The sequence below is a fragment of the Pongo abelii genome, chromosome 4, assembly GCF_028885655.2.
Source record: "Pongo abelii isolate AG06213 chromosome 4, NHGRI_mPonAbe1-v2.0_pri, whole genome shotgun sequence".
Taxonomy (NCBI): domain Eukaryota; kingdom Metazoa; phylum Chordata; class Mammalia; order Primates; family Hominidae; genus Pongo; species Pongo abelii.
Genome location: NC_071989.2, coordinates 143191468 through 143479825, shown reverse-complemented (window position 1 = coordinate 143479825; position 288358 = coordinate 143191468). Strand labels below are relative to the sequence as shown.

At 46.5% G+C, this 288358-nt stretch overlaps 5 protein-coding genes and 1 long non-coding RNA gene across 11 annotated transcripts in view; 1 reads left to right on the top strand and 5 right to left on the bottom strand.

Annotated features, from left to right (window-relative positions):
- Window positions 1-3601, bottom strand: part of LOC129059710 (uncharacterized) — a 16613-nt gene extending 13012 nt beyond the window's left edge. The window contains exon 1 of the long non-coding RNA XR_008525745.2: window positions 3333-3601. This is a non-coding gene — a long non-coding RNA (uncharacterized LOC129059710). The remainder of the gene's footprint in view (window positions 1-3332) is intronic.
- Window positions 3602-89084: 85483 nt separating this feature from the next.
- Window positions 89085-95336, top strand: PITX1 (paired like homeodomain 1). Its single transcript, XM_002815900.5, has 3 exons — window positions 89085-89591; window positions 91815-92047; window positions 94006-95336. Exons 1-3 carry the CDS (start codon window positions 89426-89428, stop codon window positions 94546-94548), a joined length of 942 nt encoding a protein of 313 aa, XP_002815946.1. The 5' UTR covers window positions 89085-89425; the 3' UTR covers window positions 94549-95336.
- Window positions 95337-111718: 16382 nt separating this feature from the next.
- On the bottom strand, window positions 111719-158616 carry CATSPER3 (cation channel sperm associated 3). Its single transcript, XM_002815898.6, has 8 exons — window positions 155200-158616; window positions 153183-153336; window positions 126661-126900; window positions 115281-115463; window positions 114438-114578; window positions 113929-114048; window positions 112903-113060; window positions 111719-111895 (listed from the first exon to the last, which is right to left on the bottom strand). The coding sequence occupies exons 1-8, from the start codon at window positions 155295-155297 to the stop codon at window positions 111793-111795; spliced, it is 1197 nt and encodes a 398-aa protein (XP_002815944.1). The 5' UTR covers window positions 155298-158616; the 3' UTR covers window positions 111719-111792.
- On the bottom strand, window positions 153267-213700 carry PCBD2 (pterin-4 alpha-carbinolamine dehydratase 2). 2 transcript variants are annotated; one of them, XM_054556570.2, is made up of 5 exons: window positions 213457-213700; window positions 208218-208349; window positions 164317-164397; window positions 162718-162860; window positions 153267-153336 (listed from the first exon to the last, which is right to left on the bottom strand). In XM_054556570.2, the coding sequence occupies exons 1-4, from the start codon at window positions 213538-213540 to the stop codon at window positions 162765-162767; spliced, it is 393 nt and encodes a 130-aa protein (XP_054412545.1). In that variant the 5' UTR covers window positions 213541-213700; the 3' UTR covers window positions 153267-153336; window positions 162718-162764. The 2 variants fall into 2 exon arrangements, with proteins under 2 accessions (XP_054412545.1, XP_002815945.1); XM_002815899.5 differs by lacking the exon at window positions 153267-153336 and having other exon boundaries at window positions 160801-162860.
- A 4765-nt stretch (window positions 213701-218465) lies between these two features.
- On the bottom strand, window positions 218466-244159 carry TXNDC15 (thioredoxin domain containing 15). 2 transcript variants are annotated; one of them, XM_024247480.3, is made up of 5 exons: window positions 243911-244159; window positions 231940-232427; window positions 225018-225181; window positions 222225-222355; window positions 218466-219182 (listed from the first exon to the last, which is right to left on the bottom strand). In XM_024247480.3, the coding sequence occupies exons 1-5, from the start codon at window positions 243975-243977 to the stop codon at window positions 218986-218988; spliced, it is 1047 nt and encodes a 348-aa protein (XP_024103248.3). In that variant the 5' UTR covers window positions 243978-244159; the 3' UTR covers window positions 218466-218985. The 2 variants fall into 2 exon arrangements, with proteins under 2 accessions (XP_024103248.3, XP_002815950.4); XM_002815904.6 differs by having other exon boundaries at window positions 243958-244076.
- Window positions 244160-258111: 13952 nt separating this feature from the next.
- Window positions 258112-272097, bottom strand: C4H5orf24 (chromosome 4 C5orf24 homolog). 4 transcript variants are annotated; one of them, XM_063723945.1, is made up of 3 exons: window positions 271163-271820; window positions 262490-262919; window positions 258112-260480 (listed from the first exon to the last, which is right to left on the bottom strand). In XM_063723945.1, the coding sequence occupies exons 2-3, from the start codon at window positions 262914-262916 to the stop codon at window positions 260440-260442; spliced, it is 468 nt and encodes a 155-aa protein (XP_063580015.1). In that variant the 5' UTR covers window positions 262917-262919; window positions 271163-271820; the 3' UTR covers window positions 258112-260439.
- Window positions 272098-288358: the final 16261 nt, after the last annotated feature.

Sequence of the window (288358 nt, the reverse complement as noted above, 5' to 3'; positions counted from 1 at the left end):
AGAAATGGTATCAGGGAGTCGGGGAAGGTATAAGGAAGAGAGCTCAGGCAGTGGCCAGGACACCTGGTTCTGATCCTGGCTCTGACACCAACTGGCTGTGCCTTCACCTCTCTGGGCCTCGGTTTTCTCATCTGGACATCTGGAACAAATGACCCCGAAATTGACAACCCATGAACCACACATGCAGATTCAGAGCTGTTTAAGCCAGACAGCACTGTAGAGCCCAGTGCCAACAGCCAGTCCCAGTCAAGCCAGGAAGCTGGCATCTGTAGGGCAATATGGCTGCAGCTAGATACATACTGCGAGACTACACATATGGGTCCGTGGGAGCTCAGGTAGACAAGCAAAGAGGAAAACATCCTTTCAGCCTGAAGGAACCTAGAATTGATGCACTGATGCACAGATTTTCTAAAATATACATTGCTATCTATGATGAATATACTTATATTTCTCCCCATATCCATCTTCCCTTCTTCTAGCAAAAGCTCTAATTTTGTTGGAGAATCCATCTCTCCCACATCTCAATCCACTTGAAGCACAAGTCCCACATCTAGGCCAATCAGTACATGGCATTCCCCTGGCCAAGTAATTAGTTCAGAGGAGGGCACATGACCATGCCAATCCAATCAGAGTGAGCCACAGTCCTCTACTAGGAATGCTAGGATAGAGATTCTCAACCTATCCCACTGGATCGAGTAAGATAGGATGTAGGGATAGAGCTGCGGCAGCCATCTTTTAACCATATGGGGACTGAGAACAGAACTAACTCTACTTAAGGGAACCAAGGAATGGGGAGAATTAAACCCTGTCATGGAGAAAGTTTGGGTGCTGGCTCAAGCCACACCTGATCTATCTATGGACTATTCAGATAGAGCTACTAAGGAAACATCACATCCAATTCCTCAACATTCCCAATCCTCTATTTGAAAGAATCTTTTGCTGATTGAAAGATAGGATAAGACCTAACAAGCACATCCAGCAAATTCTCTGGGTTGGAAATGGAGTCATCCAATCATCTACTGATTTGACAAATATTTACTGAGTAATTATCAGCTTTATGCCATTAATGGTGATCAAGGCACAGACTCTGCCCCAAGAGCTCTCTGATTGTGGGGCCACAATCTCACATGTTGGTGGTTTTACTGCAGTGTGATGATGACTGTAATAGAGTAAGTATAAGTGAGCTGTGGATACACTGCCTCTAAGCCACGAGGAGGGGGATCAGGGAAGCCTTCTCAGGAGGTGTCTAAAGGCAACCACGATGCCCTTTTAGATTTAGCACTGACAAACCTCAGCAGTCCTCAAAGCAACACTGTGTCACAGACTTGGCAGGAATTTCCATCCCTATGCAATAGAGAAAGCAACAGAGACCTAAGGTTCAAGCTCGCACAGCAAAATGAGGCTAAGCAGAGAGGAAGGAGAACAAAAATCTCCTTGTCACCCTGTGACAGCACAACCCCCTTCTGACTTGATGGCTGCATGGGACCCCAAAGTTGGCATCAAAAGGACCGACACACAGGATGTCTGGGGTGCAGGGGAGGTGCTGCAGGGAGTCAGAGACAGGCCACACACCTGCTGGGCCAGGGACAGGGCTCTGTGTGCCCACGGCCACAGCAACAGCCCTTCTGGACAGACCCAAGCCAAGCTCCTGGGTAGAGCATCATCATCACTAGGGTTATCCTGGGAAAGGGAAAGTTTTCCAGAATCACAAATGCTTCTCACACAAACCTCAGCAGAGCCCCAAGCAGTTGGACACACTTCGCATTGTCTATAAGGACAGCAAAGGGCCCATGGCCGCTGACCAGGGTGGAGGAGTCAGTGCCCCATATCAACGCACCATCCTCACTCTACAGGCCATGAGGTCCAGGAGAGGCAGGCCATGAAATCCTCTCTTACCTTTTTGGACCACGGTATGATGAAAAACAAGAGAAGATAAAGGCTATTAGAAGAGATTAAGAGCATGGACTTCAGAGGCCGGAAGTCCTGAGTTTTAGTTCATTTACTAAGTTGTGTAACATTTTCCTTTGAATAATCACAACAAGTAGTAATAATAGCCACTGAAGATTTATGAAACTCAATGTCCTTATACGTAAAATGGAGATAACACCTACCTCCTGGGGCTTATAGGCAGTACATGCAAAGCACAGAGACATGCACAGTAAATGGCATGAATATATATATATATATATATGTGTGTGTGTGTGTGTGTGTGTATATATACATACTTTTTTTTTTTTTTTTTTTTTTGAGACAGAGCTTTGCTCTTGTTGCCCAGGCTGGAGTGCAATGGCTGACCTCGGCTCACTGCAATCTCCATCTCCCAAGTTCAAGCAATTCTTCTGCCTCAGCCTCCCAAGTAGCTGGGATTACAGGCATGTGCCACCATACCCGGCTAATTTTGTACTTTTAGTAGAGACAGGGTTTCACCATGTTGATCAGGCTGGTCTCGAACTCCTGACCTCAAGTGATCCGCCCACCTCGGCCTCCCAAAGTGTTGGGATTACAGGCATGAACCACTGTGCCCAGCCGCAAGAGTATCTTTTGATGACTATTATTCCCACGTAGAAATGGCCACTCTCTGCCTATCCCCATACATAGCTATAGAATAAAACTGAGGACACACCAAATGAAGACAACAGAGAAAGAGCCTGGGGTCTAAAATGAAGCTCTTCCACAAAAGCAAAATACAAGGGCAAAAAATATCAGAAAAGCAGCCATGGCCTCAACAGACCTCCAGAGCCCATGACTAGAAAACCATGGCCTCGCTCCCCATTCTAACCCTCTGCATGCCCCCAAATGAAGACCTCTTCTATCAAGAGACATGAGGCCAGAGCTCAGAATCCTCACTTTCTTCGCCTGTGAGGGGGCTCCAGGCCACTTGAAAGAGCCCTCCTAATCCTCTCAGGACATTAGAGCCCCATGCCCACCGGCCCTAGGACACAGTAGTGCTGCTGCCCCTGCAAGCATCCCCAACAACCCTGTGCCCCCACGCCCCCAACTCCATCAGGGTAGTGTAAGACCTGGTAGGTTTTCCCACATGAGGCTTCCAGAAGCCTCTCCTTTCTCCTTTCAGTTGTCTTCTCGAAAAGCAGGCCTGGCTAGCCATGCTGCCAGCCTCACAGAGGATTCTACCTGTGGGTGTCAGCCCAGTTCCCACTGGGAACAAAGAGCTCAGCTGTGGGGCCCAGGGCATGGTGGCAAGGGGGGCACCCTTCAGGCCCTGCAGACATTAACCTCAATTCACAAATCACATCCCTAGGTCCTGGGAGGGCAGGCTGGAGCCTTTGTGGCCCACTAGGGCTAAGCAGGGTAACTCAGACTCAAATACCCACCTTGCCCCTCTCTTCTCACACGTTCCTCAGAACAGGGGTTCCAGGCTCCAGGCAGCCTGAAGTCCCAACACCATCTTTCTCCTGGCCCCACCTCAGGTGTCTCTCCCTAAAGCAACCTGAGCTCCCTGGGCAGGATCCCCCATCTGCCTTGTACCTTCTTGGAAGGTACCAATTCCCTTGCAAAGGTGGGCCCCTCGGCTCCAAACAGATCCCTTCTAGGCCTGTTTAGCACCAAGGATGACTACACGTGGTCCTATCCCTCAGGAGCTCACAGGGTGGTTGTAGCAGTACCAACAATGCCAATAACATCACAATAGCTACCACTGAGTGCCTCCTATGTGCCAGTTAATAACCCAGCTGGGCCTCAGTTAACCTTGCAACTCTACAAGTTAAGCATTACATTCCCCATTATAGACAAAACTGAGGAGCCAGCTAAGATTATCTTCCCCAAGGATACATAGACGGCAAGTGGCAGGGGTCATACTGGGGTCATATGTGCACCCGGGATTGTCTACACAGAAAGAACATTGACTGTGGGCTTGGCCTACAGTCTTTTTGAGACAGAGTCTCACCCTGTCACTGAGGCTGGAGTGCAGTGGCACAATCTCAGCTTGCTGCAACCTCCGCCTTCTGGATTCACATGATTCTCTTGCCTCAGGCTCCCGAGTAGCTGGGATAACAGGTGTCCACCACCACACCTGACTAATTTTTGTATTTTTAGTAGAGACGGTTTTTCACCATGTTGGCCAGGCTGGTCTTGAACTCCTGGCCTCAAGTGATCTGGCTGCCTCACCCTCCCAAACTGTTGGGATTACAGGCATGAGCCACCACGCCCAGCCTGCACTATGATTTGTTCAATGTTTTTCTTTAAATACTTTTAATGACAGTAATAACAACAGCTAACACCAACTGAGTCCTGATTATATGCCAAGCACTTTGTAAATGCCTCACATGCATTAACTCAATTCTCACAAGAGCCCTAGGAGGTAGGAGCTATTATTATCCCCAAGTTAGACAAGAAGAGGAAGTAAGCCCAAGGCCTCACAATCCATAAGTGGCAGAGCCAGGATTTGAAGCAGGCAGTCTGGCCCTGGAGCCCTGCTCTTGCCAGCGTCCTCTGCTGCCTCTACAGACCTGGGGTCTCATCCTTGGTTCCAATACCTGAGAAAACACGGTCTCACGTGTTGGTTAACATTTTCTAATAGGCATCAAACACAACCATAACTATTAACTTCAAAAAAAGTTCCCCACAGGACCTCCCAGAGTCATTGGGGGTACTATTGGTAGTACACAAACCACACTCCAGAAAACCCTGCCTTGGTGAGGAGAAGGCCTTGGTGATAGAGGGTGGCCCTGAAAAGCCTGGAGCCATCACAGGTCCCACCATCACTCTGGCCCTGGGTGGACCAGTCCAGAAGGAGGAAAGAGCCAGGAGGCAGAGACAACGGGCGCTTGGCCCAGCAGCTCAGAGTCAAAGTGAGAAATCAAGGTGCTAATGCAACACAGCCCGGTATGCTCTGCCCTTTGCTGGGGACTTGAAGGGGACTGGCAGTACAGAGGCTGAGTACAGGACAGAGACAAAGGAGACAGACGAGACAGAGCGGATAGAGGGGACAGGGCTACCCCTCAGCCCTGCCCTAACACCTCCCCGAGAGGAGGTCTCGCCACCACATGCCCTGCCCTGTGGCTGTTTCCATGGCATCAGGAAATGATTCTATGGATAAGCCAAGCACTGTTTTTATTTCTCTTGAAGGACACCTAAAATGAGCTGCCTCTTCCTGTCCTCTGTCCGGGTGATTTTTCAAGCCTTGAAGGCCAGTCACCACATCACCCAAGCTGACCTTTCCATCTCCACAGCTGAGACACGGGTGTCACATCACACACAAGGGCACCCACTACATCCGTCATCAGCACCAACTGGCAACCGACGGAAACAAATAATGGGAGCTTTTGCCAGAGACTCCTTTTTCCTTCTCTTTTGCCTCCTGGCTCAGAAATCACACAGGGGTCCCCTCAAGTCATTCCCTGGGTACCAGATGGCTACCAGACATGTGACATGTCCCTGTGCTATTCCTAGAGAAGACCAAAACCCTGTTGAGAAGAGGAAGAATATAATCAAGTTGTAAGAAAAAAAGGCAAATGATGTTACATATACAGCTCTACATTTATCACGTTTCCAGACACACTGATGTCCCTGTGTGTTGCTTTATTCTTCAGATTCAACAACTGCCTTCTCCCAGCAAGCCTCGTTTCCCAAGCTCTCCAGGCGGCAGTTCTCACCAGGACTCCATCTCCCTGCCCCACTAGAACTCTCCCAACAGCCACACCCCAACCTGTACATTCCCCAACGAGGAGGAATCAATCTGCTTTAACCAAAAGTCCCCAAACCACACTTTTCCTATGATCTGGAGGTTTTCTGGGTGATGCCTCAAATTAGAAAATGCTCAAAACTGGTGTCTCATTCCATCACCACCACATCCTCCTCCATCATGCACCCCTGTAGCCTCTCTCCTCCTTCCTGTCCCAGGCCGGGTCCATCTACTCCTCACTGGGGTAATACACCACACACTGGGGTCACAATCCCAGCACGGCCAACTGCTTCTTAGACACAAGTCAGCCAGATTGTCTGCCAGCATTTAAGATAGGAATAAAAAATGGTCACAGCAGGGGTGCAAAATCAGAACCCGACTCTGAAAGCTTGCTGAAGGAGAGCAGAATTAGCTTGGGAGAAGGGTTCAATGGCACCTACTTCCTGGAGAGTGGCTCCTGCAAAAGACAGGAGGAGGGCACAGAGTGGCCTCAGTTTAGTCACTTAACTCTTGTCCCAGCTCTGCCTCCCACCTTAGGATGAGGCTTTTGGCCTTGGCTGAGAGGAGCAGGTGCCACACTTTCCTTAGACAGCAGGCAGCAGCTGTGTGGCCCACAGCTCTGTATCCCAGACTCTGCCTAAGATGAAAGCCTGCTCAGCCCCGGGTTTGGAGAGTGGCAGGTCACATCCCAACCTGCTCTCTTCTCTCAGCCCCAAACACTATCATGCTCATCCCTGGGCACAGAAGGAAAACGTCTAGTTCAGAGTCTTCAGCACAACACCAAGTTCCCAGGGAAAAGGCTGCAGAAGGAATAGGTTCAGTACTGGAGTCTTCTTTACGCTAATACAGTGGCTAAAGGCCCATAACCCTCGAGTCGGACTGCCTGGGGTCAGAACCCAGCTCCACTGGCCTAACTGTGTGACCCTGAACAAGAGGTTACCCCTGACATCAGTAAAATGTGTCTAATACTATTGACCTCAAGGTTTTTTTGTGACGGTTAAGTGAGTTAATACCACAAAGCACCTGGAACCCTTTCTGGCATGTTTCTAAGCACTGTGTTAGCTTTATATTTTTTTCATTTTTCAGCTTAATTATTATTACCACTAGCCCCCAGAGTAGAGCCCCTACAACAAATGGCCTCTGCATTTTCAAAGTAAGATCCTAACTTCTGTCCTCCTCATGTGACATCTTAGAAACCACAGCTGACCTAACTTCACCTCTTTCTATGCTGGGCCCACCACTGCCCCTGCCCCCACCCCAGCACGTCACACAGCTCTGGGCACACAGCTGGTGCCTGGTCAGTGTTTCCTGAATTGAACCAATGAGATTCCAGGCCCCTCCCACCCCATGAACTTCCTCTCAGTGAGTATTGCTTTATCTCTGTCCCCTGGAAAAGGAGACATCGAGGCTTATGTGATTCCTTTATCTCTGGAAGCCCTTAAAAATACTAAACAGAGCCGGCCAGGCGTGGTGGCTCACGCCTGTAATCCCAACACTTTGGGAGGCTGAGGTGGGCAGATCACGAGGTCAGCAGATCGAGACCATCCTGGCTAACACAGTGAAACCCCATCTCTACTAAAAAAAAAAAATACAAAAAATTAGCTGGGCGTGGTGGCGGGTGCCTGTAGTCCCAGCTACTCAGGAGGCTGAGGTAGGAGAATGGCGTGAACCCGGGAGGCGGAGCTTGCAGTGAGCTGAGATCACGCCACTGCACTCCAGCCTGGGTGAGAGAGCGAGACTCCGTCTCAAACAAAACAAAACAAAACAAAAAACTAAACAGAGCCAATGAGGAAATGAAAGTTTGGGAAACAAGATGGTGATCATGAACAGAGCCATGGAGACAAACCCCAAGTGTCCTTTTTCCACTTGGAGAAGTCACAAGGGCTATCTCCTTACAAGAAAGACACATTTAGGAACTGAAACTGAAGTCCCAGGAATCAGCCTGCAGCATCACAGAGACCCCATCTCCACCCACCATAGGCTCATCACCCAACAAATCATGCCAGGAGAATGGGGCTGTGGGCGGTACAAGTAACACTCCCAGAACCACTTCCCCAATGGGAGATACACAGGCTGGAGGATGCCAGAAAGAACTGCGAGTGCCCACATGTCCACACCCTGAAGTAGTAACAGAAACAGAGCCTGCTGGTGTCGAGGCCCCACATTTGTACAGACAGGCACCTGAGTGTTTACATAAGGCCTGCAGGCCCTCCTCGCATGAGGCAAGATGCCACCAGCAGTGGAGGTTTCCACTGCATAGGAATTCCTAGGGCTAGACCACGGGGGCCCACACCTCCCTTGTCCAAGGGGGGATCCCTCAGGGAGTCACATAGACTTTGGGTTGGGTGAGCCTCTTACAAAGCAGCTGGAAGGCAACTGCCCTTAACAAGGGGCCTCTTTTCCCTTCCCATGTGCCTTTATAGGGGCCCCTGCCACTAATGAGCATTTGAGTAGAAGAAAATATGAAAAAAGAGAGAGAGAGAGAGAAAGGAACCACACTGAATTTCCCAGAGCCACAGACTAGCTTCTAGACCAGCCAGTGCCCAGCATGTCAGGGACGTGAAATCAAGGACTTGGGCTCAGAAAGGCATCTTGATAATAAGAACTTAATCTTAACCCTTGCTGAACCCTCAGACCATGTGATAACTCCTAAGCAGTGCCAGTTAAATATGTTCAACTGAGAAATTGCAACTAGTAGAACCAAGTCTTTGCCATTTTATTCAAAAATGTTTACTTCATGTTTCCCTATTAAATATAAGCAATTTCCCCTTGTTTATATTTGCATCACATTCACACAATGTGTTCCCCATCAACATTTGAATTATGGGTATAGGCCCTGAAATGTTAGTTTTGTGCTAAGATAAATATTGGAATAATATTCCCTCTGCTTTTTTGAAGTAGTCAACATTACAGTTTGTGATTGAAGAGCCGAGGCCCCACTTGCTTTGTTAAATAACAAAAGGATAACCAAGCAATCCCCTTGGGGGAGACAGATCAAAATGACCCCCCAGAACACTTTCACTGCCTTTGTCATTGCTTTATCTGCTAACAATAGACTAGACCCAGCTTCTCTGATGGTGTTGGGCAAACATCCTGAGCTTCCAAGCCCAGCCCTGTGAGGATGATGGTGTCCACTGTGTGCCCAGCACCTGCCACCACAAGCCCTGACACTGTCACCAGCACCCCACATGGAAGCCCCAGCACCATCACCAAACCCAGCATGGATTTCCTGGCAATTTTGCTTGGAGCTCCAGAAAGAAAAAGGAAGAGAGAAAGAAAAAGGAAAAGAGAGAGAGGGTGAGCTTACATGAGGCCCCAGGAATGAATTCCTATTTGGGACACATTGGCAGGAAAAGTGCTTGTCCTCCCTTCACATAGCCCAATGCCTCTCACAGGTGACTCTCCTGAAGGTTTGCCTCCATGAGCTGAGGAGAACAAGAACCACTGGGGAACAGCTCAGAAACACAATATGCTCAGCTCTGCCACACAAGATCCACACAATGGCCATATCTGGGGAAAGCCCCAGAGCTCAAATCTAGGCCACCCCGAGTCAGAAGCCCCAGTTCTGGTGATCCTGATCATGCTGGCCATTTTGAGAAGCTCAAAATGATGCTGGGGTTGAGGCCAGCAGCTTCCCCTCACAGGTGAGTGTCCCCTGGGCTGATGATCCTGACACCCTGGCAGCAATCTGCGGGGGCCCTCTCCCCTGCATTAATTCTCTCTCTGGCGTCACAAACCAACTCTGCGGGGGGAAACAGGGGAGGTATCAGAAACCCAGTTTTACAGATGTGAAAACTGAGCCTCAGAGAAGCTTACCTAAGATCAGCTGGCTGATGGCAGAGGTCTCCCAGTCCCCTCCAGAGTCTGTCTATGAATGGCAGCCCTGGAGCCTTCCCTCTGTTGTCTGAGAAGGCTAAAAATCTGGATCCAGGGCCTGTCATAAGCCATCTTACAGCCTCTCAGAAGCTCAACTGTAAATTAAGGGGGCTGCCCTAATGATCATTATGACTGTTACTGCTATCAAAAGTATTAGCACTTGGTGGCCACTTCCAGCTCTAGCTTTCACTCTTGCCCTGAGTGTCCTTTTAAAATCCAGACAGCCATGCCCAGCTGAGAGCTATGGATCACAGCTAGGGAGCACCTGCTGTCTGGCCCCCTTCTTGCAGCCCCTCAAGGTCCCCAGCCTCGTGGCTGCACCCACTAAAACTCAATCAACAGGACATTGCAGTGCATGAGGCTGGCGGCTTCTCTCTGCCCTGCCAAATATACTCACTTCCCCATAGGAAAAATGTGACACAGTTGGATCTGACTTGGAGACCATTAGGTTATGATAATTTGAGCTCAGTTCAATTATTGCTATTAAATGCATGAACAGAATACTGTAGCTGGTGGGCTGGATTCTTAAGAAAAATAAGTGGGTTTATATTTCAAGCTGGAAGACATCTCTAACCAAAGGATCCAAATGAATGAAGTAACTTTAGACCTTTTCCTCTTCAGCCATGCTTTGCTCTGAAGAGAAATATGCCTTTCAAACCAGAATTCCAGGCCCATTCTGGTGATCTGCTCGGCTTCAATCCAGCTAATTAAATTAAGCCACAGCCACCTCACTCCTAGCCAGGCAAGAGGGGGCCCATAAATTACACTGCCCTGAGCTCCCCAACAAATTGCCTCTCCCCAAAGAGGGTTTCGCCATTTGAGAAAATGCATCCAAAGGCAGTGCATGGCGGTGAGGCCCTGATAATTGGTCTTCCCACTCCCCCGCCGGTGGAGAAATAATGAGCGGCCCAAGCTTGAGGGGTCCCAGCCAACAGGGCGAGCAAGGTCTTGGGCTCCAGAACTCAGGCCAGCTGGCTGGCCAGACTTATTCCAGCTAGCCCAAAGCACCACGGAGCAGGGGCAGAGGCAGGCGCGGGGCTGGACTGGGGTGGAGGGACAGGAACCTGCTCCTGGGTGTGGCCTCCCTGCTCTATCTTAGACATACTTCTTGTAGCCCATGAGCCATACCAGCAGGTGGTGACCTGGACAGTGGGCAGAGAGCAGATCCTATAGATGTCTCCTCCAACCCCAACCAGCTCCTCAGACTGCACACACCTAGGGGTGCCACATGCAAAGTGTCCCCAGAGTTATGCAATAGGAGGGCCCTGATACTCTGAGCCCCAGAGTGGCAGCTCCAACTCTGCCCATCAACTCTCACAAATTCCTACAGAGTTGGGAGGCCAAGGCAGGCAGATCACGAGGTCAGGAGATCGAGACCATCCTGGCTAGCATGGTGAAACCCCATCTCTACTAAAAATACAAAAAATTAGCCGGGCATGGTGGCAGGCACCTGTAGTCCCAGCTACTCAGGAGGCTGAGGCAGGAGAATGGCGTGAACCCAGGAGGCAGAGCTTGCAGTGAGTCAAGATCACGCCATTGCACTCCAGCCTAGGCGACAGAGCGAGACTCCATCTCAAAAAAAAAAAAAAAAAAAAATGCTACGGAGTAAGTAAAGCAGGTAGCACTTCCTGGAGGATGAGGAAGAACAAAAATGACCCTTGGGAGTCCTACACAGTTATCTAGAGGGACCTGACCCTCCCCACCAAGGCACCCTCACTCAGCTCTTTGCGGTCCTTCCCAAAACACCCAGGGAACAAAGCAGGGGAAGTTGTTGCAGCTAATGTCTCTGCCTCTCTGTATTTCCAGCAGAAGTTACTCTTTTCCTGCCAGAGCAAAGAAAAAACTCTCCATCATTTTAGCAATGGGAGTGGCCCCCATTATGTGTGGGGAAATCCCCTGGGTGTGTAGGGAAGAAGATCAGCAAGAACGTGCAGCAGGGAAAGTAAAAATGCAGGCAGGCCTGGGATGGGAAGTTTGCAGAGCGCTAATCCCCCCCGCACCAAGGGACTGATTTTAACAAGGCAGGCTGTTTGTGAGGGGATTCGGGCTGACTCACATGTGCTGTTGTGGCAGGCTCTTCTGCTTTGTTCTGCATTCAGAAATTTCTCATTTTAGGCTTTCTTATCCAAAAATGACTGTGCTGTGAAAACCAGCTCCGTTTTGGACAACTCCTCAATTTAAGGAACATTTTTTTAAACGTCACTTCTCTGTAGCACACCGCCACTCAAAAAGGCAGGGTGGAGAGGGTGATTTCAGTCTAACTCCCCAGCCACATCTGTCTCTGCTCCCTGATGAGCTGGGGCAAGGACCCTGGGGAGGAGGCTGAGCTCCTCAGCTGAGGAGCACACCAGGTAATTGGGCTCTGCAGTTACGAAACCCCGAAGGCCACAGGGGAGCTGGGTAGGTCCCTGCCCACACTGTTTCTCGGACTGCTCTTCCAGGATTTGGACGATAGCTATAATAGTGAACATTACTGAGCACCATGTGCCAGGCACTGTGCCAGGCCCTTTACATGCACCGTTTCATTTAATCCTCACAGCAACTCAGTGAGGTGGGCACCATTATCCCCTCTTACAGACAAAGAAACTGAGGCTTAGAGATGCAAAGGGAGTTGGCCAAGGGCCCAGAGCTGACTAGAGAGAAAACTGGGTTTCCAACACAGCGTGGGCTCCCAAGCTCATCCCCTTCTTGGGCCAAGCAGGCATCTGCTCTGCCCTGTGCTTAGGTTTTGGAAGGCAGAGAGTACAGGATGCTGGACTGGGAAGAACTGGTGAACACAGAGAAAGAAACCTAAGGCTGCTGGGTCTCCCTGCTTTCCTCGTAAGTCAATCCCAGCACATTGCCAGGAGGGTGGATTCCCACGTGTACCTTAGACAAAACTGCCACAGTGCGTCAGCAGAACCAAGACCCAAGTCAGGGGGCATTGTGAGACCTTGTACAAAGCCCAAGGGGAGGCATCTAATGAAGTGCCAGAAGAAACTGGGGCATCAGAAAGCTCTCCCCCTGCACCACCCAACAGGTCTACCAGAGTGCTGCAGGCAGCCGGCTGGGCCACTTTCTGAGTCACAGAGGGGTGTGGGTGATGCCAGGAAGCCGAGCTGAAAATTGACCTTCTCCCTCAGGTCACTGCCAACACAGCGCTCATCACATGGCAAGCATTCGCCAATGGCTTAACCCGCTGCAAAGGAGAAGAGGGCAACTCGATGGGCATGCGATATGAAACTAGCATTGGAAAATCCACCAGTCCCTCTCCCTAGCAAGAAGGACCAGCAGACAACATCCCCAGCAAAGCCAACACCACATGAGAGAGGCCAAACCCAAGTGCGGGCACCCAATCTCGACTGCTCTCAGTAGCTGGCACGCCAAGATGAGGCAGCCACACCTTCCCCAGCCAGCATCACTTCTCAACTCCCCTAGATAAACACATGCTGATTGGCACTTGCTTTGAAATCTGAATCTCCGAGATGGAAACCCAGGGTTGTAAGCGATCAGACTTTGTTAATTTTGCCAGGCATCACCCACAGCACTGAGCACAGTTCTCAGGGTGTGGCCACCATCCGCCAAACCAGCCACATCTGCTTGCATTTCATCACCAACATGGTAAAGCTTGACTTTCAGCTGACCTTGAAATTCACAAATTCCAGCAGGGGAGGGGGTGGAAATGGGGGGATAGGAGCCCAGTGAAAGCCGCTAAAAGGAAGCCGAAATAAAACAAGCTGGCGCTGCCCTGTGTCCCCCCAAATTAAAACCAAATGAACATATCAAAGGGCACTTTTCCCAGCTATTTCGGCTCTAACACTCCTCAGCTTTAATCAAGTCACTGGGAGAGAAAGCCTCAAGTGGCTGTAATTTCCTACCTGCCTTCACCTGCATAGCTCAGGACTGAATCTGGGAGTTATTTGGGGCTGGTTTTCCCTAAATGCACAAGCCCCTCCGAGATGCCGTCTGCCCAAGCCAAGCCTGGTTCCCTAGGCTCTGACAGGGCATCTGCTGGCCCAGGCTTTCTCAGCCTTAAGGAAAGCAGCAGGATGAGGGAGAGGTTTGCATTTGCCTCTAGGGTGTCTGGAAGGACCTCGATGTAGGCCCTGGCTCAAAGACTAGGTCGTTCAGACAAAGAGGACGCAGTCGCCACTGGCAAGGGCCGGACATCAGACCCCAGGGGTGCGAATAGCTGTGGATATACCTTTGTCTTCTACCTCCTGATGCTTGCAGAAAGTAGAGGCAGGGAGAGCACGTGGGAAGAAAAGGCTGCCTCACAATCCAAGCCCCACGTCTCTCTTGCTCCTTTCTTGTGGGACCACAGGCCAGCCCCATCCCTTTCAGGGTCCCAAATGTCCCCTCAGCAGAATAAGAAGACTGGAAAAGATCAGAAATGATGCAGCTTTTCCCAATACGGTTGCACATATGTTAACAAATATACTCACAGCTTTTCACTTGACAAAGACTCATTTCAACTTCACAAGAGCCCCAAGAGGCAGGAACTGTTGAGCCTACTCAGAGAGGGGAGGTGGGCACCCCAAAGCCACAAAGCTGGCAGCTGACAGAGCTGAGATGAGACTTGGGTCTGTCTGGCTCCTCAGTCTATGCCCGTTCCATGCTGCCTCTGCGGGCCTCTCCAGCACTGGCATTCTCACGTCTATTTAAAGACTTCCCTGAGGTTTGCTCCTAGGGAATCTCCTCCAGGGAAATTACAGTCTGTATTCTAGAGTGAGCTGCAGAGGCCCAGGTGATAGAGAGGAAGCTAGAACAAGCAAGATGCATTGTGAAAGGGGAAGGGGGACTACAGCCCCATCTACAGAAAGAAGGGCCACCTGCACTTACTGAGCACTTACTGCATACCAGGTGCTTTCCATCCTTCATCTCATTCAATTCCCCCCAAGCCTCTGACATAGGAACTGCAGTAACTCTCACTTTACAGATTTGTTCTTTACTCAATAAGCATTGGCAGTTGCTTACATGTCAGTCACCAGATGAGAAAACTGGGGCTCAGAGAGAAGCAGTGACCTACTTACCCCAGGCCCATTTCAAGTTGTGGTATAACCCCAAGCACACTGATGGCATCTGGGTGTGGGGCTCCACCAGTATTCCATCTTTCCTTCCTGGGCTGGTTTTCCCTCACCCTAGAAGCTGCCTTTCTGATGGTGCGTTCCAGGGAGTATGCACTGTCCATGGAAGGAACTCTGGGTAGATGCACGTGGCCTTGCGAGCCTCAGCTGGACTCCGAGGCCTCTGGCCTCCCCATCGACTGCCTCTGGGCTGGCGGTCGGACAGCTACCCTGCCATGGAGTGCAGATGGACCATGTCAGGTTGGCCTACTTATGGCTGGCCAGCCCCATGCAGAGCCCCTGCCTGGCCTCCCGCATTGGAGCACCATCAGTGAGCAGTCCCAGCACAGCAGCCCTATGGGGCCGGGCCAGAGCAGCAAAGCCAGCCCCAGAGAATGGGGGCCCCCTTACTCCTGCTCCGCAGGCCTTCCTTCTCCAGCCTATCCTCTCCCTGCCAGGCACCCTGAGCTGTGGGTTACATGGGAGCATCCTGGACCCTCTTCACAGAGGAGCTGACACCCAGAACAGCCAAATGATGAAGACTCTCAAGGTTGGCAGGACCTTCAGGCTGACAGAGTCTTCACCCCTAAGCCCAAACCTCTGTCACCCCCAACATGTAGCCCTGCCAGAAGGAGAAATACTCCTGTTTGAGGTCAGACTGCCTGAGCTTAAATCCTGCTCTGATCTTAACTTTTCTGAGGATTGGTTTTCTCATCTGTAAAATGGGGATGTTAACAGGGGAGGTGGGTTGGGCTGGCTAAGCCATCAGCCTTGGGGAGAGGAGCTGGGAGGGAAGAGGCTGCAACAGGTGAGCAAGAAAATTAGGACACCTGTGATGGAAATGGAGGCTAGGCATGTGCAGTGCTGGACCTGCCATCAGTGTTGGCAGGTGGCTAAAAGAGGCCCCAAGCGGGTGAGAACACCACCAGGGAAGAGGAATGAGTAAGGCAGTCTAGCAATAAGAATTCATTGAGCATCTGCCAAAAACAAGGTAAGAGGACTGGAGAGAAATCAAACCTTCAAAAGCAACAGCCAACCCTGTGGTGCTCCTGGCTCAGAGGGGCCTCCCTGACAAAGACAGATGCTCAGCCTGCCCCACAGGGCCTTGACCCCCACTCTGAGGCTCATTTTAAAGAGTCCAAAGCATTGTCTGGCTCCCAGATAAGGAAGACCCTGAGCTAAGCTAGTCTCCCACATGGCTCTGCCCTCCTTGGCCCAGCCCTGGCCCCCCAGCTGCAGCATGAGCCCCAGCAGGTGTCTCCAAGCTCTGAGGTCACCTCTGCCCAGCTCCAGGACAAACCCATGCCACACTCATGGAACACTTCTGGGCACTCGCTGCCCTGCCTGGGGACCTCAGTCTTGAGGCAGTATCAGGAGTGGAGTGGAGTGGAGGACATGGTGGGGAGCAGGGAACCTGTGGGTCATGAGAGCTCTTAGGGACCCAGAAGGTCCCACGTGCATACCCAACCAAGACCACCTTCCTACGGTCAGGAGACCCCGCAGGACCCTCAAGGGTGGCCAGAGAGGCCTTGATCTTCTGCAGGAAATGAAACAGTCCTGTCCTAGGTTCAAGTTCTGAGCCTGGCACTTAACCAGCTTCCAGTAGGCCCCTGGGTCACAACTTCCTTTTCTGAAATTAGTGGGGTCGGGCTACACAGGGTTTCTGTGAGGAGCAGAAGAGATAAAGCGATCGTCTGGTGGGTATGTCAGACCCTTCTCTCTGTGCCTGAGTCCTCTCGCTGCCCAGCCATCCTGGAGGCAGAAGGTCACCGGCCCCAGAGCCAGGGCAGTGCTCTTTTGTAAGGTGAACAAGAGTCAAACCAAAGTCTGTCGTGGGAAGATTCCTGGCAGGAAGGAGGCCCTCGCATCCCCCTATGATGAAGGCCAGGAGGAACATCTTTCCCAGCTGCCACCAGGACAGAATTCCCTCTCTGATTAAACTCTCTCTAGGGGAGGAGGAAACAACCCCTCTCCCCTCAGCCCCCAGCAAACAAGGTTGCGCCAGCCAGGACATACTTCCACAGACTGTAAACCAGGGCCCAACCCACTGCAGAGCAGGGCGCGCTGCGGTGCGGGCGAGGCGACCTCGGCAGCTGGACGGCTTCTTGACAGTTATTGGCAGGGCCTTGCTACTGAGGACGAGCGGGGGAAGGGGAAAAGGAAGAAAGCCAATTTTGTTTCGATTGCTGCTGACAGCTGTCCATAGGAAAGCGGAGGTGCGTGCCCACGTAATCTAAACTCGAGCAGCCCAGGTCTCCCCTCAACCCAGAAATGAGCTTGTTAGAAGAGCCTGGATCCCGGCCGTTTCCCTTGACAGCTTCCTTCCCCTAATACACGCAGCAAATTGGCAACCTGTCCTCGGGCATTTGCATCCCGCGTCCCTGGAGGGAGATATCTCTATTATTCTGTTTTGGATAAAGGAGGCTGTTTGAGATGACAGGTAGCAAAGGCCTGTTTAATAAACCACACAAGCAGCCAGAGAGAGCCAGGCTGTGGAGAGGGACTTGACAAATAGGTAAATTTGCAACCCGGGAGCATTAGCAGGGCCGGTCAGAGCCATGAGCAAGGGAATGTTGGGGCTGAGATAAATCACCCCCTTGTTATTCTGGTTTAACCCTCTCACTGCTGGAGCCTCTGTCCACTCCCACCTCCATGAGGCAGCCTCAGGAAATGGACTCACACATCGCTTTCTGGCCACAGACCTGCAAGCTGCAACTTGATTCTCTGAGCTCATCTCCTAGCCATGGTGTGGCAAAACTTCCATGGCAGTCTGCAGATCTTTAACAAATGGCCCCTGCCTTTTCCTCATCTCTGTCCCAGTCTCTACTGCTGCTAAATCTGCTGTTTTTTCAATAATCCCAATTTTAAGACAAATAAACATTTACTGAGCACTAATCATGCTCCTCTTGTCTTGCCCCAAGTCACAGAAGCTCATTCCCCGCTCTTGTTTCATTTCCCTTGATGCAACTATTTACTCCACTGTACAAACAGCTTCTTGTTCAATTTTCTCTTTCTGGGCCCAATCTTCTCCCCCTTTCCTTAATCCAAAGGAGCTGGGCCTAGGATTTGGGTTCCCTCCAGTGGCGTGCTGGTAAATGTTTAACAGCCAGCTTTCTGAGAAAATAAATAAACACCTGATTTGTAGTGTTTGCCAATTTCTGTGGTGTAAATACTCGCACTGTGGCTGGTTTCAAGCTTCCAACGAGATGTCACTGAACTCAGAGATGCGAAGAAATATGCATAATCTGCATGTGAGAGCTGGCTCCAATACCCGACTGATTCTGTTTCTCCTTAGTCCCATCTCCTTCCCCTTAGCCCACAGAAAAACACTTCCAACCCTGAAATTCAGTGAACACACACACACACACACACACACACACACACAGAGAAACCTCTTCTGCTGACCCCAGCCATATCCTCCCACAAATGACTCCACCCAAATGAACAACAAGCCCTTCACCAGTACCACATGGAGAGCTCTTCACCTCTGACATCCCGGATTCAATTCACTGCTCTATCACTTAAGAATATCGCTGTGACTCTGGGTACATTCCATAACCTCTCTGTGCCTTAGTTTCGACACCTCTAATGGAAATCTTAGCTCGTGAGGGAATGTGAGGGTTAAATGAGGCCACGTGCGGCACAGTGCCTAGCACACAGTAGGTGCTCAAGAATGTTGGCAATCCTCCTCACCTACCTGAAGGTGGTATCTCTGATCTGAACACAGCAGGATGTTCCCACTTCCTTACCCAAGGGGTTTGCCACAACTCTGCCAAGGGTTGCCCAAGCAGGACCATGGGTTTGTTTGCTTCTCAAGGGCAAATAGATGCAGTTGTGCTTGGGCCCAGGGTAGAGCCATGAATTCCTGCTCACCTCCACTTCCTACAACACCTGCTCTCCCAACGTGGCTCTGGTGCAACTGCTCACCATGGCTGTGCATTGCAATCACCTGGGAAGCTTGACAAACTACTCATGCCTGAGCTTCCCATCTCCACCCCATTCTGATTGAATATGTCTGGGGTGCTGTCTGAGCATCGGGATTTTTTTATCTCTCCAGCTGATTCTCATGTGCAGTCAGTCAATGTTGAGAACCTGGTGAAGACTGATGTGCAGGACTACTCAAAGTAGCAGCTCAACATGACTGGGAGAGCTCGGCTTTTGCTCCCAGCAGGCTCTGGCCTGAGGCCGCCTTTAGATGCCTTCTTCCTAGTGCCATAACCTCAGGCCAGTGGACCCCTGTGGCATGGACCCACAGATGCTATGTTGCCGAGGGGATTCCAACAACCAATGAAGCCCAGGACCGGGGTCTGTGAGAACTCCCTGACCAGGAATTCTGGGGCTTCATGCAACCATCCATGCATGTCTAGTTCAAATGCCTTGTCCCTTTTCCGCTCCAAGAACCAAGACTGGGCTGCAGTGGTGTGAAAAGCGCTGTGGGGAATTGTGCCTGCCCATCCTACCTGACTCTATGCTATGGCCTCACTTAAGGGCAGCAAACACAAATACAGGAGACTGGGGCTAATTTTCCAAACTCAACCAAGAACAAGTCTTCCAGAGTCCTCCCAGGCACTGTTTGGGCAGGGGGCCAAAACACAAAGTGTCCCCTGTGAAAAAGGAAGTGGCATTGTTGGTGTCCCAACATGTTTTCTACAGATTGCTATAGTTCTGTAGATGGTCATCAGGGATACAGGAGGGGCATGCTTAGATTCAAATATATTTGAAGGAAGCTAGATAAGAGAAAGTTAAATCAGTTTCTTTACTGAAGGACTTCTCACAGCCTTTGATATAATAATGTGCATGAGGATTCTCCAAGACAGTAGATAAGATACAGTATTTTCCAAACATATTAGACTATGGAACTCTTTTCCCACGTAGTATCTCCCACGACCAGCGAGCCACAAAACATATCTGTGAAAGGCTCAAGAATAGCTAAGGTGGGCCAGGCATGGTGGCTCATGCCTGTAATTCCAGCACTTTGGGAGTCCAAGGCAGGTGGATCATGAGGTCAGGAGATCGAGACCACCCTGGCTAACATGGTAAAACTTTGTCTCTACTAAAAATACAAAAAAATTAGCCAGGCATAGTGGCATATGCCTGTAGTCCCAGCTACTCAGGAAGTTGAGGCGGGAGAATCTCTTGAACCCGGAAAGTGGAGGTTGCAGTGAGCCGAGATTGTGCCACTGCACTCTAGCCTGGGTGACAGTGAGACTCTGTCTCCAAAAAAAAAAAAAAAAATAGCTAAGGTGGCTAAAACAGGCACTGCCATAGCATCAGGCAGAAGATGAGCCTGCCTGTCCTCCTCCCTACCAAAGAATAGTCACCAAGAGGAGAAGCTGCTCTGGAAGCACAAAGGGAAGACTCTAAGCCCAGGACCCACTCCAGATCCCACAAATAGGCTTTCACAGGCTTGGGCAAAGTGTGGATTATGCAAATATGTATTTAGGGACTTTTTAAACACAGATTATTCACCCAATTAACTCTAATGGCCCCTCGGAGCTGAGAGAGACTATTGTGTAAACATGTGGGGCTGAATGTGGCCTCAGCCCCAAGATTTCCTCAAAAGACGGGGTTTATGAGTCCCCCATAAGGGTTCCCTCTGGGCCCCAACTTGGCAGATAAGTTCATTGCCCGGAAGGGAATTCTTGCCTAAAATTTGAAGAGGGTAAGAATAAAAGAAGAATCCAGTCCCCTTTAAGTGAGCAGGGAGCTCTCTGGGTACAGATTTTATATATATTTTCATTTGCCATAAAACATACATTATAAGACACAGAACATCTGGTAGCCTCTGGTAGTCTAGCTCTTTCCCGATAATGGGAGAAATTGTAGATTTCTCTCCTGCGGCCACTTACACTCACATATTCCAAATGTTTCCTGCTGGATACAACACAGCCGGTAGGAAGGCCAACCCATGTCTGCCTCGGTGAGGTGGTGAGAGCCCCACACACAGGCGGCTCTGCCTGAGACCAAGGAGCCCAGCACACCAGCCCCCACATGGAGCCCTGGAGGGAAGCTGGGCCTCCTCCAGATGGGCCAGAGGCCAGCCCCCCAACACGACCCCGAGGTCAAGTCTGACCCACAGTCAAGTCTGCAGACCGACAGGGGACCCAGGGTTAGTCTCCCAAAATCAACCAGGAATACATCTTCCAGAATCCTCCAGGGGACTCAAGGGAAGGAAGAGAGTCTGAGGGCCCACCCCTCACAGATCTGCAGGGAGATGAGCTGAGGGCTGATCTTCCCGCAGCTCTCCACCCACCCATCCAGTCACATCAGCTGGAAACCTGGGAGTCATCGTTTTCCTCCCTCTCCCTGACTGCCACATCCCATCCATCACCACGCCTTGTCACCTTGGCCTCCTGAACCCCCAAAGTTCTCTCCACGGCCCCCATCCCAACCTGCCAAGTCCCTCCCTGGGACAAGCGCCCCTCCTTACTGGTCTTCCAGTTTCCTCTCTGGCCCTTGTCCATCCATTGTCCACTTTTTCAAATGCACATGTGATCTTGTCCTGCTTTGGCCCTGAATGCCTCCTGGCCCTCTCAGGTCGAGACTTTGCCATGGCTCATGCTGACTGGGTGCCACTCACCCTGCTGCTGCCTCTGTATGAAGTGCTCTTCCCTCCCACTTTCTCCAAATTACCTCCCACAGATCCTCCAGAGCTCAGCTCAAACGCCACTTCCTCCAGGGAGCCTTCCCTGATCCCTGACAAGCTGAGATCTCTCCACCCACTAGGGCTCTCACAGCACCGTGTTCCTCCACAACTCCTTGCTAGCAGACACCCAAACAAAAATTATTCCCAGTGTCCAGTACCTGGCACACTGTCGTTGTTTAATAAACATTTGTGGGGTGAAAGGGCTCCACTGAGAAAAATAAGCAGAGGAATAAGGTGTCTCTGGGCCTAGCACTGAGAATGGTGGTAGAAGCTAAGAAAGGAGAGAAGAAGCTGCAGGCACACCCTGGGCAGGCGACATCCACAGTCTCCCTTGGTTTAGCACTCCCAACAGCTCTGTAAGGCCAATGCTCTTAAGTGCATTGTAAACAAGTGGTCAAGTCAGGATTTGAACCCACATCTAGCTGACTCCAAAGCCCATGCTCTTTCTCCTACAGGAGTCTACTCAGGAGTCTAATAGGATAACTGGGGCATAGTCCCATGATGACAGGTGAAGAAGACAGGGTGGGTCCAATCAGAGGACTCAGCATGAGCAAAAGCATAGCAGTGTGAGACAGGCAGTGAGTTTGGAAAATGCAAGAGGTTCAGCAGGGCCAGAAGAAGTTCTACAGAACAGAGAACCCAGAGCAGCCTGGGGAGCCTGGGGAAGGAGGTCACGGCATGCTAGCCTTAGGATCCTGGGTGTTATACTGGATGGCAGAAACCACAACGTTAGACCTCTCCTCCATGCCAGAGACAGTCACCAACTGCTCCAGCCTTGTAAGAAGGTAAGCCCCATTAGAGCTTTTTAGCAGATCAGATCACATCACCAGCCTCAATACAGAGTGAACAAGCAAGAAATGAACAGCAGGCACAATATGGTTCTCTCTCAAAAACAGACCCTGGGTTAGCATTAGCAATTAGCGTCCCTCTAGGATCCAGGTTAAGTATCCCCTACACCTGGTACAATCTTCTGAGGGCTCACAGGACTGGAAAAGAGGAAGATTTGAACCCAAAGAGAGTCCTTGAGAATAAACTACCTGCCATTGCCTAGCTTGAAACCCTCACTGCTCCTTCTCCAGGAGGGCTTCCAGGTGAAGGGAGCAGCCATGTTATTCTAACCTTGCTCTGCCTGGGAGTGCCCTTCTCCCTCTTCAGTGCCTGTGCACCCTTTTCCCACTGCACGGGAGAACAAAAACCTGCACTGCCAGGTTTTTAACACCGGCTCCGTGTTACCCTGTTCATCCCTAGTCCTCAGTGATCCCCTCTCTCCCATCATCGCTGCAGCTCTCTCATCACCCCTTTGAAAGGGGGCCAGCATGTGCAGGCAGGAACCTAAAGCCCACTTGGACCTGAAAGCATTTCAGTTCATGTTTATGTGTTGGCTAACTCCAAATCCACCGGGCCACCAACATTTCCTGAGGGCCTACTATGTAACACACACTGCTGAGAACACATAAATATGGGCAATCTGAGTTCATTGCCTCATTGCATCAACAAATTCCATCTCATGGAACACTGTAACAATATAAGGTGTAAGAGAAGGGCGTTCAAAGGCATCCTGTGCTTAAGGACCATGTGAACGACACACAAGAAAGAGATCAGCATTCAGAAGAGGGAGGGCACCTGAGCTTTGGATGAGTCCAGGTAGAGAAGACTTCGAAAAAGAGCCAGAGGAAGATTTGAGCTGAGCCTTCAAGATCAGCCAGAATTTCCATGTGTGGAAAAAAGGGAGATGTCAGTGCCGCTGTGCAGAAGGACCGAGGCAAAAGCACCAAAGCGAGGCCTACAGGGAAGACAGGCTAATGATGGAAAGCTGCACCCACAGACCCGGCCAAGTGGTTCTACAATTTGGCCCAGAGAGTAGGCTGGGGTCCCAAAGACCAACAGCTCTACGCACATGTATATAGGTGTGCATGTACACGCGCGCGCACACACACACACACACACACACACAGCATCACTGGCCAAGGTGATTATGCAAATAATGGGACGCTGGGCTGCTTCTCTCATGGGAACCAGCCTGTGGGCAGTACTTGGGGCACTGAAAGTGCAGTCAGGAGGTGCCAATCTCGACAGTGATCCTTATCATGCTCTTGGAAAACACCCATGGTGTCAACTATGAAGACCATAGAACAGGAAAGGCCCAGAAAAGGAGCCAGAGTATACCACCCCCCCAACACCTTCCCACAGCAGTTTAGCAAGGCCTATCCTCAGGGCCACCCCAGAGTTCCAGGAGATTAGGCTTTGGCTTTACCTAACACCTCCGTACCACTGTCCCTGGCAGCCAAGAGCTGTCCCGGCTGCAGTGCTTACTCAACAGGCTTCATTCCAGGGTATGGATCTTACAGTGCGCCCAAGCTCATTACAGCATGTAGGAAAGTTGACATTGCTGTCCACGTGGCAGGGGACTTTGGGAAAGTTCTCTCCCATCTTGGAGCATCAGCTTCTTCAACTAAATGTGGCAGCATTGGACTTTGCGATCTTTAAGGACCAGTGTATTCTACAACTCTAAGACCCAAAGGAATCACATAATTCCCATCTGCTCAGCAGTGGGGCAAGAGCTCACCTGGGCACCTGCCCGACCTGCTTATTTCTACAAGGGAGACCGCCGGTCAGCCGTGTCTGCAGTGGAATCTTGTGTAACAGCTCTGAGACTGAGCACACATAATCCTATCACCATGCCAAGAGGTCAGCTCTGCGTTGACCCTGGTTTAGGGATGTGAGGTCAGTGGGCTAGAAGTCACAGACCTGGCTCTCCTCTAACCATACCTGTGGTTTGGGGCAAGCCTCTGCTCCTCCTGGGCTCAGAGTTCAGTGATCTGAAGTGAGGGCCAATTACCTTCCAGCTAGTATTCCTTTTTTTTCTTCGTTTTTTGTTTTTTTTTTTTTTTTTTTTTGGAGAGATGAAGTCTCACTATGTTGCCCAGGCTGGTCTTAAACTCCTGGCCTCAGTCTCCCAAAGTGCTGGGATTACAGGAGTGAGCTGCCATGCCTGGCCCCAACTGGTATTCTTTAAGCCTCCTCTCCCACATGCCCTGGAAGGTGGGGAGAGGGATCACTCAGGGGGAGTGGGAAGAGCCCGGCTCAGGGCCTGACAACAGACATGAACGAGTAATTCATAAAATAAGAAATACCAATGGTTACCAACCATCAAATAAACTGAAACAGACACAAGATATCATTTTCTACTACCATACTGGCAAAGAATAGAAAGACTAACAAAGCCCAGATTGGTCAGAAACAGGCATTCTTTGTAGTCGGTACCCTGTGTAGGAGCCAAGTTGGTACTATGTAGCAGAATGATAAACATGCAACCCTCTGCCCCTGCAAAGTGATATTGTGACAAAGATATTCACTGAAGTTTGTTTATAATAAAGAAAATTGGAAACAACAACCTAAACAGACATGAAGGGAAGGCTAGCCGAGTACATTATGATATTCATGGAACACTGTAACTCTGCAAACAAGCCATTCTACTTCTGAGGGTGAGATGATAGAGATGGTCACTGTTCCCATTCTACACATCTATGGTAGCCCCTCCTTATCAGCAGTTTTACTTTCTGCGGTTTCCATTATCCACAGTCAGCCATACTCCGGAAACATTAAATGGAAAATTCCAGAAATAAACAATTCGTGATTGTAACCCCAGCACTTTGGGAGTGTGAGGCAGGCAGATTACTTGAGGCCAGGTGTTTGAGACTAGCCTGGGAAACATGGCGAAACCCCATCTCTACTAAAAATACAAAAATTAGCCAGGCATGGTGGCGCACGTCTGTAATCCCAGCTACTCAGGAGGCTGAAGCACGAGAATCCCTTGAACCCAGGTAGTGGAGGGTTCTCGGCAGGGGCCGAGATCACAGTGCCACTGCGCTCCAGCCTGGGCAACAGCCTGCGCTCCAGCCTGTCTCAAAAAAAAGAAAACAACAATTCGTAAGTTTTAAATTGCACACTACTCTGAGTAGCATGATAAAACCTTGAGACATCCTGCTCCTTCCCACCCAGGAAGTGAACTGTTCCTTTGTCCTGCAAATCCACTCTGCAGATGCTACCTGCCGGCTAGTCACTTAGAAGCTAGTCACTTAGGAGTCACATAGATCAACTGCTGTGGTAGCACAGTGCTTGTGTTCAAGCAACCTCTGTTTTACTTCACAAGGTCTCCAATACACAAGAGTAGTGATGCTGGCACATTGTTATAATTGTTCTATTTTATTATAAGTTATTGGTGTTAATCTCTTACTGTGCCTCATTTATAAATTGAACTATCATAGGTATGTATATATAGGAAAAAACACAATGTATATAGGGTTTGGTACCATCCACAGTTTCAGGCATCCACTGGGGGTCTTGGAACGTGTTATCCTTGGAGAAGGGGAAAGACACTGTATATCTGAACATTTTACAATGGCTGTGCACTACCTTCCTAATCAGAAAAATATGTTCAAGGTATAAAATACCTATAAAAATATGATCTTAATGAATATGGACAATCTACCATATAGGTTGTGTAGGGAAAAAAATTGCAAACAGCATAACACACTATATACAGGTGCATGTTCATGGGATTTTCAGCAAAATGTCAACATTTCTGGTAGTGGAATTTCCATTTTGTTTAAATTCCTTATATTTTTTTCCTTCCTTTGTACTTTTATGTATAGTCTGAGAAATTTTAAGTGAGCAGATATCATTTTTTAAAAATAATATTAACTCTCACTTTACTTCCCTAACCCAGGAAAAATCTACAGCAAGGAATAGTTTCCCTTTGGTTGTGTCTTTTTAGTTTACCATTATAAATTCAGAGTTAGTAAGTGTCTGGTACACAGTAGGTCCAAAAAGCAGGGGAGTTTTTTTTTTTATTAGCAAGAACATGGAAAGTCATTTCATATTATTATTATCTTATTTCAACAGCTTTAGGAGTACACATGGTTTTTGGTTATATAGTGAATTATATAGTGGTGAAGTCTGAGATTTTAGTGCACTTGCCACCCAGGTAGTGTACGCTGTACCCAGCACGTAGTTTTTTATCCCTCAGTCCCCCAACTTTCCCCCCTTCTGAAGCTTCAGTGTCTATTATACCACTCTATATGCCTTTGTGTACCCACAGATTAGCTCCCAATTATAAGTAAGAATATATGGTATTTGATTTTTCATTCTGAGTTACTTCATTTACAATAGTGGCCTCCAGTTCCATCCAAGTTGCTGCAAAAGACATTATTTTGTTCTTTTTCATGACTGAGTAGTATTCCATGGTGTATATATATCGCATTTTCTTTATCCACTCATTGGTTGATAGGTACTTAGGTCAATTCCATATCTTTGCAATTGTGAATTGTGCTGCAATAAACATACATACACAGGTGTTTTTTCAATATAATGACTTATTTTCCTTTGGGTAGATACCTAGGAGTAGGATTGCTGGATTGAATGGTAGATCTACTTTTAGTTCTTTGAGAAATCTCCATACCGTTTTCCACAGAGGCTGTACTAATTTACATTCCCGCCGGCAGTGTGTAAGCATTCCCTTTTCACCACATCCACACTAGCATCTATTGCTTTTTGACTTTTTAATAATAGCCATTATGGCTGGGGTAAGGTGGTATCTCATTGTGGCTTTAATTTGCATTTCCCTGATGGTTAGTGATGTGGAGCATATTTTCATGTTTTTTGGCCATTTGTACATCTTCTTTTGAGAAATGTCCATTCATACCATTTGCCCACATTTTAATGGGATTATTTGTTTGTTCTTGCTGATTTGAAAAACAGTGGGTTTTGAATGGCTAAAAAATAAAAGTCAACTCTGGTTCTCACATATCTGGGGAGGTCCCCACCCACCTCAGTAGTTCTGCCCGCTGGTATGAGAAACACCTGAGCTGCCCATAGGTGCCTGGACACCTGACTCTATATCACCCCAGGCTCCTCCTAATAGATTCCTCTGATCCCTCCTGGACCCCATTACCACCTTACACTGATTTTACATTCTGAACTTGGCTCCCAAAAGCAGCTCCCTCTCACCAGATGTTCTGAACACATAAAAGGCAACCTGGGTGGCAGGCCCCAAAGAGGAGATGGGTGGGGCAAGGGAATCACCATCACCATCATTATCCCAGATGCCTGTTACTGAGCACCCGCTCTGTGTCAAGCACAGTACTCTTTATGCACTATTTATTAGTCGGTATCCCTACTTAACAGATCAGGAAACTTGGGCTTTAAGAAGTCACGTACCCAAGGTCACACAACTGGAAATTGGGATTCAAATCCAGACTCCATAACTCCAAACCCTGTGCTCTCAACCACTACTGTCTAAGGATGAGGCAGAGAGCTGGGAGGACCACAGCCCCATCAGCAAATGCCACGAGAGCAGCAGCAAGATGGAATCCTGAGTAGGAGGGGCCCAGGAGAGCAAGTCTGAGTACAATGCTTGGAAAACAATGGAAAGCCTCAACATTGCCCACACTGTGACAGGTGGGGGACACAGAGTGGCCTCCACTGAGCCCTGGGGACCCAATCCAGAAAAAAGGCTGCACACGCCACAGGGGATGACCTCCATGCTCTAGGATGGAGGGAGGGGGGCTTGGGAATCCTACCCGGGTTGCTTGTCCTCTCCAGAGTGAGGAAGCAAGGGTGGGTACTATGGCTGTGCCCCGGCATCTCAGGAAGACCCCCCTACCCTCAGGTGAACAGGTAAGCACTGAGGGCTCAGCAACTGGGTGAAGATGCAGTGACTTAGGAGCCAAGCCAATCCCCAGGCAGGCCCTCAGTCCACAATCCACACTCTGGCCAAGACACACACAGGACGCACCTGCTGCACTGGCCATGCCTGACATCTTCAGGTCAGCTGAATCCAGGCTTTGGCTTGGGATCCACCACTGACAAAAGACAGGGGTCACGTGGCCTGTGGCACTAAGGGACTACCGTGGAGGTCAGGGAGAAATCAAGAAGGAACCCAGGTCATAGAAGACTCTGGCAAGGGAGTTTAGGAGGTCAGATTCACTAGCCAGGGATTCTCAGGCCTTCTCTAATCAGGCCTAAGCAACAGAAATCTGTGTCCAAACAAAAGTTACAATGAAAGCCCAGGAGGCAGTCACACGGGGAAGAAGGCTCAGGGGCCAACAACCTGTTGTGTGCCAGCTCTGAGCTTGTTCATCCCTGAGAAGAGAAAGAAGGGAAGAGCCCTGCCCTCCAGAAGTAGTGTAAAGCAAGGACTCCCAAGGAGAGAGGGGAGGGGCCAGCGCTCACTTTGGCCTTCAGCTGGCTGGGGTCAGAGTGATTTCCTGGGCCAGGGAGATGGAGACAGTTTCAGGAAGTTCTGAAGGTCCAATCTGGGGAACAGGCACATTCCATTTAGGAATGCGGGGAAGAAACAACCATAGGACAAGTCCGAGAAGAGGTCCCTGCCAAGGAGCGGCTGAGCCTGTTCTGGCCAGAGCAGAGGCAGTGACAAGACAGAGCATGGGAGAGGTAGCAGACCTGGGGAACAGCCAGAAGCTTGAAGGGATCATTATTTACCAATTCTGCTTTAACTGAGGAATTCCAGGACTGGACCACAGTGTGTCACTCAGCCCCACATTCTTGTGGCAACCTGTGCACCTGCCAGGCCTGTCCCCAGCTAAGCAGCACACAGTTACCCCAGCACTCCACAGGGCTGGGCTCTCAGCAAACACGAGGGAGGGGATGTCAACAGTCACAGGTCTGGTGTTTAGGGCCATCCCCAGGCAGTGACATGGGGCAACCAGAGGATAACCACCCACAGCAGGTCTCAACACCTCATCTCCCAGGAGAGCAGGGCCCCTTCCAAACCTGCCAGGGATCCAGAGCACACACCAGCCCCAGGCAGAGGAGGGTAAGGCTACAGGGAAGACACTCACTTAACCCTGGAGGCAGGTGCTAGAAAGCTCCGAAGAGCTTTACAAAGGCTGGCCTGACTTTGGCCGGGTAAAGGCAGGGCATGAGTGAGAGGAAGAGAAGAGGCTTGGCAGGGAGACCACATGGGTGGGTGAGCAGCAGGAGGCCAGACCCAGGCAGGGGCCATGGACAAACAATCAAGAAATACTTCAGAAGCAGAAGGGGTGGCAGCATCCTCTGCCTGGGCTGGAAACCCAGGACTTTCTTTTTCTTCCCCATGCCCTTAGCCTAATTGGCCCCAAAAGGGAGCTTTCCATGGGAAGGGCAGCAGACCTGGGAAAAGGTGTGTGGACAAAGACTGCAGCAAGAGCATGGGCCTGGGGAGCATCCACTACTGAGCAGGACACACCCTGTCCTGCTTGGTCATGTGTCTTCAGACATCTTATCCCCTGGACTGTGTCTCCCTCAACGTCCTATCCCTGAGCTGAATGCCATGCCCATGAGAGTACACAGTAGGTACTCAGCCTGAACTGACTGAGTAAAGAAAGGATGCCCAGCAGGTAGCTGGCAGTCTGTCTCTGGAGCTCAGGAGAGAGCTCTTGTCTAGCAAGAGAACAGGGAATGATCAGCAAAGAGCAACAGTGGCCTGGGCTTTCTGAGTGCTGGCTGCCTATTGGGCACTGTTCTAGGAGCTTCGTGTAGATTAACTCAGTCAGTGCTCATAACCACCTTAAAGGCTTACAGGTGAGGAAACTGAGTCACAGAGAGGTTAAACAACTTGCTTAAGGTCACACAGCTAGGGCACGAGAGAGCCAGAAATAGACCCAGGCAGATAGGCCCTTATTAATTGCTATGCTAGAAGTTGCAGCCAACAACAAACATATGAAAAAATGCTCAACATCACTAATGATCAGGGAAATGCAAATCAAAACAGCAATGTGATACCGTCTGACTCCTGCAAGAATAGCCATAATCAAAAAAACAAAAAATAATAGATGTTGGTGGGGATGTGGGGAAAAGAAAACACTTTTACACTGTTGGTGGGAATGTAAACTAATACAACCATTATGGGAAACAGTGTGGAGACTCCTTAAAAAACTAAAAGTAGATCTATCATTTGATCCAGCAATACCACTCCTGGGTATCTACCCAGAGGGAAAGAAGTCATTATACAAAAAAGATACACGTTTATAGCAGCACAATTCACAATTGCAAAAACATGGAAGCAGCCCAAATGCCCATCAATCAACAAGTGGATAAAGAAAATGTGATACACACACACACACACACACACACACACACCATGGAATACTACTCAGCCTTAAAAAGGAACAAAATAATGGCATTTGCAGCAACCTGGATGGAATTGGAGACCATTATTCTAAGTGAAGTAACTGGGGAATGAGAAACCAAACATCATATGTTCTCATTCCTAAGTGGGAGCTAAGCTATGAGGATGTAAAGGCGTAAGAATGATACAATGGACTTTAGGGACTCGAGGGAAAGGGTGGGAGCAGGGTGAAGGATAAAATACTACACACTGGGGCCTTGGCACAGTGGTTCACACCTGTAATCCCAGCACTTTGGGAAGCCAAGGCAGGCAGATCACCAGAGGTCGGGAGTTAGAGACCAGCCTGACCAACGTGGAGAAACTCCGTCTCTACTGAAAATACAAAATCAGCCAGGCATGGTGGTGCATACCTGTAATCCCAGCTACTCAGGAGGCTGAGGCAGGAAAATCACTTGAACCCGGGAGGTGGACGTTGCAATGAGCCAAGATTGTGCCGTTGCACTCCGGTCTAGGCAACAAGAGTGAAACTGCATCTTAAAAAAAAAAAAAACCCTACACACTGGGTACAGTGTACACTGCTCGGGTGATGGGTGCACCAAAATCTCAGAAATAACCACTAAAGAACTTACTCATGTAACCAAACACCACCTGTTCCCCAAAAACCTATTGAAATAAAATAAATAAATAATAAATTAATAAATAAATAAATTTAAACTAATTAAAATTTTTTAAAAAAAGAAAAGAAACTGCAGCCAGGAGTAGATGGAAGCATGAGAAGAGGGAGAAAAGAAAAGGACCAAGGACAGAGCCCAGGGCAAGGAGCAGCCTGAGGCAGTGAGGCCCCCAGGGAGGAGGAGAGAGGAGAAGAAGGAACTCAGGGGTGTCCCTTTCACAGTAAGCGCTCAGTAGGTGCTTGAATTAATTAGTGGGCCAATGAGTACGTGACAGCTAGTGAACGGGAGTGATGCAGACACGACAAAGCAGACAGGGGTGAGGAAGGAGAGGGTGTATGGTCAGTTGCGCCCACTGCAGAGAGGCAGGAGGCCCCCCATTTGGAATTGATTAGCAGCTGCCAGCTCTGGCCTGTCCCAGCCCACAGGGCCTGGTGCTCAGCCTGGGGCCAGCCAGGTAAGAGAAGGACTCAATCCACTCAACACAGCTGCAAAACTGTCACTTTCTCTCCATCCACTGGGACCCTTCCTCTAGGCCACGTTCTTTCAAGTGGAGAAAGGATTTGCTACCCAAGTAGTTCACAGCTATTTCTAAAGCTCACACTGCTAGATGTTACCCATTTATAAACAGAAATTCCTCCATACTCAAACTGGACACGCAAACGTGGCAACTCCATATTGCCTTTGATTTTGTTTTAAATAAGAAGAGCTCAGAATTGCATCCCTGACTGTATCCAAGTTACTCCTTTTCCCCATATATGGCTGGATCCACTGTTTGCCAAGACAAGCCGTGTTTTCCTTATTAAGCAATATACAAAGCTAGCAAACAGAGACTGCTCACTGCCCCATATCCCAATCCCAGCCGTCACCACAGGAGCAAGGGCCTGACCAGGCTGCAGAGCATCAGAGGGCCCCCATGACAGTAGGCACAGACCAGAACTCTGGGCTGCAGGTCAGGCAGCCTGTCCCCGTCTGGCCACCACTGACCCAGGTGCAGCCTGGGCATCTACAACGGTAGCGCCTGCTGGGTACCAGGCTCCAAGAAAAGTCCTGTGAAATCCTCATAACAACCCTAAGGTGTGGGCAGTATTCTTCCCATCTTACCTATGAGCAGAATGAGGCACTGAGAGGCCACGTGGTCTGCTTACGGTCATCCAGCTGGGATGGCAGAGGTGGAGAGGGTCCCATTCTGTCTGATTGCACAGCCCATCTTCACGTCTCCATGGGCCATCTCCTGTCTGCACTCTGGTTTACCTGTTTGTTAAGGGAGATGGTTGGAAAAAATATTGCTCAAACCCCCTCCAACTCTCCTGTCAGCACTTATTCTGTTATGGGGTATCAGACCTTCCACTGGGCACTTTGGTCAAGGTCTAGAATGGGTAACACAGATCCTGAGCACCCCAAAGCAGATTCCAAAGGCAGCAGCATGGGGCCCATCTGGAACTCAGAATAGAGCCTTGCGCCTTCCTGCTCACAGGGTTTTCCCAACCCTTCAAGGCCTCCTCTTCCAGGGAGCCTGCACGGCTTCACCATGACCCTGCACAGCCTGCACCATGACCATGTCCATGGCTGCTGTCTGGGCCTCACAAGACTGTCTTTAATTCCCAGGCCTCTGGTATTTGGCAGTGGGGACATACAAAGCAGCAGGAAATCTCTATCCTCCCAAGGGCAAGGATCCACTGTGATTGAAACAGACAGGACCCATTCCCCACTTGGCATCTTCAGAAAATGCAAGACTGGGCTGACTTCTCCATGGATCCCACTACTCCTGAGAACCACCTGGGGTGGGTGGCTGGGTAAAACTGTGGGGCTCCAGTCCAGGCTTCTAGGTGTGAATCTTGGGGATGGACCCTGAGCCTGCAGGCTTAACCAGCACAGGATTTTACAGTGGCATCAATGAAACCCACTGCCCTAGGACAATACATGCTGGTCTCTTCCCCTGTCCCTCCCACCTCACATCTTTGTTCCCACCTCCTACCTCCTCCTCTATATACATGAATCCAAACATGTAGCCTGTGGGAGCCCCACAAAATGCCACATGCCTATGACTTTCCTTTATATTGCACTTTTTAGTGCTTTTCACATTAATCTGACAATAATAAACATAATAATAAACCAGCATTTCAAGCTGCTTTTTATACCCCCAGGAACTACAGGATCTTAAAACACATGGGGGTGAAAAGTGCACTGTTTCTGACTCACATCTTCTCGGGACCTGCCTTCTATCCATTGCCTTCTGATGTATGTTTTGCGGAGGTTAATATCAACAGATATTAGCTAAATGAATATATGAATGAATAAACAACCTTTAAGCAAGCCAGTCTCAAGCAGTTGATTTATTTCACATTGGTAGAATTTTAAAAGATTAGCAAATGTTCCAAGAAATGACTGTTACCGTTGGATGGCAGACGTGTTTTAATCTGTGATGACAGTTTGTCTTGTATTATAACCTGACATACCTTTTCCAGCCAGGCATTGACTGGGTGCTGCAGTTTTCTGAAGACACCTCATTGCCCACTGCAACCAGATACTCCTGACCCGCTACAATTCAGAGCTGTTTCTTGGAGCTCAGCCCCACACAGCCCATCACCACCCAGGTACTTCAGACACCCTGTCTTCTTTTCTGTTTTGAATTAGAGCAAAATGCTTATCATTTTAATTAGTAGTATGTATTTTTGTAAGAATGTCAAATGATACCAAAGTAAATGAAGTATACTGTGACAGCTCCAACCCCAGCCTGAGCACGGTGGGCAGACAGGGAGGCCTCCTCCTTTCTTCTCAGGAGACCCTATGGCCTTCAACACTCTGCTGGCTCATTTGAAGTCACTGAGTACCTAACAGCTAGCACAATTCAGTTCCACCTGCAACTACCGAGAACCCAGGGGTCACCAGGTGCTGGGTGGCCCTCCATACCACTGTCCTCAACACCAGGGGCCTGACTCCCCACAGCCACCTCTCCCCCATTCAAACCATCTCACTTATGGGACCTTATCATCTTTCTTCAACTTTTTTTTAACATTGACAGCAATTATAGCAACACACCTGTTGGCCATTTGTGTGTCCTCTTTTGAGAGATGTCTGTTCTGGCATTTTGCCAGTTTTTAATTGGATTAGTTGGTTCTTTGAGTTCCTTGTATATTCTGGATATTAATCCTTTGTCAGATGAATAGCATATTAGTCTCTTCTCATGCTGCTAATAGAGACATACCCAAGACTGGGTAATTTATAAAGGAAAGAAGTTTAATTGACTCACAGTTCAGCATGGCTGGGGAGGCCTCAGGAAACTCACAGTCATGGCAGAAGGGAAAGCAAACACATCCTTCTTCACATGGCAGCATCAAGGAGAAGTGCCGAGCAAAGCGGAAAAAGCGCCTTATAGAAACATCAGATCTTGTGAGAACTCACTATCAGGAGAACAGCATGAAGGTAACCACCCCCATGATTCAATTACCTCCCACCGGGTCCCTCCCACTACACGTGGGGATTATGGGAACTAAAATTCAAGGTGATATTTGGGTGGGGACACAGCCAAACCATATCAAATAGATTGCAAATATTTTCTCCCATTCTTCTGATTGTCCCTTTACTTTGTTGATTGCTTCCTTTGTGGTGCAGAAGCTTTTTAGTTTTATATAATCCTATTTGTGTATTTTTACTTTTATTGACTGTGCTTTTCAGGTCTTCTACATATGTCCAACAGGTATATGAAAAACTGCTTAACAACACTAGCCATCAGGGAAATGCAAATCGAAACCACAATGAGATATCAACTCACCCCAATTAGAATGGCTATTATCAAAAAGACAAAAGATAACAAGTGTTGGCAAGGATGTGGAGAAGGGGGAATTCTTATACATTGTTGGTGGGAATATAAATTAATACAGCCATTATGGATGACAGTACGGCAGTTCCTCAAAAAACTAAAAATAGAACTACCGTATGCTCCAACAATCCCTCTTCTGGGACTATATCCAAAGGGAGAAAGATCAGTGTATCAAAGACCTACTTGCATCTCCATGTTTATTGCAGCATTATTCACAATAACCAAGATATGGAATCAACCTAAGTGTCCATCAATGGACACAGGGAAAATGTGATATATATCCACAATGGAATACTTTCCAGTCATAAAAGAGAATGAAAAATCCTGTCATTCAAAGGGACATGGATAAGCTTGGAGGACATTATGTTAAGTGAAATAAGCCAGGCTAGGAAAGACAAATACCACATGTTCGCATTCATATGGAGAAGCTAAAAATGCTGATTTCCTAGAAGTGGAGAGTAGAATAGTGGTTATTAGAGGCTGGGAGGTGGGGGAGCAGGAGATAGACAGAGGTTGATTAATAGATACAAAATTACAGCTAGACAGGAGGAATAAGTTCCCATGTTCTAAGCACCATAAGGTGACTATAATTAATAACAATTTATTGCATATTTTCCAATAGCTAGAAGAGCAGACTTTGTTCCCAATGCAAAGAAATGATACATGTTTGAGGTGATGAATATGCTAATTTCCCTGATTTGTTACTTATTGTATGCATATATCAAAATATCATACTGTACCCCATAAATATGTATAATTATTATGTCAATTAAAAATAATAATAAAAGCAAAAAAAACTAGCAACACACCTCACTTCTCAATACTGATAAGAGTTCTCCATCCCCAGAAGGAGTTCTTCCATCCCTCCAACACCCAGCCCCTATCTGCTTTTTCAGACAGAGTCTCCTATTTCACTTCTGCACGTCATCTGAACATCCCCTGGTCCCTTCTACAAGTCCCCACTTTCCTGTCTTCTTAAAGTTGCTCAAGACTATCTCCCTGGAAGTCTTTTCCACCCCAGCTTTGCAGGACCAAATCACTTCCTCATATTCTAAGCCTTACCCCATAGGCCACCTCCCTCATGAAGCCTTGCCTGATGCTACCAGCTGGAAGCAATGATTGATTGCTAAGCAAACCTGACCCTGGAGCGAGGCTCCTGAGACAGCCATGCTCTCTCACCTGGCCTGCACCATGCTCCTGGCCAATTCAGGCGCTGTGGCTGGTGCCCCAGCATAAGGTTCTGGACCAAGATGACTGATCCCTCTACAACTCCCCTTGCAGGCTGGGTCCTCACTGTCAGAGTGGACTCTCCTAGCCAGGCACTGCTGGGGGTTAAAGGAAAAAGGCATCTAAAATCTTAGCCCAAAGCCCTATCCAAGGGACTCAACAGAATATGGCTTAACACGGCCAATTTTTGTTCCTCTAAACAGCAAATGGATGCATTGAGCCTCCCTCTCTGCCAAAAGCTAAAGCCAAGTCCACAAGTCCACATTGTCCACAGATTGGCAGGAGCAGGGGCCGAAAAGGGGGAGAGTTAATCTGCCTCATACCCTGTAAGGTCCTAGAACACCACCCACACCTAAATAGCTTAAATTGGGTTTGGCGTGCCTTGAATTTCAGCTTGTACTCCAAAGTTCTAGTCCCCCGGGGGATACTGGTCTAATGAGGCAGCCCTCAGGCTGATGGTCAGAACACCATCCCTGAGAGAAGTGAGTTTGTCAAAGAATCCAGTCATGGGGCAGAGCCTAGGGGCTGGGACAACCTTCCTCCCCTCAGCCAGTGCTCAGGATCTGCCAGCATCCATGAGGCAAGCCTAACCCCATGCAGCAAAATTCATCTTTCCGGGGCAAGCCCTCCTTGCTTCTGCTTGCTCTTGCCTACTCGACCTCCAGCCCCTTCAACCTAACTTCAGCTGGTGCTATGCAAGAGCATCCACTACACACATGTGCACATGCCCCACAGGTAGACACAGGGGAGCCGTGGCAGCCTCCTGGGCAGGACCACCCTTTGCCCAGGTGGGGCTGGTCCAGGTGACCCAAAAGCAACAGCTTAGGGGGAAGAGCCAGAGGTAGGCAAGCAGATAGGGGTGACTCTCATGCCGGTGACTCCCACTGCTCTGTCCAGACCTCTCTACTGAGCCCCACCCAAAGGCACACTCCTCACCTCCTACTGGATGAACCTCAGACATGGCTCATCCAAATGGAACTCACTTGTCTCCCTTCCAGACCAGCTCCTCCACCAGCACCTCCAACTCTGGAGTGGCTCTGCCCTCATGCAAGCCCCTCCTCCTCCCTCTCCTTTAGCATCCATCGCACTGGCAAGTCCTGCCCCTCCTACTCTGGTTCTCTTCACGCCCCTGCCACTGCTCCCACCAGGATCCCCGCAAGAGTGACTGAACCAGTTCCCGCTTCTAGACCCTTCTTCCACACAGTGGCCACGGTGATCTTCAAATGCAAATCTGACCCAATGTGCCTATAGCCAAAGCCCCCTCCAGGTACAATCCCCTGGGTAGCTCATGGGGGCTGCAGCTCCAGCCCCTCTCACCTGCCCCACCCAGCTCTCACTCCTCCTCCTTTCACTCTCTTCTCCAGCCATGCTGACCTTCCCTGCACTCCTCCATCATGAGGCCTCTGCACATGCTCTTCCCCTGCCACAGTCACTCTTCCCAGCCCCTTGGCCTAGCCAGCAGTCTCCGTGCTTCAGGTCTGCTTTCATGCAGGACGCCTCCCTGACCACACTACTCCATGCCCAGCCCTGCACGCCACCCTGCTCATTCCTCCATCCCCCTCACTGCACCACCCAGTACCAGAGAGCCCATCCCATCCTCAGAGAACTTTCTACTGGACTGTGAGCTCCCTGAGGGCAGGCATTGGACTCTGCCCTGCTCCTCACTGCTACCCCATGCCTGGTTGACAGCAGGAAGCTGTGTGGGGGCTGAACAAGTGAAGGAGCCACTGGGCGGGCAGGAAGTGGAGGTGGGTGAGCAGTGTGAGGGCTGAGGCCTGTCCACTGTGTGTAGGGGATGCCCCTCAATGCCCCGGGGCATTCCCTCCCCGGGGCTGGTCACTGGGGGAAGACATCCCCTCTGGGGATGCACCACGGGGCTGGTGCAGAAAAGGGAGGTGAACCATGTGACAGGAAGGTTCTCCAGCCGGGCCCCAGCCCACAGTCAGGAGCACACAGCGCAGGCAGGTCCAGTCTCCCCTCAGCTGCCCACAGCCCCGTCCAACCCACTAGGAAAATCTTCTGCACAGAGGACACCCCTAGGGGAGGAGGAGGCTGTGCTCACACAACATGGCCTTGCCTCTGGGGGTCAATGCCTTGTGTCTGACCCAAACCCAAACCAACCAACCTGGCCTGCCCCAGAGCTTTCTGCTCTGGATTTCTGGGCCTCTCCTGCTCCTTCAGGTTCCACCCAAATTCCTTAGGTCTGAATATTCCCTGAGTCTATCAGGGCACAAGTCAGGGAAGTAGGGCTGAGAGGTAAAGCACAAGTCACAGACTCAATGCCCCCTCCCCACGGACCAGACCCCAGCCCCCTACCTAAAGCCCCCACACCTGAGTGGTCCTCCCATGACTCAGGGATGCCCCTCCCCTGCCAGAGACCCTGAGGGGGGCTGGAGGGTAACATCAGCCCAACAGTCAAGGACAAAGTGCCAGCTCCACTTGCCACGGTATTATTAAAAGTCAACTGTCTCCCAGGGTGGTGGTTACATGGTGTTTACTTTATAATAATTTGTTAAACTGAACATTTTCTGTATGTGTTATATTTCACAATTTTGCAAAGTTTTTTTTTTTTTCTTTTAAGGCAACTGTCTTCATGGAATGCAAACCCTTGTGAATGCCAAATTCAGGCCAATGCCAGAACTACCAACCAGGCTTCAGGCACTGATGGAGCCATGTGTGGAGCCACCTAAGAGGGCCACACTGCCCTTGGAGCCTGTCACTGCAGGCCAGTGCTAATGGGGGAGAAGGCTGTGCTGACTCCCAATTAAGCGACTTTGCTCCAGGAAATCAGAGAAATCTGGAAGGGTGGCACACACTGCTCTCTGGACTACCCCACCCTCACCCCATGCCTCTCCCCACTATCCACATAGCCTCTGGACTCCAGAGGCCCATGACACCCAGGCAGCAAAGCCAGGGATGAAGTGGGGTCTGAGGCCTCCCTTCTGAAAGAGAAAATGCTGCACAGAAAGCCAGCAGTTCATAGGGGTGTCACACTGGCCACGAACACACAGAAAAAGGCTCAGCCCTGCTATTCAAAGAAAGGCAAGTCAAAGCACCATCAGATACCATTTCACCCAACTAACTGGCAACAACTAAAAAGAGCGGCAAAGGCAGGAGCAGGAAAGGAGAAACGCCTTCTCACTTGCCGAGGAGTGGAGTACACGATGGCCCGCCTCTCTCGAGAGCAATCTGACACTATCCTAGCCATGCATGCCCATCCAGCAATCCCACTTCAAGAAAATGCCTAAGGAGACAAAAGGACAGGTTTGCAAAGATGTGGGTACACTCACATTCACAGTAGCAAAAAGTTGAAAGTATCCTAAATGTTCATGAATAAGAGACTAGGCATGTAAGTTATGGTATGATAGAACATTCTGCTCCTTATTCAAAAGAATGTAGTAGCTCCTTAAATACGATTGAAAGACGTCCAAGACTTGGTGTTGGGGGAAAAGACTGGTTACAGAACAGTGTAGTATAATGTGATCTCATGTATATTTGCAAAATGTGTGTGTTTATATATGTGAGTATTTATTTCAGCATACACATGTATATAATTCACAAAGGCAAAACTATCTGGAAGGATAAATACTTAAGAGTAGCTATGGAGAGGGCATATGATGAGGGAAGTTCACTTGCTCTGGATGGTTTTGATTTTCATAATGACCATGTACTATCAAAGAAGTGATAAAGACATCCCATTAAAGTAAAGCACTATGTACCCCTAAAAGGCCTAAATCCACAAGGATAGGAAGAACATAAGAGAAAACCATAGCAACAAAATGTTGGAAACTGGAAAGCAGATGGATGAGGGGAACTGACTTAACAGACCTAAGTAAACTAAATCCTAAGTCAGCAGTGAAGAAAGCCAAAAAGCCACCTGACATTTGCCATAGAATTATACAAAGCCTTAGGAATTAGAGGCACCAGAGACCTGTGGGAGGAGGGGTTGAGAGCAGGAGGGCCGGCTGAAAGCCCTTATCATCAGCCTTTAGAGGTACAGGTACCCTCTTCAACTCCCTGCAGCCAAGTGACTGCCCCCCTCCCTGCTGATAGAAGACTGGAGGATTTTCTGGGAAGAGTTAAACAGAAGGACTCTGGTTTGGGAGACACCAAGGACAGATGAGAGGTAAAGTACCATACTGAAAACAGAGGAATTGAGTGAAAGTTTACATTCTGAATGTCAAGGCCCCCTTGACTTTTTCCCCCATCAGATTCCCATAAGGCTGGCAGTCAGGTCAATGTCCTTAAATCTGCAGAATGGGAGGGGGCTTCTCTTGAGTCCTCCAGCCAGTCCTAGAAAAAAAGAGTCAGAAGTTCCCGCAAAAAGATTGCTGTTCTGTGAACAACACAAACACAGTGTTCCAACCAATTTGTTAGTGAATATGAATGGACAGGCAAGAAATACGAGACGTTAGAAGAAATTACCTAATATGAAAGACAGAGAACAAAGAAAACAGAATAACAAAGCTATTTGGAGGAAAGATTCAATGCAAGAAGAGAAAATTTAAAGAATAATAGTGAATGCAATGAGAAATGATCTTGCTTCCATGAAACAAGATAGGATGCTACAAGGCAACAACATCATTCAGAGAACCAAAAAGAGTTCTTGGAAATTAAAAATATGATAGCAGAAATGAAAAACTCAGTAAGAGGGATAAAAGATAGTGTTGAAAGACTGTCCCAGAAAGAACAGTAAAAAGAAAATTAGAGGACTATGCTAAGAAGTCCAATATCCAAACAATCAGATATATCAATTATTGCCACAAAAATTCTTAATAACAACAATATCACAGTGGCTTACAACAACAAGCATTTATTGCTCATGTATCCAGATGTCTGCTTATGTTGGCTGCTCCACCTGTCTCTCATACCTTCCTGGAACCGGTGGACTAACCTGGGCATGTTCTTCTCATGGCAATGGGGGCAGGCAAGAGCAAGCAAGCTCAGTCACTTTCAGTGGCTTTCAGTCCTCTACTTGTATTGATTACCAACATCCCCTTGGCCCAAAGCAAGACATATGGCTGAGCCCAGAGTCAGAGTAGGAGAGGCCACAAAGTTACATGGCAATGGGCATGGAGACAAGGAACAGGTTGTTTTTAGAATCTGCCACACAAGAGTTCAAAAAGGGAGGCAGAAAATAGAAAGGATAGGAAGATAGATAGATATATAATTCTAGTAGATTTCCTAAAACTAAAAGACATGAGTTTCCCAACTGAATAGCCCATTGAGTGCCTAGCAATGAAACAAAATAGAATTATACCAAAATCATACCAAATGTCAGTTTCAGAACATTGGGAACTGATATGATTTGGCTCTGTATCCTCACCCAAATCTCATCTCGAATTGTAGTCCCCACACGTCAAGGGAGGGACCTGATGGGAGGTGACTGGATCATGGGGGTGGTTTCCCCCATGCTGTTCTTGTAATAGTGAGTTCTGATGGTTTTATAAGTGTTTGGCAGATCCTCCATCACAAGCTCTCCTCTCTTCTACCACCTAGTGAAGAAGGTACTTGCTTCTCCTTCGCCTTCTGCCATGATTGTAAGTTTCCTGAGGCCTCCCCAGCCATGTGGAACTGTGAGTCAATTAAACCTTCTTTATTTATAAATTACTCAGTCTCTGGCAGTTCCTTACAGCAGGGTGAAAACGGACTAATATGGGTCCAAAAAAAAAAGGTCCTAAAAGCCTCTAGAGAGAAAATAATGACAGGTTTCACACAAAAGATCAGGGATCAAAATGGCATGAGAATTTTCAACACCCACATCAAAAGCTAGTAGGTAATGGAGAAAACCTTCAAAATTCTTAAGGAAAATTACTTCCAAATTGGAATTCTATACCCAGCCAAACTATCGAATTAAGTGTGATAGGAAAGTAAAGAGTTTGTAACATGTAAGTGCCTTTAAAAACATTATCCGCAACACACTCTTTCTTGGGAATCCACAGGGAGTATGCTCTGACAAATGAGGGACTAAACCAAGCAGGAAGGCATGGGATTCAAGAGACAAGAAATCCTACTTGGAAGATAAGTAAAACTAATTCCCAGGATAATGGTGAAGGAACATCTCAGGAATACATATGTACACCCGGCATGGAGGGCAACCAGCCCAGACCAGAGCAAGTCTGAATGTTCCAGGAGAGATTTTTCTCAGAAACATTAACCTAGCAAATACCTAATGCATCTAAATACATTGAGAGGAGATTTATACAACCAGAGAACAGTGTGCAAACAAAATAATGACAAATACACAGAAAACTAAGCACATAACAATAACTATTAACTGTGGGGGAACAAAACATTGCGTAGCCAAAAGAAAATGCTCATAGTCTAATATGACATAGCCCAAATAACTGATTTATCAAAACACAGAACTCTTTGGGGAGCACAGAGGAGTATCATGAGGGCGTGGGATGGAGCATGTGGGTGAGAAATATAAAAGAATGCCGGAGGCTAATCTCCCACAGTGAGAAGTCAATAGATAATGCTCAAAACTGAACAGTTTGTTTTTTTTTTTTTTTGGTATTTTTAGTAGAGACGGGGTTTCACCATGTTGGTCAGGCTGGTCTTGAACTCCTGACCTTGGGTGATCCGCCCACCTCAGCCTCCCAAAGTGCTGGGATTACAGGCATGAGCCACCGTGCCCAGCCTCAAAACTGAACAATTTAAAAGAAACAATACAAACATGTTTTATAGAGTTACAAAAGTAAATACTCTTAAAAATCAGCTAGAAGGATTGAAATTGCTTTTCTCTGGGAAGTAGAAAATAGAGGTAGACGAGTTGTGTAAAAATGTATGGCACCTCCTCCATCTCTCTCTTCCTCCTGCTCTGACCATGGAAGATGAGCCTGCTTCCCTTTCCCCTTCCGCCATGATTGTAAGTTTCCTGAGCCCTCCTCAGAAGCCGAGCAAATGGCCAGCATCATGCTTCCTGTCAGCCTGCATAACCATGAGCCAATGTAGCCTCTTTTCTTTATAACTTACCCAGTCTCAGGTATTTCTTTATAGCAGTGTGAAAACAGACTAATACATTGTTCTCCAAATATTTATTGAGCACTTAACTATATTAGGCACTATATTATTTGGACTTTTTACAGTGAGTATCAGCAGAAAAAAAGTTTTAGAAATTTAAGAAAAGAAATACTAAAATAACTAATTCCAACATGTTTTCATTTTAAAAAATAAAATGTCACCCAGAGGACATGAGGAGGTGTGGCCCCATCAACCCCAGGCTAGGAAGGGACCACTCCAGAAAGCTGAAACCCTGTGAGTAGGTCCTCTGCCTGCTTCCTGAGCTAGAAGCCTTGGCCACGCTTGCTGGTGGGCACGTCTGACCCTACAGGATCTGCCCCATGGGAAATAGGACTCTCCCTGGTATGATGTGATTGCGCCCCAGAGGCTCATTTTGGGATCCTTGGCTGGGAACTGCAGAGGGACCTAGCTAGCCTGGACCTAGTGAGGCTGGGATGATAGTCACCATTGCTGTTAAGTGGGGATGTTCTCTGGTGCCCTGAAGGTGTCCCTGCAGCCTACACCAGGTGTGAAGCACCCTTTCAATCTTGATTAACAGATCTTCTCTGGTGGTGGGTTTCCAGACTCCTAACAGGTGTGAGCTGAGGGTCTGCCTGTCTTCAGCAGCATAAAACGGTAGAAGGAGAACAGGCCTTGAAATCAACTAGCTCTGAGCTCTGCCACCAGCTGGCTCTGTGACTCTGGAAAAGTTCCTCAACCACTCTGAACCTGTGCAAGCTGGGGTAATGTGGCACTCATTCCAGGCCTGCTGGGAGGATTCCTGGAGAGATATATGTGAAGTAGCTAGCAAAGTGCCTGGTGCATGGTAAGGACTCAACAAGTCCTCATCTACTTTTCAGAAAGAGGTCGAAGGCTTGCCTTCTGGCAGGGCAGCTCCATCTCCACCCCCCTTCAAACACAGCTAGAGCTAACTACATCTTATGGCCTCGGGCACCAGAGGACTGAGAAGTCAGGAGGGTGTGGGGGTGAGTGGAGCAGCCACCAAGTTGAAAGGATGATAACACTGAATAAAAAGACAACGCCAGGAGGTCCCTTACCAGAAAGTCAGCAGGCTCTTACCAGAATCATGTTCCAGAAGCAAAGGCAAACCACAGGCACGTATCAGAAGTGGGGACACTTCCTTGGGTTACACAAGGCAATATCCCAGGGGAGACGAGGCTGGTCAGAAGGCTTGAGACCAAGCTCACTGCAAGGTGTTTGCTAGGAAGCACTATCTCAGCTGCCGGGAGGACCTCATGCTAATAACAGAAGAAATGCAAATTAATACCCAAAAACCAAATTCCTTCTTTTTTACCTAATAAATAGACATTTCAAAATTTATAATCCATGGTGGTAGTGAAAGATGTGGGGAAAGAGACATTCTTAGACTCTGCTGGTAAGGGGGGTAGATATAACCTTCCTGTAAAATAATTTGCTGACACATATGAGAGTATAAAACATGCACACTGATTTAGCAATGGCTATAAAAACTGTAAATGGACATAACTCTCCAACTCAACAATTCTGCTCCTAGCATTTCTCCAGTTCTGCTGTGCAACTACACCAAGACATAAGGACGTTCACTGAAGCATTTAAAAAAAATGCTCTGTGGCCGGGCACGGTGGCTCACGCCTGTAATCCCGGCACTCTGGGAGGCCGAGGTGAGCAGATCACCTGAGGTCAGGAGTTCGAGACCAGCCTGACCAACACGGCGAAACCCCATCTCTACTAAAAATACACAAATTAGCCAGGCATGGTGGCGTGCACCTGTAGTCCCAGCTACTCGGGAGGCTGAGGCAAGAGAATCCTTTAAACCCAGGAGGCGAAGGTTGCCGTGAGCCAAGATCGTACCGCTACACCGAGTGAGATTCCATCTCAAAAAAAAAAAAATGCTTTGTAATTTTTTTTAAAAGAGTCCATTGATAAGAGGCTGGTACAGCTATGTCATGAAGCTGCCATGCTAACGTGGGAAGTTGCCCAGGATACCTTATTAAATAGAAAAATCATTGTTCATACTGTTATGAAAGTTATGAATCAATTTGTCCTTAAAAGGTACACACATACACGCATGCATGCACACACGCACAACTTCTGGAAGGATACCTAAGAAATTAGCAGTGGTTATTTTAGAGAGTAGAGGATGGAGAAGTCTTCAAGTTCTCACTATATTCCCTTCTGTACTGTTGAAACTTTTTACCATGAATTTAGTAACTTTAAAAACACATGATTTAGCCCACCAAATCCGCCCGCAGGAATTTACCCCATGGAAAACACGCCTCACACCCAACAAATATTTGTTAAAGAATAAATGTGAGCAGATTTGGCCATGAGGTTGTTCACTGCCAGTGTTGAGGAAAACAGAAGTTACAAGCAGTCTAGGTTCCAACCAATGAGAAGATGGTCTGCAGCCCTAGAGATGATGTTGTTTAGGACTATTCAGTGACAGTCACAGGCATTCACAATAAAATAAGAGGAAAAATTGGAGTTATAAAAATGTTACATAATTTGCTGGGCACGGTGCCTCACGCCTGTAATCCCAGTACTTTGGGAGGCTGAGGCTGGCGAAATCATCTGAGGTCAGGAGTTCAAAGGCAGATCACCTGAGGTCAGGAGTTCAAGAGCAGCCTGGCCAACATGGTGAAACCCCGTCTCTACTAAAAACACAAAAATTAGCTGGGAATGATGGCATGTGCCTGCAATCCCAGCTACTCGGGAAGCTGAGGCAGAAGAATTGCTTGAACCTGGGAGGCAGAGGCTGCAGTGAGCCAAGATCGCACCACTGCCTGGGTGATACAACGAGACTCCATCTAAAAAAAAATAATAATAATTAGCATGATCCCACTTTGTTTTACATACAAAGGTGGTGAGATCATTAGAATATTTTTTCTTCATATTTTATGCCTTTCCACAATAACCATGTACTACTTTATAATAAGTAAAAACTTTTTTCTTATAAATAAATGATAAATCTAGAACAAAATCTTGGACAAGAGGCTGCCTCTGTAGCTAATGGTTTTCTTAATCTCAATAGTGATCGAAAGAATCAATGGTGCAATGCGAGCAGGTTTGGATCAGTACCAGCTTGTCCCACAGCACCAGGGGAGTAAGGGACTGGTGCCCTAGCTTCAACAATGGGGTGTGGTCCACACTTCGATGTGGTCTCAAACTACAGGCTCCACATTTCAGAAGGCCCTACATACCAGCCCCTTGCACCTCCAGGAAGCCAGTAGGACAGAGGGCTAGAGCAGGCTGGGACCGTGGCAGCAAAGAATGGGACTGAAATGCATTGTATCAGTGTTCCAGGTCTGCCCCACTCTGGCCTGCTGGGGGACCTTGCAAGGGCCAACCCCTGTCTGACTCTGTTATCTTTATAAATGACAACAACCCCTGCCCTGCCTACCTTGCAGCAGGGCTGATGGAAGGAGCAAATGAGATGCCTACTACGTGCCAGGGACTGGCAAAGTGCTATGTGGATGTGAGGTTATTCTGCGTCCACTCGACACCCCAGAGCCAGGATAGACACCGGAGATGACCCCAGGAATGCGGTAAAGTTCATTTCCAGCAATGCCTCCCAACTCCTGCCCCTTCCCCCCACCACCTCTCAGAGCGCCCAGCCACACACACCTGCCACTCCCTCCCTGATGCATCTTTCAAGGAAGTCAGAGTCCCGAAGAAAAGCAAACCCCTTGGGCAGCTGCTGGAAGCAACAGTAGCCCTACTGTCCCAGTTATGAGAATCCTTTTGCAAAGAAAGTTTTCATAAAGAGAAAGGCAAAGAGAAAAGGGGGGTTATGACAACAGAAGCGCAGAGCAAACCATTTCAAGTCCTGACACAGGCAAACTGGTTCTGAAAGTCACCTGTTTCTGAACAGGAACGCAAAGCCCTGTCCTGTCATGCCACACAGCTGGGTATCTGTGCATTGCCAACTGACTTATATAAGCTCTTCAAAAAACCCATTCGTTTGAGTTCCCTGTTTGTGCAAATACTGTCAGGGGCGCATCCGAGCACCCCGGCCATCCATCATCACCAGTGCATTTCCCAGGCTGGCGGTGACTCACCCCAGTCCGAACCCACAGTGCATTCTGCAGGCAGCTTCTGTCACCGTGAGGCCTTGCAGCCTGTTAATGCCTCTTTCCCATGTATCGGGCCCACAATAGGCATATTAGTGATGCTGAAACCCTGAGCACTCCCATGGAGAAGAAAAGAGCCGGGTGACTGAGAGGATGTGTGTGTGTTTATTTTCACCATTCAGCCCAGCCACAGCTTGGGTGTTCAGAAACAACTCCTCTGCTCTGGCAGCACATCTGCCCTGGAGAGGAGAAAGCCGTGGGTCTATAGGCCCCTCACTGGGAGCACTCACGCCAGCCCAGGGTGAGAATTGCAAAGAAGGAAAAAGCTTGGGGACCTTGATCTCTGCTACCAGAACTCATGGGGCAGTGAGACCCTAAGAACCCAGGGTCAGCAGCTGGTCAGTGTGAGGGTGGAGGAGGCTCATCCAAAGCCTCTCAGAGACTCCCATGTCCACACATAGGGTCAGCCACACCCACAGAAGACCAGGCCTGTCCCAATCAATGCCAAGTCAGTTATTTAACCCCCAGATAGGAATTCTTCTCTAGAAGTCCAATTTAAAGAGGAAATACAGACGTACTGATTTGCAGCCTCAGAGCACAAGTTCCATGGACCAAAGAAGGGTTCAAATGCACACACACACAGTCCTATTCTGTATTCAAGAGACCCGGCTGCCTTGCATCCAGTGCTCTGGCTTAACACATCAGTGGAAAACACACAAACCCCATTTGCATCCCTGAAAATGACCGACATGCACTTAGTTGCATATTTGACATGATCTCAGATGAGCAAACAGTACAACATACCCTGTTATGGTACTCTTAAAATGTATGCTTCAGTGAGCTGACATCACATCATTGCACTCCAGCCTGGGCAACAGAGCAAGACTCCGTCTCTCAAAAAAAAAAAAAAAAGTATGCTTTAAATTATCAGAATATATTGATCTTTGCTATTTGTGTACTTAAACAAATACAGACACATTTAGACATACATGACTAAGGCAGAAACCCCAGCTAATGTTCACATTACTGTATTGATGCCAATACTACTCAAAGAGACTGGAAAGTATGGAAGAACAACCCACAACATGATCCTCACTAAATCAGCACCCTGAAAAATCAGCAGGATTGCTTCTGCAACCTCCCAGGCAACAGAACTGGGAGGTCTACCTGGGGAGCACAGGTCCTTTTGCTTTCTCCAAAGAAGAAGGGTTTTCCAGGAGAGCTTGGGCCCTAAACACAAATCCAGGATGCGTTTATCATTCCAACAGGAAAGATTTCAAGCAAACCCAGTTATTGTTGAGGTTTCTTCCTATTTATCCACCGACTCTCTGAGCCAGATACTGTTCCAGGAGCTGGGGAAGCAGCAATGAACAGAGCAGACGCATCCTCACCTCAAGGAGCTGACTGTCTACTAAGGAATTTTACTTTTGCTGATTTGTTTCGTAATCAAGATAGCAATGTCCTTTTCACTTCACACTTGTATTGAGTCTCATTTTTCTCAAATATTTAAACCTTGGCTCCAATTGAGATATCTATTAAAAGAGCCACAGGGTCCTGAGGTTGGGTCCACACTGAGTAAAGAGACCTGTGAATTGTAACACTAGGTCCTATTTTCTGTCTCTGAGTTCCTCCAGACAAGTCAGATGTCAATGTTCAGCATACCTGAATTCCCTCCCATCCAGCTGTGGGAAACCTTCGAGCATCAGACCACCTGCCAGGAATCCAGAGAGACCTTCAAACATCCAGCAAGTCTTGAGATGTTTCTAAGGATGCCCTGCAGAAAGTCAAACATTAGAAGTGTTTCTTGGAAAAACACATCACCACATAAAGATAATTGATTTTGAGGGATCTAATCGTGGGTTCCAGATTATTCCCCAAAAGGGAAATAAGGAGGAAGGGTCATGCTTTCCAGGGCATGAATCTCCAGCAAGGGGTCTGATCTGGCAGAGCCCAGGGGAGACACCAAGTGAGGGGAAGCTCTGCACAGCTCAAGGACACAGCTCAGCCAGCTCGACACGGCCGGGGACAGGCCACACAGCCCTGTCACCAGTGACAAAAGAAGAGAGCAGAATGGACAACTTCCCGTCTCTGGCTTTGGCTGTAAGTCTTCCTTCTGAGCCCCTCACCCGGCTTGACTTCTGAGGGAACACCCCGCTCATCTGAGAAAGGCCAGCATTGCTCCCTCAGCAAATCAGGGGGAGAAGGAGCTTTCCCAGGCTTTTAATCACTCTCTGATTCAGCGCCCAAAAACCCAGGGACAGGAAGCCCAGCAGAGTTTGCTCAGAACTGAGATAATATATTTTCTAACCAGAAAACACATCTCAGCTAGTTACCACCTCATTCATCTTTCCAGAGTGGTTATAATTACAGTATTCATTTCATAATTGCTGCCTATTTGCAAATACAAAATCCCTGAATCTTAAAATAAATTACAGTTCTCTTTTCTATTTAACAGCCATTGTGCTGCTAGTTTACAAAGAGGAGACGACACCTCCAATTATTATTTTAATAACAAGCCTAAGGTGAATAAGGCTTGAGTTTTCAGAAGACGACGTGAATTATTAGCACAAAAGAGAATTATTGCAAATAATTTCATTGAACAGCTCAGTTATGGATTTCTCAATTCTAGGCTCAAGGGCCAATGACAGCAACCTTTGATCTGCCCTTTTTCTGGCTTGCTGCTGACCTTGGCACAAATGATGAGGCAGTCCAAGCTCGCTGTGGTCAGTGTGCCTCTCCCTGCCACCCGGGGCATCTGGTATTACTGACTTAACCCGGTGATTCTAATTCTTTAACGACTATTTATAAAGGGTTCTGGAGGAAAGTGCATGTAGTACGGGGTGTTATTTTGTGTCTAGGGGCTATGGGGAAACACATGGTGAGCTGGGCCTTGGATGTTGGCACTAAGGCAGGCAGAGGACAGACGTGCAGCTGGGGCCAGGGCAGCAGGACCCAGCAAGGCAGGAAGGCGGCAGCAAGTAACAGGTTTAAACCTTACTTTCGACGTGCCTTTTGCCTGTGAGTGAGGCCAGCAGCTGACACAGCTGTCAGAGCCCAAACGAGAATGTTCAGAAGGACTCCGTGCTGCTATGCAGAGAGGAGGGACTGACAGAGTCACTCCCAGCCCGCAAGATGTTTGAGCCAGGTGTGTCCAACAAAAGGCCATACCACCGTGCTACCTCCTACAGAGCCCATGTTTGCTCACAATGGGAGGGGCCTCCCAGACGAAGAGGAGCTCACTCCAGGCTGCAGGGAAAACAAAGCCTCACCTTCTGAGACAGGCACCTCCTTTCCTGTAGGGGGCTGCATGGAAGTCTCCAGCCCCAGATCCCTGCAGGTGTTCCCAGACGGGACTGCTCTCAGACCAAGGTGAACTCAGGGCCCCATCTGAGGGGCAGAGTCACCTCCAGGAGGCCAGAGACAGGATCATGGGTGTATCCCATGGTGGTCCTCCCTCTGCCTCACACCCCCAGACTGCTGTCCCTGCCTGCCAAGGCCACCTCTGACAGCCATCAACCCAAACACCTCTTTGCAGGGGTTCCTGGTGTGAGATTTAGGGATGTCACTGCCAGGAAATCAAAAACTCCTGGATGTCATTCACGGGGAATGAGCACCTTCTATCCCCCGGGCTCCAAGCCAAAAGCCAGTGACACACAGAAGGACAAACTGGTCCAAGTCCCTGCCTTCAAAGAGCTTGTGGTCCAATGTGGTCTGGAGACCCCTGCTGTTCCTACCAGTCACATGCCCTTAGCCAAGCCCCTTACCCTTTACCCTTGGCCCTCATGTGAAGAGGGAGACAAAAATACAAAATGACTAAATACAGATCACATACTCCGGAGCACCCTGGAGATGCGGTCTGGCCTAGCGTTAAGAGCAGCCCCGACAGACTGCCCGAGCTAGACACTTATGCCTGTGTCCTACATGCCAGATGGCAATAAGAAGAGTAGCTGCCTCGCAGGGCTGATATGAGAAGTAAATAAGTAAACATCGGAAAAATGCTGTGCACAGTGCCTGGCACAGGCTGAGTGCTTATCGTCGTCATTATCGTTGTTGTCACTCATTATTATCATATGACATGCTAGGGACATGACAGTAAGGACAAGACAGTCCTCGTCTCTGAGGGAGGTGGAACTGCCTGTTTGCCTATTTTGCAGTGTGATCATTGCTTCCTTGAGACCACCCCACCAACCCCAGGCTTGTGGGGATCAGAGAAAGCCCCTCGAGGAGAGACATCCGTTGCAAGCAGCTGAAGGCCAAGTAGGTATTAGGCAGGCCAGGCAGAAGGAACCACATGTGCAAAGGTACAGAGGCCAGAAGGACAGGATAGGCTGGCAAGAACATGTGAGGTGGGGTGCTCTTGCTGGGCCACTGTGAGGATGAAGAGGGTCTGCCCATCAAAGTCCACTGAGAACTTAGCCACTGTGCAAGAGCAGGGATTGTCCACTATTTGTTTTTCATTGAACTCCAAAATAAGTATGTGGAATAAGCATTTACTGAGGCCCCACAGCAGCCCTGGGCTGGGTCCTGTGGGGCAGATGGCCGGAAAAAGACCTTGTGCCTGGCTCAGTGAGGCCAGGGTTCCCACGCAGACCACAGATCCCAGACAGAGCCTGCCTGCTTCAGCAGAGGTGCTCACCCATGCAGGACCCAGAACTCACATGGCTCTCTGGTGGGGCCTGCCCTGTGTCTGTGGCAGCTCTTCTCTGAGACACACACAGCAGCCCACTGTGTGACTGACAGGTCATAGGGCCTCCCCACAACACTGCCAGTGCCTGTCATCTGGCATGGGGACAGCTCACCGGCCATTTCACAGGCAGGAATACCTTCTGCACATTGTAGGGTCCAACTGCTCCTTGTTGGATTGAGGCTGGGGGCTCATGGTTTTAAAACAAAGTCAGTCTCCCCTCTCACGGCTTTCACGGAGTCCTGCTGCACCTGATATTGCTGGAGGCAGGCAGCCAGGGGACGGGGAAGGAAAGCTGGGCCTGGTGGTCAGGTGGATTCAGAGTAGAGAGGACTCTGCTTGGGCTTCCCTCTCTGGAGCCACAACACCTATCCTGGCCAACTTGGCCAGAGTCTGCCCCTGCACACTCCCTCTGTGGCTCTGGGGAACCAGGGTCCGCAAGTGAGGATGCTGGTCAGCCCTTCCTGGTGGAGACAGGAGAGGGTCTGGCAGCTGACAGCCCCCTTCCCAATCCAGGACCATCACCTCCTCACTGTGTGATATGGAACACGTCACCCTCTCCCTGCCTCAGTTTCCTCACCTATACATAGGTTTCCAAATAGTCCCTACCTCAAGACGTTGACCGATGATTAAAATAACACACATCAAGGGCCCAGGAGAGCCTGGCACAGTCTGGCTCTCAGTAATGTTAGCTATTATTTACCCCACCACTTTTCTGGAGAGGAAACGCTGATGGCAAAGCTGTTATTGGCACTTCCACGCAGCATTTCCTAGCTTCCTCCACTCCAGGCACACTCGGGAGCCAAATAACCCTGAATACCTCTTGTTTCCTGGGGACAACTCTGAGAAAAATTTAAAAAAAAAAAAATATTCAAAATGTGGTGGATACTGTTTCTGAAGAAATGAGTCAAGGAAACCATCCCCTCAAATCTATTCTAAATCTAAGGCAAGTAAAACGGCAGGCGACGTGTAGTGCAATGCATGTGGTGACAAACATACTCACTGGGAACCAAAGTCAGCCCCCCCCAAAGCTGCTCTTGTTGTACGGTATGCTCACAGCACTGGGGCTCCCTGCATGTGACGAATGTGGGTGGCACACCCACGCCCCTCTGTAGAGCTGGGGATCCACACTTCATTACTGTAATGCACCACAACCGGGGATTGGACATAGTGAGCTCTTCGTCCGTGACATGCTGCTGATGGCAAGTCCCACGTGCAACATCTGTATCTGCCTCTGGGGAACAACAGAGTCCCCTCCACAGTCCAAAGACCAGGAGCAGCGGCAGGACCACAAAGCCCCAAACAGAGAGGCTCGGCAGGTGTGTTTGACAGCAACAGCTCCACAGAAGTGCTCTTGCACCACGACCAACGGAGACAGTCCACCTCCTGGAATGCACTTCCTCACGCCTACCGCAGAGCCCTGGTGGGAGCTCTGTTCCCCATTCTGCCTTTTTCTTCTCCACGGGTTGCTGCAGCCCATCTCAGAAGCCAGCCCAACTTGACAGTGCTTGGGAGGATTCAGACATCTCCCCCAGTGATGACCCGGTCACAGCAGAGCTATCATTGAGGCCACCTCCAGCAGGTGGGCAATGTCCCCTTGCGGCACAGCCAGCACAGAGCCTGAGAGCAGGCACAACTCAGCACCACCAGCCAGGGCCCACAGAACCACCGTAGAGCCTCACACCTTGTAATTAGTCCATGGGCCCGGGCTAGGGACAATGGCCTGGAAAAGCCAGCAAATGAGATACGTGCATTAAAACCAGGTCTCTGTGCCAAGCATGCGACTTAATTACATAGCCCGCGTACTCTCTCCCTTCATGAACTCTCACCCCAACCAGTGACGACACAAAGGAGGGATTAAAGACTGCCTGCCGGGGCCAGGGAGGCTAAGTCCGCATCTTCAAAGCAGAGAGTCTCTGCAAGCAACACGCAGAGCGGAGAGCCCCTATGCAGCCCCCACAAGAGACAAAGAAGGTGGGCAGGTATTCAGCGGCCATGACCTGTGTGAAATTCTGATTCTCCGTCCGTAACACCTTGCAACAATGGTGGCCTTCCAGCAAAGTGAAGAAGCCCGGCCAGCTCCTGTGATGCTCTTGCCCCACGCAGGCCTTCTCTGCATGGCGGGCATGGCCCCAGAAGGTGGCTACCACAGCTCACACTGCCATTCTCTCCACAGCCAGGGCCAGATCATCTGGGCAGAGTAAGCCACTGGCTTTGGCCTGGAAATCTCCACCTGCAGGCCCACAGCCTCACTCCAGCATCCTCTAGGATGAGGGTGCAAAACCTTGTCCTAGGAACAGCAATGGGGAACTGGACTGTTGGGGAAGAAAATGTGGCCACTGTCTCCACTGGACAGGGGGCTGAGCCACAGGAAGCCCCCTCTAAAAAGCTGAGGTCCCAATGCCCAGCATGGCCATTTCCCCTGACAGCCTGAGCAGGGTGAGGCAGAGCACACAACTCAATGAGGCTGGCTCTCACCCTAAGCTGATCCCCTAGACCCCCAGCCCCCTCCAGAAGACCATGACCCTCCTAAACCACAACTGGAAAAACCTGTGGTCAGCTCCTAAAGAGGTTAAGCAGCAAGCCTCAGAGAGACCCGGCTACCTCTCCTAGGGCTCTCTGCCAAGGTGTGCTGGCTCTAGGCAGAGGAGTTGGGCAAAGGCTGTTGTTACTACGGACTGGGTGTTCCATTTGGACAATTTCATCCCAATACTCTATAATGCCCCCTAATCCCAGCCCGCATGTCTAGAGGGAAAGACAGAGATCCCAGCCTTCAAGGATCTGCCCTGGTTTGCTCACAGCAATATAAACAGTTTTTTTGTTGTTGGTGGTTTTTTTTTGTTTTGGGTTTTTTGTTGTTGTTGTTGTTGTTTTGTTTTGTTTTCTTTTTTTGAGATGAAGTCTCGCGCTTGTGCCCCAGGCTGGAGTGCAATGGCACAATCTCAGCTAATTGCAACCTCCACCTCCCGGGTTCAAGCCATTCTCCTGCCTCAACCTCCCGAGTAGCTGGGATTACAGGCGCCTGCCACCACGCCTGGCTCATTTTTGTATTTTTAGTAGAGACGGGGTTTCACCATGTTGGCCAGGCTAGTCTCGAACTCCTGACCTCAGGTGATTCGCCCGCCTCAGCCTCCCAAAGTGCTGGGATTACAGGTGTGAGCCACTGTGCCTGGCCAGAAGCACAGTTTTTTATACCAAGGTCGATGGCTCCAGAGGCATGTGCTGGCAGAAGAGAAAGAGCTGAGAGAGCCAGAAGAGCCAAAGAAGGGCCTGCCAAGGGGGAGGCTCTTCCAGCCTGGCCCCTGCCCTGCCATGAAGAAGCAGATCAGGCCAGGAGGACAGGAAAACACAGAGTCAGTCATATGCCCTGCCCTTCCCTGCCCTGCAGCCCCTAAAACACACTGGGCCTGCACACCCGCCAGCCTCAAGGATGGACAGCAGCAGGCCTAGACTGCAAATCTGAGCAAGAGGCTTCTGGACTAATGGCAGAGCCCCTGGAGAAAGAAGGGAGAACCCCCACGTTTAGGGGGCTTAGACCCCTCAGCCCCTAAGCCCTACTGGAGGCCCTCGCCCATGCCGCCTTTGATGTGCCCGCCAAACCCGGCAGCCTTGAGGCCCTCTCTACATTCCCGGGCCTGCTGAGGTCCCAGAACTGCACCTGTGCTGTCTGTCACAGTGGTCGGGGCCTGGTGGGCACCCACATCAGATCCTCCAGGCTGTGGTGGGCACACCAAGCCCAAGAGGCAGAGACTTATCAGGGCCACACAGCTAGTACTTCTCACCGCCCCAGACGTCAGCATCCACGCTGCTGGCCATGCTGGCAGGGAGGGGAACTCTTTGGGCTGGCAACCTGTTGCCTGTGGTCCAGGCCACTCAGAGAGCCAAGGCAGCCCCAGAACCAAAACGAAGGCACTCCATCCACTGGAGACTGTGGCAAACCATTCTTCCTGCCACTGCGATGTTAGTGATTAAATAACCTCCTCGGCATCTCTGTTTCCTCATCTGTGACATGGTCCCTCTGTCACCCCCACCTCTAAGGGAGGAAAAGGCAATGCAGTAGGGCACCCTGATCAAAACACACATTTTGACTTTCACTCTGGGGTTCCTTTTTATTAACAGGAGGCTAAATCTGTGACTAAAATTAAGTACTAACATTTAGGAATGATTTACCGTCTCTATAGATTCACAGCAGATTTAAGGAAATTTCTGTAACAACATTCCTTTCACGGCTAGCTTTCCAAGACACTTTCTTCAGGAAAGCAAAGCAAAGGAGAGACTGAGCACTCAGAGAGGAGGGGTCTGGGAGGCCTGGCCATGCCGGCAAGGAGGGGTCAGGGAGGTCTGGCCACACCGGGGAGGAGGGGTCAGGGAGGCCTGGCCATGCCTGGGAGGAGGGGTCGGGGAGGCCTGGCCACATTGGGGAGGACAGAGCACTGGGAGCAGCCCTGACGCTGCACTGCCAGCACACAGCAGCCTCCACCCCACCTGGAGGTGGGCAGGGTGGCCCAGTGGTGAGACCGCCCTAGCTTCCTCCATTCCCACCACTTCCCTGCTAGGCCTCCCTGGCAGCAGCAGGCCCATCTCTAAGATGGGAGTCACACCAGCACCCCTCCTGGGGTTGGTGTATGGAAAGCACAGAGCCTGGCACATGCCAAGGCCAGTGGATGCTGGCTTTCACATCAGCCTCCCTGCACCAGCACCCCCATTCCTCCACTGAAGGGCTTGTGCTGAAGCTGCCAGTCTGCATGGGGTGGCCATACGCAGGATGGCACTCTGCAGCCCTCCCCCACCTTGCCCACGAGGGATGAAGATGGTGCCTCCACACTTTGCCACTCCATTCCCAGTCCTCCCCAGTCCCGACTTGGCTTCCCTGGAGAGTTAGGATGAGCAGAAGCAGGAAAGGCACAGAAAGCAGGGGTGAGACCAGTTATGTATGAGAGTCTCTTAGAATCATCCAGCTCCAAATGGTAGTAGTTTAAGGGTCTGGGGGATGCCAACAGGATGGGCCAAAGCCTATGGGAGAAGGACCCAGAATCCAAAGGCAGGGGGATCACCCTAGGTTGGAGCAGCTTCATAACAATCAAGTGATATGGGATTTCACAAAGGAGGAATCAGGCACAGAAAGAGCAAGGCATCTTCCCAAGGTTACACAGCTAAGTGGTAGAGGGGGGACTAGAACCCGGGCAGTCTGACCCTGGAGCCCTTGCTCCAAATCACTACTCTGCAATGTCTTTCAACACCACCCTTCCTTCCCGCCTCCTTGGCCACACCTCAGGCTGCCCAGCAAGGGCCAGGAGGTGCCAGGAGAGCAGCTCCAGCCTCTGCCCTTCCTCCGTGCTACTGGTTCGCAGACCTCCACAGCCCAACCTGAGACCCAGGCCCAACGGCAGCCCACTCCCACACACTGCCACCTGGGAGAGCTGGCAGGCTCAGCCTACGAGGAGCGGCTCATTCACAGGCTGGTAAAGGGGCTAATTAAACACCCAGCCCATGCCCCCCGCCATGATGAGGGAACCCTGCCACCTCATTGCCCTGCTGCCAGCCAACAGGCTCAGAGGAATGCCACACAGAATTCGGCAGCGGGCAGAGCAGGGCGAAATCCCTCTTTATAGAGTTATTTTTGCTGTGGAATTTTCACTGGCCTGTAAAATATTTTTATATTTATTACACATTTAACAGGAGCTCCTAGAACCAACAGGGTGTAAATAATGAAAACTAGGGCAGTAAAGGCCCCAATAAACCTTGCACCAGCCCTTTGATGCTCCCTGTGAGCTCCAATTTCTCCTTCCTCCCCAGACCCCAACCCTTTGCCCCAGAGCAAGCCCAGAAGGCCAGCGGACCTTCGGGAAGCCCATCTTTGGCTCACAGAAAATAGACTCACTCCATTGGCAGCTGGAGCTGTGCTTCTGGCAGACCCCACTAAATGTGCTGACCGAGGAAAGGCCTACTGTGTGCTCAGCCAATGCCAGTGCTCAGGGGAGTTGAGCCAGGAGACTCCAGTGAGGGCCTCACCTCCCCCAGCCCTGCAACCTCAGATGGCTCCCATATTCCTCGGTCCCAACACCAGCCCCAAGAGCACAGACATGCTTGGGATGGTCACATCCCTATGCCCTCAGGGCCTCACTGGAGAACCAGAAGTCCTAGGAGAAAGTGCTCCATCCATAAATACCGACCTCCACACCTCTGCAGCACCCTGGTTCGGTGTGCCTGCATCCTATGGCTGCATCCTATAGGCACAGAAGGCTCCCAGAGCCCCCATCTGCACCCCGCTCCCCATGTCCCCTCAAACGATCCACAAGAAAAATCCAGGAGGAATCAGGCCCTTAGATCCTGCCCCAGGCAGGAACACAGAGACACAGAGAGGGGAGAGACCTACGCAGACGGCAGCTGCCAGTCAGTGGCAGAGCCAGGGCTAGCCTCAGAGCTAGAGACTCTTCATTCAGGGTAAGAGATCTTGCCCGAGCCCCTCCTCAGGTAGGAGTCATCTCTCCACATGTCAACAGCAGCTACCCTACCTCTGCCTGCCAAAATCCCCAGTGACCAGGGGTCAGTCCCCAACAACCCAACCCTCTCCATTCTGGGTCATCCAACAGTCAGCAGCTGAGCCCAAACCTTCCTCCCCAAAGCTGAGCCCAGCTGCTCCCACCTCTTCACACATGTCCTTCCCATACCTGAACCCAGGTAAGCAACCCCTCCCAGACCATCCCCAGCTCCGAGAGCACACCCGCCCCGCCCCCTGCCCCAAAATGACGAGGTGCCCAATCCTCACAGCACCAGGCTGCCTGTGCCTCTTATAATGGGGACCCAGCCCCAGGAGAGCACCCAGTCCCCTAAACCAGCCAAGACACTGAATGTCTGTTCGTACATCTGGAGGTGGCCTTCACTGGTGTTTTTTAAGCACTCACAGCATGTGACCAGTTGACCCCAACTTCATAGCCAAAATCCTGGCTGTTGAGTCTGGTCTGTCCTACTAGACTCCAGGGAAATGATTCCTGACTCAATGCAAGAGTCTGCACCTGTGCTGAGCAAAGCGCCCTCACGGGCTGTGGGCACCCTGCAACCCCTCTCCTGGGCACCCATGCAGTCAGGGCTGCCCTTCCCTTCACAGCGGAAGCCTCTGCACATCTGCAAAACTACAAGAGGGGCCCGTCCTTCCCAGATGCTCAGGAACAATGCCAGCCACACTCTATATGAATCACATCCCATGTCTGCCCCACCGACAGAGGTTGAACACTGCCCTAGGAGCGCACAATCCCTGTGGAGCTGCAGACAAATGTGGGGGCGAAGGGTGTGAACCCCGGCGGCTCCTCAGACACGAGTCAGGCTGGAGCAGCTCCTCTCCGGGAGCAGATCAAGCTGCAGCTCCTGCCTGCAGCTGCTGCACCACCAGGAGATTCTTGTCTCTCAACCCCTGATAATTATAGTCCCTGGTGCTCGGTTAACACCCGAGTCATTGCAGGGTGTTGGAACAAGCAGAGTCTGAGTGAAGAAAATTAAACACCAGCATTTGACAAGTGGCCCATCCTCTGTGGCACCTCCCTGAGCCAGGCAAAGGGGACCGTCTAGGCCTCGCTGGCCCACCCGTGAGGAGCTGGTCCCTCAGGGCAGGAGGCAGGAGGCTCTTGGTAAGTAGGGGCAACGCCCACTTGGAGACCCAGGAGTGGAGAGAAGGGGAGCTACAGGGCCCTGGAAAGGGGGCTGTGGGAGACAGTCCTCTCACAGGGAGGCTGCACGGGCCCCACGGCCTCTGCACTCAAGAGGGGCCACCCCTCAAGGACCTCTGCACATCTGCTCCCCGGGTCTCGCTCACCCAGAGAGCAGCCACAGAGTCAGATTCAGGGGCACGGTAAGGTGCCCTCTAGGAGCTGCCTGGGACTCTTCATGGCTGAGCAGGTGGGGAAAACTCAGCCTCACTGGATAGAAAGCGGCACCCGTGCTACTACTACTCCAGTCCCTCCCTGACATCTTGAGGAAGCAAGCTAGGGAGAGATGGGGTCATGAGGGCTGTGCTGGGGCACTTCCCAAGCCTTTGCTGTGTCAGCCCAACAGCATTGCCATCTGGTCCCCAGTCTGGGAGCTGCAGCCCAAGATGTGGTGCTGAGCCCCCAGGTGCAGGGGTCACCCAGGAGACTCCCCCTGAGCCATCAAGTCCCCAGAGGGCTTTGACATTAAGTACTCAACCTCCATCCCCTGCGCCCTGAAAGCTCCTGGGTCCCGCAGTCAATCAACAAACAGTAATGGGTGTCAGCTGCATTGGAGCAACTTGTAGCAGACCAAGGATGTGCAGAACCACACACCTGCTGCCCTTGACCCCGCCTACCAGACGTGGTGCTAGTGTCAGCCACCTACACAGTCCTGCTCCTCATGGTCTTTTTCCACGGGATCAAGCTCAGGCCTTACACGAAGGACCAGCGACACTGATGCCCAAGCGACGCCGCCAGCAGCGCCAACCATTTGCACCCACTCTAACAGTTGCTGTAACCTCCCATTTTCGTAAGTGAGAAAACTGAGGGGCTCAGAGAGGCGAAGTGACTTGTCTAAAGGAGCAGAGCCAGGATCTCAGTCCAAGTCCAACTATCCAAATCCCAGAGGACATCTGAGGACAGTCCAGGCTCTTTCTAAAGGACAGCTCAAGGGCACCTCCCCAGGAAACCCTCTCCAAGCCCTGCGTTCTCAGCACAAGCGCTGGCTCCTGGCTTGCCCTCCCTGTGTCCCAAGCTGCAGCTAGGAGGAGGGGGTGTGCCTCCCCCCAAATTCCAGCCAAAGAGAGGCGCAGAGCAGACTTCAGCTTCCCGGCACCCGCCATGAGACAGAACACATGTTTTCTGTGTTCCCTCCCTCCTCGAGCTCCCAAACATGCTGGAGATATTATTATTATTTATTATTTGCTGAGTGCTGACAGCGTGCTGAGCATCAGGCCCAGGAGCCCAGGCCCTGCCAACAGGGCTTGCAGTCAGACACCCAGCACGACACGGCCCCCGGCCACCTGGATACACACACAGCTGCCGGGACTGGCTGCCGGGGTCCCCAGCTCAGAGAGCCTCCTCTCCTATTCTCAGACTCCACAGCCATGCCCCTTGGCCTCTCCCCACCCCAGCAGGGAGGTGTCTTTAGTCCCAGGCAGCCAGATGCTCCAAGGCAGGGCCTCCGACCCCACAAAGGGTGAGAGGATTCACCTGGAGCTGGGCTGGAAGACGCAGGAAAAGCCCCTGCCCCCAGGGCCTACTCAGCCCAGCCCATGCTCATGCCTGCCAGGTCACTGCAGCAGATCCCATGAAAAACCAAGACGGCCATGTCACCAGCCCGTCCTCTCCTGAACACCCAGCTCACTCTCGCCTTCCTCCTCTGGAGAGAGGACCAGAGGCCAGAGTCAGCTCTGCGGTATAGAGATTCCCTGCTCTGTCCTGGGAGGCAGGGCCAGGACTAGGGTGAGCAAGTGAAACACAAAAGCTAAGGGAGCCAAAAAACTCAGGAATCAAGATAAACAATATTTCCACACAGTATTTCTAAAAATCAAAATTAATGCAAAAATGTATGATGAATAAAATACCAAAATGTTAAATAAAGACGGGATCGGTAGTACTGGTGTTTCCTTCACCTCAGGCTCCAGTGCGGCTTCCATGGCACTGCGGGGAAGGCCACTCAATCCAGGGCGCTCCCCGAGCCTGTCCTCTGCATTGGAGGAGTCTCTGCAACCCCATAGCCATGTCAGGGGTCAACATCCCAGACCCCCTGAGTGAGGGCTCCTAGAGAAGGTCAGCACTCACCCTGAGGGGCCTTCCTGGAGAAGAAGGTACACAGTGGGTCAGAGGGAGCCTGCCAGCATCTGGGGGTGGCACAGGGAGGAAATGCACCCTGGGGTACCTGTGCTTCCCATTTTCTCAGCCCCAGCTCCTCACTCAGAAATGGGTCCTGGCCAGTCGTGGTGGCTCACGCCTATAATCCCAACACTTTGGGAGGCTGAGGTGGGTGGATCACTTGAGGTCAGGAGTTCGAGACCAGCCTGGCCAACATGGTGAAACTCCATCTCTACCAAAAATACAAAAAGTTAGCCAGGTGTGGTAGCAGGTGCCTATAATCCCAGCTACTCAGGAGGCTGAGGTAGGAGAATCACTTGAACCCCAGAGGCAGTGGTTGCAGTGAGTTGAGATCATGCCACTGCACTCCAACCTGGGTGACAGAGCAAGACTCTGTAGAAAGAGAAGAGAAGAGGAAAAGAAAAGGAAAAAGAAAAGAAAGAAGGGGTCCCCTGTCTGGATCCCCAGAAGCCACGGTCTCCCATGGGGATACTCAGTGTGCCCCACATCATCGCATCTCCCTCCCCCACCAGGAGTGCAGTCCCAAGCTGAGGCGTGCTGCTGAGAAAGCCTGAAAAGGAGCCCCACCCCGGGGCTGGGGCAGGTCGAGGAGGGGTAGGCCTCACAGTCAAGGTGTCCCCGCCAGAAATGACCCATGGAGAAGGGTTCTCCACACCCAGTTCTAGCTAGGGGGCGTGGTTTCTGTAGGTTTGAGTCTTGGAGGACTGCCTACCTTCAAAGTCAAATAAGAGTCATAAGCTTCTTTGTCCCTGGCTGCCAAGATTCTAGGGCAGAAGGCTTCCCACCCACCCCAAGCAAAGATGCCCACGACCCAATCCCCAGAACCTGCAATGATGTACCTTACATGGCAGAAGGGGGTCTTTGCAGATGTGATTGAGTTTGGGGGTCTTGAGATGGGGAAATTATCATGCATTACCTGAGAGGGCCCAGTGTAATCACGCGGGTCCCTAAAAGTGGAGAGTATTCCCCAGCTCTGGTCAGAGGGAGAGGCAACGATGGAAGGGGGTGTCCAAGAAATGCAGTGCGGCTGGCTTTGAAGATGGAGGAGGAGGTCACGAGCCAGGGAATGCAAGCAGCCTCTAGAAGCTAGAAAGGCCAAGAAAACATTCTTCCCTAGAGCCTCCAGATGGAACACAGCCTGACTGAGGCCTTGATCTTAACCCAGGGAGACCATGTCCATCTTTTGACTTACAGAATTGTAAGATAATAAATGCATGTTGATTTAAAGTCCCTTAGTGTGTGGTAATGTGCTTCAGCGGTAATAGAAAACTAACACTGCCCCAGAGACCTCAGCCACCCTGCCCTCCCCTTTCCCAGGCTTCTTCATGGAAGGGCCTGCCCTTGGACGTTGCTTAAGGAGCTCAGCTCTGTGACTGACACAGCCTGCTTTCTAAGTATGGGCCAAGAGCCCATGCTGGGACCGGCACAAGCCCACAGGTAGCCCTGGCCCCCACCTCTTCCACAGGGGCCCCCGGGCAGGCCCGCTCTCCACAGCACAGCCTGCTCCCATTAGCCGCTCAGTCTCCCACTCTGGCCCCAGGCTGGTCCCAGACCCACTCATCCCTCTGTTTGGATGACACAGCCTTCCTTTACTGCCACAGCCCCTCTCAGAGCACTCTGCTGGGCACATCATCCTGCAACAGCAATGTCAACTTCTCACTGCCCTGCTGCTGCTGTTCTGAAAGCTGCAAGACTTTTTTGCTATCCCCCCAAAGCCATGATGTCCAAACTGTACTCCCAGAACCTTGGGGCCACTGGGGACTTTGGGAAGTAGTTTAAAGGGCAAGTGAATGGGGGTCAGAAACACCCAGCTAGCTGTTCTGCTGTGTACAGACAAGCGTTCACTTCAGCAAAGGGGTCTCCAGATAAGTGAAACGTGTGAATACCCTGGCATGAAGGGGGAAGTCACAAACCTGTGGCAAAACTCAGCAGAGAGTGCTATCCCCATGCAGTATCAGTACTTTTGTGTCTATTGGTGCGATTGCTGGATTGATGTCTGTCTCCCTCTATAGGCTGTGAGCTCCCACAGGGTGGGACCATGTCAGTTTTGTCCCCACCTTGAAATCCCAGAATTAAACATGGTGACTGGCACCTTAGAATGAATACATGAATGAATGAATGAGTAAATGAATTAGTGAATACCCCTTACACACACACACATACACACACACACACGCAGAGTATAGCCCCAAATCACTTCCCCAGCCTCCTAGCACACTGTCTCTAGGACACAGACCATCTGAGAGCTGCACTTTCTGGGACCCCCTCAACATGCTCTATCGGAAGTGCTGTGGGAAAACGTGGAGTAGAAAGGCTTCTCACTCATCTCCACTCTGCTCAGACCCAGCCCAGCTTAGGGCTGGACCTATCCGAGGTGCTAGCAACACCAACCCGACTTCAGTCATCAGGGCCAATGATGGGCCCATCAGGGGCTCCCTGGGGTCCATAAGTCCCTCCTTGGCTTCCTCTGCACTCACTGCTGCCTGCATCCTCACACAACCCCCAGGTTTAGCCGAGAGTAGGGGATCTGAGTGTACTTGCACACGCGTGGGCGTAAGCGTTTGCAACAGAAAGGTCAAGTATCCCCCAGGAACCAACACTCACCAGCAGCATCCTGGGCAGTGGGTCTCCATGAGCTGGGAGAGGCTGGTCCTTCTGAGAGTGCTAGGAAGGCTGCTGTGAGGGAGGATGAGAAGAGCCCTGGGGTGTCAGGGATGCCACATGTAGTTTACCTAAGCATCTGAGGCCCTACCCTGAGCCTCACATGCTCCCATTCAACAGACATCAAACACCTACTATGCACACACACTCACCCCCGCACCTAGCAGGTGCCCGTGCACAAAGGTGCCTGCTCACTGCAGCAACTGCTTCCCAAAAAAATTCCCTGGGCCAGGAAGCTGCATCCTGCACCCTAACAACCAGGCAACTCAAGCCTTCACATGTGTGTGCATCTTCGTACGCCAGCAAGAGGCTGTGAGGGCCTGGGAGGTACCATTAGGGAGACAATCAGGTCTGTGTAGCGCAGTGATTCACAGCCCAAGACATCCCTCCCGAGGCTACTGTCGAATTATCAGCCCCACCATCTTCAATTACGAGGCTTGTCACTCATCTCCAACCATCAGAAGGAAGTGAGTGAGGAGATTAATGTCTTTTTAAAAACTGCTTTCATCCCTTAAAAGGATTCCTGCACAGATGCCATTTGCATTTCTAACAGGAGAGGCAGAAGAGGCACTCAGAGACTCAGCTGCTCCCCGGCCCCCTCAGCCATCTTTGATCATCTGTGTCTCTCCCAAGGCCCTCCCAGAGCTGTGAGGCTAGGCCGGGAAACCCTTCCGCTGAAGCCTGGGTGGGCCAGACATCCACACTTGCTTTCCCGGGCTCCCCTCAAGAGTAAGAGGACAACTGAGCCACAAGTCCAGCAATCCCACAAAGCAGCGCCCAGGCATTTCTCTCAGGGAGTCTGTCACGGGTTGAACTGTGTCCCCAAAAAGACATGTTGAAGTCTGAACCTCAGAATGTGAACTTATTTGAAAATAGGGTCATTCCAGATATAATTTGTTAAGATGAAGTCATCCTGGGGTAAAGTGAGCCCTTAATCCAATATGACTGGTGTCCTTATGAGAAAAAGGAAATTTGGACAAAGACACAAGGAGGATGCCACATGATGGAGGCACGAACTGGCGTGATGCATCCACAAGCCAAGGAAGGCCAAGGGTTGCCGGCCATCACCAAAAGCCAGGAGAGGGGGATGGAACAATGCCCCCGCAGAGCCCCCAGAAAAAAGCCAGCCCTGATTTTGGACTTTTAGCCTCCAGGAAGTGAGAGAATACATTTCTGTTGTTTTAAGCACCCAGTTTTTAGTACTTTGTTATGGCAGCCCCAGCAAACAAATACTGAGCTCATGGTCATCCTCATCTCCTTCATCTTAAGGCATCTCCACTCTGGCCCCAGTAGGGAAGCAGACACTGAAAACTAAGCACAGATATGGTCCATGATGGGTCTCAGAAACAGACAGGCCCCTCTCCTCCTGAAGTGCTCTCAACTACTCAGTCAGCTCATTAAAGAATCACTGCCCCAAGCTTTGACCTCCTCCATAGCATTAAAGATGTTCTCCAGACACTGCACAACAGAGCCCTGGACAGATAGAAGGTGGGGGAAGGCATGGGGTCCTCAGAAATGCCCCAGGCCTCCCCAGAGCTTGAGATAAATGCAAGCGGAGGGGGCACCACCTGGGATCTGTGCCAGACCTGCAATGTAGGATTAAAATAATGTGAAAGCCATGCCAGCTGAAGAGACTATGCTCCACTGAGGCAGGGACCACTACATCCCCAGTGCCTGGGCAGTAAGTGCATCATAACCGCAAGTAAAATAAATGCAGAGGCAAATGGAGAGGCAAAGGAGAGGGGACTGCCATCCCCTGCATGGCAGGCAGTGGGGGTAAGGGAAGGAGATGTAAAAATATGCCTGAGTACATCACTAGGATAGATCCAGGAAAGCCCTGACCCCCTGAGGGCATCCCTGACCACCCCTACACCATGCACTTGTGCAAGGTTGCCAACAACCACCAGCACCAGGACCCACCAGGTACGGGGGTGCCCTTCACTTCCCAGGGGCCAAATATCACTGCTGTGCCTGGTAGGAAAGAAGAAATATTGTGCAAGTTTGAGAGCCTGGCTGCATAGGTTCAAATCCCAGCTCATCTGCTTACTGGCTTCAAGAGCCTGAACAAGTGACTTAACTTGCCTGTGCCTCAGTTTCCTCATCTGTAACATGAGGGGGTAACCACACAGATCTCTTGGGTCGAGGAGGACTAGATGCGTTAATGCATGGAAAGCACTTGGTACAGTGCCTGGCACATGGTACGTGCTTGATAAGTGTAAACTGACGCTATTTGCTATCATTATCCCATGTCCTTACAACTCCAGGGAATAGATCCTTTCACTTGCTTTGTCAGCATTCACTAATGACTCTTCTCCGTATGACACCCAACGGCTATTTAGAGAAAATTATGCCTTGCACCAGGAGCACACAGGAAAGTTACCAAGGGCCAGTGGGAAAAGCAGACAAACACTCCAAGAATATGAGATATAAAACATCATCGTCAGTAGAGATGTGATGACCTAGGAGGTCATGCTGATGAGGGCATGTCAGACCAAAAGACATTTGGGTCTTGAGGGTTGAATAGGAGTTTGTCTGGTGAGTCTTGCCCAGTCCCATAGTAGGTGTTCCATAAATAAACAGTGACTAAACTGAGGTAGAGTCACAGAAGAAAATTTTAGCCTAAGGGAAATGAGAATGTATGATGTGTTCAAGAATAGAGAAGGGACAGGCTATGGTTTAGCTAAGGGAGGGAGTACGTGAGCAAAAAAGCAGGAAAATAGGTTGAGGTCAAGTTAGGCAAAGATCTTGAACACCACACTCAGGGGTCTTGGCTTTATTCATGGCCTCTGCAGAGCCAAGACAGGGGTGAGGGTGAGGGTGACAAATAAGAGCTGAGTTTAGAAAGGTGGCTTGACTTGCAAAGCAAGTGACACAAAGCTGAAGGCAGGAGACCAGGGAGGAGGCCAGAGCATCCCCGTCTTCCCTCACCAACCGAGCCCTGCTCTCCATTTGCCCTTGAACCAACTTCCTGGTAGAGATGTTGTCAAGCTCACACCCCTGAAGACCTCACACTCCAGCTATTCTGACCAAGGACACAGTGCCCACAGCTGCCCACTATCAGAAGATGCCCTCAGCCAAGACCTTTCAGGGAAACGTTCATGTCTCCATGCAAGTCCCCAGTTGACAAATGGAATTGGGCTCAGAGACAAGTTCAAGCCATAAATTGGGAACCCTGATAGCAGAGTGACTTCTGGAATTCCAGCAAAATGACACTGAGCACTTAAAGCATGCAGACCTTTCCTCTCCCTCACTCCCCAAAGGCACCCCCTTCCTGTCTGCTCAATCCAAGGATCCCGGCTAGTGGATTTCTCTCCAAATGCAGGCTGTGATGTTCTGCGTCATGGACACTGAAGAATTCCCCCACAGCTCTGTGACTTATCCAGCTGGGTCCCAAGCTGTGCTCTCACCTCACCAGCCTGGCAGAGAGGTTGCCAATGCTGCCAACACTGCCCTGACCGTCTGCCTGGCAGCTGGGGCCACACTTAGGCAGCTGCCCCAGCATGCACTAAAATGAGGTGGCCCATTAGACCCAGGACATGGTGATCACAGGCACATTGCCAGCACTGGCTCAGAGGATCATTCCTCCTAGCCCAGGACTCAAGCCAGGGCAGAACAAGAGTGGCCCAGCATCTCCTCTTAGGCCCAGGGAAACTGAGGTCTGGAGAAGGGTAGGGACCACCAAAGAAGTGTAAACTTTGATTCTTGTTTATTTATTCAATAATATTTCCTGAGGCTGAAAAGTAATATATACCTCTGGTAGAAACTGAAAATATATTCCATGAAGAGGTCAGGGAATTAAACGATCAGAATCCCACCATCTGAGCTAACTCACTTACATTCTGCTGTGTTTTATACAACAGAAAACATACTTTACAGACAATTTATAAAATATTTCTTTCTCCTACTTAGCATCATTTTTGCAAATCATAAAACATTCTTTATATACATTAATTGAGTCAATTTAGAGTATTGCATTTTATTGAGATGCCATAATTAATGTAATAAAAATTTCCTACTGTTGAACATTTAACTTGTTCCCTTTTTTGCTATTATAAATAACACTGCAGTGAACATCCAGGTGCGTCAATCTTTGTCCCCATCTATGATGATTTCCTCAGGATAGATTCTAGCCAGTGGAATAAACGGGTCACCAAGAGAAGCATATTGTAAGGCCCTGATACAGATTGCCTGCTGCTCCCCAAAAAGCCAAACCACAGGCTAGCTTTTGACAGCAACCTCACACACCTCTGCCTGCACTGGCCGTGGCTCCTTACAGCCACAGTTTGCTCGTTCCTGGGATAATTTCTCTCCCAAGGAATCCAGTGTCTATAAAGCCTGCCTGTCTAGCACTGCAACCACATGAATCTCTTCAGTGCAAGTCTGCCCCACGGTTCCTTTCCCCTAAACTAGCCACAGCATCCAAGAGATACAGGCAGGAATCAAGTCGCAGGCCCAGGGACTCAGACGTGCTGCTACTCCAGTGTATGTGAGGCTTAAATTAGGGGTCAATGTGAAACCCATTGATCACATCCTTTGAATAGCCCCAAGGACCTCTCCTACATCTCCACCTTTTCCCCGGTTCACCCTGCTGTACGCACACCCAGGAAATGATCCCCTTGAGGGGTGCTATCCCTCCCCAGCAAGGCTAACTGATGACCCAAATTATGACAACAGACCTAAGCCAGCAACCCATAAAGCAACTTGGCCAAGAATCGAATTGCCTTTGCATGTCCCAGCAGAGAAACTAAACTCCAGGCTCAGTGTAAATAAGCTGTCTCTGGTCCGACGTCAGCCCCTCTTGCCGGCAAGTTATGGATGGCACTGCGTATCACCCATCATAAATACAGCCCCTTGGCTAAACAAAGCCGACAGCTTTGTGCCAATAACCTTTGAACCACTCAAGCCCAGTGTCAATTGTATTTGTCTTCAAGCTAGGTTTACTCTAGACTGTTTGCTAAATCAGGGCTCATCTGCGGAGATAATTCAAATATATTACAGGCACCAGGCAGACACAAGGGCCTCCCCCACCTGGCCTCACAGGGGTCGCCACCACAGCAGCCTGCACATCCCCTAACCACTCAGCAAGTTATTCTGGGAAAGAACAAGAAACAAGGGGCAAAAAGAGACACTGAGGCCAGGATCATAACCTTGGATCCGCCGCCAGCTCTCTGTGCAACCCCAGTGAAGTCACCAGACCACGTGAAGCCTCTGTTTGCTCCTGAATGAAGGGAGAACCTATTCTCCTAAATCACAGAGAACTTATTTTTGGAGGCCTATTCACAAGCAAAATCGGCCTGCGTGAAGGAATCAGCTCTGGAAGTGCAGAAATGCAGAATGAGTTCCCACCTTGTGCAAGAGATGGATGTGCCCAGAGCAAAACCAAGTCCTGCTGGGTTGAAGAGCAGCCAATGTGAAAACAATCTTACCTGACTCTGGTGGGGCACGGGGGGAGGTTCTAAATAGACATGGTGTAATGCATAGATACCTTTTAACAAAAAGCGCTATTAAAAAAAAAGGGGAAGCCACTCTGTGGTCAAGGCAGGTGCAGTTACCATGGCCACAGAGGCTGAGCTAATTTGTACAATTTGCATTTCCTGAGTGCCTGCTGCATGCCAAGCACCGGGCGCTGCCAGAGAGACAGGGACTCAGGCAAGGCTCATGCTCCCACAGCCAGGGACCCCCACCCCACACCCTTTCTGACCACCCCACCCACCCATCTTCAAAATCTGGGGCCCTCTCGCCCAGGACTCTGAGTCCCCAGTGCTTCTCACCATTTGGGGAGGTTTGCCAAACCCAGTCACGAGCTTCTCACCTGCTAGGATCCCAAACGACCCCCAGGAAGTGGGACCAAGACCCAGGAAAGTACCCCACTCTGCTTCGTCTCATGACTATGAAGCTGTGGGCTTGACAGTTCAGGAGGTTAGGGTAGGAGGACTAGGGAGTCGAAAGCTGTGTTTAGATTACGTCCCATGAGCTGCTCTTGAAAATGAATGAGAAGAAACTCCACAAGAAAAACTCTGTCAAGAATGGAAAGGCCAAAGAGTGAACACAACTGTCAAGAGTGGCTCCAGGCAAGCTGGCCCCAGGCACCCAGCACCTATGAGCATCAGTTCCTCTTATCTGTAAAATGGGAATCACATGTTTTGCCCAAGGAGTCACTGCAAAGATCAGACAAAATGGAAACCATCAAAGCCTTCCACATCCTGAAACACGCAGGAGGGATTATTGCTGTTATGGTTATAAGGCTGTGCTTCTTGCACCCAGTCAGGAGGCAAGAGATTCGAGTTCTGCCTCTGGTTCCACTTCAGGAAAGTGTCCCCCACCACCCCTGGGCATCACTAGAATAATGAGAGATTTGCACAAGGCAATCTCTAAAGTCTGTTCAGCTCTGATGCCATAGGATTGATTCTGTGATGTGGGTTAACTACAGAGGCCAGCCCATGCCAAGGTGCCCCCTCAGAGGTCAGCCCACCCCCCGCTCCCCACCAATATGATGGGATGATGCTGGCAAGACCAGGGTGGCTGTCACTCACGTTTGGGAGCCTCACGCCTCTCTGGGATGCCGGACCCCTCCAGCTTCCACGTCTCATCTCAGCTGGCATCTGGAAGACGGGAGAAAAAGGTCACCATGCTCCATGCCTGGACCATCTCTTTACATCCATGTACCTGGAAGCAGGAAGACAGCAAGGCAGCAGTGCCTGTGCTGAGAAGGAAGGCAGAAGACATTTATAAATGACCCTCTTAGCTGTTTACGAGACACCTTCTGAGAGAAAGCAGAGGAGGAGAAATAAACTTGAAGTAGGGAGACCTGGCGGGCGTCGTGATACGCTTTGATAAGCCAGCTGCGCCAGCATTTCTTCTCCATTTTTATGACCACCTTTACGGCCCTGTGTTTGGGACTCTTTATCAGGGGCCGGAAGGAGAGCGTGAGCAAGATCGAAGGCAAAGAGCCTTCCCCAGCAACTCCACAAGCAGATACAACCTCATCTGGAGATCAAGATAACCCCAGTTTTACTCCCAGTCCAGGCGGCCATCCCCCAGACACCCATATCTGAAGTGGACAAGAAATTCCTGAGCACGGCAATAAATCTGCAGATCCAAGCCCTCCTGGAAGCCCTGACTGAGCCAAAGCCACATGGAAACAAAACCAGGGCTGGGGCTGGGACTGAGGCTCTCCTGAGACCACTTAGCAGCCCTCATCGGGACACTCTGGAGCCCTTGTCCCAAAGCCCACTGAAGTTGGGAAGAGCGTTTCAGGGCTCCCTCCCCAAGCAGGGTTTGGGGTCACACCCAGGTTGGAGCTAGGACTCTGCCATCCCCACTCCCCTGAACTTGCCAGGATTGTGAAAAGGCTGAAAGCACCAGAGCAGGAAGCTCTTGCATCAGCCAACCTAGGTCTGAATCCCAATTCCTCCCCTTGCTGCCTGAGGCAGTAACTCCCTCTGGGCCTTAGGTTTTCTCATCTGTAAAATGGCCCATGCAACAGGACCTAACCTTGCATGATGGGACACACAGAAGGAACTCAGCCAGTAGGAGCATTACATTGGACGACTCGACAAAGTAGCCAAGAGGCCAGAACTCATCACTTGTTTTCACAAACTGGCTGGGCCCTGGAAGCCTGAAACCTTCATACCAGCCTCATCTGAATGATGGTGGCCCTAACCCCTGCCCTACATATGTGACAAACCATACTGGGCTCCTAACATGTCATTGTGCTTGGGGGAAAGGAGAGTGCTTCAGAGATGGAGAAAGGCATAGTCCTGACTCCCAAAAAGCCTGTGACGAAAAATAAGCCTACAAAGACAGGACACGCTAAATACAAAACTCCAGGATCACGGCAAGAGAACAGGAGAGTAGATATAATCATGGTCAGGGAGGGAGGCTGGAGAAGGCTTCTCAGAAGAGAGGTATCTGCGCAGGGCCTGAACGGGTGAATAGGAGTTTGCCAAAAGGAAGAGAAGGAAGAGGAGGAGAAAGCCATTCCCTGCAGTCAGTTAGGCTGGTACTGCGTCCTTGGTGAGTCCCATGGAGAGGAGGCAGAGATGTCTGGGAAAGGGCAGCAGAGGGTGCACAGAAATGGTGGACCGGCATCCAATTACCAAGAACCTTGAATGTAGGCTGGGCAAGCTCAGTCTCGTGTTGAAGGTGTTGATCTGGAGTCTGGGATTGGTAAAGTTGTGGGACAAGGCAGCCACATCAATGTTGATCGCTTTGGGGAAACTCCGTTTGGATCACAGCAGAGGGGAGCGTTCCGGGGTGGCTGGCGAGGAGGCCAGAGAGCGGGCGGGAATGTTTCGCCTGAGGTATCAGCCGTGTGGACTCCAAGGTTGGGGTAAATCACAGCTGCCCCAGGTGGCTGGATCATTGCTCTCACCGCCTGCGCGCCCCTGCGCCGGCGCTGCTGGCAACCATGAGGCTGGGGACAGACGCCCGAGTGCGGCCCTGGCGGCTCCACGGGTCTCCGGTGGCACAGCGGGCTCTGCAACGCGCCGCTCTGGACCTGCGCGCCAGCACCTGCTGCTGGGCCACCCGGTACCTCGAGCGGAAGAGTGAGGCGGCGCGGAGACCCCAAGTGTACCTCTGAGCTCCGCGCCTCTACGCGCCCTCGCTGTCCCCAAGTGGTCAGAACCCTTGCAGGCAAAACCCACACGCGTCCTCCTCGCTGGGCACAGTTCGGGCCCTCTGTGCCCAGGCTCTGTGAGATGTGCTCGCGGCCCGCGATTGGCCTGTCGGTCCCAGCAGCCATGCCGGGATGGGCTCCAGCGAGGCTCAGGGCGCTCTCCCCCTGCCGCGCCACTCTTGATCTCCCCCTTCCATCGCCCTAGCCCCTCGCCCTCCTGCCCTTCCCAGGTCCCGAGACAGCTCCTGGTGTGCCATGAGGGCATGCCCGCCGCCCCACAAGCAGAACCTCAAACTGCCTAATTATTTACATTTTTAAACGTTTTATTTTGAAATAATATAAATTCACGGGAGTTGCCCCATATTTCCTTATCTGAAATAATATAGATTCACCCAGTTTTTCCTAGTGGCTACATCTTATTAGCACAATAGCCAAACCAGGAAATTGATTGGTATAAAGTGTGCATATAGTTCCATGTCATTTTATCACATATGTAAACTCATGAGATCACCACCGAAATCCAGACACTGAATCACTCCATCAACACCAAGATCTCCCCACTGCTCTCCTGACAGACACACTCACCCCCTCTCTTCCCACCAGTCCCAGCTCCTGGCCCAATCTGTTTTCCACATTGAAATGTCCGTCATTTTGAGGGTGTTACATAAATGAAGTCAGACAGTATGTGCCCTTTTGAGATTGGCTTTTTTTCACTCAACACAATGCCCTTGAGACCTGGCCAAAAGGAATCAACTGTTCGTTCCATTTTATTTCTGGGTAGTGTTCCATAGTATGGATGTACCAGTTTGTTTAACCATTCATCTATTGTAGGACATTTTAGTTGTTTCCAGCTTCGGGCCATCACAAATAAAACTGCTATAAAAACTCAGGTACCTGTCAGGAAGCCGAGCATCTGCCCCATTTTTAAACTACTCACATTTCTCCAAAATGTCTTTTTTTAAGTGGTTTGTGTTTATGATTTAATTATGTTTACATATTTAGACCCACTTCCTCCTAAAAGGCTTTGAGATGGCCTTTTCTTAAGTACATACAATAAAACAAAAAAAATCAAATCAAAATGCAGAACAGAGAATGAACTCAAGAGATCTAGCCTCAGACACACGCTGGTGAAAAGGTCCACAACTAAACGAAGGTGGCTGGGGAAGTGGGGACCTTTGCTTCTCTCTTTCCACTCTCCACCCATCCCAGGCCCACCAGAGAGTGGAAGGCAAAACAGAAGTGTGAGCAAGAAGCAGGGAACTCAAACGTATGGACCCAGAACCCAGCAACAAGCTCCACAAAGGCCCCAGCCTGCGTTCCTCTGTCCTCCAGGAGGGAGGGCCAGTCACCAGCCTTCCCATAAAGCAGTTCCCACACACACTGGCAGCCCCTCTTCCCCCGCTTGTAGGCTAGGGTGTGGGTGGCTAAAGAGGGTTTCTCCATTGCCATGCTAGAGGCCCAGATGGACCCTTGGCCAGGTGGGAACCCCACAAGGCTGCTGGAATGAAAGAAAGTACCTGACCTGGGGATGAGTCCTTTCTGTCTTAGGCATTGAGGCCCCAAGCTCACCTCTAAAGCAAGGTACACAGCCGGGGAAGCCTGGACATCTGGTGATAGTTCCACAGTAATTCTGGGTGGGCCTGTGACAGAGCCCAGGATGCGGAAAGCACTCGGACTTTCTCTACCAAGTCTCCTGTCCAGCCCTCCTCTTCCTGAGGGCCCATGGAGTGGGCGCCTTGAAGAATACTGGACACAGGGCATGGAGAGCCAGTGGGAAGCATGGAGACACAGACTGAGGCATGGAGAGCTCAGGCCACTTCCCTGGTTGGGGGTGCAGGGGCCAGAGCCTGGGGGTCTGGGCCGCCTCCACTCAGAAAAAAAGGAGGCCCAGCCTTGCTCAGTAGGCCAGATCATCAGAGTGAACTCAGGAATTTGGCCTTCCCATCCCCTGCCAGGAGACCTCCTTCCCAGCTCAAAGAAAAAAGGCAGCGGCCCTTTGTAGTCCTCCACTGGCCTCTCATCCAGACCAGCTCAGCCACCTCTTGCAGCCCTGCTCAGGCCATTTCCCAGCTTAGACATCCTTGCCTGAGATGGTCCCCAGGGGGTGGGAAAGGCACCTCATCACACCCCCATGAGCACTCTGGGCTCTGCCACCCTGAACTCAACTGAACTTGCAGGTCCCCAAACACTGCCCACCTTCCCCAGCTCCACGTGCTTGCCTATCTGTGCATTCTCCTAAACACCCTCTCACCCGCTCTGAAGGAAGTCTTGCCAGGGTCTCGAGCCCCAGTGCAAATGTACCTCCTCTAGGAAGCCTTCTCTGATGCGGTACCTCACCTGATGTCCACAGTTACAGGGGGTGAGAAGGTGGGGGATCAGAGCTGGCTGGCCAAGGGTGAGGATCCCATATTACAGTGAAGAAACTGAGGCCCAAATAGGCAAAGTGTCTGGTCTTGCCACCCTCTGCCTCCTGTCCTGCCCTCTTCCTTTGAAACAGTAGGTGGCCATATTTGTCTGGAATATGCGCAGAAAAAACAAGGTTCCTTTTAGACCCCCAGTTCTGGGGACGGGAGTATTGGACCCCTCCCAGCCTGAGTATATCCAGGTGTCACAAGCTCCCAGGTCCCAGGGCTAGACCAGCTCTGCCTCTTAGGAAACTTTAGCACTGTTGACTTTAGCCAAACTTCCTGGTTCCTACAGGAAGAGAGACCTTGGGATGTACAGGTCACACCGACCTCCCCGCCTGCCAGGCACCTCAGGTGACCCAGCACCCAGGGACTCCCAGGGAGATGGAGCTCGTGGGGCAAGAAGGTTGCCACCAACATGGTCCAAGCTCTGGCCAGCTGTGGCCCAAAGCACGTGGGAAAGGATGATGGCAGCTTTGGCAGAGGACACAAGCCTGGAGACAAGGTCTCGTGGAGCCTTCATGCCCAGGCCACTCCCTTTTCCTTGCTATTTATGGCCCCTTGGAGGCTGCTTTCCCCTTTGTTCTGCCAAACAAGCTCACTCCTGACTCCCAAGCCAGCCGGGGACTTGGCAAACATTTGTCAAGACTCGTCCCCTCACTTTGTGTTTGTCTATGCGGCAAAGATCTGGGCTCTGTGCACAGACAAGTTTCCCCTCCAAGGCTCAGGGGGAGCCCCCATCCTCCGTGGCCCCAAGGCCCCACTGCAGGTATACCAAGGTAGGAGTCTCTCTATCCACCAAATGTTCAGCGTCCCTTCACCCTGCCTGAAATGCCACCATTGTTCCTCAGTACCATGCATTCCCCCTGGGGCAAGAATAGCATCCAGACCGTGTCACTCAGACAGTCACACCTAAGTGCAGGCATTTGAGGAGTTTTGGAGGGGGGGTGGGGGGGCCTTTGAAGACTCAAAGCTTGAGATGGAGGGCTGAGGGTGAGCTAGAATCCAACAGGAGGCAAGGGAAGGGGAGACAGGTACACCCTCAGCTCCAGCCTCCATGGGAGGGGTTGACCCCACCCTGTGTCCTGGACTCACCAGGATGGTTCTGCCCAGCCAGTTGAGGTCAATGTGCTCTGATTAATGCTGCTAGACAGACAGATAGTACCCAGTAAGGCAAGGTCTCTGGGGAGATGCCAGGTTCTCATTTCATAGTCAGTGCCAGGATGAAGAAAGATGGAGGTCGGTGCCAGATGGAGCCCCAGAGAGCAGACACATTCTAGGGAGAGTAAGACTCTGGGCCTCAGTTTCCCTGCATACACAGTAGGAACACAGAGGGGAGCCCATTATCCTGGAGGCCATGGCTGCAGCCGCCTCAGACTCCCCGGCAACGGGCAGGAGAGAGGGAGCAGCCCCAGACACAACCCAGACACCAGGCAGCGCTTTCACCTCCCTGCAACTTGACTTGTTTGATCCTTGAAGATGGAAACAGTCCCTGCTCCACAGATTCGCTTTGGGAACTAAAGGAGCTAATGTACAGGAAGATGTTTGCGAAGGCCTGACACACACCTGGGGGCCTAATCCATGCAAGCTGGTGTTATTATTACTATTATTTGGGGCTTTAGTCATGTCACTGAACCTCAACCAATTTGAGTTCCTCATGTGTAAAATGAGCTGACAGCCAGTTGTGATGGGGAAATAGCCTGATAAAATGAGCCCACTTCAGACCTAGCACACAGCTGGTGCTCAGAAAGTGTTAGCCCCTCTGCATGCATCCAGTAGGTATTCAATAGATGCTTGCTGACTTCAATCACAAATGGCTAACAGGATATTTAAAAGGAACAAGAAACAGGTCCCTGAGGGATAAAGAGGGAGGCTGCCTTGGCTATCCCCAGGGTCCAGGACCCTTGGAGGCTGGGCTGGAAAGCCTCTAAAGGGGCTCCTACAGTTTGCAAACTGTGGCCCAGGGAGCTCTGGAGCTCCTCCGGGGTGTCTGTTGCATCAGAAGGGGGCTACAGGAGACAGCAGACAGCAACCAGGGCATCACTTCATTCCTCTATTTAGGAGTCTTAGTAAAGTTTCATCTGAAAAATGTGCCCTGTTGCCTTAACTAACCTCACTTCTTGTTTTTTAGGTGAGAAAATAAAGCCCAGAAAGGACAATCAGCAAGGAATCCAGCACCTCGGAGCCATGGAAACCCTTCTTGGTGCCTCTTTGGCTCCTCATGGCAGCAGGGGCAGGAGGGCACACAGGGTGTTGTGCACCTAGCCCCAGGTGGATAAGAACATCCGGATGTACCTGCCCTTCACTAGCTTTGTCATGGCCCTGCCCCCATCCCAGCTTCAGGGTAAACCCCTGCTACCCTCAGTGCTCAGCCAGTAGGTCACTTCCTCCAGGAAGTCTGCCCTGACCACCAGGTTAATTTTGCTCTCCTTGTTCTGTGCTCCCATGGCTGCAAACCCGCACCACTTTTAAAGATGCATTCATCTTTGGATCTGATCCCCTGTGAGGGATTGCACCAGCATTGTCCATCACCCCTGAGTCCCCAGCACCCCACCCAATGCCAGCACATAGAGTGGGTACTTAATAATTGCCTGTTGAATGAATGACCGAAGTATGGCCTCCATTTTCTCATCTGCAAGATGAATAAATACCACCTTCCAGGGTAAGAAAAGTGGGCCCCTCACGGGGCTGGCTGGTAGACTGGCAAGCCAAGGGCTCAGACAGCAGGGGTCCTTCTCCTGCTGCCCCCGAGCAGCTTCCAAGTTCAGGCAGCCAGGCAGGAACCACCCACCAGTTTCCTCTGCCATGGCAGAGCCTCAATCTAATGAGCAGAGGCCTGGGCTGGGTATATGGGGTCCCTTACCAAGGCTCCAGTGCACCTCACCCACCAGAAATGCCTGCCAGGATGGCACACACCCTCCTAGCATGAATATTTATTTAGGATTTGCAGAGAAGGGAAAACTACAGAGTACTTCAAAGCATCTGCAGAGGAAAAGAGACCACAAAGCCCTAGGGATCCAGTAGGGGCTCCCATAGCCAGCCCTGGCCTGACCCTAGGATCTACCAAGGGCTGCTCGGGATGGTCTCATGAGCTGTGGCTGAGGGTCAGGCCCCCCATATATGGGCATCTCTGTCCCTCACAACCCTGCAAGGCGAGAACTCTGCATCCCTCATTGAACGGCTAAGAAAACAAGGCTCACAATACTAAGGGGGCAGAACTGACACTTGCACGCAGGCTGACTCCCAGGAGCCTTGAGGCCTTGAGTACAGGGAGAATTGGGGCCAGGCATAAACATAGAGCATCTCAAGTCCCCAGGTTCTGTTCCCCCTCTGGTACTGGAGTGAGACTAGAGTGCCAGGGTGCACAGCATGGAGTGAGGCTATAGCAGCGCTGGCCCCCAACCACCCTTACAACTGCACAAAATGCACTCCCATCTCCCCACATGGAGGTGGCCCAAGGACTCCGAGGAACAATGGCAGTCACTTTGAAGCCACTGGCCCCATACATCCAGGGTTCCCAGGCTAAAGGGTAGCAGCCCACAACACTGAGAAAACATAAATATTTCATGGGCAACTCCCTCCCAGCCTCCAATCACGTGTTCAATTGTCATGAAACAATTCAGAATTTCCAACTCAGGGCTAATAGGCTGCCGTCAGCCAGTCAGCCAGCACGGGCAGGGGCAATTACTTTAAAAGCTTCCAACAGGGTTGTTCACTGTACTGGCTCCCCAAATTGTCTATCTGTGATAGTGGCTGTGCCCCTTCAGGCCCTGAACACCCTGTGTCCTGTGCAGCAGGCAGACATCTGGAGGGAGGCCGAGGCACTGGCTGCAGAGCTTGAGGCCGAGGCACTGGCTGCAGAGCTTGTGATCATGAGAGAGACTCACTAGGCCTACAGATGGGTAAACTGAGGCCTTCGAGGGGGCAGCTCCAGAAAGGCACGGGCCATAATGTCTCACCTTCATATTTCCCGTGCCAAGCTGTGGCCTCCTGCATTCATGGCAGATGAGTGGACTAAGGCTGATGGACTGATGGAGAAACAAAGGGATAGATGGAGCAGCTGGGCAGCTCAGCAAATGATGCTGCAATAATCTGCTTCCAACTCACCTCAAATCCATCCTCCTCTCTCCAGGCAGAGTGGGCTTTTAAGATACACATCTGGCCAGGTCTCTCACTGTTCAAACCCTTCATCTGCTCCTTTTTGCCTTCAGGATAACATCCCCCCCTCCTATCAAGGACTATGGAGCCCTGTGGGATCTGGTTCCCACTTGATTCTCCAACTTCCTCTTCCCCTATGCCCTGCCTTCTCATCTGTTCCAGTGCTATTATGAAGCTACAAGGTCTTCCTTTATTATCAAGCATACCACAGTTTATCTCACCTCAGAGCCTTTGCACATTATATTTTCCTGGGGAGGGGTCCCCAGGTGGTAGAAAAACTATTACAGCCAACTCCTCCATGTGTCACTCAAGACCCTTCAACAGCAGGCTGCAGATTTCCTCTCCAGCACTGTGCTCCAACTATGTAATGGATTTCTGTGTCTGCTTCCTTGACTCAACCCAAATGAACAAGAGCCATCTATCTCTGTATCTCTGCAATCACAGGCACAAAATAGGTGCTCTCTACATTTTTTCTGACCTGAGAGGCCATTCTAGGAGGGTCTCAGGCCATGGTTCTGTCCAGTATTCCATGCAGATGCTGACAGGACTGCAATTAAAAAAATACTTGAGACGCCCAAATGCCCAAATAGCTTCTCATTTTGCTTTGACTACCAATACTTACACAGTGCAATAGAATAATGCTCAAATACATTAATATCTTACCTGATCCTAGGGGGTCCTCTCTACTTTTAAAGCCTCAAACTTCCTCCCTCTCACAGATGAAAATGGGAGTACAAACACATTCCCTCCCTTGCTCTGCGGATCCATTCCTACAAGTAGTCAAGACTCCGAGCTTCCCCTCTGACTTTCTGGCAGTGCTTCACCTCTCCCGACAGATGAGTGCAGGAACAATTCTGATGGACTTCAGACTCTTCCAACAGAGCCAATCCCTCCCTATCATGTTGGAGTGGACTTGCTACCCATACCATCAACAGGCCCCTGAGAAACTTCACAGGGCAGGGGCTTCTTTGGAAACCAACCCTTTCCCTCCACCAGCTCAGAGAACTTGTTCCAGATAGATGCCAGGATTCTTGGAGGAGCATGGTGATTCTGGGGTGGAGCCTCTGACCCTGGCCAACCAAAGGCCTGAGCCACTCTTCCCCCACAAAGTGATTGATGCAGGAGTGGGCATGTAAGCTGGACCCAGCCAATCAGCAAAACCAAATCCCTTGCCCACCCTGGGGAAGGTCCTATAGTTGTTGCCAAGAGAGGCTCACCCCTGTTCTCAAGAAGCTCACAACTGGTAGGGGCAACAGGTTGTAATCTATCATTACACAAACATTTAATTTCAATACTGTTGCAATAAGAGCTATGAAGGAAAAGAATACTCCCCCTACTTTTACTTGGTGTTAAGATTTGAAGAAAAAAAAAAAAAACACTGCCTGAAGGATTGTTATGGCCTTCTATATAATAGTGGCTGCAGATATTTGCCCATTATGTTCAGCGTGAACCCATGTGACAAATTCATCAAAGCGTTTTGCACTAGGGAGAAAAATTTATATTAGAGGAAGCACAGCAGTTTGGACTGAAAGACAAAGAAAATTCAGCCAATTCTGCTGATCTTTTTTGACAGGGCACCTGGAAGCTGAAAGCTAAAGTGATATTCAGGAAGAGGGACTGCTACTTCCGTTCCTGGTGAATCCTGCCCCAAACCTCCTCTCTCTCTGATTCCTGATCCCACTGTGCCAGTGGGAATATATGCTCCCCAAGATGTCAAAACTAAAAGGAAATTGCAAAAAATATATACATATATTTTTAGAGGAGGGAAAATAAGATTATAAAAAGTGTGTTTTGTACCCCCCAAGTTTCACTAAGAACTTCTGACTTCCAGGCCCTGGTTGTGCCCCACCCACCAGCCTGCCCAGCTTTCCTGGACCAAACTTCCTAGCACCTAAGCAGGGGATGAGGGCAGATAAACTAAATCAGAAAAGGGATCTGTTCCTCCTAGACTCAACCAACATGACCACCGTGGGGAAAGAAGAAACAAAAACAAGAGCAAACTCTCTTAAAGAGCAGCCTGGCAGCTATCACCATTAGCATTCAGCCCTTCTGTCCACAGGACTCAGGACCAAGCCCCTCACCTTCATTATCCCATCCATTTCCCAAGAAGCAGGAATTCTTATTCTCACATTTCACAGATGGGGAAGCTGAGGCTAGGAGAGGTTATGTTATTTGCCAAAGCCACACAACTAGTAAAAGCCACTGACAAGATTCTGGCTCAGGCCATCAGGTGCCAGAGGCAGCATTTTTTGGCACCACAGGCCCTGCCTGGGAACAAGAGCACGCAGAAAATCTCACAAGAGATGGGAACAAAATTTGGAAAATTGCTAGCGTGCAGGGAGCGGGGAAGGTGTGATTTCCTGCTACAGACGCCAGAGTAAAAGCCACCCCAGGAGTGCCTGTGCAGCCCTCCATAGTAAGGTCCAGCGGTTGCATTTATGCCCAAAGATGTCCCTGGTGCTTGGAGTGGAAGGAAGATTCCAGAGACAAGATTAGAAGCTTCTCAGCTTAGCAGCTCTAGGGCTGGACCCGCCAACAAGCCATTCTACATATAAAGCAGTCAATGGGAGGGGGTAGACGTAGGGGGCTAAATTCCCCACAGCACAGGGTCCAAGTCGGTAGACTGCACTTTCTCCAGGCGCAGGTCCGCTAGTGCCGGCATCGGGGACTCGTTATCTTAACTTGCGACCCTGGGTGCACAGAGCCCGGCACACACCACTGGAGAGGGGTTCCTGCTGTCGAGGGTTGAGAGGAGGGTATGGAGTCCCTGGAACAGCACGACAAGGTGCAGGGGCCACCTGGCAGGGCCTGAACACCGAGGCCTCTGTGAGCTTGGGTCGGGCCGGCTTCCCGCTTTGGAGGTTGGGGAGGGGGTCGTGGGTCTCTGCATTCCCAGGCCAAGCGGCCCTGGAGGCACGGACTAGCAGGACGCCGAGGTGGCGCGGGTCGCGGCCTCTCCCGCAGCAGCTGTCGGCGAGAACCAGGCAGGGAGGCGCCGCTACTGACTGCAACTCATGAAACATTCAGGCCCGGCTGCCGCGCTGCCATCTCCCGGCACCTTGCGCCCGAAACCGTCGCTCTGGAGCCCGTGGCCGTCGGCGGGCAGGCTTAGCCGCTCCAGTCCCTGAGAATGGCAGGCCACAGCCCGACCTGCCCTGTGGTCCCATCCCATAATCCCAACAGCAAGCAGGCTCAGGCTGGGCACTTCGGGGTACCACGAGTAGGTTCGGCCAACGGTTTCCACCATAAGGCTTCGCGCACAGGGTTATCTGGCCACGGGGCAACGCTGGGGAGCCCTGTGGCCTGAGGGTGGGCAAAGGGCAGGCTCCCAGTTCCCTTGCGTCCAGCCTGTCTCCCGGTGGCAGCCAGCCAGGAATGGCCTGCGGGGCCACAGGGGTGGAGGCGTCACCGTTCGCAGGCCCGCAGCAGGATGGCCGCTGGGGGATGTGCAGGCACAGGGGTTGGACAAGGGGCCCCAGAAGTGTCTGTCCTGAGGGGTTGGTGTGCCCTTTCCTCACCAGCCCAGCCCCTGAGGAGAGGGAAGGAGGTAATTCCCCCAAGCAGGGCAGGTCGGGCGGTTGCCCCTCCCTAGCACCCCCTACCCCCAAACACAGAAATCCTGGGGTCTGTCCTCAAACCTCCCTGGCTGCCACGCTCTGGGCAGCGGACTCTCCCTGCCAACACTCAAGACCAGCTCCCTTCCGCAGGCTGAGCAGAAAGAAGAAAGGTCCAATCTCAAAACCCCAAACTCGACCACCAGCCCCCGTCTAAACGGAAGTAGGGCCAGCCCCTCACGAGTCAGGTGGGAAACTGGGCCCAGGGAGAGAAAGTGCGCCAGGGCCAGGCTGGGACCCGCTGCGGCTTCGTCCGCATGCGGCAGGGCCCCTCCACGGAGGTCCCAGGGCGCGCTCCCCGGCCTCGAGGCCCAGCCGCCAGCCGCGCGGACCCCAGCCTGCGCCCCGAGGGAGGCCGGGACCCCTAGCCGGCGGGACTGCGCGCCGCCCCTCTCCCCGCAGGTCCCGGCGAGCGCCTAGCTTCCCCTCCCCCCACCCTTCCCGCCTCCCGGCCGGTGTCCCCGCCTTCCCCGCGGGCGACGGGCGGCGGCGGCGGGAGGAGCGGGCCGAGCCGAGGCAGCCCTGGCCTCGCGCGCTGCGATGTAGCGAACCAGCAGGGGCCGAAGAACCGTGCAGTGCCAGGGCCAGAGCTGGATCCGGGGCCCCAGCCGGAGCCGAAACCTGAGCCAGAGTCCGCGGCGTGCGAGCCCGGAGCCGACGAGCCGCAGACGCGGCGCTGCCCAGGTGGGGTAAGAGACGCTGGGCTAGGGGCGCAGGGTCTCCGCGGTGGAGGGGCGCAGGGAGGTGGCGGCCGAGTCCTGCGCAGTTTGCTCCTGGAGTGTGTGGGTCCACCCGGCGGCGCGCGACAGCGCAAGGCGCGGAAGGTCAGGAGCCTTCGAGGCAGCGCTAGGAGCTCGTTCCTGCGCCCAGGGTACAGTCATAGCCGCCGTCACCGGGTGCTACCTCACTTAACCGGCGGGATCAACCCTCTGCTTTGGCTCCGGGCACCTCAAGAGGGTAGCAGCCTCGGGGGCACGGGCCACGGCCCCGCGAAGGGCACAACCTGAGAAGCCCGTGGCAGCCCCTCGCGGCGGCGGGGGACGCAGGGCCCCCTCACCCCCAGGAGAAGTGGGCAGGAGAGAGGGCCGCCCGCTGCTCCCCGCTGCGTCCAGGGATGGAGGGCCCCACCATCCATGGAATTGCTGGCCCCTCTGCGTGGCCCGGGACTTCAGCCGTGGCTTCGCGTCAAGAGGGTATTTTTCCTAAACGAAACCGCTTCATTCGTTCGTTCGTTCGTTCGTTCGGGCAGCAATGCCGCAGAAAAGCAGCAGACGTCGGTCCGCGCCCTGGCTCTCTTCGCCCCGGACCCCGACGTACCGCCGCAGCGCTCGGAGGTGCCCCCAGCCCAAGGCAGCCTGCTCTCGCCGGCACAGGTCGGGCTTTTTCTTCCCAGGAGAGAAACCCCAATTCCCTTCGTAACGTCCAATAAAGACATTCCCGCGGCTTCTCCCGGGTTTGGTTGACGCAGGGTCCCGGAGCACGCAGCCGCTTCTCAAGAACCGGGTCTCGGATTTCTGAAATTGACCAGCTTCGTAAATTGGAGCCTATTCTCCCGCGGCAAAGGCAGGGCCCCAAAGCCGGGATCGCAGTAATGGGAACCCCAGGCTGGAATCCGGGTCCCAAGCTTTTCCGATTTAGGAATTCCCTGAAACTACAAATACTTAGTCCACTTTTCTGAAAAACTAAGGCTTATGTATTCTCTTGACATCCCTGTGACCTCTGAAAGCCACCAGGGCCAGAGGGAGGAAATCCCAGGTTGCTGTCCACTGGGGGAGGATTCAGGTCTAGGGTTCAGGTCTACGGTAGTCAGGGCAAAAGCTACAGGCAGCAGGGGCAGCACAGGAGACTTGCTGTCCCCGTGCCCTTTCCTGGGGCTGCTTTCGGCCTCCCGCATCTCTTCCAGGGAAAGGAAAAGAAGTGGGCTGGGGCATGGAGACTAGGCTGTCTGGACTCTAGGATGCAGAGGCCTCCAGACAGGCTCAGGGTGTTCTTCCCCATGAAAGCAGCCGCTGGGAGGAGGAGGCTATGGTGCATCCATAAGTTGCCCCTCTGCTCCCCAGTTGTGCGACCAGCTGCTACCTCCTTCCTAGTCTTCTTCCCCACAGCTCAGCCATTCTCAGGAACCAGACAGCGTCCATGGACTTAGGTGAGTGATGGGCCGGGTAGAGCCATGGGTCCTACCAGCCGCTGACTGAGCGGCCCACGGCACAGAGTCCTGAGTTCCATACTCCCATCTGTGCCTCACTGGCGGCAGTCCTGCTCAAATACATCCTGGCTCTCCCCGGGACAGGCTGGGGATCCCCATTTGGCAGGAAGCCTCAGACTGGGGTCCCAGGAAGCCTAAAGGAGCCAGTGAGGTCTTTCCAGCCCCTACCTGAGCACCCTCCTCCCCACTTACCCAGTAATTGCTGTATTCAAAGAAACAGGAGGTTTTATTGGGGAGGGGGTGTTAGATCAGGCAGAAAGAGGTAGGTGGTCCAAACCTGCACTCCCAAAACTGGGTTTTCAAGTTTGAACTTCTCCACGGACTAAGAGGCTTAGGGCTGGAATGTCCCAGAGAGTCATGGATAGCCCTGGTGGCAGGCCATGGCACATTCCTTCCTTTTTCCTAAAATACCTTGATTCTGGGAGCAAGGATAAGGGCAGGGTGCCCCCGTGGGTGGGTAGAAGGATGCCCCCCCCATGAGAGTTTTCCAACCACCCTTCCCAAATTACATTACTAAACCATTCTTGGGCACAGGGTGTTTTTAGTGAGCCAGGCTTCAGGAAGGGTCCTCATGGTGACTACTTCAACCCCACAACAGCCCAAGCTCTTCTGCTCAGCCCAGCCAGGACCCTAAACTCCAAAATTCTTGAAAATCAGAGAATCATTGCTGGCTTTGTGTGGTCAGGGAGGGGTGGGGAACAGGGCACATGGTTCCAACTCCACTAAGCCCCCTTCCCTCCTCTCTTCGTGTCCCATCAGCAAGTGAGCTGGATGCTGAAGCAGCAGGCAGAGTCCGGTGTTGGACATGGGAACTGACGCACAGGGCAGATCAAGCCTTAACCTTGAGGGAAACACAGGTCACACAGCACAGCTGGGGGAACACAAAGCCTCTGCTTACTCCTGAAAGAGTGCTGTTTTCTGTCCTGTGTGTGTGACGTGTCCGTGAGTGTGCAAGAAGCCCCTATCTTGACTGGGACAATGGCCAGTGAGTGTAGCTGGGGAAAAACTGAGAGCATGTCCAGGTCCCTTCCCCAGCCAACGCCCAAGATCAGGCCACAGCCTCCTCACAATCAATTGCCTCCTCACTCCTTGATCACTCAGTGCTGCCCAGGCCCAGCAGAACAGACTCTGCCAGCAGGCCCCACTAGCCCCAGCCCCTCTTTGGGTCTCAGGTCCCCTGAGGATACGGGGCTTCACCTGAAATGGTCTGAGGGCTTTTCCTTCTACACAGCAGGCATCAAGATCACCAAATAAAGGGACTATTGTGCCGGCCTGGAGCCCTGCCAGAGGTTTGGGCCCAGAGGGGCACACAGCAGGTGCTCAATAACTGCATTAAATGTACTAACAGTGAGGATACGGGCCCCTCAGACTAAGCAGTGAGTGCTGCTCACAGAATAGTCCCCATCGGAGGATGGCCCAAAGAGTCACTTTGGTCCCTCTGGGAAGTGAGAGGGCTGTGAGTCCTAACCTCCTCTAGAGGCCCACAGACAGACCATTCATTTCTAAGTCTCTACCCAGAGACGCACTGTGCTTCCCACCTTGGCCTGACATGTGGCAGGGTTAGAACACACCTCCTATCCCCTGCCAGCCCGCGTTCATGCCAAGTAGCACATATATGCCTAAACTCAGCACTTCCATAGTGCAGTGAATACGTGTGTGTACAGCATCTCCACATGGATGTACAGGATGTGTGTGTGTGTGCATGCCCCCACGCTGTCTGCATTCAGGCTGTTCTATGGGGTAAGACAGCTAAAAAGAGAATGGTGTGTGAAGGGACACTCCCTCGCACGCTGCAGCACCTGCATATCTCCTTGAAAGGCGGGATCTTCTACTGCAGGAGACTTGTGGTGAAGGTGGCCAACAAACATGGCAAAGGTGGGGCTGAGGGAAAATGCTGGGCAACTGTGCTTCCCCATGTTCCCCTCCCCGTGGCCAAGACTCATTTCATGGAGGGAGATCTCAGCTTGGAAGAAGGCAGGAGTCACTGAGCTTTCCCAACCCAACTCCTGAGAAGTGTCCTCCCTCCGGCCTCAGACCCTGCATCCTATGGTCACAGACCCACAGTGAGAAAGGACCAGGCCCTAAGGAGCTGTGCTGTCTCTCCTGGCCCAGAGCAGGGGATGGGGGCGGGGGTGCTTTGGACTAACGTGGAGGGAATGGAAGGCAGGCCTGGTTCCACCCTGCATGCCTGACCCTGGCCCCAGCAGCCCCCACAAGGAGCTCAGCTGACCCTGGGTGTCTCCCTGTGATGGGAAGGAGTAAGGCGAGGACCCAAAGGCAGAACCTGCAGAGTGCCCCAGATGCCAATACCTGTGCAGTCAGTGCCACCCACCCAGGAGTTGAGGAGGCACTGAGTTTTGGGGTGAGGATACTGGACACCTCCCTGCTTCTTTCCCAGGCAGACAATCTCCCTGGCGCAGCTCCCTTGGGTTGCTGTGTCTGGTGGAGCTGGTCACAGGTGAGGGGCAGAGGGCAGTCTGGGGTCTGCCTATGGCCAGAAGAGCAGGTCAGGGTGGCGCCTTGCTGCCCCAGCTGTGGCCTGTTTGCTCAAGACGCTGAGGTCTCGGGGCCAGCTAACAATTGTTGAGCAAAATCCTTCGACAAACTTCACCTATATGCAAGGACTCGAGGAGGGAATCACTCTTGGGAGTGGGAGAGTAATGTCTTTGCCTGTGCCCAGTGAAGGCCCATTGGAGCTGCAGCTCAGCTACCACTGTGTGGGAGAGAAGCTGGAAGACTGAGGGCTTCCTGGGCTGCTGGCCCAGGGTTGGGAGACAGCAGTCACCTGGCTTACCAGGCCTGTGCCTGAAGCCCTGGGAAGCCAGGACGCAGGCCCCAGGCTGGGACAAAGCTACCCTGAAGGAGGGCAAAGGCTGCCAAGGCTAACCCCATGCCTGCCAAGGCCAGGCCTGGCCCGTTTGGCCAAGGCGTAAGGTGTAAAACAAGGGGAGAGGTACAAGAGGCTGTGGGGTCTGGCTGGGATCCTTGGGGTCTTCCTTCTGCATTCTCCAAACGCCTAGAGCCAGCAGAAACGTTTCGTCTGATTAGAAGCCATCATTTCTATCCCAATCCCGGAAAATTGACTGCGGTGCAGAGAGGGAGGCCTGAGAAGCAGCCTTAGGGGAGAAGGTCCAAGCTAATTAGGAGGCAGCATCCGGGGGCCCATTAGAGCGCAGGCTGCTGTCACTCAGCCGGGCTGAGTTCCCGGGAGAAGAGGCTGGAGAAGGAGGGGCAGGCGGCCCCTCGACGAGGACACCGCTGGGAGCTGCCGGAACGGGCCCCGGGCTCTGCCCCCGCCCCGGCGCTGGCTCGAAGGCGCCCGCTCGGTGTGATCCTGTTCGGCAAACGTTCACTCATCCTGGGCTGTTCTCGCCAGGGCTGGGGACTTCGAGGCGGCCGAGACGGGAGTTGATTCTAGGCGAAACAAGTCATTTGAGGCCTGAGGTGGGCACGAGCCGCCCGGGACTTGCAGGCCAGATGCGTTTCTTTTGTGAGGCCGAGGGAGAACTCGGTGTGTCACCGGGGAAGGAGGGAGCGGCGCGGCGAGGCCGCGGGGGGCGGGGAGGCGGCGGGAAGGTGGCTGCGGAGGGGGAGGGCGCGGGCGAGGCAGGGAGGGAGGGAGGGCGGCAGAGAGGGCGCGGCGGCGCGGGCGGCTTGGGGCTGGATTCCGCCCGCGCTCCCTCGCTCGCTCGCTCCCTCCCCAGCCCCCTCCCACCCAGGCCCACCCCACCCAGCACCCCTGGCGCAGGGACTGCTGGAACCTGGCTGTGCGCGCTGTCGCTTTAAGACAGACTCTGCCGGCGCCGTCCGGAGCCTTAGAAACCGGCCCCGGATCGCGAGCCGGAGCCGGAGCCGGGGCCGGCCGGGCTGCTGAGGCCCGAGCGGCAGGAGCGCAGCGCAGAGCGCTGAGCCAGGCGCCCGGTCGCGAGAAGCTGCCGCCGCCTCTGCCCGCCCGGCCCCGCAGCCCCGGGCGGTCCATGGGGCGGGTACGGCGTCGCTGCGGGCGCCGGCAGCCCTGGAGGGCAGCCGCTTAGGCGCTGCGGTCTTGTCCCCGCAGGTCGCAGCCAGGGCGGCGGGGCGCGCCCAGCCCCGGCCCCTGGAGCGCCCGCCGCGGTCCCCACCTCCATGGACGCCTTCAAGGGGGGCATGAGCCTGGAGCGGCTGCCGGAGGGGCTCCGGCCGCCGCCGCCACCCCATGACATGGGGCCCGCCTTCCACCTGGCCCGGCCCGCCGACCCCCGCGAGCCGCTCGAGAACTCCGCCAGCGAGTCGTCTGACACGGAGCTGCCAGGTAAGCGCCGTTCCCCGCGCGGCGCGCACGGAGCCTACCCGGGCGCGGAGCACGGGGAGCTGGGAGCAGGGCCTGACGCCCGCGCCGTGCAACCAAGCTCCCTCTCCGCCCCAGAAGCGTCAGGAGCTTTCTTTTTCCCGTTCTCGATCTGACGGTGAACGCGGAAACTTACGCACACGCGAAGGCACTTCCACGCGGTCCCCACGCGCCAAGAGACTGGCAGATGCACGAGCCTACAGCTGGAGGGTTGGACTCACAGCCCCTCTTGATCAGGAGTAAATAGAACGGGAAAAAATTTGATTTGCGCAACTGGGTGCTAAGGAGCGGCTCGGACGAAGGGAGAGAAGACCGAGAAAGGAATAGGGGTGACGGGCAAGAGAATGCGCTCAGAGAGACAGAGAGGGAGGTTAACACCATGACAGTAGGCGACAGAATGAAAGGCCAAAGAGAAGGGGCGGGCGGGAAGGGTAAACGGGGGGAGAGGGGTCATCAAGTAGAAGGGAGACACAGAGGACGGTGAGGGCGAGCGGGCCAACAGGAGCGGCCGGACTCCCAGCAAGGCCAGCCGGAACCCCGATCAAGGGATCCGGCCCACGTGCGCGGCCGAAGCCCGGAGCAGCCCGGCCCCGGCCCCGGCCCCGGCCCCGGCCCCCGCCACGGCTCCTGCGCGTCTCCCTCCGCGCTGCCTTTTTTGTCCGAGCTGGAGCTTTTTTCCAGCAGCGAACTGGGCCCGCGGGTGGCCGGCGCGGGCAGTGGGGCAGCGAATCCACTGCCCAGCGCAGCCGGCCGGGTTCCCGAGGGGCTCCGAGCTCCCCGGTGTGGGCGCCTCTTCTGCGTTCATTTCTTAATACACAGCTGAGTGTTTCTCTCCACTTTCTTAATATCTGTTTGTTTCTCTTTTGCATCCCTAAGTGATTTTTCTGAGAGGTTGTTTGCTTGGGTTAAAACACAATCAACGCTGAACTATACTTTTGTTTTCAAAAGTTTTAAGCGCTGTCTTTGGTTGGTTTTATTTTTAAAACCTAGAGAGATATATAATCGTAGATTGATTTTTTGAACCAAATCTATGAGGATGAATTAATTTTAACTGTATCTTTCGATTTTGAAAGAATTAATGTACGAAGTGTAGGTCTGGAATTTAAAATATCTACATGCAACATTATTCTTCCGGAGATTTTAAAAAGTCAATCCAAAATGGCGCGTTTCTCCGGAATTTTCTCAAAATCCATTTGCAGTGGTGTTATTTGGGGAATTTAAATTATCTAACTATAATGTGTTTCTCTGGGATTTAAAAATTATCTCTACAAGGGCCTTATTGGGAAGGAGTTAAAAATCTATCTACCACGGTACATTATTTTTTTAAATCCCAGAGAAATAAATGCTTCTGTCAACCTGGAGTTTATACACTTACAGCTCTGTATTTAGTTAGGGGTGTGTTTGTACAGAGCTTTCTGACTTCTTAATTTACATTTGCTCTGTATTTCTTCCTGTCTGATTTGAGAATTTGTGGCCCTTTCAGTGTCTTTAGGCATAGAGCTGTGAGCTTTTCTGGGCTTCTGTGTTTTGTTTTTAAACTCTTTTTCTTTATGTATCAATGTTTCTATGACTGCGTGTGTTTTGTGTAGCTTCAAAGAGAGACAGACTAAAGCCCGAGGTCACCTAGACAGAGTCTGTCTGTCTGGGCTGCAGTTGGTGGGGTTTTCTAGGCTTTGGGACTGGAGGCCTGGAAGCAAGGCCGAGAACCCGGCTGTGTTGTGCCTGCCCAGTGGGGCTCCCATACACCCCTGAGGAGAAGAAAGTGGAGGGGCTTTAGGCTGGAAAGATTTGATCCTAGTTCAGAAAAGCGGAGACCCCCTCAGATTTAGACCCCCTAAGAGCTCGCAAAACAAACAAACAAAAAGCATACATTTGCTGGGAACATCAGCAGCAGGGCCAGAATCTGAGCCGAGCTAAGGGTGCAGGCCCTGCCCAGCCAGGAACCCAGGCCCGCGGCTCGAGCTCCGATTCTCGGGCTTTTCTCCGCGGCACACCAGACTAGAGGTGCCTACTGAGGACCAGCACCCGGCGGGCGCTTTCCAGTGGGGACAGTTCCCAGGAACCCTAGAGGGAGGGAGGGATGGAGGGAAGACCGCCAGCGCTGGTGGCGAGCGCTTCGGTGGAGCCGGGACGGGGTGCAACGGGGCGTAAGCCCAGGTGACCCGCTCCCCGTCCTGCCTACTGCAGAGAAGGAGCGCGGCGGGGAACCCAAGGGGCCCGAGGACAGTGGTGCGGGAGGCACGGGCTGCGGCGGCGCAGACGACCCAGCCAAGAAGAAGAAGCAGCGGCGGCAACGTACGCACTTCACAAGCCAGCAATTGCAAGAGCTAGAGGCCACGTTCCAGAGGAACCGCTACCCCGACATGAGCATGAGGGAGGAGATCGCTGTGTGGACCAACCTCACCGAGCCGCGCGTGCGGGTGAGCGAGGGGTGCGCGCCTAAGGGCACCCGCGCAGAGGGCTCCCGGGCCGCCTCTGCTGCAGCCCTCCAAAGCTTAGACCCGCAAGCAGACCTTCACTCTCCCACCATTCAGACCTGCTCCCTCCCTCCACCGGAGATCCCCACCTTAGGCCCTGGCCCACTAGCGTCTGCCAGGCCTCCAGGCGCCTCGGACCTTCAACCCCTCTGACCCTCATCCTACCTGATCCTCGGACTCAGGCAACCCCAGCCCAAAGACCTGTGCCCCCAGGGGACTCCCCCATGCCCTGTGGGGCCCAGGACCCACTCAGATGTTAGCAGGATACCCTGGGCCAGAGACTGGGCAGTGGATTCCCTGCCGCTGGGGACCTCGGGAGCTGCTGGCCTTATCCCGAAAACGAAAGGGAAAGGCAGGTCCTGTCTGGCTGCCTCGGAGAAGCCTGAAAGGTGCCTGGGTTCGGGGCTCTCAAAACTTCCTGGAGCAGTGGTCCCATCTCACAAGCAGATCCTCTAAAAGCTCAAGATATTCTCCACCCTCCCCAGCCATCAGTAGGACCCTTTGCCTTCTGCCCTTTCCGGAAGGTATCCCGTCAGGTGAGGTAGGGGGTGGCTCCGGGAGCCAAATGTCCTTCCCAGTCCCTTTTAGGATATGCCATCTCGGACCCAAGACCAGCCTGCATTCTCCCTCTTCTCACCCGTTTGGTTTCCAGTAAAAGCAAGGCTTTCCTGCCAGGGTAGCAAGAGAATCATTTCTTCCCTGGGGGTGTAAATATTTAATCAGATATTGGGAGCACCTCCCAAGTCGACCAAAATCCCAGCTGGCCCACAGACTCCTTACCATAACCCCAGCCCTCTCCCCTCCCTAGGCAGGCTGGCCAGCCCAGTGGGACTTGGAGTGAAGACACAGCACTCAGTAATCCTGAACTCACTAATCCTGCCCAGGTTTATGGTGGTAGGGGTGGGTGGGGGTGGAATCAGGTAGTGTCAGTGCTGGGGACTAGGGAAAGCTGAGAAGCAGGGATCTGGCAAACTAGCTCAGGAAACTCCACTCAGAACTGGAGGAAAATCCGAGAGGGCAGAGGGCATGCGGTGGGCAGATAGGTAAGGATGGGGGAGGACTAGGAGGTTCTTACCAAATTTGGGGGGAGAAAAGGAAGGGCAGGAAGATTAGAAGAAACTAGTAAGAATAGAAAAAAATTAAATATTTGTGGAGAAACATATTTGGCATATATTTAGGCGGCAGGAAAGAAATTAAATAGGAAGCAAAAAGATCAGGTATTTGAGAAAAAGAATCAACTGTTTAAGGGGAACAGTGCAGGTCAGATATTTGGAAAGGATTCAAAAGCCTAATATTTGAGGACGATTCAAAAGGATCAAAAATGGGGGATAAACAAGAAAACGGACTGAGGGAGAAGAAAGAGGTTCAGACAACGGGGTGGACTGAACGAAAATAAACATTTGGAGCCAAAAAGAAAACATCAAATATTGCCGATAAAGATGATAACAAACTATTTGAGCGATGAAATAGATCGAAGAATTGGGGGAGTCGAAAGTCCTATGTCTCAGGGAGGAAAAATACCTTTTGTATTTGAGGGAGAATAAAAAGACTGAAATATTTAGTAGATAGAGCGAACCCGTTTGGGGGAGAAGGCGGAGGTGAACTGGTTGAGAGAGGAAGAAAGAAAACGAATATCTGTTAAAATAAACGAGAATCCGTATTCGGAGAAGAAAACGGATATAATTTCGGGAGAGGATAAAGATCGGAAAAAGAAATTAGTATTTTCTGGGGACAGGAAAGGAACCATTGTGGAGGGAATGCAGGAGCAGAAATATCGGTCGAAGGAGAGAAACGACGTTCGGAGGGCAGCGGGCCGACGGAGGGCTCCAGGCGGTGGGGAAGGGGGTGGGGTCCCTCCCGGCCTGCCGCGGCCCTGACCCTTCTCCCGTCCCCTCCCCCAGGTCTGGTTCAAGAACCGGCGAGCCAAGTGGCGTAAGCGCGAGCGTAACCAGCAGCTGGACCTGTGCAAGGGTGGCTACGTGCCGCAGTTCAGCGGCCTAGTGCAGCCCTACGAGGACGTGTACGCCGCCGGCTACTCCTACAACAACTGGGCCGCCAAGAGCCTGGCGCCAGCGCCGCTCTCCACCAAGAGCTTCACCTTCTTCAACTCCATGAGCCCGCTGTCGTCGCAGTCCATGTTCTCGGCACCCAGCTCCATCTCCTCCATGACCATGCCGTCCAGCATGGGCCCAGGCGCCGTGCCTGGCATGCCCAACTCGGGCCTCAACAACATCAACAACCTCACCGGCTCCTCGCTCAACTCAGCCATGTCGCCGGGCGCTTGCCCGTACGGCACTCCCGCCTCGCCCTACAGCGTCTACCGGGACACGTGCAACTCGAGCCTAGCCAGCCTGCGGCTCAAGTCCAAACAACACTCGTCGTTTGGCTACGGCGGCCTGCAGGGCCCGGCCTCGGGCCTCAACGCGTGCCAGTACAACAGCTGACCGCCCCGCCGCACCACGCGGGCCGGCTGCCGGCTCGGGGAAGGGCGCGGGCGCGGAGGACGCACGCGGGGCCCCGGCTCGCAAGCCCCAGCTCACCGCGCTGCGGACCTCACACCTGCGCAGCCCTCAGACCTGCGCAGCCCCCTCCTCCCACTTCCCACTCCGGGTTGGTTTTGTGTTTGCTTTTCCGGACCCCACTCTGCCCTCCAAAAAGACCAAAAAAAAAAAAAAAAAAAAAAGCAAAAAGACGTCGGAGAAAAGTGCCGCGAAAAAATGGATGAGTTGCAATTTCTCTCGGGATGGCGCGGGTGGTGTGTGTGTGTTCCCACGGGCCCTGGAGGCCCACTCCGCGGAGGGGACGCGGCGCGGTAGGCTTGCGCCGAGGCCCAGCGGCCGGGGGAGGACGCCTTCGTAGCCCGCGTCCCCGCCGCGCTGGATCCGGACTGAGCGGCCGGGCCTGCGGACTGGATGTGCGGGGCCTGGACTTGCCTAGGATTTCCCGACCCCGTACAAACCAAGTTGCCCTCTCCGAGCTGGGCCCGGCCGAGAGCGCCTTAGCTCGAGTCGGATCCGCGTTGGGGCGGGCGTTGGGTTTGGGGGGACGGTGCCCCCAGCCCAGGATCGGGCACTCAGTGGAGCCGCACACGGCCCCGGCGCGCCTGGTAGAGCCTTGCTGGCCCTGCGCCCCGGAGCCCTATATTAAGGTCACGGAGCGGCAGCGGGCAGTGCGGACCTGGCGGGAGGTGGGGGAGGTCCGTCTCAGAATACCCCAGCCTTGAGCATAGCTGCAGGCCCAGGCCCTCTGCTCTGCTCCCGGGCTAGGAGGTGGCCCTCTGTCCGAGCGAACAGCCCCCTCCTCACCGCCCGCCGTGCAAGAGTCGAGCCGGTAGAGCAAGGGGCGCGGCCCCAGGGCCCTGCGCCCACTTTGCACACCCGCTCTCCGGCCCGCGCCCCTGTTTACAGCGTCCCTGTGTATGTTGGACTGACTGTATAGAATTATAAATCTGTCTATATCGACTTGTCCATATACGTCTATTAAAACCATAGTCCGAGCGTGCTAAGCACTGCTGAGCCCCGACTGCTTCATTGGGCTGAGGAGGGAGGCGGATAGAAAGGGAACTGTGGGTAGAAATGGAACTGGGCCCCTTGGGTAGGAGGGGAGCGCCGAGGCAGCCCCCGCCGAGGTCTCCCTACCCGGCTCCCCCACCACCCTTCTTGACCTGCTCAGCCTGGCTCCCATGAGGGCACCGTCCTGCGTTGCGAGCCCGTCCGGTGCGCACGGGCTAAGCTGCGCCTCTCGGCGTTGTCCGCGGGACGCCTTAGCGATGACCCCCTCCCTCCGCGGCTGCAGGACTCTACGGGTTCTTCCCAGGCCGGGTCTGCGGTGACCCTCGAGGCCCCAGGGTGCTATGGGGCACTTGCCTGCCCGGAGCGTTCGGGCAGGGGCTGCTGAGAGCCTCTTTATGCCTGGGGTTGCCTTTTCTTCTGTGGGCCCAGCAACAGCCCCTCTTCTCTCCTCGGAGCCAGGGCCAGCTATTCCAGGAGGACTAAGGGAGCTGGATCTATCAGAGTATAGCGAGGGCCTTCCGCTGCCTTTCCCCCTAATGCCCGCAACGTGCCGAGAGCCCACCCAGGGGCGTGCGGCTGTGCAGGAGAAAGTGTCCGTCACACAGGACTCACTTCTCACTTCCAATCCATCCCAACTTGTGGGGACTGCTGGCCGCCTCTGCCCTCCCCTGGCTTTTGGAAACTACTGAACAAGACCAGCCTGTAAACTGCCTGTAAAATTCTGCTTCCCTTAAGTAAGTCATTTCTAATGGCAAAACAAAATGTTTGCAGCTGCAGTGGGGGAGGAAGGAGGGGTTGATATTCTGCTTTAGAATCACCTTATGATGGGGGTTGGCACTGCCCTGGACCCAGGCAAGCCCTAGCTAGGAGTAGGGCACAGCCACAGGCTTAGTCACAAGCTGACAGCTGGAGAGCCCTGTGCACACATTCTCAAGCCAGATCAACACAGCCTTTGAGGTCAGGAGTGTTGTCCCTATTTTACAGATGGAACCAAGGCTCTGTAGCTGGGCCAAGGTCACACTGAGCCAGTAGGTTTTTTAATTCCAAAGCCAGGCATCTTTCCACTGGTTTTCTCACCTTCAGATGAGGAATGAAGAGAGGTCCTCCCTGGAGGATGGTCAGCCTGATGCTATGAGACCTGGAGCGTGGAGCTCTGAGATGGACAGGGCCAGATACACAGGCTAGTGGGGGTGGGGGTGGAATAGGGCAGGGTGTTGGAGCCAGACCACCCCTCCCCCAGCGGCTCCAGTCCAGAGCTCCGACCCCTCACTCTCTGGGAACATAAACACAACCACATCTGGACTCATAGGGCCTCCCTCAGCCTCACACATCTGCCAAGGCCAGAGGGCCCTGGTCTCAGCTGAGGGCAGGAGTCAGGGGAGACCTAGAAGGAAGCGGGCTGGAGGAGAGTAAAGAGCAAAAAGGAAGCCTCTCCCGAAAGTCAGGTCTAGCACCAGGTGCGAGGGGAGCCACACAGGGCTCAGGTGGAGATGCACTGTATCTGTGGGGCCACAGGCCAAACAGCTGCAGACGGGTCGAAGGGCAGAAGTAGTCCCAGAATGACCCCATCATCCATCAAGGACTGTGGCCAAGCAGGTGAGTGAAAGACCCAGCCTCAGGCCCCCACCAGCTGTTCCCACCCAGCTATTCTGTGGCTGGCACAGACTACAGCATGCAGACCTTCCCCGCTGCTCCGGCTGCAGGGTCATCTCTGAAGAGGGCTAGGGACTGTAGGGGGCTCTGAAAGCCCAATCTCCTGGAAAAAAAAAAAGGCAGGATTCCTAGCCAGCTCTGCCTGAAGAATTTGGGGGAGGAGACCGCCATTCATTCAACATTGACTGTGCCCCTGCTCTCTGTGCTAGGACGGAGCAGTGGAAACAGACGCAGCCCCCACTCTGCTGGACAAGTAAACAGACGTGTATAATTACAACCTAGGCTGAAAAACAACAGGGTGCTGTGAGAGTAAAGGGGGGTCTTGCTTTAAACAAGGTGGTCAGGCAAGGCCCTTCTGGGGAGGCGGCTCCATCCCTATGTTCAGTACCAAGCTCCAATGCTGACTGAACCTACACAAGGCCCCGAGCCCCAAGCTAAGTGTACATTCCTCATTCATGAGCCCCTTTACCTGCACACAGCCCTGTGAGGCTGGTATTGTTATTCTTTTATTAAAGTGAAATGCCCTGGTTCTCCTCTAGAGGTCCTATTCCGTGCTTTCTGCATTAATAGGATTTCCCTGTCAAAATTTCTCAACAGGTCACTTTAGATGTCATTTGGGGTTTTCCCAGCTCAGCTTTCCGTCCCCACCTCTGCAGGGTGTCCTGAATATGAGTCATGATTGACAGTCCTCCTGGCCACACCCACACCCCACCCCAGGAACTATCCTGGATTCTGGGCCCTCGATCACCCAGCCTATTGTCCTGTGGTACAATCTCCCGACCAATCTTTTGTGGGCCAGGCCCTGGGAGAGGAACCAGGCCCAATTCCTGCCACCTACCTGGCCTCTGGGGAGGGGCAGAGCCCAGTCAATACCCTAAGAGATGAGCAGGGACAGGACGCGGGGCAGGGGGGCGAAGCAGGTGTACTCACCCCAGCATGCTCTTCTGGGGGCGCCCGGCGCCATGGGGCAAGGATGCCTGGACACTTCTTTTTGTTTGCATATCATGTTATGAGTAGCTAACAGCACGCTCTTCCTGAGCGCCAGGCCCCAGCAAGCTCCTCAGAGCAACTTCATGAGGGAGGGATTTGTTATCCTTATTTTTCACAGGAAGAAACTGAAGCTCAAAGGGAATCAGTAACTTGCCCAACATGGCACAGGCAGCTAATGAGGGGCAGAGGCAGCACCTGAACTCAGACCCTCTGACCAGGGCCTGCGCTCGCACCCACCGTGCTGCACATTACCCTTACATGAATCACATTTGTATTCAGGAGGGAAAGGAAATAAAAAATTAGAATTCTCTTCAAGAAGCTAGACTCAGCTGGGCTCCATGACTGAGACAGAAAAGGCCCCAGGCCCTAGGATTTGCCCTCCTAAGCTCCGGGCTATGTGACAGCAGCAAAAGGTACAGGTATCAGGGACAGAGGAAGCCCTGGGGTAGGGGCAGGCAGAGGCACAAAGCAGCTTTTTGGTGAAGAAAGGGCCCTGAATTCTCAATCAGGAAATCCAAGCTCCCACGTCAGTCCGGATTACAAGCTTCCTGTTTCCGAGATGGGGAGACCCCCCCCCAACCCCGAGGCCACCTCCCAGCCCCTGCTGGTCCCTGCTTCCTTGCCTCTCCCATCAGGGGAACCCCACTCTTCACACTCCCACATTGCTTTTGCAGGTTCCTGGGTCCTGCCCCCTGACTGGCTGGTACTGCCCAGGGCAGGTGTCTACCTCTACCTGTCAAGCAGCTGCAGAGCACTCAGGAGACACGGCCACTGGAGCCCTGGCTGGAGGGGCTGCAATTCCATGAATCAGACCACTGCTGAGGAGCAGGTCAGGGTGCAGGAAGCTGCTTGTGGAGCAGGGAGGAGGCAGAGGGCAGGCTGGCCCTCACAGGGGATGAAAGCTGCTATGGCTGGCTGAGGCTCATGTCTCACTCTGTGCTGTCCCCCACTGCACTTGACATGTTTCATTTCTCTTATTAGCTTCATTTTATAAATGGGAAATGGGGAGCTCAGAGAGGTCATGTAACCTGTCCTAAGCTGCACCACACCACTTTAGGGACTCAATCCCTAGCCTGACTGCAGAGTCTATGGGCTGTGACTATAAGCACTGCCTCCCAGAGGCTGGCCCTGGCAGCTGAACAGGATCAGTGTAGTCCAACAGCCAGCATGGTGAACTGAGTCAAACAGGTGTAGACAGCAACCCCTCAGAAGTGTCTGCACATAGTAGATGCTCAATAAATATTTGTTGAATAAAAGAATTGAGGCACTTTAGGAGGCTGAGGCGGGTGGATCACGAGCTCAGGAGATCGAGACCATTCTGGCTAACATGGTGAAACTCCGTCTCTACTAAAAATACGAAAAAAAAAATATTAGCCGGGTGTGGTGGCAGGTGCCTGTAGTCCCAGCTACTCAGGAGGCTGAGGCAGGAGAATGGCGTGAACCCGGGATGTGGAGCTTGCAGTGAGCCGAGATCGCGCCACTGCACGCCAGCCTGGGCGACAGTGCGAGACGCCATCTCAAAAAAAAAAAAAAAAAAAAGAATTGAGGGAAGGCCCTCCCTCACCCCCACATTCCACAAAACATATCTTGACCCTTTCCCCCTCTCTGCACTCCTTTGTGTCCTCTCCCTGGCGTCTTTCCTTCTGCCACTCACTCGCTCGCTCCTTTTCAGCACAGGCAGCTCTTCGCACCGCTTTTAAAAGCGTTTCTGAACAACAAAAAAAACAAATTCAAAAATGGGCAAAGGGCTTGAATAGACATTTCTCCAAACAAGATATACAAATGACCAATAAGCACATGAAAAGAGGCTCAACATTGCTAGTTATTAGGAAAACGCAAATCAAAACCACAATGAGATACCGCCTCACACCCATCAGGATGACTATTATCAAAAAAGAAAATAACAAGTGTTGACAAGGATGCGGAGAAATTGGGACCTTTGTGCATTGCTTCTGGGAATGTAAAATGGAACAGCCACTACAGAAAACAGTATGATGGGCCAGGCACGGTGGCTCACACCTGTAATCCCAACACTTTGGGAGGCCAGGGTGGGCAGATCATTTGAGGTCAGGAGTTTGAGACCAGCCTGACCAACATGGTGAAACCCCGTCTCTACTAAAAATACAAAAAAATTAGCTGGGCATGGTGGCACATGCCTGTAGTCCCAGCTACTCAGGAGGCTGAGGCAGGAGAATTGCTTGAACCCAGGAGTTGGAGGTTGCAGTGAGCCAAGATCATGCCACTGCACTCCAGCCTGGGCAACAGAGTGAGAGTCTGTCAAAAACAAACAAACAAACAGCAACAACAAAAAAAAACAGTATGATGATTCCTCAAAAAATTAAACATGGAATTACCATATGATCAGTAAGTTCTCTTCTGGGTATATACTCAAAAATAAATGAAAGCAGAGGCTCAGAGAGATATTTGCATACCCATGTTCACAGCAATAGCTAAAACATGTTTATTGCAATAGCCAAAAAGTGGTAGCAACCCCAGTGCCCATCAGCAGATGAATGGATAAACAAAATGTGGTGTATACATATGGTGGAATATTATTCAGCCTTAAAAAGGAAATTCTGACACAACTACAACATGGATGAACCTTGAATACATTGTGATAAGTGAAATAAGCCAGTCATGAAAGGACAAAGATTGTGATTACACTTACATGAAGTTCCTAGAAGAGGTGAATTCATAGACAGAAAATAGAATGGTGGCTGCCAAGGGCTGAGGGATGGGGAAAGGGGAGCTACTGTTTAATGGGTACAGAGTCTCAGGAAGGATGGAAAAGCTCTGGAGATGGATGGTGGTGATGGTTGCATAACAATGTGAATGTACTTAATGCCACTGAACTGTACAGCTTAAAAGGTTAAAGTGGTAAATTTTATGTTATGTATATTTTTACCTCAATTTTATTCAAAAAGTATATCTGTGTTTATGCCCTTCGTTACCCAGAGAGGCATTTAGAGCTGGTTCCCAGGACTCCCAGGGGCTGTGTTCACTGTTTGGCAAACCTTTCCCTAGAATCCTCTTCAACCAGCAGCCCCTTGGAGGCCCCAACAACAGCTGAACCCTTGCATGGCCCTCATCCTGACTCCTCATCTTTCTATGCAGCATAGCAGTGGGACCTCATTAAGGACACTTCCTTTATCGAGCATCTACTATGTGGCCAGGAAAGAGCAACCTGGGATGGATGACTTTTCTTTGTAAGTTTAGCATAAAATTAAATATAGATTCATTATTGCCCTTTTTTTTTAACCGAGCTTCTCTGTCAAAAAAGCTAAACAAGGCAAGTAACAAAACAGTCTTAAGCACAGTGCCATTTTCGTTCTTATATATGCACAGAGAAATTTATGGATATATACAAAGTGTTAATAACAGCTACCTTTGACAGGGGGAAAATTAGCATTTTTTAAATTTGTCCCTTTCAAGGTCTATTTGCACTGACAATGTGTCAGTTTTGCAATGATGAAATAAAATAATGATTACTTTAAAAATACAAAACCCTGTGACCCGCAGGACAGAGAATAGCCTTCTGCTCACTGCCCCTGTCCTCCCACTGAGGTGCCAGTCATCACCTACCTGGGATGCAGCCTCATTTGAGGGAGGCCAGTATGATAGCTATCAAGTAAACCTTGACAGATTTTTACAGAAATGAAATTTTTGTTTTCAAATACATTCTTCTTTGAACAGATGTCATACTAGTAGGTGCCAATAAGAGTGTTCAGTGAGAAGAATTTGTAATGATCTTTGATTACTAAGCAAAAGAGTTCAGTGTTTGAAGCAGGTTCTCCTAAGAGGGAGTCCTTCCCTTTTCCTTCCGTCCCTTCTTGCACCCTCCCCTCTCCCCAGCCTCCAACTCAGCAACCAATCTGCACCCCTACCTTGCCCTGACACACACACAACACACACACACACACAGTGTGTGCCTGCCAGCCAGCATGATCATGGAATCTTTATTAAAGAGGTCCAAATTACCAAGGTTTTACTACACTACTAAAAATAGTCATGCTTACTTAGCCTGTTTAATAAGCACACCATTTCTAATTTTTCTGCCTGAGTAAACTGAAACATCATTCCAGAAATACATTTTTACTGAAACAAGAAGGCTCGCTTTTTTCTTCTTCATCCATACACCGTTCTCCCTCTTTCCCCCTCCTCTGCCTCGCCTCCTCTATCTGTCCCCTGTGTCCCCCTCAGCTCCCACCCCTACCCTTTTTTAAGTTTCCAACATAAAGGGGAAAGTAACAGTAATTTGAACTTGGCTTTCACGCAAAATGGACCAATTTTTTTTAAGTGTTGGTAATTTGTCCTGAAAATGGATATCGGGAGTTGGGCTGGAAAGGCTTTGAAGAATGGGGTTTTATGAGTGGAAAACGCGGCCTGAGCATGCGGGAATGCGAGCTGCACCCCCCTCCATGCCTGGGACAGTGCAGCACGTGTGATAATCGCAGCTAATAGCACCATTATTGCTATTATCGCATTATATTATTATTCTTCATCAAAATCAGACAATGCTTATTAACCCATTTAATTGAACCAAGGGTTTAACATCCCAATGACTTCACAGAAAGTGCTTGGCAAACTCTCTAAGGCATCGTAGCCACAAAGTGGCTGGCCACTTCACTGCCTGCGAGGCTGTGGCGGGGCCCAGCAAGGGTTTCCCCAAACTGTTCCCTCCTGTGGCCTATCTGGGAACTTTCCAGGACACACTGGGATGGATGCTCATCCCCACCCAGACTCCAGCTTCTTCGTGCACACACATGCCCACACAGGCGCGCGCGTGCACGCACACACACACACACACACACACACACACCTCTCTCCCTCTGGGTAAATGCAACTCAATAAAGGATACCCTTACACAAAAGACCCCACCCCAGGCACAGTGTGGCCAAGGATCCTTCCTCCATCCCTCAAGCTGGCATTCCTACTGTGTCACCAAGGCCGGAATGAGTACAGGCACACACAATTCATGGTGAACCCCTGGCTTCTCCCAAGCTTGGCATTAACTCCACCAAGGCCTCTCAACTCTCCCATAGTCCAGAGCCCACAGTGGGGCTACTGAAGCCCACCCAGCCCCCCAGGCTCACAGAGACTCACTCAGCTCCTCCAGGCAGGAATATCCACTGAGCCCAGGCTGGTGGAGGGGCCTGGAGGAAGGCACGATCCCCTCGGGGAGTCCAGAAGCCCAAATCCTAGCCCGTGAGCTAGGCTCTTCCCAGGGCATGACGTCACTTCACAGAGCCCCAGTAACCCTCTGTCCAGCGGGCATTGGCCCCACCTGCCTACCTCTCGGGATTTCCTGTCAGGGTTTGAAAAGACCCTGGATGTGACCATTAAATATTGCTGTCAAGTGGGTTGTTGCTTCAGAAGCACAAAATTACTCATTTTCATCTCACTGACCTCGTATTGCTGGAGGATTTCTGAGTGAAGACGCTCTTTCTTGATCAACATGTCCAGCCTCCCTCCCCTCCAGACAGGTTCCCCAGGGAAGCCTCTTGCTTTGCTTCCTTGGGGGTAGTGGCACTTCCAAGCCCCCAGCAGGGATGCTACACTGCCCCGGATCCTCCAGCAGGTCAAGAGCTCCCCCTTGGGTGAGAGGGAACCACGTCCCCCTCTGAAGTCCCTTAAGTCCTGGGCTTTCACCAGCCTCCTGCTCTGGCCAGCAAGGCCTAGGAAGGCCCTGCCTTAGCCCACCCAGCCCAGCCTACCTCCGGGTGTGGTGGGGAAATGAGGGCCAAAGACAAGATCATGGAGGTTAAGAGCACGAACTTTGGAGTTAGGCAGAGCCTGGGTTTAACTCACAGCACCACCACTCATTCACTGCCACAGAACTTCTCTGAGCTTGTTTCCTCATCCGTAAAGTAGGGAAAATGTGAAAAGTTATATATGGTGTTTGGCACTGTGCCTATGACAGATAGGCATAAAATAACTGCTGGGTCTCTTTGCTGCCCTCCCCCTCCCTCCCTCCATCAGGATTCTAAAGCTGGCATATCTCAGGCAGGCTGATCACTGGCATCCAGGTGTCAGGGATGACTCTGCAGTCCACAGCCCTCCCCAGCTGGTGCTAGGAAAATAAATATCTATGGGTAGAGGAATTAAGGTCTGATACAAGGTAGGATACAAAAGGTCAAGGGTGAGAGCACCAGAAAGGAGAAATCAAGGCTAATGGGAGCAATCTGGGAAAGCTTCCTGTTAGAGGGAGCCTGGTACTCAGCCTTAAAAGACAGGCAGAACTGGGATGGGTATGCAGGAGTAGAGGTGAGACTGAGCCAGGCAAAGAGGATCCCTGGGAGGCATGGGAAGAGGAAGGAGAGACAGAATAGAGAGAATAGAGGAGCCTTAGATGCCAAGTGAGGGGCATACAGCCACCCTCAGAAGCAGTAGGAATGAAATCCGGCCAGGTCACTGCTTTGCTTACCACGATTCCCATCCCTTAAAGGCCAAACTGCCCCGCTGAGCATGTAAGCCCCTCAGGATCTGGCTCCAGTCTACTGCCCTAGCCTCCAGTCCCCCCACCCCTCACCCCACAGCACGGGCTGCAGCCACACTGACTTCTCGGCACCCCCTTAACCCTCACTGAGCTCCTGCCATCTTTCCTTTGTGCATTTGGTTCCTTCTGCAGAGAATGCCCTTCCACCTACCACAGGGACACACATACAATGTTTTCAAGGTAAAAACTGTTGTTTTTCCTGATCATAAAATACACACTCATTCTTAAAATTCAAAAAGTTCAAAAAAGTGTGAGAACAAAAGTCGAGATCCCCCAAAAACCACTGTGAATATTTTTATGATTATCCTTGCAGACGTCCTTCATCAGACATACATGTCTATATGCTCATACATTCTATATGCTCACTCACTATTACATAAAGGATGCCAGATCCCATGCTGCTCTAGAAAGCCACGTTTTTCACTCAATAAAATATCAAGAACATCTTTTCTTATCAAGAAATCATTACTTTTAATGGCCACAAATATGGATTCATAATAATATAGCCAGTTCCTCACCAATGAGCATTTAGGTGATTCCTTATATTCCTATTATAACAAGCCACAGTAAACATCCTTATCCATGCGTCTCTGTGCATTTGACATTTATTTAGCTCCTTGGGATAATTTCAAGAAGTAGAATGATTGGGTCCTAGAAGCACACATATAAAATCTAATCCACATTGCCTTATGAGAAGGCCACACTTACTTGCATTACCAAAAGTGGACAAGGGTGTCCATTCTCCACACCCAGGCCTATCCTAGGTTTTTTTGTTTGTTTGTTTTTGTTTTTTGAGACAGAGTCTCGCTCTGTTGCCCAGGCTGGAGTGTAGTGGTGCAATCTCAGCGCACTGCAACCTCCGCCTCCCGGGTTCAAGCAATTCTTCTGCCTCAGCCTTCTGAGTAGCTGGGGCTACAGGCGCGTGCCATCATGCCCAGCTAATTTTTGTATTTTTTTTTTAGTAGAGACGGGGTTTCACCATATTGGCCAGGCTGGTCTTGAACTCCTGACCTCGTGATCCGCCCACCTCGGCCTCCCAAAGTGCTGGGATTACAGGCGTGAGCCACCGCACCCGGCCCGATCCTAGGTTTTGTCTATCATCTTTGCCACCTAAAAGAGAAAAAAACAAAACCTTTCACTGCCGCTTTATGTGTGGTGTTTTATTTATTTCTCCCTTTTCTTTTTCATTTTAATGCAGATGGTGTCACATATGTATAGTTCTGCAGCTAGCTTTTCCCACCTGATAATGTTTTCTCTCCTTTTCCACTTGCCTTTTCAAGGGTCAGATAAAAAACTCGAGCCAAGAGTCTCTCAAGACACCCCTTCCAGGTACCCACAGCTGCCACTCCTGCTGATCGAGTTATGAGTGGGTGCAAGAGCAGACAGAGGAAACTGTCTGCAAGTCACCACCCTAGAGGGCCAGCCTTGTGGGCATCCGGACACCGACCAGGCTGGTGCATCCTGCCTGCTGTGACCTGCTCACGCCTGCTCAGCACATCCCATCTGCAGCCAAGCCTCCATGTGGGCCTGCTGTACTGAAGCCCAGGGAAAGGCGATGTCAAGCCAAACCTCTCTCTCTGCCCAGGCTGTAATTTCCTGATTAGACGCCGCAGTCACCACCCTTTCTGCACACACTGATTTCTTCCTGCCGTCCTCCCAATCTCCCGGCTCCCAGGGCTCCCAGGGCCAGCAGACTTCAGAGCCTGGACCAAGCAGTGAGAGGGTGCCAGTGAATTCACTGGCCAACTGAGACCCGTCTGTGCAACCACCACCCCCTTCTCAGAGTCAGGCCCCTCTTAGAAGGGAATCATGGCTTGGTTCTTAAAGTTGAAAAAATAGCTGCTTCAGTAAGAAAGAACAAGGTTGCTATGAGGCAGTAGAGCAGAGGGGCCTGTGTTCAAATACTGACTCTGCCCTTTAATTATAACCTTGGCCCAGTGAGTCTGAGTGCCGGCTTGCCTGCCTATAAAAGGGGACAACAATTCCTTGGAAGATTGTTGTGTGGCACCATAGCAGTGGCTAAAGAGCCAGACACACTTGGTTGTGAATCCTGGTTCTTCCCCCTTAGTTGTACAACCTTGGGTAGGTTACATCACCTTTTTGAACCTTAGTTTTGCCACCTGTTTAATGGGAATAAGTGTTGTTATGTGATTGAAGTCATACATGTGAAAAAATCTTATAAACAGAAATACTGGCAAAACAGAAGGCAGTATTTCCACAGTCAGTAAGGAGAACAGGCTGTGCCGTTGAAGCTCTGGCCTCACCTCTGTTTGGATCCCTCCTTCTCTGGGCCAGAATCAAGTTTTCTTTTTTCTTTTTCTTTTTTTACATTTTAGAGACGGGTTCTCACTATGTTGCCCTGGCTGGTCTCAAACTCCTGGTCCCAAACTCCTGGTCCCAAACTCCTCCCGGCTCAGCCTCCTGAGCAGCTGGGATTACAGGTGTGAGCCACCACGCCCAGCTCCAACGTCAAGTTTTGAAGAGTTCTTTTTATCTCAGGCCCTGATCCCAGGCATCAAAGTAGCACTGGAGAGAGAGGAAGTCAGGGGCAGTGGTCCCCAAATGCCAAGTTGGAGGGCAGCGAGGTTCTGCTGCTGTGAGAACACCACCATGGTCCCATCACCAGTTCACACAGGTCCCAGTCACTCTGCAGTTTCCCAAGAGTTTTGAAACAGGCTCTTCATCACCTTCTGGTTTCTTCCACACTTCCCTTCTGATACTTTAGTTTCATCTTGCAAGAAGACAGTCATACCTGGTGCCACCACCCTCTGGTATGCTTCACCTGGAGGCCCCTGATCCCAGCTAAGGGCTCAGTCCATGGAAAGCCCTCTTAGCATTTCCCACTGTTAACCCAATAGGCCTCTATTATGCAGGGTGATCTTTTATATAACCCGAATATAACCCAGACTCCACATGGTCTAATCTATCCATGGGGCTTCACTTTTAAAAGGTAGAGCAACCAAAAATAATTTTAAGATAATTCCAATCATCATTTGCCTCTCTCAAAGAACACCCATAGGGATCCCACTGTTAACCCACAAGGACACTTAACCTTAACCCCCTCCTTTGTCCTATCTCCAGGGCATACCCACCAGCTATATCATAGCTGCTGTCTACAATTCCCAGACTCTCAGCCCTCAGATTTTGCTTCCTTCTTCCCTCCATTTTCCCGGCTCCCTGTTGTGTTTTCATCCAACCTCGCTGGTCTTTTAACTTTCCCTCTGTTTTGCCCATTACCCTGATTCACCAGCATGGAGGGGAATGCAGGAGCTGGCTGAGAAAGCAAAAATACTCCCCTTTCCCTCCAGCTCTGCAGGCCTGGCTCTCTACCGTTCTCCTAATGCCACATCACACAAAGCCTACGATAAAGTCAAACATAGAACCTGGGGCAGGTGTAGCCTGTGGTTGACCAAGCACAGACAAAATTCTTTGTAGCACAGTATGGGGAAGAGTGGGGATGCCCGTGTGTTGATAGATTTTTGCACCATCACATTTATCTCCTTCCCCTCTTTCCAACCCCTGTGACTATAATCAGAACAACCACCTCTCCTTTCTGAGTAGCCTAGTCAGAAATTCAGAACCATCGTCTCTCCTGAGGGCCTGTAGGACAACACAGCAGACCCATCTGGGGCCAGGGACAAAGCCTGACACAGGCAGAGATGCCCAGAGAGCCAGACCTGACCTGTTGAAGGCCAGTTTGCTCTAGGAGGTGTCCTAAAGCATCTGAAGAAATTCTCGAGGGGCACAGTCTCCAGAGTCTCAGTATCAGATTTCTAGGGGCTGTTGGAATGGACAGGGGCATTCACATTCTCAATCACTGCCTCGATCTCCTGTCCTGCCGGTGGAATCGGAAAGCAGTTTTAAAAAAAGAAAATCCGGCCACCTTCCAAACACCTCCAGCCTTGAATTCCAGATCCGTCCCACAAGAACTGGGGGAGGGCTTGGGCATGACCAGGAGGAGACTCGGGGCCGAGTCCCCTGTATCCCACTGTGGCCCCCAAACCATCAGACTGGCAGGCTGGAGATGAAGGAGCCATTTAGGGTCAACCCTACTAGATCCCAGGGTCGGGGGAGGGTGAGGAGGGTCCTGCTTTCCACAGCCAGGCGTGGGTAAGCAGAGCCACTTCTGCCCCAAGAAAATCAATTAAAGGTCTTGGCCAAGCCTGTTTGAGTTGGTGAGAGCCCAAGTGGGAATTCCAATCTGCCGTGTTTGCTCTGCAGGCGAACAGAGCCAAACAGAAATGCTGCTTTGGGACTTTGTGCCAAATATCCATCAGCTTGCTCTGCCAGCAGTGCTGGGCCGGCCCTGTACATGTCACCTCTGCCCCCACCAGCTCTCTGCTCTCTGAAAGCCTTCTTCTTGTGCCCTTAAAGTCAGCTTGCCTTTTGATACAATTTGGATGTATGTCCCCTCCAAATCTCATGTTGAAATGTGACTCCCAATGTTGGAGGTGGAGACTAGTGGGAGGTGTTGGATCATGGGGGCGGCTCCCTCGTGAACGGCTTGGTGCCTCCACTTCGTGATGAGTGAGAGCTCACTCTGTTAGTTCACTCGGGAGCTGGTTGTTTAAAAGAGTCTGGCAGCCCTCCTCCCCTCTCTCTTGCTCCTTCTCTCACCACGTGACACACACGGGCTCTGCTTTGCCTTCCACCATGAGTAGAAGCTTCTTGAGGCCTCACCAGAAGCAGGTGCTGCCATGCCTCCTGGACAGCCTGCAGAACCATGAGCCAAATAAACCTCTTTTCTTTTAAGTTGCCCAGCCTCCAGTATTCTTTTACAGCAACACAAAATGGACTAATGCACCCTCTCACGCCACACCTTGGTGGCTGTGACCAAAGTCTGCCTTCCTAGGCATGGGATCCAGGCCTTCCAGATCTGACGTGCCATCTGCCTATTCTGAACCAGCTCCATCCTGGGACCCATTCATACCCCTGTGCAGTTCCTGACCTCTGCATCCTGCTCTCAGCTCCATACTTTCCCCACCACCACCAGCGTCAGGCTGGCCTCGTCCTTCTCAGCCCCTGACCAGCACAGCCCACTACAGGTGCCCCCAGCAGAGGTGCAGGGCTGACAGTGGGGAAGGGTGAACCGTGAGTTGACTACCTCTTTTCTCATACCTTACAGAGATTTGATCCTTGCACCCAGTCATTTTATCATCGCATTTCTCACAGGAAATAGGTGAGGCTTGAAAGACCAGACACTTTACCCAAGGTCTCCCTATCAGGGAACACAGGTGTCCCAACTCCAAAACCATGGCACTTTCTACCTTGCCCCACTGAGGCCAATTTTTAAATCTTTTTTTCACTCTCAGATGCCTAGAGCAATTCCAAGGATTCCTGATGAGAGTAGCTGGATATGTTTTAGCGTTCCCATGGCTATGTTGGCACACCCTGTGTGAGCAGCTGGCAGTGTCTGCTTTGCCCTGGCCCTGAACTAGAGCCATTGCCTGGGGCCTGCCTGCCCTACTAATGGGGCTGCACCCACAAAAGCACCCCTGGAAGCCCTGAGCCTGGCGTCATCCCTGGACATGTCAGACCCAGAGCAACTCCCCCTGTCATGAAGGGCACAAACACCCTATCTACCCCAGCCCAGCTTCAGGGCATGGACACAAAGCTCTCTCCGTGCCGGAAGTGGCCAGGCTGCATTTCCTGCCCTCAGAGGATTCCCCCACAGCACCTCAACAGGTCTCACCCTGAAGAGCCATCCTTCTTTCACACTTTTTTCATGATGCTCAATGTGGCCCTGATTCTCTCTACGCAGTCCTCCCACCCTGAATTCAATGATTGTCACTTCCTCAGTGGCTGGATGACTGTTTTCCCTACATAACTGTGAGCTCCAAGAGAGCCAGGGAGAGACCATGGGTTTCTCATCATAGAAGCCCCAGCACCCAGCATAGCTCAGTAGACAGCAGTCGGATGTATAGATGAAACCAGGAGGACAGGTTCCTACGGCCCCTGTCCTGTGGCTTCAGGGGTGCCACCACCCAGGCCTGACTCTTTGTGTAGCCATTCTCCACTCTACCCCATGCATTTTCTGCTAACCTGAATCCCCAGTGTGGGTATGGGGCCTTTCTGCACCCAGCTATAGGTGCCAGTCCCAGAACACACCTCCCCCTCTGTGTGAGGTGGCACTGCCAAGGTGACAGGCCTCGGGCATACTCTCCAGCAATGGTATAGAGGGGGCACTGCCAGGCCTCTGGGCTGGCCAGTCTAAAGCAAGGAGTGTCACCTGTGCTGCGCTGCCCTGCTGGGCTGCGCCGCCCTGCTGGGGCCTTCAGATGGTTCCATCATGGCTAAGCCAGAGTGGTGCCAGGACCTTGATGGCCCTGGTAGTCATTTGGCTAGGAATGACAGAGAAAATGCCACCTTTTAAGTGAAGAGTCCTACCTAACCATATGAGGCAGCAGCCCACAGTGCTGATGATGCCACCTGCCCCGGGCTCTGTGCAAGGTGCCCTGGCATTGCCAGCAGACTACTCCCCCAGATTGAGCTCCAGGCCCACACAACAGAATCCTTCCAGTCTTAGCAGCACCCCTTGGGGTGAGCCTAGGGGAAATCAGAGTAGCCTTCCAAAGAGGGGTCTCTGCAGCAATGGGTCCACAGAGAGAGATGTGATTCTGTCAGTATGAGAACACCCGCACCCAGATCAACAGGGCCACACCAGCTCAAGGGGGCCATGTGCTTTGGGGAGTAGCTGGAGGCCCTCTTGGTCTGTGGTCCTCAGGCAGCTTCCCCAGGTCCTTGCTGCTAGGTCCAGGGAGCCTAGAGCCAGCATGGGCCCTGGATGTGGCCTCTGGCCAGGACAAGTCTTGAGCTTCCCTCTCTCCATTCCCTAGGTCTGCATGTCCTGTGGTGGGGGACAGGGGGTTGGCTCTGGGGAATCACACTTCATGAGCACCTGTCCAGGCCCAACTCTAAAAGGTGGGGAAACGCCATAATCACAGCAACTCTGGAGAGGACAACTCAGAAAGCCTGTGTTTAATAGGGACCTGTCACAGTCTGCAAGGCTCTCGGTACATGGGTGCCCCCATGCCCAGCTACTTCTCATCCACCTTTTCCAAGGACTGGGGCTTCTCTTGGGGCAAGTCTTCTAGCATTAGGCTCAGCACATGCACGATCTCATAGTACAGCTCTTGAAGCCTGAAAAATGGAGCAGGAGGAGATGAGATCTGAGGCCAGGGGCAGGCTCCAGGACCCCCTAGCCCCACTGACCACACGTTGGCACCTGCACAGGTGTAGGGTCAAAGAAGAGCAAGGACTTCAGAGCCAGATCAGGCTGGGTTGGAATCTTGGATCTGCCACTCTGCCTGGGGCCCCCCTGGAGCAAAGGATTTTACTTCATGTGTCAGGTTGGAAATAAATTCTTAGGTCCTGAGAGAAGTAACTGTGTGGGAGTGCCCAGACAGTGACTGACCCCCTGTTGGGCCAAAAGTGGGCATTCCCCAACAACGCCTTCCTTTTTGGCTTCTCCCATCTCTAAAGCCCTCCAAGCGGCTTTCATTGAGAAGCCAGGCTAATTATATCCGTCCTCACTGAAGAGTCCACTGTAGCTCCATAGTGCCCACAGCCCACCGTAGCTCCTGATGCCCACAGCCAGGTTTTTACATCCTTCCTGCTCAGTAATGGCTGCTCATAATCCCAGCTGACTCACACTGAGCACAAGCCCTGGGCCAGGCCACGCTCAGAGCTTCACATACACTGTTTTCATTGAATCAGCCCAGCTGCCCCTCATGTGACAGATGGGAAAGGGGCAGAGAATTGCCCAAGGCCACACAGGAAGGTAGTGGCACAACCAGGCCAGAAGCTGAGGCTACATGGTGGTCTTTCCTCTGCACTCTGAAAAGGGGTTAGTGAGGAGAGGCCTGGAGACTTTAAGGAGCTGGCATTTACATACAAGTCAAGGTGGGTTGGGGAGGGGTAGGAGGGCAGAATCCCCCCAGCCATGGCCTGTCCACACAGCAGCCCAGCCCCTGTGTATACATGGAATCCTGTAACCCCAAGAAAGCCATGTTCCACCCACCCACTGCCCATCAGCACTTCAGTCATCATCCCCCTCACTCTCCCAGCCCTCACTCTCCCAGGGCACCTGACACAGCCCAACCTCGAGGGAGCCCTAGGGACCAGGGAAGGCTGGGGCTGGAACTGACTTGTGGACAGTTGTGTCCTGGTAGTCCAGAGTGGAAAAGTAGATATCGATGAAGGGTAGGCTAGTGCCAAAATCATCCAAGACCATGGGGTCAGTGTGGCGCAAGGTCTTCTTAAAGTTCTCCACCAGCTCACTGAAACTTCTGCAGTCAGCATTTGTCTAGAGAGGAAAGCATAATGAGAGAGCAGTGATGAGGAGGTGACAGCCAAGCTGCACAGAGACATGGAGACCCTCCAGGATGGGCCGCAGGCAGCGGCCTGACCCTGGTCCTGGAAGGAAGCTTCAGCCTTGTCACAACTTCATCCTGACCCCTTCTGAACCTGGACTCCCGGGTGAGGCGGCCACCATTGAGGACAGGCAGCACATGAAGTCCAACTGAGGCTCAGCGCAGCCTCTCCCAACCCTGGACCAACCTTGGGCGTGGTGAAGACAGGCACATGTCTCCACCCCAGAGAAGAGGACAAAGAGGGACACACCCACCAAGGGAGGGAGGCCCAGCAGAGCACCCGAAGCTCAGAGCACTCAGGCTCAGGGGGAAAATTCACCCGGGTCCCTCATGGTTGCATCATGCTTGACAGAAAATCTCCAGCCTGGTTTGCCCATTCTTGTTCTGGTTTTAGGAACGTGAGAGAACCAAGGTTGTCTGGCACTCTGTCAGAGCCTCCGCTTCCTTGTCCACTCAGTGGCCTGGGGCCATGGCTCCCTGGCACCCAGTGAGTCCTCAAGAAGAAGCCTCAGCACAGATTGCCTGGCCCCAAAGGGCCCAGCAGTGGAGTTCTGCCCACAACAGAGGGAGACATTATAATCACAGTACTCAACACTCCGAGAGGTCCAGAGAAACACAAAAATGCCGAGAGTAAAGGCTGATTCTACAAAACATTGGAGGAAGGTGGCTGTCTTACCTAAGGCTGCAGGTGCCTGAGGCCACCTGCTCTCTACACAGGCACCACGGCCCCTCCTCCTGGCCATCCCATCAGCCTGACGATCCATCCACCCATCTGTCTACCTGCCTGCAGGGGCCACTCACCTGTATGTGCATCAGCCTGCTGATCTCCTCCTGCTGCCGCTGCAGAATCACCTGCTTCTCTCCCATGAGCATCTCCTGCTGCTCCAACATCAGCTCTCGCTCAAACTTTTTGATGGAGTCCTAGAGAGTCAGACGATGGAGGTCAACTACGGGCTCTCGCTACATGCCCAGACCCAGTCTTTCCTCTTCCCCAGCCTTGCACCGCTGCTCAGGCCCTCAGCAGGAGCACTTTTCCCCACACAGGGCCAGCCCCCACTCAAGCTGCCAACTGCAGCTGTGGAGGCTTCCTAAGCCCCACCGTCCTGTTGACAACCATCAGCAGGCAAGGCAAATGCACTGGCTCAGGGAGGAGAGTTGGGCCGGGTGAGGGACAGGCCCATCTGGCCACCTCTACTCCACTTCATTGGGAAGACACAGCTACACAGCTCTGGGTCCTCCCTGGAGACTTGCCCTACAGCTCCACCTGCCACACCTGCCCTGATCTCCGATCCTCACAGGTGTGGCCTCACCTCTGTGTGCATGATCATCACACCCACGAACATGTTGAGGAAGACGAAAGAAGCAAACAAGATGAAGATGATGGTGAATGCCCGGCTCAAAGCAAATTCCCGATTGTCCAACTGCTTCTGCAGGTCTGTCCAGCCATCGACCTGCTCAGGCAGGGCAGAGTATGCTGAGGGCCCAGACCCAGTGGCACAGGCCTCCTCTTCACCTATGCTAGGGGAGTCCCAGGCCCACTGAGGAGGAGGGGGGCTCCACTTCCACGTCATCCCCTCAACACCTCCCAGTCCACTGGCTCTAGCACATACGTGATGGCCTGGGAATGCAGAGCACCCCTGGGTGGGGATGCTATTGACCAACATGCCTCGAGATCTCTTTTCTCAAGGCCTCCCAATCTTCCCAGAAAGACACTGCCTCTCTGCCAGGCCCACCTTTAAAAAGACCCCACTCTTTCCAGAGTCCAACAGAATCTAGATTTCTAGATTTGGGTTTTGCATGCTTCTTCTAGGTGGATTTGTGACAGCCAGTTCTCCGAAAGGCTATATGACATGGGTTTCATTTATAAATTAAACTTAATCCAAATGAATTATCATTTGAGAACTCTGCAAAGTTTGATCGCCCTGTGAGACATGTGGAAGCACTCTAAGGAATCACAGGTCTAGAGACAGTGATGGAGAACCATGCAGGGTGCTGGCTTGTGATGGGGAACAGACCCCAGCTTCCCTGGGCCCAGCTGAGTACCTGGACATGAGGAAAGCCCCATGTGAGGCCCCACATGTCCACACGCTCGCACCACCTAGGCTGTCCCTTCCCAAGGCCCCTGCCCTCACCACTGTTCCCAAACACAGTACCGTGGCCAAGCTGAAGAGAGTGAAAAAAGCCGCAGCCAGGTTCCCCCAGTTATCATGGTCACCCTTGTCTGGAGATCCAAACAGGCAGAAGCCCAAGATAGCGAAGATGTACATGAGGAGGAAGAGCAGGAGGAGCACAGAGGCCACGGTGTAGACTGTCTGCCCCACGGCGGTGATCAGCGTCTGCAAGGCAGGGACACTGTGGTAGGCGAGGGTGCCACCAAGCTGGGTGGGCTCCAGGGACAGAGGTCCATTCTGCCCAGTTCACAGCTGTCCCCAGTAACTGCTGCCATGCCTGGCACAAGGTAGATGCTCAATGAGGGTGGGTGGGTTGGTTGGTTGGTTGGTTGAATAAACTAATGAATTAATGAAGTGAATCAGAACTGTGCCCAGATTGAGGGTTGGATCAATTTAACAGTGTTTTACCACTGTCTGACATCCACCCTCAGTCAATTCTCTCAGGTCTGAGGTGACCAGTCCACTTGAACCCCAACCTGGCTGTGTGGTCATCTCAGGGCGTCCTGCTCTTGCTTCTCAGCTGAGGGCCAGCCCTGAATGCCCCGGGCCCAGGAGGAGTAGAGGAACGACTCTGGGAGTGAGTATATAGAGGGCCGAGAGGAATGTGGCTTCCTGGTCCTTGTCGACCCCGTGTTCACAGGTAGGTTCCTGTCTTGTAACCTCAGTCTTGCCCCATATGAAGTGGGCATTTGTCTTATCTCCCCTCTACATTGCCCATTTCTGGGGAGCACCGTGTATGACTCCTTATCATTCATTCTTCTGCTCTGGAGTCTTGCACGCAGTAGGCACTCAATGCATGTTCACCTACCTAGACGTTTCACAGACATAACCTCAAGGTAGGTAGGTGTTATCATTCTTCCCATTTCAAAATGAGCCGTCAGAGGCTCAAAGAAGCAAACTGTCTTGGCCAGGGTCACACTCCAATACAATGGCAGAGCTGGGACCAACTCTTCAAAGCCTTTGCCTCATGCCACCACCTTCAATCACTAATGATCCTGAGCACAGAGACTGTTTACTGGCTTAGTACTAGGAAAGGAGGTCCTTAGAGCTAAGAAACAAGGCAGTACAGTTTGGACAGTTTGGGGTAACCTGGGAAACAGAGAGACAGTCCAAGAGCCCTGGGCTGCGCTCCATGCGGAACTGTTTGGCGCTGCCTGCAGGGGTGAACACACACCAGATGCCTCCCATCTCTCCTTGGGAAAAGAAAATAAGTGTTTTTGGATTAATTGCAAAAAAGCTGAGATTTTTTTTTTTTTTTTTTTGAGACGGAGTCACTCTGTCACCCAGGCTGGAGTGCAGTGGCACGATCTCAGCTCACTGCAAGCTCCACCTCCCAGGTTCACACCATTCTCCTGCTGCTCAGCCTCCCAAGTAGCTAGGACTACAGGCACCTGCCACCACGCCTGACTAATTTTTTTTTTTTTGTATTTTTAGTAGAGATGAGGTTTCACGTGTTAGCCAGGATGGTCTCGATCTCCTGACCTTGTGATCCGCCCGCCTTGGCCTCCCACCAGTGCTGGGATTACAGGTGTGAGCCACCGCGCCCAGCTGAGATTTTTTTTTTCTTAATGCCTTCCTCCCTACTAAACAGAGGCAGAACTTCTTTCCCAAGGACTAAGATGAAAGCAGTAAATCCTCATGAGAAAAGCTGTGATGAGATATGGTCTGCAGATCAGGTTTTGAGCGGGAAGGGAGGAACACTGGGTGGTAGAACCCAAAGCCTGTGCAGAAGGGTTGCGGAGAGGCCTGGTTGGGCCTCCCACCTCCAGGCCAGCCCACAAGCTGGTGCCACCTGAGGTCCAAGCTGAGCAACCTTTAGAGCAGCTCTCTAAAGAGCTCTCCTGGGAGCCCCATATAGGACCATGACAGCTAGACTTGGCCAAGTTCTTTAAGCACAATCCACGCAGGCCCTCTTAGGGCACAGTCCAGAAAGGTGTGGAAATCCAGTCTTAGGAGAGGGTTACCCAGTTCCCCTTAGGCCAGTAGCTCCCTCCTGAGGAAGTTCTAAGTTTTGAGGCCTATGGTCTGACCCCCATTGGATGTGTGATTTTGAATTTCCAGATTCTTTTTGGGGGGCAATTCCCTGTACCCAGTTCAGCTCTCCCGGGCTCTGGATCAAGCCACAGCCCTGGGGCATTCTGGATGTGGAAAGGAGCTCCAGGCAAGGCAGATGCCCAGGCCCAGTGCTTGGAGGGAGCCCTGCTACACAGCCCATTGGATGTGTGGAAGATGATCTGGCCCCAGGAGGAGGAGGCACAGAGGAAAGGGAACTAATGCTCACACCGCAGCCCAGCATCTGAAGGTTGTTTCCAGGCTGAAACGCAGATGAACATTTGTGCATCTCTGTGCAAAATGACATTTCCTGATGGTGCAGGTTTATTGTCATGAGGTAGAAGGCAGAGTGTCATTTTAATTAATCAGGGGTCAGGAGCCAAGAATGTGCCAGAGCGCCATCTCTGGGCTCTGAGATTGTAGCTCTTTATTTAAGGGCTCCTTTAGACTTCAATTAATAGAAATTAGCTCAGAGGTACAAGTACCGACCATGGGCAGGTCCACCTCCCCCTGGCCAGCAGGCCAGCCAACATTCAGAGGGCATGTTATCCAGGGTCACTTCTGTGCCTCTGGGGATCTAGGGTCCCATGACATCCCAAGGCTACAGGAGAGCCACAGCTCAGGGTGGCTGGTGATCCCCAGGGAATCACTCTAGGATGCAAGGCCCTGCTTAATGACAGAAAAACCATGAGGCCAAACCTGCGGTGCATGCGTGTGTGCCTGTTGCCTCTGCATGCCCAGGGTCTCTGTGCATGCCTGCAAGGGCCAAAGGCTGAGCAGTCCCCAGGCAGGCCGGCTTGCTCTGGGATACAGCCCTTGGCCAGCAGGAGCCTTTGCCTTCTAATCAGGCTGCCACAATACAGCCAAGATGGTGCACTAAGCCAGCAGCCAGTGCCCCCAGCCTTGAGGTGCCCGTCTGGGTCACTGCCCCTTTCTTCCAAGATGGAAGCCCTCCCTGCCACCAGTCCTTTCTGCTTCCCTCCTCCCTCTGTGGTCCTGGGTCTCCCTTTCCTCAGCCCCCTGCCCTCCGTCCCATTCCTCGCATGATTCCCACTGGTCTCTGGCACCCTCATTCCACAGTGCCTCTCTCCTGGCCTCACCTGAACGTCCTCTCTCAGCAGAGGACATCACAACCCAGTTCCCCTCTCCAAGAAGGCTGCCTATCCCCAACAGCCCTCAGATTCAGGGGGCCACCATCTACTTTATCCTGGGATCCCCTGTTTTCACAGGCACAGCCCCTGCTTTTGAGCAGAGCCAACCTTCCAGCTTCCCCCTCTCCTTCATGTCTTGAAGTCTCTGCCTCCAGACTCAGTACCTCCTTCCCCAGGCAACCCTGCTGTCAGCCTGGGGGACCTGGGGGACTTCCACATCTTTATGGAAGATGCCAGGCCTCTTCACCCCTGGACTTCCCTCTCTAGTGACCCTGGTGCCACTCCTGGCCCCTGCTCCCTTGGTGCCCAACACTTGGAAAAACCGGATTACACTTCCCACTGCCAGATCCCGCCCTCACTCTGGGGTGCCCACCTGACCATGAACACCTCGGGCCTCCAGTCTTCTTTCCCGTCCACCTGCCTTCCTCTCATCCCTGCTGACTCCAGTGCCCAGCACCTTACATACTCCCTTCCTTTTAGGACACACTGCAAGGTCTGTCTGTAGCCTGAAAAAATGGGGAGCCACCCTCAGGCTTGAAACCTAGGATGCTGCGATTGGATGTGCACTTTCAAGATCCTCCCTACCCCGGGGGCATTTCTGTTCCAGGGCTCCCAGTAGTGTGGGACGCCATTGCAGGAATCCAGGTGAAGCTGACGGTGACAGGGATGAAGAGATGTGGACAAGTCAATAACCACTGAGGAGGCCACACAACAAAGCTTGAGAGAGGAGTCTAAGCTGACAGTCAAATTTATGACTTGGCAACTGAATGCAGGTGGGGGACCCCTCTTTACCAAAAGATGAAATACGGCAGGAGATGATGGCTGAATAGGAACAGCTCCAGTCTATAGCTCCTAGCGTGAGCGATGCAGAAGATGTGTGATTTCTGCATTTCCAACTGAGGTACTGAGTTCATCTCACTGGGGCTTGTCAGACAGTGGATGCAGGACAGTGGGTGCAGCCCACTGAGCAAGAGCCGAAGCAGGGCGAGGCATCATCTCACCCGGGAAGCACAAGGAATCAGGAAATTCCCTTTCCTAGCCAAGGGAAGCTGTGACAGACGACACTTGGAAAATCGGGTCACTTCCACCTAATACTGCGCTTTTCCAACGGTCTTAGCAAATGGCACACCAGGAGATTAATATCCCACACCTGGCTAAGAGGGTCCCACGCCCACGGAGCCTTGCTCATTGCTGGCACAGCAGTCTGAGATTGAACTGCAAGGCAGCAGCGAGGCTGCAGGGTGGGTGCCTGCCATTGCTGAGGCTTGAGTAGGTAAACAAAGCGGCCAGGAAGCTCAAACTGAGTGGAGCCCACAGCAGCTCAAAGAGGCCTGCCTGCCTCTGTAGACTCCACCTCTGAGGGCAGGCCATAGCTGTACAAAAGGCAGCAGAAACTTCTGCAGACTTAAATTTCCCTGTCTGACAGCTTTGAAGAGAGTAGTGGTTCTCCCAGCACGGAGTTTGAGATCTGAGGACGGACAGACTGCCTCCTCAAGTGGGTCCCTGACCCCCGAGTAGTCTAACTGGAGGCACCCCCCAGTAGGGGCCGACTGACACCTCACATGGCCGGATGCCCCTCTGAGACGAAGCTTCCAGAGAAACAATCAGGCAGCAACATTTGCTGTTCTGCAATATTCGCTGTTTTGCAGCCTCCACTGGCGATACCCAGACAAACAGGGTCTGGAGTAGACCTCCAGCAAACTCCAACAGATCTGCAGCTGAGGGTCCTGACTGTTAGAAGGAAAACTAACAAACAGAAAGGACATCCACCCCAAAACCCCATCTGTATGTCACCATCATCAAAGAGCAAAGGTAGATAAAACCACAAAGATGGGGAGAAACCAGAGCAGAAAAGCTGAAAATTCTAAAAATCAGAGCACCTGTCCCCCTCCAAAGGAACGCAGCTCCTCGCTAGCAATGGAACAAAGCTGGATGGAGAATGACTTTGATGAGTTGAGAGAAGAAGGCTTCAGATGATCAAACTACTCCAAGCTACAGGAGGATGTTCGAACCCATCACAAAGAAGCTAAAAACCTTGAAAAAAGATTAGACGAATGGCTAACTAGAATAACCAGTGTAGAGAAGGCCTTAACTGACCTGATGGAGCTGAAAACCATGGTACAAGAACTACGTGACGCATGCACAAGCTTCAGTAGCCGATTCGATCAACTGGAAGAAAGGGTATCAGTGATTGAAGATCAAATGAATGAAGTGAGAAGAGAAGTTTAGAGAAAAAAGAGTAAAATGAGCAAAGCCTCCAAGAAATATGGGACTAAGTGAAAAGACCAAACCTATGCCTGATTGGTGTACCTGAAAGTGACGGGGAGAATGGAACCAAGTTGGAAAACACTCTGCAGGATATTATCCAAGGGAACTTCCCCAACCTAGCAAGGCAGGCCAACATTCAAATTCAGGAAATACAGAGAACACCACAAAGATATTCCTCGGGAAGAGCAACTCCAAGACACATAATTGTCAGACTCACCAAAGTTGAAATGAAGCAAAAAATGTTAAGGGCAGCCAGAGAGAAAGGTCGGGTTACCCACAAAGGGAAGCCCATCAGACTAACAGTGGATCTCTCGGCAGAAATTCTACAAGCCAGAAGAGAGTGGGGGCCAATATTCAACATTCTTAAAGAAAAGAATTTTCAACCCAGAATTTCATATCCAGCCAAACTAAGCTTCATAAGTTAAGGAGAAATAAAATCCTTTACACACAAGCAAATGCTGAGAGATTTTGTCACCACCAGGCCTCCCCTAAAAGAGCTTCTGAAGGAAGCACTAAACATGGAAAGGAACAACCAGTACCAGCCACTGCAAAAACATGCCAAATTGTAAAGACCATCAAGGCTAGGAAGAAACTGCATCAACTAACAAGCAAAATAACCAGCTAACATCATAATGACAGGATCAAATTCACACATAACAATATTAACTTTAAATGTAAATGGGCTCAATGCTCCAATTAAAAGACACAGACTGGCAAATTGGATAAAGAGTCAAGACCCATCAGTGTGCTGTATTCAGGAGACCCATCTCATGTGCAGAGACACACATAGGCTCAAAATAAAGGGATGGAGGAAGATCTACCAAGCAAACGGAAAACAAAGAAAGGTAGGGGTTGCAATCTTAGTCTCTGATAAAACAGACTTTAAACCAACAAAGATCAAAAGGGACAAAGAAGGCCATTACATAATGGTAAAGGGATCAATTCAAAAAGAAGAGCTAACTGTCCTAAATATATATGCACCCAATACAGGAGCACCCAGATTCATAAAGCAAGTCCTTAGAGACCTACAAAGAGACTTAGACTCCCACACAATAATAATGGGAGACTTTAACACCCCACTGTCAACGTTAGACAGATCCACGAGACAGAAAGTTAACAAGGATATCCAGGAATTGAACTCAGCTCTGCACCAAGCAGACCTAATAGATATCTACAGAACTCTCCATCCCAAATCAACAGAATATACACTCTTCTCAGCACCACATCACACTTATTCCAAAATTGACCACATAGTTGGAAGTAAAGCACTCCTCAGCAAATGTAAAAGAACAGAAATTATAACAAACTGTGTCTCAGACCACAGTGCAATCAAACTAGAACTCAGGATTAAGAAACTCACTCAAAACTGCTCAACTACATGGAAACTGAACAACCTGCTCCTGAATAACTACTGGGTACATAACAAAATGAAGGCAGAAATAAAGATGTTCTTTGAAACCAAGGAGAACAAAGACACAACATACCAGAATCTCTGGGACACATTTAAAGCAGTGTGTACAGGGAAATTTATAGCACTAAATGCCCACAAGAGAAAGCAGGAAAGATCTAAAATTGACACCCTAACATCACAATTAAAAGAACTAGAGAAGCAAGAGCAAACACATTCAAAAGCTAGCAGAAGGCAAGAAATAACTAAGATCAGAGCAGAACTGAAGGAGATAGACAAAAAAAAACCCTTCAAAAAAATCAATGAATCCAGGAGCTGGTTTTTTGAAAAGATCAACAAAATTGATAGACCGCTAGCAAGACTAATAAAGAAGAAAAGAGAGAAGAATCAAATAGATGCAATAAAAAATGATAAAGGGGTTATCACCACCAATCCCACAGAAATACAAACTACCATCAGATAATACTATAAACACCTCTACACAAATAAACTAGAAAATCTAGAAGAAATGGATAAATTCCTGGACACCTACACCCTCCCAAGACTAAACCAGGAAGAAGTTGAATCCCTGAAGAGACCAATAACAGGATCTGAAATTGAGGCAATAATTAATAGCCTACCAACCAAAAAAACTCCAGGACCAGATGGATTCACAGCCAAATTCCACCAGAGGTACAAGGAGGAGCTGGTACCATTCCTTCTGAAACCATTCCAGTTGATAGAAAAAGAGAGAATCCTCCCTAACTCAGTTTATGAGGCCAGCATCATCCTGATACCAAAGCCTGGCAGAGACACAACCAAAAAAGAGAATTTTAGACCAATATCCTTGATGAATATTGATGCAAAAATCCTCAGTAAAATACTGGCAAACCGAATGCAGCAGCACATCAAAAATCTTATCCACCATGATCAAGTGGGCTTCATCCCTGGGATGCAAGGCTGGTTCAATATATGCAAATCCATAAACGTAATCCATCATATAAACAGAGCCAAAGACAAAAACCACATGATTATCTCAATAGATGCAGAAAAGGCCTTCGACAAAATTCAACAGCCCTTCATGCTAAAAACTCTCAATAAATTAGGTATTGATGGGACGTATCTCAAAATAATGAGCTATTTATGACAAATCCACAGCCGATATCATACTGAATGCGCAAAAACTGGAAGCATTCCCTTTGAAAACTGGCACAAGACAGGGATGCCCTCTCTCACCACTCTTATTCAACATAGTGTTGGAAGTTCTGGCCAGGGCAATCAGGCAGGAGAAAGAAATAAAGGGTATTCAATTAGGAAAAGAGGAAGTCAAATTGTCCCTGTTTGCAGATGACATGATTGTATATTTAGAAAACCCCATCATCTCAGCCCAAAATCTCCTTGAGCTGATAAGCAACTTCAGCAAAGTCTCAGGATACAAAATCAATGTGCAAAAATCACAAGCATTCCTATACACCAATAACACACAAACAGACAGCCAAATCATGAGTGAACTCCCATTCACAATTGCTTCAAAGAGAATAAAATACCTAGAAATCCAACTTACAAGGGATATGAAGGACCTCTTCAAGGAGAACTACAAACCACTGCTCAATGAAATAAAAGAGATACAAACAAATGGAAGAATGTTCCATGCTCATGGATAGGAAGAATCAATATTGTAAAAATGGCCATACAGCCCAAGGTAATTTATAGATTCAATGCCATCCCCATCAAGCTACCAATGACTTTCTTCACAGAATTGGAAAAAACTACTTTAAAGTTCATATGGAACCAAAAAAGAGCCCACATTGCCAAGACAATCTTAAGCCAAAAGAATAAAGCTGGAGGCATCATGCTACCTGACTTCAAACTACAAGGCTACAGTAACCAAAACAGCATGGTACTGGTACCAAAACAGAGATATAGATCAATGGAACAGAACAGAGCCCTCAGAAATAATGCCACACAACTACAACCATCTGATCTTTGACAAACCTGACAAAAACAAGAAATGGGGAAAGGATTCCCTATTCAATAAATGGTGCTGGGAAAACTGGCTAGCCATATGTAGAAAGCTGAAACTGGATCCCTTCCTTACACCTTATACAAAAATTAATTCAAGATGGATTAAACACTTAAATGTTAGACCTAAAACCATAAAAACCCTAGAAGAAAACCTAGGCAATACCATTCAGGACATAGTCATGGGCAAGGACTTCATGTCTAAAACACCAAAAGCAATGGCAACAAAAGCCAAAATTGACAAATGGGATCTCATTAAACTAAAGAGCTTCTGCACAGCAAAAGAAACTACCATCAGAGTGAACAGGCAACCTACAGAATGGGAGAAAATTTTTGCAATCTACCCATCTAACAAAGGGCTAATATCCAGAATCTACAAAGAACTTAAATTTACAAGAAAAAATCAAACAACCCCATCAAAAAGTGGGCGAATGGTATGAACAGACACTCTCAAAAGAAGACATTTATGCAGCCAACAGATACATGAAAAAATGCTCATCATCACTGGCCATCAGAGAAATGCAAATCAAAACCATAATGAGATACCATCTCACACCAGTTAGAACGGCGATCATTAAAAAGTCAGGAAACAACAGGTGCTGGAGAGGATGTGGAGAAATAGGAACACTTTTACACTGTTGGTGGGACTGTAAACTAGTTCAAACATTGTGGAAGACAGTGTGGCGATTCCTCAAGGATCTAGAACTAGAAATACCATTTGACCCAGCCATCCCATTACTGGGTATATACCCAAAGGATTATAAATCATGTCGCTATAAAGACACATGCACACGTATGTTTATTGCGGCACTATTCACAATAGCAAAGACTTAGAACCAACCCGAATGCCCACCAATGATAGACTGGATTAAGAAAATGTGGCACATATATACCATGGAATACTATGCAGCCATAAAAAAGGATGAGTTCATGTCCTTTGTAGGGACATGGATGAAGCTGGAAACCATCATTCTCAGCAAACTATCACAAGGACAGAAAACCAAACACTGCATGTAACAAACCTGCACGTTGTACACATGTGCCCTAGAACTTAAAGTATAATTTAAAAAAAAAAGAAAAAAGAAAAGAAATACTGGAGGAGAAGCCAGGGTTTGGGATTTGAGGTTGGGGATGGGGGTGACAACTTCAGTTTAGACACATCAAATTTGAGAAGTCTGTGAGATGCCCAGGGGGCAGTTGGGTCTAAAGGTCAAAGAGAGAGGGGTAGGCAGGTGGAGGGTCCTGGGAAGTGGAAAATATCACCCAGAGAGAATGTGCAGAGGGAGCAGAGGAGGAGAACTCAGGGATCATCCCAAGAAAACAGCGTGTATGTGCCAAGCAAAGGATAAACGCTCCTGACAAGTCAGGCTGGAGGAAAACCAAGAGAAAGCAGTGACAAGGAAGCCAAGGGAACTGGCCACTGGATTTGGAGACAAGGAGGCTGCTGGCAACCTCAGAGAGGCTAGATATTCTGGAGTGTAGGGAAAGCAGCTAGGGCATAAATGACGGACAGGGAAGTGGGACTGGAAGTACAGACGCCTTTCCCCAGAAGGTTCGCCATGAAGAGGAGAGGGAGGGCTGGACTGTGTTGTTTGAGAGGGGACACACACAGGCAGGCACTTGTTTACATGAAAGCAAGACAAAAACAAAGGTGTGTATGCGGCAGGGGAGACCTCTAATGCTCCCCTTCTCTTTTCTACCCAGGCCTGGGGCTCCCAGAGTGTGGGGCCAGGCCCTAGACAGCCAGCCACCCAAGCCCAGGCGAGGGGCAGCCCCCGGCAGGACAGGTCGACATACCCCGACTGAACACTGGAACCCAGACCAGCCCCTGCCTGGAGAAGCATGGACACTGGGTGCAGAGCTAGGTGAACCTACTGTGCACAGGACAAGTGCCTGAGGGCACGATTCAAGGCAGGGGGGCAGCCCTGAGGTTCTTTCTGAAGCCTCTGAGTCAAGGGAGTGTTGGTCATGGTTTTCAGCAACCCAGAAAGACTTCTCAGCAGAAGTAGCCCTTCCAGAGCCACCTTAACGAAGCACAGAGACTATTTCCAGCAAGACAGCAGGCTCTCAGCTGTTTGGGGAAAGCAGCTAGTGGCCTGGGCCACCAAAAAGCCAAGGCGTCCTGGGCATGTAGTTCAAAGGATGTGTAGCATAAGAAAATCAGGTACTTCGCAGCATGAGAGAGAGGAAAAGTTCAGACGTGGCCTCTGGAGTCAGACATGCCTTTCAAATCTCAGGTCTGACATTTCACTGCTGGGTGACCTTGGGCCTCAATTTCTTCATCTGTAAAATGGAGCTAATAATACCATTCTTAGAATTGTTTTAAGATTAAATGAGATAATATTGGTAAAGATCAACCTGCCACACACGTTGGACTCAACAACTGGAAGATGGTAGTAGAGTCATTATTTCCTTAGGGTCTTGGGGGCAAATGGGCCTACGGCCTGCCCTCCCAGCACCATGACACCCCCAGTGCACTCACCCGGATGCCCCGGCTATAGCCGATAAGCTTGAGGATGCGCAGGGACTGCAGGCCATCAGCGATATACAGGTAACTGAACTGTTTGCCCATGAGCTGGCGGACGGCATAGGGGAAAAACATAATGATGATAATGATCACATCCAGCAGGTTGTAGCCATTCTTCCAGTAGTTGATGGGGTCCACATAGACCTTCATGGACAACTCAGATGTGCAGATGGACACAAAGAAGATCTCCGAGAACTACAGGGGTAGCAAGGGTTGGAGAAGTCAGACCGAGCTGTACAGCCCTAGAGCTCTGGCCTGCTCCCTGCCTGAGCCCCGGAAGGGGTGCTCCTAAGTCATCCACGTGAGAGAGAAACCCAGGCAGAGTTCCTGGCACACAGCGGACGCTCAGTCTGCCTGATTCCCTTCCCTTTCTCTATCCTCCCTACCCCGTGGCCCTACGCCTGGGCCTGGGTCTGACCCTGGGTACTTGGGAATGACTGCCTGGCGGACAGAATGACTGCATAGGCTCCAGCATACTGCAACTCAACCTGAATATAAGGTTTCCCAAGGGAAGGTCCCAAGAGTTTTCTGACCAACATGAATATACAAACTTTTAGGAATATAGATGAAATACTCAGATATCTACTTATGTTTAATCTATTAACTTAATCATACATATTCAATCTGTTTCTGAAGAATATTCTTTTACACTTTATGAACCAATCTTCTTCAAATTCTTTTCATGCATCTACAACTCTAATGGCTTTGTTTTTACCAAGAAGTACTCTTTGTGTCATCTAAGTGTTTCCTTCCCATCAAAATTGACTTATCTTGACTATCATGCAAATCCATTCATTCACTGGAAGAGCTGTGACTGAGCACCCACCCTGTACCAAGCAAACATCATTTTAGGCACTGGGAAATGCAACAATGAGTAAGACAGAAAATGTCCAGCCCCCGGGAAGCTTACAGTCTAGTAGGAGAGACAGAAATAAATGCTGGAACAAATGTATATAGAATATAATGTCAGGCAGGAAGGAAAATAAACCAGCCGAAGGAGATAAAGGGACTAGCCAGGTTGGAGGAGAAGAGGAAGTCCTAGCAGCTGTTTTAGAAAAGATGGAAGCAACCAAACACAGAAGGACAAATATCACATGTTCTCACTCATATGTGGGAGCTAAAAAAGTGGATCTCATGAAGATAGAGAGTAGACTATTGGTTACCAGAGGCCAGGAAGGGCAGGGGATGAAGAGAGGTTGGTTAATGATTATAAATACACACTGAGAAGAAATAAGACCTAATGTTCAATAGATCAGTGAAGTGACTACAGTTAACATCAATCTATTGTGCATTTCAAGATAACTAGAAGAGAATAATTCAAATGTTCCTAGCACAAGAAAAAGATAAATATTTAAGGCAATTATCCTGATTTGATTATATGAATGTATCAAGTAGCCCAAAATATGTACATCTAATATGTATTGGAAGGAAGGAAGGAAGGAAGGAAGGAAGGAAGGAAGGAAGGAAAGAAGGAAGGAAAAAGAAAAGAGAGAGACAGGGATGAAGGAAGGGAGGGAGGAAGGAAAGAAAGGAAGGAGGCAGGGAGGAAGGAAGAAACAAAGGAAGGAAGGGAGGGAGGTAGGGTGGGAGGGAAAGAAAAGGTGGTCAACAGAGGTCTCGCTGAAGCCAGGAATTGAGACAAAATAAAAACTGGGGGAACACTTTGAGGAAGTGAAGAAATGGTGAGTCCAACAGCCCTTGGGAGAAAAAGAGGCTGTTCAAGGAACAGCAAAGTCAGCATGGCTAGAACAGAAAGAGAGAGAGCAGAGCAGCAGAGGTGGTTAGACAAGCAAACTGTCATGCCTTGTAGGCCTGGTGAGGACTTTGAATTTTAATCTCAGCCTCGGAGGATTTTGAGGAAAAAAGTGATCTGAACTAATTTACATTTTTAAGATATCTCAAAATGATTCTTGTATGTTTTATTGTACACATGTCTAAAGTATATCTCAGATATATACCTAGGAGTGGAATTACTGCGTTGTAGGATATGAACATCTTAACTTCACTATATATTGGTAAATTGTTTTCTGAAGCTATTGAACCAATCTACTTCAATATCAGCAATGTTCCTCTTGTTCTACATCTTTGCTAACACTTTGACTATCAGACTTCATCAATCTGACAAATATGAAATAGTATCCTATTTTTAAATTTTCATTTCTCTATTAATAAAGTTGGGCATTTTTATATGTTTAAATTATGAATTGCCTGTTTCTAATCTTTTGCCAAATTTTCTGCTGGATTGTTTTGTCTTTTTCTTATTGATCAGGAAGACATCTTTTATACATTTTGAATCCTAATGCTTTGCCTGTTATATGTGTTACAAATATCTTCTCCCACACCGACTTATCACATTGACTTTTCACCTTTTTTATAGTTTTTTTTGAGACAGAGTCTCAATCTGTCACCCAGGCTGGAGTGCAGTGGCACAATCTCAGCTCACTGCAACCTCCGCCTCCCAGGTTCAAGCGATTCTCCTGCCTCAGCTTCCCATGTAGCTGGGATTACAGGTGCCTGCCACCACCTCTGGCTAATTTTTGTATTTTTAGTAGAGATGGAGTTTCACCGTGTAGGCCAGGCTGATCTCGAACTCCTGATCTCAAGTGATCTGCCCGCATTGGCCTCCCAAAGTGCTGGGATTACAGGTGTGAGCCACCGTGCCTGGACAGTTTTATATGTTTATAATTATATCTTCCATGCAGGTAAACCATATAGTCCAGGTTAGTTTGTTTTGGGTAGTAGAAATTTTAAACTAAGACAATGCTTTATAGCCATTAAAGGATATATAATGTTTATTTCAGGTTTTTGCTTACTGAGAATCAGTTTTATAATTTTTTTTAGAAAATTTTCTATTTCAGCTAGGTTTTCAAATTTATTGGCATAAAATTGTTAGACTTCTGATATCTACTGTATCTGTACTTCCCTTTTTAATTCCTAATTTAGGACTTCTATTTATCTTGATCATCTCATGAAGAAAGTATTTTATTTTTTAATTATTTTCTGTGATCTAACTTTGGTTTTATTGATACTTTCTGTTTAACTATTTTGTTGATACTATCATTTTTAACCATTTTAAGGTGTACAATTCAGTGGCACTAAGCACGTTCACAATATCGTACAACTATCACTACCATCTCCAGAAGGATTTCATCATCCCAAATGGAAACTCTGTACCCAATAAACAATAAGTTCTCATTCCCCTCTCCCACAACCCTAGGTAAGCTCTAGTCTACTCTCTGATGGTATGAATTTGCCTATTCTAGGTATCTCATATGGGTGAAACCATACAATATTTGTCCCTTTGTGTCTGGCTAATTTCATTTCATGGAATGTTTCCAAGGTTCATTCCACACTGTAGCACGTGGAATAGAATGCAGAATTCTATTTCTAGCATGTGTTGGTTTCTGATTTAAAAATAGAATTCTATTCCTTTTTAAAGATGAATAATATAGCATTGTATGCATCTACCATATTTTGTTTATCTGTTCATCTGTTGATGGGCATTTAGGCTGCTTCCACCTTTTGCCTATTGTGAATAATGCTGCTATGAACATGTATGCACAATACGAGTATCTGTTTGAGTCCCCACTTTCCCATCTTTTGGGTATATACCCAAAAGTGGAATTGCTAGATCATGGAATACTATGTTTAACTTTCTGAGGAACTGCCAAACTGTTTTCCACAGTAGTTTTACCATTGTTACACTCCCACAAGCAATGAAGAACAGTTCTAATTTCTCTACATCTTCACCGACACTTGTTAGTGTCCATTTGTTGTTGTTGTTTGTTTGTTTTTTGAGACGGAGTCTTGCTCTGTCGCCCAGGCTCGAGTGCAGTGGCTTGATCTCTGCTCACTGCAACTTCTGCCTCCTAGGTTCAAGCGATTCTCCTGCCTCAGCCTCCCGAGTAGCTGGGATTACTGGAGCCCACCATCACACCTGGCTAATTTTTGTATTTTCAGTAGAAATGAGGTTTCACCATGTTGGCCAAGCTGGTCTCGAACTCCTGATCTCAACTGATCCACCCGCCTCGGCCTCCCAAAGTGCTAGGATTACAGGCGTGAGCCACTGCACCCGGCCCCATTTTTTGTTGTTTTTTAATAATAACTATTCTAATAGGTGTGAAATTGTATCTCATTGTGGTTTTCATTTGCATTTCCCTAATGACTAGTGATGTCAAACATCTTTTCATGTGCTTATTGGCCATTTGTAATATCTGCTTTGGAGAAATGTCTACGTAAGTCTTTTGCCCATTTTTAGATTGGGTTGCTTGTTTTGTTGATGCTGTTGTTGAATTGTAGAAGTTCTTTATATATTCTAGATATCAATTCTTTATCAGATATATAATTTGCAAATATTTTCTCTCATTCTATGGATTGTCTTTTCACTTTTTTTTTTTTTCAAAACAGGGTCTTGCTCTGTCACCGAGGCTGGAGTGTAGTGGCACGACCATGGCTCATTGCAGCCTCAACCTCCCAGGCTCAAGCGATCCTCACACCTCAGCCTCCCAAGTAGCTGGGACCACAGGCACATGCCACCACACCTGGCTAATTTTTGTATTTTTTGTAGACAGGGTTCCATCTGGTTGGTCCAAACTCAAACTGGGCTCAAGCAATCCTCCCACCTTGGCCTCTCAAAGTGCTGAAACTACAAGCATGAACCACCATACTCAGCCTCTTTTCACCTTCTTGATAGTGTCCTTAGATGCATGAATGTTTTAATTTAATGAAGTCCAATTTGTCTGTTTTTTCTTTTGTTGTCTGTACTTTTAATGTCATGTGTAAGAATCCATTACCAAACCCAAGGTCATGAAGATTTACCCCTATGTTTTCTTCTAAAAGTTTTAGTTCTTATATTTAGGTTGTTGATTCATTTTGAGTTTGTTTTTGTGCACAGTGTGAGGTAGGTGTCAAACTTCAGTCTTTTGCATGTGAATACCAAGTTGTCCAAATACTATTTGTTGAAGAGACTACTACTCTTTCCCCATTGAATGGTCTTGACCCCATTATCAAAAAATCAATTGACCATAGATATTTGAATTTATTTCTAGATTCCCAGTTCTATTCCCTTGGTCTATATGTCTATCCTATTGCTAGTACCATGCTGTTTTGATTACTATATCTTTGTAGTAAGTTTTGAAGTCAGAAAGTGCAAGTCCTCCAACTTTGTTCCTCGTTTTCAATATTGTTTTAGCTATTTGGGGCCTTTTACATATCCATATGAATTTGAAGATCTCCTTTTCCATTTCTGTAGCAATAAAAAACACTATTGGAATTTTGACAGAAATTGCATTGTATCTGTAGATTGCTTTGAAAAGTATTGCCATTTTAACAAGACTAAATCTTCTCTTCCATGAACACAGGATGTCTTTTCATTTATTCAAGTCTTCTTTAATTTCTTTCAGCAATGTTTTATAGTTTTCAGTACTCATCTCTCATCACCTTAAATTTTTTCCTAGGTATTTTATTCTTTTGGATGCTCTTGTAAAGATAATTTTCTTAATTTCTTTTTCAGATTGTTAATTGATAGTGCATAGAAATACGATTGATTTTTCTCAACTAATACAGTACATAGAAAAAGAGAAATATAATTGATTTTGTTGTTAATCTTGTATCTTGCAACTTTGCTGAATTTGTTTAATACCTCTTGTGCGTATGTGAGTATATGGATTCTTTTAGGATTTCCTATATATAAGATCAAGTCATCTGCAAATAGAGATACAGGCATCCCTTGTTTTATTGCACTTCACTTTATTGCACTGTGCAGATCCAGCAGGTTTTTCACAAATTTAACTTTCGTGGCAACCCTACATCAAGCAAGTCTATTGGTGTCATTTTTCCAACAGCGTGTGCTTATTTCATGTTTCTGTGTCATATTTTGGTAATTCTCACAATATTTCCAACTTTTTCATTATTATTATATCTGTTATAGTGATCTGTGATCAGTGATCTTTGATGTTACTATTGTGAAAGGAAAATATCTTGGGCACTGAAATTACTAAGCTAAAGGGAGAAGACAAGCTGAGAACTGCTTAGGGCAAACCTAGCTCTCATTCTATTCAAAGTCACCCCTCTGCTCACTGAGATAAATGCATATCTGATTGCCACCTTTGGAGAGGCTAATTAGAAACTCAAAAGAATGCAACCATTTGTCTCTTATCTACCTAGGACCTGAAAGTCCTCCCTGCTTGAGCTGTCCCGCCTTTCCAGACCAAGCCAATGTTCATCTTACATATGTTGAATGATGTCTCATGTCTCCCTAAAACGTATAAAACCAAACTGTGTTCTGACCACCTTGGGCACAAGTCGTCAGGACCTCCTGAGACTGTGTCACAGTCATGCATCCTCAACCCTGGCAAAATAAACTTTCTAAATTTGCTGAGACCTGTCTCAGATTTTCGGGATTCACACTATTTTAATTGCTTGGGATGGCATAAACTGGATCCATATAAGACAGCAAACTCAATGAATGTGCATGTTCGGACTGCTCCACTGACCAGCCATTCCTCCATCTCTCTCCCTCTCCTGGGGCCTCCTTATTCCTTGAGACGTAACAATATTGAAGTTAGATCAGTTAATAACCCTACAATGATCTGTAAGTGTTCAAGTGAAATGAAGAGTCGCAAGTCTCTCACTTCAAATCAAAAGCTAGAAATAATTAAGCTTAGTGAGGAAAGCATATTGAAAACCTAGACCTCTTGCACCAAAAAGTTAGCCAAGTTGGGAATAGAAAGGAAAAGTTCTTGAAGAAAATTAAAAGTTATTCCAGTAAACACATAAATGATAAGAAAGCAAAACAGCCCTATTGCTCATACGGAGAAAGTTTTGGCGGTCTGTACAGATCAAACCAGCCACAACATTCCTTAAAACCAAGGCCTAACCCAGAGCAAGGCCCTAACTCTCTTCAATTGTTTGAAGTCTGAGAGAGAGAAGGAGGCTGCCGAAGAAAAGCTGAAAGCTACCAGAGGTTGGTTCTTGAGGTTTGAGAAAATAACTTATCTCCACAACACCAAAGTACAAGTGCTGATAGAGAAGCTGCAACGCCTTATCCAGAAGATCTAGCTAAGAGAATTGATGAAAGTGGCTACACTCAACCACAGATTTTTAATGTGCAAAGTAGACAAAAAAGACTTATATCTGAAGAAGAAGCCATCTAGGACTTTCATAGCTACAGGGGAAAAGTAAGGCCTGGCTTCAAAACTTCAAAGGACAGGCTGACTCTCTAGTTAGGGGGTAATGCATCTGGTGACTTTAAGTTGAAGCCAGTGCTCATTTACCATTCCAAAAATCCTAGAGCCCTTAAGAATGATGCTAAATCTACTCTGCCTGTGCTCTAGAAATGGAATAACAAAGCCTGGATGACAGCATATCGGTTTACAGCATGGTTTATGGAATATTTTAAGCTCACTGTTGAGACCTATTGCTCAGAAAAAAAGATTCCTTTCAAAATGTTACTGCCCATTGACAATGCACCTGGTCACCTAAGAGTTCTGGTGGAGATGTATAAAAAGATGAAGAAGTTGTTTTCAGGCCTGCTAATAAAACATCCATTCTGATCAAGGAGTCATTTCAACTTTTAACTCTTATTATTTAAGAAATACATTTCATAAGGCTATAGCTGACATAGTGATTCTTCTGATGGGTCTGGGTAAAGTAAATTGAAAACCTTCTGGAAAGAATTCACCATTCTAGATGCCATTAAGAACATTCAGGACTCACAGGAAGAGATCAAAATATCAACATGAACAGGAATTTGGAAGACGTTGATTCCAACCCTCGCGGATGACTTTGAGGGGTTCAAGACTTCAGTGGAGGAAGTAATTGCAGATGTTCTGGAAATAGCAAGTGAACTAGAATTAGAAGTGGAGCTTGAAGATGTGACTAAACTGCTGCAATCTCATGATAAAACTTGAAGAGATGAGGAGTTGCTTTTCATGGGTGAGCAAAGAAACTGGTTTCTTGAGATGGAATCTACGCCTGGTGAAGATGCTGTGAAAGTTGTTGAAATGACAACAAAGGATTTAGAATATTCCATAAACTTCGTTGATAAAAGCAGTGGCAGGGTTTGAGAGGATTGGCTTCAACTTTGAAAGAAGTTCTACTGTGGGTAATATGTTAACAAACAGCATTACTTGCTATAGAAAAATCTTTCATGAAAGGAAGAGTCAATTGATGTGGCAAACTTCCTTGTTGTCTTATTTTAAGAAATTGCCGCAGACACTCCAGCCTTCAGCAACCATCACCGTGATCAGTTAGCAGCCATCAACATCAAGGCAAGACCCTCCACCAGCAAAAAGATTATGTCTTGCTGAAGGCTCAGATGATTGTTGGCATTTTTTAGCAATAAAGTATTTTTAAATTAAAGTATATACATTTTTTTAGATCTAATGCTATTGCACACTTAACAAACTACAGTATAATGTAAACTTAACTTTTATATGTACCAGGAAACAAAAAAATTCATGTGACTCACTTTATTGTGGTGGTCTGGAACTTAATCCACAATATCTGAGGCATGTCCATAGCTTTACGTCTTTCTTTCCAATTTAGATGCCTTTTCTTTCTTTTTCTTGCCTGATGACTCTGGGTAGAACTTTCAGTACAATGTTAAATCGTGGTGAAAGCAGTCATATTAGTCTTGTTCCTAATTTTAGGGGGAAGACTTTTCGTCTTTCTCAATTAAGTCTGAGGTTAACTGTGGGTTTTTTCATAAATGCCCTTTATCAAGTTAAGGAATTTCCTTTCCATTTGTTGTTTAATTCTTTTATATAATGAAAGAATGCTGGATTTCATCAAATGCTTTTTCTACATCAACTAAGGTGAATTTTTTTCCTTCATTCTACTGGTGTATTACATTGATTGATTTTTGTATTTTGAATCACCCTTGCTTTCTTGAGATAAATCCCACTTGATCGTAGTGTATAATCCTGCTAAGTATGCTTCTGGCTCCAGTTTGTTACTCTCTCAATGACAATTTTTGTATCTATATTCTTAAAGAATATCTGTGTATAGTTTTCTTTTCTTATGATGTTTTGTGCTGGTCTCATGGATGAGCTCAGAAGTCTTCCCTCTTCTATTTTTTGGTAGGGTTTGGGAAGAATTGGTGTTAATCTTTCCTTAAATGACTGGTAGAATTCACATGTGAAACTACCTGGTCCTGAGATTTTCTTTGTTGGGAGGTTTTTGATTACTGATTCAATCTTTTGTTATCTGTTCTGATGGGTCAGTTTTCTATTTCTTCTTGAGTCAATTGTGTGCTGTCCATTTCATCTAGATTATTTAACTTGTTGGCATATAATTGCTTATGGTATTCTCCTATAACCCTTTTTGCTTCTATAAGATCAGTAGAAATGTCCCAAATTTCATTTCTGACATTAGTAATTTGAGTCTTATTTTCTTAGTCAATCTAGCTAAAGGCTTTTCAATTTGTTGATCTTTTTAGAGAACCAACTTTTGATTTTTTTCATTTTCTCTATTGTTTCTCTACCCTCTATTTTGTTTATCTTGTTCTAGTATTTTGTTACTTCCTTCCTTCCACTAGCTTTATGTGCTCTTCTTTTTCTCGTTCCTTAAGGCATAAAGTTAGGTTACTGATTTGAGACCCTCCTTCTTTTCTAATGTTAAGCATTTATAGGTATAAATTTCCCTCTGAGCACTGCTTTCACTGCATCCTATGAGTTTTGTTATGTTTTTTATTTTCATCTTATATTTTCTAATTTTGCTTGTGATTTCTTCTCTGACCCATTAGTTAAGAGTACGCTGTTGGCTGGGCATGGTGGCTCACGCCTATAATCCCAGCACTTTGGAAGGCTGAGGCAGGTGGATCACCTGAGGTCAGGAGTTCGAGACCAGCCTGGCCAACGTGGCAAAACCCCATCTCCACTAAAAAATACAAAAATTAGCTGGGCGCCGTGGCATGCGCCTGTAATCCCAGCTACTCAGGAGGCTGGGGCAGGAGAATTGCTTGAACCCGGGAGGCAGAGGTTGCAGTGAGCTGAGGTTGTGCCATTGCACTCCAGCCTAGGAGACAGAGCAAGACTTCGTCTCAAAAAAAAAAAAAAAAGGTTATGCTGTTTAAGGCCAGGTGCAGTGACTCACGCCTGTAATCCCAGCACTTTGGGAGGCCGAGGTGAGTGGATCACCTGAGGTCAGGAGTTCGAGACCAGCCTGACCAACCTGGAGAAACCCTGTCTCTACTAAAAATACAAAATTAGCTGGGTGTGGTGGCACATGCCTATAATCCCAGCTACTCAGAAAGCTGAGGCAGGAGAATCGCTTGAACCCAGGAGTCAGAGGTTGCAGTGAGCCGAGATTGCACCATTGCACTCCAGCCTGGGCAACAAGAGCCAAACTCCGTCTCAGAAAAAAAAAAAGAGTATGCTGTTTAATTTACACATATTTGAAAAATGTAGTTTTCCTCGTAGTTCCGTTTCATTGCTGTCAGTGAAGATACTTTGTCTAATTTTATGTATCTATATATTTAAGTGACTGGTAGAATTCATTATATATGTATATATATATGGCTGTGTGTGTGTGTGTGTGTGTGTGTTTCTTGTGTGTGTGTGTTTCTTTTTAAATTTTTTTTTTAATTTCAATTGTTTTTTGTTTGGGGGGATTTTGTCTGTTTGAGACAAGATCGTGCTCTATCACATAGTCTGGAGTGCAGTGATACAGTCATGGCTCACTGCACCCTTGACTTCCTGGGCTCAAGTGATCCTCCCACATCAGCTTCCCAAGCAGCTGCAGCTAGGACTACAGGCATGCATCACCGCTCTTTTTTTTTTTTTTTTTTTTTAATAGATGGGGGTCCCATCATGTTGCCCAGGCTAATCTCAAATTCCTGGACTTAAGTGATCCTCCCATCTTGGCCTTCCAAAGTGCTGGGATTGCAGATGTGAGCCACTGCCCCTGGCCTATTTTAATACTTTTAGGGGTACACATGGTTTTTGGTTACATGGGTGAATTGTGTAGCAGGGAAGTCTGGGACTTTAGACTACCTATTAGGTGCAATGTACACTACTTGGATGCACCCATCACCCATGTAGGTGTGCATTGAACCCAATAGGTAGTTTTTTGTCCCTCACCCTCCTCCCAACCTCCCCCTTCTGAGTTCACTGTCTCCCCCACAATGTCCCTTATACCACTCTGTTTGCCTTTGCATACCCATAGTTTAGCTCCCACTTATAAGTGAGAATATGCAGTATTTGGTTTTTGAATCCTGAGTTACTGCGCTTAGAATAATACCCTCCAATTCCATCCAAGTTGCTGCAAAAGACATTCTTTTGTTCTTTTTTAATGGCTGAGTAGTATTTCATCGTGTATATACATCACATTTTCTTTATCCACTCATTGGTTGATGGGCACTTAGGTTGATACCAATTCTTTACAACTGTGAATTGCACTGCAATAAACATATGCATGCAGACCTGGCACAGTGACTCATGCCTGTAATCCCAGCATTTTGGGAGGCTGAGGTGGGCAGATCACTCAAGGCCAAGAGTTCAAGACCAGCCTGGCCAACATGGCGAAACCGCATCTCCACTAAAAATACAAAAATTAGCCAGGCGTGGTGGCTTATGCCTGTAATCACAGCTACTCGGGAAGTTGAGGCAGGAGAATCACTTGAACCTGAGAGCAGAGGTTTCAGGGAGCTGAGATCGTGCCACTCACTGCACTACAGTCTGGGCAACAGAGCCAGATTCCATCTTAAAAAAAAAAAATGCATGCAGGTGTCTGATATAGTGATTTTTTTTTCCTTTGGAGAGATAGTCAGTAGTGGGATTGCTGGATTGAATGGTAGATACACTTTTCGTTCTTAGAGAAATCTCCATACTGTTTTCCATAGAGGTTGTCCTAATTTACATTCCTACCAGCAATGTATAAGCATTTCCTTTTCACCACCACCACACCAACATCTATGTTGCTTTTTGACTTCTTAATAATGGCTATTCTGGCTAGGGTAAGGTGGTATCTCATTGTGGTTTTAATTTACATTTCCATGCTGATTAGTGTCATATGGAGCATTTTTCCAAATGTTTGTTTGCCATTTGTGTATCTTCTTTTGATAAATGTCTATTCATAGCCTTTGCCCATTTTTTAATGGGATTTGTTTTTCTTTCTAATTTCTTTGAGTTCATTGTAGATTTTGGATATTATTCCTTTGTCAGATGCATAATTTGCAAATATTTTCTCCCATTGTGTATGTTGTCTACTTACTCTGATTATTTCCTTTGCAGAAGCTTTTTAGTTGAATCAGGTCCCATTTATATAATTTTGTTGCATTTGCTTTTGGGGTCTCAATCATAAACTGTTTGCCTAGGCCAATGTCCAGAAGAGTTTTTCCCAGGTTGCCTTCTAGAATTTTTATGGTTTCAGGTGTTAGATGTAAGTCTTTATTCCATCTTGAGTTAATTTTTGTATATGGTGAGAGACAGGGATCCAGTTTCATTCTTCTACATGTGGCTAACCAGTTCTCCCCACACCATTTATTGAATAGGGTGTCCTTTCCCCAATTTATGTTTTTGTATGCTTTGAATATGGGTTGATTGTTAAGTATTTGGCCTTATTTCTGGGTTCTCTATTCTTTTCCATTGCATCTATGCATCTACTTTTATACCAGTACCATGCTGTTATGGTTACTACAGCCTTGTTGTATAATTTGAAGTTGGATAATGTGATGCTTCCAGACTTTTTCGTTTTGCTTAGGATTGCTTTGATTTCAATATTTTAATTTATTAAGATTTTTTGTATGGTCTAATATATAATCTATCCTGGAGAGTGATCCTTGTGTACTAGAGAAAAATTGCTTTATCTTCCTGATGAATTGATCCCTTTGTCAATATAATGTCCTTCCTTTTCTCTTAGAGCAGTTTCTGCCTTACTATCTTATTTTGTCTGATATTAGTATAGCCACCCCAGCTACCTTTGGTTTCTATTTGTTTGGAATATCTTTTTCCATCCTTTCACTTTCAACCTATTTGTATCTTTGGTTTGTTTCTTCATTTGTTTGAGACAGAGTCTCACTCTGTCACCCAGATTGCAGTGTAGTGGTGCAATTTCAGCTCACTGCAACCTCCGCCACCGAGTTCTAGCAATTCTCGTGCCTTAGCCTCCTGGGTAGCTGGGACTACAGGCGTGCACCACCACACCTGGCTAATTTTTGTATTTTTAGTAGAGATGGGGTTTCGCCATGTTGGCCAGGCTGGTCATGACTATTTGTACCTTTGAATCTAAAGTGAGTCTCCTGTAGACAACATATGATTGGGATTTTAAAAATCTGTTCATCTCTGCCTTTTAATTGGAGAGTTTAATCCATTAATATTTAAAGTAATTACAGATAAAGAACACACTTCTGCTGTTTTGCTATTTGTTTTCTATATGTCATATATTTTTGTTCCTCAATTCCTCCATTACTGCCTTTTTGCGTATATACCTGATTTTTTTGTAGTGTGCCATTTTGATTCCTTTCTCATTTCCTTTTCTGTACAGTTTTTTTGGTTGTTCCCTTAGTGTTTACCCTTTGGATTATAATTAACCTTTTAAATTTATAACAATCTATTTTTAATTAATACAACCTTAGCTTCAATAGTATATAACAATTCTGCTCTATACAGCTTCATCTCTCTCCCTTCATGTTTTTGTGATTATAAACTACTCCTTCAAACACGTGTGCCCATTAACTATAACATCGGTATTTTAAACGATATATTTTTAAAAAGAGTTACAAACCAAAATATACAATAACACTAGCTTTTGTATTTACTGATGCAGTTGCCTTACCCAAGTTCTTTATTTCTTTGTATGAGTTCAAGTTACTGTCTTGTTCATTTCCACCTACAAAAGTACTTTTATCATTTTTTTGAGGGCAGGTTTACTAGCAACAAACCCTCTCATGTTTGTTTATCTGGAAGTCTTTATTTCCCCTTCATTTTTGAAGGATAGTTTTGCTGAATACAGTATTTCTCATTGACAGTATTTTTTCTTTTATATTTTAAACATGGCATTTCACTGTGTTTTGGCCTCCATAGTTTCTGAGGAGAAATCGGCTGTTAATCTTATCGAGGTTTCTTATATGTGACAACTTGCTTATCCCTTGCTATTTTCAAGATTCTCACTTTATTTTTGGCTTTTGACAGTTTGATTATGTGTCTTAGTGTGGCTCTTTTTATGTTTCTCCTTCTTGGAATTCACTGGAATTTTTGGATGTATATATTCATGTCTCTCATCAAATTTGGGGATTTGGGGCCATTATTTCTTTAAATATTCTTTCTGCCTCATTTTCGCCTCTCCTTCTGGAACCCCAATTATGTGTATGTTAGTATGTTTTATGGTGTCCCACAGTTCTCATAGGCTCTGTTCGTCATCATTATTTTTTCTTTCTGCTTCTCAAACTGAACAAGTTCAACTGACCTGTCTTCAAGTTCACCAATTCTTTCTTCTACCTACACAAATCTGTTACTGAATCTCCCTAGATAACCTCCGTCTGCTGGGTTCAGGCAATTCTCCTGCCTCAGTCTCCCAAATAGCTGGGATTACAGGCCCTGCCACCAAGCCCAGCTAATTTTTGTATTTTTAGTAGAGGCAATGTTTCACCACGTTGGCCAGGCTGGTCTTGAACTCCTGACCTCAAGTGATCCACCCACCTCAGCCTCCCAAATTGCTGGGATTACAGGCAGGAGCCACCACACCTGGACTCTTTGAACATTTGTTTTTAAAGCCTTTGTCTGGTAATTCCAATGACTGGGTTCTCTCAGGAAGAGTTTCTGTTCATTGCATAAGTCATACATTTTTGTTTCTTTGATTGCTTTATAATATTTTGTTGAAAACCAAATGTTTTAAATATTGCAACGTGGTAAGTTTGGAAATCAAATTCTTCCGCCTCCTCATGGTTTGTTTTTGTTACTTTATGTGAGTTGTATTTACTTGTTTAATGACTTTTCTAAACTATTTTTGCGAAGAACTATATTCTTTGTTGTGTGTGATCTCTGAAGTCTCTATTTCTTCACTTTCTGGTCAACTATTGTTTTGACAGGGATTTTCTTTCTATTTATTTTTTGAGACAGAGTCTCGCTCTGTCACCCAGGCTAGAGTGCAGTGGCACAATCTCAACTCACTGCAACCTCTGCCTCCCAGCTTCAAGCAATTCTCCTACCTCAGCCTCCTGAGTAGCTGGGATTACAGGCACCATGCCTGGCTAATTTTTTTGTATTTTTAGTAGAGACAGGGTTTCACCATGTTAGCCAGGCTGGTCTCGAATTCGTGACCTCAAGTGATCTGCCTGCCTGGGCCTCCCAAAGTGCTGTGACTACAGACATGAGCCACTGTGCCCGGCCAACAGAGATTTTCTTAAATGTCTCAAGCAAAAAGAAAGAAGGAAAAAAGAGAGAGAGAGAGAGAGAAGGTTTGGGGAAAAAATGAAGGGAAGAAGAGGGAAAGAAGAAACAAAAGAAGGAAGGGAGGAAAGAGGAAGAAAGAAAAAGGAAAAATAAAGAGAAATAAGAAAAAGAGAGCAAGAGAGAGAAACGCCAGGCATTGTAACTCATGCCTGAATCTTGGGAGGCCAAGGCAGGAGAATCTCTTGAGGCCAGGAGTTTGAGAGCAACATAGTGAGATACCATATCTACAAAAAACATTTTTTAATTAGCTGGACATGGTGGTGTATGCATGTAGTCCTAGCTACTCAGGAGGCTGATACATGGGAATCTTTTGAGTCCAAGGGTTTAAGGCTGATTGAGCTATAATCATGTCACTGCACCCAAGCCCAGGCAACAGAGTGAGACCGTCTGATAAAGAAAGGAGGAAAGGGGCCAGGCGTGGTGGCTCACACCTGTAATCTCAGCACTTTGGGAGGCTGAGGAGGGAGGATCATGAGGTCAGGAGATCGAGACCATCCTGGCCAACATGGTGAAACCCCGTCTCTACTAAAAATACAAAAATTAGCTGGGTGTGGTGGTGCATGCCTGTAATCCCAGCTACTTGGGAGGCTGAGGCAGGAGAATCACTTGAACTAGGGTGCTGGAGGTTACAGTAAGCCAAGATCACGCCACAGCACTCCAGCCTGCCTGGCGACAGAGCAAGACTCCATCTCAAAAAAAAAAAAAAAAAAAAGAAAGGAGGAAAGGAAGGAGGGAAGGAGGGAAGGAGGGAGGAAAGGAAGGAGGGAAGGAAGAGAGGAGGGAGGGAGGGAGGAGGGAAAGAAAAAAGAGAAAGAAAGGAGAATAAAGGAGAGGAGAGAAAAAGGAAAGGAAGAAGATAGGCTAGGCATGGTGGCTCATGCCTGTAACCCCAGTGCTTTGGGAAGCCCAGGCAGGAGGATCTCTTGAGGCTAGGAGTTCAAGGCCAGCCTAGGCAACATAGTGAGACCCCATCTCTACAAAACATTTAAAACTTAGCTGGGCATGGTGATATATGTCTGTAGTCCTAGCTACTCAGCAGGCTGAGACAGGAGGATCCCTTGAGTCCAGGAGTTTAAGGCTGCAGTGAGCTATGATCATGTCACTTCACTCTAGCCCAGACAAAAGAGTAAGACTTTGTCTCAAAAAGAAATAAGAAAAGGAGGGAAGGGTAGGAAAGGAGGAAGGGAAGGGTGGGAAACGAGGGAGGGAGGGAAGGAGAGAGGGAGAGAGGGAGTAAGAAAAGTTCTCCTAGATTTTTTAGATCGGCTCTGTGTTGGGGTACTCTTTCAGTGCTTAGCAAAGCCATTTACAACTCTACATTACCCCTAACTTCCAGTTTTTACTGAGCCTAAAGATCAGCTAAAGGTGAAATCTTGAGATCTTAGCTCTGTTTGAAACATTCGTCCTGCCCTGGGCATGAATGCTTTCTAAATTCCTCCATATACACAGGAGCTTCTCAATGTCCTACTTATCCAAAGAATCTCCCTTCTAGGCCTTTCTTCCTACACTTCAGTATGTCCGTTGTTTGCTTTAACTTTTTTTGCCCCAGGCAGCAATAGACTGTTCATATGCCTTTTAATGTTTGTAAGAAATTCCCTCTCCATAGCCACCTTTCTTCTTTGAGAAAATTCCAAGCTAGGTGAAACAAAAGCAGTCAACTTCCATCAGTCCTTCAACTGGCTCTCAGGTCAAAATGGACCAATACAATTCTTTAAGAACAAGGTCTGGGTTAGTGCACGGTGGCTCATGACTGTTGGGAGATCCAAGGTGAGTGGATCACTTGAGCCCAGGAGTTTGAGACCAGCCTGGGCAGCATAGCGAGACCCCATCTCTTCAAAACATACAAAAATTAGCTGGGCATGATGGTGCATGCCTACGGTCCCAGCTACTCAGGAGGCTGAGGTGGGAGGATTGCTTGAGCCCAAGCAGCTGAGGCTGCAACGATCTGTGATCACGCCTCTGCACTCCAGCCTGGTTAACGGAGCAAGACCCCATCTCAACAAACAAACAAATAAAGTCTGCTCTGGAACCAAGGACCAGGGTTCTACATTAGGAATGTGAGCTGCTGTCTTCAGCATCATCACCATGCTGAGGAGGGGAGTGGACAAGGCAAGTGAAAATATAACAAAACTGGCCGGGCATGGTGGCTCATGCCTGTAATCCTAGCACTTTGGGAGGCTGAGGCGGGCGGATCACAAGGTCAGGAGATCGAGACCATCCTGGCTAACAAAGTGAAACCCCGTCTCTACTAAAAATACAAAAAAAAATTAGCCGGGCATGGTGGCGTGCACCTGTAGTCCCAGCTACTCAGGAGGCTGAGGCAGGAGGATGGCGTGAACCCGGGAGGCAGAGCTTGCAGTGAGCCAAGATCGCCCTACTGCACTCCAACCCGGGCGACAGAGCGAGACTCCGTCTTAAAAAAAAAAAAAAAAGAAAATACAACAAAACTTTCCTAACTTTTAAAATATATATGTAAACAAAGATAGTTTTATTTCTTCCTTTCCAGTCTTTACATGTTTATTTCTTTTTCTTGTTTTACTGCATTAGCCATGACTTCCAGTATGATGTTAAATAAGAGTGGTGAAAGTAGGCATCCTTTTCTTGTTCCTAATCTTAGTAGGAAGGCATCAAGTTTCTCATCATTAAGTGTAATGTTTGCAATCAGTTTTTTATAGATTGTGTTTTGTTTTTTCACTTTTATTTTGTTTTAATTGACGTATAATAATTGTATGTATTTATGGGGTACAGTATGATGTTTCAAGACATATATACAATGTGTAATGTCAAATCAGGGTAATTACCATATTCATCACCTCAAACATGTCATTTCTTTGTGATAAGAACATTCAAAGTCCTCTCTTCTAGCTATTTTGAAGTATACAATGCATATTGCTAAATATCATCACCCTGTTGCACAGAACACCAAAATTAACTCCTCCTATCTAACTGTAACTTTGTACCTCATTAACCAACCTCTGCTCCTCTCCTTCCCCCCTGCTCTTCCCAGCCTTTAGCAACCACTATTCACATAATATGGTTTGGATGTTCGTCTCCTCCCAATCTCATGTTGAAATGTGGTTCCCAATGTTGGAGATGGGGCCCAGCAGGAGTTGACTGGATCATGGGAGCAGATCCCTCATGAATGGTTTAGCACCATTCCATTGGTGATAAGTGAGTTCTCACTCAGTTCACACGAGATCTGGTTGTTTAATAGTGTGTGGCAGTTCCCCCCTCTCTCTCTTGCTCTCTCTCTCACCATGTGACATGCTGGCTCCCCTTTGCCTTCTACCATGTAAGCTTCCTGGGACCCTCACCAGAAGCAGATGCTGGCACCATACTTCTTGTATGGTCTGCAGAACCATGAGCGAAAATAGAACCTCTTTTCTTTATAAATTACTAAGCCTCAGGTATTTCTTTACAGCAACACAAAAACTAATATGGGAAAATGGTACCAGAAGTGTGGTACTGATATAAAGGTACCTGAAAATGTGGAAGCAGCTTTGGAACTAGGTAACAGGGAGAATGGAAGAGCTTGAAAGTCTCAGAAGTCGGGAAGACGAGGAAAAGTTTGGAACCTCTTAGAGACTGGTTAAATGGTTGTGACCAAAATGCTGATAAAGATATGGACAGTGAAGCCCAGGCTGATGAGGTCTCAGATGGAAATGTGGAGTCTATTGAGAACTACAATAAAGGTCACCCTTGTTATCCCTTAGCAAAGAACTTGGTTGCATTGTTTCCATATCCTAGGGCTTTGTGGAAGGCTGAACATAAGAGTAATGACTTAGGGAATCTAGCAGAAGAAATTTCTAAGCAGCAAAATGTTCAAGATGTGTCCTGGCTGCTTCTAACAGCTGATGATCAGATATGGGAGCAAAGAAGAGGTTAAAGTTGGAACTTATATTTAAAAGAGAAGCACAGTATAAAACTCTGGACAATTTGCAGACTCGCCATTTGGCAGAGACAGAGAAAGCCCTATCAGGAGAGAAATTCAAGCAGGCTATGAAGCAACGACTTGCTAGAGAGATTAGCATGACTGAAAGGGAGCCAAATGCTAATATCCAAGACAATGGGGAAAAGGCCCTGAAGGCATTTCAGAGATCAAGGCAGCCCCTCTCATAACAGGCCCAGGGGCCTAAGAGGACTGAATGATTTCTGGGGCCAGGCCCAGGGCCCTGCTGCCCTGAGCAGCCGTGGGACACTGCTCCCCACATCCTGGCTTCTCCAGCTCCAGTCTTAGCTCAAATAAGGTCTGCTCTGGAACCCATATTGCTGGGGCCATGACTTTGGAGAGCACAAGCTGCTGCAAGCCTTGGTGGCTTCCACATGGTGGTAAGTCTGTGGGCTTAGGGAATGTAAGAGCGAAGGAGGTTTAGCAGCTTTCCTCTAGATTTCAGAGGATGTATAAGAAAGCCCAAGTGTCCAGGCAGAAGCCTGCTATAGGGCCAGAGTCCTCACAGAGAACCTTTACTAAAGCAGTGCAAAGAGGAAATGTGGGGCTAGAGCCCCCACACAGTCTCCACTAGGGCACTGCGTAGTGGAGCTGTGGGAAGGGACCCACTGCTCTCCAGACCCAAGAATGATAGAGCCATGGGCAGCTTGCATCCTAAGCCTAGAAAAGCTGCAAGTACTCAACTCCAACCCATAACAGCAGACACAGGGAGTGCACCGTGCAAAGCCACTGGGGTGGAGCTCCCCAAGGCCCCGGGAGCCCATCCCTTGCACCAGCTTACATTCCCAATGTGAAACGCTGCTCCTTGGTTCCAGAGGCAACAGAACAGACCTTGGGTTTTTTCTGGGGGTGGGGGGTGGGGTGGGGTTTTGTTTTTGTTGTTTTGGTATGGTGTCTTGCTCTGTCACCCAGGCTGGAGTGCAGAGGTGTGATCACAGATCATCACTCAGGCTCAAGCAATCCTCCCAAGCATCTGGTGCCAGCATCACCAGAAGCAGATGCTGGTAATATGCTTCCTGTACAGCCTGCAGAACCATGAGCCAAAATATAACCTCTTTTATTCATAAATTACCCAGCCTCAGGTATTTCTTTATAGCAATGCAAAAACTAACTAATATACTACCTCTATGAGTCAACTTTTTTAGATTCCACATGAGTGAGATCATGTAGTATTTGTTCTTCTGTGCTTGGCTTATTTCACTTAACATAATGTCTTCTAAGTTCATCCATGTTGCTGCAAATGACAGGATTTTGTTCTTTGTTACGTATGAATAGTATTCTATTGTGTATATATAGCACATTTTAAAATCCATTCATCCACTGATGAACACTTAGGTTGATTCCATATCTTGGCTATTTAGAACAGTGTTACAATAAACATGGGATTGCAGATATCTCTTCAATATACAGATTTCATTTTCTTTGGCTATATACTCAGTAGTGGGATTGTTGAATCCTATGGTAGTTCTAATTTTCTGAGGAACCTCCATAAGGTTGTCCATAACAGCTGTACTAATTTACATTCCTGCCAACAATGTATGAGTTCCCCTTTCTCCACATCCTCACCAGCATTTATTTGTTGTCTTTTTTTTTTTTTAAGAGACAACGTCTCACTCTGTCACCCAGGTGGGAGTGCAGTGGTGCAATCATGGCTCACTACAGCCTTGACCTCCTGAGCTCAAGCAATCCTCTTACCTCAGCCTTCTGAGCAGCTGGGAATATAGACACATGGCACCATGCCTGTTTGTTTGTTTGTTTGTTTGTTTTTCCCCACAGAGACAGGGTCTCATTATGTTGCCTGGGCTTTTTTTTTTTTTTTTTTTTTTTGTCTTTTTTATAAGCTTTCCTACAGCATTTCCACATGTTCAATGCTCTAGCAACTTACCACTCTGCCTCAGCCTTCATTTCGTGCTTGCACAGAGCCTCAAGGTTAGCCAGAGGTGAGAGATCAGGGCTCTCTCACATCTTTCCCGGCACCTTCAGTGGGGTTCCCAGAAGTGTTAATAATTTCTCAGTTTCACAGTTAACCCAGGGGCTTTCATACATGTTATTTTCAATGGCTGTACCACCACCCTGTAAGTTGTATATTAATTATATCATTTTACAAATGTTGCAGACAAACCACAGAGAGCTTAAGTAACTTGTCCAAATTCTCAGTTAGTAATAAGGTAGGAAGCTGGGGCTTGAACCCAAATCTGTATGACTCCAAAGTCTGCACATCACAGAACATCCCCTAGGCTTGCAAACCAGGTCCCCAAACCAGGATACATGCTTAGTGACCCTTATGGCGTCAGGGAGGCAAACAGAGGGTTTAGGCTCCTCAATTTGTCTCTTTCCCTGACCCCTGCCGAGTCCTATACCTAACATGATGTTCCACAGTCCATAACCAATCTCTGGATTTGTGGTGTGGAACTCACTGCCATACCAACATGTTCACAGAAATGGTACCAAGTGGATCTGACACATTTTAAGCATTAATTGTGGTATCCCACCACCTCGACTGCCTCTGATACCACACTATGTTTATGCTAACCTTTTCACCCCCAAGAAGGAAATTTGTTATTTATCCTAAAGATAACAAGAGTATATTTTTCACCTTTTTATTGCAAAATAAACACACATATAGAACCACATGAACAAATATATAGCGTAATAAATTATTTCAAGGCCAATATCCCTGTAAGTACCACCTTGGTCAAGAAATAGAACTCTGCCATCCCAGAAGCCCCTCACGTGCCCCACATCCCAATTACAACTCCCTCCCTCCACCCAAAATTAACCACTATCCACATTTTTATAGTAATTAATACCCCGCATTTCTTTATAGATAGAAATTCATGTATGTATCCCTAGAACTAATAAGTCGTCTTGCCATTTTATAAATTTTTAAACTTTTGGTGTATCTTTTAAGTCTCCCATTCCTTTTTCTTTACTTACAATTTATCTGTTAAAGAACCTGGGGAGTTTGACTTGTAAAATCTCCCAGTCAGGATTTTGCTGAGCGCACGCTCATGGTACAGTTCAGCATATCCCTCTGGCCTCCATATGTCCTGATCTCTTTGGCAAGATTAGCGGTGCTGTTCTTTTATAGACGGCACATAATTTCTGGTTGTCTCTCTTTTTATGATGGTAGCAGCCATTGATGCTCAGTGCCTAGATCAATTACTTCTTTGGGCATTGAAAAACTGTGTTATTCTATCATTTCTTTTTCATTTATTAAGGGGGACACATCTATAAAAAGATGTTTCCCCTCACCTACTATATGCTTACTTAGTATTGCAGTTCACACAAGGTCAGTAATGCTTGACTCTTTCCCTTAATTTACTAATTATCAAGATAAAGGATTAGCTCCTTATCATCCTCCAAAAGTGGACAGTTTGTTTTGGGGTATCATTAAAACCTCATAGATTATTTGATGAGTTTCAATACATTGCAATTATTATTCTTATTGGAGCCCAAACTGTCCCATCTTTGGCCAGTAGTAAAACCTCACAGATTATTTAATGAGTTTCAATACAAGGAAATTATTCTTCTTATTGGAGCTCAAACTGTCCCATCTTTGGCCAGTAGGACTCTTCATATAGTCTCCTGAGACTTTTGACATGACCCCAGTAGTCTTTGATAGCTTCCTTGCTAATGTCGAAGACAAGATAATTCTGGTTCATCTCGTGTACCTCCTGCCCTAGACCTGGAATTGGTTATTTCTCAAAGAAGTCCTGGGTTCTCTCTTGCATGAGTATCCTGGTTCTTAAGAACACAGGAGATGACAGAAATAAACTGTCCCATAATTACTCAATTGCCTTATCCTGTATTACACACATACAAGCCTCAGAATAACACTACTAACAGTGTTGCCACTAAGTTGATTACTGAAAATGATTTTGAAACTTTTTATATTGGCTTTCCCCATTGTCTCCCATTTTTTAGTCATACTCTATCTTCACTGTCAGAGGATGCATTCATTATATACTATATTCTCTCTGCTAAACCACAATTAATATTAGTTCTACAAATAACTACATATTTAACGCTCATCTTCAGTCCTAACGCTGATGCTTCTCTCATCATTTTGGTTGGCTGAAACCTATTCTTTAGTAAATTACTAAGGAAGGGCTCATGGAAACAATATTCCCCAAGTTTTTGAATATTGACGAATTTGTCTATGTCCTTTATACTTGAAAGTCAATTTTTCTGATCTAAAATTCTTGGTTTACATTTTCTTTGCTGAAGTATCTTAAATATGTAACTCTATTTTATTTTGGCATAACATATTACCATAGCAAAGTTTGATAATAAGTAATTATCTTCTTATAAGCCACATTGCATTGATACTTAGTTTCCTTCACCCCCTCTTTCCTTTAAAATCCAATAATTTCACTAGAATATGTTTTGGTGTTTATTGTTCAAAGTCCATATTCTCAGGTATGCAATGTGTGCTCTTTCAACATATAGTTCCGAATCTTTTGTTTCAGGTAACTTTTCTTGGATTATAGACTTTAGCATTTGTTCTGTTCCTTTGCTTTGTTTCTGTTCTGTTTCAAATTCAGGGGCTCCTATTGTCATTACGCTGGATTTTTTTTTCCCCATCTTCGATGTTCATCATTTTCTCTTGAAACCTTTTCATCTCTTCATTTCTTATTGATTTAAAAAATTTCCTACATTTAATCCTATACTTCTCTTAAGCTATTATCTGTTGCAATTAATTGCTTAGTCTATTTTAGTCTTTATTTTTGAAATTTTTATTTCTAATTCTTTCCTGAGTTTTGTCTTTTCACTTCTGTTCTTTCCTATCTTGTATCACTTTCTTAAACATCTGGCTTGTTTTAAAGTCGTATGCTATAGTCTCTCCCTGTTTTGTGGGCATGTCTTTGTGGTGGGCTTTCATTATCTACGCGTTAAGTATCTCTTATCTGAAATGCTTGGGAACAGAAGTGTTTTGGATTTCAAATGTTTTGGATTTTGGAATATTTCCATTTTCTTTACCAGTTGAGCAACCCACATCTGAAAATCCAAAATCCAAAATGCTCCAGTAAGCGTTTCCTTTGAGTGTCACGTCAGTGCTCAGGATGTTTTGTATTTTGGAGCATTTCAGGTTCCAGATTTTCAAATTTGGGATGCTCAGCCTGTATAAGGGGATTATTCTCTACCTCATTCTCTTTTTTCTTACAGTAATTTTGTATGAGACTTTATCTCAACCCTTTTTTTTCTAAAAACACAACTATAGCAGCATCAGTCTTTTTCTATCGTGCTGTTTTACATAAAATTTGTTTTCTTGAGCTTTTAGAAGATGGTGTGGTTCTAACCTTATTAAGCTCATTCTTCTGCTTTTGTGTTGTGTTTAAGAATGCAGTAGCTTGATTTTTGAGGTATCCTGGTTCCTCCTCCAATTTTATCTGAACCTTCTCTTCCTTCATCTCTATGTCTCTAACCTGCTCAATTTTTATTTCATTTCCAATATTTATCCCAACTGTGGGATTCTGTCTTTAAAAAGACTTCTAGCTGGTCAGCTTTGAAAGTTCATACCATTTGCTGCTCTAGCCCCTTCAAAAATTACCAGGAACCTCTTGATCTAGCCCAGTATTGGATTAGACAATACCATTCCTGATATCAAATGCTGTTCTCACATCAGCCCATCACACTTTCTAATAAATAAATAATGGCTTCCCTCTGTTTCTTCCCCCACAGAGGCTAATACTATTCAGTTCTTATGGCTTGTAGTAAGGAAACTAACCAGTTTTGTTGTAAATGCTGCCTGTGGGTTCTTGGCTTTGCTACCTAGTCGCTCTGGTTTTTTTGGTTGGTTGTTTGGGACAAGGTCTCACTCTGTTGCCCAGGCCAGAGTGCAGTGGTGCAATCACAGCTCACTGCAGCCTCGAACTCCCAGGCTCAAGCAATTCTCCCACCTAAACCTCTAGAGTAGCTGGGACTCAAGGTATGCACCACCATGCCCAACTTTTTTTTTTAATAGAGATGGGAGGGGCCGGGTGTGGTGGCCCACGCCTGTAATCCCAACACTCTGGGAGGCCAAGGAGGGCAGATCACGAGGTCACGAGATTGAGACCATCCTGGCTAACACGGTGAAACCCCGTCTCTACTAAAAATACAAAAAATTAGCCGGGCGTTGTGGCGGGCGCCTGTAATCCCAGCTACTCAGGAGGCTGAGGCAGGAGAATGGCATGAACCCAGGAGGTGGAGCTTGCAGTGAGCCGAGACTGCGCCACTGCACTCCAGCCTGGGTGACAGAACGAGACTCCGTCTCAAAACAAAAAAAAAGAGAGATGGGAGTCCCACTTTGTTGCCCAGGCTTGCTCGGTTTTTGAGAGGAGATTCAAGGACACTTAAAAACCATGTCACTGGCCAGGCACGGTGGCTCATGCCCATAATCCCAGCACTTTGGGAGCCCGATGCGGGCAGATCACTTGAGGTCAGGAGTTCAAGACCATCCTGGCCAACATGGCAAGACCCTATCTCTACTAAAAACACAAAAATTACCCAAGTATGATGGTGTGTGCCTGTGATCCCAGCTACTCAGTTGGCTGAGGCAGGAGAATCACTTGTACCTGGGAGGCAGAGGTTGCAATGAGCCAAGATAGCACCATTGCACTCCAGGTTGGGCAACAGGGCGAGACTCTGTCTCAAAAAAAAAAAAAAATCCACCATGTCACCACTGCTGCTCTTGCCACCTTCTTCTCAGATTTTAGAGTATTTTTAGAATTCTACAGAAAATTTCTTGAAGCAAAATACCTTTAAAATCTTATAATGGGCTGGGCATGGTGGCTAACGCCTATAATCCCAGCACTTTGGGAGGCTGAGGTGGGTGGATCACGAGGTCAAGAGATCAAGACCATCCTGGCCAACAAGGTGAAACCCCGTCTCTACTAAAAATACAAAATTAGCTGGGCGTGGTGACGGGTGCCTGTAATCCCAGCTATTCGGGAGGCTAAGGCAGAGGAGTCGCTTAAACCGGGAGGTGGAGATGGAGGTTGCAGTGAGCTGAGATCACGCCACTGCACTCCAGCCTGACAGAGTGAGATTCTGTCTCGGGGAAAAAAAAAAAAAAAAAAAATCTTATAATGTTTCCAGAAATAAAGCATGTTTTAAAAAAAGAAGAAAATGGACCCATTTTGTCTGCTTACCTCAAGAAGTCTGAACAAGCGGTATCTTATGTCATAACTGGTCCACAAGGCCATAAAAAAGGCATTCGATGTGACCGTGCTAATCATAATTATCTTAAAGAAACGGCTCATTATGACTCTCTTCACAAATGCCCGACACTCATCATTGTTCCTCCTGTCAAAAAGTTGAATGTGAAGTATGGTTACAGCACAATAGAGCTAGATCCCCACATAATGCATACCTTTTTGTAGGGACAAGGCTCTGCTTTCTCCCTTGTGTGAATATAAATTTACATATACTTTTAAATAGCAATGAGATGTTGAATAAATGACCACTGACAAACAAATGATGATCATGGATACTCCATCCCCACTCAGTTACTTAGCTCCCTCTCCCTGGACCTCTGAAAAAGAATGGTCATCACTCCTTCTCCAGCAAAACAAAGTGTCATCTTCATTTACTCAACAAATCTTTATTGAGTGGCAACTACATATCAAGCAATCTAGTAGGCACTGGGAACACAGTGAGAGCAAGACAAATATTGCCAGTCTACTAAGCAAAACTGATAATCATCAAATAATCACCCATACACATGCTCACATCAATAATAAAAAACTGAATACCCCAAGAGAAAATGGGCACACAATCTATTCATGAAATAAATACCAAAGACAAACAAACTTCTCCAAATATGTTCTACAGCAATACTAATCAGGGAGATGCAAAGTAAAACCATTATTTTTATTTATAAAATTAGCAATGACTTAAACATGATAAGATCTAATGCTGGCAACAGTGTAGTATGATTGAGCACTCTCAAAAACTGCCAGAGGCATAAAAACTGACCAGCTCTTTTGAAAAGCCTGAGAACCATTCATTCTCTGACCCAAGAGAATATAACCTGAAATGAAATAACTTCAACTAAAAATGTCTATCTCAGTATTTTTTCCAGCACTGAGAAGCTTGAAAACAATTTAAACATCTAACAAAAAGGACTGTGTACGTAAATTATGGTATGTCCATCTCGTGAAATGCAGGCACTAAAATATGTCTATGCATTTTTCAGGATTTAGAAAAATGTTTATGATCCATTTTTATATCTTGTTTTGTTTTTGTGTGCAGCAAAACACAAAAACCAAAGATAAAAATTCTCTGTTCAAAATTATCTCACCTGTGCAAAAATCAGCAGGTAGAAAAAATCAGCAGGAAATATGCCAAAATTTTAACAGTGTGTGTCTATGGATTGTGAGGTTACAGGTGATTCCTTTTCCTGTTTATTTCCATTTATCTGTGCTTTGCAATTTTTCTCAAAGAGTACATATTACTGTTTCCCATTATATGTTACAAATGAAATGAACACATTCTCATAATAGGTAAAAAAAAAAAAATAGAATATATATACTTTTCTTTTTCTTTTTTTTTTTTTCTGAGACAGAGTCTCATTCTGTCACCCAGGCTGGAGTGCAGTGGTGCAAGCTTGGCTCACTGCAACCTCCGCCCCCCAGGTTCAAGGGATTCTCCTGACTCAGCATCCCGAGTAGCTAGGACAACGGTGCACACCATCACTCAGGGCTAATCTGTGTATTTTTAGTAGAGATGGGGTTTCGCCACGTTGGCCAGGCTGGTCTCAAACTCCTGACCTCAAGTGATCCGCCCCAACCTCCCAAAGTGCGGGGATTACAGGTGTGAGCCACCGCGCCCAGCCAGAATGTATATACTTTTCTAATATATCAAGATATGTAATTTTCATTATCTGATTTGAGATGGGGTCTATTATAAAAAAAGAGAAAAGCCTTCAGATTATCTAACAGTCATTAATAGAAAAGGACAAAACTGAGTAAAACTGGTCATTCAAGTCTACAGGGCACATAACAGTATGCCAGCCTCACCAATCATAGAAACCAGATTGTCAAGGACATGCAAATTATTTTGGTAAGCAGACGAGTATCTAAGGGAAGAGGCTGAGAGAACACTGACACCCTGCCCTCACACTTCCACTAGCACATTTCTTAACAGGCAATGGAGATAGATATTTACTTAAATTTCTTGAATGTTGGGCAAAATCCCACCGATGTAGTATCAACTGCTGAACTAGAAATGACTCTCGAGTGGCGCTGGTGACGGCGTTGAGACATTTTCCAAATTTTCAACTTTTATTCCTTGCTTTTAGCATCCAACAGAAAATCTCTGCTTAGGGATTTTCCTTAGCGTCTGGATTCTGACAGGCAGCAGAGAAGGGGCCACGAAGGGAATCCTTGCTTTATGAGGTCACTCTCGGGCATTCTGTTGCATTAATAGTGGGCAGGCCCCTGAAGTGGAGAGCTCCCAAGTGGGTCTATCATGGATTCTCTCTTCCCAAGGAGACTGAGTGCCTCCATTCAGCAAAAAGGCTATGGGCACCCAGCAATCATGAGGCTCTGGGTTAAAGCTGGAAGTCACTAGAAACAGACCACACAAAGACCCTCCCTTCAAGAAGTGCCCCCAGCTGATAGACCCAGGCCCTTAATCATGTGTTAGAAAAAGTTAAGGGTCATATAAGGGGGAAAAGCAAGTTCTCTGGGCTCTAAGTGAAAGAGAGCACATCCAGGGCACAACACTGGAAACACCTGGAAGGACAAGAAAAGATTGTGATGGGTTTGACTTAGAACAAAAGAAAACAAGAGAAGCAAAGAAGGTAATAGTGAGGTAGGGATAGTGGCTCACACTTATAATCCCAGCAACTTGGGAGGCTAAGGTGGGAGGATCACTTGAGGCCAGGAGTTTGAGATCAGCCTGGGCAACATAGTGAGACCCCCATCTCTAAAAAAAAATAAGAAATAAAAATCAGCGGCGAGGCACAGTGGCTTATGCCTGTAATCCCAGCACTTTGGGAGGCCAAGGCAGGCAGATCACTTGAGGTCAGGAGTTCAAGGCTAGTCTGGCCAACATGGTGAAACCCCATCTCTTACTAAAAAAATACAAAAATTAGCTGTGCATGGTGGCAGGTGCCTGTAATCTCAGCTACTCAGGAGGCTGAGGTTGGAGAATCACTTGAACCCAGGAGGTGGAGACTGCAGTGAGCCGAGATCGTGCCATTGCACTCCAGCCTGGGCGACAAGAGCAAAACTCCATCTCCAAAAAAAAAAAAAGGAAATAAAAACTACCCATGGGAGGCTGAGGCAGCAGGATAACTTGAGCCCAGGAGTTCAAGACCAGCCTGAGCAAGATAGTGAGACTGTCTCTACAAAAAACAAAAATAAAAAAAATTAGATGGGTGTGGTGACATGCACCTGTAGTCCCAGCTGCCAGAGAAGCCAAAGTGGGAGGATCACTTGAGTCCAGGAGTTGGAGGTTACAATGAGCTGTGATCACACCACCGCACTCCAGTCTGCATGACAGAATGAGACCCCATCTCTTAAAAAAAAAAAAAAAAAGAAAAGAAAAAAAGAAAGGAGGCAATATAAACCCTGAGTTGGCTAACTGCAGGCATAGGATGGGATGTGCACATATAAACCACCTAAATAGAATATAGTGAGCACATGAGGCAGAGATGTTTTAAGTACAAAAGTAATAGGGATTTTTGCTCTGTTCAACTCTCAGGATTAATATATTCTCCCCACTCACCTTCTCCTAACTCCTTTGGCTTTCAGGGCAAATCAGGACAGTGGGATCTGGATAGCCCTGTGTTGTATTAAATGTTCAGTGGCTAAATTGGTCAATTTCCTGGACACCAAAGTGCTTGGGCTGTAAGAAAAGGAAGTAACCACCCCACCATCTCTGCTGTCCCTGGTATTCTACAACAAGTATATATGACCATTCGTGGTAGGAAAATACTCTTGTGGGTGACCAATATACTGAACTGGGAAATAACATCTTATGTACTCATTTTCTCCATTTAAAATCATCAACAGCAAAGTTTTAAGAATCACTGTGATTAATGTCCCCACAATTCAAACTTTAGCCCCATCTTCTCCCTCTACGTTGTTTCCCTCAGGGATCAGCTCCTCCTATAACTCCTGCTATGTCCTTTAGTTATATGCCCCTAACGTCTCAGGGCTCCTGCCCAACATCCATCCACAGGGGCCTCCTGGGGCAGCTGCTCTAAGAGAGCCCGCATCAGCTCTCCATCTGTTTCTACCTGCCCTGATATGTCACTGTGCTCAATCCCCTAGAGCACACAGAAGGCCCTCAGTAAGTGTGTGCCATATAAGTATACGAAATAATGGCATCAGGGATTCCTGTGCTCATCCACGTAGCTAGGGATAACAGGATTTCATCTCCAGGAAACTCAGTAGTATACATTTGTGACTTCTCTCTTTAAGCACCAAAGCATACTTTCAGGCAAAAACAAAAAAGAGATTAAAAATGTAAAGAACTCTTTCATGCTGCTTGGAGAAGTGAGGAAAAGTAGCCCACTGAAAGTGACAGAGAAGAGCCCAGTTGTTTTTGGTGTACTACATCAGCACAGCCACAGATGAATGCTGTTTCTGAAGTCAGTGATGAAGACTTTAGTCTGGAAATGAAACTCCAGCTGAGTGAGTGGAAAGCAACAGGAAATCAGAGGTGACAAGCTGATCCAGGGCCTACTGAAATCATACATATCTTCTCATGGATTGGTGGGCAGGGCAGGCATCCTGGGATGAGAAGCCCAAGGGCCATCTCCTGTGCCCTTTCAGCAGCAGCTCATGCTCTGCGTGACCTGAGCAGCACCATCTCAGCCACAGATAGCCAGGGAGAGTCAGCCAATGGCAGGCGCAGCAGCTTGGTGACCCTGAAGTCCTCTGGACAGTGTCATTAATTTACTAGTCCTGAGTAACTGGCATTGAAACACAAAGCTCACATACGATGGCCAAACCCCATTATACCTCCCGATGTTTTGCTGGTAACTTTACAAAACTGAAAGCTACAGAGTCCAACTAGAATGTTAATGCTGAATCAGAAAGTGTACAGACTGCTCCCGACTAACCCTAGTGGTCCAATAGTTCAATATATTAACGGAGGCAGGCTTGTGTCCAAATACAATGTACACGCTGCTGCTTTTTGTCTATAGCAAAAACATAAACAGCCATGCTCAAGCTATTTATACAAAGGTTTCCTAAATCCTATCAATGTCAGAAAGTAATCATTATTTTCAGAACTTTCATTAACTTCACTGTAGAAAAGGACATCGTCAACCATGTCGGCCCGGTTTGCTATCTGTGGAGGTCATGCAAGAGGTCATAGGTCATGTCTGTTTAACTCCTCTCTACTCCAGTGATCTTTTAGAAAGAAAATAGAGGAAAGCCAAAGCTTACCACATCAGAGAAACCACTGTCATCATGCAAAGATTTGGAACAGACAGGAACCTGGGGGTCTCCAACTTTGATAATGTCTCTTTCAAGTTGAAACGTGAGTTACTTGAAGCAAGTTTGGTGTTTCATTCTGTTGGAATTTACCACCATGAGCATTTTCATAGACTTCGGATATGGGATCTTTGATTCTCTATAGTAAAGTCTGTGAGTTCCAGCAGATGCAGTGACCCATAACATAGACCTATGTCAAACCCTAATGTAGGTGATAACTAGCAACTTCATTCTTAGGTCTTCACCACTGTAATTATGAGCCATATCCTGCTTTCTCCACTGTGCTACACGTGACATATGTTAACACAGCCATTAAGTTTAGCCTCTCAGACTTCCGCTCAAAACAGAGGAAAAGGGTTCTGTTTAGGGTATGGTAAAACAAGTTAAATGACACCACAGGAAGAAACAAACAAATCCAGATGGCAGAATATTCTACAGCACAACTGACCCAGTTTTTACAATAAATAAATAACATGGGGAAATGAGGAAGGGAGGGGAGCTTGCTCCAGATTGAGAGACTAAAGAGACACAACAACCAGATGCGATTGGTGGTGGGCTTCATATAGATCCTGGATTAGAACCAAATTACTGTCCAAGGACATTCATGACCTTCAGGACAATTTGATTTTGCCTAGGTATTAAGTGTACCAAGGAATCACTTTGTTAGGTATAAAAATGGTACAGTGGGCTGGGCGCTGTGGCTTACGCCTATAATCCCAGCACTTTGGGAGGCCTAAGCAGGCGGATCACGAGGTCAGGAGCTCGAGACCAGCCTGGCCAACATGGTGAAACCCCATCTCTACTAAAGATACAAAAAAAAATTAGCTGGGCGACAAGAGCGAAACTCCATCTCCAAAAAAAAAAAAAAAAGGAAATAAAAATTACCCATGGGAGGCTGAGGCAGCAAGATAACTTGAGCCCAGGAGTTCAAGACCAGCCTGAGAAAAATAGTGAGACTGTCTCTAGAAAAAATAAAAATAAAAATAATTAGGTGGGTGTGGCGCACACCTGTAATCCCAGCTACCCGGGGGGCTGAGGCAGGAGAATCGCCTGAACCAGAGAGGCAGAGGTTGCAGTGAGCCAAGATCACGCCATTGCACTCCAGCCTGGGTGACAGTGTGAGACTCCGTCTCAAAAAAAAAGGTACTGTGGTTTACACATGAAAATGGCCATATTTTCCATAGAAACTTACTGAAGGATATAGGGGTGAAATGATAAGCTTTCTGGGATTTGCTTTTAAATACTTTAGCAAAGAAGGAAACAGGGAAAATGAAGCAACTGGGACAAAATCTTGGTAATTTTTATATCTGGGTGATCCATATATAAGGCTTCAATGTACTATTCATGAACTTTTGAATATGTTTAAATTTTTTCATGCTTAAAAAATTCATGTAAATCCAGGTGATGATTCTCAAAAGAAAATTTTAAAAAATTAATGTTGAAAATTGAAGCACTTGACTAAAAATATTTGGTAATAAAATGTATAAAAGTCTCAAATCTACACTATAGAAAACAGCTTATAAAAACATACAACTTTGTCTTTTCCTTGGAAAGAATTCTAAGTAACAGAAGTTCTAGTGCTAAGAGTCTGGATCCCCTGGCAGCCAGAGAGCCTGAGTGGCTCTTTTCCCTCTTCTCTCCCTGCACACCACATGTCCACAGGGCAACTGACCACACCTGCCTCTCCCTGGCCAGCAAAACCAGCCAGGAACTGGCTTCAGAGAGCTCAGCCTCTGTGCCATGTTCCCATATGTTTCTCAGGTTTGGGGCAAGGGTGACATGGAAAGGGAAAGGTTTGCTTGTTGTAACAAACAGTGATTTCTCTGGCCCCTAAAGAGAGGTGGGTTTACAAAGATGATCCATGTTAAATTCCACTACCATGATGCTTCAAGGGACTAACAAATGCTTCACGGATGGATATATCTGCATCATAATCTCATTAGTAGTATATTCCTGAATTCCTTCAAAGAACACTCTTATTACAATTTTTAAATAATAGATTACTTGATATTCCTTTTTACATCTGTCAGTGATACATGAGTAAGCAGAGCTCACTACTGAATAACACCCTTCTGGCTTCTAGCTTCAGTGGCTGTAGACCCTCAGTTCAGGAGTCAAAACATGCAAATCATGGGGGGAAAATGACCCTTAGTTCCTCCTTAACTCAGTAAGTCAAATAATAACTTGGTGAGTTGGCTGCTGTAACAGTAAATCTTGTATTGCCACACATTCCTGGAAGCCACGGACAAGACACTTGTCCTCTCCTTCAACTCTCTGTTGAAAGAGAAAAGTAAAGAAAACACACCAAGATAGCTCATCCAATTTTTGTGACTTGTTTAATCTAATTAATTATTTAAGTAGTAACAGCAGCTAAAATCCAAATCAACTTTAGCGTCATAAGAATTGTTATAGGCCAGGCGCAGTGGCTCACGCCTGTAATCCCAGCACTTTGGAAGGTCAAGGCAGGAAGATCATTTGAGCCCAGGCATTCAAGACCAGCCTGGGCAACATAGTGAGACTCCATCTTGTATAATTATGAAAAATAAATAAATAAAAATTTTAAAATAATTGTTATGGCACAGTGGCTCACACCTGTAATCCCAACATTTTGGGAGGCCAAGGCAGGAGGATCACTTGAGCCCAGAAGTTCTAGACCAGCCATGGCAACACAGTAAGACCCTGTCTCCACAAAAAAGTTTTAAAAATAAGCCAGGTGTGGTGATGCATATCTGTAGCCGCAGCTACTCAGGAGGCTGAGGTGAGAGGATCACTTGAGCCTGAGAAGTCAAGACTACAGTGAGCCATGGTCGCACCACTACACTCCTGCCTGGGCAACAGAATGAGACCCCGTGTCAAAAAAAAAAAAAAAACCACACACACACAAAAACTGTTATACTGGCTGGGTGCAATGGCTCACACCTGTAATCCTTGGACTTTGGGAGGCAGAGGTGGGAGGCTTGCTTGAGCCCAAGAGTTCAAGGCCAGCCTGGGCAAGATGGGAGACCCCATCTCTACAAAAAATTTAAAAATAATCAGGCGTGGTGGCACTTGCCTATAGTCCCAGCTACTCTGGAGGCTGAGGAGGGAGAACTGCTTGAGTCCAGGAGGTTAAGGCTGCAATGAACCGTGATCCTGCCACTGCAATCCAGCCTGGGCAGCAGAGCAAGACCCCGTCTCAAACAAAACAAAACAAAAGAAGAATTGTTATTTAAAGTTAAAACTCACTATCTGTCAAGTTCCTAATTCTTTTTCCACCTTACAACTATTCTCCAACACAATGCATTTGTAGTCACCAAAATTGCTTGAATTTCTGGGTTATAAAATGTGTGAATACTCCCCATCCCAATTTCTTGAATTTAAGAATGCCACTTCTGGCTGAGCGCAGTGGCTCACGCCTGCGATCCCAACACTTTGGGAGGCGGAGGCAGGTGGATCACGAGGTCAGTAGATCGAGACCATCCCGGCCAATATAGTGAAACCCCATCTCTACTAAAAATACAAAAATTAGCTAGGCGTGGTGGCACGTGCCTATAGTCCCAGCTACTCGGGAGGCTGTGGCAGGAGAATCATTTGAACCTGGGAGGCAGAGGTTGCAGTGAGGTGAGATCGTGCCACTGCACTCCAGCCTGGTGACAGAGCAAGACTCCGTCTCAAAAAAAAAAAAAAAAGCCACTTCTCTTTCTGAATATTATTAATATAAGTAACTGGGTTGGTTTATCTTAGGTATATGATTAGATAGCATGAAAAATACCTCAGGTTCAAGTTTAAATCATTGCATATTTAAGCACTGATTTTACCAAATGTAATATATAAAGGCAAACTAAATTTACACAACTTAAATTGTTATTTTTCTTTTTTCTTTGCTTCTAGATATGATGCCTTAAGAACAACTCAACAGCCAGGCGCGGTGGCTCACGCCTGTAATCCCAGCACTTTGGGAGGCTGAGGCGGGTGGATCATGAGGTCAGGAGTTCGAGACCAGCCTGACCAACATGGTGAAACCCCATCTATACTAAAAATACAAAAATTAGCCAGGCGTGGTGACACGTGCTTGTAATCCCAGCTACTCAGGAGGCTGAGGCAGGAGAATCACCTGAACCTGGGAGGCGGAGGTTACAGTGAGCCGAGATCATGCCGCTGCACTCCAGCCTGGGCGACAGAGCAAAACTCCGTCTTAAAAAAAAAAAAAAAAAAGTACGACTCTATTTGTTCACATAAATTTCCTTCAACATACATTGTAGCTAAGATGTGTACAAGATTTTACATGTATTTTGGAAGAAATCACACAGAAGCAGCTGCTTTTTCAATAAACTGGGCCAGCTTCACATCTTTTTTGGTCAGCTCACCACAGTCATGTGAGGTAAGAGTTATCTGGACCTAAGAAAAAGAAAAGCAGTTTTTAAAACTCTGAGCAGCAAATCATGGTTATTTTCCTTTGGCAGTTCAGAAATCAGTCTATTATTCAACATTCATATTTGAGAATTAGGGGGATTAAATGATTTAGAAAATACTACATTATGAATAAGCAAAACATTTCCAAAACCCAGCGAACTCCAGGGGCATAGTCTACATCAGGCCTGGCTCAACAGCTACCTTGAAATAAAAAGTGCTCTTCCATGAAGAGGCAATGCAGCTGCCAGAATCTCAAATCTTGTTTCTTTAAATAAAAAGAGAGACTGAGGTTCCACTTGAACTCTCATTACTTTAATTACATCAACTATTTTCAGACCACTGAGAAAAACCAGGCTATCAAATGTAATATCTTAGCAGCAACGTTTAAAAAGCACATTTTGGCTGGGCACGGTGGCTCACACCTGTAATCCCAGCACTTTGGGAGGCCAGATCACCTGAGTTCAGGAGTTTGAGACCACCCTGGCCAACGTGGTGAAACCCCGTATCTACTAAAAATATAAAAGTTACCCTGCACGCCTGTGATCCCAGCTGCTCGGGAGGCTGAGGCAGGAGAATTGCTTGAACCCAGGAGGTGGAGGCTGCAGTGAGCTGAGATCGCACCACTGCACTCCAGCCTGGGCAACAGAGCCAGACTCCAACTCAAAAAAAAAAAAAAAAGCTCATTTCTAAATTAGGGAAATGGGAGTAAAGGATAGAATGCTGTTTCTTGATGAACTGATTATAAAGTAAAAGCAAAATTACGAGCAAACAGAAGCAACTAGCAAAGAAAAGTTTAGCCTGGTACCAAGGTGCTCTGAGTTATTCTATTAAGTCACATGAGTATCGTGAAATTCTCTTTTTTCAAAGATTTTCACAGAGAAGACTTCATAGAAATCTAGATGATAAGACATTTCAAATGGCATGACCGTAAAAGCAAGGACACTTTGGGAGGAACAAGGTTCTTCTCACTGTGCCCCCTCAAAACTTTTTAGTCTGTCCTTTGTCTTAAATAAGGTCAGTTCCTACACAGGATACAAAATTTAATAGTTTTCAAAGCACAGTTCTTGAGTAAGAATATTTCAACGAGATAAATGAGGCCATATCTATCTGATTTGCTACCATTTCTTTCAATAATTTACCTTAAGTTTTGAAACGTATCTGCATGGCTGATACTCCGGTTTAATTCAGGAGCCTCATTTGGCCCAACTTTCTCATATTAGCTTCAGTAGAAAGACAAGCATGAAAATAAAGAGCTTATTCACTGTTCTTAGAAGCAGACCTGAAAATGTGTCACTAATTTGCAATAATACACAGGGATTCTGAGAGAAAGGATAAGACTTTCTTAAGCACAATGACATTTAGCTGCACAAGATGACAAGGAAGAAAGAAGTTTCTTAAACTCCATAATTAAGGTGATTCCCAAATAAGGCAGTTTAGTTACCTTGTTGTATACATTGAACCATTCTGGGTGATGATTCATCTTCTCTGCTTGTAGGGCAACTCGGGACATAAAGCCAAATGCCTGCATAAGATGAAGTCAAGAGTAATTACTGACATTGTCCTCTACCCTGAGCCTGAGAGACACAACAGAGCAATCCAACCAAATAAAGACATGCAAGGATCCTTAGGGAAGCCTGTGGAAATCAAATATGAAAGGACTGCTCTCTGCAGCCCTCTGGGGTCACAGTGCAGCAGGACTGTGACCTACTGCTGGATGGTGAAAAACTATCAGGCTCGAGTAAACAAACCAGGAAATTGGTCTCACCCAGTGACCCGTCTGGACTATTTAATTGTCCTCAGGACAAGACTCTACAAAATAGCACGGGAATAATTTCCCTTCAACCCAGTGCTCTGGGTCTCACTACCTGGCTCCAAATATCAGGAGCCACTTTTCTTGCAGCACTGTTCCTTTTGTTTCTAGTGATTGGGTTGCTAACTAAGGCAACCCACAAGACTATGGAAAAAGGTCTCCTGAGGGTGTCTTAAGCAAAAGCACCAGCAGAAATGAACAACTTCTTCATCTTACCTCCCAGGCAGGACAGGAACAAATCAAAGACTATTGGCACCTAGAGTGAAACAGAAGCCCAGCCTGCCTGCTTGGGTTCTTCCTGCTACTGCCCTGCACTGCCATTTCAAGGTGACAGTGCACCCACCTCAGGGTAGAAGGCAAGCCAGGAAACGAGCAGAGGGCCGCAAACCAGTCACACAGCTAAGTGTGGACTGACGGGGCTCTGTCTTTACACCGCACGGGGAGTGGAAACAATTTTGTTAAGCAGAAGGCAAATTTGTCTTAAGAAGAGGGAAAAAACTCACTTTTTTGTTTGTTTTCAATTTTTTATGAAGGTAACTGCAAACAATAGCAGAGTCTGTCTCTGTTGTTCCAGAATGCACAAATACTTGGTAAGACTCTTAGGGTAATGGCACATGAATTACAAAGTTAGAGTGGCATTCACAGGGCAATACCCATTACACCCATGTAAACAAATATTTAACTTCATTACCCCTATCCAGAAAAACCAATATGATGTTAGTCGAGCTATGTTTTTGGGATCACCAAATGACCTAAGTGTGTATTTCCTAGTTAACAGTGAGAAATACAGAAGATGCCATTTTAAACAATTCTATATCATTCACTATGGTACCTCTCTCGGAGCCAATTTTACTTGGGATAAAGATTTCCATGTTGACATTTAAGGCCTGAAGGTTTTCCCTATAGGAAAAGGGAGAATGGATTTCAAGCAAAATCCATTTAACCATGTATGGAATTATCTGTGGAAAAACAATATTCACTTTCCCAGCCCTTCTCATCTCATAATCTGATTCTCTAAATTATGTGAAGGGAAGGGACAAAAGCCTGGTTTTTGTTTTTATAGAGACAGGGTCTCACTATGTTGCCTAGGCTGGTGGAATGCAGGGGCCATTCACAGGCACAATCATAGCTCACTGCAGCCTCAACCTCCTGAGCTCAAGGGATCACTCAAGGGATCCTTCTGCCTCAGCCTCCCAAGTAGCTGGGACTACAGGCGCATGCCACCATGCCCAGCCATGAAAGTCTGTTCTAATTATTCAAACATAGAGTTAACCCACATTAAACTACGTATAAGGAGAATTTCTACTCTGCCTATAATGCCTTATTCTTGTTTAGCATTAAAAGATGTACAACGCTAATCAACATCACTGATAGACAGCAATGCAATTGTTAAGGGCATGGCCTTTTGAGCCAGAGAGTCCTGGATTCAAATCCTGATTTTACCACTTAATTATCATGCAATTTAACTATGAGTCTCAGTTTCTTTTTTCTTTTTGAGACAGTCTCACTCTGCTGCCCAGGCTGGAGTGCAGTGGGACGATCTTGGCTCACGGCAGCCTTTGCCTCCCGGGTTCAGGCGATTCTCCTCAGCATCCTGAGCAGCTGGGATTACAGGCACCTGCCACTACGCCTGGCTAATTTTTGTAGTTTTAGTAGAGACAGGGTTTCACTATCTTGGCCAGGCTGGTCTTGGACTCCTGACCTCGTGATCCACCTGCCTCAGCCTCCCAAAGTGCTGGGAATATAGGCGTGAGCCACCATGCCTGGCCCTCTCAGTTTTCTTATCAGTAAAATGGAGATAATAATTTTAAAAGTCATGTGATTACATTCTAATAAACAATGAGATAAGGTATATAAAGGTACTTAGCACAGCACTTGGTACAGAATAAGAGATCGATAATGGCACATACTGCTGTCACTACTGCTTCTGACCAAACTACACAAGGTAAACCTTACAAAACACAATGAGTGGTGAAAAGCTCTCCATAGGCTTGAGAATCTAAGATTCTAGTTGCTGTCTCCCAGAAGAATGGCTCTTTCCTTTTTCCAGTTGTCATGAATAGAGACTCACACATGTACAGCAAACGAACAGATAATACACTGTGGGGTAACATCCTGATGCACACTGACTGGGGAAAGCAGCTTAATGGCAAGAAATTATGAGTGCACAGTCACTGCCCAAGTTCTTACATCCTGTGGCCACAATTTCTTTGAACCATGTCATTCTAAAATGTCTAAAGTGATGCCTACAATTCCTTGCCATTTCCCATTAGCCTAGTGGATCAAGTGGATGATCAGAACACAGAAGTGGTCCTCAAATCTTCGACCACTGGCATGCCATCAGTATAGTAGCAAAATCTACTCCATCACAGATATAAGGCTTGAAAGGAAACACAGCCACAGCCTAAGAGGCATACTGATCAAAGAAAAAGCATCTACATACAATTAAAAAACTTTTATGACACATTAAAACACCCTCAAATTTGTATTTTCCTCAGCTTTGCATATTTCCCTTCAACTGTCACACAATATTTGCATTTAATAAAATACTACAAAGCCTGATAAACCATTTACACAGGATTTATTCTTAATTCTTCCTTGGGGAAAATAATACTCAATCTGCTCTGGAAGCAAAAAAAAAAAAATTCCATAATTCTTCTTCCATATAACAGAACCAACCAATCCCCAAAACATGTATTTTTAAATCCACAAATTAAAAACTTCTTTCAAAATATACACTCAAAGAACTACTCCAAGGAATTTAGATGACTGAATAAGAGAGAAAAAAGGCAAAACTCAAACTGAAAGTTTGATTATCTGGAATACAATGAAGAAGATACAATGCCAAACAGCTGACTTAGCAGATGGTGAAAAGCATCTGCTCCTTCTTTCAAAGATTTCTTTTTACAGTCTTAGCTACTTGCTTACGGGATTCCAGCTGGAATCTAAAGGCTTTGAGCTAACTAAAATACAGGAAAGCTAGAAACAGCCAGAAGCAGAATAGACACCACTAACAACCCAGTAAGAGACCCCAGAGGACAGGATCCAGAAAATGGGCAAAATGAAATAGAAATCAACATGAGTTTAGAATAACTAGAAAAGAATAAATGTAAGGACAAACAAAGGAGATCTAACATAAAGATCACTGTTGGCCGGGCATGGTGGCTCATGACTGTTATCCCAGCACTTTCGGAGGCCGAGGAGGGCAGATCACCTGAGGTCAAGAGATCGAGACCATCCTGGCCAACATGGTGAAACCCCATTTCTACTAAAAATACAAAAATTGGCTGGGCATGGTGGCATGTGCCTGTAGTCCCAGCTACTCGGGAGGCTGAGGCAGGAGAATCACTTGAACCCAGGAGGCAGAAGTTGCAGTGAGCCAAGATTGTGCCACTGCACTCCAGCCTGGCAACAGAGCAAGACTCCATCTCAAAAAAAAAAAAAAACAAAAAAAAACCATTGTTGCTACTTAACTGAACAAAAATACAAAACCCCCAAAATTAGGGTGTAATTTAAGAAAACTTTCTATGACTCAGAATACTTGGGGATAAAAATAAAAAAAAAAATAAATAAGTTTTCCAAAATAAAAAGGGTTTAAATCTATAAATTGTAAGAATTCAATCATATATATATATACTGTAGCAAAGTTAAACTCGGAAGATTAAAAAATCCTTCTGGCATCTAATCAAAAAGATCAATTCATCTATAAGGATGAAAAGAATCTGGCCAGACGCAGTGGCTCACGCCTGTAATCCCAGCACTTTGGGAAGCCGAGGCAGGCAGATCACTTGAGGTCAGGAGTTAGAGACCAGCCTGGCCAACATGGCGAAACCCCATCTCTACTAAAAACACAAAAATTAGCTGGATGTGGCAGTACGCACCTGTACTCACAGCTACTCGGGAGGCTGAGGCAGGAGAATCACTTGAACCCAGGAGGCAGAGGTTGCAGTGAGCCAAGATTGCACCACTGCACTCCAGCCTGGGTGACAGAGCAAAACTCTGTCTCAAAAAAAAAAAGATTCTGCTGACTTTAAACATTCACATACCAACATTCAACATTAGAAGTCAGAGGGGCAATACCTACAAAAACTTTAAGAAATGAAAGTTGAAAACCAGGAATTTTATACCCAGCTAAGCTACTATTCAAAAATAAATGCAAAAGACAGATATTTTAGAAATACAATAAGTCAGGGAATAATTATCACTCATCCTTCTTGAGGAAACTATTAAAGGATGAACTATAAGTAACTAAGAGATGAATGGAGAAACTATACCAAAGGTATTAGCAGTAAGCAATATATTCATTCAGTTCTAGGAATACATTTAAAACAACTGTGTGAATTACAGTTACAGAATGGAATGCAAATGTTATAAACTATTAAAGGAGTTTAAAAGAGAAAGGACAAGATGAGGAAGGTATATAAAAGTAAACAAAATATTTGAAAGATGAAAGATCAAGTTAGAGACGTAAGTATACTTAAATGCGTAAAACTTAAGTACTAAGGCTGGGCACAGTGGTTCATGCCTGTAATCCCAGCGCTTTGGGAATCCAAGGTCGAAGAATTGCTTGAGGCTAGAAGCTCAAGACCAGCTTGGGAAACATAGTGAGACCCTATATCTACAAAAAAAATTTTAAAAATTAGCTAGGCATGGTGGCATGCACCTGTAGTCCTAGCTTCTCGGGAGGTTGAGGTTGGGGGATCCGTCGAGCCCAGCAATCTGAGGCTGCAGTGAGCTATGATCATACTCCACTGCACGCCAACCTGGGTGACAGAGCAAGACTCTGTATCTGATTAATTAATTAAACATAAGCACTAGGACTGAAAAATAATATAAACTAAAATTAAACAGTGAACAAAAAGTAGGAGAAAATATTATTTCAATATTGCTTTGTGGGGGGACCACAAATGCTATATAAAGAAATAGAGGACTATATTTTCTTTTTTTGTTGTTGTTATTAAGATGGAGTCTCACTCTGTCGCCCAGGCTGGAGTGCAGTGGCACAATCTCAGCTCACTGCAACCTCCGCCTCCCAGGTTCAAGCAATTCTCCCGCCTCAGCCTCCCGAGTAGCTAGGATTATAGGCACGTGCCACCGCACACGGCTAATTTTTGTTTTTGTATTTTTAGTAGAGACAGGATTTTGCCATGTTGGCCCAGCTGGTCTTGAACTCCTGACCTCAAGTGATCCGCCCACCTCGGCCTTCCAAAGTGCTGTGATTACAGGTGTGAGCCACAATGCCCAGCCAGAAATAGAAGACTGTATTTTCTATGTAAAATTATAGGTATATAATTTTATAGGATCTTGTAGATACTATACATAATAGTACATATATATGTATATAATACTATATATAGGTATTATATATGTAGATGATATACTATATTATCCATAAGGTACTATCAAATTATATACCTATATATAGTTATAATAGTATCCACAAGAATCAAAATAAAAATATAAACATTCCCAGTTAAGTAAAGAAAAACATAATTAAAATGAAACAAAGAAAACACAGTCCATATCATAATTTAAAATAAGGAAGAAAAAAGTATTTTGGTTCCGCCATGTTTTATAAGACTAAACTCATCTGTGCAATCAATAAATGTAAAGAACATAAATCCAACCAATCAAAATAAAGAGAAAACTTTCACACTGGATCACAAAGCAAAATTCAATCATTAAAAATAAAAGCACATAGGCAAATGCAAAAAAAAAACTTGTTAATAAATTATATTGAACAGGCTAATTTAGGGCAAAACATTGAAAGTCCTGAAGCGGGTAATTTGCATTTATAAATTTGCATCCACCAATGAAGATTAAATAATTACAAATATCTACACTACAAATAATAACATGGCATTGAATAAGCCCATGTAGGAAATATAGGAATAAATAGAAAGAAACATTTATAGTTGGAGACTTTAATTCACTTTTTTTTTTTTTTAAGAGACAGGGTCTCGCTCTGTCTCCCAGGTTGGAATGCAGTGGCATGAATATAGCTTACTGCAACCTTGAACTCCTGGGCTCAAGGGATCCATCCTATCTCAGCCTCCCAAGTAGCTAGGACTACAGGCAAGTGCCATTATGCTTGGCTAATTTTTTTAAATTTTTGTAGAAATGGGGTCTTGTTACGTTGCCCAGCCTGGTCTTGAACTCCTGGCCTCGAGTACTCTTTCCACCTCAGCCTCTAAACCTGTAAGTGGCAGGATTACAGGCATGTGCCACTGCACTTAGCCTAACTTACATCTCTTAACCCATGACAGATTAAACAAACAAACATAATTTTAAAGGTAGAGCTAATTGCTATACTTTAAACTCTAAAAACTGAGAATAACACTTTTAAAGCACTCATCAAACATTCACAGAAATTAAACATATATTAGTCCACAAAGAAAATCTCAATCAATTCCAAAAAGCAGAAATAGTACTGACAACATTCTCTGGAATGCTGACAGATAGGAATAGATGCACCCTTCCTTAATATGATAGAATATATTCTCAGTCCAAAGGCAGCATCATTTTTGTTAGCATCATTCTTTATAGGGAAACACTAGAATTCCCACTAAAGTCAAGAATAAGACCAAAAAAAAAAAGTCAACAGCTTCTCATACAAACAATAACCAATTAGAAAATATACCGAAGAAAAGATATCATTTAAAATGGCACTGAAAAACAATCTAAGAGTAACTTAACAAGAAATTTATAAATTCTATTTCCCGAAAACTTTAAAAAACTACTACTAAGAAATAGATAAATCTTACTACACTAAAAATTTTTTTCTGTACTACAGGAAGAAGACAGGCAAAAAAATTTTTTCTGTATGGTAATAAAATCCAACAAACAAAATCAAAAGATAAACAACAAATTATATTTGCAGTATATACTTCCTTAGCATATAAAAAGCTCCTACATATTAATAAGGAGACCAACCACCATTTTTTAAATGAGCAAAGGACATAATAGATAACAGAAAAGAAATTCAAATGGTTCTGAAACATAACTGCTCAATCTCAATCATGGTAAATACATATTAAAAACTAAGTTAAACCTATTAGCTTGAAAAAGATCAAAATATTTGCTAATATTCTGTTGGTGAGGATATAGAAGAAAAGGTATTCTCACATGCTGCTGGTGAATATAAGTTGATATAATCATCATGGAAGGCAATCTGACAATATCTGTCAAAACTGAAAATGTCCATGCCTTTAGACCAAACAATTCTACTTCTAGGAATTTGTGCTGCAGACACACTCATAAATTACAAGAAAGGTCATTGCAGCACTGCCTGTAATAGCTATAGACTTGAAACAGCAAAATCTCCATCAATAGGGAACTGATTAGAAAGATTATGGTACATTTACACACTGGAATACTATGCAGCCATTAAGCAGAACAAGGAAACCATTTATCCTCTGACATGGAAGTACCTCTAAGATACATTACTAAATGAAAAAAAATATATGCATAACAATAGTTCATGAAGCATATAAAAAGGAAAGAAAAGAAATTACATGCTTGTGTATGCGTTAATATCTCTGGAGGGATATACAAGAATGATGGGAGCAATGGTGAATGATGAGGAGAGTGGAGAGTGGGAACTGGATGGTTGAGAATCACAAACAGGAAGACTTCCTACATTCTTTGGTACCTTTTGAATTTGTACCATGTGTATACCTGATCTATTTTTTAAAAATTAGTTTGGGAAAAAATGAACAACATGCAAATGAAGTTCCCACTGTAAAGGGAGCTGGAATCCTTTAATGTACATAACCTGGTTCATATTAAAATATTTTGGCTCATGTTAACTTCTTAACATATGCCTACCTGTTTAGGTGGGTTTTTAGTGCCAATTTACAGCATAGTTTGCCTATGAGCCATGTTCTGTTGAGCCACGGCCATTTCAAACAAACATATGGCCAACAAATAACATATAATGGCTGATAATAGTTTCAGTCTTTCCTCTATTGCAAATTACAAACATTTTATGAACAAGTCAATGAATGTATGATGAAGTATGACTTTTTAAGTCACTCTACCATTTTAAGGAATGTAAGCAATACAATCACAGTAAATTGGGCCAATGAAGTTTGTCATTTGGAAATCTCCAAACCATCAGCAATTAAAGATTTTTCCATGAACCCCAAATCAAGTATTCTTTGGGAACTTTAATTTTTCTTAAAGTTCCTTTTGTTTCATTTTATTCCATGAAACTATGAAAGACTATCAGATGCACAAAACCAAGACAAAAATCCTGCATCAATCTGTGAAATGTTTAACAGCACCCTGAATTTAAAATACAGCTTCAGTCAAACAACATGTATGATTTATTAAAGTTCTAAGACTTCTAGCACATATTTACAATACAAATCTTCCATTACTCAGAGCAATTCTCTTTGATATACATTCTTTAAATCAGCTGCCTTTTATATTTTGATTATAGACTATTTTAATTATGCACTAAAAAAGAACATATCTCCCACTAAGAAAATGAGCACCAGCTACTCCAAAGTAATTTCCCCAGTACAATCTCCATTAAGCCTCTAAATACTTCCTTTACTAATTCAATGAATTAGATGTCTATTGTTTATGAATCACCATTATGTTTGTAGGCCTATAACCCTTCTTTTATAAAACACAATTGCTATGGAAGGAAATGATATTTATGTCTGATTAGAAATGAAAACACTATTACATAAATCAGTTTGGGCATTTCTTCACGTCTTGAAACATGATCAGCAATTTACTCTAATTGGTGATCAAGGAAACTATCTTGTGATCAATTAAAGTAATTACCAGATTCCGGCAACACAACCTACCTTAATTTCAGCTAGAGTCTGCACTTCTTCAACTTTAATTAAAAATAATGAAAATTATTAAGGAAAATGCAAGGCAAGATCATTGCCAAGCACGCACATGTCACAGGACAGGACCTTCCCCTGGTGTTGGTGACTTATCAATCACATAAACACTGTCTAGTGCACCAAGTAAAGGCGTTCTTTGCCACAGAACATGATTACATGTCTCACCAAGACTTTCACGTGGAACACTGTTAACTGTTCTAGCCGTCGCAAAGGAAACATCAGATTTTAATTGTAGGCAACACAAGAATATTCTCAACTAAATTGTGAGGAACAGATCCAACCAAAGATGTGTTTGATCCATGATTTTCTTCTCTGGACTGTCAGACATATTTTGAGCACACTGGTCAACTGAGTTCAGTTCCTAGCTCTGCTATTCACTAGCTGTATGACCTCAGAAAAGTTACTTAACTTTTGAAACAAGTTTCAGTTTCCCCATACGTAAAAGGAGCTAATTCATGTAATATACTTTACAGTATGCCTGGCACTCTATTAAGAACTCAGTTAATGCTAGTGATTATTATCATCATCAACAACACTTTGATATTATAGTGTCTGTGGCCTGGAAAGGAAGAATTCCTTTCCAAACCTAGCAGAAGACCAATTTGAAGGCCAAAGAAATTCACCTTTACAAGGCTCAGAAAACCAGAAACATCTTTAGCACTGTTTCTCTGAGTGGGTGTCGGCACGGGAAGATTTCCTTGCGGAACTGGCAATCTGTCAGCGAGCATCTCAGCCAAGCAGGTGACTCATGTCTCCCTGAGGAAGTGGGGCTAAAGGCCTGCTTGAGGACCATTCCCTGTGCAGTCCCTTGTGTGTCTGGGGGCAGACACAACTTCCACCAATCCTAAGCCACTAGTCTACCTGCCATCTACTTGATCCGCCACAGAGCTCAACATTTCCAATAACTCAGGCCAAGAATATCCAACTATGAAATTAAAACTGGCTTCTCCAGGCACTGAAGACAACATCCACAAGCTACTGAAAAAGCTGCCTGCTCTTCCAGGCCCCAGACGAAATGAGTCCCCCTTAGCTCATGGTAATAAGTACATTTTTTAAATGTCACTGAACAGGTCAACACCTGTGAGATAGCATGCTCACTTTTAAACACTGCTTTCAAAAGCTGTTTTCATACTGGAGCATTTTAGAGCCTTTAAAAAAAAAAAAAATTCAAGTCACTATTCTTGGCAATTGCCGTAATAGCCTACACAGCCAATTGAAAAAATATGGCAACTCTTTAGCTAATGACATGGTACCATCTTTAACATATACTGTTAAATGAAAAAGCAAGGTGCAAAACAACTTTCTTTTGCAGAATTAGGACTTACAATACATCAGTAAATTTCTACTGAATTCCCAGGCTAGGAAAACTCCTCTTAGATAGGAGTATACTAATATAAATCCACTCTTCTCCAGGTGGCAGGGTTTACATCCACAAAAAAAACCTCTACACACGATTTTACCAAAGGGCCCTTCATTTCTGTTTCATTTTTAGTGAAAGTTCTCTAACTAGATAGAGTTCACACAACTGATGTATACCAAAAAGACATTCTGGCCAAGGTGATCACTAGCTATGAGTATCTTTTCCCTGAAGAGACACTACTTGTTTCCGAATTCCTCTGCACCTAAGTTTAAATTTATTTCGCCATATCTTCATCAGCTACTATTGGACAGACCAATTGCCCAGTCTGATTTGCTCTTTCTTAAATTTCTCACAATCTTTCAGTTTTGAATTAGCACATTCACCAGTTTTCTACCCATTCTTTTCTCCTAAAGCAAACCGAAGCACTGGTTTTAAAACCACCACAAGAGAAGCCCCTTACCAGAGTTCCCTAGTGTCAAAATAACTTGTGATGCTTTGCAGTTCACTGGGGCTGTTCATTATTGCCAATCAGCTGCCTCAGAAAAGTCCTGTTGGAGGTTTTCTTCCCTAATCTGCTGATAATCCTTATTTGTTGGCTTTCAGAGTCTTATGAGGTGAGAGGTATTGCAAAGATTACCAAAGTTTAGTTAGTTTTGTTTTAGCAATCCTTTTAAAAATTGAATTTAAGCTCCTTGGTACTGTCATCATTATAAAATTATAAAAAATCCTACTTCATATAAAAAAAAATGACCATAGGCTTCAACTTTGTGCTTCCGAACCACTAAGATACACAAAGTACCTGGCCAAATATATTTTTAAAAATTGAGGACAGGGGGCCGGGCGCAGTGGCTCACATCTGTAATCTCAGCACTTTGGGAGGCCGAGGCGGGTGGATCACGAGGTCAGGAAATCAAGACAATCCTGGCTAACACCGTGAAACCACGTCTCTACTAAAAATACAAAAAATTAGCCGGGTGTGGTGGCGGGCACCCATAGTGCCACCTACTCGGGAGGCTGAGGCAGGAGAATGGCGTGAACCCGGGAGGTGGAGCTTGCAGTGAGCCGAGACTGCGCCGCTGCACTCCAGCCTGGGCGACAGAGCAAGACTCTGTCTCAAAAAAAAAAAAAATTGAGGCCGGGTGCGATGGCTGTAATCCCAGCACTTTGGGAGACCAAGGCAGGCGGATTACCTGAGGTCGGGGGTTTGAGACCAGCCTGACCAACATGGAGTAAACCCCGTCTCTACTAAAAACACAAAATTAGCCAGGTGTGGTGGCACATGCCTGTAATCCCAGCTACTCCGGAGGCTGAGGCAGGAGAATCGCTTGAACCCAGGAGGCGGGGGTTGCAATGAGCCGTTATCACGCTATGGAACTCCAGCCTGGGCAACAAGAGCAAAACTCCGTCTCAAAAAAAAAAAAAAAATTTTTTTTTTTTTTAGTAGCATGCAAAATGACAGTCTACTACTCCCTAACTTTTCTTCTTTATAATCAACTGGTTCCTTTCAAGAGACATAACTACTACTAACACTATATAATTCCAGTTTATATATGACACGAAACTATCTTGCCCTATTACTGTAATAAAAATAATTTATATGGATCTAGTTTTAAAGAGAGAGAAGGCAAAAGGGCTTCTGCTCAAATTGGGATGTGCTAAGCTGAAAGTCAAGATGCTACAATAACAACCAAAAGGGTGGAGGAAGAGAACAAGTGCTCTGGGCAGAAAGAATGCCCACTCCCCCATCATCTGTGGGGCAGCCACAGCGACTCAAAAAATGTTTTAAGGAAACAAAGCAACACCTAAGTTTGGTTTAGTGGTATAGTAAATACATTTTCTATAAGCAGTACACATTTTGTAAAATAGAGTATCATCCCATTTCACATCACAAAATATCTGATGGTCTAAAGCAGTTGCACACCATCAATGAAATCATGTTTATCTTTTCTTTTGCTTATTTTTAAACTGGGAATCCATTCCCTTTTTAAAAGTTTTTAAAGCACAGTTTCTGCAACATTTGCTAATATTTTCTGCAAGAAAAGTACATCATCCAAATACTAGCTCCTGATAACTCCACAGAAGAACTCCAGTGATAAACGGCAGCAATGTGTCCATGGAAGAAAAAAGTCTGCCAGAGCCATGTTTCAGAAAACTGTGTCAAGCAAGAAGCCCAGCAAAGAAACCGTCTCATAAGTTGTCTGTATTTGTTTCAAAATCCACACACAGGTTGCAAACTTGGAATAGTCCCTGAACCTGTGAGAGTCTTCAGACATCGAGCTGAAGGAAACCACAAATATATTCAGGATTTATCTTCAACCTGTTATTTTTCTCTCCTTAAGCCTACCCAACCTATAAGGGTAGGCTTAAGGAGAGAAACATTCCTACCCTTATAGACGGAAAGTAGGGATTTTTTGTTTTTGTGTTTTAAACAATCTTATTTATTTATTTAATAATAATTTTAATTATTTGTTAAAGAAAAATACCAGGGCTTATAGCCACAAAGAAAGTAAAGTAAGCTTAGCACTTAAACCCTATTTTTGGTATCGAAGACAAAGTCTGGTGGGTGGTATCCTCATATCCTGAAAAATGCTAATCCTAGCTATGTCTCATTCTATGGCCTTGAGCAAATCCTAAACCTCTCTTGCCTCTACTAGTCTGTAAATTTGAGGCTCTGCTACTTCTTAACATCACTATTGGGTGTGAGGAGGTCTCACAAAAATGCACAGAGTGCTTTGCACAGAAAATGTGCTTCTTTGGGACACTGAAGCAGTTCCAATTTGCTTGAATCATACATAAAGTAATTTTATGCCACTTTTTTAAAATCTAGAAAATTTGTTCTGTGTAGCCAAACTTAGCTGCATCTTGAATATAAATGAAAAATTTTAAGTCTCTGTGTCAAAAATTCACAAATTATGCTAGTAACTCAGAAAATAGCAATGAAGAGAGAAAACATTTAAAATAATAAATTCTTAAGTCAAATTTTTCCGCATTTCTATATAAATTATCTTAACTTCAGCTGTTGATCTAGGAAGTTTCTGGAGAGGTTGGCTTTTTTTAGATATGTAATTCACAATATCCTGAAAGAAAGAAAAATGGTTTGTTTTCCTGAGTGTATATAAACAAGATCATTTGTTTTCTCCTCCTCAGAGCAGGCTCCCATTCTGTTCCACCACAGAGCAATCACCTTCTCTGTGCAGGTAGGGTTGACAGGCAGGCAGCACATAGCAAAGCTCCATCTCTGCAAAGACTGCTCAGCTCATTTGCAATCCCATCAGAGGAAAGTCATGCAACTGGCTCTAAACCATCAGGGCAAAAAAAGCACACTGCTGGAACAGGAGTGTGCTGCCATTTGATGCAACTGCTACAGGGAAATTCTTCCCTTTTGTTTTTAAAAGTTTATTATTTCATACCTTATGCAAATCATACTTTATATATTAAGCAATAATATTTGAGACATACTCAAGTCAAATTAAAGGCTTCAATAGCCTTGCCAAAAGCACTGTGATTTTCCTATAAAAAATTATTCCAATTTGTTGATCTTACATAGGATGAAACATACTGTAACAATCTTCATAATTTATGTCCTGTTGGGACACAATGATTTAAAGTAACATAATACAGAGCTGCATCACAGCTAATCTAAACCACCTGACCAGATAAACACCAGCTTCCCTTCTCTCTTCAGCAAGGGCATTTCTGTTTATTGTCATATCATTTCCTCATTCTAGGAACATGCAGAATAAATGCAGCCAACCTACATTTCAGTGGGAGACTGAGCTGGTCTTTCCCATGTCAGAAGGTTTGTGAGCATACAGGTACCAGTACAATGTCAAGGGTTTATAAGATAGAAAACAATCCAAGAATTCCACCCTCAAAATCATTTACGGCGAAGCAAATATGGATTCATCCAGTACAATCTGGACCAGGTGTGGTGTTATAAACCACAGTCTTTTGGTTGTTGTTTTTGGGTTTTGGTTTTTTTTTTTTTTTTTTTTATGTCACTGAAGAGGTAATTCTTTAAAACAAATTATAGGGCTTACTCTGAGCCAAATTTTTATAACTGCTTCAATCATGCCTCATGCCATGCTCACAGGCACTCTTGATCAGATTAACCAAACCGAAATGCCTATGTTAACCAAAGCCTCTTAGGGGTGAGGAATCTTGGTAGAAGAAAAAGACAAAGAGCACAATATGGCATTGACCATGTTCATTTCTGGTGTACAACTGCATAGGCAGATTTCAAATTGCAAGGTTTCTCCAAGGTCCAAATACCTTCACCCTCCTCACATATGCAAAACCTTACTAGGCACAGGGAGGTTTTTAGGGGAACTTAAGTGAAGGGTTTAAAGTTTCAATCGTGAAAGAAAAAGTGCAGGAACACATGTGCATTCGGCAGATAACAATTCACTGAAAATATTTTAAGTCAAAACAAAACGCCTGTCTGAGCAAATTTTTATAAACTTGGTTGGGGAAGAGGAAAACAATTTTTTAAGGGTGGTTTCAAATATTGCTTTCTGCTGTTGCTGAGAATTTTCAAAGCTTTTCATGCTCCACTGGAAACAGCTCTGCTTCACAAACTGTTCTAGTAGGTCCTGCCAAAGAAATGGTCTGATACACTTTGTTACAAGTTTATCAATTTGCTTACCCAGGCAAATATATATAATTATCTTTGCCCATAAAGATCAGTGTAAAATAGGATCCCTCCACTGAAAGCAATGAGATTACTAAAACACAAGTGGATGAGACAGTACTAGCAGACCAGGCATTTGCTCCCCAACCCCAGCTCCAACTGCAGTCCACACTGCATTCCTACTGGTCCCGGAAGGCACAGAACCTAAGACAACTTGACCAACACCATTTTTCAGTCTCTTGTGGGTCTCTGTACAGGAATGGAGACAGCAAGTAGTGACATTTCTGTCACAACCTGGAGCCTTTTGATTCAGGAAATTAAAGGGAAAATATAATTTTGAAGTATTCTTTTCAGGCAACAGACATTCAGGAACTTGGGTCTGAACTTTACACCATGAGCATTTGTAAAAGTTTAAAGTAATAGATTACAAATCTGCAATACTGGTGGCATTCTGAATGCTATCAACAGTGACTTTTCCTTTAAAGTGATTCTTTTTTGTCCTAAAGCACTCGTTACCTAGACTGAGGCCCCACTTGCTAATTCATGTTTCCATGATCTTTGCACCTTATGTATACTGTCCCCAGTTTTCAAAACCACTTCAAAATCAGATCACACTGCTCCGAAGTCACAAGTGCTTCGGTCGCCATATTTTCTATGACCTTATGAATGGAAGGGGTTTTCTGATGACAAAGAGCCTGTCCCTGGGCTATGATGTGAATGTCATCAAGCCCAGACCTTCTCACAATCCTGGTTTTTCATTTTTATTAATCCATGTACCAGAAGTTATCCCAGCAATTCCATTTCTAGATTTATGCCGTATGGAAACTCTTACACTTATGCACAAGGAGACACAAGATGCTTGTTACAGAACTGACTGTAATAAAAACCATCAGAAAGACTCTAAATGTCCATCAATAAGGAAATTAATAAATGATAGTTAATTTATTTATGTATTTGATTTGCAAAGGAATAAGACATTTTAAAAATACATTTACTGTATCAGAAACAGTGCAATATGATGGAAAGAGCATCAGACCAGGAATCCAAAACCTGGGCTCTCAACCCAGACCTTGAGCAAGCTATATGACTTGGCTGGGCTGCATTTCCATCTAGGTAAGATGAGATGATATGAACCAGTCACACAGCACAGTGCCCTCACATACACAGTAATGTTCAAATTTAAAACTAATAATAATATTATCATCTAGTATACACAAGGAACAGGATATCTCTGATTACCTTCTATTTTGGTATTAATCATAAATTACTTTTTTACTTTCATCATTTCAATGGCAACACCTGAATAGCCTCTTTTCTGATCAAGTAGTACCTTCTGAACATAACTTGATTCCTGCTGACTATGGATCTGAGTGTATCTCAGCGCCATTACTCTGACCACTGATTCTCATCATTCAGTTCTAGGGACGAAGAAGAGGAGGGGAAAATATAATGAGCATTTATAAAATAACTGCTCTGGACTAGGTACTTACTGCAGCCCTGTGAACAGGTTTATCATTCCTATTTTACAGAGAAGAGAACTGAGGCTCTGAGGGGTTAAATCACTTGCCCAGAGTCATGCACCTCATAAAAAGTGAGGCTGGGATGCAAATTCAAGTCCCCTATGTCCAGCTCCAAAGCCTCCATGTGTGCATGTTTAGGTACAAATCCCTGATGTCAGATTATACTTTGTCCATTTTTTTTTCTTTTACTTAAAAGTAAATTTTAGCAAAAATAAGTTTCCTACAATCTTTTTTTTGTTTGTTTGTTTGTTTGTTTGAGACAGAGCCTTGCTCTGTTGCCCAAGCTAGAGTGCAGTGGCGCGATCTCGGCTCACTGCAAGCTCCACCTCCCGGGTTCACGCCATTCTCCTGCCTCAGCCCCACAAGTAGCTGGGACTACAGGCACCCGCCACCACGCCTGGCTAATCTTTTTTTTTTTTTTTTTTTTGGTACTTTTTTTGTAGAGACGGGCTTTCACCATGTTAGCCAGGATGGTCTCAATCTCCTGACCTCGTGATCCGCCCGCCCCGGCCTCCCAAAGTGCTGGGATTACAGGCGTGAACCACCGCACCCGGCCCCTATAATCTTATTTTTTAAATGTAATCATAAGAGATAAAGTATAACAGGTTTTAGAAAAAGAAAAAATTATTATGTAGTTTTTTTCCCTGTGCCCTTTTTTCCAAAATTGTTATAATATTCATTTGTGTATCCTGAATCACTTCATACTATTAAAACATCCTACTCATTCTCCATGTGGCACCATGGTTTTCTTTACTTATTTTTAGAAGCTTCACAGTCTCACATACAGCGAGTAACTGTCTCTTTTAGAAACCGTTTTATGGTTTCATGTGGAAGAGAGACATGTATACCAAATATATCTTTTAAAAGCCAGGCCTTCTGAATATAAAGATTCTTTGAACTCTCTACCAATATACATCGCAATTTCAGGGGCAAAATTAGAAGAGCAATTCTATACTTGGGAATTTATGGAATAAATGAAAAGGTTTTTTAAAATCCCTTTTTTCAACTCCCAGTGGAAACATTACATAATATGATAAAGTCCTCTTTTAGCTGAACACCTATTAAAGCAACCAATTAATTCAGGTATTAACAGTCTAGTGTGCCAAAACAATGACAATTAAACCTGTCAGAACAAATAATCTACCTACCAAAACTGAAATGGCAAGGATATCATCATCAAATCCTCCAAGGTGCAGGCAGTGTGTGCTGTGGAAAGATCTTCAAAGTAGACTTCTCAGGAACCAAGTTCTTTTTTTTTTTTTTTTTTGAGATGGACTCTCGCTCTATTGCCCAGGCTCGAGTGCAGTGGCGTGATCTTGGCTCACTGCAACCTCCATCTCCCTGGTTCAAGCGATTCTCCTGCCTCAGCCTCCCGAGTAGCTGGGATTACAGGCATGTACCACTACGCTAATTTTTGTACTTTTAGTAGAGATGAGATTTCACCGTGTTGGCCAGGATGGTCTCGACCTCATGATCCGCCCTCCTTGGCCTTCCAAAGTGCTGGGATTACAGGCGTGAGCCACCATGCCCAGCCAGGAACCAAGTTCTTATGCTCAAAATACTTCTTCCTGTCATATGTGTCTGTGGACACGACACTCAACCTCCACAGTCAGCTCCTGCACTTGTCCAAAAGAGGGCCACTCATCAAGGGATGGTGAGGAGGCTGAGAAGTCAGGATAAAAGAGCTTCATTCATTTCTATCTTTAGTGCCTAGAGAACAGAGTACTGCTCTGAAATAACTCATATCTTATGTTTTCAAAATTGTGATATTTAAAGAGTTTCATAATGAGGTCAAAGTCTCCACTACCCTCTGGGTCTGCCTAATCTTACCTCAAGCACCCAGTGCAAACTTGGGAGCCATTCCTACTCTGGTGTTCTGAGATACATTCTTTAGTGAAACCTTAGGAAATACCACCACCTGCACATCCAGGGTTATTAAAAAAAAAAAAAAAAAAAAAAAAATATGCTGCACCATGACTATGGGGTATGGGTGCAAGGTCAGAAATAAACTGGGGTGGTTCTAAAAGAAATGTACAACCCAGAGAACCAGGCCTCAGGAGACCAACAGGGTTGGAGCCAGCAGGGACGGCAGCAGTTACTTGCCCTAAACCCCGGAGGCGTGGAAAATCATGCCTTACAATTGTTAGAGTTTGATTTCATTTTATTTACAAGAGTGGTACTCTGCTTTAACTATAAATCTCTCTGGGCCATGCAGAATATAATGGAAAATTACTCAAATAGTCCTGTGACATCGGAAGTCCACAGATAGAGAAAGGAAGGTGTACCTGGGTGCAGGTCTAGCTCTCTCGCCTGGGAGAGTTACTTCTCCCTCTCAGCCTCAGCCTTCCCATAACGGGAAGATGTGGGTGGACCAATGATAGGTGGAGTTCTTCCCACTGTGTGACCTGATGGCCAACATAAGGAAAAAAGTGCCATGTTCCTGGTGATTAAAAAAAAAAGAAAATTTCATATTACAGAGTGGGGGTCTCCTTACACCAGCAATTACATTGTTTAGGAAGAGAGGGCTAGTTTTTCATGGTGGTTGGGAAAGAATCTAGAGGACTCTGTCTGGCATAAAGGACCTGTTTGGGACCTCAGAAGTGTCTTTACAAGCTCTAGTAAAACTTTAAGGTAGTTAAGTGTCCAATCTATCTTTCAGTTTCATATACTGTGAGGCAGATCCCAAGTCACAGATGTCTGTATCAGCCTTTCCAGAAAGACTATTTTTGAACCTTCTTGGGTGTCTCATGTGAAGCTGTTGCTCATTGCAGGCAGAAGGCTGTCCCTTCCTTAGATGCATTTAAAGTTTTAAGAATGGAGGTTGTCTGTACATGGTAGATGCTACACAGGATTTTAGGAGCCTCTGGTTTTTTTGAACAGACAGGGGCACTATGCACCATTCTTTCTACTGACTACTTCCGATTTCCCTAAAAACAACCTCCAAAAGGGAAGATTCCTCCTATGGCCCAGCAGATGCCCCATATGCATTACATGGGCTTAAAAAGTTATAAATACAAACTTCTAAAAACTTCAGAATCTCAAAAAAAAAAAACAACAAAACATCAAAACCTGAAAATAAAAAATGACTACATTAACATGAGCTTGTAATAAGATACAAATTCTGCACCTTCTTTCTGTGTACCACTTTTTAAGAAGGAAGACAGCACAGTACTGAATGATGACAGTACCTTAGGAATGTCTATTTTTGGAAGGTTACATGTTGGGGTTTTCTTTCAAAATATAATACTATTCAATATTTTCTTTAAATATATTTCCTTTAAATAGTAAGTATAGTCAGGTATATTCCAAATATGATTTTTAAAAGAGTAAAAAACAATTATAATAATAGATTTAAGAAAATAGATTTATGCGTGCTCACAAATCTGACAATACGAAGGCTGTATTAATATAACCAGTACTTACATTATCCCATTTAAGTAAAGTCTTTGGATTTTAAATGTGCAGCTAGGCCCTACTTTATAAAAAGCTTAAAAAATTATAGCTAAAAAGGTTTTTTGTAAAACACCTTTCTTTTGCCCCTTGCAACTTTATGAGTTAGTAATAAATGAGTTTGGTTACGTCAAAACAAATGGGAAATAGTTTGAGTTTTAATGCAATATTTTAAAACCTGGTAAAAATTCCTTTAACAGTATTCTAAGTATATATTTTTTTAAAGTAATTAAAATTTCTAAACCTCTCAGACAGCATTCAAGCATTCCTAACTTCACAGCCTCCTAACTCTATCCCCTCCCCCTTCTCCACTCTCACACACAATTAAGTCAAAGGTTAATTTCCATTCTAAGTCAAACTCTAATCCAAACTCTAATCCTGTGTTCCCAAAGTACCCCACCCAACACATAAAACTCCCAAGCACACAGATTCTCCTCCAGAATAGGAAGGTCACAAAAGGGTGAGAAGACACCCTAGTCAGTTAGTGAAAATCAGCTACAAAACTCAAAAGTTCCACCAATACCCACATCATTTTATAAACAAAAAATGGTCATTCAGAGAAAAGGTTCCTTCAGTGTCTCTGCTGCTGTTCCTTAGTGAGAAAATGACTTCTAAAAGGAAGGCAAAGAGGCATGAGAGGCAAGTCTACTGAAGCAGGACTGGTTTCACTTCTGGCACCAAAGTCGATGGCAACAGTGACGGATCTGGAGACATGCCTTATGATAAATACCAAAAGGCAGTGACATCGTAGGCATGGCAGCTACAGGCACTGCAGACCAAGAAGCAGAGCTTCAAGCCCCACACTCACAAGGCTAAAACGTTTCCTCGTGTGAGAAACAGAACCACCACTAACAATTTTTGGAAATAATATTTGAGTCTTGGCTCCCAACTGGATAATTTTGTTCTGCACCAAAAGCAATTCCATTCAAATTCCCAAAGTCTTCAAGCGGCTTCAGACTAATTTCAAGACACAGTTTCCTTCCAAACCCAATGAAACGAAAGGCAGAAACCAACAAAAGAAAAAAATAAAATTAAATAATATGTATAAGATGGTTTGCCATTTTATGAAAAACAAATGAAGACTTATGCTTGCATCACACTGATAAACTGAGAGTCAGCCAGTGGTTCTCAGGGCAGATGTAACATTTTAACAAATGCGATTGTTTGTGAACGAAATAATTCTGATCAAAAACTTAATTGCAGCCAAAGTGGGCCCTGGGCTGTGTCACCATAATCCATTCTGACAGGAAGCAGTGAGTGGAGATTCCTACTGTGAACGGAGCACATGTGAAAGGTCAGCTTTGGCCTGGAACTTCAAAACCGTTAACGTGTAAAACAGTGTGCATTAGAGCCCGGAACAGCTAACCACTGGATTAGCGGATGTCCGCTGTGTGAGTCTGATGTGCTTTTGGCAGGTAATGGTTAATTGGTAAATAGGCAATATATTGTAACTTTCCTCTTTGCCTCTTTCCAACATTTACCAGCAGAACCTATTCTTAATTATAGTCCTAAAACACTGCAATATTAGATTTACAACCTAGTCTCAGAATACCAAAGTAACTGATTTCTCAAATAAAATTCATCTTTTTTAGTAAGGGAAAAGTTGCATGTATTTTAAAAAGAAATATCTGTAGATGGAATGAAAAAAATATTTTCATGTAAAATGGATATATCTGTTCATCCAATAGTAACCATATTATTATAATAGCCAAAATTTGCTAAATAAGGATTTCATTAGAAGAAATAAATGCTTTACTTATGTATTATAATCTGAAATCTGAAAAAACAAATATGCAATACTATTTTACACAGCTTAAAACAAAATTCTAAATAAAAATAAAATCAATACCACAGTTTTCATTTTTCAACATGGAATGTTAATTATGAAAGAACCAAGCTAAACATTGCCTTTTAAGTCAGTGCACGCAGAAGTAGTTTATACCTATTTAGTGCTATAAAATTGGCTCATTTGGTTTTAAATTACAGCCATTTTTCCTATACCTAAGGTAATAGGGCACTAATGAGTGACAAAAGCTGGCAATGTGCACTTCAATGATCATTTTAGGATTTAACTCATCTCCGAGTTGAAGAGAGAAATAATGCTTCTCCCTGAAAATAAGCAGGTCTTCTATTCTCAAAATCAACCTTCTAAGTAAGGTTCTGTCTTTGGCCATTGAACAGATGCAGCTCCTGGGCCCTTTTAGGCTAAATTCGGGGATCTTAAAGGTAGCTACCTGCCAAGCAGCCTTATCACCAGCACGTCATGAATCCTGTCCCCTTCAGAACATTAACTGATACCTTTAGAAACAAAATCATACTGCAATGGATGACCTGAAGAGAAAAAGGATCATGGTCAGCAAAACAAGTTATCAGTTTCTTACGCTTCTGCTTTCCACACAGGATCTGAAACCTTTAACATGTCTGGAAATCCCAGAATCTTCTCAACAGTCTGCTCCTGAAAGCATGTGATATACACAGTTATCAATCTGCTGCTCTGTACCCAGCACCTTCCTGGGCTCTGGCCCTGGTCACAACTCCTGTTCCTCAAGAAGCGTCCAGTGCGACTGGGGAGGACAGAAAGGTTAACCATGGAGAGCTATTAAGGAGTGAAGGAGCAGAGGGAAAACAATCCAGAAGGCTGTGTGAGAGGCCAGGGCTGGGCACAGCCATCTCCTTCTTACTCTTCCTCTCCACAGACGTCCAAGGGGAACCTGCACAGCAAGCTAGGGTCACAAACAGGGCACCCAAATTACCCATGGGGCTCAACTGATCCTAAGTACACAAAAAAGACGTCAAAATTCGCCAAGAAATATTTTACAAGGTTCCAAATCAGTTATTAATGGTATTTTCTTATACTGTTAAGTGACTAATTACACTTGGTAACATATTAAATTATAATTTTAGCCTCACTTCTAATCATCTTTTTTCTATCACCACAACATTTTCAGCATAATAATTCTTGGCTGCCGTTCCACTTCCTTAGTGAGACCCAGGCCAAAGAAGCTTACAACTTCCCTCCAGAAAGATCAACACAGCAGAAAGAACCTTCACACTGAGTTCCAGCTTAAAGCGGGCATTTCCACTCAGGGCTACGCATGCTGCCCTAGCCTCAGCGCCAACACTTAACATGACAACTGTCTCATTCAGGAGCAAGACGACTGCCAAGCCAATTGCAACTATTAATGAGGAAACAGACTTTGCTTATTTCTTAACTGGTTTATATTTTTTAACATGTTTTAAAATACAAAATTTCCAGAAAGTTGAACTTATACTTTAATTCCATTCTGGACTGCTAGCTAAATTTTACAAATACAAAGAAATATGTTACCAGTTTCTTTGTCAAATGAGAGGACACCAGAGAAATTCATCATTCAATTCTTATTTGTAGGAGCAGATTCTCTGTAACTTGTAAATTATTTTGATTTACAGTGAATCATTATTGTATTCATAAATGCTGGAAAGTTGGTGAACAACATGATACAATGACACCCCAAAATAATTTTATAACTGCAGGTGTGCAAATCATAACATGTGGGAGATGACTCAAAGGATAATGGGGAATAAAGGAGTTTAGGAAGGTCACATAAAGGAGGGAAAGGGATGAGGGCATGTACCCCAATTTTCTGAGATGTCTTCAAACCCAAACCACTCGTGTTTAGGCAGATGCAGTGGCGCAGTCAGGCATGGACAGCAGAGTCAACAATTACATTTAAACCAGCAAAAGCAAAATGCTTCATAATTTACAACAACCCAATCAGATTGCTCATTCTTTTGAGGTTAAATGCTACTGACATAAGCTACACCTGAATCCAATCAGTGCAGAAACATTGAGAAGATTCACACGAAAGGACTAAATTTGTCACAAATGGGTTGGTTTCCGATCTTAATGTAGCCAAGTTGCTTTACTCTGACCTCCATTGAACAAATCAACTTAATGGGCACTAGGAGTGCTATAAAACTTAACAATGGAGTGATTTTTAACTTTTAAAATATAGTTATGAAGCAAAATGTTGGATAGCTTCTACAATACTGGAAATCAAATTAAATCTAGATGTTTTTTAACAGTCTTGACAGATATAATCCTAGTTACCATGTAAATTTATGGTAAGCTGCTGTGATATTAGCCACAGGTGCTACTTTTAATATATGAGCCGCATCTGGCTGGGAATAGAATTTCTCAGAGGACTGAAAATGACCTCACTATCAGACAATGGAAGGGAAAAAAACAAGGCCACTGTGGCATATAAAAAGCTGAAGATGTGGTCCACAACTAAACATTTCACATAAAATTCATTTTAACTCTGCAGTTGTAGGTTAAAGGATATTATGCTTTCAATATTTAAGAGGCGTAGATGTATTTCAACCAAAAAGCCAAAAGATTAAGAATGTAAGACAGTTATGAATACCCTGGCTACAAATATAATACTAGTTTCCCAATCTTTGATCAATGTCGGAAAAAATGATACACTAAGACTTGAAAAGAGAATTATTTCATGGTTCCCAAGCACACGACCTGATTAGACACCACTGAGCATACCAAACCATGATGTAACAATTACTGATCTCTAAGCAGCAGCCACTCTCCAGCGCCTGCCCAACATCACTGGTTGTGTTGTAAAAGTTCTTTGGGGTCATTCATCAGGCCCAAGAAAACATTTTCACCAAGTGAATTTTTTTTTTTAAATCATTATAAGTAATTAATTACCATTCTGAGTTTGGGAACCAGCAACATCACCCAGAGACAAATACAAAGGGGAAAGTACATGTCCCTTACTTATCCAATTCAAAAATAAAAACACAAATATGTATAAAACATGGAATTGTTTGCTTTCAAGAAAACCTTCCTGAACCACTCAAAAGCCATCATTTGCCACAGAACTAGCAAGTGTGGAAATGTGATAGAGGATTTACAAAGATTTAATTTCCTATGAAATAACTCTTCCTGAATTAAACAGGCCTTCTTTATCCGAAAAAACTCTCTAAAAGAGAAATATTTCTGTGAAAATATTTCCTACACCATTGCACTAAGCTGTGAGAATGGTGGCTACAAAGCACTATAACATAACATTTTCCTTCTGGCTGTCTCACGTAACTTGAAGGGCTTGATTTTTTAGCTTCAATGGATCAATTCCATCTAGGTGATGAGTTCTATTTACTTTTTTAACAGGTGACTGGATCTATTCCTGATCTCAATGGGCATGGAGATCCTGAGTATATTTAGCAAGAACTACCCAGTACAGCTCCCTGACACTTTTGTGTCCAACTGACAGCATTAATACGGAGCATTTTGAAAAGGTGGGCTCACAAAGCCTCTTCTGTGAGGATGGTTACCGTAGAAAGGGATTGGCTAAATTAAATATGGCTTTTTTGTTCAATGGAATAATTTATATATCTCCCACCATTCAAAATCATGTGGTAAGCCAGCCGCAGTGGCTCATGCCTACAATCCCAGAACTTTGGGAGGCTGAGGTGGGTGGACTGCTTGAACCCAGGAGTTCAAGACCAGCCTGCGCAATACGGCAAAACCCAGTCTCTACAAAAAATACAAAAATTAGCCGGGTGTGGTGGCACATGCCTGTAGTCCCAGCTACTCAGGAGGCTGAGGTAGGAGGATCATCTGAGCCCAGAAGATAGAGGCTGCAGTGAGCCAAGATGGCGCTACTGAATCCAGCATAGGTGACACAGTGAGACCCTGTCTCAAAAAACAAAACAAAAAATCATGAGGTAAAATATTTTACTGATGTGAAAATATTCACTATACATGAAATGAAAAAAGCAACTGACCAAAAATATCTATATGATCCCAAATATATATACATACATAAACATTCACACAAATACACATTCACAGATAGCGTTTTTAAGTGAGCAGAAAGATTACAGGTATATTTTTCTTCTGTATACTTTTCTGCTTTCCAAATTATAAAACATATTATGCAATCATAAAAAAAATTTATTTACCAGCTGAACATGCCACTCAAATGTTAACAGGAGGGTATCATTCCTATTAGAATGAGAGGCCTGGTGGATGTGGATCTCTGTGGAATATGAGTAACCTATAAATGCTAAACCCTTCTATTTAAAGCTTGCAGTTTTAAACACATAGAAAAATGGAAGAGACTCACCCATAAGCTTACATAACAGAATCATACTTTAAGAAACTCCGAATTGGCCAGGTGTGGTGACTCTCGCCTGTAATCACAGTACTTTGGGAGGCCAAGATGGGCAGATCACTTGAGGCCAGGAATTCAAGACCAGCCTGGGCAACATAGTGAGATCCCATCTCAACAAAAAAAAGTAAAATTAAAAAATTTGCCAGGGCTGGGCATGGTGGCTCACACCTATAATCCCTGCCCGCGAAGGCAGGGGGGATCACCTGAGGTCAGGAGTTCGAGACCAGCCTGGCCAACATGGTGAATCCATGTCGCTACTAAAAATACAAAAATTAGCTGGGCGTGGTGGCGCATCCCTGTAATCCCAGCTACATGAGAGGCTGAAGCAGGAGAATCGCTTGAACCCAGGAGGCGGAGGTTGCAGTGAGCTGAGATCGCACCACTGCACTCCAGCCTGGGTGACAGAGCAAGACTCCATCTCAAATTAAAAAAAAATTAGCCAGGCAATGTGGCATGCACCTATAGTCCCAGCTACTTAGGAGGCGGAGGTAGGAGGATCGCTTGAGCCCAGTAATTTGAGGCTACAGTGAGCTATGATCACGTCACTGCACTCCAACCTAAGCAACAGAGACCCCATCTCTTAAAAAATAATAAAAAGAAACAAAAAAAAATTGTTTAAAGAAACTCAGAATTAAAATGGCCCTCTCTTCTATACATCTGTATCCACAGCTATACGGTTAGTGGCTTTGACGTTTATCTTCTGTATGCAGAGTTCCACTTCTCCAAATAAAGTTTTCAGCTGCTCTCTGCAGACCTATCTGGAAGTGACTTTCCCCTCTAGACAGATGCTCACCTCCAATCTGTAATAGACTTAGAACTGATCATTGATCAATCCAGTATTATAAACTAATGCTTTCAGGGTAGGGCATAGGGAACCATGTAGCAATTTACAAGTCAAATTCCTTTCAGTAGCTGGCAATCTTTTTCTTCAAAACATGCAAATAACATACAGCCTCCTTTAAGCACTCCAAAATAAACATTTCTTCCTAAACATAAGAAACAGATTCAATTCTGAATAGCAGAGTTGCCCATTCAAAGCTCTAAGACATTCCTAAACAAAACTACAATCCACATCCTTTGTTATTCTACAATCCTTCAAAATACAGACTTGTGTTAAGAAAAGAGCAGTCACCTTAGGGTGGGATATCTGGCCTTGGAATGATGGTCCCACTGCCCACTTCCTCTGGAAGTTTGAGCAAGCTCTTTAACTTCCCTGACTTTTCCACCATTAGCAAAATGGGAATACGAACACCTAACCTTAGAAGGCTTCTGGGAAGCTTCAATGAAACAACCTATGTTATTTCATAGGTCACCTAACAATGAGCTACTATACCCAATAGACACTCAAACACTCATTAGTTCATAAAATACTTTGTAACCTTTAATCTGTCACAAAGAAAACTGATTTGGCTGCATTTCATGTAAATGATGCAATATTGAGTTACCTGTGTACAGAATGACCTTAAAGCAACATTTTTATATCCAAATTTCTAAAATTAATTCCTCAAAAATACTGCCAATATATTTTAGCTTTTCTTTATAGCACACCACCAAGTTATGATTTAAAAAAAAGAAAAAGAAGGCTAGGCGTGGTGGCCAAAGTGCTGGGAGGCCAAGGCAGGCAGATCACGAGGTCAGGAGATCGAGACCATCCTGGCTAACACAGTGAAACCCCGTCTTTACTAAAAATACAAAAAATTAGCCGGGCATGGTGGCGGGTGCCTGTAGTCCCAGCTATTCAGTAGGCTGAGCCAGGAGAATGGCGTGAACCTGGGAGGTGAAGGTTGCAGTGAGCCACGATCATGCCACTGCACTCCAGCGTGGGCGACAGAGTGAGACTCTGTCTCAAAAAAAAAAAAAAAAGAAAAAGAAAAATCAGCCAAGAATGCTGGACCAGTGGTCACAGAAAAGGAAAGGGAAAGAAAGAATTTGAGATTAAAGAATTGTCTTGAAACAGAAATGAATGCCTAATGGATAGCCAGCGAACAGGCCTGTGGCAGCCTCCCAGTGTGGTATTTGGTCGAGTATCTGCCACGGGCCCTCAGGACATCAATATTCTCAACCGATTGTGGCTGTAGTTGTGGATGGCTGAAACCGTGGGGCTAAAATACTGAATGCCAGTCTTAGTCTCTCTCATGGTTGGAGGCAACTGACTAGAGACACCATGAGCAGCCATTTTCTTCTCTGATAGCTCAGTACTGCATGCAGAACAAAGGTACAATCAATGCCGCTGTTCTGGGAAGCACCCTGTGGCACTGCAGAGCACCCTCTCTCATCTCTCAGACACAGCAACTTAGCAACCAGAAAAGCTGGTCACCATTAGGAATCATCGATGTCTAGGAGTAAGGAGATGAGGGAGAGGAAAAGTCCCTGGTGAGAAAGGGTTGTATGTATCCTGTAGGGAACAAAAAGATGAAACACTATGTTTCCCTGGGACTAAGTGCACTGACTAGGATCACCCATGGTGAACCTAATCAGGGGCCCTCATTCAAAATACAATTAGGTAACCCTGGGCTAGGTACTATGGGAAGTGTACACAGGTACAATCCAAGTCTCTGTCCTCAACCTGCTTATACCTTAGCTGGAGAGAGACACAAGTAAACAGTTACATGACCCTGTTCATAATCTAAGTTGCGTTTAGTCTTGTCCTAACTTTGCCACTAGTTCGTTGTCACCCTGAGCAAACTACATTACCCCTGGGCTTCAGTTGCCCCATCCTTTCTTGCTCTAATATTGATAGGCCCTATATCAAAGCTCTAAGATGCTTAATTAATATCAAAACAAGGCTGGGCTGGGAATGATGGCTCATGCCTGTAATCCCAATACTTTGGGAGGCTGGGGTGGGAGGATTGTTGAGGTCAGAAGTTCAAGACCAACTTAGGCAACATAGTGAGACCTTGTCTCTACAAAAAATGTTGTAAAAATTAGCCAGGCATGGTGGCATGTGCCTGTAGTCCAAGCTACTTGGGAGGCTGAGGCAGGCGGATCACTTGAGCCCAGGAGTAGGAGACTGCAGTGAGCTATGATCACACCACTGTACTCAAGGCTAGATGACAGAGGAAGACCCCATCTCTAAAAACAATGTTTTTAATTTAAAAAATAAGCCTGAAAGAACACCACAAACAAGTATAAGTCTAGGAGTAAATTCTAAATGGAAAGAAAAGACAACAGACTAATGTCTGAGACTATCAGATCTGTATAAAGCATAAGTGCTCCACCTCCTCTCCACGCTGTCCTGTGCCCCACTCACCGAAACCATCTTTGCTACGGTCACTGATGTCCTCCATGCTGCTTCCTCCAATGGGCATCCTCTGGTACTCATCTTACTTGGTGTCTCAGCAGAATTGATACTTCCCTCCTTTTGAAACACCATCTTCTTTTGGATTCTGTGACATGACATTGATCTGATTGTCTTCCTTTTTTTTTTTTTGAGACAAGGTCTCGCACTATCACCCAGGTTGCAGTGCAGTGGCACAATCATAGCTCACTGCAGCCTCAAACTCCTGGCCTCAAGCAATTCTCCCGCCTTAGCCTCCCAAAATGCTGGGATTACAGGCATGAGCCAACAGCCTTTTTCCATCTATCTAACAAATCTTTCTTGTCTTTGCCAGCTCCTCCTCTTCTAACTCACCCCTAAATGGACCAAGTCCTGAGCCATCCTCTCTTCTCACACTATAATTTCTTCTTGAGTCATCTCATCTATTACCTTGGCTTTTTTCCATACATACCTATGATTCTCCAATTATCTCCAACCCAGACCTCACCTCTGGCTTTCTAATTCAGACATAAATTTTCTGGAAGTTGACATTTGGATGTCTCACAGCACTCCATAAACAGTGTCCAAACCAGAAATCTTGATCCCTGCATCCCAAACCCATTCCTCTCCCACACTTCCCCAGCTCAGTAAATATCACTTCCAGCCACCTGTTTCCTCCTTTCCTCCAGGCCCGAAATCTGGGAGTCATTCTTTTTTTTTTTTTTTTTTTTTTTTGAGACAGAGTCTCGCTCTGTCGCCCAGGCTGGAGTGCAGTGGCATGATCTTGGCTTACTGCAAGCTCTGCCTCCCGGGTTCACACCATTCTCCTGCCTCAGCCTCCCAAGTAGCTGGGACTACAGGAACCTGCCACCAGGCCCGGCTAATGTTTTTGTATTTTTAGTAGAGACGGGGTTTCACCGCGTTAGCCAGGATGGTCTCAATCTCCTGATGTCGTGATCTGCCTGTCTTGGCCTCCCAAAGTGCTAGGATTACAGGCATGAGCCACCGCGCCCAGCCTGGGAGTCATTCTTAATACCCTTCACTGTTCTTCCTTATCATCCATTACCACTCCTAGCTAGTCAGAGAAACATGGTATTCTCTTTATATCTGCATTTTCTATAAGAATTATGTATGCTACCACTGGTTTCTGCTCATGTAAACTCCTGAAGCTCCAGTCTCTATACTTCTCCACTTCTCCTCTGTCACTGTCGCAGTTCATAATCTCATGCCATGTCCACCCCAGTGATGATCTCTCACCTGGAGAGATGTAACAGCCTCCTTACTACTCTCCTTGATTTACCTTCTGTCCTCTCTACTCTATCCTCTGATTGGTCTTTTTAATGCATCAGCTTATAGGGAAGGCCTTACCAAGGCCTTCCCTGACCATGCTCCTCAAAGAGAATTAGGTCTTCCCATTATTCTCTCTCACAGCACCCCTTTCTGATGCAGAGGCAGTATCTGAGCCACTAACAGTATGGATTGCCTGGAATCCAATCCTGACTCCACACTTACTAGCTGTGAGACCTTGGGCAAGTCACTTAGTCTAAGTCTCAGTTTCCTCCTCTGTAAAATTCGGGAAATCTATTTCACAGAGTTCTGTGAAGATTAAATGAATGAATACATGTAAAGTCCTTCCCATAGTGCCATGGCCCATAGTTTAAGTGTTCATTAACCATTTGCTGTTAAGATTTTCCTTCCTGGGGCCCAGCAGGTGGCTCACGCCTGTAATCCCAGCACTTTGGGAGGCTGAGGTGGGTGGATCACGAGGTCAGGAGATCAAGACCATCCTGGCTAACATGGTGAAACCCCGTGTCTACTAAAAAAATAAATAAATAAATACAAAAAATTAGCTGAGCGTGGTGACAGGTGCCTGTAATCCCAGCTACTCGGGAGGCTGAGGCAGGAGAACAGCGTGAACCCAGGAGGCGGAGCTTTCAGTGAGCCCAGATCACGCCACTGCACTCCAGCCTGGGTGACAGAGCGAGACTCCGTCTCAAAAAAAAAGAAAAGATTTTCCTTCCTGGCACTTAGCATAACTTGTAATGACATATTCACTTTTTTCTTTGTTTACATTCTCCCTCCTCCACTATACTGTATGCTCTGTGAGGATAAGGACAGTACCGGCTTTGTTAACTGCTATACCCCAGTGTCTGGTACAGTGTCTAGCCTACAGTAAGTGTTCAATAACTGTTTATTGTTAAGTGCATAAAAATCAAGAAAAACTTTCTAGAAATAGGTGGGATGTGAACAGAAGGGGCAGGATAGGGTGAGATGGGGCATGGAAAGGAGAAGAACAGTTTGAATAAAAAAGAAAAGAACTGAACTGAGGAGCTGGATGTGGTGGCTCACACCTGTAATCCCAGCTACACAAGAGACTGAGGCAGGAGGATTGCTTGAGCCCAGGAGTTCCAGGCTGCAGTGAGATATGATCATGCCACTGCACTCCAACCTGGGTGACAGAACAAGACCCCATCTCTAAAAACAAAACTAAACTAAAACAAACAAACCACTGAACTGAGATGAAAAGGGCCTTGGTTCCAATTCCAGCATGGCCACGAATTTTTGTGGTCTTGGTCAAGGTACTGCCCCTGTCTGAGCCTTGTTTTCCCCACTTCTTCAGTGAAAGGGATGACTAGGTGACCTCTCATGAACATTGCAGTTCTAATTTCTGAGGAAAGAGGCTTCTTGCAGAGTAATGCGAGATAGGCTTAGGGCTGGGCTGTGGGCAGCTTTGAGAACCTCTGAGAAGAGGAAGCATGCCCTATAAAATATAATCGGAAGGCAGTGAGATTATCTGAGCAGAGACCAACTTGGTCATGACAAAGTGGAACGCAGGCCAGTGGGAGCAGGGAGAGCCTAAAGGTAACATGTGGCCAGGAAGCTCCTAACAGAACTCTAGAGGGAAGGCAGCTGTGTCCACGCCAGCAGCACAGTCCTGTGAAAGGCACTATAGGACGACTGACCAGTTCTTGGTAACAAATCATCAGGATAATTCTTCCACTTCAGGTCTAGGTGCTTGAGAGGACGCTGGTGTGGCTACTGAGAGGAACAAGCCATTTGAAGGACAGTTAGAGAGACTAGAGTTTGCTTTCAGACACCCTAAACTGGTGGGAAAGCTACCCCAGGAGAGTATGCCACAGGAACCCCCCTGTACTCTGTGGCCCAGCTCACTGAACCCATCTTAGGGCCCTCATTTCCCAACACACTGCAGACAAGGTATGTCCTCTTACTCCCTGTCCTTGACCTATGTCACCTGCTAACCCCTCCCTTAGTGCCTTCCCTTACAACCACATACCAGATCTTCAAGAACCAACTCAAAACTCCCCTTCTCCAGGCAGCAGCCACCCTGGAGTGCACCTCCTGTGGCTTATTAGCACAGCACTTCATAGTCTAGTACCTGACTAACATGGTAAGCTGAAAAAAATCAATCACCTTGTACAATTCAAATGTGCCACCTCCCCAGCAAAACTAGGAGATCTTCTGGGCAGAAACGAAACCAGGTCCTTCTGTTGCATCTTCCTCCTTCCGCACCTTGGATCCAGAGCGGCACTAGCCCCTCAGTGGATGTAAGCCCAACAGCTCTGCTGGGTTCACGAATCCTGACAGAACCACACCATGTGACTCCTGGCCCAGCCAGCCTGGGGCTGCTCCACACACCTGGTGCATGTCCACCGACAGGGCTGCAATGGCAAGGACAGGGCACTTGAAGTCAGTTTGATGTATGATATAGCAAAAAGCCTCAGCAGCTGGGCTCACGCCTGTAATCCCAATACTTTGGGAGGCCAAGGCGGGCAGATCACTTGAGCTCAGGAGTTCAAGTACAGCCTGGCCATGTTGGCCATGTTGGTGAAACACCATCTCTACTAAAAATACAAAAAAATTAGCCAGGCTTGGTAGCGGGTGCCTGTAATCCCAGCTACTTGAGAGGCTGAGGTGGGAGAATTGCTTGAACCTAGGAGGTGGAGGTTGCAGTGAGCCAAGATCACACCATTGCACTCCAGCCTAGGCGACAGAGCGAGAATTCGTCCCCCCCCCAAAAAAAAAGCCTCCATCCTGCCCTGTTGGCAGAGAGCACACGAGCAAACAGTCATTAGCAGCATTTGCTGTTTTGATAGGATTGATTTTAATGATACAATTAAATGACCTTTGATTGCTCAACAATGATACCTGGGCTACTCCCAAACAAGTACAGCTTTGTTTGTTTCAGCTGGCGAATCTTCCCTTCCTCTGGGAAGTATGGTAAAACCCATTTAAGGGAGAAAACTAATCCAGCAAGCAGTCCTTGGAAAACAAGATCTCGCCTGAAACAACAAAATCGAAAAAACAACCTTTCTATGTCACAGTAGGATCTAAAAATGTTGCTGTGAGAACCAGGGATGTGAGTCTTGCATCTGGTAACTGTGACATGACCCAGTATGACCACAAGGAACTCCATGATCTCAATCTGGTTTAGTGTCTTTCTGCAAAATTCAGTAAATGAGTCAGAACGCCCCACTCTAACCTAGATCAAAAGCGCCATATAATAGTAATTCTCTGCAACACAGGGGAGAGAATATTACTGCTTTGTTTTGTTTAAAAGGATGTAAGAAAAAGAGCAAAACACGGAGAGCTCAGAGCCAGGAAGAAGAACCTCAGCCACCTGCCCACACTGCTGGACCGAATCCCTCCTGAGGGCAGAAAGCAACTGGCCGCTACCCAGCCACAGGAATGTGAATGCAGCACTGTTTCTGCTAAGAACACAGTGGCTGCTCAGCCGCTACAGCTGCTCCATCAGGCACCCAATATTTGTATTCTGTCTGACACATCTAAATGCAAGTTCTGTGTCATGGCCCTAACGCACCACAACTATGGACAAAACTGCGGTGCAAACCCGAAAGCTGTTGATAATGGCAGTACTGAAGCGGTGGGCAGGCATACCAAAGAAAAACAGAAACAGAACAGAAATGAGCAAGACCAAAATACTTTTAAGTTATTATTTAAGGTCTCCTTTCAATTATTTTCTGCAATTATTGAGCCAGCAGTCTATTGTTATTAATTCATAGTCAACCTATTTAAGCGGTACCAGCAATGTAGGCAAATGCCTCAGTAATTTCCTAAGTTTTGAGTGTTATTTTCTTGTCAGTTAAATTTAAAGCAACCCATTTGTGACCACTTTATACCAAGTTAATCTCATCTAAAGTGCTTCACAAACCCTAACAGCTACACTAAGGTTTTATACTAATGAAAGCAATTTACATAAATGAAATTTATGTCACTGCATTTCATGACAAATTTTTTATTTTATAATAATTATGGTACTTATATGATAACATCTGTTGATATTCACAGTCTAAACCTGGCACAGATTTAAACCCACAACATTTTCCATGCATTATGTACATTATCTGTGAAAAGCAATAAAAAAAAGCAATGAATGCATTAATCATACCAATATCATCTGCAAAGCATAAATCTGAAATACCTTTCACGTCAGCTCAAACTGCTTTTTTATTTTTTACACACCTGATTTTACTCCATCTGTAAAAGGGCAAGACAAAGACAGTTGAGGAAATTACACTTCTTGGCTGCTTGACTTTTACAAAATACTCAGGCTAAGTTCTGTAAACAGAAGATTTACTACACGACTAAGAGAAAATGATGCAGTTAAAAGTCCATTTTTATTAAAGGATGGTGTAAGGACCACGGTGTTTTCACACTGCAGTGTGGTGTCATATTTGCATTGTTGACACCTGTTTTACATTTCTCCTCATCTATCTATTGCATGCACTTTTACAAATACACGCCAGGTCTAGACCTACTGTACGACACAATCAGCAGCAACAAAGCTCCAAATGATAACATTTCAGGCTCTTATTTCCCTACCCTGGTGGACGCCAACATTGACATTCCAGCCACCTCCTGGGAGCATCAACGTGGTCCTGCTCAGGAAGAATTCCAAAGGGAACACCAACATGAACACTACACAGATATTTTTACTAGCTTCTCACACTTTAGGTAAAGTTTGCTAAAATATGAGTGTCTCTATTCTATTCCAATGAAAACTATGAACACTTTCTCAAGTTTCTAGTCTGCTGTGGTTACAAAGCCAATCACGGGCACATGTTAAATGCAATAGTGTGTGTGACAGCCATACGAGTTTTCACTTTACCTGGTGCCGGACACACAAACACTAGCTTATACTTTCAAATCAAAATGACATTTTTTTATTTTTATTTTATTTTATTTTATTTTTTGAGATGGAGTACTCTGTTGCCCAGGCTGGAGTGCAGTGCCGTGATCTCTGCTCACTGCAACCTCTGCCTCCCGGGTTCAAGCCATTCTCCTGCCTCAGCCTCCCAAGTAGCTGGTATTACAGGCACCTTCCACCACGCCCAGCTAATTTTTGTATTTTTAGTAGAGAAGGGGTTTCGCCATGTTGGCCAGGCTGGTGTCGAACTCCTGACCTCTGGTGACCCGCCTGCCTCGGCCTCCCAAAGTGCTGGGATTACACGTGTGAGCCACCATGCCCAGCACAAAATGACATTTTCTAACCTATATGACGCCCAGGCCACAGGCCTCCTCTTTGGGAGTGCTTCCCTACCCTCCACAGGTAGAATATCCTCTTTCAAGAGTGCACAGATGCATTACTCACTCATAACTTTGATGTGCACAACAAAGAACAATCAAACCCAAACTCATTCATTCACAATGAGAGCTATCGAGACCTCTACCAATATTCTGTGGAGGATTGTTAAGACTTTCATCAGCAGTTGGCTTTCTTCTGGTATCATCAAGCCTTTGACTTCACTAAGCATTTCAAAATGTTCACCATAAGCCTATTATCAAATTCCTCAATAAAACATTTTTATAAAGTAAGGCAGCAACAGTAACTTTGAACTGCTCTACGCAGGAGTCTCTGCGGGCACAGGAAAAGAAACATTTTACAAACCCCAAAATCACATATGGTGCTACTGCTGCTAGGATGTGCAGAGCACCACCAACCCAGCCTGGGCGCCCAGAGAACTCCTCCTCCCTCCCGCTCCAGCTCCAGAAAGCTTCAGTGGCAGCAGCACAGCAACCAAAAGGTGAGGGTGACGAACAAGATACAAAACCAGTAAAGCTTGGACCTTGCCCTGAATATCAACCAGCTCATATGATTCCATCCAATATGACTGAATGCCCTGCTGGGCAGGCCCACCGAAGAAAGCACAGATGGCCCAGGAGCTCCTCCGCAGAGAACCACAGCTGATTCTCACAAAGCTTGGTCCCTTCCTCCTGAATCACCATTGGAAACTCCTCATGTCCTACACACAAAATTTATCATTCACCCAGGCGCCCAGCCACTGCCGCTTACCTGTTCCTGATCCTGAGCTTATTTCCATGCTGAACAAGGGTAGCCCCAGTTATTCAGAAGTGAAAGAACAGGGACAGCCTTCTGGGGGGCAGAGAGGGGTGTTGCCGCCTGGCCTGGCTGGGCTCCTACCCTGGAGGGCTCCACCTGCTGGCACCTGTAGTAGCTATTTCCTAGGTTCCAAAGCCTCACCTTCTGCACCTACCTTTAAACTTAAAATCTCCTCGGATTTTGTAAGCTTCCAGTTCATCCCATACATGTCAATGCATAACAAAATCTGTCTTTATGGGACTCTCACACCCACATTTCTACCTGACATTTTGTTCTTTCAACACAGACATCCTGCAGTTACCAAACACCTAAGTTTATATGTCACTTGCAGACCTCTCCCACCTTCTGTCAACAAGAACAACAAAAAAGCAAAGTTCCTTTACAAATGCCAATCCCACCCCGTCTGGGTCCAAGCACTCCTAGTGTGGAAACTCCCTGCCTCGAGTCCCACCATTGCCATGCTCTGTCTGCTCACAGAGTCACTGTTTGTCACCAACATACTGTCCATTGACACGCTGCAGAGCCCGTGTACCTCCACCAAGGGTGCAAACAGGAGGCTAACAGCAACTGACGCCTACGGCTACTTCATCCACCTATGCTAGGAGAATTCCTTGAAAATTCTGTACTTATAATCTCCAAGTATTTGTATCCATCTGAGCTATCCAATGAATTTGGATTATTTGGAACTAACCATACCTTAGAATAAAATTCTGAGAGAAAAGAAGTTCAAATGTGTTTTGCGGGCTATTTATTCTTACAGTAAACCTGGAATAACTCAAAGCTTCAGGAAATAGGTTTTTCATCCAGGGTCACTGAAACATTTCCAAAATAGTTCATTTTTCATAGCAGTAAAAGAAATGAAGATTAAAGCAAACTTGTGATACCACTGTACACAAACTACATAAGCAAATCATTTAACTGTGACACCCAACCAAGTAAAATCATACTCCTGAAAATTTTACTAAAAATAAAAAGACTAAAGAACTGAAAAATGCTCATAACCTATTGAGCAATACAAACAAAATGAATTTTTTAACCCTATATTCAGCAAAGATTTTTTTTTTTTTGAGATAGTCTCACACTTTCGCTCAGCCTGGAGTGCAGTAGTGCAATCACAGCTCACTGCAGCCTCTACCCCGGGTTCAAATGATTCTCCAACCCCAGCCTCCCTCCCATGTAACTGAGACCACAGGTGCGTGCCACCACTCTTGGCTAATTTTTTTTATTTTTGTAGAGATGGGGTCTCCCTGTGTTGCCCAGGCTAGCCTTGAACTCCTTGGCTCAAGCAACCCACTCACCTCGGCCTCCCAGAGTTCTGGGATTACAGGAGTGAGCCATCATGGCTGGCCCCCAAATTTTTTTGCAATATGACACCACCAAGTGTGGGTCACACTCTTTCAGGGAGAGGGTGTCTTTAGTTCTGACTGTGGCTTTGTCCAGTCTGTAGAGCTCAGGCCAGGAGAGGTGCTGCCATTGCTATGAGTATATGGAACACAGCAGGCCTCCCTTAAACCCCGCTGAGGGCAGGGTTGCAGCAAGGGAGATATGTTCTCACCATGGTGTGCATATGCTCATGGAAATGGCTGCTCACAATAAAAAATTAGAGGCCTGGTGTGGTGGCTCATGCCTATAACCCCAATACTTTGAGAGGCTGAGGCAGGAGGATCACTTGAGCCCAAGAGTTCGAGACCAGCCTGGGCAACATGGCGAAACCCCCTTTCTGCAAAAAAAATTCAAAAATTAGCCAGGCGTGGTGGCTCACACCTGTAGTACCAGCTACTCAGGAGGCTGAGGTGGGATGATCGCCTGAGCCCAGGGAGTTCAAGGCTGCAGTGAGTCATAACCACACCACTGCACTCCAGCCTGGGTAACAGAATTAGACCCTGTCTCAAAAAAAAAAAAAAAAAAAAAAAAAAAAAATTAGAGGCCCATCAGGCTTTAATGGACATCCCCACATATCCTATTTGCATACATTCAGAACAATATTTAGAAGATAAATTTCTAGGTTAGGACAATGGATATGTCCTTTTTTTTTTTTTTTTTTGAGACAGAGTCTCACTTTGTCACCCAGGCCGGAGTGAAATGGTGTGATCTCGGCTCACTGCAACCTCTGCCTCCCAGGTTCAAGCGATTCTCCTCCCTCAGCCTCCTGAGTAGCTGGGATTACAGGCGCATGCCACCACGCCTGGTTAATTTTTGTATTTTTGGTAGAGACAGGGTTTCACCATGTTGGTCAGGCTGGTCTCGAACTCCTGACCTCGTGATCCACCTACCTCGGCCTCCCAAAGTGCTGGGATTACAGGCGTTAGCCACCGCGCCCAGCCCTGGTATGTGAGTTTTAAAAGTTGATAGGTATTGCTCAATTTCCCTTCAAAAAGATGATGTCGACTGGGTGCAGTGGCTCATGCCTGTAATCCCAACACTTTGGGAGGCCGAGGCGGGCAGATCACCTGAGGTCAGGAATTCAAGACCAGCCTGGCCAACATGGCGAAACCCCATCTCTACTATAAATACAAAAAATTAGCTGGGCATGATGGTGGGCGCCTGTAATCCCAGCTACTCTGGAGGCTGAGACAGAAGAATCACTTGAACCTGGGAGGTGGAGGTTGCAGTGAGCCAAGATCGCACCATTGTACTCCAGACTGGGTGACAAGAGTGAAACTCCATCTGAAAAAAAAAAAAAAAAATAGATGATGTCAAATGACACTCTCAGCTCATCACTGTCACCTCCCCATCACAGCCGCACTTCCCTACCCGGCCGAGACTCCGAGGGCCAGTGTTTCAGTCCCTCCCTTTTTTCCCTCATCCCTCTGTTCCTCCATTGCATTCATTTGGCAAAAGTTCAGTCCTTGTTAAGCTCAACTCTGCACCTACTCCAGCTTGTGCACAGCAGCTGAACACAGCAGAAAAAAAAACATACAAAATTTTCACTTTAAATGTTTGACCCCAAATCTGTAGTGACACAGAACTGCCTAGCAACCAGCCACGTTTCTCAAGTTTTTTCACTATCTTAGTCTCCAAAATGACTATTCCACTCCTTCTCTTATCTCCCCAGGTCTCCAACACTCTTCCCTTCCACCCCTACTTGCTCTCAATTGATGATCTCACTAAAAAACAAAAGCAATCAGGAGAGAATGGCCCTCTTTTTCCCAGGATGAATGTAACGGCCTATTGGTATCTAGACCACAATGGACGTATCATCGCTGTGCCTCCACTGCCCATCTGATCCTGTCCTCTCCTGCCTATCCGGACCATGCTCTCACAATGATCCCCTCTGACAACTCACAAACTGCTGTCTCAGCCTGAACTCCAGCCTCTTACACCCACTTCCTAACCCAATAACTCCATTTGGATGACTAATAAGTACCTCAAACCTGACATGTCAAAACAGGATTCTCACCTCCATACCCCTGCCCCTCACCTTGCACCCCATCTTCCACAGCTCAGTAAATGGCTCCAGTGGCACTACCCTTGACACTATAGCTTGAACCAAAACCTTGGTGCCATCCTTGACCCTCCCCTATCCCACATCCAATCATTCAGCAAGTCTTGATTATTCTACTTTCAAAATATGTGGAACCATACATTTCTCTCCATCCCCACTGGTACCTCCATAAGACCCCCATCATCCCCGGTCTAGACATCTGCAACAGTGTTCTACAGAGTCTGCCTGCTTCCACTCTGACCTTCCTACCGCCTATTCTGAGCAGAACAGCCAGGGTGATTTTTTAGAACACAGCCACAGGATGACACTTCTCTGCCTGAAATCCTCCGTTAGCTTTCCTTCACAGAATAAAATCCAAACTCCTCACCACACCAAGAAGGCCCCCATGCTCAGACCCTTCCCCTCGTCTCCTCGCCTGCTCCGCTCTACACTGGCCTTCTGCTTCTGGCTCAATTATGCCAAGGTCATTCTGCTTTGGGAACTCTGTGCTTGCTGTTCTCCAGCTGCAAAGCTCTTCCACTGGATCACCATGTGCTGAGCTCCTTCACATTATTCAGGCCTCAGAGGTCCCCTCCCCAGAGAGGCCTTTCCAGACCACTCCACCTCCAAGAGTGCCTCTGTCCCCCCTCCACTCCAATTCCCTACTTTATTCTTCAGGGTACTCATCACTAGCTGAAATTATATTTCCTATTCATCTGTTTATTGTCTATTTTCCCACTGGGATGGGAGCTGTATGAGCTTGGAGTAGTACCTAGCACACAGAAAATGCTTAATAAATCTTTGTTGAATTAATAAATATTTCATGATAAAATTAAAAATGTTTTAAAAAATGTAACCACATGTATAACTGGCATGCTCTGGCATACTTGGCAAACAAACATACCCATGGAGAAAGACCAGAAGAGAACAGAGAAAAATAAAAGTAGTTGCGATAGGAAATTTTTTTTATTTACACCATCCTATTTTAATGTTATGCTGTTGTTACAATAAAAAACAATGGCTTTTCTGTCCTAGATGAAAGATGAATGAGGACCTGTCAGTGCCAGAGGGTCACTACTCTCTACTCACTAATTGTGAGCAAGAGAAAAGCAGCTCCTGATACCTGGGCGCAGGCCTGGTACTATCAACCAGTCCTTGGTGCTCTCCTTTCGAACATCAACATAAACATCAACATCAGACAAGGCCACTCTGTGAACATGATGGACGAAGACAAAAACAAGACCACTCTGCAATATCTGAACACAGACAAAACATGAACATTGTCCAAGCCACAAAATACCAAACATCCTCCTCCCCCAGCTAATGAGTGACTATTGCTTCTTCTTCAATTTCAGCTTTGGCACTGCTTTAATCTACTCTCCCTATAGATACGATTTACTAAAATACTAAATGACAGAGTTACCCATTTCCTGACAGCATCTAATCCAGAGTAAAGTCCCCAAATCACTACCACAGCCCAAATCCTATACTGGCTCACCCCATGGTGCCCTTTGGTGTGCATTCTCCCTCACTGCAACAAGCAATAAGCTCAACTTGTTTGACTGTAGGTGTGTTCCTAGTTGTGTTTCGCTGGAGGGCACTGATAACTGTCAGGACACCAGTTACCATTACAGGCCATGGTACACGCAGAAGTCATAGGAGCCTGGTGGGAAAACTGACCCCCAGATATAATCTCAGTGTTGGTTCTCTGAATACATTCCCTGACACATCAGCTGATTTTCTTGTCATCTGCCTTTTTCCTAAAAGTTGGGTGAATGGGAAAAAAAGTCTACTTAATTAAATGCCCCAGTGAATAATGTTACAATCAATCCAGTATGCTTCCCTACCATTGCTGAAAGTCACCCTGAGTGCAAGGTCAGAATGGTGCTGGAGGACTGAATCATGGGCAGGGCCTGAGGCAACACCACTCAAGTACTTTAAGCCACATGTTCAAGCCCAATAAATTAGGCCAGGTTTAAAGAAGTCAAGCTGTACACATGTAAGAATTTTAATAAGCTTGGAAAATGCTACCTAGAGCTTATGCACAGGCTTACTGTACCAATGGGATTCCCTGCCACCAGCCACAGCGTGCTAAGCCCCTGACAAGAGCTGTCGAGCACGTGGGGCAGCGGGGACAGGGAGTCTGCTTGGTCCAGGTTTCCTTAGGAGTTGGAGACTCACAGCAGAGGCTGGCAGCCAGATGGATAGAGAACAGAATCGGGCATGCAGCTCAGTGGAGCCAACGGCATTTACTAGGAAAACATGCCGAAGGTTTCTTTGGTGCGAATCTGGTCCTCACACACCCTTCTAGAAACTAGCAAACACTGTAATCAATGTCTGCATTTATCAAATGCCTGTTTGTACCCAGAACTGTGTTGGGTACAATAGAGTTATTTAAGCAAACATGGTCTCTGACTTCTAGATGCCGACACCCAATATAAATAAAAACAATAAATCTGTCCAAAGGATTACCAAACTAACTGAACAAACAAAATAGTCAAAAGCATTTACCTTTTACAAATGCAGTGGTGTAATAACTGAAGGTTAAGTCATGGGAGATGACTCTCTAAACAGGGTGGGTCCCTAATGGAACAGTTACTTTGTTAAAGCTGACTTCCAAGGGGGAGGTCAGGTTTTAAGAAAAGGTTCAGGATCTGGCTACTGGGCTGGAGAAAAATAAGCCAATCAGGGCAAAGGGTGCAGCCTGGGAGACGACTGAGAGATCAAAATTTAACTGCAGGAAGAAAAAAAACTACCAATGGCCCAGAAAAAGTCGGGGAAAATAAGTCAAGCAGGCACATCTTCCTCAACCAGTTTTATTCATGCCCCTTTCTGATAAGTATAAAAAGCTTAGGCTGGGCACAGTGGCTCACACCTGTATTCCCAGCACATTGGGAGGCCAAGGCAGGAGGATCGCTTGAGGCCAGGAATTTGAGACCAGTCTGGGCAACATAGCCAGACCCTGTCTCTCCAAACAATGCAAAAATTAGCTGGGCATGCCACATGCCTGTAGTCCCGGCTACTCGGGAGGCTGAGGTGGGAGGATCACCTGAGCCCAGGAGGTCGAGGCAGCAGTAAGCCACAATCATACCACTGCACTCCAGCCTGGGCAACAGAGCAAGACCCTGTCTCAAAAAATAATAATCAATAATAAAAAGCTTATACTCTCTTTTAATGTTATTTGAAATTTCAAAAGAAACTACATATCCTAACCAACACCAAATCAAAGCAATAGTGGTTTCAGAATTTGTTTTCCAAATAACACAAACCACCCTCTTCCCCCAGAGCTAAACACCACCCAGGTGGGTGGTAGCAACTGTCAACAAGGATGTCACTCTATCACTGAATTCTTAAAGAAGGGAAAAGTTAAATCCTAGATCTACATGGGACCAGACAACTGGCAGAATCAGAAAGAGTTATAGCCTAAGGTGACTAAAATAGACCACAGCCCTAGCAAGAATTTATAACAATTACCTGATTAAAATTGCGGAAGGAGAATTCTTTGTAGATTGCATCTCTCTCACTTAATTCCGACCATCCTGCTGCTTTAAGGTCAAGTATAGCTTGGTTCCTCTCCTCTGGAGTCAACCTGTGAGTACCTGATGACTATGAAGAGAACAGATTTCATATCTGAAAATGTACAAGTTTACTCAAACTCAAACTTATGGCTCCTTACCTTCAGCAGAGATGTAAAAAAGTCTGAAAGGCAACAAATTCTAACCATCTTTCATTCCTTTGTTCTCATAAGAGAGACCAAAGCAAGGCTAGCTGTGTGCAAAATAAGCTGCCTCCATGGCATGTCACCTCTGGCCCCCTTACTGCTGCCTCAAACTTCACAATTCAGCTTCTCTGGTTGGTTGGTTGGTTGTTTTGAGACAGGGTCTCGCTCTGTTGCCCAGGCTGGAGCGTAGTGGTGCAATCATGGCTCACTGCAACCTCCGCCTCCTGGGCGCAAATGATCCTCCCACCTCAGCCTCCCGAGTAGCTGGGACTACAGGTGCACACCACCACACCCAACTAATTTTTTGTATTTTTGGTGGAGACGGATTTTCACCATGTTGCTCAGGCTGGCCTTGAATTCCTGAGCTCAAGCCATCTGCCCGCCTGGACCGCCCAAAGTGCTGGAATTACAGGCATGAGTGACTGCGCCCAGCCCTTCTGTGGTTTATTACAGATACAACAAAGATTGACTATTACCACTGGCCATCTTGGACACTGCAGACTTGTGGCAAGTCTATTGGCAGGACCAGAATTAAAATCCAAGTCTCCAAACTCCAGGTCTATTGCTCTTTGAATGGCCCTACATCACCTCAGTAGCCTTCACTACTTTCTGTTGTATCTCTAATAAGCCAGAGAAGCTGAACTGCGACGCTCAAGGCAGCAGTAAGGGGGCCAGAGGGAACATACCATAGAGCAGCTTATTTTGTACAGAGCTAGCCTTATTTTGGTCTGTCTTGAGAACAAAGGAATGAAAGATGGTTTTAACTATTTGGAATTACCATCTCCTGTCACATCTAATGAAAACCAATCACCGGATGGGGAAAAACAAATGCACATTTACATAGGATTTTATCTAACTTCTGGGAGTCCACAGATCCTCTGGACTACAGGTAAAAAGCCCTGGCCTCAGTGGGGTGGGTTTATGAAGCCCTTTTCTCAGAGCACCAGTCAGACAAACTCTCTCCATAGTTTGGCCAGAGTACTGCCCAGTCCAAAGCACTTGTGTGCACTGTCTGGCCTGTTTCTACTCACCCTGGGGATGACATTCACAAAGCCAGGTTCTGTTGGTTAACAGGCCCACACTTCCCATTCTATTGGTTTTTTTAACTGAAATAACTTTAAACATCAGGGCCAGAGAGAAGAGATGGACACTTGACTAGAAGTCGGGAAAGCAGGGTTCTCATTCCAGGCAATACTTCCTGCCTTACCTACTTGCAGAGTTACTGTAGGCTCAGGTGAGAGAGAGGCTGTCACCCAGAAACATGAACATTAGTGAAGGCTCCTCATCAAAGGGCAACTGTGGGCTAAGCTGCATTCCCTGGATTCTCTGCCATTAAGCTGCAACTCACTCCCACTTCAGAAATCCTAAAATCGTTTATCACTAATATTAAGACAGGAAAAAGATTTTACCTTTAGACAACTTATTCTATGAAGATAAAGAAAAAAATACTAATGAATCAGTTTTCTAGTTTTTCTTCTTTGCTAGGTCGGCTATTCTTCCCCACAACTAACAAAAGGAAAGAATGAGAGTACCTTTTTTTTTTTTTTTTTGAGACCAAGTCTTGCTCTGTCGCCCAGGCTGGAGTGGAGTGGTGTGATCTCAGCTCACTGCAACCTCTGCCTCCCAGGTTCAAGCGACTCTTCTGCCTCAGCCTCCTGAGTAGCTGTGATTACAGGTGCATGCCACCAGGCCCAGCTAACGTTTTGTATTTTTAGTAGAGACAGGGTTTCACATATTGGCTAGGCTAGTTGCAAACTCCTGACCTCAAGAGATCCGCCCACCTCAGCCTCCCAAAGTGCTGGGATTACAGGCGTGAGCCACTGCGCCCAGCAGAGAATACTTTTTAATTAAACAAAATATGCAAAAGCCTGTTATTAAAAACCACTTACTAGATTAGTTGGGCATGGTGGCACACGCCTGTAATCCCAGCCATCCAGCCTGGGCAACAGAGTGAGACTCCGTCTCAAAAAAAAAAAAAAAAACCGTTTACTAGGACCGGGCACAGTGACTCACATCTGTAACCCTGGCACTTTGGGAAGCTGAGGTGGGAGGATCATTTTAGGCCAGGAGTTGAAGACTAGCCTGGGCAATACAATGAGACCTCGTCTCTACAAAAAAATTTTTAAAAATAACTGGGTGTAGTGGACCATGTCTAGTCCCAGCTACTTGGGAGGCTGAGGTGGGAGGATCACTTGAGACCAGGTGACTGAGGCTGCAGTGAGCTATGATCACCACTGCATTCCAGCCTGGGCAACAGAGTGAGACCCTGTCTCTTAAAAAAAAAAAAAAAAAAAAAAAGGTTGGGCGTGGTGGCTCACGCCTGTAATTCCAGCACTTTGGGAGGCCGAGGTGGGTGGATCACAAGGTCAGGAGTTCAAGACCAGCCTGGCCAAGATGGTGAAACCCCATCTCTACTAAAAATACAAAAAATTAGCCGGGCGCGGTGGCAGGCGCCTGTAGTCCCTGCTACTCAGGAGGCTGAGGAAGGAGAATCATTTGAACCCGGAGGATGGAGGTTGCAGGGAGCCAAGATCGTGCCACTGCACTCCAGCCTGGGCGAGAGTGAAACTCCAACTCAAAAAAAAAAAAAAAAAAAAGAATCAAAAAATTCATTCATCAGTTTTTCTGATGAATGACAGTTCTGAAAAACTTACACATACATCTATCATAAGAAATCTAAAATTCTTGGCCAGGCATGGTGGCTCATGCCTGCAATCCCAGCACTTTGGGAGGCCGAGGCGAGCAGATCACAAGGTCAGGAGTTCGAGGCCAGCCTGGCCAAGATGGTGAAATTCCGTCTCTACTAAAAATACAAAAATTAGCCAAGCGTGGTGGCGCGTGCCTATAGTCCCAGCTACTCAGGAGGCTGAGGCAGGAGAATCGCTTGAACCCAGGAGGCGGAGGTTGCAGTGCGCCAAGATCGCACCACTGCACTCCAGTCTGGACAACAGAGCGAGACTCCGTCTCAAAAAAAAGAAAGAAAGAATTCTGAAATTCTTAAACACTTGTCAACTCAGAGAATTTTGGAAAAGAAACAGAATTATGCGTGTCCATACCGAGTAGCTGCAAAGAAAACCATTAAACATGCTGTCTGTAATAAGGCAGGAACCTGGAGTCTGTGGAACACACTCTGAGCTGTTTTCTCTGAGTGCTGGACCATCCACATCCGCGCTAAGATTAATGATATACACTTTATGCCCAGACACCTGCCCAGCAGCAGGGACCACGCCCAGGACTGGGAAATGGAGCCACTTCACCTACATAACATCAAAGGCCCCCATGAGGGCACATTCACAGTAGAACCCTTGGTGGTGGGCTTAATTTTTTCAGGGGGTGGGCGGTAGGCTAGGATTTGAAGAGAGTAAACCAAATCTAAGGCCTAACTTTGTTACTTTTAGCTGTGGGATACTAAACTTCGCTTTTCTGAATTCCGGGATCCTTCTGCTGTAGTGGGGATATTATAATATCTACCTGCCAAGATTTTTTGAAAGGCTTAAATTACAGATCTTGAATGTGAGGGTACCTAGCATTGAGCCTGGCACGTGGCAGCGCTCAAATAATATCTGTTGATTCGTTCCTTCCCAGAACACCCTAATCTTACTGGATCACCAGCACCTGGGGCAGAGTACGCCTGAAGACACGCCTAGGTGACAGTAGGCACTCAACTTGTGTTCTCCCCTTCGTGGCCAAGAAGCGGCGGAGTGCTTATCTTCCTCCGTTTTCGAGCTATTTTAAATTTCTTCTATTACAGCACTTTGGGAAGCCGAGGAGGGTGGATCACAAGGTCAGGAGATCGAGACCATCCTCGCTAACACGGTGAAACCCCGTCTCTACTAAAAATACAAAAAAATTAGCCGGGTGTGGCGGCGGGCGCCTGTTGTCCCAGCTACTCGGGAGGCTGAGGCAGGAGAATGACGTGAACCTGGGAGGCGGAGCTTGCAGTGAGCCGAGATTGCGCCACTGCACTCCAGCCTGGGTGACAGACTGAGACTCCGTCTCAAAAAAAAAATTTTTTTTTCTTCTATTAAAGAATTTCAGGCCAGGCGCAGTGGCTCGCGCCTGTAATCCCAGCACTTTGGGAGGTCGAGGCAGCTGGATCACCTGAGGTCAGGAGTTCGAGACCAGCCTGGCCAACATGGCGAAAACCCCTCTCTACTAAAAATATATAAAAAATTACCTAGGCGAAATGACACGCGCCTGTAATCGCAGCCACTCGGGAGGGTGAGGCGGGAGAATCGCGTGAACCCAGGAGACGGAGGTTGCAGTGAGCCGAGATCGTGCCACTGCACTCCGGGCTGGGCGATACAGCGAGACTCGGTCTCGAAAAAACAAAACAAAACATTTCAAACTGAAATGGGCGGTTAAAATGCAACTTAAAACGAGATGGTGAGTTTAACGCACCACTTTTCCACTAGGTGGTGCTGCATGTTAAAACTTTTCTTCCATTTACTCCCAAAATATTAATTTCTACAGCAGGAAAACTGACGGCCCCTTGAAAAAGGAAAGAAAAGCCAATATCTCACCAAAAAAGACAATTTATTAATAACTCCTCCAAAACCTCTGTGGGTTCCCCTTAGAGTGAAGCGCGAGCAGGGAGCCGCCATAGGGAGCCGGGCCCGCAGCGCCGTTCGTCCTCAGCACAGCGAGCGGCGGCGGGCACCGAATTGTTCTGCAACTACTTTTCACACCTGCCTTTTGTAGTTGCTGAACAAAATTCGTTCCCATTTGTTTCCGGTTGGCAAGTTCGTAGGCTTCGGCGGAGGTGTAAAGTCAAGGGCAAGTGGCGGCGGCTGCGGCCACCCCGGTCTCTGAGCGGCGCGCGGGTCAGGTGCTCAGTCCCGGGACGCGGTGACCCAACGCCCGAGCTCCAAGGCCCGGCCCACGCCGGGGCCGCCCCAGTCCCGCTGGCCCCTCAGCCGACGCTGCCGGGCCTCGCACCGCCCCCAGACCCCAGACCCCTGACCCCCGCCCACGCGGCCGCTGTGCACTCACCATGGCCGCGAGCCCTAGGCTCTGGCCTCGCAGCGCCGCCAACAAGCGCCCCGTCGCCCCCCGCGCCCCGAGCACCGCCGCCATTGGCCGTCTGCCTAGGGCTGCCCCGCGCGCTGCCTGCCGGCCGCCCACAGCCGCCCCCGACCCGGCCCCGCCCAGCTACCGCAGTCCCGGTCGTCTCCCTGCGGGGCTGGCCGGGAGCGGGGGCTGTGTGTGGGCAGCGCCTAGCCTTCCCGCGGACACAGGCGCAGCCCGGACCCCGAAGACCCCCAGGAGCTTCAGCGGTCGCCAGCGCTCTTGGCCGCCAGGTGGACTCTGCGCGCCCCACAGCCGTAGGCCCAGCAGCCGCGCGCGGTCCCCGCCCCATGCGGGCCGGTCGCGTCTGTGCCCGGGACGCAGGCCGCCCGGCGCGCGCTGGCCTTGCCCTCCGGTCCTGGCTGCGCTGGGAGGAACTTTGCCCCGCCTCGGGCGCCGGCCCCTCCGCTTCACGGGCGCTAGCACCGAGCTGGGCTCCCCGGTGGGCCGCGCTGCGCGCAGTCCATGCGGGTGAGAGGATGTCGCAGGCCAGGGCGGGGCAGTTGAGAGGTGGGTGCTCGGGGACCACCCGCCGCTGTCGTTCATTCAGTACTCGCTGGGGCAGTGAACCACGGCAGTTCCCATCGGGGGCTCCTAAGTCTTGCAGCCGTGGGTTCGAACGTAGGCTCTGTTCAGTCATTGCGTGACAGCCAAGTTCTTGAGCCAGCTGGCTCGTCTGGGTTTGCGTGGACCAAAAAGTGTGGAAACCCGGCCTGTAATCCCCTCCCAAACGTGTCCGTGCCCTGCTTACCCCCAGGCTCAGCACACAGTAGGAGCTCTGCAGACAGCTGTGAACAGATTTAAGTGAATCTTTTCTTGTATCATTTTTGGGGAGGTATTCTTTGTTTTTTTGTTGTTTTTTTGTCTTTTTTGAGATGTAATTGACATACTACGGAGTCTCGCTCTGTCCCCCAGGCTGGAGTGCAGTGGCGCGATCTCGGCTCACTGCAAGCTCCGCCTCCCGGGTTCACGCCATTCTACTGCCTTAGCCTCCCGAGTAGCTGGGACTACAGGCACCCGCCACCACGCCCGGCTAATTTTGTTTTTGTATTTTTAGTAGAGACGGGGTTTCACAGTGTTAGCCAGGATGGCCTCAATCTCCTGACCTCGTGATCCGACCGCCTCGGCCTCCCAAAGTGCTGGGATTACAGGTGTGAGCCACCGCGCCCGGCCTCTTTTTTTGTTTGTTTTTAAGTGAATAGTTTAAGCAGGCCAGGCATGGTGGCCTGCACCTGTAATCACAGCACATTGGGAGGACAAGGCAGGAGGATCACTTGAGGCCAGGTGTTCGAGATCTGCCTGGGCAACATGGCAAAACCCCATCTCTATTAAAAATACAAAAATTAGCCACGCGTGGTGGCACGTACCAGTAGTTCCAGCTACCCAGGAGGCTGAGATGGGAGGATGGCTTGAGCCTGGGAGGCTGCAGTGAGCCGAAATCACGCCACTGCATTCCATCGACAGCAAAATACCTTGTCCCTCACCCCGCTCAAAAAAATAATAAAGTTTATGCAAATTAATAAGCAGTTTTGCAGAGGATATGGCAAAATATATATATTTTTTAAGAACAAGAGTCCATTTAACTTCAACTTAGCAGTTGTTAGCAGTCCATCCATATGGACCTAGAAAAAATAAAGCATTTTGCCTCAAGGTGGCCCAAAATTCACGGGCTTCTGTTCTTCCCATTTGCCCACTTGACAAAATGTAACCATTTCGCTGGGTGCGGTGGCTCATACCTGTAATCCCAGCACTTTGGGAGGGCGAGGCGGGTGAATCAATTGAGGCCAGGAGTTCGAGACCAGCCTGGCCAAAATGGTGAAACCCCATCTCTACTAAAAATACAAAAATTAGCTGGGCATGATGGTGCGTGCCTGTAACCCCAGCTACTGAGGAAACTGAGGCAGGAGAATCGCTTGAACCCGGGAGGCGGAGGTTGCAGTGAGCTGAGATTGCACCACTGCACTCCAGCCTGGCAACAGAGCAAGACTCTGTCAAAAAAAAAAAAAAAAGATGTAACCATTTCAAAAGCAAAACTCAGGAGGAATCACACTGGGGGCCCTGATCAAATGTTGCTGGTCCTAAAGAATTAAAAGTTATATTTCCAACATTTACATTGTTTATGATCTTGAAAACTACTACTCAGATTTGCTCATTAAAGTAAGAACTGAAAAATGAACCAGTGGATGTGAGTTAACAAGTAAGCCTTCATTATTTTCAGTAAATTTACTTTCATCATTTTCCTTCCTTAATACCACTGTATGAAACTGGCATCTCGGATAGAGTCACTGGCCAGGCAAAGTGGCTCACGCCTGTAATCCCAGCACTTTGGGAGGCTGAGGCGGACAGATCACTTGAGCCCAGAAGTTTGAAACTAGGCTGGGCAACATGGTGAAACCCTGTCACTACAAAAAAGTACAAAAATTAGTCGCGCATGGTGGCACATGCCTGTAGTCCTAGCTACTGAGGAAACTGAGGCAGGAGAATCTCTTGAACCTGGGAGGCAGAGGTTGCAAGATCGGGCCACTGCACTTGCACTCCTGCCTGGGCGACAAGAGTGAAACTCTATCTCAAAAAAATAAAATAAATTTGATCATTCAGATCTAGTCAAAAAAGCAGCAAACGGCAGATGCTAGGGCCCAGGGAAATGATGGTATCAGTGGATCACATCACAGGGCTGTGAATTGTCTGCCCACACATGTAGCTCCCCAATTAATAGGATTTAAGTCCCTTAGCAAAGATTTACTGGCCACATCCTCTGTAGTGGAACCATGCTTAGCTTGGGCTATTTAGCTGGTCTTTGATCACTTCCTTCCCCTTTTCACTTTCTCTCAACACTACTGGTGTTTTTGTTTTGTTTTTCTGATTTTGGGGGTTTGAGACATGATCTCACTCTGTCACCCAGGCTGTAGTGCAGTGACATGATCACGGCTCACTGAAGCAGTCCTCCCACTACAGCCTCCCAAAGTGCTAGGATTCCAGCCGTGAGCCCCTACACCTGGCAGCACCAGTGTTTGGGCTGGTCCTCTCTATACTTGAACCTCCTCTCCAGGGAATGGCTCTGCTCCACATTTCCCTCCAGGGGAACCCCATGTAGCTGGGCCATGGTGCAAAGGCAGGGCAGGGTGCCATCCCACATAAAAGTTTTGGAGTAAATTTAAAGCCTGGTCCAGCCACTGGAAGCTGCATGAACGAAAGCAAGTTATTGAGAGCCTCAGGTTTTTTCTTTTGCTTTGAGACAGGGTCTCACTCTGATTGCCTAAGCTGGAGCGCAGTGGTATGATTACAGCTCACTGCAGCCTCAACCTCCTGGGCTCAGGTGATTCTCCCACCTCGGCGTCCCGAGTAGCTGGGACCACCGGGACACACCACCACGCCCAGCTAATTTTTTGTACTTTTAGTAAAGATGGGGTTTCGCCATGTTAACCAGCCTGGTCTCGAACTCCTGAGACTCAAGCAATCCACCTGCCTCAGCTTCCCAAAGTCCTGGGATTACAGGTGTGAGCTACTGCGCCAAGGCAGTTTATTCTTTAAAATGAGGATATTAAACAAAATAGTATATGTAAAGCATCTAAAACAGTACTTGACACTCACACAGTAATAACTCAATATAAGAGGTGGACTCACCAGAGTTTTCTTTACATTTGTATTTATAAGTACACACATGTGAAGATTCAAATCCCAGCTTCATCAACTTACAGTCTGTGTAAACTGGGCAAGTTATCTAACTCTCTATGCCTCAATTTGCTCATTTGTAAAATAGAAATAATGTGCCATTCTGAGATATGGTCCCCTCCTGCCAGTGACCACCCCAAACACAGCTGTTGGCAACATGACACATAACAGTTGTAAACTCCCATTCATTGTAACACTCTAAGAAGGAGACTCATCTGAGGTTTTATTTCTATAGAATTTAGGGTGCCTAATTCTTCTACTCTAAATTCAACTACTCTAAAACCCTGGCAACAATTAGTATAAAAGTAATTTATGATGAGGTAATTAGCTGTCATATCTGAATTTAAGGGATCTTTTAGAAACAGCTTTTCAAAAAGTTTGTTTAGTCCAGGCGCGGTGGCTCACACCTGTAATCCCAACACTGTGGAAGGCTGAGGCGGGCGGATCACCTGAGGTCAGGAGTTTGAGACCAGCCTGGCCAACATGGCAAAACCCCATCTCTACTAAAAACAGAAAAATTAGCCGGGTGTGATGGCACAGGCCTATAGTCCCAGCTACTCAGGAGGCTGAGGCTGGAGAATTGCTTGAACCCAGGAAGCAGAGGTTGCAGTGAGCCGAGATTGCACCATTGCACTCCAGCCTGGGTGACAGAGCGAGACTTGGTCTGAAAAAAAAGAAGTTTGTTTAAATTACATGTTGTCTCTTTACTAAATGTGTCTTGAACTAGACTAGAATCAACTTGTGGGCAAGAACAGTGTTTTACACTTCAATACTTTTTTTTTTTTTTTTGAGATGGAGTTTTGCTCTTGTTGCACAGGCTGGAGTGCAGTGGCGTGATCTCGGCTCACTGCAACCTCTGCCTCCCGGGTTCAAGTGATTCTCATGCCTCAGCTTCCCATGTAGCTGGGATTACAGGCGCCCACCACCACGCCCAGCTAATTTTTTGTATTTTTAGTAGAGACAGGGTTTCACCAAGTTGGCCAGGCTGGTCTCAAAACTCCTGACCTCAAGTGATCCTCCTGCCTCGGCCTCCCAAAGTGCTGGGATTACAGGCATGAGCCACTGCACCCAGCCTGCTGGGAACATTTTAAGGTTCAATTAATGCATGCTGCTTAGATAACTATGATTAAGATGTATACGTTAGCACAGAACTGAAATAACTGAGCTTTAGTTACAGCATTTCCTTTCTCCTAACATCTCCCTTACCCAGAAACAACTTAAAACACTTCAAATTTTTTGAGTGAAAGTAGAGATCACAAACATCAAGGTATTTGACTCTTTTATTTTCCATCACTTGCTACTTGAGGGGGTCACACTAACCAATTCTGGTTACATACTTTCCTGCTATGGACTCTAGAAGAAAAACTGCAAAGAAACAGAAAACTAGCCTCCTTAAACATATATAAGGAATCAAGGGTTTCCTAAAACTATTATCTGAGAGTCCTATTTTTGCCTTCTGTATAGTAAGCATGTCATTCTACTCACTATTCTACCAGAATATGTCTTCACATTTCAAACTGGATTACTTTTCAAATATTGGGTTACGTTCATGCAGTAAAAACAAGAATAGTGCACTCTATGGAATATTTTTGCATTTGCTTATTGCAATACTAGTTAAAACACCAGTTTATAATTTTTTTATACATTCAGTTGTTCAACAAATGATTCTTTTAATCTGAAGTTTCAAGTCAACACGTCACTGGAGAAAATGTATGAAACTGTAGCACTAATTTCTGAAACAAAGGATTGAAGTTCCTCTTTCCAGCTTCTTTCAGTCCATCACTACTCCACATGTTCCTGCTCCTGTCCTGGAATTAACCACCGAATACTCTCAGTTCGAATGGTAGCATACATAATAAAACTAATTAAAAAGAATAAGGAAAATACAAGCAACCAGTCCACACTTTTTATCAAAGTGCTGGGAAGAGGACCTATTTGGTCGGCTTGAGTTACCACCACATTCTTCTTGGCTTCTATACCTGAAAGAAAAATCATTGGTTTCAAATCAGACAGAAAATGCACCCACCACAGATTTTTCTCAAGTATTATATATATGCAAAATGACATGCAGTCCTAAAATAAGCATTGTCACTAGTATATATATAAATATATGGGATGGATTTCACTTGCCTATCAGTGTAATTTGTAAGTTGCCTTTCTCCCCACTGCATCAAAGGAACAGGAATCCATTCAGCTCTTCACAACTAAAACACTAGAATTTCTGTGAACTCATCAAAAGTTTCTTAGTCAATGTGTTTATAAGAGTTGTATTTTGGTGTCTTTTGAGACCAAAGTTCAGTAAGTAACTAGTAAAACTCCTCTCAGTTGTCTACAGAATGTTTTCACAGGTTAAGTAATGCTAAATTCAAAATGCTTTTTTTTTTTTTCTGTGATGAAGTCTTGCTCTGTCTCCCAGGCTGGAGTGCAGTGGTGCCATCTCAGATCACTGCAACCTCTGCCTCCTGGGTTCGAGCGATTCTCTTGCCTCACCCTCCCAAGTAGCTGGGATTACAGGCACATACCACCATGCCTGGCTAATTTTTTTGTATTTTTAGTAGAGACGGGGTTTCACCATGTTGGCCAGGCTGGTCTCGAACTCCAGACCTCAGTTGATCCGCCCACCTCAGCCTCCCAAAGTGTTGGGATCACAGGTGTGAGTCACCGCACCCAGCCCCAAAATGCTTTTAATAATTTACTGGAAGAACTATTATAACAACAAGCCACCAATGGAAACAGGGATTACCAAATATGCTGTGACTCCCAGATTTGTGTTCTAGGTTTTCTTAGAGCACTGAACAAAATGGCTCCCTCTCCACACATCAATCGAAATGACAATCAGGGATCCATGACAAGACTTGGACTAGCTAACCACCTTGTAATATCCTACTTTTACTCCTATCAGCCAACTCAGCTCTTTTTTCTTTAGTGTTAGCTAAAATGATTATATGCAACTTAATATATATGCAATGTGTGTTATAATTTTTATTTATTTCCAGTGAATATACTTTGGGAAGAGTGGGATGCTCACAATTGAGACAGTGAGGCTTTAGAGGAATGAACTTTTCCAATGGAGGTAATGTTTTCAATTTACAATGCCTTACAATGTTTTACAAACAATAAAAAATAAGGCCATATGTTTTGGCAAATATTAAGGAACTAAGATAGCATCTACGAATGGATTAATAAATGGAACAATAGCAGCAAAGAAAATGAACAAAACATAACCATACATGACAATGCAGGTGCATCTCACAAGCATACTGTTGGATGAAAAAAACAGACATAAAAGAAAACATCCTGCATGTCTCCATTAATATGAAGTCCAAAACAAGTAACACAGTCTATGATATTAGGAGTCAAGACTGTGGTTATCTTTGGGGAAGGCAGGAGCAGTGGTGCTCAAGGGAGGCTGGTAATGTTCTGTTTCTTTTTTTTTGTTTGTTTGTTTTGAGACGGAGTCTCACTCTGTCAACCAGGCTGGAATGCAGTACTGTGATCTCAGCTCACTGCAGCCTCTGCCTCCTGGGCTCAAGCAATTTTCATGCCTCAGCCTCCCGAGTAGCTGCGACTACAAGCACCCACCACCATGCCCAGCTAGTTTTTGTATTTTTAGTAGAGACAGGGTTTTGCCATGTTGGCCAGGCTGGTCTCGAACTCCTGGCCTCAAGCAATCCACCTGCACAGGCTTCCCAAAGTCCTGGGTTTACAGGCATAAGCCAGTGTTCTGTTTCTTGATCAGAGCCAGGGTGTTCACTTTGTGAAAATTCATCACCCTGTACACTCATGATTTATGCATATCTTTGTGTCAATATTAAGTGAAAAATGTGTGTTAAAAGTTATAAGTAAAGTGTATGGTATGTGAATTATATTTCAATAAAACCTGTTTTAAAGTATCTATAATAGGCCAGGTATGGTGGCTCACACCTGTAATCCGAGCACTCTGGGAGGCCAAGGCAGGCAGATCACTTGAGGTTACGAGTGCAAGACCAGCCTGGCCAACAGGGCGAAACCCTGTTTCTACTAAAAAATACAAAAATTAGCCAGGTGTGGTGGCGCGCACCTATAATCCCAGCTACTAGGAAGGCTGAGGCAGGAGAATCGTTTTAACCCAGGAGGCAGAGGCTGCAGTGAGCTGAGATTATGCCACTGCACTCCAGTCTGGGTGACGGAGCGAGACTCCGTCTCAATCCATCAAACAATAAAGTATCTATAATAGACTGGGCACAGTGGCTCACATCTGTAGTCTCAGCACTTTGGGAGGCCGAGGCAGGTGGATCACTTGAGGCCAGGAGATCGAGACCAGCCTGACCAATAAGGTGAAACCCTGTCTCTACTAAAAATACAAAAATTATCTGGGCACACGCCTGTAATCCCAACTACTCAGGAGGCTGAGGCACGCAAATCACTTGAACCTAGGAGGCGGAGGCTGCAGTGAACTGAGATCACGCCACTGCACTCCAGCCTGGGCAACAGAGTGAGACTCTGCCTCAAAAAAAAAGGAAAAAAAGGCCGGGCGCGGTGGCTCACGCCTGTAATCCTGGCACTTTGGGAGGCCAAGGCGGGCGGATCACGAGGTCAGGAGATCGAGACCATCCTGGCTAACATGGTGAAACCCTGTCTCTACTAAAAATAAAAAAAATTAGCCGGGTGTGGTGGCGAGCGCCTGTAGTCCCAGCTACTCGGGAGGCTGAGGCAGAAGAATGGTGTGAACCCAGGAGGTGGAGGTTGCAGTGAGCCAAGATTGTACCACTGCACTCCAGCCTGGGCGACAGAGCGAGACTCAAAAAAAAAAAAAGGGAAAAAAAAGTATCTATAATAATTAAAATTACCTATTCATGTTAAGCTTCATACTGATTGGGAAGTATTTAACAGGATTATAACAGTTCATTAGAAGAGAAGTTTTACAACTCAAAGTCAGTCTTGAACCCTTCACTTAAGGATTATAGCAGATCAGAACCCACAGAAGGCACAGACCCCCAGCAATAGAATATCTTCTTCCTCAGCACATTACATCCACATACCTGTCTGATTAAAAATGAAGATTTTCAGTGTTTCCAGTGTTCGATCTGTATGATTAAATCTAGCCATTGGTTTAGCTCCTTGAAATAATAAAATATTAGGAACAGCTACGGTGCCAAACCTGGTAGAAAGGCTACAAGAGAAAGAAGTCAAAAAACCTGAATTTATTATTAATAGAGGGCTTTCTCATACAATTACCATCTCAGAATAGACAGAAATAAATGAGGAAGTTGCATGTGACCTACGGAGATTTCTGATACTTGGAACTTTTGGTTTTTTCATTTGTTTCCGACCTCTTTGCTTATGAGTCATGGCTGAGGGCACTCCTTTTCTGCAATCTGAGTTGCTTCAATTATAATATGGATCTACCCATGGCACAATTATTCCACTAGTTAAGTTCCTGTCTAAACAAACCAAACCAGAAAACTCTAATTCATGGACAAGGCACACTGTGTCCATTTTTTTGACAGAAGAAATTTCCAACTCTTCAGAATGCCCATCCCTGTCCCTCAAAAAAGATCAGCTTACAGTAGGCAATTGGTTTGGTAAGCTGGCACAAGGGAGTATATGATCTAACAAACACACCAGGATGTTCACAATTAGGGCAGGATGACTTATTTGGAAGGAATATAACTGTGCAGGCTTATTTCACCTTTACATAATACAGACTAGTGGTGATAAGCTCCCAAGTCAAAACACTCTGGGTTGAAACCTCAGTTCTGCCACTGAACCAATGTGAACTCTGGGCAGATTATTTAACCTCGCTAAGCCTCAATTTTCCACATTAGTAAAATAGTAATAGTGTATAACCAGGATGTTTTTCTTTTGTACACATGCTGTAACTTAAATATTAACATAAGAAGCAAACATGTCCCAGCCCATATAATAACAGCAAGAGCCTTAGTCTCCATAATTAAGGCGCCATACCAGGTACAACATGGAGCTGAAGGAAAGAAAGAAGAAAGCAGGTTGGGGAGGGAGTTGGGGGAGAGGCAGGAGGGACAGTGTGAGACCCAGAACCAAAGAGCACTGAGTATGCCTGGGGGCAGTGGAGGCCCCACCAAAGCTGGACACTGACATGATCTGTCCTTCCAATCAGTCTGCTCCCTTGGGCCCAGTCACTTAGATATCACCCAGAAGCCTATATGAAAATTACTAATTTGTTGAGCCATTTCTTTCTTCATAAAAGTTTCAGGTAAACATTGGCAGTTATATTCCCACAATGAAAATCAGTGGAATACAATTTTTTTTTTTTTTTTTTTGAGACAGGGTCTCACTCTGCAGCCCAGGCTGGAGTGCAGTGGCAGGATCATGGCTCACTGTGACCTTGACCGCCCCGGGCTCAGGCAATCCTCCCACCTCAGCCTCCCAAGTAGCTGGGGTACCACAGGTATATGCCACCATCCTCAGTCAATTTTTTGTATTTTTTTTATAGAGATGGGGTTCTGCCATGTTGTCCAGGCTGGTCTCAAACTCTTGGGCTCAAGCGATACTTCTACCTTGGCCTCTCAAAGTGATGGGATTACAGGTGTGAGCCACTGCACCTGGCCTCAAGTACAGAGTAACAGAAGTTCACTCAACTTCATTTTACCACCAATTGACCATTTTTCAGATGTTCCAGATTTATTTACACACAACCTCCTTGTTGAGGCTGACCTGCTAAGGAGCATCTGATTTGGAAGAGAAGAACAGTTTATAACTCAGGCACAATCGCAGCACGTAGGAGAAACATATACCATTCTCAACAAAGTTCTCTGTAACTTACTTTACTAAACATTTAAAAAAGACAAACCTGGGCCAGGCACAGTGGCTCACGCCTGTAATCCCAGCACTTTGGGAGGCCGAGGCTGGCAGATCACAAGGTCAGGAGTTCGAGACCAGCCTGGCCAACGTGGTGAAACCCCATTTAAAAATACAAAATTAGCCGGGCGTGGTGGCAGGTGCCTGTAATCCCAGCTACTCAGGAGGCTGAGGCAGGAGAATCACTTGAACCCGGGAGGCAGAGGCTGCAGTGAGCCTAGATCACACCACTGCACTCCAGCCTAGGCAACAGAGCGAGATTCCACCTCAAAAAAAAAAAAAAAAAAAAAAAGACCAGCCTGGCATGGTGGCGCATCCCTGTAGTCCTACTACTCAGGAGGTTAAGTCAGGACGATCGCTTGAGCCCAGGAGTTCAAGGCCAGCCTGGACAAAAACCCAGTGAATTATACACGAGAAATATAAAACAAAGGTAAATGTCATGTTAAAGAGCTAAATTAATTCATGACTTGATCGAGTGCCTACTACAGAACATGACTGCAAGAATAAGTATGGAGGAAAGAAAGAAGGAAAGATGGAAAGGGAAAAGAAGAAAAGAAAAAGAAAAGGAAGGGAAGAAATCCTGAGTAGACACAAAACAGGGGTGCTGGGAATTAGGCTGCCTGGGATGGGGATTTAACCTGCGCCTTAAAGTCACAAAGGAATATCCTACTGTGATACCAATTGTGCTGATTCAGTCTGGCTATGGCCCTCAAAAGTCTTCTGGCCCCTCCCCCTGCCATCAGGTCCTATCACCTGCCACCTTTAAATCCACCACACAGAGAACAGCCCACTTTCTTTAAAGGGCCTCCACAAAGTGACGCCACCAGCTTCCTCAGGAGTATGACAATCCTCACTATTCACTCTTGCCTTGCCTTCAATCCCAGGACAAAGCTCATGCCCCCCCTCTTCTGCTTCTAACTTAACTAATTAGGACCTCCAAATAAGTGCAACCATCAGCCAGGAAGGTGGACGTAAACCCCACCAACGGAAGATACCTGCTGTGTTGAGATGCATCCAGTGCCAAAAAGTGAAGAGCTGGAAATGCCCGGGGCAGAGAGTTAAAGTGAGGGGCCAAACTGGCAGAAAAGCGGCACCACGGGGTGTAAAACAGGACTAGAGTACAGTCACTACCGTTTGGGTTCAGAAAATCCATAAGGTCCTGTTGTAAAAGAAACAAGCATTAAAGTTAGCAGTAAAAGTACATTTTTCTGAAAGGATACCCAAGAAACAGGACACACTGCTGCTCCAGGGAGAGGAACGGGTGGGTGGGAGCAGTGAGAGAAGGGACCCTCAGGAACCTTTTGGATTTTGAACCATATGAATCCAGGAATCAGCAAAAAAGTATGATCAAATGACAAGTTATAAACCTTCACTTTTTTTAAGTCTTGCTGAATTAAGCAGAAAGTTTTAAACTTTCCTCTCTACTTTCCTAATATTACAAGTTATTTTAATATCTTTCATAATTCATCATTTCAAATACAGGCATACCTCATTTTACTGCATTTCACTCCATTGCACTTTGCAGACATTGCATTTTTTGCAGATTGAAGGTTTGTGGCAACTCTGCATCAAGCAAGTTTTTCAGCACCATTTTTCCAACAGCATGTGCTCAATTTGTGTCTGTGTCACATTTTGGTAATTCTTGCAGTATTTCAAACTTTTTCATCATTATTATATCTGTTATGGTGATCTATGATAAATATCTTTGATGTTACTATTGTAATTGTTTTGGGGCGCCACCAACTGTACCCATAGACGACAGTGAACTTTATCAGCAAATGTCTATGTTCTGACTACTACACCGACCAGCTGTTCCCCATCTCCCTCTCCTCAGTCCTCTCCTGAGACACAACAATATTGAAATTAGGTGAATTAATAACCCTACAGTGGCCTCTGTTTAAGTGAAAGGAAGAGTTGCACATCTCTCATTTTAAATCAAAGCCCAAAATGATTGATTAAACTTAGTGAGGACGCCATGCCGAATGCCAACATAGGAGACAGGCTGAAAGCTAGACCTCTTACACCAAACAGCCACATTATAAACGCAAAGGAAAAGTTTTTAAAGGAAGTTAATGTGCTACTCCATCCAGTGTGATGACCTCTGATGCTTAAAAATAAAAATAAGTGCTACTCAGTGAATACACAAATGATAAGAAAGCAAAACAGCATTATTACTCCTATGGAGAAAATCTTAATGCTATAGATGGAAGATCAAACCAGCCACAACATTTAAGCCAAAGCCTAAATCCAGAACAATGCCCTAACTCTCTTCAATTCTACGAAAGCTGAGAGAGGTGAGGAAGCTGCAGAGGAAAAGTCTGAAATTAGCTGGGGTTGGCTCATGAGGTTTAAGAAAGAAGCTGTCTCTAGAACATAAAAGTGCAAGGTGAGGCAGCAAGTGCTGATAGAGAAGCTACAACATAGTAACATCAAAGATCAATGGGGAAAAAAAAAAGAGAGAAGCTGCAACAACTTACCCAGAACATCTAGCTAAGAGAATTGATGAAGGTGGCTATACTCAAAAACCGATTTTCATGTAGATAAAACAGCCTTCTATTGGAATAAGATGGCTTCTAGGACTTTCATAGCTAGACAAGAGATGTCAATGCCTGGCTTCAAAGGACAGGCGGACTCTTTTTAGAGGCCAGTGCAGCTGGGATCTTATTTATTTATTTGACAATAAATCTTATTATTTATTTATTTATTTATTTATTTATTTATTTGACAAGGTCTTGCTCTGTCACCCAGGCTGGAGTACAGTGGCGCAATCACGGCTCACAGCAGCCTCAACCTCTGGGCTCAAGCAATCCTCCTGCCTTGGCCTCCCAAGTAGCTGGTGTCCACCACCATGTCTGGCAAATTTTTGTATTTTTTGTAGAAATAGGGTTTCACCATGTTCCCCAGGCTGGTCTGGAACTCCTAGGTTTAAGCAATCCACCCACCTCGGCCTCTGAAAGTACTGGGATTACAGGTATGAGCAACCGCAGGGCCAATGCTCATTGCTCATTGCTCATTCTGAAGATTCTGGAGCCTTTAAAAATTATGCAAATTTACTTTGCCTGTGCTCTAGAAAAGGAACAACAAAGCCTGGATGACAGTATATCTGTTTACAGCATGGTTTCCTGAGTATTTTAGGCCCACTGTTGAGACCTACTGCTCAGAAAAAAAGATTCCTTTCAAAATATTACACTCGTTGACAATGCACCTGGTCACCCAAGAGTTCTGGTGGAGATGCACAAGGAGACGAATGTTGTTTTCAGCCCTGCTAACACAGCATCCATTCTGCAGCCCATGAATCAAGGTGGGATTTCAACTTTTAACTCTTATTATTTAAGAAATACATTTCATAAGGCTACAGTTGCCATAGATAGCAATTCCTCTGATGGATTTGGGCAAAATAAATTGACAACCTTCTGGAAAGGATTTAGCATTCTAGATGACTTTAAAAATATCTGTGATTCATAGCAGGTGGTCAAAATATCAACATTAATAGGCGTTTGGAATAAACTGACTCCAACCCTCATAGATGACTTTGAGGAATTCAAGACTTCAATGGAGGATGGAACTGCGGATGTGGTAGAAATAGCAAGAAAACTAGGATTAGAAGTGGAGTCTGAAGATAGGACTGAATTGCTACAATCTCATGATAAAACTTGAAGAGATGAGGAGTTGGTTTTTATGGATAAGCAAAGAAAGTAGTTTTTTGAGATGGAATCTACGCCTGGTGAAGATGCTGTGAACATTGTTGAAGTGACGACAAAGGATTTAGAATATTCCATAAACTTAATTGATAATGCAGTGGCAGGGTTTGAGAGGATTGACTCCAACTTTGAAAGAAGTTCTGCTGTGGATAAAATGCTATCAAACAGCATTGCATGCTACAGAGAATTCTTTCGTGAAAGGAATTAAGAAACTGTGGGCCACAGGCCAGGTGTGGTGGCTCACGCCTGTAATCCCAGCACTTTGGAAGGCCAAGGTGGGCAGATCACTTGAGGTCAGGAGTTCGAGACCAGCCTGACCAACATGGTGAAACCCTGTCTCTACTAAAAATACAAAAATGAGTTGGGCATGTGGAGCATGCCTGTAATCCCAGCTACTTGGCGAGAGGCTGCAGTGGGAGAATAGCTTGAACCTGGTAGATGGAGGTTGCAGTGAGCTGAGATCATGCCACTGCACTCCCGCCTGGGTGACAGAGTGAGACTCCATCTCAAAAAAAAAGAAAGAGAAGAGAAGCCCTCTCCCCTCTCCCCTCTCCCCTTTCTTCGGTCTCCCTCTCCTTCTTTTTTCGTTCTCCCTCTGTTGCCGAAGCTGGACTGTACTGCCGTGATCTCGGCTCACTGCAACCTCCCTGCCTCGGGCTCCTGTGATTCTCCTGCCTCCGCCTGCCGAGTGCCTGGGATTGCAGGCGCGCGCCGCCACGCCTGACTGGTTTTTGTGTTTTTGGTGGAGACGGGGTTTCGCCGTGTTGACCGGGCTGGTCTCCAGCTCCTGGCCTGGAGTGATCTGCCCACCTCGGCCTCCGGAGGTGCTGGGATTGCAGACGGAGTCTCACTCACTCAATGCTCAATGTTGCTCAGGCTGGAGTGCAGTGGCGTGATCTCGGCTCGCTACAACCTCCACCTCCCAGCCGCCTGCCTTGGCCTCCTAAAGTGCTAAGATTACAGCCTCTGCCCCGCCACCACCCCGTCTAGGAAGTGATGAGCGTCTCTGCCTGGACGCCCATCATCTGGGATGTGAGGAGCCCCTCTGCCTGGCCGCCCCGTCTGGGAAGTGAGGTGCGCCTCTGCCCGGTCGCCCTGTCTGGGAGGTGAGGAGCACCTCTGCCTGGCCGCCCCGTCTGGGAGGTGAGGAGCGCCTCTGCCCGGCCGCCACCCCATCTGGGAGGAAGTGAGGAGCGCCTCTGCCCGGCCGCCCCGTCTGGGAAGTGAGGAGCGCCTCTGCCCGGCCGCCCCGTCTGGGAGGTGAGGAGTGCCTCTGCCCGGCTGCCACCCCGTCTGGGAGGAAGTGAGGAGCGCCTCTGCCCGGCCGCCCCGTCTGGGAGGAAGTGAGGAGCGCCTCTGCCCGGCCGCCCCGTCTGGGAGGTGAGGAGCGCCTCTACCCGGCCACCCATCGTCTGGGATGTGAGGAGCGCCTCTGCCCGGCCGCCCCATCTGGGATGTGAGGAGCACCTCTGCCCGGCCGCCCCATCTGGGATGTGAGGAGCGCCTCTGCCCGGCCGCCCCATCTGGGAAGTGAGGAGTGCCTCTGCCCGGCCGCCCCATCTGGGAAGTGAGGAGCACCTCTGCCGACCGCCCTGTCTGGGAGGAGAAATTCTTCTGCCTTGGGATGCTGTTGATCTATGGCCTTTCCCTCAGCCCCCTGCTCTCTCAAACATGTGCTGTGTCAACTCAGGGTTAAATGGATTAAGGGCAGTGCAAGATGTGCTTTGTTAAACAGATGCTTGAAGGCAGCATGCTCTTTAAGAGTCATCACCACTCCCTAATCTCAAGTACCCAGGGACACAAACACTGCAGAAGGCCGCAGGGACCTCTGCCTAGGAAAACCAGAGACCTTTGTTCATGTGTTTATCTCCTGACCTTCTCTCCACTATTATCCTATGACCCTCCCATATCCCCCTCTCCAAGAAACACCCAAGAATGATCAATAAATACTTAATAAAAAAAAAAAGAAAGAGAAGAGAAGAGAAGAAAGAGAAGAGAAGAGAAGAGAAGAGAAGAGAAGAGAAGAGAAGAAAAAAGAAAAGAAAAGAAAAAGGAAAGAAACTGTGGGCCAGGCATGGTGGTTCACGACTCACAACACTTTGGGAGGCAAAGACAGGAGGATCACTTGAGCCCAGGAGTTTGAGACCAGCCTATGCAACATAGTGAGACCTCATCTCTACAAAAAAAAAGAAAAAAATTAGCCAGGTACGGTGGCACATGCCTGTATTCCCAGCTACTTAGGAGGCTGAGCTGGGAGGATCACTTGAGCCTGGGAGGTCAAGGCTGCAGTGAGCCATGGTCTCGCCACCACACTCCAGCCTGGGTGACAGAGCAATACTCTGTCTCAAAGAAATTGCCAGAGCCACCCCAACCCTCAGTAACTACCATCCTGATCAGTCAGCAGCCATCAACATCAAGGCAAGACCCTCAACTAGCAAAAAGATTACAACTCACTGAAGGCTCAGATGATCATTAGCATTTTTTAGCAATAAAGTATTTTTAAATTAAGGTATATACATTTTTTAAACATAATGCTACTGCATACTTAATAAACTACAATATAGCATAACTTCTATATGCACTGGGAAACCAAAAAATTCACGTGATTTGCTACACTGCGATATTTGCTTTATCAGAGTGGTCTGGAACCAATCATGTAGTATCTTTGAGGTATGCCTGTACTAAGTACTCACAGGGTCTGAGCAATTGCCCCCACCTTTGAATTGCGCATCTCAAACCATCTAAAATGGAATTATTAGAGGACTATGATCTCAAATCCAAACTATCATCTCAGCAGAGCTAAGTCTGAACTAAGCAGTCATATCGACATATTTGGCCAAAGGTTAGATCAATTCAAGAGTACACTGTCCTAGCCAGCCACAGTATCTTACATCTGTAATCCCAACACTCTGGGAGGCCAAAGCGGGCAAATCAGTTGAGGTCAGGAATTTGAGACCAGCCTGGCCAATGTGGTAAAACCTCGTTTCCACTAAAAATACAAAAATTAGCCAGGCGTGGTGGCATGTGCCATAATCCCAGCTATTCGGGAGGCTGAGGCAGGAGAACCACTTGAACCCGGGAGGCAGAGGTTGTAGTGAACCCAGATCATCCCATTGCACTCCAGCCTGGGCGACAGAACGAGACTCTGTGTCAAAAAAAGAAAAAGAGTACACCGTCCCTGCCACCACCTGTTTAATCCATAACTCAGACTGTTTAAACTGCTCTCTCCCAGTCATGTGAGTGACACCTGTGGGAGTCCCACAGACCACAGCATCTACAGGCACTCGGGAGTGGATGCAAAGCCAGCACCGAGCACTGCCCTTGGAGGAGCTATGTGCACTAAAGGTGCGTGCCCTCATTGACAACAAACAGTCACAGCTCTTAGAGTCAGGATTTTCCTCTCTTACATAAGCAGTGTGAATGCATCCTACCCTTCTGTTTTCTGAACCACCCCACAGAAATTGTCAGTCATTGATGAAAGAGAAACTTTTCATCAATATAACATACTTTCCAGGGGCATTACTAGTCTAAATAATGGTAAATTATAATTTTAGTAATCCAGGTATGTTTAAATTGCCTCTGTAATAAATAAATACTTCATTTGGAAGAAGAAAAATGGCCGGGCACAGTAGCTAACACCTGTAATCCCAGCACTTTGGGAGGCCGAGGCGGGTGGATTACCTGAAGTCAGGAGTTTGAGACCAGCCTGGCCAACATGGTGAAACCCATTTCTACTAAAAATACAAAATTAGTCAGGCATGGTAGCGCATGCCTATAATCCCAGCTACATGGGAGACTAAGGCAGGAAAATCATTTGAACTCAGGAGGCAGAGGTTGCAGTGAGCCGAGATCACGCCATTGCACTCCAGCCTAGGTGACAAGAGCAAAACTCTGTCTCAAAAAGAAAAATGCTATGATTTTGGTGCCAAGCAACTATCTGTCCACTGGGATTTTTATCGTGAGGTTTGGTGGTGGGACTGGCCCAAGGATAACTAGGTTTAGGCCACCTGAAAATCATAATCAACACTAGTTATATTTCCTCGTCTCCCTATAAACATCACAGAGGGCAAAGTCGATTTTCACTGAAGCAACCATTAAATGCTATCTCGCTTACAATATGATCAAGATCATGACTTTCCATTTCAAAGTTGATAGGGTATTAATCATAAAATAAATGCACTGAAAAGGAGAAAAGCACTAAATAATTCTTCCTTACCTGTGACATATTTAAAATTTTCAGAGTGAAATTTTCTAATCCCGTAATGTTTCTCTCCTCACAGTTCACCTTTGGGGATTTCAGACTTTCAGTGTTATTGGAGTCCTCTGTTGGGGCTGCGTCAGATTCCGCCACTTCTGGCTCTGTGTAATACTCCTCTTCTCTGTCAGGGAAGTGTGCTCCAGCACCATCCAGAGAGAAAAGGCTCTCTCGGAGGTTGCACCTTGAGTCCTCCGCTCCTCCAGCGCCACAGGTGCCACCGCTAGGCTCTGAACTCACTTTGTCCTCAGCTTCCCCAGGAATCACAGACAGCATCACCATGTGATCGCCTTGGGTGTCCAGCCCCAGCACCGCATTGGCCTCTTCTGCTGCCCTGTCCTGGCCCATCGGGTCATGCAGGAGCTCCTCCTCATCCAGGTACACAGCCCCCACCTGGACAGGGTGAGCAGGCTGCTCCTCTGACCATAAGAGACCACTTTCCTCTGCAACTAAAACATGCCAGCACATTCAGAGTCATATTTGACTTCAAAACAAATGAACCCCAAAGAATTACAGTTCCCCTCTAACACGAAATTTTCCCCTCTGGAGACAAAAAGGTCTCCTTTCATTAAACTATCAGAGAGCTACTCACCATTTCCCAGGTTAGGAAGAAGGTCACAAGCAGGTACTATTAATAAATTAATGAATGTCAAAGAAGGCTGGGCATGGTGGCTCACGCCTGTAATTTTAGCACTTTGGGAGGACCCAAGTCAGGTGGATCACTTGAGGTCAGGAGTTCAAGACTAGCCTGGCCAACATGGTGAAACCCTGTCTCTATTAAAAATACAAAAATTAGCCGGGCATGGTGGCAGGCACCTGTAATCCCAGCTACTAGGGAGGCTGAGGCAAGAGGACTGCTTGAACCTAGAAGGCGGAGGTTGCAGTGAGCCAAGACTGCACCACTGCACTCCAGTCTGGGCGACAGAGCAAGACTCCATCTCAAAAAACAAACAAACAAACAAAATTATGAATGTCAAATAATAGACAAACACACAGCTCTGCCCTAAACTTGCTGCTTGCCATGTGGATTATAACTAAAAACATTCCAGTTCAGATATCTAATTAGGAAAATAGAATATAAACACTTTCATTTTTTGATAAGAGTTTCATTTGTTTGATAATATCCAAGAAAAGGATCATGATTTTATGCAAGATTCTACTAGAACAAAGCATCTTTGCACACATTATAACAGTCCTGTGAGATGGGCAAGACAAGGGTTACCAAGATCACTGAACAGATAACGAGGCAAGGCACAGAGAGGCTCAGCACAGTGTCCGATGGTACACAGATAGTAAGCAGCAAAGCCAAGTCTGGGAGCAAAGTTTTCTGGCTGCTACTCCAGAATGAGCCGTAGGCTCCCTGCCATGATACCTCGGGGATGCTGAGCCACACTGCCTGAAGAACACTGCTCAAGCCACACAGCAGCTCCTTCCTGAGGTGGCCTCTGACAGCTGGACTCTGCTCTCCCGCCTGCCACCCTTGGGCTGCTGCCCTTGGGAGTGCTGGGAGATGGGCTCGGCAGTGCAGAGGCAGCAGCAGGAGGAAGAAGAGAACTTTCCCCCACTTTGGAGCTAGAAGGTGGGTCTTGAGCATAATGCTCAGATAAGGGAAGAGTCCCAGGTAGTCTCGTACATCCATTTACCCATCTCCACTCACCTCCGTAGCAATGCCTCCTGCCCTCCAACTCTTATCAACTCAACACCAGCTGCCAGACTTTGTGCCAGGCACCAACCAGCAGAAACCAGTGAGGCCAGCAGCACTCAGGAAAGCTCACCATGTGGTTAGGAAACCACCGGCTGGGTGATGAGCTCTGCGTGCCAACAGCATGTCACTGGAGTGTTAGTGACCAACTGACTTCAAAGTTGGGAAGGTCTGGGGGCTTCCTAAGGTATGCACATTTGTATAAGATTTCAAAGAATATCCCTGTAGAGCTTTTTGTTGTTGCTGATGCATAACAGATGTACATAGTTTCAAAGCACATGTGATAATCAATATATTCATGCAATTTGTAAAGATCAGATCAATGTATTTGGGATATCCATCACCTTAAATATTTGTCTTTTCTTCATGCCAGAATCATTCAAATTCTCTTCTAGCTATTTTAAAATATACAACAGGCTATTATGAACTACAGTTACCCTATTGATCTACCTCACACTAGGGCATAAAGCTCTGTGGATTCATTCAGAGATTCAAAAACATTATCTGGGAATTCTGCTTCTGGCCAAGATGGAGTAACAAAAACCAGATTTACCTTACCTACTGAAACAACCAAATAAACAGATAATATATATAAAACAACAGTTTCAGGAAATTAGTTATCAGGCAACAGAGGATAGTGACATCCGAGAAACAGGCGACAAATGAAGAGAATCCTACAACTGCTCCAACTTACTGCCTTGATGGCATTCCCACTGTGGTTCAGGGAGGGGAAATCCAGGCAGAGCCCAGCAGACTCTCCCAGTTGAAGAGATGGAGCTGAGAGTCCAAGGAGACCAAAAAGCCATAGTTTGCAAGACAGAATATTGCAGATGAGAGGAGCTACCTAGAGAGGGGGCTCCAGAAATCTGCAGAGGCCCCCCCAAGTATACAGCAGGGTACTGGTCAGCACATGCACGTGAGTAAACTACCCAATGCCAGAGAAAGAACTACCAGAAAGGATGAGAAGGAACAGTACCCAACATTCACACAGAGCAGGGAATGGTACCTCTTCTTACCAGCTAGACTGGAAAACTTCATAATTCACAGGGCATTGAGTAGAGTATACAAAAGGACCTGCCTCAGTAGTGGGACACTTTTAACCCTAAAGAAAATACAGCTTGCTTGCTTAAAAGCAAAACCTGAAAGAATCAAGCTGTTCTCAAGTAACTTCATTGTACCCCAGAACAAAGCTCAAGAATATATATACGGGGCCAGGCGCAGTGGCTCATGCCTGTAATCCCAGCAATTTGGGAGGCCGAGGTGGGTGGATCACCTGAGGTCAGGAGTTTGAGACCAGCCTGACCAACATGGTGACACCCTGTCTCTATTAAAATATAAAAATTAGCCGTGTGTGGTGGCGGGCACCTGTAATTTCAGCTACTCGGTAGGCTGCGGCAGGAGAATCGCTTGAACCCAGGAGGTGGAGGTTGCAGTGAGCTGAGATCGTGCCACTGCACTCCAGCCTGGGCAACAAGAGAGAAATTCCATCTCAGAAAAAAAAAAAAAGAATATGCATAGGGAATCTAAAATATCCAGCATTCAACAAAGTAAAATTCATGTCTGGCATCCAATAAAAAATTATCAGACATATAAAGAAGCAGGAAAATAGTACACATAATGAGACTAATCAGTCAATCCACACTGACCCAGAACTTGCACCCATGTCAGAATTAGCAGACAAGGATATTAAAACAATAATTGTAACTGTATTACATTCAAAAAGTAAAGTAGATATCAAGATATAAGATATTAAAAAATATCAAATCGACCTGGGAGGCAGAGGTTGCAGTGAGCTGAGATCAAGCCATCGCACTCCAGCCTGGGTGAAAGAGTGAGACCCTGTCTCAAAAAAATAACTAAATAAAAATAAAAACGATCAAATTGGCTGGGCTCAGTGGCTCACACCTGTAATCTCAGCACTTTGGGAGGCTGAGGTGGGTAGATCACCTGAGGTCGGGAGTTCGAGACCAGCCTGACCAACATGCAGAAACCCCATCTCTACTAAAAATACAAAATTAGCCGGGCATGGTGGCACATGCCTGTAATCCCAGCTTCTCGGGAGGCTGAGGGAGGAGAATCACTTGAACTCAGGAGGCAGAGGTTGTGGTGACCCAAGATAGTGCCATTGCACTCCAGCCTGGGCAACAAGAGCAAAACTCTGTCTCAGGAAAAAAAAAAAAAAAGATCAAATTGCACCCTTTTTTTTTTTTTCTTTTTGAAATTGAGTCTTGCTCTATCGTCCAGGTTGGAGTGCAGTGGCACAATCTCAGCTCACTGCAGCCTCCACCTTCCGGGTTCAAGCAATTCTCCTGCCTCAGCCTCCCAAGTAGCTGGGATTACAGGTGCCCACCACCACACCTGACTAATTTTTGTATTTTTTAGTAGAGATGGGGTTTCACCATGTTGGCCAGGCTGGTCTCGAACTCCTGACCTCGGGTGATCCTCCCGCCTCAGCATCCCAAAATGCTGGGATTGCAGGCATGAGCCACCGCACCTGGCTTTCTTTCCTTTTTTTTTTTTTTTTTTGAGATGGAGTCTCCCTTTATTGCCCAGGCTGGAGTGCAGTGGCACGATCTCGGCTCACTGCAACCTCCGCCTCCCAGGTTCAAGTGATTCTCCTGCCTCAGCTTCCCGAGTAGCTGGGATTACAGGCACCCACCACCACGCCCAGCTAATTTTTGTATTTTTTTAGTAGAGATGGGGTTTCGCCATATTGGCCAGGCTGGTCTCAAACTCCTGGCCCCAAGTGATCTGCCTGCCTCAGCCTCCCAAAATGCTGGGATTACAGGCGTGAGCCACCGAGCCACCAGGCCTAGCCTTTTTCTTTCTTTTTTTTTTTTTTTTTTGAGACAGGGTCTCGCTCTGTCACCCAGGCTGGAGTGCAGTGGCACAACCACCTCCTGGGTTCAAGCGATTCTACCACCTCAGCCTCCCAAGTAGCTAGGATTACAGGCATGAGCCACTGCACCCAGCTAATTATTTTGTTTTGGTTTTTTTTTTTTTTTTTGAGACAGAGTCTCGCTCTGTAGCACAGGCTGGAGTGCAGTGGCACGATCTGCACGATCTCACTCACTGCTACCTCCTCTTCCTGGGTTCTGGTTCAAGGAATTCTCCTGCCTCAGCCTCCCGAGTAGCTGGGATTACAGGCATGTGCCACCATGCCCAGCTAATTTTTGTATTTTTAGTAGAGACGGGGTTTCATCATGTTGGCCAGGCTGGTCTTGAACTCCTGACCTCGTGATCCACCCACCTTGGCCTCCCAAAGTGCTGGGATTACAGGCATGAGCCACCACGCCCAGCCTAATTACTTTGTATTTTTGCTAGAGACGGAGTTTTGCCATGTTGGCCAGGCTGATCTCAAACTCCTGGCCTCAAGTGATCTGCCCGCCTCAGCCTCCCAAATTCTGGGATTACAGGCATGAGCCACCGCGCCCGGCCCAAATCGTACTTTTAAAGACGTAAATTATAGTAACTACAATGTCTGAGATGAAAATTGCACTATATGAGAATAATGGCAAATTAGACAAAACAGAAGAAAATAGTCAACTTGAAGACCGCAATAGAACCTATCCAAAATGAAACACACAGGAAAAAAAAAAAAGAATGGAAAGAAATTAAGAGCATCAGTGGGCCGTAGGACAATTTCAAGTGGTCTAATGTACAGATAACTGGAGTACTGGCAAGAGAAGAGAGTGGAGGAACAGAAAAATACTTGAAGAAATTATAGCCAAAAACTTTCCAAACTTGGTGAAAACTGTAAATCCATAGATCCAAGAAGCTCAACAAAACCCAAACTCAATGAACTACAACAAAGCACGTCACAATCAAATTGCTCAAAACCAGTGACAAAGAAAAAACTCTTTAAAGCAGCCAGAGGAAAAAAAACAAAACATCATGTAGAGAGGAACAAAGGATAACAACAGGTTTCTCACTGGAAACAAAGCAAGCAAGAGTGCGACTCCGTCTCAAAAAAAAAAAAAAAATTATTTTGGCTGGGCATGGTGGCTCACGCCTGTAATCTCAGCACTTTGGGAGACCGAGGCGGGTGGATGACTTGAGGTCAGGAGTTCCAGAACAGCCTAGCCAACATGGTGAAACCCTGTATCTACTAAAAATACAAAAAAAAAATTAGCCTGGCATGGTAGCGGGCACCTGTAATCCCAGCTATTCGGGAGGCCGAGGCAAGAGAATCGCTTGAACCTGGGAGGTGGAGGTTGCAGTGACCTGAAATAGTGCCACTGCACTCCAGCCTGGGCTACAGAGCGAGACTCCATCTCAAAAAAAAAAAAAAAAAAAAAAAAAAAAAGTGAAATAAATACTTCTTCACTTCTTCAGATATACAAAAGCTAAAAGAATTCATTACCAGCAAACCCACATGACAAAAATCTTCAAGGAACTCCTTCAGGCAGAAGAAAAATGTTAACAGATGGAAATATGGATCCACATAAAGAAATAGAGAACCCAAAATGGTAACTACATGGATAAATATACACAATTCTTTCCAAAAATCTAGCTATAAAGGGGGCGAGGAAGGTAGGGTAGATTCGCTACAGGCAAGGAAGACTAAGGGAGGTTTCTATTTCGGTATTTGGAACATAGGAGCAATTTGAGGATACATAAAGCTGATGAGAAAGCAGGTAAGAAGGGGCTGGGTGGGTGGCTCACACCTGTAATCCCAGTACTTTGGGAGGCCAAGGAGGGTGGATCCCTTGAGGTCAGGAGTTCGAGACCAGCTTGGCCAACATGGTGAAACCCCGTCTGTACTAAAAATACAAAAATTAGCCAGGCGTGGTGGCATGCACCTGTAATCCCAGCTACTTGGGAGGCTGAGGCGGGAGAATCACTTGAACCTGGGAGGCAGAGGCTGCAGTGAGCCGAGAATCACGCCACTGCACTCCAGCCTGGGTGACAGAGTGAGACTCTGTATCAAAAAAAAAAAAAAAAAAGCAGGTAAGAAGGGAGAGGTGGCAATGGAGGTTACATAGGACAGAGTTTAAGGGTTGGGCAGCAAAGTGAGTCTTTAGCAGAAGGTCAAGCACTTCTGTGACTACAGTCCAGAGAAGGGGCTGGGTGCCTGGGAAGGGAGCTTTGCCAAATTGGTGGAGGGGTGGGATCACATTGGCGGTATTTCTATAGCCTTTTATTTCTATAGCCTTTGGTTAATGAGTGTGTATTGCCTGTATGATCAGAAGAAAAAACAAACACACATGTTTTCTGTGTCATCCACAAGACAAAGCAGGAAATGAAGCCAGAAGAGTCTGGAAAAGAAAGGATGCCAGGTTTGGGGTCCAACCCTACTCCCAAACACCACAGCTCTTCAGAGATTTGCTCTTGCTACCTAATCAACATTCCAGATTCCACAAGTAAATGAAGAATGCCAAAACGAAGAACCTCAAGATAAAAAAATCAGGGCACAAATTTTAATCTGGTTCTCTCTGATGACCCTCAGATAGCCCCTGCACAAAATCAAAAGGGAGTGTAAGTGGTGCATGGAGCTGGTATTTTAAGTTCAAGAGTGTTGTCCCCTCCATCCCCCTGCACATTGTAAAAATATTTAAGTACACAGTACAGATCAGGAACAAAAAAATCTTATGCCTTCAGGTACCAATGTTTTCATTTAGGAATTAGGAAGAAAAGAAACACTGAATTATTCCACACGAAGATAAAAATGTCATACTATGTGACAGTCATTGAACCCTCCCTTGGTAATGTGCCTTTGTTTTTTTTTGTTTTTTTTCTTTTCCTTTGAGACAGAGTCTGGCTCTGTTGCCCAGGCTGGAGTGCAGTGGCACGATCTCAGCTCACTGCAGCCTCCACCTCCTGGGTTCAAGCAATTCTCCTGCCTTAGCCTCCCAAATAGCTGGGATTACAGATGTGCACCACCACACCTGGCTACTTTTTTTATTTTTAGTAGAGACGCAGTTTCACCATGTTGGCCAGGCTGGTCTCAAACTTCTGGCCTCAAATGATCCACTCACCTCGGCCTCCCAATGTGCTGAGATTACAGGCGTGAGCCACTGCACCCGACTGGTAATGTGCCTTTTAAGAGACTGCAGTTTGAGCTATACATAAAGTGATAATTATTGCATCACTGGCAGCAAAGAAGTTGTCTGAAGGACAAGTGTGAGGGCACCATGCCAACTCTGCCAGGGAGCCCTAGCCTAGGTCAGCACCTTCACACCCTTCCAGCTTTTCTCAGAAGGCTCTTTACCAGCTGCAGGTGTTTTCACAATGGCTTCTGGCAGGAAAGCCAAATGAGGAGGGACCAAAAACAGCCAGCGGTTGGAAGGACAGCAATCCATATTTTCCATAGGCAATACTGTGTGCTCATTTAGCAAATGGAGACAATCCCACCAAAATGTAGAAAATTACAAGGCTACTGTGAAGATTAAATGAGAAAAGATGTGTATGGTCCCTGCCACAGGTTAAACACTCCATAAATGGCTGTGGTGATGATGATGATGATGATGAGTGGTGTTTACAATTCAAAGAGATGGAAAGGCACAATAACTAAGTTCTATTAATTAACCTGCACACCGGGCTTGCTGGTTCATACCTGTAATCCTAACACTTTGGGAGGCCAAGGCGGGCAGATTACTTGAGGTCAGGAATTCAAGACCAGCCTGGCCAACATGGTGAAACCCCATCTCTACTAAAAAATACAAAAATTAGGCTAGGCGCAGTGGCTCACGCCTGTAATCCCAGCACTTTGGGAGGCCAAGGCGGGCAGATCACCTGAGGTCAGGAGTTCGAGACCAGCCTGGCCAACGTGGCGAAACCCCATCTCTACTAAAAATATCAAAAATTAGCCGGGGCATAGTGACAGGTGCCTGTAATCCCAGCTACTCAGGAAGCTGAGACAGGAGAATCGCTTGAACCCGGGAGGCAGAGGTTGCAGTGAGCCAAGATCGTGCCATTGCTCCAGCCTGAGCAACAAGAGCAAAACTCCATCTCAAAAAAAAAAAAAAAAAAAAATTAGCCAGGCATGGTGGCGCATGCCTGTAATCCCAGCTACTTGGGAGGCTGAGGCAGGAGAATCATTTGAACCCAGGGGGTGGAGGTTGCAGTGAGCCAAGATGGTGCCACTGCACTCCAGCCTGGGCGACAAGAGCAAGACTCCGTCTCAAAAAAAAAAAAAAACATTCACCTGCTAAACACATTCACAATCCATCTACTTTCCCCATCCCGACTAACACTTCTCAGCAAAGGCCACAGCCAATTCTTGTCTGGGCAACTGCTGTAGCCACCTAAACTGGTCTCCCTGGTCAGCCTTCTATCCCCCCTCCAGACCCTGATCTTCACAGCAATACAAGTGAAACTGAAAGATAAAAGGCATATCTGATCATGTCACTCCCCTGCTAAAACTCTTTCAGTGGCTTCCCCTGGGACCCTGTGAATGCATCTGCATTCTGTAGCAGAGCTACCAGGCCCCAATGTGGCCTCTGTCTGCACTCTCACCTGTGGCCATCAGATCCCTCTAGTCCCTGATCATTTACACTCCTCCTATCCCCACCTGCCTTAGAGCCTTCCTAAGGGCTGTTTCTCTGCTGGGAAGCTTCCTCCTGCCAAATCCTTCATCCTCCTCATTCGGATCTCACCCTAAATATCACCTCTGTAAGGACACATTCCCTGACCCTCAGACCAGGGTAGGAGGTCTCCCATTACAGCTCCCAAAAATGCCCTGGGACTCTCCTTGATGCATTTCTCAGTCTTGCAATTTTCTTAGTAATTTGTAGTTATTTAGTGGCTGCCTTCCCCAAAGGCCTGCTGCTCTGACTCACCACTGGATCCCCAGTGCTCAGCACAGTGTTTAGCATATGATGAGTGCTCAGTAAGAATTTGCTAGCTGACTGCCTAGGGAAGAGTGGCATATGGATATTGAAGCCAGGAGTTTGCTTCCATTCCTAGACACCTGGATAGCATTGCTACCTCCAGGCTGCTTAGTCTATCAGGGCCTCAGCACCTGAGGCCAGCATAATCTGCCAGTGGCATCCTCTGCACAGAAAAAAAAAAAAAAAAAAAAAACAACTTAGATTTTCAGCTACTCTGAGAAGAAATCAGCTGGTGAAGTTTCTTCTGTCTTCACCCCATTCATGGCCTGGCCATGATGACCAAAGACCCAAGCTGAACCCTGAATCAGCCAGGATTCTGCCAGGAAACAGCACATTTAACTTGGGCAAGTTGAGGAGAGTTTAATGAAGGGACCACTAATGTGTAGGCTGGGTGTAGAGAAATGAAAAGCAATGGTAAGGAATTCCAAGGCCAGTAACAGTAGAGGGGGAGCCAGTTACCACTCATAGACCTTAAGAGTCTGGAGAGAGAAGTAGTCACACAACCTTGAAACATCAAGGGTAACACAGAGGGCAGCTTTCTAGAATTCAATGTTTTCCACCGGGGGCAAAGCCAGCCTGCAATAACCTCTCAGGGAGGGAGCAGAGAGAATCAATACCCTGACCTCACTCTCCCCTCATTCCAACACAATGGAAGCAAGACGGCAGGACAGTTGGTATTTATTCCACACAGGACAGCCACACAGGGCACAGAGCAGGGTGGAGGGGCTGAAACAGAAGATATCCAACCCATGCCATCACCTCTGTGAGGCTGGCAGTTAAGTATAGTGAAAATGCAGAGGTTGGGCTCTGAAGTCAGGCAGACATGGGCTTGACTCAAGGCTCCTCAACTTCTGGCTGTATGACCTTGTCACAGGACTTATTGGCTCTGAGTCTCAGTTTACTTCTATAAAATAAGCATGATAACATCTACTGCATATGCATTTAAAAATTACTAAGGCCAGGCACGGTGGCTCAAGCCTGTAATCCCAGCACTCTGGGAGGCCGAGGTGGGTGGATCACCTGAGGTCAGGAGTTCGAGACCAGCGTGACCAACATGGTGGAACATCATATCTACTAAAAATACAAAAATTAGCCCACTGTGGTGGCAGACACCTGTAATCCCAGCTACTCAGGAGGCTGAGGCACAAGAATCGCTTGAACCCGGGAGTCAGAGGTTGCAGTGAGCCAAGATCGCGCCACTGCACTCCAGCCTGGGCAGCAGAGCCAGACTCCATCTCAAAAATAAAAATAAAAATAAAAATTACATAAACCGGGAGCAGTGGCTCACATCTGTAATCCCAGCACTTTGGGAAACAGGTAGGAGGATCACTTAAGCCCAGGAGTTCAAGGCTGCAGCGAGCCATGATGAGCCACTGCACTCCAGCCTGGGCAACAGAGCAAGCCCTCATCCCTTAAAAAAACAAAAACAAAACAGTAAAGATTCCAAAAGATGATGCTCGTAAAGCACTGAGCACAGCACCTGGTACACAGTGAGCGCTTTCATTTATGGTAATTGTGTTACTATGACTCACCCTTCTCCACAACCCTCTGCTGTCCTGCCTCCATCCAGGACACCCCAGGGAAAAGAAAGACCTGCCTGTTCCTGTTAAGGTCTGAATGACAAGCAAGACCGAGGGTCTGGACTTTAACAGGACTATGAGGAGTGGGGGTGAAGGAGCATGAAAGTAAGGCCTCCACTCTCCACCCTCGCCATGCCTCTAGGGTGGCTGCCTTCCCCACCGGCAAGCTGGGGGTTACCGGGAGTCTCCCGTGTTTCTCGTCTGTTTTTCACGCAGGGAGCAGAGCAAGACTGGCCTCCTTAAGACAGTGGTCCAGCAGCGTGGACTCCAGAGTGGGTTTTGGCGTCAGAGAGACAGGCTTCTGCCACTTATCAGAAGCGCAAACTTAGGCGGGACCTGAGCATCTTCATCTGTGAAATGGAGACACTAAACGGAACCGATCTGATAGGGTTTGTGGGAGCATTAAATGGGATAATGATGTAAGTAAAGCACGATGTACAGTTCCTGGCTCCTAATACGGCCACAACAATGTCGGTATTTGATATGATGTTATTAATAATAAATTGCTCATCACCAGAGGGTATGCCTCAGCAGCGCTTACCGCACTGTCCCTTCTGGCTACCGGCCACGGGCTGAGGGCGGCCTGAACGCGGCCCAACCACCCCCGGGCTCCCGCCCACTGGCCCTCCGCCCGCCGGCCCCCTTTGGCGGGCCACAAGCGGGCGGTGCGCGGGGAGAGAAGTCAGGGAGACGCGCCCGGGAAGACGCCAAGAAGGGGCGAGTCGCGCACCACCGGCCTTCGCGCAGGTCCAGAGCGTCGCCCGGGTGGACCTCAGCTCGCCCTATCATCTCATGCACCGCCCCCGGCCCACACTCACCCTCCACGCCGCGGACGGGAAGCCCCAGCACCCACAGCAATACTTGCCACCAGCCGAGGAGCCGCATGACGCGGGGCGGTCGTCGACCGGCAGCCGGGACCACTGCCCAGGCCGAAAAGCAATCGGCGCACGGCTACGCGAGTCGTGCTGCCAGCCGGAGGAAGACTGGGGGAGGACAGCCCGGGAGCGCGGGCGCGGCCCCGCGCCGCCATCTTAACACCTGGCAGCTGTGGCAGGCGCCATCTTGGAGTCGGGCGGACGGCCTCTAGCCGCTGGCCGTCGCCGCTGCACTGGAGACCTCTTTAGGAGCTAAGCGCCAGACGTTGCAGGTCGTTTTGAACTCTGCTGACCCCAGAGTCCAGAGCAGGGCTCTGGCAGAGGCCCATGGCCTCCCTTCTTCCCTCGGAAGTCAGGGCTTGGCTACTTGAAGCACTGCGCCCGCCTAAGGAAGGTTTTCCACGCTTCATTCCCAGAGCCAGAAAGGCCCAGGAGCCTTCCTGTTCTAGTGTCCCATCGAGGTGCAGAAACTTTGGAGGCTGCAAATCTTCTAATCTCTTGCCTAACCTGTGCTCCCCTACCTAGGGTTGCCACATAGCATACCTGATACCCAGTTATATTTGAATTTCACATAATGAATATTTTTTACTATAACCCTTATAGTATAAGGGATATACCTTAAAACTGAGCATCGTGTAACTTCGTGACATCTGGCAACCCTAACCCTACCTATCCACTCAGGGCAGGAGAGGTTGGTTTTAACTGATTTACCTTGCAGGGCAATGTCTTTCTCTTTAAGCATGGTTGGGGCCATGAGCATCATTGGCTGTGGCTCATGGTGGAGGTGGAGCCACCTCGAGCATAAAGTAGATAGGAAAGGGCTTAGAATGAAGAAAGCATAGATGGGGAGATGAGGAGCAGGGCTCTGCATTCCCAAGCAAACACACAGAACGGGAGTCTTACGAGAAAATTCTTGGAATAGAGAGGATGACACCACTAATTGGGGTATTTTGGCGGAGGGCCTACTAAAATGGAATAAGGCAAGTTTTAAGCAGCCACCAGTGCTAAATCAGTGCAGAGTGCAGCTTTTCAAACTCATGAGGTTGAAAAAATAGAAACTGATTTAAAATACATCAGTCTATTGGTTAACATAGCAATGGTAAGGGGAACCTGGGCTTTTTGGCCGCTTGGTGAATCCCAGCTTCAGCACATGTGATAGTTCACAGTCAGCAGGTTATGTAACTTGAAGTTCAGTTTCTTCAGCTGTAAAGTGGAGATGAAGTTACATAGAGTCTTATAGATTAAATGAGATGTAAAGTGATGAGCACAGTGCCCTGGGGCACAGGAAGCATTTCAAAGTGGTGGGCATTATTAATTGAATAATACAATTCTGATGGTATGGCCATAGTCCCCTTATCTCTATGCCCATCAAAGAGACACTGTTAGGCCAGAAAGATGCATCATTAATCTGACCCTGTGGATGATTCTTTTATTCTAAATACGTTGGTATGGTTTTGCTGTTGTAGATCCTCAAGTGCCATCTTGTGGGTCCAGAAGAATATGAAACAATGGACATGGATAAAAGAGCCCACAGTTCTAGAGCTTATTACTAGTCATCATTTCGCTAAGTACCTCCCTCACCCCTTACGGTGGAAGAACAAATCTTTCCTTTTTAAACTATCTTTCTCATACCCCCATACATGATTTGAAGGTGCATGAAAAGCCAACAGGACAGAGCACCAAGGGGATTTATGATTAATGAAAAGGAAGCTGATCTGGATACTCCAACATGGATGCCCTGTGGTTACTACTCCTTCCTTTTTATTATGTCCTTTCCTTTCCTGTATGTGTGTTTGTTTGATTTTTTGAGACAAGAGTTTCGCTCTTGTTGCCCAGGCTGGAGTGCAATGGCGCGATCTCGGCTCACTGCAATCTCCACCTCCCCGGGTTCAAGCAGTTCTCCTACCTCAGCCTCCCAAGTAGCTGGGATTACAGGCATGCGCCACCACGCCTGACTAATTTTATATTTTTAGTAGAGACAGGGTTTCACCATGTTGCTCAGACTGGTCTCAAACTCCTGACCTCAGGTGATCCACCTGCCTTGGCCTCCCAAAGTGTTGGGATTACAGGCATGAGCCACTGCGCCTAGCCCCTTCCTGTGTTTTTACTTTAGCTCTGTGTTTGGACAGATACGCTTACAGATGTTGGAACTGGATGTTAGAATTGTCTTTCAATTTTTTTTTTTTTTTTTTTTTAAGGCACAGTCTCGCTCTGTCACCCAGGTGCAATTGCTCAGCTATGGCTTATTGCAGCCGCAACCCCTTGGGCTCAAGCGATCTTCCCACCCCATTTTTAAATTTTTTTCTAGAGATGAGGTCTCACTGTTTGACCCAGGTTGATTTCAAACTCCTGGGCTCAAGCAATCCTCCCGCCTCGGCTTCCCAAAGGGCTGGGATTACAGGCTTGAGCATCTTTGAATAATTACTGTATATACCCCCTCTAATGACAACAAATGCAGCCCACAGGTTAGAATCCTTATTTAACTGTCTCACCACCAACGTGCACTTCTTTTCAGTGAGAAAACTGCCTTCACAATTGTCCTGGTTTCTATCAAATTTCTAGGGGTGAGAAGAGAAAAGCTGATATTATTCTCTTCCTTTGGCTGAAATTAAATCCGCTAAATTTGTCTTGCTATCTCAAAAGGCCTTTCTGTGAGTCTAGGACATCTTATATCAAAATGCAAAACTTAAATATATAAGTAAATAAATAAATAAATGAATACCAGGGTACTAGGGTCATTCAGAATGGCTGAGGAACCAGACTGGCTCCTACTTGCCAAAGATGGGATGATTTGAGCATAAAAATGAAAAATTTCAATAGACTGAAATACACTGCATATGTTAACATCTATGAGTTCACACTGATAACAAAATTTTTTAAAAACTAGTCGGCCGGGCACAGTGGCTCATACCTGTAATCCCAGCACTTTGGGAGGCCGAGGCGGGCTGATCACTTGAGGTCAGGAATTCAAGACCAGCCTGACCAACATGGAAAAACCCCATCTCTACTAAAAATACAAAATTAGCTGGGCATAGTGGCTGCATACCTGTAATCCCAGCTACTCAGGAGGCTGAGGCAGGAGAATCGCTTGAAACCGGAAGGCGGAGGTTGCAGTGAGCCGAGATCACGCCATTGCACTCCATCTAGCCTGGGCAACGAGCAAAATTCCATCTCAAAAAAAAAAAAAAAAAGAGAATGTAATTGGATTACTTGTAAATCAAGGATAAATTCTCGAGCAGATGGATACTCCAATCTCCCTGATATGCTTATTTCACATTGCATGCCTGTATCCAAACATCTCTGGGCCAGGCGCGGTGGCTCAGGCCTATAATCCCAGCAGTTTAGGAGGCCGAGGTGAGCAGATCACTTGAGGCCAGGAGTTCGAGACCAGCCTGACCAACATGGTGAAACCCCATCTCTACTAAAAAATACAATAATTAGCCGGGCATGGTGGCCCATGCTTGTAATCCCTGCTACCCAGAAGGATGAGGCAGGAGAATCACTTAAAACCCGGAGGGTGGCCAGGTGCGGTGACTCAGTCCTGTAATCCTAGCACTTTGGGATGCTGAGGCTGGCGAATTGCCTGAGCTCACGGGACCAGCCTGGGCAACACGATGAAACCCCGTCTCTCCTAAAATACAATAGAAATTAGCCAGGCATGGAGGCATGTGCCTGTAGTCCCTGCTACACGGGAGGCTGAAGCAGGAGAATTGCTTGAACCTGGGAGGCGGAGGTTATAGTGAGCCAAGATCAGGCCACTGCACTGTAGGCTGGGCAACAGAGTGAGACTCCGATTCTTAAAAAAAAAAAAAAAAAAAAATCCTGGTGGGGTGGAGGTTGCAGTAAGCCGAGATCCTGCCACTGCACTCCAGCCTCGGCAACAGAGCAAGACTCTGTCTCAAAAAACAAAAACGAAAAGAAACTCATTTATTCCATAAATATATACACCTACTATGTACTGGCAATTTTTTTTTCTTTTTTCTTTTTCCTCGAGACAGAGTTTCACTCTTGTTGCCCAGGCTAGAGTGCAATGGCATGATCTCGGCTCACTGCAACCTCTCTGCCTCCCGGGTGCAAGCTATTCTCCTGCCTCAGCCTCCCAAGTAGCTGGGATTACAGGCATGTGCCACCATGCCTGCCTAATTTTGTATTTTTAGTAGAGACAGGGTTTCTCCATATTGGTCAGGCTGGTCTCGAACTCCCGACCTCAGGTGATCCACCCGCCTTGGCCTCCCAAAGTGCTAGGATTACAGGCATGAGTCACTGCACCCGGCCAAAAAATTTTTTTAATAATTTAAAAATTAACAAAAACAACAACAAAAAACTACCAGAGATAATGAGTTTTGGAAGGTTGCCAGATAGAAGGTCAATATGCAGAAAATAGACTTTATATATGCTACCAAAAATAAAAAAAAATTCTATTCACAGTAGCATCAAAAATAATAAAATACCTAAGACTCAAGTCAACAAAAGAAGTTCAAGTTTTATACACTAAAACATAAAAAACACTGCTGAAAGAAATCAAGACAGATGAAAATCGATGGAGAGACATACTATGTTCTGGATTGAAAGACAATATTGTTATGATGGCAATTCTGTCCAAATTGATCTATAGATACAACTCCTAAAAAATCCTAGAGATTCGTAGAAATTGACAAACTGATCCTAAAATCTATATGAAACAACCAAAATGATTTTGAAAAAGTAGGAAGACTTACATTACCTGATTTCAAAACTTTAATTAAACTACAGTAATCAAGACTGTGCTATCGGCATAGGTATCAGCAGACAGATCATCAAATTGGACAAGTTAGCCCAGATATACACCTACACATCTACAGTCAACTGATCTTCAGTAAACATGACAAAGCAATTCCAGATGGAAAGGATAGCTGGCGCAGTGGCTCACGCCTGTAATCCCATCACTTTGGGAGGCCGAGGCAGGCAGATCACGAGGTCAGGAGTTTGAGACCAGCCTGGCTAACACGGTGAAACCCCATCTCTACTAAAAATACAAAAAATTAGCCGGGCGTGGTGGCGGGCGCCTGTAATCCTAGCTATTTGGGAGCCTGAGGCAGAAGAATGGCATGAACCTGGGAGGCGGAGGTTGCAGCAAGCCGAGATCGCACCACTGCACACCAGCCCAGGTGACAGTGCGAGACTCCGTCTCAAAAAAAAAAATGGAAAGGATAGTCTTTCCACCAAATTGTGCTAGATTAATTGGATACACACACACACACACACACACACACACACACACACACACAAAATTAACAATGGGTAAAATTTATGATATGTAAATTATACTTCAATAAAAAGAAATAGCCGGGCGCCGTGGCTCACGCCTGTAGTCCCAGCACTTTGGGAGGCCGAGGTGGGCGGATCATGAGGTCAAGAGTTCGAAACCATCCTGGCGAACATGGTGAAACCCCTGCCTCTACTAAAAATACAAAAATTAGCTGGGCGTGGTGGCCCACCCCTGTAGTCCCAGCTACTCGGGAGGCTGAGGCAGGAGAATCACTTGAACCTGGGAGGTGGAGGTTGCAGTAAGTGGAGATCTGCTGCTGCACTCTAGCCTGGGCAACAGAGCAAGATTCCCTCTCAAAAAATAAATAAATAAAAATAAATAACAACTAAAAAACATTTTTAAAATGCTGGAACAGTTAGGACAATTTTAACACTAGAAGCGTGATATTTACAAACATTGTTGATTTTTTTAAATTGTAATAATGGTATTGTGCTTATGCTTTGAAAAAAGTCTTTAGGCCAGGTGCGGTGGCTCATGCCTGTAATCCCAAGACTTTGGGAGGCTGAGGCGGGCAGATCACGAGGTCGGGAGTTCGAGACCAGCCTGGCCAACATGGTGAAACCCTGTCTCTACTGAAAATACAAAAATTAGCCAGGGGTGGTGACTGGCACCTGTAATCCCAGCTACTCAGGCGGCTGAGGCAGGAGAATTGCTTGGACCCAGGAGACAGAGGTTGCAGTGAGCTGAGATCATGCCATTGCACTTCAGCCTGGGTAACAGAGTGAGACTCCAACTCAAAAAAAAAAAAAAAAAGGCTTTATTTTTAGATATATGTACTAAAATATTTTAGGATAAAATATGACTTGGAGAATTTCCTTCAAAATAACTGAGGGGGACAGGGAGTGGGTGGGGCTATACATGCAAATAGATAGGTTTTAAATTGTTTTTTTAATGTTTTTCTGGCTTTTATTTCAAAAGCAGGTATACTCATGAAAGGTCTTAACTTTTTAATTGCTAAAGCTTGGTGATGGACACATAGAAGGTCATTATACTCTATTTTTGCTTTTTGTATATGTTTGAAGTTTCCAAAAAAAATTTTTTTAACACAACTTGAAAAAAAAGCCCTCTTTTTGGCATTTTTCTGACAGCCCTACAGTGAGTTACTCTGAAAAAATCATAATCTGCTTCAGTCATCATTCATTCTGCACCTGGCATAATGAGGATGTAATAGTACTTTGTAGTTATTTGTTTTTATTTTTATTTTTTATTTTTGAGATGGAGTCTTGCTCTGTTGCCCAGGCTGGAGTGCAGTGGTGCAATCTCGGCTCACTGCAACCTCCGCCTCCTGGATTTAAACAATTCTTCTGCCTCAGCCTCCTAAGTAGCTGGGATTACAGACACACGCCACAATGCCTGGCTAATTTTTTTGTATTTTTAGTAGAGACGGGGTTTCACCATGTTGCCCAGAATGGTCTTGATCTGTTGACCTCGTGATCCGCCCGCCTCAGCCTCCCAAAGTGCTGGGATTACAGGCGTGAGCCACCGCGCCTGGCCTATTTATGAATGATTTTTTAAGGTGATACTTTTGAGCTTAAAGAGAATAAACACAATAACCAGCTTTTTTGGTGAAATCATCTAAAAATTCACCTAAAGCTTAGGAATAGGCAGATGGACTGTAGTTTCATTTGCTATGCACTAAAATCATTAGCTAATTTATGAGATAAAGCATGTTTAAAATATCAGAGTGAATAAAAATTGACATTACATGGTTTAAGTTTTACACATCTTAAGACGTTTGTTTCCTCTTTCTTCTTTTTTTTTTTTTTTTGAAACGGAGTCTCGCTCTGTCGCCCACGCTGGAGTGCAGTGGTGCGATCTCCACTCGTTGCAAGCTCTGCCTCCTGGGTTCACGCCATTCTCCTGCCTCAGCCCCCCGAGTAGCTGGGACTACAGGCGCCCACCACCACGCCCGGCTAATTTTTTGTATTTTTCAGTAGAGACGGTGTTTCACTGTGTTAGCCAGGATGGTCTCGGTCTCCTGACCTCGTGATCCGCCCACCTTGGCCTCCCATAAGGCTGGGATTACAGATGTGAGCCACCGCGCCCGACCGGCATTTGTTTTCTAATACGAGTTCCTTGAGGATACTGACTTATGTCTTATTTGATATGGGAGCTGCCACATTGTAGAGCAGATGCTCAGAAACTATTAAGGTTTGTTGAATTTGTTAAGTCAACTGAAAACATAGAAAATTATTACTAATTAAGCCGGGTACGGTGGCTCACGCCTGTAATCCCAGCACTTTGGAAGGCCGAGGCGGCGGATCACGAGGTCAGATCGAGACCATCCTGGCTAACACGGTGAAACCCCGTCTCTACTAAATATACAAAAAATTAGCCGGGCGTGTTGGCGGGCGCCTGTGGTCCTAGCTACTTGGGAGGCTGAGGCAGGAGAATGGCGTGAACCCGGGAGGCGGAGCTTGCAGCGAGCCGAGATGGCGCCACTGCACTCCAGCCTGGGCGACAGAGCAAGACTCCATCTCAAAAATATAAATAAAAATAAATAAATAATTACCAATTAAAATGGGTTTCCACTTAAAATATATCAGCATCTCTATGTATAAGAGTAGTTCCTTTTTGCCCCATACCCTCCATCAGATATAAAAATAATGTCCACTTTCACCTATAAAGGGTAGATTTTGGGCTAAACTAGAAAAAATATCATGTCTTTATATAGGCAGGGGTCATCTTAACCTGTCATATTTAGCTTGGATACACTCCTAACCACCTCCCCTCAACTGTGCATATGCATGCAGGCACACACACTGCTCCATAGACTAGTTAATACTATGTTGCCACTCAAGTCAGAAACGGCATCATCTTAGACTCCTCTTTTGTTTATTCCTGGCACCAAGTTTTATTACTTCTATATATCTCAGTTCACAATTTGTCCACTTCTTTCTTCCTCACTGTCCCAAACCTAATCTGAGTATCTCATCCAAATGAGACTTTACTACTGTGCCTGACTCTGACCTCTGCTCCTCCAAACCAACCTAAGCTATAAATAAGGGCAAGTCATGACCTTAAATTTTTCCAATGGCTCGTCATTTGTCCTCAGAAGAAATCAGAAACTCTTTAGACTGATTTTCACAGCCCTTCTATGATCTAGTCTGTTTCATCTCCCCTTTCCAGCGCGTGTTCATTACCACCACCTACCATACACATTTACTTGCTGAAAGAAGGTCATTCATGCTTTCCAGGCTTCTGCGTGTGTTTCCTTTCTTTAACAGTCTCTTCTCTCCACATACCAATCTCTACTCTTAGCTTAAATGTTATTTCTTTTTGGTTATTGTTGGAACCCCCACTCCCACCCACCCCCATTTACTCTAGAAATAGTAGTAGTCATCATATATATGTTTTTTGAGACAGAATCTTATTCTGTCACCCAGGCTGGAGTGCACTGGTGCAATCACAGCTGGGCTCACTGCAGCCTCAACCTCCCAGGGTCAGGGAATCCTCCCATCTCAGCCTCTCAAGTAGCTGAGACTACAGGCACAAGCCACCAGGCCCGCTGATTTTTGTTGAGATGGGGTTTTGCCATGTCACCCAGGCTGGTCTCAAACTCTTGGGATCAAGCAGTCTGCCTGCCTTGGCCTCCCAAAGTGATGGAATTACAGATGTGAGCCACAAGCACCTGGCCTTTCATATTGTATAAACTCTTCACTTGTCCAGAACTTTCACTAGACTATAAACCAGGAAGTAATCTAGTGTACCCAGAATAGTGCTTGGCTCAAATATGATATTCAAATCTTTAGTGAATTAACAATTTTTTAAAGGTAACTAGTAACAATTTAGTTTCAAAAACCTCAATTTGGTTTCATGTAATCTGTAGGTATGTGTGCTTCTTCATTCCACCCCAATCTCCACCTACAAACCTTTACCTACAGATATGTGGTAGAGATTGCTACTAAAATCCATTCTCTCCCTCCACATTAATAACTGGACCTGGTTGTTCAAATAGGGACTATGCTTCCCAACACCTCTTGCAGCTATATGTAGCTTCACCTTATTTGCCTAACAGGGCTTGGACTTCTGTAATTCTTCCCTTCAGACTGGGTAAAATGAAGGCAACTAATCTTAGAAGCCATGTTTTTGTTTTTTGTTTTTGTTTTTGTTTTGTTTTGTTTTGTTTTTTTGAGACAGAGTTTCGCTCTGTTGCCCAGGCTGAAGTGCCCGGCCAGAAGCCATGTTTTGAAATTGGCAACATCACTGTGAGCTTAGGTCCTTGAAATTCTGCATGGAAAGCATAGGACAAATATATGAGAAATATGCTAATTTTATCAGAGCCACAGCATTTTTTTAATTAAGAGAAGGGGTCAGCTGGGCACGGTGGCTCACGCCTGTAACTTCAGCACTTAGGGAGGCAGAGCTAGGTGGATCACTTGAGGTCAGGAATTTGAGACCAGCCTGGCTAACATGGCAAAACCCCGTCTCTACTAAAAATACAAAAATTAGCTGGGTGTGGTGGCAGGCGCCTGTAGTCCCAGGTACTTGGGAGGCTGAGGCAGGAGAATCGCTTGAACCCAGGAGGCGGAGGTTGCAGTGAGCTGAGATTGCGCCTCTGCACTCCAGCCTGTGTGACAGAGACTCTGTCTCAAAAAAAAAAAAAAAAAAAAAGAGAAGGGGTCTTGCTCTGTTGTCCAGGCTGGAGTGCAGTGGTATAATCCCAGCTCATTGCAGCCTCAAACTCCTGGACTCAAGAAGTCCTCCCACCTCAGCCTCCCAAGTAGCTAGGACTACAGGCATGCACCACCAAATTCGGCAATTTTGGGGTCTCTTTGTTACAACTATAATTACTGTAAGGACTAACTGCTACACAGGATATAAATAGGCAGGTGAAATGGAAGACTTAAGATATTCAGAAACACAATGTTAATCTAATAAAGATTAAAATTTCCCATAATATGAAAAACAGCATTAGTAGCAACCAAGGGTTACATAAATACAGAAATTAGAAAAATTCAAAAATACTTAAAAATATTTTCCTTGCTTTTCCAACTTGGGCCTGGCAGAATAGCTCCCGCAAAGAAGGGTGGTGAGAAGGGCTGTTCTGCAATCGAGGTGGTGATTTGAGAATACACCTTCAACATTCACAAGTGCATGCATGGAGTGGGCTTCAAGCAGCATGCCCCTCCGGCACTCAAGAGATCTGGAGGAGGTGGGAATTCCAGATGTGTGCATTGATACCAGGCTCAACAAAGCTGTCTGGGCCAAAGGAATAAGGAATGTCCCATACCGTATCTGTATGTGGTTGTCCAGAAAACGTAATGAGGATGAAGATTCACCAAACAAGCTCTATACTTAGGTTTCCTATGTACCTATCATTTTCAAAAATCCAGCCAATGTGGATGAGAACTGCTAATCATCAAATATATCAAATAAAGTTATACAGTTGTCCAAAAAATTTTTTCCTTTATGATAACTGAAAGTGATTTGAGGCAAATTAACAAAATTACCAAGAAATAAGTAAGTAAAAACAATGCAAAGAGGACAAGGAAAAAGAACTTATGTATCTGTGGGACCTGTAGGTCACATGCAGCTATAAGGCAGCAACTTATAGGGTGACTGCCACTCTACGAAAGCTAGCCCGAGGAAAGAAACAAACGATAGACAGTAAATCACACACAAGTTTTTTTTTTTTTTTTTTTTTTGAGACGGAGTCTCACTCTGTTGCCCAGGCTGGAGTGCAGTGTCATGATCTCCGCTCACTGCAAGCTCCGCCTCCCGGGTTCACGCCATTCTCCTGCCTCAGCCTCCTGAGTAGCTGGGACTACCAGCGTCCACCACCACGCCCGGCTAATTTTTTGTATATTAGTAGAGACAGGGTTTCACCGTGTTAACCAGGATGGTCGCAATTTCCTGACCTCGTGATACACCCGCCTCAGCCTCCCAAAGTGCTGGGATTACAGGCATGAGCCACTGTGCCTGGCCAATGACAAACTAGCTTCTTAAGTGATCACAAACCAGCACCAGGCAGATTAAAGACAAAAGGGGCAGATTCTGTACTTAAAAACATGCCAAGCCCATATGGAAATAAACACCTAACAGAATGGACTAAAAATCCCCAGAGAAAAAAAATTTTAAGAGAGTTCACAAGAAAGACAAATGACAGAGAAAATTTTAAGACTGATTTTTTTCTGTCACTCTCCTTAGAAGCTACTTCAAAGCCCCAAAGTTCTCACAACAGAATGGCCGCAGAGATAAAATGAAATGTATCAGCTTCCATGGCCACATTTATCTCAAAGCCAGTACAAAAACACTACTACTAGGCCAGGCATGGTGGCTCATGCTTGTAATCCCAGCACTTTGAGAGGCCAAGGCGCACAGATAGCTTGAGTCCAGGAGTTCAAGACCAGTCTGGGCAATGTGGCAAAACCTGTCTCTCCAAAAAAATATAAAACATAGGCTGGGCGTGGTGGCTCACGAGGTCAGGAGTTCAAGGCCAGCCTGGCCAACACGGTGAAACCCTGTCTCTACTAATAATACAAAAATTAGCCAGGAACAGTGGCAGGCACCTGTAATCCCAGCTACTTGGGAGGCTGAGGCAGGATAATCGTTTGAACCTAGGAGGCGGAGGTTGCAGAGGGCTGAGATCATGCCACTGCACTCTAGCCTGGACGACAGAGCGAGACTCCATCTCAAACAAACAAACAAAAAAATATATATACACACACACACACACACACACATATATATATTTGAAACATTAGCCAGGCATAGTGGTGTGCACCTGCAGTCCCAGCTACCCGAGAGGATGGGGTGGGAGGATTGCCTGAACCCAGAGGGTTGAGGTGCAGTGAGCTGTGATCACACCACTGTACTCCAGCCTAGGCAACAGAGTGAGACCCTGTCTAAAAAAAATTCTAGGTGATAAATGGAGACTGCCTTCTCTTCAACCTACAGATCTTCAATTGGTTAGCTTTTTCAAATGATCTGCTTGAGAATATGGGGAAATATAATTACAATGGACAAATAAATATTACAGAAACTCTATGAACTAGAAAAAATTGGACTAAAATATACTTAATAAACAATAAGTAATCCTGTGAGCCCAAGCAAACTGTCCGTACCTATGATGGTGTAGACCTTTTCAGGAATAGCCCACCTAATCAATAGCACATGACCATCTATGAGTGAAAGGACTTTTAACAATCTAGGCAGGGTAGGTGTAGTGGCTCACGCCTGTAATCCCAGGCCTTCAGGGGACCGAGTCAGGAGGATACCTAAGAACCCAGGAGTTCAAGACAGGTGTGGGCAACTTAGTGAGGCCACATCTCTATTTAAATACATATGCACACGATAAAAAAAAAAAAATACAAACTAGCCAGGCATGGTAGCACATGACTGTAGTCCCAGCTACTTAGGAGGCTGACTTGGGAGGATCATTTGAGCCCAGGATTTGGAGGTTGCAGTGACCTAAGGTCGTGCCATTGCACTTCAGCCTGGGTGACAGAGCAAGACCCCATCTCAAAAAATAAATAACAAAATGAGCTGTCGCTTCTGTAATCCTAGCACTATGGGAGGCTGAGGCAGGAAGATTGTCTGAGGCCAAGAGTTCAAGTCCAGCCTGGGCAACATAGCAAAACCCTGTCTCTACAAAAAAACTTAAAAAAAAAAATAAGCTGGGTGTAGTCCCAGCTACTTTGGAGACTGAGGTGGGAGGATCACTTGAGCCCAGAAGTTCAAGGCTGCAGTGAGCTATGATTGTGCCACTGTTCTTTGGCCTGGGTGACAGAGACTGTATCTCAAAATAAATTTAAAAATGAGCTGTGTTTAATATCTAATTTTTTTAAAAAACCAAAGGGATCAATAATTTTTAAATTTAAATATTAGCCTTTTAGTAGAACTATTTGTCTGATGCATCTTTTTTTATTTCTAGCTGTATTCTGATTTATCTTTTTTTTTTTAAGTTTGTCGTGCAGGCTGGAGTGCAGTGGCGTGATCTCAGCTCGCTGCAACCTCTGCCTCCAGGGTTCAAGCAATTCTGTGCCTTAGCCTCCCAAGTAGCTGGGATTACAGGCACCTGCCATCACGCTCAGCTAATTTTTGTATTTTTAGTAGAGATGGGGTTTCACCATCTTGGCCAGGCTGGTCTCGAACTCCTGATCTCGTGATCCACCCACCTTGGCCTCCCAAGGTGCTGCGATTACAAGGGTGAGCCACCATGCCTGGCCAGAGACCAGGAGTTTGAGACCAGCCTGGGCAACATAGGGGACCCCATCTCTACAAAAATTAAAAAATTAAGGCCGGGCGCAGTGACTCACACCTGTAATCCCAGCACTTTCGGAGGCCAAGGCGGGTGGATCACGAGGTCAGGAGATCAAGACCATCCTGGCTAACACAGTGAAACCCCGTCTCTATTAAAAATACAAAAGATGAGCCGGGCGTGGTGGGGGCACCTGTAATCCAAGCTACTCGGGAGGCTGAGGCAGGAGAATGGCGTGAACCCGGGAGGCGGAGTTTGCAGTGCGCGAAGATCGCGCCACTGCACTCCAGCCTGGGAGACAGAGTGAGACTCCATCTCCAAAAAAAATAAAAATAAAAATAAAAATAATAAAAAATTAGCTGGGCATGGTGGCAGGTACCTGTAGTCCCAACTACTCGGGAGGCTGAGGTGGGAAGGTAGGAGGACTGCTTGAGCCGAGAAAGTTAAGGCTGCTGTGAGCTATGATCACGCCACTGAACTCCAGCCTGGGTGACAGAGTGAGACCCTGTCTTAAAAAAGAAAAAAAAAAGCAAAATTCTAAGAAAAACACAAGATCTACAGTCATGAAAAAGGTTTACCATTTACCACTTAAGTACTTGAAAAGTACCATACTAAAAAACATAGTAAACACAGTTGGTTTTAAAGTAATGACTTTATTAATAAATATACATCCATATGATGATGTAGATACAAATCATGAACACTACTCCATTCCCATACACATAATTGCACACGAGTAGCTCAAGTTCATGGACATAAAAACATACACAGTATCTATTCAGACTTTTTACAGCAGAGGACAGCGTGCTTATTATCAGTTAATTGGTAATTATTTTCTCCAAAATTACCTGTGGAAAAAAGAAATTCTGAAAACTTAAAAGAATCAAAGTGATCTGATTACTTTAAATCACACACTTGATTTACTATATAGCATTAAATTTTCCAAAAATTAAATACATTATATGTGAGAGCACAGATTTATATATTTGGAGGAGGAGGGGGAAAAAGGAAAGATTCAGATACATCCTAGAGTTTAACAGCATACAGTTAAGCTATAATAAAAACAAAAATAGAATAGCATCAAAATTTTTTATGTCCAAGAAAAAAAATCGTTTGAAAAACTGTTTTGAATTCTTTATATTCCTATAAAGGGACCATAAAATTTTACTGCATATAGAGACAATGACCGACAGAGTAGCAGTTATCAATATCCCCTGAATTGTTCTTTTAAAGCTTCTTAGAATATAAAGGAGAAATTTACTTTTTTTTTCTTTAGCTCACACACTGTGGTTATTTTTACACTGAATGGGTCAACTTTAACCTAATAAATGGACCCAAATATATATTTTTTTCTCCTTAACTCAAAGAAACTCTATTCTTAGTTCATTAAAATAGACATGTAAATTCACACAAACATCAGTTTGGAATCAATATTACTTTGACAGATGTTTCTTTAAAAAGTAAATAAAAAATATAAAGAATTTTTAGTCTAATTAAAACACTGATTTTTTAAAATGTCCCTAAATATTAAAAATTAAACCAGATACTACTCATTTTCTTCCAATACATTGTGCCATTTTTTAATATCCAGTGCAAAACTCTAAAGATAGTATCAAAATCATCCTAAATACTAGTTATGCAAGGTTATATCTGTCAAAAAATGAAAATGTCATCTGTTATTAGCTCCTTATTTGCTAATATAATAAATAAGGCATGTTAAAGTACTTTTTAAAGAAAAAAGTAATGCAAACTTACTTGAATTGCAGATCATTTTCTGACCAACAGTTTAAATATAGAATAATGAAACCTATTTTGTGAAGAACAGAACTACACAGTATAAAATTAGCAATTTACCTTTCAAGAAACAATCATACAGTGGGGGAGAAAAGGCCAGTTTTCCCCAACTGATTATATTAAAGTATAGGCAACTGTTTAACATGCTATTTCAGTGTTTATCATAACAAGAGACAGTGTTACAAAAGATGCACAATGTAGTCTTTAGTTTATATAACAGTAAAAATACTTTAAATTTTAAGACTTCATTCATGTTATCACTTAGATGTCTTTCTCTTCAGCATGGCACCAGTAAACTGTTCACAGGGAGAAAAGTAAGTGGAATCAGGAGATGCTCACCAGTGCATAGATATAATACTTCAGGTAACCGCTCAGACGAACAGTAAATTCGGCTTTCTAAATGATGTTATCCATTTACAACTGTAGCCATTTGCCCCTCCCGTTTTTTTTTCCTGGGACATAGCTCCTGATAATAAACACTGTTATGAACATGCCTCCTTTAGTTGATCTCACCATTTCATAAACATGTATACAAAATTCATTATACAATAATACACCTGTTTTATCTTCTGACACACAGCACAGCACCAGTAAGTAGATGTGCTGGAGGGTAGAGGAAGAGGAATGAATGTAGGAAAGGCAGGGGAGAAAGGGAAGGGTATGTATAACAAAATAAGGAAGGAAAATAAACTGAAAGGGAAATAAATGTCAAATGGACTTACTATAAAACACAACAATCAAATCTTTGACAATGGTGTGCATTATTCTATGGTAGAACATTAAACAAATGTCTTTAGAAACTGGCTTGAAAAAGATTTCTAAGCAGCCAACTGCTGAACATCATCTTGAGAAACAGCTAAATGACAGATACATGTGGAGAGTAGGTAACGAACATATGAGGCAAGCATTTGTGTGTGTCAGAAGTTATACTGTTCTGAGTAAATTATTAAAAATCTTATATTTTAAGCTTCTGCAAGAAAAAGCTCTTGTAGCAATTTAGCTGCCAGAATGTTATAACTGATTATGTAGCCATCCAACATCGTTCTCTATGGTTTGTGCAAAGCTAATATTGTTGAGGTCACTGTCTTAGATGCCAGTGCACATAGTCCCCACATACAATGCAACACCTCTTACTGTAAAGAGCAGCATAAAGTCCAGCTCATTGTGTCAGGCATCACTGGAACACCTGAAGGCTTGCTGCTTTTTTCCTGATAAAAAAGGTATGAAACATGACATCCATTTGCAATCAGAGTTTGCATTAACTAATAGAAAGCCCAAAAAACACAACATGTGCCCTTTTAAAATTTTAATTATTTTAAAAGTTTTTGGGTCCTGCAATTCTACATTTTAATCTCAAAGGCATTTAAAATCCCAAATACAAACATTGTAACTTTAAAATTCAGTGGAATTTTTTCAAGTCTGAAGTTTATAATATTTTATTTAGAACAAACTCAGAATAAATAAAATGTGTAACAAGAAGTATTACTTTCAGAAAGGAAAGAAGAAAGATTTCCCTCTGTCCCTACTATACATATCTACCTAATACTTTTTTTCCTTTCTATCTTGCTTCTAAAGCAAACATCATTGGGGGAAAAAATCTTTTGGATGAAATGGTCTCACTGGACCCACAATAAGATTTTTAATTAAACTAACCAACATATTTTTTACATGTTTCATGCATAGATGGATTCCTATATGTTTCTTAATATTTGGGTTCTGATGGTCAGGAAACTGCATTCTGTTTATACCAGTTTTACAGTCTACCATTCAATTTGTGTCCTTTGGTAGATATAAACCTGAAAACACAGTAAGTGCTAATGCAATGGGACAATTTCTGAGAAAAACTAAAAACGTTCCAAATAAATGAGCAACATCAATAAATGGTTTTATTTATTTATTTATTTGAGACGGAGTCTTACTCTGTCACCCAGGCTGGAGTGCAGTGGCGCAATCTTGGCTCACTGCAACCTCTGCCTCCTGGGTTTAAGCAATTCTCCTGCTTCAGCCTCCCGAGTAGCTTGGATTACAGGCGCCCGCCACCACGCCTGGCTAATTTTTGTATTTTTAGTAGAGATGGGGTTTCACCATGTTGGCCAGGCTGGTCTTGAACTGCTGACCTCAAGTGATCCACCCGCCTCAGCCTCCCAAAGTGCTGGGTGTGAGCCACCACACCCGGCCAATAAATGTTTTTAAACATAATACTTTAAAACTTTCTATATGAAAGGCAAAATATAGTGACTATAGCTACATGCAAACCTAGAGAATGTTTCTTTTTCTATTATATGAAATATGCTATCCTCAGAATGCACTATATTTCACCAAAAATGTAATGTGCAGTTTTTATAAAATAGTTTAAATTTCCTGTAAATATGAATTGTTTGTAGTGTTTGGTATATATGCTCTTAGGCAATTAAAAAATACACAACCTATCAGTGCTCAAAGGCAAACACTAAAGAATTATTTCAGGTATAATGGTTAAATCAATTAATGCCATGTAGATCAATAAATTACAAGCTGCTTAAACCTAGAACATTAAAAATAAGTTTTTTTAACATTTGAAGTTGATGTAAATGCCAAAGCATACAAATATCTGTGTCCCATCTTGTGAAAATAAATGTTACAAAAACTCACACAACCATTACCTCAAGTAATCCTGATTCATTAGTTTGCTTTTTTGCTCCATCAGTTAAAAATACGTTAGTGTCTTTATTATATTGTAGGCTTACTTCATAAACTAATAGGTATAATGGTTTCAGTTTATCACATAAAGCATCTATTTAGAACAGCCCCAAAGTAGTAATGAAACATGAGACATAACCATAACTCTAAAGGAAAAGGAAAAATGATTTAGTTAGGTGTTACACTTGAACCTATGTACAAATACAATGCCACTGCTCATGCCCTGAGTGCATCTGTCAGCATATGGCAGTTTTTGAGCAAAAGCAGGAAAAAAACCAAACAGGAAAACAAATTTGGAAAGCCCAGGCCATAAAATTATGTATATCAAAATAAAACCAAGAAGCTTTGGGATTATTCACAATCTTCCTTCTAAACCTGGCCCTCTTTTCCTGCCTCATTCACTCATTGGGTGGTTTGACTTCACTGCTAGTTTCCTCTACCCCATGAACTGCTCTGCCATGCATCATAGGGTAAGGAAAAGCAGCAGTGCCACAGCCATAACCAAGATCGGCAAGACGGGATAGAGCTTTAATGCTACCTGGAGGTCTGCCTGGGCTGACTTTGTATCCCGCAGCTTTAGTTGTCCCCAAAGGTCTGCCTGGACTTGTCTTAAATCCAGCTGCTTTGGTGGTTCCCAGGGGTCTGCCTGTGCTGGTCCGGTATCCTGCTGATTTGGTGGTTCCCGAAGGCCGGCCACGCTTACCAGATCGGTTGAGATTCTTCTTTTTCTTTAGTTCGTCTTTTATTTCTATGCTTCTGCCACTTGTAGTCTGCAAGTGTGTTTCATTTAATGGGTCTTGCCTCTGACAAACCATTGGTTTGTGGTTGACTGTGTGGCTGTATTTGCTTTGCTGGGAGGAATATATGTCAAACTGATCAGCAGCTCTCATGGCATCTTCATTGAGGCAGGAAGGCTTGCCAGGCCCACAGAAAGCTGGATTACTGCTGGCAACAGGATGCATCATTTTCTACCAAAAATAAAAGACAAATATATATAAATACACATACACAAATACATATCTGTATGCAGCATTCAGTGAGAAAACAGTCTGTCTTCCAACAACTATGCAGGCTACATAAAATTAGGCTGACAGGCAGGACTCCAGACCACTTATAAACAAACACACATCAGCAGATTCAAGGATACTTCTTCTCAATTTAATCACGGGACAAACATCATACAAGATAACTCTATTATAATACTGATTTCATAGCTATAATGTTCTCCAATTAGGAACCGGAAAAGTGTGTAAGTCAAAAACGAATGTTCTATTCTGTGGGCTTTTCTCTTCTAGATTACTAAACCTCAAAAGAATAATAGTAAAGCCAAGAACTCTTATTAACACAATTCTTTTTTTCAGTTTGCCTGATGTTCTTAGAATGCCTCCTGTTGGCCTTTTATTGTATTTCTCACATGTATACTTCTGGCCTGACAACAGTTTCCACAAGATGGACACTCCATCGTTATTGTAATTTATTATTTATACAGAACCCTGAGTATATGTTACACTTCACAAAAGCAAGCATGTGCCAAGCAATGAACACAATCTCTACTGCTTCTTGGCCTTCTGGCTAAGATCAAGTGTAAAGAATACAATCTCTTGGCCCAAGGTACTGACTCCCTTCAAACATCCTCCATTCCAACAGAAGGCAGTACCAATACAGAAAGTAAACAAAGGTTTCCATTAGCTAAAATGAGTGAACATTATACAAATGCTTAAGACTTATACTACAAAAATATGGATAACAACCATAATAAAATACCTCCTTTTTAAAAAAAATTTTTTTTGAGATGGAGTCTTGCTCTGTCGCCCAGGCTAGAGTCCAGTGACGCGATCTCAGCTCACTGCAACCTCCGCCTCCTGGGTTCAAGCAATTCTCCTGCCTCAGCCTCCTGAGTAGCTGGGACTACAGGTGCCTGCCACCATGTTTGGCTAATTTTTGTACTTTTAGTAGAGACGGGGTTTCACCGTGTTAGTCAGGCTGGTCTCGAACTCCTGACCTCGTGATCTGCCTGCTTCGGCCTTCCACAGTGTTGGGATTACAGGCGTGAGCCACCGCACCCAGCCAATACCTCCTATTTGTAAGGTATATTTATCAAGACAAAAAGTTGAATGTACATACAACATTGCTTTCTCCCTTGATCATAAATAGTGTGGATCATCTTCCCTTACACAAGCCCTGACTTATTAAAGAACAGTCCAGCCAGGCATGGTGGCATCAGCTATTAGGGAGGCTGAGGTGGGAGGATTACTTGAGCCCAGGAGTTTGAATCCAGCCTGGGCAGCATAGCAAGATTCCTGCTCTTGAAATAGGAAAAAAAAAAAAAAAAAAAAAAAGGTCCAAAGTCTCTATTTTGTCTGTAAGGACATCCCTGTGATTTTTTTTTTTTTTAATATATAAAGGACTTATTAAAACCACTACCACAACAAACTAGCTCTAAATAGCCATATCATTTAGACAGAGGAAATGACAGGTTGTTGTTTTTTTTTTTAGGTGGAGTTTCGCACTTGTTGCCCAGGCTGGAGTGCAATGGCACGATCCTGGCTCACCGCAACCTCCGCCTCCTGGGTTCAAGCGATTCTCCTGCCTCAGCCTCCCGAGTAGCTGGGATTACAGGCATGTGCCACCACGCCTGGCTAATTTTTTATTTTTATTTTGTATTTTCATTTTATTTTTTATTTTTTATTTTTTTTTGAGACGGAGTCTTGCTCTGTCACCCAGGCTGGAGTGCAGTAGCGTGATCTGGGCTCACTGCAACCTCTACCTCCCGGGTTCATGCCATTCTCCTGCCTCAGCCTCCCAAGTAGCTGGGACTACAGGCACCTGCCACCACGCCCGGCTAGTATTTTGTATTTTTAGTAGAGATGGGGTTTCACCGTGTTAGCCAGGATGGTCTTGATGTCCTGACCTCGTGATCTGCCTGCCTCAGCCTCCCAGAGTGTTGGGATTACAGGCGTGAGCCACCGTGCCTGGACTGTATTTTTAATAGAGATGAGGTTTCTCCATGTTGGTCAGGCTGGTCTTGAACTCCCGACCTCAGGTGATCCGCCCGCCTTGGCCTCCCAAAGTGCTGGGATTACAGGCGTGAGCCACCGTGCCCGGCTGGAAATGAGAGTTTTACAGACACTACAGTATTATGTTGTGATGAGGTAAGAAAGATAAAGATATGGGTTCCAATTTGGATTTAGAAAGAGTCACAAATGTATATTAAGGTCTAGCCTCAAGTTGTTAGGAGATATTTGTGTGCACCCTTCATACATGTAAGACTGCACCAAAACCTCAGTTATGAAAACAGTTACTCCCAGAGGCTGCAAACAGGTAATAAGGTTAGCCAAAACCACTGTAAATTTACTTTAGTTTGTAAAGGCAAAAGGAAATGAGCATGAAGTCACAGAATCAAATTCTGTTAAATTACGAAACATTTGCTGAGAATCAACAGAGCAATTGGCAAGCTGGCTTAAAGTCTCAATATGATAGAAAAATATCTACAGTGAGAAGTTACTTGTTCATGGCAAAAGCTTTTTAGACTTGAGAGCATAAAAAGACTGGGCTAAACACAAATATTAAGTGGAATAATTTTTTCACTCATTCCCCACAGATACAAGAACTAGATTATTGGCCAGGCGCGGTGGCTCACGCCTGTGATCCCAGCACTTTGGGAGGCCGAGGCAGGTGGATCACAAAGTCAGGAGATTGAGACCATCCTGGCTAACACAGTGAAACACCGTCTCTACTAAAAATACAAAAAATTAGCTGGGCGTGGTGGCATGTGCCTGTAGTCCCAGCTACTCAGGAGGCTGAGGCAGGAGAATTGGTTGAACCCCGAAGGCAGAGGTTGCAGTAAGCCAAGATCGTGCCACTGCACTCCAGCCTGAGTGACAGAGCAAGACTCCATCTCAAAAAAAAAAAAAAAAAAGGACTAGATTATTAATTATCATTTCACTAGCTCAAATTCTAATTTCAGATGAGAAAAAAGGAGATTCTGAAGATGAGTTCCAAATATAGTATTGGCTGAAAATTAGCAATTTTTTAGCATTTTGTTATGTGCCAGGCAATAAGCTTGGTTCTTTGCACATTATCTGATTTAATCCTCAGTACACGCCTATAAGGAACATAAAATATTATTAGCTCTATTTTACAGACTTTAAGCATTCTGCCAGCGTCACACATTAGGAAATGGTTAAGCCAAATATGACTTTTGATAATTCAACTTCAGAACCAACAATTTACAATGTAGCATACCATGGTTTTTCAATAGCAGCACTGTCATTTGGGTCAGATAATTTTGTTGTGGTTTGTCCACTGCATTGTACAATGTTTAGCAGCATCCCTGGCCTCTACCCACTAGATGTCAGTAGCAACACCTCTCTCCCTTCCCCTAAATATTTGACAACGAAAAATTTCTCCAGACATTGCCAAATGTTCCCTGGAGGGCGGAGGGGGTGGGGGGGCAGGGAATCCACCCTTCACCATGAAATTGCTTGATTATACTAAAATGAAAACACAGACCAACTTAAAATATTCTCACTTAAGTTTTTATTCACCTTTTTAGCCTCTTCCTCACCAAATATCCACAAATTCTTTCTTACTGAAAAGTCAAATAGATTTGGTTTCCAAATGGAAGAAAAGCTAATGCCAGAATTAGTAAAGACAACCAGGACAGCCACGATGGCTCACACCTACTGTGAGAGGCCAAGGCGGGCAAATCACCTAAGGTCAGGAGTTCGAGACCAGCCTGGCCAAAATGGTAAAACCCTGTTTCTACTAAAAATACAAAAACTTACAAAAATTTTGTGGGGAAAAAAAAAGTTCTGTGACTTACCAGGAGGGTAACAAAATAAATAAATAAATATATATATTATATATATATAATACACATATAATATATATATTTTTTATATATAATATATATTATATATGTATTATATATAATACATGTATTATATATTATATAATATATATAATATGTATAATATATGTATTATATATAATATATAGTATAATATATATGTATTATATAATATATAATATATGTATTATATATAATATAATATATAATATATAATATAATGAATATATATAATATATAATTATATACATATTATATATATTATGTATTTCTGTACATATAAAATGTGTGTGTATATATATATATGAACATTCATAATCTATCAGAACTCAGGATATACAGTCTCAGCTTACATTATGTTAGGCTTTTAGAGGCAAAATGCCACTATCCTTGACTCAGATATTAATCCACACTGAAAAAAACATACCATTAAAAAATTAGACGTGCGGCTGGGCATGGTGGCTCATGCCTCTAATCCCAGCACTTTAGGAGGCTGAGGCAGGCAGATCACCTGAGGTCAGGAGTTCGAGACTAGCCTGGCCAAAATGGTAAAACCCTGTCCCTACTAAAAATACAAAAAAAATTAGCCTGGCATAGTGGTGCACGCCTGTAATCCCAACTACTCGGGAGGCTGAGGCAGGAGAATCGCTTGAACCCAGGAGGTGGAGGCTGCAATGAGCCAAGATCGCACCACTGCACTCCAGCCTGGGAGACAAGAGCGAAACTCCAACTCAAAAAAAAAAAACACACATGCAATTTTTAAAAAGCATGCACCTTAGCCGGGTGTGGTGGTTCACACCTGTAATCCCAGCACTTTGGGAGGCCAAGGCGGGTGGATCACCTGAGGTCAGGAGTTCAAGACCAGCCTGACCAACATGGAGAAACCCCGTCTCTACTAAAAATAAAATTGAGTTGGGCGTGGTGGTACATGCCTGTAATCCCAGCTACTCAGGACGATGAGGCAGGAGAATCGCTTGAACCTGGGAGGAGGAGGTTGCAGTGAGCTGAGATCATGCCAATGCACTCCAGCCTGGGCAACAAGAGCAAACTCCATCTCAAAGAAAACAAACAAACAAACAAAAAACCACGCATCTCCATTTCTCCATTCCTTCAATATTCTCCAGAATTTATGCCTTTAGTTTGTATTATGTAAATTTAGTTCTGACATAACCCACATTTATTGAGGGCCAACTCCATGCAAAACACTATTCTAAGCACAAATCGACAAGAGTAAAGCTATTTATTCCAATGGAAAGATAATGAGACACTGACTTGGCCAGGTGTGGTAGCTCACGCCTGTACTCCCAGCACTTTGGGAGGCTGAGGCGGGTGGATCACTTGAGGTCAGGAGTTCGAGACCAGCCTGGCCAACAGGCAGAAACTCCATCACTACTAAAAATACAAAAATTAGCTGGGCATGGAGGCATGCACTTGTAATCCCAGCTACTCGGAAGGCTGAGGCAGCAGAATTGCTTGAACCTGGGAGGCAGAGGTTGCAGTGAGCCAAGATCACACCTCTGCACTCCAGGCTGGGTGACAGAGTGAGACTCTGTCCTTAAAAAAAAAAAAAAAAGACACTGACTTAACATTTCTGAAGTGCAGGGCTTCTGTATGTTCTATATATTCCTTCCCTGCTACTGCCAATAAATCAGTACAGTATTCTACTTAATAATTAACAAACAAGCTAGACAAGGAATTTAATATGAGAATTACTCATGTAAATAATTAATTTTAAAAACGCAAACAGAACTAAAACCAATCCTTTCCTATTTTCAGACTTCAACTTTATTAAGTTGGGAATCAACACTATTAGATGCTTGTGTGCATAACCATCACTATATATTTACATGCAGGATATTTATGTTTATATAAAAATTATTTGCATAATGTGAGCTTAACCCTGCACTCCATAATGCCTTCCTCCTCCCACTTCCGGACTAACTATTGTTGAAACACTCCCTTTTTTTCATTTTGAGACAAAGTCTAGCTCTGTTGCCCAGGCTGGAGTGCAGTGACTTGATCTTGGCTCACTGCAACCTCTGGCACCCAGGTTTAAGCGATTCTCCTGCCTCAGCCTCTGAAGTGGCTGGGATTACAGGCAAGTGCCACCACGCCCAGCTAATTTTTGTATATTTAGTAGAGACGGGGTTTCATTATGTTGGCCAGGCTGGTCTTGAACTCCTGACCTTGTGATCCACCCGCCTCAGCCTCCCAAAGTACTGGGATTACAGGCGTGAGCCACCACGCCCGGCCCCTTTTTTTTTTTTTTTTTTTTTGAGACGGAGTTTCACTCTTGTTGCCCAGGCTGGAGTGCAATGGTGCAATCTTGACTCACCGCAACCTCTGCCTCCCGGGTTCAAGCGATTCTCCTGCCTCAGCCTCCTGAGTAGCTGGGATTACAGGCACATGCCACCAGGCCCGGCTAATTTTTTTATTTTCAGTAGAGACGAGGTTTCACCATGTTGGTCAGAGCTGGTCTTGAACTCCTGACCTCAGGTGATCCGCCTGCCTCGACTCCCAAAGTGTTGGGATTACAGGCGTGAGGCACCACGCCCAGCCTTTTTTTTTTGAGACGGAGTTTTCCTCTTGCCCAGGCTGGAGTGCAATGGTGCAATCTTGGCTCACTGCAACCTCCACCTCCTGGGTTCAAGCAATTCTCCTGTCTCAGCCCCCTGAGTAGCTGAGATTACAGGCACGTACCACCATGCTAGGCTAATTTTTATACTTTTTTTTTAGTAGAAACGAGGTTTCACCATGTTGGCCAGGCTGGTCTCGAACTCCTGAGCTCCGGTGATTCGCCTGCCTTGGCCTCCCAAAGTGCTGGGATTACAGGTGTGAGCCACCGCGCGGACGAAAAGCCTCTTTCATTGAAAGTATGCAAGCGACATTTCTTTTGTTTTTGTTTTTTTTTTTTGAGATGGAGTCTCGCTCTGTCGCCCAGGCTGGAGAAGAGTGGCCCAATCTTGGCTCACTACAAGCTACGCCTCCCGGGTTCTCGCCATTCTCCTGCCTCAGCCTCCCGAGTAGCTGGGACTACAGGCGCCAGCCACCATGCCTGGCTAATTTTTCATATTTTTAGTAGAGACGGGGTTTCACCGTGTTAGCCAGGATGGTCTTGATCTCCTGACCTCGTGATCCGCCTGCCTCGGCCTCCCTAAATGCTGGGATTACAGGCTAGAGCCACCGCAACCGGTCCCAAGCCACATTTCTAAAGAGTCAGAATGGTCCGGCGCGGTGGCTCAGGCCTATAATCCCAGAACTTTTGGAAGCCCAGGTGGGCAGATCAGTTGAGGTCGGGAGTTCCAGACTAGCCTGGCCTGGACAACACAGCGAAACCCTATCTCTAAAAATCCAAAAAATTAGTCGGGCATGGTGGCAGGTGCCTGTAACTCCAGCTACTCCAGAGGCTGAGGCAAGAGAATCGCTTGAACCCAAAGGCAGAGGTTGCAGTGAGCCGAGTTCGTGCCACTGCACTCCAGCCTAGGAAACAGACTCCATCTCAGGAAAAAAAAAAAAAAAAAAAAAAAACCCAGAGAGAATGAATACTACATTTCTAGACAGCGTGGACTGAATAGAAGCCCAGAGTTATAGAACAGGTTGTGCAGACTATCAAAGGTTAAAGATCATCTTTTCAAATAGTTACTGAGGCCGGGTGCAGTGGCTCACGCCTGTAATCCCAGCACTTTGGGAGGTTGAGACGGGTGGATCACGAGGTCAGGAGTTCGAGACCAGCCTGGTCAACATGGTTAAACACCGTCTCTACTAAAAATACAAAAATTAGCCGGGCGTGGTGGCGCATGCCTATAATCCCAGCTACTTGAGAGGCTGAGGCAGGAGAATTGCTTGAACCCGGGAGACAGAGGTTGCAGTGAGCTGTACTCCAGCCTGGGGGACAGAGTGAGACTCCGTTTCAAAACACAAAACAAACAAAAACAACCAATAAATAGTTCCCTGAATGTACAGGAGTCAACTAAGAGCTTCTATATATTTGGACTGTGACTAAATTCGAATACTTAAAGCATAAGCTAAAACTTGCCATCCTTGAAGTTGTTTTATTGTGTTTAACTCTAAAGTTTAACCCCTAAAATGAGCTGTTCTTTATAGAACAATTCCTTTCTTTTCTCTTGAATGTGGCAGTCATTACTGCCAACATAAAGAACTGTTACTATTTTTAGTAACTTCACAAAGCATCCCTGAAGCTTTCTAAACATGGAGAAAGCTTCCTTTCAAAAAACCCAAGTTCTGTTCTCCAAAGATCAAAGATCACGTAATTCTCAGAGATTTATTTCAGGTCATTTGACTAACTATTATGTATAATCATATACGTTTCATAATTCTAAATGAAGATTTGCAACTCACCTCAATCACTCTGAAAGTCCATTCAGCAGAGGCCAATAGCCACGCACCCTGCCCCACCACGGAAAGTTTTGATAATAGGACGGCACATAAATAACGGCCTCCTTTGTCTTCTTCCTACTCCTTAACTGTGCCCCACGGTGCACAAATAAGGACTCTCCTTATTTTGACACGAGGCGTTTAGAATGTATTACCTGTTGTGTGCTGAAAGCGACTATTAGCGTATTGGCAATAACAAGTTTGCAAAAGATGCACGCCACCCTAGAGAAAGGGTTGTGTACCCTCTAAAAAGCAAAATTCATAAGCCGCTGTCCGTCCACTCGGAGTTCCGCAAGCGTAGAAGTCCACGGGCACTCCATCGCGACGCCGATCTCGAGCCGGCAGGCTTTTATTTAAAGGCGGAGGGCGGACTGCGGATTCTGACCTCTCAAAGAAAAGAAAGGGGGCTCCCTCCCCTCGCCGCAGGAGGAATGTCCCCCCGTAATGGCTCCACACCCGGCAACAGCAGGCTACGTCCGGGGCCCCTCCTCTCACTCCAGCTACACTAGGGCCCCTTGGCAGGAGGCCTCTTCTTGCCGGCCAGCGAGGCGCCCGTTCTCGCCGCCGCCCGACCCCGCTCTCGGCCGGCTGACCAGCCCGCGCGCCCCTACCTACCTCAGCCGCTCGTAGCCCGGCCCCTCGGCGCGTCTAGGGGCTTCCCAGCGGCTGGGAACCTCGCGCTGGCGCCGCTCCCTCCCCAGCCCGCCGCCTCTGCACGGTGCGGAGAACGGGCCAAGACGGAGGGGCAGGCAGCGAGGGCGGCGGCGAGGCAGACGCTGGCTCCCAGCACCCGCCGCGGCCGCCGCGCACGGTCCTGCCCCGGACGCAGTACGAAGAGGCCGCTACCACCCTGTAGTGTTAGAGGCGGCGTGCGCGAGCTCGCGAGGGCCGCGCACGCACACGCACACTCGCATCGCGAGACCCCATCTCCCGCCGCCGACCTGCACGCAAGCTTTGGGAGAGAGCCAGGCTGGCAGGCTGCGCTTGCGCGTCGTGGCCTTAGGCCTGAGCTGCTGGTGGTCCGGCGTGGACCGTCCCCAGTGGCTGGGGTTGAGGAACCCACCAAATGGGGAATTAATAACTTCCTTACTTGTATTGGTTATCACCACAATTCTGAGATGCTGGAACTCCTGCTGACCCCATTTCTTAGATACAGGACTAATAGATGAAAGTCAGGGGAGTTGGGACTCTTCATGCCCAAGATCATGTGATAATGAAAAGCTTTATTTTATGGGACATCCTGATGATCCACGCGGATTACAGGCGTGAGCCACCACGCCCCACGGAATTGTCACATTCATTATTCCATAATCACAGGAAAGGATGGAACAACAAACTACCGCTATTATGTTTTTCTTGTGAGATATCTGACATATCAGTCACCTCACACAAACCCACTTAGAAGGGATTCATTTCCTCACTCCTTCCTCCTGTGAATTTCCAGATGTCAGAATGGAGAGGATCCAGAATTAGGGCAGCTACTGAAAGGGAGACACTTTATTAAGCAGTGGGAAGAGGCTAGAGGAGGATGCTTGCCCTTTTCTCTCATGTAATGAAGGCTATTTGAGGATGGACAATTCATAGAACTGAGTTCTACCATAAGCACAGCCCTGGGCCAGGTACTGCCCTGCCAGTAGGAAAGAAAGGAGGAGCAACAACTTTTCTGGACAAACACACAAGCCGGGACACAACACACGAAACAAGCAAGCCCATTCATTCAATCTACTGAGGGGCTGGAGACAGATAAGCCATGTGAACAGTTGATCAAACCTACACCAATAAAAACTCTGGACAGTCTGGGTGCGGTGGCTCATGCCTGTAATCCCAGCACTTTGGGAGGCCGAGGCGGGCAGATCACGAGGTCAGGAGTTCGAAACCAGCCTGGCCAACATGGTGAAACCCCTTCTCTACTGAAAATACGAAAATTAGTCGGGCATGGTGGCACGCACCTGTAATCCCAGCTACTTGGAAGGCTGAGGCAGGAGGATCGCTTGAACCCAGGAGGTGGAGGTTGCTGTGAGCCGAGATCGCGCCACTGCACTCCAGCCTGGGACAGAACGAGACTCCGTCTCAGACAAACAAACAACAACAACAACAACAACAAAAAACTCTGGACACAAAGCTCAGGTAGAATTCCCTGGTTGGGAAGGTAGGATTTTTTTTGGCAGACAGAGATTCATAACATGATTCTAAACATCATTCCAACTAGGTGGAGTGATTCACACCTGTAATCCCAGGACTTTGGGAGGCCAAAGCAGGAGGCCAGGAGTTTGAGACCAGCCTGGACAATATAGAGAGATTCTGTCTCTACAAAAAATAAAACAATTAGCTGGGTGTGGTGATGAGTACTTGTAGGGCCAGCTGCTAGGGAGGCTGAGATAGGAGGAAGGACTGAGATAGGAGGAAGGAGACTGAGGCTTCCTTAAGCTGTGTTTGTGCCACTGCACTCCAGCCTGGGCAACAGAGTGAGACCCTGTCTCAAAAAAGTAAAATGCTAAAAAACAGGATTAATCATGCTAGTGTTATTTATATGTAAAAGGAAAATACCAATATAGAAAGTTAAAATATGCACACAGATTTTAAGGCATATTAAGTAGCCTATCTAAAAACAAGTTTTTTTTCTAAGCAAGGTTTTTTTGCTCTTGAGGTGGAGCACTTCCATACCATATAATCACTATTCCAAATCTGTAATTCTAAACTCTTGTCTGAAATGGCATTTGTATATAAAAAGATTTAAGAAAAAGAAATTTTCATTCTAACAAAGTCAAGTAATTTGCAGGCCCAATGGAGGGGTAGCCAGAATAACAAAGGAAGTCAGACAGCCCTGAGTTTCAAAGCCTTTCTGCCACTTGCCTCCCATGATATTTTGGGCAAGTCATTGCTCCTTCAAAAGTTCCCACATGTATGAAATTAAGACAATGTCTTCCTTGTAGAGCTGTGAAATTAAATAAGGTAATAGGACTATTTAAATATCCATCAGTGGCCAGGCACTGTGACTCATGCCTATAATCCCAGCACTTTGGGAGGCCAAGGAGGGTGGATCCCCTGAAGTCAGGAGTTAAAGACCAGCCTGGCCAACATGGTGAAATCCTGTCTCTACTAAAAATACAAAAAATTAGCCAGGCGTGGTGGTGCATGTCGCTAATCCCAGTTACTTGGGAGGCTGAAGCAGGAGAATCGCTTGACCCTGGGAGGCGGAGGTTGCAGTCAGTTGAGATCGTGCCACTGCACTCCAGTCTGGGTGACAGAATGAGACTCTGTCTCAAAAATAACTCAGCTTAGCTACTTGGTAGGCTGAGGCGGGAGGATCGCTTGAGCCTGGAAGGCAGGGATTACACTGAGCCAAGATCACGCCACTGCACTCCAGCCTGGATGACCAAGCGAGACCCTGTCTCAAAAGATAAAAAGAAAAAAGAAAATATTCACCACTACTTAGATGTTCATCATACTATTCTATTTTCAAATATTTACCATTTTCCATAAAATATTTTAAGCTCATACAAGTTATATTGTTCTTGAAAATAACCAAATATAAACATTCCAATAAAATCTTGAATAAGAATTCATGGGAATAAGGCCAGGCACGGTGGGTCATGCCTGCAATCCCAGGACTTTGGGAGGCCGAGGCAGGTGGATTACTTGAGGCCAGAAGTTCCAGAACAGCCTGGCCAACATGACGAAACCTCCTATCTACTAAAAATAGAAAAATCAGCCGGGTGTGATGGTGCACATCTGTAATCCCAGCTACTCAGGAGGCTGAAGCACGAGAATCACTTGAACCCCAGAGGCAGAGGTTGCGGTGAGCCAAGATTGGCCACTGCACTCCAGTCTGGGCAACAGTGAGACTCTGTTTCAAAAAAAAAAAAAAAAAAAAAAATATATATATATATATATATATATATATATATATATATATATGGGGACAAATATTCATCATTACAGCTAAAGGGAATAACTGAGGAAGACTTGCAAAGGATTTGAGTTTCGAGTTTGGATTTGAAAGTGCCAGACATGAACTGGTGGAGTAGAAGCTGTGGTGGCTACAGGGAAGACAACAGCAAGTACATTTATAATGGTGGAACCTTTGCCCACTGAATGCTCTAGGAAGGGTTGGAAGTGGGCTTTAAATGCCACTTTAATCTGGAGATATTTCACAGAAGCACCATGAGCCAGGAAATATCAGCAAGAAATCTCCAGCCAGCTCTCTTTAGAGGGAGATCTAGCCACCAAGATGAAACTGCACACTTATATCAGCTGATGACCTTAGTAAAATAGCACCAGCCATTTGGTGAACCACTAGCTAGTGGGTATTTGATCAAGGAAGAGGAGACATTCCAGGTTTACTCACCCTCTGACACAGCTACTCATTTATGCTATATGTTGACTTTAGCTTTTTTTTTTTTTTTTTCAGACGGAGTCTCCCTCTTTCACCCAGGCTGGGTCACTGGATTGTGGCCCAATCTCGGCTCACTGCAACCTCCGCTTCCCGGGTTCAAGTGATTCTCCTGCCTCAGCCTCCTGAGTAGCTGGGACTATAGGCATGTGCTACCATGCCTGGCTAATTTTTGTATTTTTAGTAGGGATAGGGTTTCACCATGTTGGCCAGGCTGGTCTTGAACTCCTGACCTCAGGTGATCCTCCCACCTCGGCCTCCCAAAGTGCTGGGATTACCGGCAGGAGCCACCGTGCACAGCCAACTTATTCTAGATTCAATGGAGCAGACAAATGTTATAACCATGCAAAACAGTGCTTCACGAAAATCTAAACTATCTTCACAATAGTCACTATGAGAGAAATAGTGACCAATTCGTTTTTTATATAGGAATTTGCTACCACTGTAGGCAGCTCCTCTTATAAAATTCTAAAATTCTATAAACTTCTAAAATTTGACCTCATATTAAAGCAGTCAGCCTCCTACTAATGTCTATCCACTGTCCTAGTTTTTTAGACTCACATTGCACAAAGTTAGTCATGTGATTCCACTTGCCTCTATAAGGTGCTCATTTAGTTCAACCCTCTGGAAGCTCTTTTTTGGATATATTATAAATATTATAACTAATCTCCACTATCTAGCTCCTCTGTACTTCTTCAGCCATCCCCTCCCCAAACTCAGGCATAGCCATGTGACTTGCACTAGTCAATGAAAGTGACAAATGCGAGATTCTCTAAGATTCTTCTCTGCCATTAGGACTGTGATGTTAGAGTTGCCATCAGTCTGGATCCTGGATTCTGGGGTTAGATAGATGTGAAGTAAAGCTTCTCCTCTTACAACACATGAGGATAATTTAGCATAGATGAGAAATAAGCTTTTTTTTTTTTTTTTGAGACAGAGTCCCATTCTGTCACCCAGGCTGGAGTGCAGTGGCGAGATGTTGGCTCACTGCAACCTCCATCTCCCGGGTTCAGCCTCCCAAGTAGCTAGGACTACAGGCACGAGCCACCACACCTGGCTTTTTGTATTTTTAGTAGAGAGGGGGTTTCACCATGTTGACCAGCCTGGTCTCGAACTCCTGGCCTCAGGTGATCTGCCTGCTTCAACCTCCCAAAGTGCTGGGATGACAGACGTGAGCCACTACACCTAGCCCAGAGAAATAAAATAAAAAAGAAATCACTGAGATTTTTGTTACTACACCATGATCTAGCTGTAGTAACTGGAAACTACAAATGTTATTTTTACCTCTGATGAAAAGCTAAGAGAGAATTGAAGAAATAACATAATCCAAAAAAATTGAGGAAACGGGCCCTTCTACGATGTAGAGGGGCAGGCGTAAAGAATTTAACCTTGCCAAAGAACAGTCTGGCCTTTACTGCTGGCTTCTTGGAAGTAATCCCTAAACCCTTGGAATGTCATGCTTCATAGTGTTTTTGTTTGCCTGGGGCCGTGGGTCATGCACGATAGTCTAACAATGTGATTTAGTGTGAAAGAGCTGGGTCACATGGTATCAGCTCCACCTCCTGAGGGATTGAAAACTGAAATCAGCCATATGGCTAATTAATCATGTCTACATAATTAGCTCCAATAAAAACTCTGGATACCAAGGCTCAGATGAGCTTCCCAGACAGGTGCAATGGCTTATGCCTATAATCCCAGCACTTTGGGAGGCTGAAACAGGAGGACTGCTTGAGCCCAGGAGTTGGAGGTCAGCCTAGCCAACAACATAGGGAGACCCTGCCAATACCAGAAGAAAAAAAATGCCAGGCATGGTGGCACATGCCTGTGGTCCCAACTACTTAGGATGCTGAGGTGGGAAGATTGTTTGAGCCCATGAGGTTGAGGCTGCAGTGAGCTGTAATCACGTCACTGTACTCCAGATTGAATGACAGAGTGAGACTCTGTCCCCAAAATATAATAAACCAGGCATGGTAGTTCACGTGTGAAATCCCAGCACTTTGAGAGGCTAAGGTGGGAGGACCACTTGAGCCCAAGAGTTTGGGGCTACAGTGAGCTATGACCATGACACTGTACTCCAGACTGAACAACAGAGCAAGACCTGGACTCAAAAAATATACAAATGAATGAATAAATAAATAGGGTGCTGCTAAGGCCACATCACTTACCTGTTTTGTTTTTTTTGTTTTTTTTTTGAGATGCAGTCTTGCTGTGTCGCCAGGCTGTAGTGGGGTGGTGGGATCTCGACTCACTGCAACCTCCGCCTCCCGGGTTCAAGCGATTCCCCTGCCTCAGCCTCCCGAGTAGCTGGAACTCCAGGTGCACACCACCACGCCAGGCTAATGTTTTGTATTTTAGTAGAGACGGGGTTTCACCACTTCGGCCAGGATGGTCTCGATCTCCTGACCTCTTGATCTGCCCGTCTCGGCCTCCCAAGTTTCTGGGATTACAGGCGTGAACCACCGCACCCAGCCACTTACCTGTTCTTAAGGTTAAGTTACTCTAGACTGGGTGTGGTGGCTCACGCCTGTAATCCCAGCACTTTGGGAGGCTGAGGCAGGCAGATCACTTGAGGTCAGGAGTTCAAGACCAGCTTGACCAACATGGTGAAACTCTGTCTCTACTAAAAATACAAAAAATAAAAATAAAAAAAAAATTAGCCAGGCGTGGTGGCATGCGCCTGTAATCCCAGCTACTTAGGAGGCAGACACGAGAATTGCTTGAACCTGGGAGGTGGAGGTTGAAGTGAGCTGAGATTGAGCCATTGCACTCCAGCTTGGGTGACAGAGTGAGACTGTCTCAAAAAAAAAAAAAAAAGGTAAAGTTACTCCTTAAATTTAACACTTGCGTTAGCGTCTACAATAACAGCATCCTCTTTCCAGTCCCTTCAGCTGCAGAGTACAAATAATAAAAGCAGTATTGATATATTCTAATAATGCTGCTTGATATGAGCCAGCCAAACTGAAAAAAACTAAAATACCATGTATGTATCACAAACTACATCTTCTATATAGTATTTATTGTTACCAGACAGGCAGCCTTTGGAGTGAAGATAGATACGGATTTAAATGCTAGGTCTGCCACTTACTAGCTGTGTGACCATAAACAATTCAACAAGTATTTATTAAATGCAAAACTGAGGATACAAAACATAGGACATGGACTGTGATCTCAGGGAGCCCATATTCCACTGAAACCATTGAAATGGACAGTCAAACATATCATTGGAATTTTGTGTTAAGTGCAACAAGAATGGTGGGTCTGATGTTTTTAGAAAATTAACTCAGATTGGGTTTTTTTTTTTTTTTTTTTTTTTGCTCTGTTGCCAGGCTGGAATGTAGTGATGTGATCATGGCTCACTGCAGCCTCAACCTCCCCAGGCTCAGGGGATCCTCCAACCTCAGCCTCCCAAGTATCTGGGATTATGGATGCGTGCCGGGCCAATTTTTGTATGTTTTGTAGAGACAGGGTTTCCTCATATTTCCCAAGCTGGTCTTGAAGTCCTGGGCTCAAGCGATCCTCCTGCCTTAGCCTCCCAAAGTGCTGGGATTACAGGTTTGAGCCACTGTACCTGGCCAGATTGGTCTTAATGAGGTGCTATAGTACACACAATACATATATAATGTACTGTCAAATGCAGAGGCTTTTTCAAGGGCATAGGTATTTATCAGTACTTCATCTGCAACAAGACCATACTTAAACAATTTTTTTTTTTTTTTTTTGTAGAGATGAGGTCTTGCCATGTTGCCAAGGCTAGTCTCAAACTCCTGGCCTCAAGTGATCCCCCCACCTGAGTCTCTCAAAGTGCTGAAATTACAGGGATGAGCCACTGTGCCTGGAGTACACTTTTATTTATTTGTTTGAGATAAAGTCTTGCTCTTTCACTTAGGCTGGAATGTGGTGGTGTAATCTTGGCTCACTGATTCTCCTCTCAGCCTCCCGAATAGCTGGGATTACAGGTGCCTGCCGACACGCCTGGCTAATTTTTGTATTTTTTTAGTAGAGATGGCGTTTCATCATGTTGGCCAGGCTGGTTTCAAACTGACCTCAGGTGATCTGCCCGCCTCAGCCTCCCAAAGTGCTGGGATTACAGGCGTGAGCCACCGCACCCGGCCTGGAGTGCACTTTTAAACATCACACTATTCCACTTATCTCCCAACATTTTTTCTTCAAAAGTATACATCCTTGAAATACAATTTGAACTCAATATAACATTTTTCATTGTTTCTCCAAAAGCTTCAGCCTGGCCCAAGGTAGGCCATATCACATAGGCAAATCACCAGTGAATTTGGCTTTTGAATGATAGTGATTATATAAACGTGAATAAAAGGAATATTTGTTTATATCTGGAATTTGGCTGCCTCTAAAGACCTTTCAATTGAGGGTACAAGTGTTTTTGTTTTGTTTTGTTTTTAAATAGAGACGGGGGTCTCCCTGTATTGATCAGACTGGTCTTGAACTCGTGGGCTCAAGCAATCCTCCCGCCACTGCCTCGCAAAGTGCTAGGATTACAGGTGTGAGCAACCACACCCAACCCAAGTGTTCTTAAATACTTTCATATACATAGGAAAAAAATGAATCTTGCTTTCTACATTTTAACTTATCAGTAACAGCCGACTGTCCCTGCTAAATATATAGCTTTATATCAACACTAAAAAGAAAGATAGGGTCTTAGTCTGTTTTGGCTGCTATAACAAAATAACGGACTGAATGGCTTACAAAAGACAAAATTTTATTTCTCTGGAAGCTGGAAAGTCCAAGGTCAAAGTACTGGCCAATTTGGTGTCTGGTAGAGAGCCAGCTTTTGGTTCACAGACAGTTGTCTTTTTTTTTTTTGCTATGTTCTCACATGGCAGAAGGGGCAAGGGAGTTCACTGGGGTCTCTTTTATAAGGGCACTGATCCCACTAGCCCTCATGACATAATCACCTCCCAAAGGCCTCCAAATACTATCAAATTGGGAACTGGTTTCAACATCATGAATTTGGGGGTAGGAGGAGGGTACATTCAGTGTACAGCAGAGAGCATAAGAAAATCTACCACTATTCACCCATTATAATAATAGTGCCAGCCAACATTTATTGAATGCTTACCACATGCCAGGCACTATTTTTACGTGCTTTAAGCATATTTATGCTTTAAATGTATTATTTCACCTCATCCTCATAACAATCCTAAGATGTACATATTATATCAGAATTTTATATATGAAAAAACAGATAAAGTGGCCAGGCACAGTGGCTCACGCCTGTAGTTCCAGCACTTTGGGAGGTCAAGACCTGTGGATCACCTGAGGTCGGGAGTTCTAGACCAGACTGACCAACATGGAGAGACCCCATCTCTACTAAAAATACAAAATTAGCCGGGCATGGTGGCGCATGCCTATAGTCCCAGCTACTTGGGAGGCTGAGGCAGGAAAATCACTTGAACCTGGGAGGCGGAGGTTGCGGTGAGCTGAGATCGCGCCATTGCACTCCAACCTGGGCAACAAGAGTGAAACTCCATCTCAAAAAAAAGAAAAAACAGATAAAGCATTTAAGCAAGCCCAAGGTTGTTCAAGTACCCTCCCAATATACATACTTGATTATGTATATGAACTGTCATACCAATACAGTAACAATATATTATGTAGCAACGTATTATAAAAAATTTACACAGGCTGGGAGGGGTGGCTCATGCCTGCAATCCCAGCACTTTGGGAGGCTGAGGTGGGCGGATCACGAGGTCAGGAGTTTGAGACCAGCCTGACCAATATGGTGAATCTCCATCTCTACTAAAAATATAAAAATAAGCCAGGCGTGGTGGCACATGCCTATAATCCCAGCTACTCAGGAGGCTGAGGCAGGAGGATCACTTGAACCCGAGAGGCGGAGGTTGCGGTGAGCCAAGATTGCACCACTGCACTCCAGCCTGCATGACAGAGTGAGACTCCATCTCAAAAAAAAACAAAAACAATAACCTTACACAAAGTAAAATTTTAAAGAAAGGATGAGATTTAGAAAGAAAAATAAGGCCAGGAGGGCCCAGTGGTTCACGCCTGTAATCCCAGCACTTTGGGAGGGCAAGGCAGTTGGATCATCTGAGGTCAGGAGTTCGAGACCAGCCTGACCAACATGGTAAAACCTTGTCTCTACTAAAATTACAAAAATTTAGCCAGGTGTGGTGGCGGGCACTTGTAATCCCAGCTACTCGGGAGGCTGAGGCAGAATCACTTGAATCCGGGAGGCGGAGCTTGCAGTAAGCCGAGATCACGCCATTGCACACCAGCCTGGGCAGTAAGAGCAAAACTCTGTCTCAAAAAAAAAAAAAAAAAAAAAAGCTCCTCAATGACCAGCCAGACATCAGGATGTAAAAAATAAATGAGTATAGTCTTCTCACTAAGTTGTTTTTATTTAGAAAAATGTATCTTTCATTTAAAAATATTTACTTAACACATATGGGTTGTTTTTTATAAATATTCTACAACTTAAAAAAATAAAGAAAGAAAAATAGATCCAGGTGCGGTGGCTCATGCCTGTAATCCCAGCAGAGGAAGGAGGATTGCCTGAGGCCAGGAGTCTAAGATTAGTCTGGGCAACACAGCGAGACCCCACTGCTACAAAAAATAAAAAATTAACCAGGCATGGTGGCACACACCTGTATAGTCCTACTTACCTATTCAGGAGGCTGAAGTGGGAGGATCACTTGAGCATAGGAGTTTGAGACTACTGTGAGCTATGATCATGCCACTGCACTCCAGCCTGGGCAACAGAGCAAGACCCTGTCTCTAAAAGTAAAATAAAGAAAAAACAAACAAACAAACACAGAAGCTTCAAAATTTTTTTCCTACTTTTCTCTTTGAGATGGAGTTACTCTGTCACCCAGGCTGGAATTGGCACGATCTGGGCTCACTGTAACCTCCACCTCCTGGATTCATGCAATTCTCCTGCCTCAGCCTCCCAAGTAGCTGGGATTACAGGCGTGTGCCACCATGCCCTACTAATTTTTGTATTTTTTTAGTAGAGACTGGGTTTCACCATGTTGGCCAGACTGACACTCCTGACCTCAAGTGATCCGCCCACTTCGGCCTCCCGAAGTGTTGGGATTACAAGTGTGAGCCAACGCATCCGGCCTCTTCCTGCTTTTCAATAAATTACTGTCATGTACCCCACTTTGGAGACCACAGCTTTAGTTCACAGGCAGTCAAAATCCAAGAGCAAAAGTGAAGATTACCAGTATTTCTCAAACTTAAATGTATATCATAGAATGATTACCACTCCCAGATATACTTTTTTTTTTAAAGACAGTCTTGCTCTGTTGTCCAGGCTGGAGTGCACTGGCGTGATCTTGGCTCACTGCAACCTCTGCCTCCCGGGCTCGAGCAATTCTCATGCCTCAGCCTCCTGAGTAGCTGCGATTACAGGCGCACACCACCACACCGGCTAATTTTTTTTTTTTTTGAGATGAAGTTTAGCTCTGTCACCCAGGCTAGAGTGCAGTGGCACAATCTTGGCTCACTGCAACCTCTGCCTCCCAGGTTCAAGTGATTCTCCTGCCTCAGCCTCCCGAGTAGCTGGGACTACAGATGCATGCCACTACACTGGCTAATTTTTTTTTTAGTAGAGACAGGTTTCACTATATTGGCCAGGCTGGTCTCGAACTCCTAACCCTGTGATCTGCCTGCCTCAGCCTCCCAAAGTGCTGGGGTTACAGGAGTGAGCTACCGTGCCTGGCCTTGTAGTTCTGATAGAGACAGAGTTGCACCATGTTGGCCAGGCTGGTCTCAAACTCCTGACCTCAGGTGATCCACCCTCCTCGGCCTCCCAAAGTGCTGGGATTACAGGCGTGAGCCACCGTGCCTGACCCCAGACACATTTTTAGGAGCAAAATTAAACCAATAAAAAGTTACAGAGGAATTTATGCTCTCTTTGAAGCTCCCAAGCATCCAACCCTACCAAGCTTTCCAAATCCTGTGCCACAGACACAGGCTGAGGGCTGGTTTGGGGATGGGGAGGACTCTTTTCCAAAGTCAACAGTATACTTTTGGGAGTATCAGCTCCCGGAAGACTCCCTTAGGCAAAGGCACAGAGAAAAGATGCTGCCTTCAAGGTTTCTGGGACTGGCTGGAAGGCACTTGAGAGTCTCCTAGGATTTCAGGGATAAAGGCCAAGGACACTTTAACATCCAAAGCTGCTATAGAAGTGCCTGAAGTTGCCAGGCTGCTAAAAATCCAATCACTACAAAGTTCGAATGAAAAGCTTTTTCTGTAGAAAGAACATGTTTTTCACACTGAATCCTCTCACATATCCCTTATTCCACAGTATGCAAAGTTGTGAAGAGAGACTAATATTCAAAACATGGGCAACTAGGTATTTCTATATATTAAAAATGATTAGTTTTTTAAATTCTGAAATTCTATCTTTTAAAGTAATCCTAACATGTGAGAGTAATGTTGAGTTCCAATTCCCCCAAAAGGTTAAACTTCCCTTTTTACTTCATACTTATTTTTTTTTCTTCCCAAAAGAACATGGTTAATGCAAAGTTAGAATTTCTTCTTTAGGGCTTGAGTTTGAAAAAAATCGTGAACTCCTGTAAGTTGTTGCCACATTTGGAAGAGAACAAGTTCAAGAAAAATAATCAAAAGTAAATTCCTCACCAGTCATGTAACTTGACAGTATGCACTCACACACACAGCAGCTAAACCATAAGGCACTTTTAAAGGGGAAGGTCAATACTGTGGGGACTTTGTGAAGAATACCTTTACACTTTCTCTTTGCATTCCTACTTGGACCCCTGTCTGAGAAAAATTATAAATTTATATATATTTTTAGAAGGCCTTCAAATATCCATAACAGTCAACATATCAGGGAATTTCTACCTGGTAAGGGAAACGTAGCTGTCTTTAGCTCCAGAGAGCTGACCTAAGAGTAGAGCAGATGTTTCATTAACCAGTATGTAAGATGTTGCTATACTCCAAGTTAAGCATCTCACTTCAGTAAGTTTGTTTTCTGATGGTTACACCCAAACTAAATAGTTAAGACTCTCCCTCACCCCTCTACATACATTTACTCTCTCACTCCTGATACTTAACACACATAAATATACATACATGCACCTTTTTAAAAGATAAGCTTCAGTATGCCAGAAGCAGAAGGCATGAGAAAATGTCAGTAGATTCCCGTTCGTATGTAAAACTATGTACCAAAATGTGAAAAACTGACAGCTCTAGACTCAAATCTAACTGGAAGAGTATCTGAATGGCCCACATTGGGCTAGCCACTCAGAACTCTTGCCTGCTTTAAGAACTTAGCATGATCTGGCCAGGCGCCGTGGCTCACGCCTATAATCCCAGCACTTTGGGAGGCCGAGGCAGGTGGATCACCTGAGGTCAGGAGTTTGAGACCAGCCTGGCCAACATGGTGAAACCCCGTCTCTACCATAAAAATACAAATTCAAAATTTTTATTCAAATTCAAAATACAAATTCACCAGGCATGGTGGTGAGCACCTGTAACCCCAGCTACTTGGGAGGCCATGGCAGGACAATCACTTGAACCTGGGAGGCGGAGGTTGCAGTGAACCGAGACTGTACCACTACACTCCAGCCTGGGCGAAAGAGTGAGACTCCGTCTCAAAAAAAAAAAAAAAAAAAAAAGAACTTAGCATGATCTATAAAGTAGCAAAATGGCACATTTTACTAAATAAAGTGTAGCTATTTATACTAGACTTCATTTAGACAACAATTTCCCCACACCTCCTATTTTAAACAATATGCTAATCTGTCACTAAAGGACTTTGGCTGATGGCTTTATAAATCAAAGCATGGCTCCAATAGTAAAAAGAGGTCAGAAACAACTGAGTTACAACTTTGGCGGTTTTCCTTTCTAGTTTGTGCTTCTCAAGATTCTGCTGTTACTTTGAAGCTGACTTCACAGCTAGCTGAATGGGATTTATAAATCCTAAGTATTCAATAGCTGGTTCTCCTTTAAGACGAACAAACCCAATTCTATACATAGGAACTGCCTGACTCAAAAGAAAGATTAGGCCGGGAGCAGTGGGCCCATGACTGTAATCCCAGCGCTTTGGGAGGCCGAGGTGGGCAGATCACGAGGTCAGGAGATCGAGACCATCCTGGCTAACATGGTGAAACCCCATCTCTACTAAAAATACAAAAAATTAGACTGGTGTCGTGGCACGTGCCTGTAGTCCCAGCTACTCAGGAGGCTGAGACAGGAGAACTGCTTGAACCTGGGAGGCGGAGGTTGCAATGAGCTGAGATTGTGCCACTGCACTTCAGCCTGGGCAACAGAGCAAGACTCTGTCTCAAAAACAAAACAAAACAAAACAAAAGATTAGCAGTCATATGTGCATTGCGTACACCAACAAAGCCAATGAGACATGAAATAAATCAAATAGTGGCTGGGCGTGGTGGCTCGTGCCTGTAATCCCAGCACTTTGGGAGGCCAAGGTGGGCAGATCACGAGGTCAGAGATCCGAGACCATCCTGGCCAACATGGCGAAACCCCGTCTCTACTAAAAATACAAAAAAATTAACTGGGTGTGGTGGCTCACGCCTGTAGTCCCAGCTACTTGGGAGGCTGAGGCAGAAGAATGGCTTGAACCCGGGAGGCAGAGGTTGCAGCGTGCCGAGATCACGCTGCAAATCCAGCCTGGCAACAGAGCAAGACTCTGTCTCAAAAAAAAAAAAAAAAAAAAAAAAAAAGAGATATATCAAATAGTAAAGTGTCCAAAAGGTGTGAGGGAGAACTTAGCTATTATTCTTTCATTCTACATATCCTTTTTTTTTCCCTTTTTTTTTTTTTTCTTGAGACGGAGTTTCGCTCTTCTTGCCCAAGTTGGAGTGCAATGGCGCCATCTCAGCTCACTGCAACCTCTGCCTCCCAGGTTCAAGCGATTCACCTGCCTCAGCCTCCCGAGTAGCTGAGATGACAGGCATGCGCCACCATGCCTGGCTAATTTTGTATTTTTAGTAGAGACTGGGTCTCTCCGTGTTGGTCAGACTGGTCTTGAACTCCTTACCCAAGGTGATCTGCCTGCCTCGGCCTCCCAAAGTGCTGGGATTACAGGTATGAGCCACCGCGCCCAGCCTACATATCCATTTTGTAAGAGTGTCACTGTGGCAAAACCCCAACTGGTAAATGAACCTATTATTTCACCTATGTTTCTCTTACGCTAAATACAATGAACATAAAAGACTTAAGAGCCTTCTTCAGGAAGACATTTCTGAAACAGAATTATAAATATTTGGGGTAATAAGTTGCTAGAATTTTTTAAATAAAAATACAGAGTATAATACTTCTCTCACCAATATAAACAAAATTAGAGAAACAGAAGAAAAAGCATTCGAGGAAAGATAATTTTAAGAAAGTGCAGACTGAATTCGAATTAATTTTATTTTATAAGGAATTTAGAAAACGAGCAAATATTCATATTGCATTAAAAAAACAAAGTCTGTACATCATTCAAATTTTAAGTCAGTGTGAAACTAAAAAATGTACTAACAAAGTAATATGTTTCATTTTAGAATAAAATTTTATCAGTGGCTCATCACAACTGATATACAAACAAAATGCTAAAATGATGTAAAACTGAATCTCAAAGTGATCCAGTTGGATGAAGGGAGCACCAATTATCATCAATGTGGGACTGCCATATACTCTACCAAAGAAAACAAACTACCATTAGGTGATAAAGATGAGCAAATAAATAAACTAGAGGGAGGGAATGAGCCCACAATTCCTGGAATTTTACAGTAAGTGGTTTATTTGTTTCCGTTGTTACATGTCTTTTGTCTGTTTTCTTCCTTCAAGAAATTAAGTGGATGTGTGAAGGATCCAAGAATATTTCCCAGGTATATCTTACTTTTTCAGGAAGAATAACTTTATACTGAATAAATAATGATTAATACTCCCTATCACTTCAGTCACTGAATATACTATTAAAATTATTTGTTTTTACAACTATAGTATGCTTTTATTTTTATTTTTAAAAAAACCTGTAAGTCAAGAATATTTAAAGAATGAACGTCTCTTCATTTAAGAAATATACGGTCATCCTTTGGTATGCGAGGGGGACTGATTGCAGGACACCCCTTAAACCCCTCCTCTATACCAAAATCCACGGATGTTCAAGCCTCTTATATGAAATGGCTTGCTATTTGCATATAACCTATGCACATCCTCCTGTATACTTTAACCTCCTGTATACTGTAACCTTTAAATTACTTAAAATACTTAACACAATGTAAATGTTATAGTAAAACTGTTTTACAGCTGTTAAACTGTATTTTTAAAATTTTACATTATCTTTTCTTCTTCTTTTTTTTTTTCTATTTTTGATCTGTGGTTGGTTTAATCTGTGGGTGTGAAACCCTTGGATATAAAAGGCTAACTTTATTTAACTCCTGAAAAAATTCCTTTTTTGAAAAGTGACAATAACATGAAGTTAATACATCAGGAATCTTGAAAAGAATATTAGGTAATCCAATTATAACAATTTAAATTAGAATATTCAGGAACTGTATCTTGAAGGCTCAAAAATACTATTTATTTATTTATTTATTTATTTATTTATTTATTTTTGAGATAGTCTCACTCTGTCGCCCAGGCTGGAGTGCAATGGTGTTATCTTGGCTCAGATTCTTCTGCCTCAGCCTCCTGAGTAGCTGGGATTACAGGCACCCACCACCATGCCGACTAATTTTTGTATTTTTAGTAGAGACAGGGTTTCGCCATGTTAACCAGGCTAGTCTTGAACTCCTGACCTCAAGTGA

What these genes read in the sequence shown, in the direction of transcription:
- PCBD2 (XM_054556570.2), bottom strand. Translation starts at nt 213,540, where the DNA reads ATGGCGGCGGTGCTCGGGGCGCGGGGGGCGACGGGGCGCTTGTTGGCG. An exon ending in GCCTAGGGCTCGCGGCCATG is followed by an intron (nt 208,350 to 213,456) that starts GTGAGTGCACAG and finishes TTCTCTTCATAG; the next exon opens with TCATCAGGTACTCACAGGTT. An exon ending in CCTTCCGCAATTTTAATCAG is followed by an intron (nt 164,398 to 208,217) that starts GTAATTGTTATA and finishes CATCTTATGCAG; the next exon opens with GCATTTGGCTTTATGTCCCG.
- TXNDC15 (XM_024247480.3), bottom strand. Translation starts at nt 243,977, where the DNA reads ATGCGGCTCCTCGGCTGGTGGCAAGTATTGCTGTGGGTGCTGGGGCTT. An exon ending in AAATTTTAAATATGTCACAG is followed by an intron (nt 225,182 to 231,939) that starts GTAAGGAAGAAT and finishes CTTTTACAACAG; the next exon opens with GACCTTATGGATTTTCTGAA. An exon ending in GATGCATCTCAACACAGCAG is followed by an intron (nt 222,356 to 225,017) that starts GTATCTTCCGTT and finishes TTTCTCTTGTAG; the next exon opens with CCTTTCTACCAGGTTTGGCA.
- C4H5orf24 (XM_009241056.4), bottom strand. Translation starts at nt 262,916, where the DNA reads ATGATGCATCCTGTTGCCAGCAGTAATCCAGCTTTCTGTGGGCCTGGC.
- PITX1 (XM_002815900.5), top strand. Translation starts at nt 89,426, where the DNA reads ATGGACGCCTTCAAGGGGGGCATGAGCCTGGAGCGGCTGCCGGAGGGG. An exon ending in GTCTGACACGGAGCTGCCAG is followed by an intron (nt 89,592 to 91,814) that starts GTAAGCGCCGTT and finishes TGCCTACTGCAG; the next exon opens with AGAAGGAGCGCGGCGGGGAA. An exon ending in TCACCGAGCCGCGCGTGCGG is followed by an intron (nt 92,048 to 94,005) that starts GTGAGCGAGGGG and finishes CCCCTCCCCCAG; the next exon opens with GTCTGGTTCAAGAACCGGCG.
- CATSPER3 (XM_002815898.6), bottom strand. Translation starts at nt 155,297, where the DNA reads ATGTCTCAACGCCGTCACCAGCGCCACTCGAGAGTCATTTCTAGTTCA. An exon ending in GCTATAGCCGGGGCATCCGG is followed by an intron (nt 115,464 to 126,660) that starts GTGAGTGCACTG and finishes CCTGCCTTGCAG; the next exon opens with ACGCTGATCACCGCCGTGGG. An exon ending in GCAGGCTGATGCACATACAG is followed by an intron (nt 113,061 to 113,928) that starts GTGAGTGGCCCC and finishes TTTCCTCTCTAG; the next exon opens with ACAAATGCTGACTGCAGAAG.